This window comes from Colletotrichum truncatum, assembly GCF_014235925.2.
Source record: "Colletotrichum truncatum strain CMES1059 chromosome Unknown Contig_0013, whole genome shotgun sequence".
Classification (NCBI taxonomy): domain Eukaryota; kingdom Fungi; phylum Ascomycota; class Sordariomycetes; order Glomerellales; family Glomerellaceae; genus Colletotrichum; species Colletotrichum truncatum.
The window spans coordinates 1-276,606 of record NW_027222410.1 but is presented as its reverse complement, the minus strand read 5'-3'; the positions used below and the strand labels follow the sequence as shown (position 1 = coordinate 276,606).

At 47.4% G+C, this 276,606-nt stretch overlaps 71 protein-coding genes across 71 annotated transcripts; 30 read left to right on the top strand and 41 right to left on the bottom strand.

Annotated features, from left to right (window-relative positions):
* Window positions 1-9,013: 9,013 nt before the first annotated feature.
* Window positions 9,014-11,308, bottom strand: CTRU02_215136 (uncharacterized protein; the record flags this gene model as incomplete). The annotated part of the gene is made up of 3 exons (XM_070206376.1): window positions 9,014-9,027; window positions 9,093-9,989; window positions 10,048-11,308. The coding sequence occupies 3 exons, from the start codon at window positions 11,306-11,308 to the stop codon at window positions 9,014-9,016; spliced, it is 2,172 nt and encodes a 723-aa protein (XP_070059935.1).
* Window positions 11,309-16,788: 5,480 nt separating this feature from the next.
* Window positions 16,789-17,133, bottom strand: CTRU02_215135 (ankyrin repeat protein; the record flags this gene model as incomplete). The annotated part of the gene is made up of 1 exon (XM_036731915.1): window positions 16,789-17,133. The coding sequence occupies one exon, from the start codon at window positions 17,131-17,133 to the stop codon at window positions 16,789-16,791; it is 345 nt and encodes a 114-aa protein (XP_036576303.1).
* A 5,072-nt stretch (window positions 17,134-22,205) lies between these two features.
* CTRU02_215134 (uncharacterized protein) lies at window positions 22,206-24,171 on the bottom strand (the record flags this gene model as incomplete). The annotated part of the gene is made up of 4 exons (XM_036731916.2): window positions 22,206-22,214; window positions 22,250-22,260; window positions 22,299-22,701; window positions 23,404-24,171. The coding sequence occupies 4 exons, from the start codon at window positions 24,169-24,171 to the stop codon at window positions 22,206-22,208; spliced, it is 1,191 nt and encodes a 396-aa protein (XP_036576304.2).
* Window positions 24,172-25,797: 1,626 nt separating this feature from the next.
* Window positions 25,798-26,693, top strand: CTRU02_215133 (uncharacterized protein; the record flags this gene model as incomplete). The annotated part of the gene is made up of 3 exons (XM_036731917.1): window positions 25,798-25,966; window positions 26,047-26,191; window positions 26,243-26,693. The coding sequence occupies 3 exons, from the start codon at window positions 25,798-25,800 to the stop codon at window positions 26,691-26,693; spliced, it is 765 nt and encodes a 254-aa protein (XP_036576305.1).
* Window positions 26,694-28,610: 1,917 nt separating this feature from the next.
* CTRU02_215132 (transposase) lies at window positions 28,611-30,110 on the top strand (the record flags this gene model as incomplete). The annotated part of the gene is made up of 2 exons (XM_070206375.1): window positions 28,611-29,173; window positions 29,222-30,110. 2 exons carry the CDS (start codon window positions 28,611-28,613, stop codon window positions 30,108-30,110), a joined length of 1,452 nt encoding a protein of 483 aa, XP_070059934.1.
* A 299-nt stretch (window positions 30,111-30,409) lies between these two features.
* Window positions 30,410-31,909, bottom strand: CTRU02_215131 (transposase; the record flags this gene model as incomplete). Its single annotated transcript, XM_070206374.1, has 2 exons — window positions 30,410-31,298; window positions 31,347-31,909. The coding sequence occupies 2 exons, from the start codon at window positions 31,907-31,909 to the stop codon at window positions 30,410-30,412; spliced, it is 1,452 nt and encodes a 483-aa protein (XP_070059933.1).
* An 881-nt stretch (window positions 31,910-32,790) lies between these two features.
* Window positions 32,791-33,664, top strand: CTRU02_215130 (zinc finger protein; the record flags this gene model as incomplete). The annotated part of the gene is made up of 2 exons (XM_036731918.1): window positions 32,791-33,120; window positions 33,167-33,664. 2 exons carry the CDS (start codon window positions 32,791-32,793, stop codon window positions 33,662-33,664), a joined length of 828 nt encoding a protein of 275 aa, XP_036576306.1.
* Window positions 33,665-34,894: 1,230 nt separating this feature from the next.
* Window positions 34,895-35,722, bottom strand: CTRU02_215129 (uncharacterized protein; the record flags this gene model as incomplete). The annotated part of the gene is made up of 1 exon (XM_036731919.1): window positions 34,895-35,722. The coding sequence occupies one exon, from the start codon at window positions 35,720-35,722 to the stop codon at window positions 34,895-34,897; it is 828 nt and encodes a 275-aa protein (XP_036576307.1).
* Window positions 35,723-39,617: 3,895 nt separating this feature from the next.
* CTRU02_215128 (uncharacterized protein) lies at window positions 39,618-40,572 on the top strand (the record flags this gene model as incomplete). The annotated part of the gene is made up of 2 exons (XM_036731920.1): window positions 39,618-40,496; window positions 40,561-40,572. The coding sequence occupies 2 exons, from the start codon at window positions 39,618-39,620 to the stop codon at window positions 40,570-40,572; spliced, it is 891 nt and encodes a 296-aa protein (XP_036576308.1).
* A 298-nt stretch (window positions 40,573-40,870) lies between these two features.
* On the bottom strand, window positions 40,871-42,229 carry CTRU02_215127 (carboxylesterase type b; the record flags this gene model as incomplete). Its single annotated transcript, XM_036731921.1, has 1 exon — window positions 40,871-42,229. One exon carries the CDS (start codon window positions 42,227-42,229, stop codon window positions 40,871-40,873), a length of 1,359 nt encoding a protein of 452 aa, XP_036576309.1.
* Window positions 42,230-44,864: 2,635 nt separating this feature from the next.
* On the bottom strand, window positions 44,865-49,334 carry CTRU02_215126 (reverse transcriptase domain protein; the record flags this gene model as incomplete). Its single annotated transcript, XM_070206373.1, has 1 exon — window positions 44,865-49,334. The coding sequence occupies one exon, from the start codon at window positions 49,332-49,334 to the stop codon at window positions 44,865-44,867; it is 4,470 nt and encodes a 1,489-aa protein (XP_070059932.1).
* A 455-nt stretch (window positions 49,335-49,789) lies between these two features.
* CTRU02_215125 (uncharacterized protein) lies at window positions 49,790-49,960 on the bottom strand (the record flags this gene model as incomplete). Its single annotated transcript, XM_036731923.1, has 1 exon — window positions 49,790-49,960. One exon carries the CDS (start codon window positions 49,958-49,960, stop codon window positions 49,790-49,792), a length of 171 nt encoding a protein of 56 aa, XP_036576311.1.
* Window positions 49,961-51,573: 1,613 nt separating this feature from the next.
* CTRU02_215124 (transposase) lies at window positions 51,574-52,731 on the bottom strand (the record flags this gene model as incomplete). Its single annotated transcript, XM_036731924.2, has 1 exon — window positions 51,574-52,731. The coding sequence occupies one exon, from the start codon at window positions 52,729-52,731 to the stop codon at window positions 51,574-51,576; it is 1,158 nt and encodes a 385-aa protein (XP_036576312.2).
* A 6,058-nt stretch (window positions 52,732-58,789) lies between these two features.
* On the bottom strand, window positions 58,790-59,515 carry CTRU02_215123 (uncharacterized protein; the record flags this gene model as incomplete). Its single annotated transcript, XM_036731925.1, has 3 exons — window positions 58,790-59,021; window positions 59,075-59,358; window positions 59,477-59,515. The coding sequence occupies 3 exons, from the start codon at window positions 59,513-59,515 to the stop codon at window positions 58,790-58,792; spliced, it is 555 nt and encodes a 184-aa protein (XP_036576313.1).
* Window positions 59,516-68,655: 9,140 nt separating this feature from the next.
* CTRU02_215122 (uncharacterized protein) lies at window positions 68,656-69,717 on the bottom strand (the record flags this gene model as incomplete). Its single annotated transcript, XM_036731926.1, has 1 exon — window positions 68,656-69,717. The coding sequence occupies one exon, from the start codon at window positions 69,715-69,717 to the stop codon at window positions 68,656-68,658; it is 1,062 nt and encodes a 353-aa protein (XP_036576314.1).
* A 4,318-nt stretch (window positions 69,718-74,035) lies between these two features.
* Window positions 74,036-74,900, top strand: CTRU02_215121 (uncharacterized protein; the record flags this gene model as incomplete). Its single annotated transcript, XM_036731927.1, has 3 exons — window positions 74,036-74,093; window positions 74,178-74,360; window positions 74,419-74,900. The coding sequence occupies 3 exons, from the start codon at window positions 74,036-74,038 to the stop codon at window positions 74,898-74,900; spliced, it is 723 nt and encodes a 240-aa protein (XP_036576315.1).
* A 2,148-nt stretch (window positions 74,901-77,048) lies between these two features.
* On the top strand, window positions 77,049-78,799 carry CTRU02_215120 (major facilitator superfamily transporter; the record flags this gene model as incomplete). Its single annotated transcript, XM_036731928.1, has 4 exons — window positions 77,049-77,365; window positions 77,421-77,504; window positions 77,560-77,743; window positions 77,807-78,799. The coding sequence occupies 4 exons, from the start codon at window positions 77,049-77,051 to the stop codon at window positions 78,797-78,799; spliced, it is 1,578 nt and encodes a 525-aa protein (XP_036576316.1).
* Window positions 78,800-83,466: 4,667 nt separating this feature from the next.
* Window positions 83,467-84,476, bottom strand: CTRU02_215119 (WSC domain-containing protein-like protein 5; the record flags this gene model as incomplete). The annotated part of the gene is made up of 2 exons (XM_036731930.1): window positions 83,467-84,045; window positions 84,099-84,476. 2 exons carry the CDS (start codon window positions 84,474-84,476, stop codon window positions 83,467-83,469), a joined length of 957 nt encoding a protein of 318 aa, XP_036576318.1.
* Window positions 84,477-91,867: 7,391 nt separating this feature from the next.
* On the bottom strand, window positions 91,868-92,478 carry CTRU02_215118 (uncharacterized protein; the record flags this gene model as incomplete). Its single annotated transcript, XM_036731931.1, has 3 exons — window positions 91,868-92,131; window positions 92,222-92,340; window positions 92,394-92,478. 3 exons carry the CDS (start codon window positions 92,476-92,478, stop codon window positions 91,868-91,870), a joined length of 468 nt encoding a protein of 155 aa, XP_036576319.1.
* Window positions 92,479-93,777: 1,299 nt separating this feature from the next.
* Window positions 93,778-93,924, bottom strand: CTRU02_215117 (uncharacterized protein; the record flags this gene model as incomplete). Its single annotated transcript, XM_036731932.1, has 1 exon — window positions 93,778-93,924. The coding sequence occupies one exon, from the start codon at window positions 93,922-93,924 to the stop codon at window positions 93,778-93,780; it is 147 nt and encodes a 48-aa protein (XP_036576320.1).
* A 2,709-nt stretch (window positions 93,925-96,633) lies between these two features.
* On the top strand, window positions 96,634-97,002 carry CTRU02_215116 (uncharacterized protein; the record flags this gene model as incomplete). Its single annotated transcript, XM_036731933.1, has 1 exon — window positions 96,634-97,002. The coding sequence occupies one exon, from the start codon at window positions 96,634-96,636 to the stop codon at window positions 97,000-97,002; it is 369 nt and encodes a 122-aa protein (XP_036576321.1).
* A 1,034-nt stretch (window positions 97,003-98,036) lies between these two features.
* On the top strand, window positions 98,037-99,030 carry CTRU02_215115 (arylamine n-acetyltransferase 1; the record flags this gene model as incomplete). The annotated part of the gene is made up of 2 exons (XM_036731934.1): window positions 98,037-98,398; window positions 98,448-99,030. 2 exons carry the CDS (start codon window positions 98,037-98,039, stop codon window positions 99,028-99,030), a joined length of 945 nt encoding a protein of 314 aa, XP_036576322.1.
* A 13,131-nt stretch (window positions 99,031-112,161) lies between these two features.
* On the top strand, window positions 112,162-113,966 carry CTRU02_215114 (major facilitator superfamily protein; the record flags this gene model as incomplete). Its single annotated transcript, XM_036731936.1, has 4 exons — window positions 112,162-112,195; window positions 112,246-112,372; window positions 112,420-112,666; window positions 112,719-113,966. The coding sequence occupies 4 exons, from the start codon at window positions 112,162-112,164 to the stop codon at window positions 113,964-113,966; spliced, it is 1,656 nt and encodes a 551-aa protein (XP_036576324.1).
* A 2,352-nt stretch (window positions 113,967-116,318) lies between these two features.
* CTRU02_215113 (reverse transcriptase domain protein) lies at window positions 116,319-116,759 on the top strand (the record flags this gene model as incomplete). Its single annotated transcript, XM_036731937.2, has 1 exon — window positions 116,319-116,759. One exon carries the CDS (start codon window positions 116,319-116,321, stop codon window positions 116,757-116,759), a length of 441 nt encoding a protein of 146 aa, XP_036576325.2.
* Window positions 116,760-125,160: 8,401 nt separating this feature from the next.
* Window positions 125,161-126,690, bottom strand: CTRU02_215112 (transposase; the record flags this gene model as incomplete). Its single annotated transcript, XM_070206372.1, has 2 exons — window positions 125,161-125,719; window positions 125,789-126,690. The coding sequence occupies 2 exons, from the start codon at window positions 126,688-126,690 to the stop codon at window positions 125,161-125,163; spliced, it is 1,461 nt and encodes a 486-aa protein (XP_070059931.1).
* Window positions 126,691-127,618: 928 nt separating this feature from the next.
* Window positions 127,619-128,983, bottom strand: CTRU02_215111 (o-methyltransferase; the record flags this gene model as incomplete). The annotated part of the gene is made up of 1 exon (XM_036731938.1): window positions 127,619-128,983. One exon carries the CDS (start codon window positions 128,981-128,983, stop codon window positions 127,619-127,621), a length of 1,365 nt encoding a protein of 454 aa, XP_036576326.1.
* A 2,258-nt stretch (window positions 128,984-131,241) lies between these two features.
* CTRU02_215110 (aromatic prenyltransferase) lies at window positions 131,242-132,592 on the top strand (the record flags this gene model as incomplete). Its single annotated transcript, XM_036731939.1, has 2 exons — window positions 131,242-132,419; window positions 132,490-132,592. The coding sequence occupies 2 exons, from the start codon at window positions 131,242-131,244 to the stop codon at window positions 132,590-132,592; spliced, it is 1,281 nt and encodes a 426-aa protein (XP_036576327.1).
* A 297-nt stretch (window positions 132,593-132,889) lies between these two features.
* Window positions 132,890-134,536, bottom strand: CTRU02_215109 (cytochrome p450; the record flags this gene model as incomplete). The annotated part of the gene is made up of 2 exons (XM_036731940.1): window positions 132,890-133,058; window positions 133,134-134,536. 2 exons carry the CDS (start codon window positions 134,534-134,536, stop codon window positions 132,890-132,892), a joined length of 1,572 nt encoding a protein of 523 aa, XP_036576328.1.
* Window positions 134,537-136,214: 1,678 nt separating this feature from the next.
* CTRU02_215108 (cytochrome b5-like heme steroid binding domain-containing protein) lies at window positions 136,215-138,782 on the top strand (the record flags this gene model as incomplete). The annotated part of the gene is made up of 1 exon (XM_036731941.2): window positions 136,215-138,782. The coding sequence occupies one exon, from the start codon at window positions 136,215-136,217 to the stop codon at window positions 138,780-138,782; it is 2,568 nt and encodes an 855-aa protein (XP_036576329.2).
* Window positions 138,783-143,593: 4,811 nt separating this feature from the next.
* Window positions 143,594-144,394, bottom strand: CTRU02_215107 (uncharacterized protein; the record flags this gene model as incomplete). Its single annotated transcript, XM_036731944.2, has 3 exons — window positions 143,594-143,760; window positions 143,820-143,928; window positions 143,993-144,394. 3 exons carry the CDS (start codon window positions 144,392-144,394, stop codon window positions 143,594-143,596), a joined length of 678 nt encoding a protein of 225 aa, XP_036576332.2.
* Window positions 144,395-148,090: 3,696 nt separating this feature from the next.
* Window positions 148,091-148,546, bottom strand: CTRU02_215106 (uncharacterized protein; the record flags this gene model as incomplete). The annotated part of the gene is made up of 1 exon (XM_070206371.1): window positions 148,091-148,546. One exon carries the CDS (start codon window positions 148,544-148,546, stop codon window positions 148,091-148,093), a length of 456 nt encoding a protein of 151 aa, XP_070059930.1.
* Window positions 148,547-149,320: 774 nt separating this feature from the next.
* CTRU02_215105 (kinesin light chain) lies at window positions 149,321-152,142 on the bottom strand (the record flags this gene model as incomplete). The annotated part of the gene is made up of 2 exons (XM_070206370.1): window positions 149,321-151,141; window positions 151,180-152,142. The coding sequence occupies 2 exons, from the start codon at window positions 152,140-152,142 to the stop codon at window positions 149,321-149,323; spliced, it is 2,784 nt and encodes a 927-aa protein (XP_070059929.1).
* Window positions 152,143-153,532: 1,390 nt separating this feature from the next.
* Window positions 153,533-154,009, top strand: CTRU02_215104 (uncharacterized protein; the record flags this gene model as incomplete). The annotated part of the gene is made up of 1 exon (XM_036731947.1): window positions 153,533-154,009. The coding sequence occupies one exon, from the start codon at window positions 153,533-153,535 to the stop codon at window positions 154,007-154,009; it is 477 nt and encodes a 158-aa protein (XP_036576335.1).
* Window positions 154,010-161,838: 7,829 nt separating this feature from the next.
* CTRU02_215103 (uncharacterized protein) lies at window positions 161,839-161,937 on the top strand (the record flags this gene model as incomplete). The annotated part of the gene is made up of 1 exon (XM_070206369.1): window positions 161,839-161,937. The coding sequence occupies one exon, from the start codon at window positions 161,839-161,841 to the stop codon at window positions 161,935-161,937; it is 99 nt and encodes a 32-aa protein (XP_070059928.1).
* Window positions 161,938-162,742: 805 nt separating this feature from the next.
* CTRU02_215102 (ankyrin repeat and protein kinase domain-containing protein) lies at window positions 162,743-165,462 on the top strand (the record flags this gene model as incomplete). Its single annotated transcript, XM_070206368.1, has 5 exons — window positions 162,743-163,858; window positions 163,922-163,936; window positions 164,045-164,206; window positions 164,273-164,323; window positions 164,374-165,462. 5 exons carry the CDS (start codon window positions 162,743-162,745, stop codon window positions 165,460-165,462), a joined length of 2,433 nt encoding a protein of 810 aa, XP_070059927.1.
* A 238-nt stretch (window positions 165,463-165,700) lies between these two features.
* Window positions 165,701-166,326, top strand: CTRU02_215101 (ankyrin repeat and protein kinase domain-containing protein; the record flags this gene model as incomplete). The annotated part of the gene is made up of 2 exons (XM_070206367.1): window positions 165,701-165,919; window positions 165,997-166,326. 2 exons carry the CDS (start codon window positions 165,701-165,703, stop codon window positions 166,324-166,326), a joined length of 549 nt encoding a protein of 182 aa, XP_070059926.1.
* A 1,147-nt stretch (window positions 166,327-167,473) lies between these two features.
* On the bottom strand, window positions 167,474-168,320 carry CTRU02_215100 (uncharacterized protein; the record flags this gene model as incomplete). Its single annotated transcript, XM_036731950.1, has 2 exons — window positions 167,474-167,846; window positions 167,929-168,320. 2 exons carry the CDS (start codon window positions 168,318-168,320, stop codon window positions 167,474-167,476), a joined length of 765 nt encoding a protein of 254 aa, XP_036576338.1.
* A 3,679-nt stretch (window positions 168,321-171,999) lies between these two features.
* CTRU02_215099 (uncharacterized protein) lies at window positions 172,000-173,686 on the bottom strand (the record flags this gene model as incomplete). The annotated part of the gene is made up of 2 exons (XM_036731951.2): window positions 172,000-173,201; window positions 173,257-173,686. 2 exons carry the CDS (start codon window positions 173,684-173,686, stop codon window positions 172,000-172,002), a joined length of 1,632 nt encoding a protein of 543 aa, XP_036576339.2.
* A 2,278-nt stretch (window positions 173,687-175,964) lies between these two features.
* CTRU02_215098 (reverse transcriptase domain protein) lies at window positions 175,965-178,364 on the top strand (the record flags this gene model as incomplete). The annotated part of the gene is made up of 2 exons (XM_036731952.1): window positions 175,965-177,812; window positions 177,849-178,364. 2 exons carry the CDS (start codon window positions 175,965-175,967, stop codon window positions 178,362-178,364), a joined length of 2,364 nt encoding a protein of 787 aa, XP_036576340.1.
* A 326-nt stretch (window positions 178,365-178,690) lies between these two features.
* CTRU02_215097 (reverse transcriptase domain protein) lies at window positions 178,691-181,883 on the top strand (the record flags this gene model as incomplete). The annotated part of the gene is made up of 4 exons (XM_070206366.1): window positions 178,691-179,014; window positions 179,066-180,139; window positions 180,170-180,793; window positions 180,852-181,883. 4 exons carry the CDS (start codon window positions 178,691-178,693, stop codon window positions 181,881-181,883), a joined length of 3,054 nt encoding a protein of 1,017 aa, XP_070059925.1.
* A 563-nt stretch (window positions 181,884-182,446) lies between these two features.
* CTRU02_215096 (transposase) lies at window positions 182,447-183,604 on the top strand (the record flags this gene model as incomplete). Its single annotated transcript, XM_036731954.2, has 1 exon — window positions 182,447-183,604. The coding sequence occupies one exon, from the start codon at window positions 182,447-182,449 to the stop codon at window positions 183,602-183,604; it is 1,158 nt and encodes a 385-aa protein (XP_036576342.2).
* An 83-nt stretch (window positions 183,605-183,687) lies between these two features.
* On the bottom strand, window positions 183,688-184,266 carry CTRU02_215095 (uncharacterized protein; the record flags this gene model as incomplete). The annotated part of the gene is made up of 1 exon (XM_036731955.1): window positions 183,688-184,266. The coding sequence occupies one exon, from the start codon at window positions 184,264-184,266 to the stop codon at window positions 183,688-183,690; it is 579 nt and encodes a 192-aa protein (XP_036576343.1).
* Window positions 184,267-186,849: 2,583 nt separating this feature from the next.
* CTRU02_215094 (ankyrin repeat protein) lies at window positions 186,850-192,296 on the top strand (the record flags this gene model as incomplete). The annotated part of the gene is made up of 6 exons (XM_070206365.1): window positions 186,850-186,963; window positions 187,035-188,199; window positions 188,246-188,450; window positions 188,503-189,117; window positions 189,166-192,224; window positions 192,289-192,296. 6 exons carry the CDS (start codon window positions 186,850-186,852, stop codon window positions 192,294-192,296), a joined length of 5,166 nt encoding a protein of 1,721 aa, XP_070059924.1.
* A 185-nt stretch (window positions 192,297-192,481) lies between these two features.
* On the top strand, window positions 192,482-193,048 carry CTRU02_215093 (ankyrin repeat protein; the record flags this gene model as incomplete). The annotated part of the gene is made up of 1 exon (XM_036731957.1): window positions 192,482-193,048. The coding sequence occupies one exon, from the start codon at window positions 192,482-192,484 to the stop codon at window positions 193,046-193,048; it is 567 nt and encodes a 188-aa protein (XP_036576345.1).
* Window positions 193,049-194,645: 1,597 nt separating this feature from the next.
* CTRU02_215092 (Alkaline protease 1-like protein 4) lies at window positions 194,646-196,016 on the bottom strand (the record flags this gene model as incomplete). Its single annotated transcript, XM_036731958.1, has 1 exon — window positions 194,646-196,016. One exon carries the CDS (start codon window positions 196,014-196,016, stop codon window positions 194,646-194,648), a length of 1,371 nt encoding a protein of 456 aa, XP_036576346.1.
* A 4,481-nt stretch (window positions 196,017-200,497) lies between these two features.
* On the bottom strand, window positions 200,498-201,184 carry CTRU02_215091 (uncharacterized protein; the record flags this gene model as incomplete). The annotated part of the gene is made up of 2 exons (XM_036731959.2): window positions 200,498-201,124; window positions 201,173-201,184. The coding sequence occupies 2 exons, from the start codon at window positions 201,182-201,184 to the stop codon at window positions 200,498-200,500; spliced, it is 639 nt and encodes a 212-aa protein (XP_036576347.2).
* Window positions 201,185-202,644: 1,460 nt separating this feature from the next.
* On the bottom strand, window positions 202,645-203,808 carry CTRU02_215090 (uncharacterized protein; the record flags this gene model as incomplete). The annotated part of the gene is made up of 1 exon (XM_036731960.1): window positions 202,645-203,808. The coding sequence occupies one exon, from the start codon at window positions 203,806-203,808 to the stop codon at window positions 202,645-202,647; it is 1,164 nt and encodes a 387-aa protein (XP_036576348.1).
* A 3,711-nt stretch (window positions 203,809-207,519) lies between these two features.
* CTRU02_215089 (uncharacterized protein) lies at window positions 207,520-208,844 on the bottom strand (the record flags this gene model as incomplete). Its single annotated transcript, XM_036731961.1, has 2 exons — window positions 207,520-208,387; window positions 208,441-208,844. 2 exons carry the CDS (start codon window positions 208,842-208,844, stop codon window positions 207,520-207,522), a joined length of 1,272 nt encoding a protein of 423 aa, XP_036576349.1.
* Window positions 208,845-209,415: 571 nt separating this feature from the next.
* On the bottom strand, window positions 209,416-210,939 carry CTRU02_215088 (ankyrin repeat protein; the record flags this gene model as incomplete). The annotated part of the gene is made up of 1 exon (XM_070206364.1): window positions 209,416-210,939. The coding sequence occupies one exon, from the start codon at window positions 210,937-210,939 to the stop codon at window positions 209,416-209,418; it is 1,524 nt and encodes a 507-aa protein (XP_070059923.1).
* An 87-nt stretch (window positions 210,940-211,026) lies between these two features.
* CTRU02_215087 (pfs domain-containing protein) lies at window positions 211,027-213,888 on the bottom strand (the record flags this gene model as incomplete). The annotated part of the gene is made up of 3 exons (XM_070206363.1): window positions 211,027-211,732; window positions 211,788-212,616; window positions 212,664-213,888. The coding sequence occupies 3 exons, from the start codon at window positions 213,886-213,888 to the stop codon at window positions 211,027-211,029; spliced, it is 2,760 nt and encodes a 919-aa protein (XP_070059922.1).
* Window positions 213,889-218,628: 4,740 nt separating this feature from the next.
* On the top strand, window positions 218,629-218,982 carry CTRU02_215086 (uncharacterized protein; the record flags this gene model as incomplete). Its single annotated transcript, XM_036731963.1, has 1 exon — window positions 218,629-218,982. The coding sequence occupies one exon, from the start codon at window positions 218,629-218,631 to the stop codon at window positions 218,980-218,982; it is 354 nt and encodes a 117-aa protein (XP_036576351.1).
* A 2,855-nt stretch (window positions 218,983-221,837) lies between these two features.
* CTRU02_215085 (B-cell lymphoma 3-encoded protein) lies at window positions 221,838-223,190 on the bottom strand (the record flags this gene model as incomplete). The annotated part of the gene is made up of 1 exon (XM_036731964.2): window positions 221,838-223,190. One exon carries the CDS (start codon window positions 223,188-223,190, stop codon window positions 221,838-221,840), a length of 1,353 nt encoding a protein of 450 aa, XP_036576352.2.
* A 638-nt stretch (window positions 223,191-223,828) lies between these two features.
* CTRU02_215084 (ankyrin repeat domain-containing protein) lies at window positions 223,829-224,299 on the bottom strand (the record flags this gene model as incomplete). The annotated part of the gene is made up of 1 exon (XM_070206362.1): window positions 223,829-224,299. One exon carries the CDS (start codon window positions 224,297-224,299, stop codon window positions 223,829-223,831), a length of 471 nt encoding a protein of 156 aa, XP_070059921.1.
* Window positions 224,300-225,125: 826 nt separating this feature from the next.
* On the bottom strand, window positions 225,126-226,371 carry CTRU02_215083 (uncharacterized protein; the record flags this gene model as incomplete). The annotated part of the gene is made up of 3 exons (XM_036731965.1): window positions 225,126-225,749; window positions 225,816-226,104; window positions 226,166-226,371. 3 exons carry the CDS (start codon window positions 226,369-226,371, stop codon window positions 225,126-225,128), a joined length of 1,119 nt encoding a protein of 372 aa, XP_036576353.1.
* Window positions 226,372-230,570: 4,199 nt separating this feature from the next.
* Window positions 230,571-231,851, top strand: CTRU02_215082 (heterokaryon incompatibility; the record flags this gene model as incomplete). Its single annotated transcript, XM_036731966.1, has 3 exons — window positions 230,571-230,698; window positions 230,762-231,533; window positions 231,591-231,851. 3 exons carry the CDS (start codon window positions 230,571-230,573, stop codon window positions 231,849-231,851), a joined length of 1,161 nt encoding a protein of 386 aa, XP_036576354.1.
* Window positions 231,852-231,936: 85 nt separating this feature from the next.
* Window positions 231,937-233,436, bottom strand: CTRU02_215081 (transposase; the record flags this gene model as incomplete). The annotated part of the gene is made up of 2 exons (XM_070206361.1): window positions 231,937-233,184; window positions 233,263-233,436. The coding sequence occupies 2 exons, from the start codon at window positions 233,434-233,436 to the stop codon at window positions 231,937-231,939; spliced, it is 1,422 nt and encodes a 473-aa protein (XP_070059920.1).
* Window positions 233,437-234,111: 675 nt separating this feature from the next.
* Window positions 234,112-234,333, bottom strand: CTRU02_215080 (uncharacterized protein; the record flags this gene model as incomplete). The annotated part of the gene is made up of 1 exon (XM_036731967.2): window positions 234,112-234,333. The coding sequence occupies one exon, from the start codon at window positions 234,331-234,333 to the stop codon at window positions 234,112-234,114; it is 222 nt and encodes a 73-aa protein (XP_036576355.2).
* Window positions 234,334-234,856: 523 nt separating this feature from the next.
* On the top strand, window positions 234,857-236,272 carry CTRU02_215079 (uncharacterized protein; the record flags this gene model as incomplete). The annotated part of the gene is made up of 1 exon (XM_036731968.1): window positions 234,857-236,272. One exon carries the CDS (start codon window positions 234,857-234,859, stop codon window positions 236,270-236,272), a length of 1,416 nt encoding a protein of 471 aa, XP_036576356.1.
* Window positions 236,273-236,888: 616 nt separating this feature from the next.
* CTRU02_215078 (nad dependent epimerase dehydratase family protein) lies at window positions 236,889-238,196 on the bottom strand (the record flags this gene model as incomplete). The annotated part of the gene is made up of 1 exon (XM_036731969.1): window positions 236,889-238,196. One exon carries the CDS (start codon window positions 238,194-238,196, stop codon window positions 236,889-236,891), a length of 1,308 nt encoding a protein of 435 aa, XP_036576357.1.
* Window positions 238,197-238,926: 730 nt separating this feature from the next.
* On the bottom strand, window positions 238,927-239,985 carry CTRU02_215077 (base excision DNA repair protein; the record flags this gene model as incomplete). The annotated part of the gene is made up of 1 exon (XM_036731970.2): window positions 238,927-239,985. One exon carries the CDS (start codon window positions 239,983-239,985, stop codon window positions 238,927-238,929), a length of 1,059 nt encoding a protein of 352 aa, XP_036576358.2.
* Window positions 239,986-246,400: 6,415 nt separating this feature from the next.
* CTRU02_215076 (reverse transcriptase domain protein) lies at window positions 246,401-247,725 on the bottom strand (the record flags this gene model as incomplete). The annotated part of the gene is made up of 2 exons (XM_070206360.1): window positions 246,401-246,416; window positions 246,503-247,725. The coding sequence occupies 2 exons, from the start codon at window positions 247,723-247,725 to the stop codon at window positions 246,401-246,403; spliced, it is 1,239 nt and encodes a 412-aa protein (XP_070059919.1).
* A 409-nt stretch (window positions 247,726-248,134) lies between these two features.
* Window positions 248,135-248,794, bottom strand: CTRU02_215075 (uncharacterized protein; the record flags this gene model as incomplete). Its single annotated transcript, XM_070206359.1, has 1 exon — window positions 248,135-248,794. One exon carries the CDS (start codon window positions 248,792-248,794, stop codon window positions 248,135-248,137), a length of 660 nt encoding a protein of 219 aa, XP_070059918.1.
* A 2,778-nt stretch (window positions 248,795-251,572) lies between these two features.
* CTRU02_215074 (uncharacterized protein) lies at window positions 251,573-251,698 on the top strand (the record flags this gene model as incomplete). Its single annotated transcript, XM_036731972.1, has 1 exon — window positions 251,573-251,698. One exon carries the CDS (start codon window positions 251,573-251,575, stop codon window positions 251,696-251,698), a length of 126 nt encoding a protein of 41 aa, XP_036576360.1.
* A 577-nt stretch (window positions 251,699-252,275) lies between these two features.
* Window positions 252,276-256,019, top strand: CTRU02_215073 (uncharacterized protein; the record flags this gene model as incomplete). Its single annotated transcript, XM_070206358.1, has 11 exons — window positions 252,276-252,651; window positions 252,705-252,763; window positions 252,823-253,621; window positions 253,681-253,817; window positions 253,869-253,886; window positions 253,944-254,270; window positions 254,329-254,350; window positions 254,408-254,744; window positions 254,802-254,924; window positions 254,991-255,165; window positions 255,246-256,019. The coding sequence occupies 11 exons, from the start codon at window positions 252,276-252,278 to the stop codon at window positions 256,017-256,019; spliced, it is 3,147 nt and encodes a 1,048-aa protein (XP_070059917.1).
* Window positions 256,020-260,189: 4,170 nt separating this feature from the next.
* On the top strand, window positions 260,190-262,301 carry CTRU02_215072 (heterokaryon incompatibility protein; the record flags this gene model as incomplete). The annotated part of the gene is made up of 1 exon (XM_036731974.1): window positions 260,190-262,301. The coding sequence occupies one exon, from the start codon at window positions 260,190-260,192 to the stop codon at window positions 262,299-262,301; it is 2,112 nt and encodes a 703-aa protein (XP_036576362.1).
* Window positions 262,302-263,839: 1,538 nt separating this feature from the next.
* CTRU02_215071 (tyrosinase central domain-containing protein) lies at window positions 263,840-265,176 on the top strand (the record flags this gene model as incomplete). Its single annotated transcript, XM_036731975.1, has 3 exons — window positions 263,840-264,238; window positions 264,315-264,387; window positions 264,449-265,176. 3 exons carry the CDS (start codon window positions 263,840-263,842, stop codon window positions 265,174-265,176), a joined length of 1,200 nt encoding a protein of 399 aa, XP_036576363.1.
* A 1,562-nt stretch (window positions 265,177-266,738) lies between these two features.
* On the bottom strand, window positions 266,739-266,909 carry CTRU02_215070 (uncharacterized protein; the record flags this gene model as incomplete). Its single annotated transcript, XM_036731976.1, has 2 exons — window positions 266,739-266,779; window positions 266,831-266,909. The coding sequence occupies 2 exons, from the start codon at window positions 266,907-266,909 to the stop codon at window positions 266,739-266,741; spliced, it is 120 nt and encodes a 39-aa protein (XP_036576364.1).
* Window positions 266,910-269,250: 2,341 nt separating this feature from the next.
* Window positions 269,251-269,658, top strand: CTRU02_215069 (uncharacterized protein; the record flags this gene model as incomplete). The annotated part of the gene is made up of 1 exon (XM_036731977.1): window positions 269,251-269,658. One exon carries the CDS (start codon window positions 269,251-269,253, stop codon window positions 269,656-269,658), a length of 408 nt encoding a protein of 135 aa, XP_036576365.1.
* Window positions 269,659-270,119: 461 nt separating this feature from the next.
* CTRU02_215068 (histone H3) lies at window positions 270,120-270,458 on the bottom strand (the record flags this gene model as incomplete). The annotated part of the gene is made up of 2 exons (XM_036731978.1): window positions 270,120-270,361; window positions 270,413-270,458. 2 exons carry the CDS (start codon window positions 270,456-270,458, stop codon window positions 270,120-270,122), a joined length of 288 nt encoding a protein of 95 aa, XP_036576366.1.
* A 376-nt stretch (window positions 270,459-270,834) lies between these two features.
* On the top strand, window positions 270,835-272,233 carry CTRU02_215067 (uncharacterized protein; the record flags this gene model as incomplete). The annotated part of the gene is made up of 5 exons (XM_036731979.1): window positions 270,835-270,856; window positions 270,906-271,167; window positions 271,223-271,478; window positions 271,531-271,820; window positions 271,870-272,233. The coding sequence occupies 5 exons, from the start codon at window positions 270,835-270,837 to the stop codon at window positions 272,231-272,233; spliced, it is 1,194 nt and encodes a 397-aa protein (XP_036576367.1).
* Window positions 272,234-272,373: 140 nt separating this feature from the next.
* On the bottom strand, window positions 272,374-273,169 carry CTRU02_215066 (histone H3; the record flags this gene model as incomplete). The annotated part of the gene is made up of 3 exons (XM_036731980.1): window positions 272,374-272,486; window positions 272,541-272,735; window positions 272,782-273,169. 3 exons carry the CDS (start codon window positions 273,167-273,169, stop codon window positions 272,374-272,376), a joined length of 696 nt encoding a protein of 231 aa, XP_036576368.1.
* Window positions 273,170-276,606: the final 3,437 nt, after the last annotated feature.

Here is a 276,606-nt window from a genome sequence, read left to right as displayed (position 1 = left end):
TCATATTAGCAACTCTCCTTGCACTGTCGTTGATCTACTTCAATCTCTAAGCCTATACAATATAACAGTTGCAATTACTGGTGATAAGGCTTGAAGAGCAACAAAGCTGGCGACGAAGACAATGGAAATTATATGTATTTGTGTTGTTGGAGAGGGCTGGAGGCTGAGGTAAACAAGCTTGCATTATGACCAGAGAAAACATTTTTTTGGATTAATAATATTTAGTAGAAGGGATCCTCCATTTTCTATCTATGTGAATCCCGTTTCAGATCTCCTTTCCTGTCGCAATCTTCAACACCCGTCGCATCGCCAAATTGCAACGGGACCACATTGTGGCTGTCACAAGCCACATCGTGCCACAACAGCACCTTTGGCGCCACATTACTCGCTCCAAGATAAGATGAGCTGCAATAACGCCCAACAACGACTTTGCCCCATCAACAACACCAAGATATTGCGTCACGCAGTCAATTATTAGTAAGGTGCAATAAGGTCTTGCAAAAGTCTCAGTGTAAGGCAGTCAGGTCATCTCGATAATCCAAAACGAATCTATAACCCATAGCCAGACCCCCACTCTTTCAGCCTAGCACTACCTACTCTAAGTAGGATAGCTAAACACCTAGGTTGTCTGCAGTCGCCTGTCCTCTACTTTGTCATCAGTATATATAAGGCTCTTCAGGTATACGTAGTGCTTTAGACTATGCTTGTAAGCTTTACTGATAGGTTTAAAGTCGCTGTTACCTGGTGTATTTTAACCTTGAGATACTGATGTGAATATGGTATGCAAGGATGAAGAATATCTGCCTCCGCTTAGTTGCTAAGAGATGAAATCGGTAATAAGCTGAAGGGGAGGAAAAAGCTTATAATATGATAAAAAGAGATTAATTAATGCTGTCTTGAGAAAACAGAGAATGTCTGCAGGTTAAATATAACATGACGGGGACGGCGAACATGGGTTTGGTTTGAGTTTAAAGGTAGAGAGAATAGGCCTTAATCTTATCTATAAAGGCGTTAGCGTTTCCTAGGCTAGGGAAGCTTTGCGAATGCAAAACACGAAATCCGTGCTCTTAAAGATATTAATAAATAAATAGAGTAGTTGAAAGTCAACGTAGCGATTAGCATTACTTATTACCCCTTGTAGTTCTTTTCTCCCTTTTCTAAGGTAAGAGAGATAATATTTGCCTTTAAGAGGCAGACTTAAAAACTCCAACTGTGTCGACTTAGTTCCACAGAAAAAGCCGTGAGAATTCAGACTTAGCTTAGTGCGATCGCTAAGCATGTGTTCCCTTTTGTGAGTTCAGCCTGATTGCCATTTGGTCTTCAAGGCTTGAGAAGTAACATACTGCTAACATATGATCTTCCCAGACCCTGAGATCACGGCCGCTGGACTCGTAGAATCGCCCCTATGTGCGCCTGTTGACGCCTTGTTGTCTGGGTTGTATCGTCATATCACACGGTTTATGGCTCTGCTGCGCTAGATGAGCCACGTTTTCTGTCTCAAGCTTTCAGGTTGTGTTGTAAGATGGAAGCTCCGTTGCTCCATTACATACCAAGTCGGATCGTCGGCTCCTACCGAACAGTAACTCCTCTTACCTCTCTAACGGACTTTATTCCCCTCATCTCTACAATCCCTGTTATTTCGATTTACCTTTCGGGAGTGGATGCTCGCGGTTGGACGCCTGTGTCTTCACTTTCTCCATAACTTTGAGAGCCAATTCCGTTACTTGAATAAACAAACACATGATGAATATGAAGATGTCGCTTTTTTTAATTTGATGACTTTCTGCCTTATTCCAGTTGGAGTATATTTGAAGTGCATAGCGAGGTTCCTTCAACCAACACTAGCATTTAGCGAGTCTCGCTCCTCTTTAGTATCTTCCTCCTGCATACTTTCCTGCCTAAGTTAAGCCTCTATTTTCTGATCTAAGATATATCTACCTGAAATAGCTATTCTAGCCTTTACCAAAATTGTCGGTCGATGCGTGCCGAAATCCGTTCATGAGCAGTGAAGATAACCCGAAAGTGAAGACAAAGGGCGCGTAGTATATAGAGTTGTCTTGATTTTTGCAGAACAGAGTAGGGGCGTAATACTCAGTTTGGGCGTGAGCTTTTGGCATTTAATGATAAGTGATTACTGGACGAAGTATTGGCTGAAGTTCTCGTTTTTCGTTTATCCTACCATACGTCCCTTTACTGGGTTGGCATAAAGCTTTCTTAAACATGCGTAGTGAAGACGAACATGCTGGTCTGGGTCTCTTCCAGATTCTGCTTCCCCAGTAATGAGTCCACGATGTTAATCTTGCTCGTGGTGGAATAACTATGCACGGTTACAACCAGAACTAATTACAAAGCTCGGAGTCAATAACTACGAGAGTTTCGTTGCTCTGGTGAAGGCGTCGCACTACTTCTCGAGTGGGCAGTATTCCTTTCGAACGGCTTTAGAGATCAAGGAGTTGACAGAGTAGACATCCAGAGACTAATCACAAACACTCTTGCGGGCAACATTGAACCGTTCGCCTTTGATCATGATCGCGTCTGCAAAGCCTGCCTGAATTTTTTTCAGTTGGAAAGATGTAGTTAATACTGCCCTTCGGGTCCGGATCTGGCAATACTGTTGAAGGAGCAGCGGTTTTCTGCTGTCGGAGATGGGCAAGGGTCTTGCTTCGCAAGCAAGAATGGGAAAAACAAGCAGGATTTGTTTGCGTGACGTATTTCGGCAGAGAATAGGAAAGGAAGTCTTTGCTCAGGGAGACGGCCATGAAGTCAGGTTTGGTTTCAAGTAATATGGAGCTTTAGCGCCCCTGGTAGTACAGACGGATGCGACATCGGCTTTGGCTGCTGCGTCGAACAGCACGAGTAGTAGGTCCCAATTTCGGACTTTACAAAGAATATCTCGTCACTTTCGCTGTGATTTGAATAACAGTAGTGCCCGAAATGATAAGGCGGGGAGTAAGCGGAACGTTAGTAAGTCTTGTTTTAATAACGTCTATGCTGATTCAACCATCTCAAACATAAGAACTAGAGTTAAAGAGTCCGACCTGTGAAATATACCTGAGATAGGAATAATGCTTTGGGGAGATAGTTAAGCAACTCAACTTATGGTTCTAGCACGTCTTAGATATGTTGGGCCTGCGGGGTTGTAGATGCAGTATATGGCGGATAACTAAAGATTGTAGTGATGACTTTTGGGTGATGTGTTGAAGTGAAGAGTCTCGGGGTGACTGTAGACTTCATTGCGTCAGTCTATTGTAGAAGAGATACCTTTGGGTGCAGAGCATCATGTCATCAACGTTGCGTCGTTGATAAGATAGAAGGCGGCGCTATATAAAGAGGCTCATCTATGCAATAGGAGGGACTACATTGCATAGAAGTCTCAAACCTTTACCCCCTCCCTAGAAGGCAGCGATCGCAAACAGCACTGCGGAAAAATACGTAGGTACGAAGGATGAAGGCCAGTCTCCCGCCTATTCCAGTACGTTCTCTTGCACCTTGGGTCACCTAAAAGCACCTTCTGCGTTACCAGAGTAACATCCATATGGTGTTTTGGTCTCTATGTGCGGAGATCTAAGTCGACCGCCTCTAGTACTATCGCAGTCTGCCTAATGAGTTCCGTCGACGTGTTGGGCAAGCCAGATCACGAGTGACCAGACGCCTTCTCCGCGCCACACGACGGCTCACCACGTATTGTCCTGGTCTCTGCATACCTCAACTCGACCCTCTGGTCCCGCCATGTGCTTGGCCAGGGTCTGATTTACGGCTTGCCAAAAGCGCATCTTGTTGGTGGTTCGCTGGTATAGGTCGCGATATTGAGCCTGGGGTCTGGCTGACGCTTGGACATGCTGGCTTGAATTGGGGGGGATTGTAGGAGAGAAAGCGGCGATGACTTAGCTTTTACGTCTGTTTGTAGCGTGGGGGACATATGGACGCTCTCAAGAAGCGTTGAAGGGGGCGCCGCTCGTTGGCCAGGAGTATGAACTTCCTTTTCGTGAGGCTTGGGCGAGTTGGCCAGACGGTACCCCTGTGGATTGAGGAAGACAGGTCATTTTTTAGGTTTTGCGGCGGCCTCGCTGCATTAGCGCAAGCTCAGTGATAAGTCTCCTTGCGCCAGGCCTCGATCGTGGATTGGTGTTCTTCCTTGCTGATGGCGTCAGAGCTCTTCGTAAGAATACGATAAACCTCCCGGTGGAACAGCATGTGGCTATCATCCTACAAGCTGATGGCCAAACTCCCCCCAAAACTGGGGATGTTATTGACAAATATCAATAAAACCCCACGCTTTTCACGTCCGATCCGGCCGTCTCATAGACTCGCAGTCGACTTCTAGCTCAGGGTTTCGTTTAAAGAAGGCGGTGATAGCTCCAACTCAATCAATTTGGCAGAGGTAACAGAACCGACGGACTTAACAGCCTGGCTGTCAAGCTTGACGATGCCTTTTCGTAAAGTCGGCAGCAACGAGGTTCGAGGCAGACTGAAATTTTATTCTTAGGCTTTTCTAACGAGGCTTTAGTAGGAGCAAGAGGGGTAACAGTATTTAGACAGGGGATGACAGGCTTGGGTCCGGCGGCGTAGCGACACAGTTAGTCTAGGATGCAGGCATTTCATGAACAGATGCAGGAGCGAGAGTAGGCTCCTAAGGCTTGACAGCAGACGCTTTTGGAGTGCGAAGGGGGTAGGCGAGCACATCAGTGTGCTTCTTAATGTCATCCTACCCGGCAGTCCTGTTCGCGGTGATCACAGGGTCGACGGCAGGTTACTCGGCCTTGCTATTAAATTAAGCAGCATTCCAAGGAGCCGTGCTAGTCTCCAGTTTTTATTGAAGACCCCAGGGGTCCAACTTTACAAGAGTCTCTTCAGGGGTCCGCTTGAAGACAACAGTCGGAAATAAAGACGATACTTCAAGGACCGAAGAAAGGAGCGCGTGCAAAGCATAGCTCTCGGAAAGGTTCTCGCCAGGGCAGATCATAGACAGTTCGTGCAGGGCGATGAGCCTATCGGTTACAATGTGAAATGACGAGGAGGAGGACATATACTAGGAGCTCAATTTCCATCTACATCTCAAACATCGTTCTGGCCTTTGATATCAAGTCTGGCTGGGAAATGTAAGGTAAGGAGTTAGGAAAGCAAGCATCAAACCTTCGACGTTGTACTTCGGTGGTCGAAACCTTAAGTGAGATGTTGATACTTGAGCAGAATGAAGTCGCGATAGCTTGAGGCACAACAATGGACGGCAGACGCTCTTACCTAACAGAAGAAACCCAATTCGCCAAGATGGAGAGGGAGATAGGTATGGTGAAGGTAAAGGTTTACTAGGAATATGGAGGCTTCTGGCTAGGCAACACGCACCAGCACCAAATGGCCTCGACGTCCCAGAAGCCGCGGAAGATACACAAGACATGTCCAAGGTATTTGAGGCAACGAGGTAAACGTTAAGTTCTCAGCGTCGAAGAACGAATTCTCACGAGTCAAACGGCGAAAGCGTCCAGCGAGATTGCACCACGCCCCACGTACCGCGTCTATCAACGCAACCTTGCATAAGTTGCTCTTAATATCTCTGTCGGAGGTGGGTAAAGCAGACCGCTCCGGAGTTTGAGTTACGCTGAGGCGTTGAAGTAAGTTTGCGCAACGCGGCACCATGGGTGATGGTGCGAATAACCCGTAACCTGGAGTAAAGCATAGTCAGGACGAAACAGCACGAGAGAGGAATAGGAAGGGATGGGGACATTGTCGTATACCTGAATATTCGAAGAATATATATTGGAAGCAGTATGGTGCTTATGCTGCCGACGTGTCTGAAACTCGCTCGTAACACACACAGAGTCATAAGGACATATCTATTATCCTGGCGGAAGTTAAAAACCAGAGCGTGTTCAAAGTCGATGCTGTCCGCGATATGTCCTAATATGTCACGAATAATACTGTTATACACTCTTTCAGGATCAAGACGGATGACTAAATTCTGTCTACTACCTTGCAGCTATCAAAGAAAATCTGGTAAATTCTATTGCAGCTATGGCCCGGCTGATGCGTATGGACTCCTGAAAACAGGTGAGACTTTCTGTTCCCTTTCCAGCCTGGATCATATAGCTAGGTAACTCGGAGCAGGAAATTGGCTCAACACTTGAGAAATCCGCAAGCTCCACGTATTGTTCCAGGTTGTTACCCCTTTCACTTCCAGGCTTATCGTAAGTAGATGTTGCGATACGTATACGTGAAAAGCAGGCCGCAGCATCTTGCAACGCTATTATTGCATGTTGAGTATCATCCACCCAACTCGGGCCAGTCATATAAAGATGTATGTAGAGATTTCTAGACAGTGCCCCTCGATGGATAGTGCCATAACTGCAGGACTAACAGTACCTTAATCAGAGATTAAACGTGTGTTTTACAACAATCAAAAAGCTTAAGAACCTTGGGCGGCAGATTGTGAGGACTAAGAAAAAGTAATATATCTCGAGGGGATCTATTCGTGTCAAGCAGTTTCTTTGGCTGATGTACCTCACGGATGGATCTGTCGGCTTGACGTGAGTAGTTGATGTCGCTCTATGTCTCTTTTCTTGGCTGGGTAAGTCGTAGGTTGGGCCGAGTGGCTGCGAAATCAGTACTGAACTGTGAGTAACAAAGCATCTCGCGGCATAGGGACGGTGGTCTCGTTGGAATATAAACTGGCTTAAAGTCCAGTCGAAATCTTGAATCATGCCTAAATGAACCGCTGTCTGTTGGACAAAACCGGGGTTTGGACGACCCTATTGACACACATCCATGTGCACACCTGGCAGCCGCTGATGTATTTCCTTAGCATCACTGCATGAGACCCTGATAACACACCACCCTGCGGCTTATTGCTTACAGACGAATGTAGGCAAGGAAGAGATTCTAGAATCTACATTGTGGTAGAATTGCGTCCACCACGTTTATCACCATGAGGACATCAGCCACTCGATAGGTCACGATACCGGCTCACATGCGAGGTTGATTTCCATGCTGAGAAAGATACAAGACAATGGACCATAAAGGTAACGGATGACGAGAAGAAGGAGGGGCAGACAGCTTCGGAGCTTCGTCTGCGCTGATTATGTAGGATTTTGTAGCTGGAAATCGTAGGCTGCTTGAGAGGATGGTTCTCGGAGGGAATGGGCTCCATGAATTGCCGTTCTGTAACGGTAAGAAATCAAAACCCTCACTCAGAATTTGCGCATGTCAGTTTTGAAACTGTCACCTTCTACTCCCAAATAACATGGCTCAAGTTCCAACACTGATGGCAACCTTGAGCCGTTTGCTGGGTCCCTCGCAAGACTTTTTTGCTGCGAAGTTGAACCAGCTGGTCCGCAACAATGACGACATTGATGTAATCTATTGACGTTCGGGTTCCGGGAGGGTAGAGACAGTATCGCTGGAAGATGCAAAAAAAAAGCCCTCTCGGTACATATGGGCAGAGCGTGAGCCTGGCTCTGGCGCTACGGTAGCCGCCTGTACGTTGTCAATGGAATCTAGATACGCGTCCGTAAAAGTACGAATATGAGCTAGAACTTGTGCTCATTTAATGGGAGCACTAATTGTTGGTTATGACCTGACCATTTCCGTGATCTACCATGGAGCACATCAGCAATCACAATTATCCACGAGGTGCGGTTTTATTAAGCGACTTGTCTGGGGTTAGACTCCATGAAAGACGCCGACAAGCTCAAAAGTAACGTATGACAAGGCACGAAAGCTCCGACGCTGGCGAGATGACAAAGGAGTGTAGAGACATAAAGAGACTATGAGACTCTCCTTTTCTCGCCAAGGTAGTGTTCCTGGTACAATATGGCTGTCATACGGGCCGTCTCCCCCCCGCAGATTTTCATGTTCTTGGCTGAACCGTCTCGACGAAAGGGTTTGATATCGAAGTGTAGACAGGCTTTATAGTCTAACCTCATTACCCTAAAGTAAGCAGCGCGTTAAAGCACGCTCGGAAGAGGCAGGAAAGTCAGGGCTTTGGAAACAAATCAAAATGTATTCAGAGGGGACGGGGCTGTGTCAAAGGCGTACTATCGCCCCTCAGGTGTGACGGAGAGGCATTGGACGCAAAGGCTGCTAATGTTGTGTTTGAGGAGGGTGGCGAGGTATATAAGAAGGAGATGTCTAATCTGGGCCTCGTAATCGGTGCGTCTACAAGGCATAGAGACCAGATGGATTTCGGCTTTTGGCGGCAAGGCTAAGGTCGGGGTCGGTGTTGGGGTCATACTCGGGCGTCGTGGTGCAGGTAGCTTTGCGCATCTGTTTGCGCATCTGTGGACCCCTTTCCTCGACTTACACCGTGGGGCTTCGAAGAGATGTTTGTTAGGCTAGATGCCGTGCAGAATGAGAGAGTCAACAAGAACACAACGTAGGCAGTCAATAATACTATCATTCGATTCTGCCTCCTCTAAACCTTTCCATACGCGTCGCTTTATCCCCCGTGCGGACTGTCATAATTCCTGCCAGTGTCCACCAGTGATCCTCCGGGCCCGATTCCGGACTTCCTGCCTGTAGTGCTGGCGTCTCTGACAATGTCGTCAAAATGGAGCGTCAGCTGATCCATCTGGCTGAGGATATCTATGTCGTTGTGTGCTGAGCTGTCATGAGGGGGAAAGAAGCGCGATCACTGTCATCCTTAGCGTAAAAGTCGAGAGAAGGTATGGGCTAAGTGGAGAGAACTTTACGGAAGTTGATCGAGCAAGACCCAGGGGACCAGAGGGCGTGCAGTTCGGGGAACGGCTCATTGGGGATCTTGGAGCTGGAGATGGCCTCATGGCTCGTTATGTTGCTAAGTTTGAGACGTGGTCGATGTGGGCAGATGGACGGCGACAAGCCATTCGACGATTGAAGAAAGCAACTAAAAATAAAAAATAAAAACAATACCACAGTCTAATCCTTCGACATCATACTTAAAGCCTCCATTATCACCTTGTCCTCCAAACCAATCCTCGATTTAACATCCTGGATGAGACTACTTAGCATAGTACGGACAATGTCGAGTCTTATAGTAGTCTCATTAAGCCGGCTTAGCTTGGTGTCAGCAGCTGTGAGACGAGTTGCTATATCATCAATCTCGATCCCGAGGCTTGACCTACGGTCTTTTTCGACTCTTATGTCGCTAGCATCCTGCATAATGCGTATCGACCGCTGCTGCGCCATTGCATGGATACGATCAAAAATGACAAGTGTGCGATCCAAATCGTCGGCCGTATTGTTCAATACCCAGAGACGGCGGCGACTTTCCTTGCGTAAGACGCTGCCCATCTTGGTCCAACACTTGACAGCCTCCTCATAGTCGCTTGGAACAGGGCCATCGCTCACATTAACCTTCCCCATGTAATCCTTGGGGAGTATGTCGCCTGCCGAGCTTGAAATAGCGCTTGGGTCTTGGACCAGAAGAATAGCCATAACCCGACGCCACACAGCCGTGTTCACGGAAGCAGGTATCATATACCCCAGAGTCAGCGTGAGCAAGTTGACCAAGACCATAATGCCGCAGTCCGAGGTGTTTTCTTGACGGGCACATGCCATGCGGGCCAGCTTGGCGTTGCCCTGGTCGAGCTTGTATTGCTTGACTAGACTTGCGACGAGTTCCTCGGCGGCAATATCGGATGTGTAGGTCGGCAGTGAGTTGAGCACTTTCATTGACTTGATACCAGACATGGGAGCCCCTTCAAACTCGATACACGCCGAGACCCAGTGGTTCCCATCGACGAACAGAGGTAGGAGAACCAGGCGATTGTTGGACAAGCACTCGAAGACATTGGACTTGGCTTTGTACGTCTGTCGGGAACCCATACTTCCTATCTCGGCCGAATCAATGAAAGAAACATCGCAAAAGCATTGTAGCAGGTCGCCTAATGCCGCGTTGAGCCACTCCCCACGGACCCAGGTATCCGCTTGTAGAAGAGCTGCGGGGTTGACGTCTTCTTCTGGCATGGTCGATCTGAACGGACGGGACTTCTTTCGCACTTGTACATTGGAATCAAGATCTGTAAATAGGTGTTAATATTACAAGAACACGGAAAGTTGTAAACATGTCTGACATACCGATGACATCCGTTGTCGATGGTGATGCGGGCGAATGCGGCCGTTTAGTCATCTCTGCATCCAGATCGGTTGGAAGCACAACAGGAAATTGGGCGTCGGACGAGGTGACTTTGTGCAATCTGAGTGTGTCCACTTCGTTTTCTTTGTCTTTGTTCTGGACAAAAGTTGGACTCTGATGAGGATGGTTGCGTGTGATTGAACGGGCTATGGTGTACCTGTCGTTGGTGTCTTGCCGCTGTTCGTCGTCGGACCTCTCCCACGGATGGTGATGTTGTTGAGGTAGATAGGAGGGCTCTCGGTCGCGATGGTCTTGCTCCCCGTGCTGCTCTCTGCGATCTTTGATGAGCGAATCCTCAATGTTTGGACAGTAACCGTCGTGATCACTGTAAGAATGTTCGGCTTGCTGCGCAGCGTCATCTGGGGGGTGTGGAATCTGGCAGAGCGTCAATTCAATATCATCGTCGCTGTCCACCAAAGCCGAGGGATTGAACAATTCGGCGTCCGGTTTAACAGAAGGCGGCGATGAAAAGTGGTCTAGAAAAGAGGAAAGCGAGCGTGGTGGTGTTTGATCCAGCTCGTTTGTTTTTCGTGGGACGGCGTGACGACGAGCGACGTCAGTGGTTTCGTCTTGTTCTTCGTCGATGGGCACAAATGAGTCTGAAGGATTTGACTCGATGGACTGGGGGGACTCAAAGGGCTCGCCAGATTCGACGGAGTCTGTAGACTCAGTAGCCGCAGCAGCAGTAGCAGGAAGTGCAGCAATACATGAAGTGATGTCGCAGGTCACGATGCCTTTTTGAGTAGTTTGGCGCTTCAGGTAGGACGGTCTGGTGTCGTCTCGGCGACGACAGGTTGCAGCTTCGCAGAGCTGACGAAGGGCGTCGTTCCAGTCGGGGAGCAAGTCGCTCAACTTCTCGAGAGCGTCGTAGAATGGCCTCCCTTGTGTGCTACTTGGTGTGAGGTGCAAATGAAACAAGGCGGTCTGGGGGGAGATCTGCCAGTTATCACAGGCTTTAGTCAGCTTAGAACGTTTTCTTGTGCCGATATTTTGGACCGCACGATCGAAAACGTCGTCGTAAGAAGCGATGAGTATGGGAAGAGCAGAGCGAGGGATGCGTCGGCGAAGGTCGAGAGTGTCAAAACTGGATTCGAAGCGGTCTTCCAAGTCGGTGAGCTTCTGACGCAGGCCCTCACGTCGTTCGTGGCATGCCTGACCAAGGGATGCCAATGCCTCGCGCAGGTTGTGGTTGTCGTCTCCCATGAGTAGGGAAATGGTAGGGGTGGACAGACGGGGTGATGAAGAAGATGGTGGAATTGAGGCTTTGAAGAAGGTTGTTGTGATAAAAAGAAATGTTGTTCACTGGGGTAGAGTGAGGGAAGGAAGAAAGGAAGGTATACTGAGGTAAAGGCCACGGTGGATAAGATACGTATTGAGCAAGGCAACCTTAGGCAACCGTAGAGCGCTGGAGACTCTTGCCTTGAAGAATATGTAGAATATAGTTGTCCGTATTAGGTAGGAACCTCCTAGAGATATGAAGGAAGGCGAGCCTTTTCATATTCTGGAGTTACACAGTGTAATGCATATACAGCAGAGTCGGTCTTCAAATATACACAAGTCAAAGTATTAATGTTTACTAGTTACTCAGTGGACAGATCAGTGAGATATGTGCTCGCTTGAGAAAAGGGTCTAACTAATAAACATGATTAGTAATGATAAAGTAATTCTTTCTAAGAATCTAAGAGAAAAAGTAACCCAAAGAGACTTTTAAGTATGTGTGACGATAGCGTCAACGCTCACCGAACTCACCGAACGAGGTGTGTTTACATAAGCCACATAAAACACACACCATAGATATGGAAGTATGTGCTTTCTGAGACACATCCTCTCTTTCTAAATGAAGTTTCTCATTTACGCCCCTTTTATTCTGATTAATATATGCCTAGTTCGTTACAGAATGCGTTCTAGAGAGCTTACTTAAGCACTCCTCGTTCGGGGTGTTTGGTAAGTGTATTGAGTTTATCGTCACAATATGGCTGAGAACGTCAAAAGTAACAAAAGGAGGGCGCTAAAATGACGTGTCTATAGTTTATTCTATCTAGATATTTAAGCGAGAAACGTTCTGACGCCTTTAACAATCTAATCAATCAAAAAATTCTGAATTATCCTAACCTCATGTAGTTTTGCGACGATATTTACTTTTACAGCAACACTAGTTCTTACAGCCTACTCTTGTGTAATGCAGAGACATTTAATTTTGCAGCAACATCTGAATTCTCGATAATCATCACGTCTCGGCACTCCCTGGTCCTTGGATGATGGATCAAGATTGTTGTAAGGGCGGTTCCTATCAACCCAATAGCCATCATAATTTGACAGGACACATACGTCAACACGCCAAATTACTCGATATAGTCTCGATCAACCAGTGTTTTAGGGCAACTACTAACTACAAGATTTTCTAGTGTTAAGAACATAATAGTCAACACTTTACCTTTGATATGTTACTATTCTAAGCATTTTACTAGGAGTATAGCTTATTACAAATAGTATATTAGGTATTTATTACTTTATAACCATAAAATAGTAACTAAGCCTATTGAGATTGCTCTGATAGTGATAGAAGCCGTTGAAAGACTGCCTCTTTCATCTCCTCATCTTCATGCTCATCAGTATTAAATAAAAAGTTAATCTCACTTCTCTCCAGTGCGAACCACAGCAGGTCTTCATCTACATATAACAGTCCATAGCGAACTTGAGCAATTCTTTTCAAAAGACCTAAGGATGCAACAGAAGCCGTCTGGCACTGGTCCAGAAGTAAATGCAAGTCACACTTTTCTTGAAAACATCTCTCGTCAAGTCCAAGTTTCCAATACGGGTCCAACTCAAAGGCCATGTCGAAGTCCCGGGTGGTTAGAGTAAGTGATGGAGCAGACTTGAGGAACACGTGGAACAGCTCGGAACCAAGTTTTCCCATAGCAGCCTGGACAGCCGGCTGGATTGTCTTCGGGGGTAGGAGTCTCCCGAATCGCATTCGGATCAGCTCCTCTTTGAAGTAGCACACGGACTACAGAGGGATGGTTCTCGTCCAAGGCTTCAAACAAAGCTGGCGTCATCCACTCTGCCGAATGACTCGGGGGGTCTATCAAATCGAGGAGTAAGCTGACAATTTCGGCACGGCCAAAAGCCGCCGCTTGACGGACAGTCTCGGGCGTGACTCGAGAACCCTTTTCTATCAGATATTTTACCATGGCCTCGCAGACATCCAGTTTAGGCAATGCAACCGCCTCTGGCAAAAGTATTGCGTTCTTGCAGCCAGCCAACGCCTTGTCCAAAAGAGGAACATGGATTCCATCGGCTACAGCTACGCCGGCTCCTTGCGTGAAAAGAAATTCCACGATATCCAAGTGAAAGTGGTGGGCTGCAATGGAGAGTGGCCTTCTGCCTGTCTCGTCCGAACGATCCAGGGCTACTCCAAGACTGTGCAGCATCTGAACGGCTTGCAGTAAGCCACACTGACACGCGAGCATCATCGTGCTAGTGTCTCCTTCCACGTACGTCAGAAGTCGCTCGAACAAGGCCTTATTACCCTGAGCGGCGGATTTCAAAAGACCTTGCTCGCACAAGCTGTCAAACTGGTCTCTCCCGTCTGCCGCGTCTAGAAGCAGATCGATCATCTCCAGTGTCGTTGGAGATGGTGCAGATTCACAGAGCAACCGCATGAGATCCTGGTCCTCGACAGATGGAACCACAACTGCACCCGCATAGAGAAGTTCCTCAAAGACAGATTTTGACCCCGTAATGCATGCCGCTGCCAAGGCGTATATCGGTGCTGCTTCAAATCGCTCTTTAGCCAACCATTGTTGGTTACCACCATCAGACGAAGAAGCCTCATCATCTTTGACCAGGTACGCTGCACGCTGTTGATCAAGCTGAGCGGTGTTTCGATGCTGGTTAGGGTCGGCGCCAGCTTCAAGCAAAAGATGAATGATTTTCAAATGGCCTTGGCTTGTGGCTGCGATGAGCGGGATACTCATATGCATGCAATGGCCTGTTTCCTGATGGATATCAGCGCCGTGGCTCAAAAGCATAGCCGCCACTTCCGTATGGCCGTATCGACATGCCATGTATAATGAAGTACCGTATTCTTTTTCTTTGTCCGTCAATATAACCCAGTTTCCTAAATTCAATGGTACCTTCCCAACAAGAAGACAGCTAACCATGTCGATATCGCCCTCCCTGGACGCCCAAATCAGAGCCTCAATGGCTTGGTTCATATCTGCCCCGGAATCTATTAAAAGCTTTACTACCGCATTGTTATGGCGTCTTACTGCCAGGCTGAAGAAAGTAGACATGACTTCTGGTTTCTGACTCTTTATATCGGCCCCGTTTGATACGAGAGTCTCAACGGCTTTTACAGGGCCGCCCAGAACTGCATTACCCAGAGCGTCAAGCGTATGTCGATTATCATAGGAGACTCTATTTATATCCGCTCCTGCTTGGAGAAGACTCTCCATGACAGCAATTCGACCATGCTGTGCTGCAATGGCAAGTGGTGTGACATTAAGGTAAAACGTGTTCGCGTTGAACCCCCGTCTAATGAGTAGGCTAACCACTGCTCGGTCTCCTTTGGCCGCCGCCACATGCAGAAGGCCCGAGAAGACTTCGTTCTGTTCCCTTCTCTGGGCCTCTGCCTTCTCTTTGGCCTGTATCATCGTCCTACCCTGTGTTTTCCTCTCAGCTTTTGTCTTTCCGGACTGTGGCTTCTCGATATGTGCCTTTTGGTTTGATAATTTGTTGAAAACAGCCATAAAAAGCGCTCGATACGTTTGATTCATCGCGTTCATAGCAGTTTTGGGCGAACACCCGTGTTCCCAGAGCTCTTCCATCTTAGGTGGGGGTCTGTCAGGTCCAATATGCATCCTGTCCTGATAATCACTCGATTTCGTCTAAAACTTGTTTGAAGATCTTGAACATCGGAGGTACCATATATCTTTTCATGCTCGGTATTTCCGAACCCGCTTGCAACAGGTGAAGTAATTTCCCGGCCTCCAAACTCCAAGGATGAAGGGCCATGTTGATGGGCCGACGAGGTGCGTTGCATGACCACTCTTGGCCGCATTCAGGGTCTACCCCGGCATCCAGCAACGCTTTTACAACCTTGGGCGTGCAAAATCTTGCTATTTGCAGAGGGAACATGTTCTGGCCACCTACGTCGTTAGCGTCGCTACCTTCCTTAAGCAGCATATATACTAAGGATTCCTGCCTATGAGTTTCCATGGGATCAAAACCATGTCGAAACCTGTTCAAGGCCGCTTGCAGTGCGTTGGCGGGGGTGTGACATTCCCTCCGAAGCAAATTCAAAGCTTTGCCAGGGGTTCTCCCATTGGACATCTCGATAGGTATCAGAGGGTGACTCGGGTTTTCTTGAGTAAGTACTTTCCGGAGGGGTTTGTAGTCTTTCAGGACTCCAATCTCCCCACGAGAGAACCGTTTCCCACTCAGATGTAGTCTCCCACTGTCTCTCTGCCGTCCATTCCCCATACTCTTCATACTCTGTGTCAAACTAAATGTCTTTGGGGCACTCTTGAGGTAAAACACAGTGAATGTCCCTTCCCAGGTCAATGCACAGCCTAGACGTATGGAGGTGTCCCGCGCTACATGCAATAATGAGAGCATGGTTAACAGTTGATTCGAAAAGAGGTCCATGTCAAAATCCCGTCAGGCTTTTAATTTGCTTCAGAATTCTTGTATAGCAATTTAGAGTCGCCAGGATAAACGCCTCTTGCAAGACGTGGCTTTGACTCTGGCCCTCCAGTGGAAGCCTCTTGGACAGATGGCGGAAGACGTTTACTTTGTTTAAAACCGCCGCAATGTAAAATCCCTGAGTGATTGTGTTTGGAGACGAGACAGAATTTGCGTGTATGCTCATCAATAGGACCAAAATAGTTGATTAGCATCCCTCCTTGCACGATGCAAGAAAGGCTCTCCGGACAATACTCGCAGTGTCTGAGCCACCGACTTCCAGCTTTACAAGCAACAATTCCAGGGTCTCCATGTTGCCCCGCTGTGGCGAGAGTCTGGAATGCCTGTGGGCGAAGTGTAGAAAGTACTGCAGCTTGTGTTTTACCGCAAAGGCTGCCAACGCCCGGTCCAAGTCTAACAAATCTTTGCTGATGGTTCTGCTATCCGTCAAACCAGGCAAATTGCTACCATTGAAGTCGTCAATCTCGACCCAGGCTTCCCAGATGCTTTCATCAAGAGACCCAACCCATTCGATAAACAAGTCTAGCGCGTCCTTGACGCCGCCTGATGTTGCGACTATCACTTCATGTACTATTTCGCCCGCCACAGAAGGATGAAGTTATGGCATGAAAGTGAGAAGCATCTTAATTATATCAGGATGTCCGGAAGACGTCGACTTTCTAAGCACATCCCATCAACTTCTGTCTGTTCTGCACAAGCGGTTTTTCAGATAGTCCTCTGAATAATAGCTTGGAGGTTGTGAAAGTTGTAGACGACTCGTGGCAGGCTTTTGCTGGGTTTGATTGTTTACGGTGGTAGGATGATCAGTCAATCCTAAATCCGGGCGTTGAATATTGGGGTTTAAAGTTTCTGGCCCGTCCTCATCTTGAAATGAAGCAATCGAAGATGTTTCAGACAGGCTGAGTTCTTTCGAACTATTCACGTCATGTTGATCGACGGGGTCCTCGTCACTCTCCTCGGTCTCAATGTCGCTATTTTTACCGCGAGCTATGGCAGGGAGATAAACGTCTTGGGAAACTCTCGTGACCGCCTTCGATCGCCGCGTGCAAAGCATCAGTGTACTTTCCATCCAGACGAATGTCTGCACCTCGTGCCAAAAGTAGCTGAACGCTTTCGGTATGTTCGCCGCGAGCCGCTGCTTGGAGTGCTCTGCCCCAAGACTGGCTTTTCTGATTCACATGAGCACCTTCGTCCAGCAGCAGATGGAAAACAGCCTTCTGTCCTTTCATAGCTGCTGCCTGAAGAGGACTGCCTTTCGTACCGCGAAAGTTGACGTCTTCACCCCAACCAATGAGAGAACGAACGACGGGCGTATGACCCATGAGGGAGGAACTTCGTATGGCCGCCCCAAGCTCTCCCTCTACAGAAGCACTGAGGCCTAGGTCCCGTAGAAATGCTACCATGTCCAAGTGTCCGTATGAGGCGGCCGTTGAAATTGCAGCAACAGGGAGCTTTTCTTTCAGTCGCGGCCTTGTCTCAAGAAGCGATCGCAGCAAGTGAACACGACCAGTCCTGACAACCGTTATCAGGGCGTTTTCGAAGATGTCTGACTTTGTTGAAGAAAACCCAAATGTTTTAACAGTTTCCGACTTAGATAGCCACTCCCACAGATCTTGAAAGCCGGCCTCGACTGACTTTTCAATAGCAAATTGGTAGATCCTTTGGTTCATGCGAACCTGTTTCGCTTGCACCAGCGTTGTGGCAGCAGGCTCATGGTTGCCCAAGCATGCCATACCAAGGGCTGCCTCAAGAATCTCCTCGGAGAGGAATAAGTTTTCTAGCACGAGTAAATTCATAATTATTTCAACATGACCTCGAAAGCAAGCGACTCGTAGCGATGATCCGTAACTTCCGCACTAAACACTAGGATCGGCCCCGCCCGCCAGCAGGGTAGAGACCACTAACCTGTGTTCTTTGACGTAAGCCAGATAAAGGGACGTGTGGCCTCTCTCATAGCGCGTCTCTAGGTTAATATCTTTTCCGTGAGTCAGCAAGCGATGGATCATGCTTCTCAGGCCAAAGAATGTTGCACCAAACAAAGGCAACATATCATCGGCGTATAGGGTTTCGAAGTCACCCCGCAGGTGGTGGTAAGGAGGTAAATCTTCCAAAACCTTGCAGATCCAATCGAGCGAGACAATGAAAGCAAGGCTGGAGCTATTACCATCATCGTCGCCGAAGACTAAAAGCTTGAGATCAGTTGCAAGAGCCTCAGGCAAGACTTCATCGACTTCTTCTGCAGCTTTGACGACGTTTCCTACCTTATCAACTACATTCTGTAAAATTATTTTGACCTTGGCGCGACTTTGCGCTGGTATCTCGTCCACAGCGTCGATGCCAATGTAGGCAGGGTTCGCATTAATTAGGTCCAATATTATTTTCTCACATTCTTCGAAACCAGACTAGTGAGACCCAACGCAACCCCAGTATCTTTTTGCTGCTGACAGTCAGACCATAGGATTCTGTTAACGGACTGTAGATCGGGGTACATAGATAGCTGTGTCACAATGCTTCGGAGTATAACACGGGCGAAGAACGTTCTGATTAGAAATAGAGTTTGCGCAGTAGAAATAGGAACATGGAGCCAGTTGCTGTCTCTGTTGGACGGAGGGAGAGAGTGTTTCGATAAGCTCGGCTAACATGGACGACTTGCCGCAGCCCCGCACGCCGTGGATGAGCAGGATAGCCGAACAGCTAGAATCGTGCCACTGTCGGTAGCTAGGATGACTATCTAGCCAAGAGTTGTTGTTTGGAATTAGATTCTGACGAATGCTTTCGTAGTGTTCCTTGATGCGTGGGAGACTAAGCCATGCCAAAAATTCCTTACGGTCTTGTGAATCCAAGGACAATTGCACCAACGCGGAGGCATCAAGCAGGCGACTCATCCTTACGTCGAGATCTCGCAGATTGTTAGCCACAGTAGCCTGATGATGTTAAGAGGTTTTAGTGACTGTCATGGTCGCTATCTGAAGGACTTCATTCTCCCACTTTTCCACGTCGCCTAAGTCAAGTACCATGGCAGATTGCCCTATTGCTTTGATAGCACGAACTAAAGTAGTCAGCCAGGGGCTCCAATAGATATTTAATATTTGATAGCTCGAAAACTTTACTTCTTGGCTTTTCAGGTAAGCTACAGAGCTCGATAGTAGACGCAGTATTTCCGAATATAAACGAGTCAGAGCCGCTGTCAAGAGACCAGAGATGTTAGATGCGACTCCAAGATACAGCCGTTCAAACACTCTGAAGCGGCATAGAAGCCGAGTGATGTTCTCAAGGACAATCAAGACCGACACATATGCCTGAATATCCCCAACAGCCACAGTAAGCAGAAAGCGCACAGCTGCCCAAGGAAGAGCGGTATGGACAGGGTTGTACTGAAAAGCGACGTCCCCGACAGCTTTGAACTTGTACATCCATCCGATGATCTTTCCCAGAACGTTGCGTAGGATGATCTCCCTACCACCTGACAGCTTCACTTTCCACTGCCTGCGAGAACAGGTTTGAAGTCTGCCCTCCGCCGCTTCTAGTACGGCTTGCAAGAAGTCGAGCTTTCTCGTCTGAATCGCTGAAAGTGCTGTCATTTGGTCATCGTCGAAGGTTTCAAACGAATTTTGCGAATAAGAATCACTTGACATTGCGCCGTCTACTTACCCGCGTGACCGTTTACTCTAATGTAGGGTGACTCAATAAGGCGTAGCTTTAGAAAGGTATTTGATGTTAAAACGATCAGGTCTCAATGGATAATACTGATCTAAATGAAAGTAGTTATAACGACGGAGGGTTAGGGGGTTCGACTGAGTCATTTCTTTTCTTTTGTATTAGTAGTTATCCAAAGCATCAGGCTACTCCATTATGTGCTCGTTTGGGGATAGTGGCGCTTGTTAGAAGCGCGTTGGGCCAGATGAAAAGTAGCTATACCTAGGCAATTTGTGGGTGTCTAATTAACTCAACCCGTTTATAAACAGTGCTGCAAAAACAAGCTTAGGTGGCTCATACTGCTTATCTTGCTTACTTTAAATCATATGACCTGTTGCCCAGCTATCCAATTTTTAACCAACCACCACCCCCCCCACTTTATAATAAGACCATAAAGCCAAAAGTTAAGTTTATAGTATTTATACTTGTTGCTGATGTAACAGAAAGTCCTGGAGCGGGCACTGTATCGCGGCGACATCTGATATTATGGCCTAGAGAATTGGCGATTCTCAGGTTGCTAAAAACCGTGGGCTATGTTCACAGATCGAGGCTGCTGCACCGGCTCTGTCGGCAATATAAACTGTGTGTGTTTCAGCCCGTCTGTACGGATCGAAGGCATCGTCACGCACAACCGTGGCGGCCGAGTTCGGAGACGACATTCCCTAAACTGATTGACTTCAGTCATTAGAGTGAGCCAATGCTGGTTTCGGAGGAAGTGACTCTGAAGCTTTCGCCTGTTAGTGATACACCCCTTCATCTGACTCGGTAATACGGAATACTTGCCTTGACTCTGGTTGCTTTTCACGTGAGGTCTTTGAATGCCTGTGAAGCATATGTTCTATCTGGTTCATCTGCTTCTTGGAGGTAGAGTCTCCTTGCGTGGCGGGTTGTTGCGTCTTAATGACAGGTGTTAACCCCTATCAATCAGGGGTTTGTGCAGATATCCTTTGGTTTTCTTTATCGCCTTCCCCGATTGGCCCCGGTAGTTCAACTGATACTTTGACGGATTGTGATCTCGACTCGATTTGTCTTGTTCTGGAGCCCTCTCAAACTCGTGAATCTTCTGCCGCCCATGTCATTGGTCATCATTATCTGAGCCTGGCTGCTGTCCCCCGTCGCCACGGCTTTCTTGCTTAAGGCCGGGAATTCATTGACAATCTCCGGAAGTTCTGAAAACTGAGAAGACAATTGATTGGGTTGCTTCCAGAGCAGCGTCCCCCGTCGGCTTCTATCTTCAGTCTTGGGGCTTGCAGATGACACATGGAACGGATTCTTAATGGTGCTTCCTGCGTCCTGGTTGGAGACATTCCTCAAAGATGCCGTTTCTGTTAGACATAAGGGATCTTCATGCCTATCTTCAAGATGTACTCGGGGGCTGGTGCCAGAATCAATTGGATTGGGACCTTCAGCTTCCTCCGATGTCTCCTTCCTTTCGTGAGCATGATATTTGGATGATCCCATGGCTCCTCCAGCAGGTGGGGCAGCAGTAGACGTCTTAGAAGGCGTGCCAGTTGCGGACTTGAATGCATTGACTGCATTGTTCAATATACCTGTCAAAGTGCTTGGCTTTTTCGTCGGGGGCATTATTTACCGGCTCTCCATTTTCTTCGTAACGGTCCATTCCACTCCTAGTCTCTGGAGTCTCCGGCTTGGAAGGATCAGCAATTTTCTGCAGTGAAATATGTTGGCTGATAAGGTTTTGCTTCAGGTTTGCTGGCAAGCCGCCATCATCAAGCCATTGCAGTTTTACGACTAGTTCACCATTGGTAGTTGCTTCTTGTGTAGTCTTGTTTGTTTTCGCTGCCTCTAAGGTGCGTATGGCACATAACACATCGTCCGGTAGTCTGTTCTTGACGCCCACTCCCCCAAGCCGATTGATCTCACTTACGATGCCATGTGTGCGACTTTTTAACTTTCCGCACACCACGATTTTTTGTCCGCTTTCCGACACCGTGTAATCGTTGATCGATGTAAAGACGTCTCATACCATCGCGGGACCCACATTGTCATCTTGCTCCTTTTATGGGACGATGTTCACTCAAAATCAAGCTGTCAAACAGATCATCATGATCATTATCAGGTTTGCATATTCATTTGACGACAAGCAGCTACTAGCATTGAATAAATAATGAACATAACATTGAAAACCATACTCGAAAATGAAAAACTCAGGAAGGGGAAGGCTATTCAGTGAAAATACACACGCGAGATTTCCATCCCAAAAGGGCATTTCCCGGATGTTCTCTACTCGAATTCTGCGCTTTGCTAGTGTGGAATGATGTACCCCTGACCGAATGATATTCTACTTTACCACGTGCTGGTCCAGAAACCCGTTCTCTGTGGCACGTCGAAGAGTAGTTGTCTCATCCAAAACCTCAACATATCCTACCCTGAAGACCCGCGTCTCAATCCCAGCTTGGATCACGAACTTATAGATAATATAGGTAAACTCTACCTTTGCGCTAACTAAGACTTTAAGGATAATGGAATGTACTAGGGAGTAAATATAACATACTAAGAATAGCTAATAAATCGACTCTATTAGAGTCTAGGATAGAATTTCGCATAGGAGCCTATATTAATGCTTTCTTTTCCTATAAGACTGTATTTACTTAACATAGTCTAGTATCTATGATAAATATAATAACTAATAAAAGACCATTAGCTTCGGATAGACAACATAAATATATAAGAGTACTTATCCTTTCTATGAGTCTGATATTAGAAATATGTGTAACTTACGTGGTCGTCGCCTAGAGACGTTAGTTGAGATAACTGGGTCGTGGCCAACCGGTCTTGCGCTTGCAGCTCCGGAATACAGAATAAAATGACTCTTCTCGTTTGTCGCTATAAAATCTCTCGAATCGTCCGCTGAAATCTTTCTGAGCTTTCATCTCTTGCCTGTTTTGGAAAGCGCGCTGAGCGAGAAACATAGCGCGAGAAACAGCCCCAAAGGTGCCGCAGCCCTCAACAACCAGGATGACGGCCTTAAGATTTTTGAGGTGAATATCCTGTTCATATGGCCCATCTAGGAAGACTTTTTGCGATACCGCTACCAGATCGCTGCCATCATCTGTCTCAGACACTGCGTATGCTCCTTTGAGTGGCTGGGCAAGCCAAGATACCTCGTTTTTCTCAGCCCTTTTGAAGATGTCATATTCCGTTGTGTGCACGGCTTTTTTGATGACGAAGTGCTATTCTGAATGTCTTTTTTGACAAAGCTGTTGTGGTCTAGGGAGCTGAAGCTGATCAGGAAAAGAACGACCCACAGGTTTCCATAAACACAAGATGGCTGGTATTCCGAATAACTTATAGAATTGTCTATTTTGGAGACAAAGATAGAATTATGTGCCTGGATGGCCATTTATCTTCTCAACTAGCTGAATACGTATGACTGTAGCACTATGGAACTCTTTTATGTAACTTGTCGTAATGCTAGCGGGAGGCACTATTGATATATTATACCTATAGATATCCTGCTTAACGACGGTCATTTGTATCTATATATATCGTCCAATCTTAAATGGTCCGACTACCTGTTGGACTGATACTTTTAATAACGAACTTCCTGTCGTAGTGGCGCCCTCTCTGGGTGCTTGGACTGAACCCAGTTGCCACTTTATAATACGTGTGTTTACCATCTCGTTTGTCTCGCGGAACATGTTAACAAAGTCCTGCAATACTACCGCTATAACGAGCGGGTCATCATCCGGGACATAGCTTCCCCGAGTCGATACCAACAGAACAATACTACAAAGCAATGCCAAACCAAAGGATGCCCACGTTAGCACGAATATGGCGCTTCGGTATGATGAGTTTGTGTTTGAGTCCCAACCCATGAGTAGCACCAGCGGCGGGATTATGCCAATACACAAACGAGTAGCAATGTTGCTTACCACGCCCGTGGTGAAGATGCGACGTCCTAGGATAGGTAGGTCATGAAAACGCCAGGACGAGAAGATTGTGTGCCCCTGGAAGAGATTCTCAAGCTGGAGAATTCTAAGGGGGTTCCTGTGGAGGGCGGACCAGCGGTAGATGTGCATCATCTGCTCGAAGGCAGCGGCGATAGCGAGACCGTAAAATGAGACGAGAATATTTAAGCTGATCCGTGCGCCCGGGAAACCGAATATTTGGTCCATGGGGAGGCATTCATCAGCATTTTCGGGCCTTCGGTTATTAATATTCTGCAACCACACTTGAATACCAATAGCAAGTATGAGGGAACCCGCTATAGGCAGCGCCAACCTCTTTACATGCGATAGGAGAAATGATTTGTTATGCTCTGTACACAAATCGAATGCGACCTTAGCGTCAGCCTCTAACGAGCGATGTTCTGTTGGATCGCAAGGTGCGAATTCGAGAACAAGCTGACCGTTCATGTCGGCGCGGATGGCACGGAAACGCTGGGTTCTACTAAGCTTAGCAACGATTTGCTTGGTAGTAGCCATGGTTCCTCGTTGCTGGAGAGGCTTGATGACCTTGGAAAGAGAGATTGCGATAGTCAGCATAGACCGCGGGACGCCATCTGTCCTGGGGACAATGAACAGCAAGGCGATCAAGCAGACGAGCACTAATCCCAGCGAGAGGACACCGCTACCAACGAGCAGCTGCACAAAAGGCTGCGAACTTGACTTGCTCTCGTCTGACATGATCTCGTGTGACATGATCTCGTCTGACCTGCTTTCGTCGTCACATTGTACTCCGTATCCGCCGAAGAGAAACTAGAAGCCTAGAGGAGGACCAAGCTTCAGAGCGAAAGAGAACAGTGCAACCATCCTTGCCCGCATGGGACCTAAAATGAGGCTCTTGGATGCGGGAAGAGCACTGTCGCTCCGAAGTATTTGTCTTATATCCTTCAAGGAGAGGTCTTTCCTTTGCACTGCGGCCCATTTCATGGCCCAACAGAAGTGTAGCGCACCGAGGTCAACCATCGTGACAGACATCACGTTGGTCAGAGCACTGAAAAAAGCGAGCGTAGACAAGTTTGGCGTCCTTGTCTCTGTTGACTGGTTGTTCCATATCGCAAGTATCAACGAGCTGAAGAAAAAATAAATGACTAAAATAAATATGACATGACCGAACAAAAGAGAGGCTACATTTTTCCTGCTTATTGAAGCATCACGAAGCCCGGCAAGGTACCGCCACGCATCCGTCGAACGAACTTCGCACGGTGGTTGGATGGCCCCAGTTATTGACCAATCTGTCCCTGGCATTGTGCGATTTTGGAAAGTAGCTGTTGATGGAAATCCTTGCATAGTCGTCGACGTCAATGATAGCCAATGTAATATGAAGCTAAGAAAGAAGAAAATATTACCGAGTCGACACTTTAAATACTCTGGGCTTGCGGATGTGGCACGAAGCTACGGCCGGGCGCAGATTTCAGTCTATGCGTTCAGCTAAAGATCTCTAGCTGGTATTCTGAAAGCCCTGTAATTTCTATTGTCTTGCTATCGCTAAAGTGTAAATAGAATTACCCTTGCAACCTGAGTTTGCGGCTGGGAAACGTGTTAGGTAAAAGCAGAGCGCCACTCCGCTTTCGTAGACTTAGAGGAAAGTTGGTGGCGTCACAACGGAACCAAGCAAAAGGACAAAATTCGTAGTAAAAGTGATGTGTCTAGGGTAAGTTCTTCTATGCCCCACGTGTCGCTCGCGGCTCTTGCTCGCCCTGTACACAAAATATGATTTCACGCAAAAGACTTGGATTGCCGGATTGCCAAGGCCCGCAACAATCCGATTTACCCAATGCAAAAGGAGTGATATCTACGTCTGGGCAACTTATCACCGTTATCCACCGGGTGCATCCCGGCCCTGCTCCCAAACGTTGTATCATGCGACATATCGGATTACGCGATTCGGAGGAAGCTGTTTCGACAACACATCGAATTGATAAGCGTGGCAGCCCCAGCATGCAGACTTTCTGCCGATGGACATGTTAGACAAACCACTTTCGGCGCCCGTATGGGGAGACTTTCGGGTGGACACCCGAGCGGGACGGCTTTCGGCGCGCACGGGCCATGTTCGGGGCTACGCCTTCGGGCCAAATCCTCTCGGGGACAAGGAACGACCCCAAGCATGCAGTTGAGGAGCGTAGGAAAACGGAGACCACACTTTCATAGTCATTTTTAACACCCTGTAGGAACCGTCCGTGGTCTACTTAATCGTACCTTGCTATAGCCGCCGTCTGACTCGGTATCAGCCGGTGGAGTTACGCAACCGATCACGAATCATTACGAACTGTGCTCTTATACGCAACCGACAAGATGACAATATCTAATATCAAAGCCGCAAGGATGGATAACTTCATGAACATGACCGAGGATGTCGGGCACAGCCCCGAGCTCCAGCGTCTTCGTGACCTCAACGCCGTCTACTTCGACGCGTTGGACCACAAGCTCGCCGTGGCGCCCGTCAACCTCGACGAGCCGGGAAAAAGTATCCTCGACTCCGGCACTGCTGATGGTTAGTAGCACCCTTGAGACAGTCCCTACTCTCCCTCCCACCCCTGACAGTGATGTTGATGATCCCCCCCAAAAAATGAGGCATCTGGCTCCGCGACCTGCGCAGCACCGTCACGGCGGAGCACGAGTACTTCGGCAGCGACATCGAGGGCGAGCTCTTCCCCTCCCAACCGGACGGCATCAAGTACTTCCAACACTCATTCAAGGACCTGTGGCCGCAGGACCTGTAGAGCACCTTCGACCTCGTCCACGTGCGCGGCAGCCTCTCGGGCTCCAGCCCGTCGCGGCCGACAGAGGTCGTCCGGAACCTCGCGACGCTTGCGAAGCCTGGCAGCTGGGTACAGCTGCAGGAGATGAACGCCTTCACGGCGCCGCCCAACGGGCCCGCCATAACCGACTTCGCGCGCATGGCGTCCGAGAACTGGACGGGTATCGGCGTCGGCGATTTCGCCAACGAGCTGGCGTCCTACCTGCGCGAGGGCGGCCTGAAGAACGTGCAGAAGAGGAGGGTCATGTGCAGGCTCGGGAAAAGTACGAAACCGGAACTGCGCGAGCAAAGCGTTAACGGGGTCACGGGGCCAATCGAGCCGCTCGTGTCCTTCGCGCGGAGCGTCAAGTTGTCCTTCACCGGGGATGAGCGTTCAGCCATGAAGAGCAGGGTGAAGGCCGAGCTCAAGAACAATGGCGGCATCATCGAGGTGGTCATTGCCTTTGGACAGCGGGAGTGAGGGCGTGTGTGCTCTGCTAGAAGAAGGGGTTTTGTGGCATTGGGTTTAGACATGGGTAGAAGCTTGATAACGATCAAAGAGACTGGCCAAAGCCGCGTAACCTGGCTGTTCCCTGAGATTACGAGTTCTCTACGGAGAACAAAAGTCGTAATACTCTGCATGCAAGAACATGTCATGAGTAAGCGGCCCCTGCATCGCATATGGATTGGTTTGCTGAGTTATGCCTTCTTTTATGTAGCCTTGATATCGCGCGGCACCCTGTACCTAGCCACAAAAGTTGGTCACTCTCTTGGTGCGACTCAGCGCGGTTCACAACCCCTCCCCCGGATCGTAAGTGACGAGGTTGTTTGAGTTGGTTGGGGGCTAGTCTATCAGCTCGCCGTAGATGGCACGAAGGGGTGCGTATTATCTATAGATAATCTTAATTTAAGGGCAACCAAGTGTATTAAATTACCTGTTCTCAGCAGAGTACTTTGATTTAATATAAGCTCCATTATGGCGCGTCTCTAATTTTTGACTAATTTCTCCATCTAGAAAACGAACCTCTAGACTCTTTCTTCTCCTGCGATCTTTAGTTGTTGTACTCTGAACGTGTTCTCTTTTAAACTTGCAGTACCACCCTATCGCTTTCCGACGGCACGATTGTCCGTTGTATGGTGGTCTTCTTGGCTATGACTCTGGGTCTGTTGAAGAGCCACAATTGATTGGCATTTTGGAGTCGGTTTATCGCGAGACTTTCTAAGTCTGCGTGTGGTAATGTTCTGAAACTGCTCTTTCTGAGTTTGTGTTGCCCTGAAGATTTATATTCATACAAGTCTGTTATAGAGTTATATTATAAGGCTGGGTAGTATAGTCTAGATAAAATAAGATTCAATACTACTTAAGATGATATCTTGAGTTATTTCATTTATAGTTACATGGAAGCTGAGTTAAGTAATACTAATATATAGCTGTTGAATATAAAATATATAACTTAAGCCTACTACTTTTTTAAATAATAAAGTGATTAGATATGCTTTTAGTAAGAATATTAAGAATAGCTATAGTAAGTATTATAGATACTTTTAAATAGATAGAAAGAAGGAAATGGTTTCTACTTTATTATTTTTATCTAATTATAACACGCGGCTTTATTAGTAGTTAGGTATTACTATTTAGGCGTATTACTATTACGACCCAACCAATCAGGGTGTTGGCCGATGTAGCTATATAGTGTAGAATAGGGAATAATGATAATAAATTTATTATTACCGAAGCTTTTGCTTTGTGCCAAAGTTGGTTGCCCTGACCTCCTTGTAACAATTACCTCTGGTTGTCTCTACTTGAGTCTGTGACGCAGAGACAAGTAGTTGCCAGAACTAAATTGATACGAAGGGGGATAATGATAGGTGAGAAAGCAGTGGTGAGCTATTTTGAGTGCTGCGGAGAAGAAGGGTCTTAAGAGGGCGAAGGTTGTAAGGTTGAAGTCGACAGAGGCCAACAAAGGTCGTAATAGTCGCTAGCCAGGCGATATGCGAGAAAGAGAAAAATAAAGAATAAATTAACTTAGAGATTAACATTACTTAAAAGAATAAAATAGTTATAATAAGTATATAAGTAGTATTAAAATAGAAGTTCTTTTCATCAGGACTTAATATGTAACTTAATAAAATAAGATGTATAACGTACATGATAAGCGAGTGAGACAGACAAGCGAGTGAGACAGTAAACCGCGACCGTCGCACCTTGACGCGACCGGCACCTTTTCCTCTACAATAAATCATGGAATCAGCTAGTATTGAAAGAAGGTTACAAATTGCCCTTCAAGCAATGAGAAATGACCCAAAACTTAGTGCTCGGGCCGCAGGTGCACTCTATACAGTCAGTCACGCAACATTAAGCCGGCGACTAAAGGGAATAGTCTCACGACGCGACAGCATGCCTAATTCACGGAATTTATCAGATTTAGAAGAGAAGACAATAGTTGAGTATATTCTCGACCTAGATGCGCGATCATTTCCTCCCCGGCTGAGTGGTGTGGAAGAAATGGCCAATCGACTTCTCGCAGAGCGCGACGCGCCTCCAGTTGGGAAGCGCTGGGCTTCTAATTTCGTCAAGCGACAACCACAGCTTAGGACGCGTTTCTTTCGCAAGTATGACTATAAGAGAGCTCAATGCGAAGATCCAGAGGTGATTCGTGGCTGGTTTTCGCTTGTGAAGAATACAATTGCGAAGTATAGTATTGCTGATGCTGATATCTACAACTTTGATGAGACCGGCTTTATGATAGGCGTTATTGCTTCTGGAATGGTTGTTACAAGTGCTGAAAGGCGTTCAAATACGAAGATGACACAGCCTGGCAATAGGGAATGGGTTACAGTTATCCAGGCTATTAATTCCCAAGGGGAGAGCATCCCGCCATACATCATCGTTGCAGGCCAGTATCACCTCTCAAGCTGGTATACAGAAACCTCTCTTCCGGGCGATTGGGCTATTGCAACGTCTGAAAATGGATAGACAACAAACGAGAGAGGTATTGACTGGATCAGATACTTCGACATTTATACAAAACCACGTACGTCTGGGAAATATCGCCTCCTCGTTGTTGATGGTCATGAAAGTCACCACTCCGCAGCCTTCGAGCTCTTTTGTCAAGAAAACAACATTATTACACTGTGCATGCCGGCTCACTCGTCTCATCTACTTCAACCCTTAGATGTTGGTTGTTTTCAGCTGTTAAAGAATGCCTACGGTCGGCAAATTGAGAATAAGATGCGGCGAGGCACAACCCATATCTCGAAGGAAGATTTCTTTGCAGCATTTTACGAAGCTTTTAAGCAGTCTTTTACGAGGAAAAATATCCAGGGAGGTTTCCAAGGAGCTGGACTTGTCCCTTTGAATGCAGAAAGTGTTCTCTCAAAGCTGGATGTAAAGTTCCGAACGCCAACGCCTGAGGAGGGGGTCCCTCAGACACCAGACCCTTGGATCTCTAGGACGCCGAGCAACCCAAGCGAAGCAAGATCACAGTCTACTTTTATTAAGAGTCGAATCTCACGCCACCGAAGCAGCTCTCCAGCATCAATTTATAGTGCTGTGAGTAAGCTAGCCAGAGGGACAGAAGGACTAGGGCATCGGGTAGCATTACTAGAGTCAGAGGTTCAAATCCTTCGAGAGGAGAATGCAATATTAAGTCGGCGTCGAAGGGCTAAGAAAACACGTCTACAGAAAGGAGGAAGTCTTACTATATCTACTGGAGAGGATATACAGTCGCAAAGAGAGGCAGACACGCAACTACAAGAGGAAACGCGACGGAGTAGTGGTCGCAAAGTGAGGTCTGAGACGACTCATCGTCGGTGTGGCGTATGCGGGAATACAGGCCACAACGCGAGAACATGTCAATTTATTGAGGAAACATCCGAAGAACAGGAATCCGAGTAGTATTAATCAATCTAAGATTTCTTGTTATAGATTTCGATATTATTGTCGCGAAGGTCTGGTTTACTGTCTCACTCGCTTGTCTGTCTCACTCGCTTATCATGTACGTTATTTCTAGAGAAAATTAATAAATTAGACATTAAAAATTAAATAATAATTAAAATAGCTAAAAATAAATTAATATACACTATAGATAACGTACATGATAAGCGAGTGAGACAGACAAGCGAGTGAGACAGTAAACCAGACCTTCGCGACAATAATATCGAAATCTATAACAAGAAATCTTAGATTGATTAATACTACTCGGATTCCTGTTCTTCGGATGTTTCCTCAATAAATTGACATGTTCTCGCGTTGTGGCCTGTATTCCCGCATACGCCACACCGACGATGAGTCGTCTCAGACCTCACTTTGCGACCACTACTCCGTCGCGTTTCCTCTTGTAGTTGCGTGTCTGCCTCTCTTTGCGACTGTATATCCTCTCCAGTAGATATAGTAAGACTTCCTCCTTTCTGTAGACGTGTTTTCTTAGCCCTTCGACGCCGACTTAATATTGCATTCTCCTCTCGAAGGATTTGAACCTCTGACTCTAGTAATGCTACCCGATGCCCTAGTCCTTCTGTCCCTCTGGCTAGCTTACTCACAGCACTATAAATTGATGCTGGAGAGCTGCTTCGGTGGCGTGAGATTCGACTCTTAATAAAAGTAGACTGTGATCTTGCTTCGCTTGGGTTGCTCGGCGTCCTAGAGATCCAAGGGTCTGGTGTCTGAGGGACCCCCTCCTCAGGCGTTGGCGTTCGGAACTTTACATCCAGCTTTGAGAGAACACTTTCTGCATTCAAAGGGACAAGTCCAGCTCCTTGGAAACCTCCCTGGATATTTTTCCTCGTAAAAGACTGCTTAAAAGCTTCGTAAAATGCTGCAAAGAAATCTTCCTTCGAGATATGGGTTGTGCCTCGCCGCATCTTATTCTCAATTTGCCGACCGTAGGCATTCTTTAACAGCTGAAAACAACCAACATCTAAGGGTTGAAGTAGATGAGACGAGTGAGCCGGCATGCACAGTGTAATAATGTTGTTTTCTTGACAAAAGAGCTCGAAGGCTGCGGAGTGGTGACTTTCATGACCATCAACAACGAGGAGGCGATATTTCCCAGACGTACGTGGTTTTGTATAAATGTCGAAGTATCTGATCCAGTCAATACCTCTCTCGTTTGTTGTCTATCCATTTTCAGACGTTGCAATAGCCCAATCGCCCGGAAGAGAGGTTTCTGTATACCAGCTTGAGAGGTGATACTGGCCTGCAACGATGATGTATGGCGGGATGCTCTCCCCTTGGGAATTAATAGCCTGGATAACTGTAACCCATTCCCTATTGCCAGGCTGTGTCATCTTCGTATTTGAACGCCTTTCAGCACTTGTAACAACCATTCCAGAAGCAATAACGCCTATCATAAAGCCGGTCTCATCAAAGTTGTAGATATCAGCATCAGCAATACTATACTTCGCAATTGTATTCTTCACAAGCGAAAACCAGCCACGAATCACCTCTGGATCTTCGCATTGAGCTCTCTTATAGTCATACTTGCGAAAGAAACGCGTCCTAAGCTGTGGTTGTCGCTTGACGAAATTAGAAGCCCAGCGCTTCCCAACTGGAGGCGCGTCGCGCTCTGCGAGAAGTCGATTGGCCATTTCTTCCACACCACTCAGCCGGGGAGGAAATGATCGCGCATCTAGGTCGAGAATATACTCAACTATTGTCTTCTCTTCTAAATCTGATAAATTCCGTGAATTAGGCATGCTGTCGCGTCGTGAGACTATTCCCTTTAGTCGCCGGCTTAATGTTGCGTGACTGACTGTATAGAGTGCACCTGCGGCCCGAGCACTAAGTTTTGGGTCATTTCTCATTGCTTGAAGGGCAATTTGTAACCTTCTTTCAATACTAGCTGATTCCATGATTTATTGTAGAGGAAAAGGTGCCGGTCGCGTCAAGGTGCGACGGTCGCGGTTTACTGTCTCACTCGCTTGTCTGTCTCACTCGCTTATCATGTACGTTAGTTAGTTTCAAGAGTATTTTACTTACAAATATTAGTAGTTTTCTTTTCTAAGAAATTAACTATTAAATATAAAATCTACATGTCTTTACTCTAACCTCACTTATCTTAACTAATAGGCGCTGTCTAGAGACCTTGAAGAAGACCTTCCATATCGGAAGGTACAGATAAAACAGGAGAATGACTATAGCATAGTACTTTAAGCAACCCTATCCTTCGTACTTCGTGTCTACCATACATCCCAGCATGCAGCACTTAGCTCTACGAAGCCTTCGTCATCTTCCATCGCTGTAGAGACTGTCTGAGAATACATTCTCACAAGACGCCAAGATGCAGCTGTAGGAGGCCAGATGCATGGCCAGACTTGAAACAAAGTTAAGGGGGCGCCATGTCTCAACGACGCTGCGGTACCGGCACTTCTATTGGCACTACCGCGTCAACGTTCAGTTAGTGACGCGCGGTGATCTTATAACCACCCTTTCCATGCATGCCAAGCCGCGGATAATGATACGTGCACATAGGACCTAATCATTCCCTTTGCACATGCGTGGCAATGAGCATATAAAGAGTCAGTATTTTGCTGCCCATTTTAGCAACTCAACTTTCTGATTTTTCCACCACAATCAGATGGCTTTCACTTGTGGTACATGCTGGCAGACATGGCCTACATGGAGGTCTCGCGATCAGCATGTGGCCGCCAAATTTCATGAGGTTCCCGACTTTGAATGCGACAGTTGCGACCGCTATTTTCAAAGTCAACAAGCTGTCGAACAGCATATGAACGCTCTTGATCACTGGGCTGAGTCGGCTTCTGATGAAGCGGATTACTACTGCGACTACGACTCCTGCTCGGAGGGTTTTGGTGATGAGGAAGAGCTGAGAAACCACGAGATCGAGGAACATTTCTACTGTGACTCATGCGACCGAGAATTCCAAGACTTGAATAGCATCAAGATGGTATGTCATAGATCCAGAAGCCACTATATATATCTAACGCCTGTAGCATCGCAATAGCAAGCAGCATCGCGGTACAAATGTATCTTGCTCTTTCTGTCACGGTTCATACGTGACTGCAGGCGGCGTTTTTCATCATCTTGAACAGGGTGCATGTCCGAAAGCTCCCTTGGACCGAATCAAGGTTTACGAAGCAGTTAGACGCAAAGACCCAAATGACCTGTTAACCGAGCGACTGCTCGAGTGGTCTGTTCCAAGCAGTTTTGAGGCGACTCACAAGTCCTACAATGCTCAGGCTGAAGCTTTTGAGTGTTTCCTGTGCGGAAATCTTTTCAAACGCCTCAATTCACTTAATCAGCATCTTAACTCGCCTAGGCATCAACAGGATCTATACCACTGCCCGAACCCACGTTGTGATAAGAAGTTTGGGACTTTGGCTGCTGTTGGCAACCATTTAGACAGTGAAAGCTGTAACTTTATGCGCTTTGACGATGTTCAGGAGACGGCCAAACGGATTTTTGACCCTGGCCGCATGATCGCTTTTTAAGTTGAATTTCATAAGAAGAAGCAGTATTCAATTATTACAGCCTACAATTAGTCAATAACGGGATCTTCTACACTGATACGTTGGCGGAGAGAAAGGTCCGAAGTCGAGTTGGTTGCAGAGATAGTGAAGAAGTGGCAACGGTGATTGGTTTGTGGCCTGCAGGTTTCTAAATACTCGATTTCTCACCGCCACGAAAAAGAAACATAATATGCGGGAGGCCGTGCATTCCCTACTTCTTCAATCTAAATATTCATTCTTCAGGACCCTAGAATTGTTCATCTAGTTACTTTCTCTACTTTTCGATAAAGATCTTGCCTCTAATCAACAACTCCAATTTCCTAACCACAAAGCTCGACGTAACCCCCTCTCTACTAGCTAAATCCTATCGATAACGACGTCTTGCGTAAATCAATACTTACTATGACTCCTCAATCTTCAAGGCTCCGATCTGGAAGCCATTCGCTCCGCATCGATGCTATAATCAACCCCTCTTACAAGCTTTTCCTACCTCTAGAAGATCGACTAATTACGAGAGTTAAATTATCACACATTTACCTTTGACTTAGCTCTATGCAGCGGGAGATCTGAGTTCTGCAAAGTCCTCCCTAATTGAAACTTTAATAGAAACCCTATTTCTCGTGGCTAAGGACTATGCATTCGATACATGACCCAGAAAACACATGGTCGCGAAGATCACTCACGTATCGAAATTAGTATTATTGCAGGACTACAAGCCTCGCTAAAGAAGAGGAAAGTCCTGAAGTACAACTACAGCAAAGTAGAGATAACTACACAGCTTCGCACTAGCATCATCGCTATTTTAAATAAGGTATATATATACTCCCACTTTAACTTAGTCTGCATAACTCATACTTCAAAAAGTCAACACTCTTCTAGACATCAGAACAGCTAGTAACACGACTCATAATAAAACGTTTTCTAAATACGTACTTAAGATTGAGAACGGTGGTCTGGATGAGGGCTACGTGACTATCATCGATGTTCTCGACATCATTCACACAACAGAAGAAGGGGTTCACTACCAAGGAGGACAAAGAACTTGTTCAGGATGTGGAAATTTCTATTCAATGAGTCAGGGTATGCGACTTCTCTGGCCGATTTTGAGAATTGTCGCTACCACCATTTGCTGACGGGTTGAAAATCTATGGACACATGTCTCTGGCTGGAATTTTTGAAAGTTCGAAGCTGACTCCGATTTCGTTTAATCCTCTAACTAGCAACGATGTCCATGGGGTTCTGTGTCATCATGTTCCATCCCTGGTAAGGGGCGTCCTGGTGGCAGAAACAATCTCTCGGCAGGATGTTGGCATTCGTGACGACGTTGTGTATTAGAAGCTCGCAGCAGTTCGCAGACCGATCCGAGGGTTGCTGCCGCGTGTTCTGTGGGACGAAAAGCACAGTTCCGGCGTGCGAGCCGGCAACGGTGACCAGTCCATTCCAGCCGAACTCATTCAGTCGCTCAATGAGGTATCGCAGGTTCCCCACGGCATCGAACATGATGCCCCGGCTCCAGGAGTTGGTCGCCGCCTCGTTGCCTTGGCAGGTGACGCTATACCTAGCAGATGTGCCGACCTGGTTGGTGGACTCATAACAGTAGCAGTCTTGAGTTATGCCTTCAGGGTCGTTTCTCACCGCAGTGCACGTGCCAAGGCGCAAGGCACGCTTACTGAGAGTCTTCTTGGTCATGTCGCGTGGATGTAGCCGTGGAGAACCTGGCTCACCTTGTGAGCGTTGCAGCTTGGCCACGGCGGCATTGAGAGCAGCGTCTTCTCGGGCCGCTAGAGCTGGATCGTCCTCGAACTTCTTCTCGAGCTCTTCAAAGTCGAGGGTGGCGAGATGCGCTGCAAACTCGTTCGTTGAAGGGTCCTCGGCTTGTCCCCGGACATCATGGCTTGTGTTGTCGACACTTCGTCTATAGGGGTTCCCCACGTCACCGTGAAAGTAGTCCGAATGCGCTACAGTAATCAACGGGTTTTTGGCACTGCCTCTCCAATCGGAGGCTCCCCAGCAGATGCCATGAGAACCATCGGCGGTCATGAAGGCGGTTTGGATAAGACCGGTGACGAGTTGAGAGCCAGTAATGCTGGTCGTGAGTCCCCGGTAATTAGAGATTTCGATGACGCATCGTGATTGACCCCAGCGAATATAATTGCCGGACTGGACGGTCACAGTTCGCGAACCCCAACCGTCAAACGCCTGTGTCAAAACCCAAAGACATGTGCGAAGGTTGAATCCGCGGGCGCATTGATAATTAGAGGATACAAAGTTATCCACAAACCACTCTCCCCTAACAACCGAGAGCTAAAGTAGCCGGCGGTTAGTATAAGGCAAACAAGTCTATTCAAACGTAGAAACATCGTCGCTTTTGGTGAAGAAACAACAAAGATGGAACTTGCTCAAAAGAAGGCGTTGATTGACAACGGTAGAAAATCGAAGTGAAATATGTAGATGCGCAATATATATCTTCACATTTAATTCTACACTGAGGCACATCGTCAGTACTCCAATGATTATTTCGGACAGGAGAAGCGGAAAACAAACGAGTGAGTTCTTAGACCTATCTTCAAACAGGTGAAGAGCTGAGACGGGCCTTACTCATCGCCGCTGCAGAATTGGCAATAAAACAGCTGTCGCAGTTGAAAATTGAAACCCTTTCCAGCGTGTTTTGCGACGCTACATGAATCCCAGGGCAGGTATTGGACGGAAGTATGTCAGACGATATAGGCTATTGGACAATGTAGGCTATTGGCCGGAAAACTACTGTGGTCATGTCAGACATTCAGAATAACATTTCCGTTAGTCCTTGCTAGTGCAGTGGGGCCGCTGCGGAAAGCTTCTGTCAGATAAAGTTTACGGCACCTTACGGATTATACGAGTAGAAGTTTTGTCTAAACTTCTGGGCGAAGATCAACAGTTCACATCAACAACATCCTCATTCATACGTGAACGCGAGTTGAGTGCATCCCAATGACGAACGACGAAGAAGGTCGTAGGACGTCTAAGTTATGCACAAATTGAAATTAACAAGAAAAAGAGCACCTACGTATTCCGTTGATTACTATAATGGGACGATACAGCCTATCTATGAGAAATAAACGACTGAAAAGTAGCCTATACCGAGCAATAAAGAGAATTACAAGCAATCATCGGTTTAAAAATCATCTCCGCAACGATGATTCTATATTTGCCGTAATATATTCTCTGCTATATCGGTCAGTATTTACTTATACCTTAAAGAAAAATAACTTATAATGTAAAATAGGTTGGCAAGAAAATCAAGTGGAAACCGAGATGTTCAGTGTGCATTTCTGAAACCAACAAAACACTACATGATGTTCATCCAATATTATAACCAATCCTGGCCTGTTTAGAACTGGAGCTATACTGACTTAAAAGCGACGTGTTACCGCTATCATCTCCCGTTCATTGACCCAAGAGGAGCGGAATTACGATGCAGCTGAACGTGAATTGCTGGCAGTCGTTTATTCGTTGGATAAGTGCATCTGTCTATTAGAAAACGCCCCTTTAGTACTAGTGCTTACTGATAACATGATCAATACCGCCATACTTAAATCCTGTCTATCCCTCATCAACTCAACACCTTGCCACATGATACCACAGTCATGCATTACTGTCTTTATCGCGGCCATGCAGTTCCTCAAGGCTATTCTCGTCTTTAACTCCTCCCAGTTGCTGCGGGTTCGGCTGCCATTGAGCCGAGAGCGGCATCTTTGTCCATCATCCGATTACTGTTAACTCAACACCATCATTTCGCCCTTTCAGATGGGAAACAATCTAAATCCAAACTCTAAACGCTGGACTCCAGTCAAGATTCTCAACTCTGGCTTATATTAGCATATCTCTTCTCCCCACAATTGCTAAATCATGGCGCCCAACTACTGGCAACCTCGTCGTATTTCCCAAAGTTCCTACAACTTGAGGTTGGTCGCGTCGCATGAGGCTATGAATATGAACCTCAGAATCGGGGCTATGAACTTCGTCCTTGCAGGCTATTAAACTACTTCTCCTTTCTTGAGCAGCATGCGCACTCTCGGCGATGTCGGTAAAGAACGGCTTGTGGTTATTACTGAAGTCAATTGGAAATGTCAATGCGAGTATAACGGCGTCCTAATGGTAGGCATTCGCGTAATACCGCAATATCTCTGGTGTTTCGGCATTGTAGTTTATCGTTCAGACATGCGCCCTCCTCTTTGAAGTACTAGTTGTGTAGTTAATATTCCAGTCTCTAGCTGCAGCTAACCAGCGCGGGCGGGGGTGGATGCGCCGGCCGAGCAGGTTGCGACACAGTGCATCCTACAGGCTCTTATTTGCTACTGTTGTATTATCTCTCAACCAGAGAAGCTCTTACTAATAAGAAAGTCAAGGTTCGTATTATTATTCTCCTCTCCCTCTCCGTGGCCGTCATTGTCACATGAGTTGGCTATGATGTGTTGTGGTGTCGCAGACTGGCAAATCTACTTACCCTCCCGTACAATATGTGTTTCATATTTAGTCATTTAAAAGCAAAAGGGCGTCTGTTTGCAGTATCAGTTCGCGACGTAGTGCACACAACCTCGACGGCACACCATTTCTCGTATAGAAATATGCAAAAGAAATGACCTCGCCTTTCTCCAGTTAGTACCTGTCGCAAAACAACTTTGATGCCGATTTGCTTTGGCAGACTTATGGTTAGCTTAATCCCGTATCTTAATTTATATTGCTCTCAAACGTTGTCTACACAGTCGGTAAGTTGTGAATGATATAAGAAGTTCCGAACTTTCAACTTTTATAAGATAATAGAGGAAAGAAATGGTTACTCTTAGCTTGACTCTATTAAATGATCATCCAACAGTGCAGAAACTGAAGTAAGTAATTTATCTTGTACTGCCTCGTTATGATGTATTACAAAGGCTTCACAACAGAGATCACTCAATGCTGGAAGCTGGTCTTCTGTGTGCCTGTGTTTTACGTGCTATACGACTGCAAGTCGATTGTCTCCTTGCTGACTTAGATCCTTCTAATTCTGTTCAGCTATTTAACGGTTAAAAGACAATTGATGTAAGTTTACCACTGGCCGTGATATCTCAAAAGCTTTCGGATGCATGGGAGAAGTTTTGTTGGGTTACTTTAATTCTGCCTGTGTAAATAAATCCCGGCGTATATTTCCAAAGATGTATGTAGCTTCCGCCGCAGTTAATATCCCAACAGATTGGCAAATATGAGTTCATAGATGCAAGCTGCGTAAACTTCAGTGTGATCCGTGGAGTACAGAGAAAGCTAGTCCAATTGACCTTCGGGGTTTGTGCTGCTGCTCCTACTACTATCACTGTTGCACGACGTACGACAATGTGCTGGGTTGGTAATCCACATCATCCTGTTCTGGTATCACGTGTGTGATGGAGACGTTGTGTCTTTCCTTAAAAAGCGTGCTACAAAGGTTTCGAAGTGCCAGTGCTGGTATAGGTTGAAGAACACAATTGGTGACTTGATGTGTTTCTGGCCTCCTTGGTACCTATTAGGATCCCAGAATCTCTTTACTCTGTCTACGCTATTCAGGTGAGCAGCGGCTTTAATTAGTGCGATTTGAAATCAGCAAAAAATCCATGATTCCAGTGCTGTATTGATCTGTGTAACTAAATTGTCTCATGCTTCGTAGGACCAAGCCATCAGGATAGCAATTCTGCATTCTATATATATGAGTGCTAACCTTTTGCAATTCAGTCCTTTTGTTTATTCCCAATTCATACCGTTGCGGAAAGCTTTTCATTATTTTATCAAACGATCTTTCAGTTTCCTATGACAAACATCTTAGCTCATCTACCCATACAAGACAAAAAGCCACCTACAGAGTTTCCACATAGCAATCATGTCAAAGGTACAAAACCCCCCTTCATGGCTGCATACAGACAAACGTTTGATTTTCAACCCGGAAATGATCGGTCGGATCAAACCATCTTTGGGCAAAGCTGAAGGATATGGCTTGACTCCCGCTGAGCTACAGAAATATTTCGGCATCGACGCTAAGCGCTTCGGGGAACTACCTAAACGTGTAGCCGTCCCTGTTCTTCACGGATACAACATCGAGTACCAATGGTACCGGGTCGAAGGGACTTTATACTTGGTTGAGCCTATTGAATGGATACCAGTCGTGTCTCGTCGTGACACGTATCCTTTATCGGAGGTTGTCACAGAGGTCACGGTAGAAACCGAGGACGCGAGAATAAGTGATTTTGCTGCTGATGCAATGGCTTCCCTGTCTATTTCTGCAGGTGGCTCGTACGCGGGCATCACAGCCGAGGCCAAGGCGTCAACCAGCGTCAGTTTCCGTTACGCCGAGAAGTCTGAGCACAGGAGGAAGACCAGATCAATCCAAGAAATGGGAAAGATTCAGGTAGACCAAATCTGGGTCTACCCCAAGCTGAATTGCAGAATTATTAAGCAGCAGCGGATTGAGTACACCATCGATGAGCCGACCTGGAAAATCAAGATCCCGACATGCAACGACGGCGAATGGGAATCACGAAACATTGACCAGCATCGCCTAGATGAGAGCTATCCAGTGATTCATCCCGTCCCTATGACGGGCAATGGCAGAGGGGACATGGCATGGCTGTGTCCTATCTTCAACCACTCCGAGAATGGAGATGTAACCGACATAAGCACGCTGATGAGTCGTAGCACCTGGAAAAGTTGGTTTTTCTATGACTCTTTTCCGTGGAAGGAACCAGAGGAAGACGAGCAAAAGCACCTCGTTGTTTCCGCCTCCAACAGCGGTATTGCTTTTGGACCAATGGTCTCGTGGATTGCCCTCGTAAGTTTTTGCGCTTGAGACACCTGAAATTTTCGCAACAAGTTTCTGACCAAGATCCCCGCAGAACAAGGAGTAGGAGGAGCATGAAAGTAAATCTCACAATCGTTAGTGCTCTCTCTAGCTTAGAAGCTGGTGATGATTTGCTTTTGTGTATGAATTATACAGTCCCTACCACCGAAACTATAATTTAAGAAACGCAATAGCCACCAGATAATTGGCAGATTGTATGACATCTTTTGTATTCATTCTTTGTGAAACTTCCAAGGATTTTCTGAATTGGCTAACCTCCGTAATGCGTGAACATGTCTTGTTGAAGGATATGGAAATGTCTCGCATCTACTATAACTTCGCGCAAACCCAGTCATAATACGTCATTACCGAAAAACAACCTCCCAGTAGTCTTGGTTTCCTTTGATGGTGAAACTCCGTACTTCCTTGTCCATGTTTCCTCTCGCAAAGTCAATCCAGATACCCTTCATTCTGTCTCCTAACTCCTCTACTGCATGTTGATTGCTCATGCCTCCAAGCATTGGAGCAGCTTTCCATGACGACCAAGAACCGAGGAGGAATGGCAACTCAATGCAGTGGGGTGCTCTCAATGAGCTTTGAATGGGGCGCCAGTTGAAACGATACAGGATTGATGTCCCTCCTGCCCGGCGGTATTCTTTGTGAAAGCCGTCGAGGAACCAGGTGAAAACCTTTCCAATGAACCATGCCGCTATCCATTCAATGAACGACCCAATGAAGGCCAAAGCAAGATACGGACGTAAAGTATCATTCTTTCTGACGAATGGAACTCCTTCATCCTTCGTGTAACCGATCATCATGGGCACCCGCTTTGCCACCTGTGAAATCCTCTGAGCAACGTCCGCTTGGTCTGGGAGTGGTTCGGATCCCATGAGCGGTTTGAATGGTGCGTGTGGCGAACCGTACGATTCCGCCACAAGAAATAACTGCTGCTGTAACAACAGCATATCTCCTGAAGTCTGAGTATTTGAATCGCGATGCACCTCGTCGCGGGCCAAAATACCCAAATCTTTGACCATCTTCTCTCGTTCAGGCGTCCAGTGCTCCAGTGGCGCGCTTTGGATGATGGCTCGGTGGAACAAGCCTTCAGTTCCGTCGGCTATCATGAGGAAGTGAATGGAAGCCGCCCCTGCTGATTGCCCAAAGACTGTGACATTATTCGAATCTCCACCAAAGGCTGCAATGTTCCTCTGGATCCATCGAAGAGCTTCAATCTGGTCCATCAGCCCGAGGTTTGCGGGGGCGACATCCGGGATGGGTTGGAAACCGAAAATCCCAAGTCGGTAAGAAATATTCACACCGACCACCCCACGTTCCACTAGTCCAGACGGTTCGTAGCAGTCCAGATCAGCACCGCCTGAGACATAGGCGCCCCCATGTAGAAATACCATTACCGGACGTTTGCGACCATCAGACAGCGCGTCAACGGTTGTTGTAACTGATACATGTAGACAATCTTCGCTCTGCTCACGCCCGGCTGTGATAGGTCCAGTGACAAAATCTAGCTCAAACGGTACAATTTGTGGACATATTGGTGCAGGCCCGGTGCAGTCGGCGATTTCGTCCCACTTTTCGACTGGTTTCGGCCGTTGAAAACGAGATGCAGACGCATACCGAAGTCCGCGTGCTCTAACCAAATCCCCGTTTGACGCTGCGGATATCTTTCCTCCGGGAAGTTCGATGATTATAGAGCTAGGCATGTTCATTTTGGGCCTTGGGACAAGAGCTACTGGTTGATGCGAGCAGTTTCTTAAAGTAAAATTCCTGTGATGGCTGGCCAGTAGCTCTTCAGCCCATAAACGTATACACTCGGAGAAAGCAATTCTAATTTCAACTTTATTAAAAGCAGTATATGAGAAGCCAATTTTCGTATTTTCTACACAATGAAATCATATGGCAGTCATACGTGCCCGGACGCCCAGTGAGGGTGACGCTACACCCTCCATCTTGTGGGTTCGCGAACCTTGTTTTCAACCCATGCTTTTTTCGTCATTCATTTTCTTCCTATCAATAGAATCGTGCGCCACAAATGCCCGTAGTGGTGCCGTCTGGTGCCAGCTGTCCGGAGGAGGACCAATCATGGCTCACCGAACTCCCCGAATTCACCGACGTCATTCACACTTGGTATTGTTTCGCGCAGCCGCCAGACACATTTTCCCCCAGCAATCAAATGCAAGATCCAGTAAGCGAGGTAACCATAATATTATGAGCAACAGTAATATCTAGACTAATAACTTGAATTGAGTATAGCTTCAGCTTTTCTGGGGTTGACATTAATGATAAGATTAATGTAACGAGCAGATCAGGGCAACCGACTGTGGCACAAAGCAAAAGCTTCGGTAATGATGACTCTGGCATTATTATCCCCTGTTCTGCATTATATAGCTACGCCGGCCAGGTACTAACTGGTTGGGCCGTAACAAGCAACCAATCCTACCTTCCTACAGTCTCACAACGTCGTACAACAAGCCGTAGCAAGGTCCTTCAGTTTTAAGTGTTACGGGTTAGGAAAGACACCAACTTGACTAAACTAACGGGGAGTCGCACTAGTGAGAGGTAAGAAGTGATTCAAAGCTATGTTATTCATTGAGAATCATCTAGCCATACATGATATTCTGTGCCGAATATTTAGCAATTATGGAATATTATTACGACTATCGAAAAGAGCTTGACCTGAAAAGATAGCTATCGGATGAAGTGCTTTCCGGCTATAGAAGTTCTTCAACGTGGATTTAAACCTCTTTGAAGTCGAGTTCAACAGCACTAAAATTACTACACCACATGACAGCTGCCTTGGAAAATGTTGTACACGGTAATGCATTCGCCCCCGAATGGCCCACGCGAAACGGTCACATTAGTAGGAATCTCGGGGCTATATACACCGTCGGGAAATCCTCTACCAATGGCTATGTTCGTGAGGATGAAGTGAAGACTGTGAACCGTCTTCTCCCACACAACCTTTGGAATAGCCGTTTCATTGATTTGGTGGGACTGGATATCATCAACAAGCCATGTCAGCGTCTCAGGGGTATTATGTCTGTCGATCTCGATAGAGTATATGTAAAAGGTACCGTGACAAGCACTTTGGGACCATTACCACTTTCCCCAATACTGACCGACTCATCACACCTCTGGGGTTTGTTCCGCAGTGGTAAACGCCCCAATGGCGATCGATAAGGTTTACATTTTCCATGATGTCAAATTCTCCAATCGGGGCGAATTCCTAGAGCTCTAGGTAGTAACATTTCTTTTTTCTGATGCTGGGTAAAACACACATGTCAGTAATTGCCACGGTACTCAGCGCCCAGAGTCTAGAAAGCAAGCCAGGAACCAGCACCATGGCCATTCAGATCGGGAATGTCAAGACTCCCTTGGATGATTATCTTCCCTCCAGGGTGGGCCATAAAGTCTGTACTCTGGGTCTTATTACGATACGACGTTCAGGATCCATTAGCGCTTCTGGTGGCTGTAGTCTGGAGAATTTTTTTCCATTCACTCGCACGTTTCTGTCGTCATGGTTGTAGGTCTGTATGTCTTCGGTTTCTCATTTAGAGAGGGACCGCCATTGTAAGAGACGCCGATATTAGGAATCCAGTTGTCCGGGTCTGAATGGCTGTTTCAATGGCCTTTGAAGTCATCGGCCGAGGTCAGCGCATAGCCGCCACTTTTTGGACATGAGCGTGGGCGACAGGCAGAACAGAAAGCAGTGCAATGAAAGACCGAAAGCGTACATCTGTGGCACATATTAGCGATGCAATTAAAGCAAGCAATTAAAAAGAAGTGACAAGTCGAGTTGGTCTTGAAAAGAGCGACTGTGTGGGAATGAGCCAAAGGAGCGTAAACGTTGGGAAGTTATAGACATCGAAACGCAAATATCGTAGCATTCCTGATTGTTTTTACTTCAAATATATTCATTATAATATATCCAGGAGATTTAAATGCATTATGTTGAGAAGCCCGGGGCTTCCTCAAAAGCCACCATCTCTGTGGGCGAAACCAGCACAGAACGCTCAGAATGGGAAAAGTGGTGTTGTTGGTTGGAAGAACTAACTAACTGGCTAGAGGGCTGTGGAGGCTGGCTAAGACCAGTGGTGGCGGCCGTCAGCCCACGTGACGGGCCGGCGAGGCCTGCCACCCACACCCCCTCTCAGACTCCTCAGCGAAAAAGCAGTAGAATAATAGGAAATACAGGAAAAGTCCCAAATCCTCCAAATCCGAGGAGTTCTCAACTATTAGAAAACTCGGTCAATTACCGGTTAAACCTGGCCAATAGGAGGCCGTGAAATCCTCCGAATCCCGAAGTCTCAATATCAATAGTCCCACAGTCTCAAAATCCCCCTCTCAATCCAATCCCTCCGCCATGCCCAACAAACGAACGAATTCCTTGTGTTTGACCGCAACCAGTGGCTTCGTGAGTCCATCGGCGGCCATATCAGCGCCCTTGATGAGTCGGAGTTCGATGCTTTTCGCAGTGTGAACCTCCTGTATGATCCATTTGTATCGGACGTCGATGTGGCGGGTTCGTGCCTCGTTGAGTGGGTTCATGACGTTGTCGTAGCCGTTGGCACTGTCAGTGAACATGATAGTAGGCGTGGTGATGGGTTTGCCGAGCAGTTGGGAGAGGCAACGTCTGATCCACTTCACAGCAATTGCCGTAGGTGTGAGATTGATGAATTCAGCCTCCGTGGTGCTCAAAGTCACGAAAGTCTGTTTCTTTGACTTCCAAGCAATCGGCGCACCAGCGAGGAAGACGACGTAACCACCTGTCGAGACTCGTGATGGCTTGTTGTCAGCGAAAGAGGCATCTGCAGCAGCGTAGAGCCCCAACTCGTTGATCGTGGGGATGCCTCCAAGTACAATACCGAGATAAACGGTGCCCTTGAGGTATCGGAATAAGTGCTTAATAGCACGAAGATGGGCCTTAGAAGGCCCTGAATTCGCCTGTGACAATTTACTGACGGTGTAGGCCATGTCAACGCGAGTTCCAGCCACCAGGAAGTTAAGGCAGCCGGTTTGTTCGATGTAAAGTTGTTGTTCGTCAAGCGAGCACTCGTTCTTGTCCCAGGTGACGGGCAGATCGTCAGTGGTCGCCATAGGCGTCTTGACAGCACTCAAACCATCAAAGTCGAATCGTTGAAGCACTGCTTTTGCGTACTTGGCTTGGGAAACGAAAATCTTACCGGCAGCTCTGTCGCGTTCAATCTGGAAACCGAGAAAATCGGTAGCCTCGCCGAGGTCTTTAAGAGAACAGACCTTCTCGAGGAGACGACGAACTTCCATCATGACTTGCTTGTTGGGAGCGGCGATGGCGTTGTCGTCGACGTACATAAGAACGTACGCTTTAATCTTGTGATTGACGAAGAGACAAACCTCCCCATCAACAGCAGTGAAGCCAATTCGTTCCATTTCACCCTTGATAAGTCGAAACCACCAAAGTGGTGATTTTCTCAATCCATAGAGTGCCTTGTGGAGCAGCCAAACCTTGTTGTCTGCAGTGGCGTAGCCAGCGGGGGGCCGGACGTACACCTTAACCCCCTCTGGAATCGAGGCGGCTAGGAAAGCAGTGTCGAAATCATATACTTCGTATTCAAGATCGAGAAGTGCGACAACTGCGAAGAAAAGGCGGGTTGCGGTGGCAGAGGCAACTGCAGCGTAAACCTCTTGCGATGACCAGTCACCTTTCTCGTGGTTTCCACAAACCACATATCGGGCCTTGTAGCGCACGATTTCGTTGTTTTTGTTGGTTTTGATGTCACATACCCACTTGCCGGGCAGGACTTTAGCGTCACGTGGTGGGTAAACGACTTCGTAAACCCCCTTTTCCGTGAATTGAGTCATCTCTCGTTCGAAGGCTTGTTCCCACTGGGGCCACTGTGGGCTCTTCTGCGCCTCACGGTAGGACTTCGGGATCACCACGCCGTCGGGTAGGACTTTCGAAAGGGCAGTAGCAGAAAGCACGCTGAGAGAGAATTGACGAGAAGTTAGTGAAGCTGGAATGTCAGCAGATAGAAAAGTCTTTTTAGCATAGGAGCGTACGCCACTGGCGGCTCGGTAGTGACCAGGTGGTCGCTGGGCTGAGGCGCGGCGAGGTCGAGAGGACTCTGCCGGTTGACTCGTTGCTTCCTCAACAATCGTGGAGAGGGAATCAGGGTCCTGGTGATCAGTTTCCATTGTTTCCACGGAAGCGACGAATTCGTCATCATTCAATTCGTTAGTAATGCTGTCACGAGGTGTAGCAGTGGTCTCCAACAGGTTCTCTGGTGGCGGAGACATGAGATGTGTATCAGTGGGTGCCATCGCTTTTTCAACGATGGTCTCATCTGGTTTGGGATCACCAGTCACGGGTTTTTCACCTTCAATAGGCTTCTGACGGATGGTGTACTGGATGATGATATCTGGTTCGACAAACGCAGCATCATGTTCAATTTCATCAATGTTGGGTGTGCCAGTAGTTGGAGGCAACACTGTCTTGTGCGGTTCCTCACGAAATCGAACATCTCTGCAGCGAATAACCTCCTTTCGATCAGGCAGGTAAACGTAGTAAATGTGGCCACGAAGAGAACCGTAACCGACGAGGAATCCCTTGATTGCTCGTGGTTCCATCTTGGCAGAGCGCATAGGGCGTCGAGGGCCCTTCTTGTGTACGTAGGCAGCACAGCCAAACGTTCGGAGATGTTCAATGTGGGGGGCCTCACGTTCAGCAGCCAAGTTCAGCTCTCTCGCCATGATCTCGTGAGGGCTCAAGTTACCCTTGGAGGGTGTGGGCAAGAGGTTGAGAATCTGAGTCACCGAATCGATGCTGTAATCCCACAGTTCCTCTGGAAGGGACATGTCAATCAGCTGTGTCCGGGCGCCTTCGACGATGGTACGACCAGCACGCTCAATAGTACCGTTCATGGAAGGCGTGTAGGCAATAGTCGTGTTGTGGCGAGTACCCTCGAAGTAGGGGTCGTTGAAAACCTTGATTAGCTCGGGAGCATTGTCAGAAACCCAAACCTTGGGCTTGAGGCCGGTGAGACTGTAGAATTCAGTATCCCATTTCTTGATAGCTGCCAGGATGGTGGCAAACTTGTGGTTGGGCAGAAAAACAACCCAGTGGTAACCACTATACTTATCCATGAGGTGTAGAACCTGACGGTTCCCTTTTGTTGATAGGGGAAGAACACCAACGAGATCAAGGTGAATTTCATCGCCAATACTCGTAAGTGGAAGTGGGTGGTCTCGACTAATCCGTTCAGTGGATTTGCTGAGATGGCAAGACTCACAGAAGAAAGCGTCAATTTCTGACGTTGTGAACCGAATGCCAACACGGCGGCAAGCCTCCACAACACGTGATGGGTGGGCGTGAACCAGCCGGCGGTGCATCAGTTCAAGAGACGGTCGCTGGGTAGCCCGGAAGGCGGCGAGGCTGACAGCAATATCTCGAGGCACGTGATTTCCAGTATCATGAGTCTCAACGACGCAGACGTCAGAAACCCAATGAACTTTGGCAAGGGAAGTGCGCTGTGTCACGTGTATGAGGCTTGAGGTCTGCCAATCATATTCCACGTGATCACGACGAAGTTTTCCAGGGCTCAGTAAGTTGGCTGGGCTGGAAGGGTTGTACTCAACGTTGTGAAGTGTCCAATCGTGAATAACGTCAGGGTTGGTGGGGTCTTGGGTCTGGAAGAAGACGGTGCCCACGCCAAGTGACCGGACTGGGGCGCCGGAGGCAGAAGTGGAAGGTGTCAAATCGCTCTTTTCAGCGTACTTGACGAAATATCGCAAGTTGTTGAAGGTTGAAGTAGTACAACCAGAATCGAGAACGATATCGTCTCGGGTGATGAGGTCATCGCGGGCAGCAGTGAAAACTGCTGGGCTGGCGATGGAGGCAAGGGCAGACTGACCCAAGATGGCAGGTGACGCTCTGACAACAGTCTGGCGGGTGCCATCAACAGAAGTAGGCTGATCCCAGCGGCAGCGATCGCCACACACGTGCTTTCTCGCTTTTTCAATCAACTTATCCCGGTTGACGTAGTGTAGAGGGATGAGATTGGGGTGGGCGACATAGCACTTTGTGGTCTCGTGATCACAGTTGCAGTGGTCGCACTTCTTCTTTTCCTTGGAGGCAGTGACAGTGGAGGTGACGGTGGTGGTGACGGCTGGAGAGGCAGGACCCCCACTGCCAGCAGACTTGCCTCCAGGTGTGTTGCGAATAGTGGCATAACTGCGCTTTTGATCCTCGTCTTGGGCAAGCGTGTAAATCGTATCAGCCACCTCATTCCACGTGGGATGGGTGGCGCCCTTCGATGTGAAATGCTTGTACGTATCGGGAAGTCGGTCCTTAAAGAAGTTAAGGAGGAAAACAGCGAGGAAGGAGTCTGGCAGACGACCGTGAATGGTCTCAATACGCTTTCTGAGGTGGTGACAGCGATTGAGGGCATCGTGAAGAGTCTTGTGATCGTTGGCGGTGGTCTTGGCAAACTCGTCAACAAGGGCAGCTGTGGCGTCTTGTGAGATTCTCGGAATGTGCTTCTCGAGCGCCTGCCACAATTCGTAAGGGTTTCCATCGTCAACCCAACCCGCTGTGCAGAGTCTGTCAAGAACCGATTCGCTGGCGTTCATGAGGAGACCATTCGTGACGTTACGGTTCTTTCTCCATTCCTCTGCAGCGATAGGGTCAGCAGGGCGAGGGACGTCAGTCTCGAGGAATATCTCGAAGTCGTATCCTCGCAGGGTCGCTGTAACAAGCATGCGCCATGTGTTCCAGTTGGATTCACCTTTCAGGCGAGGAAGAGGCGTGAAGACGGTCTTGAAGTCGTTTTGAGACATCTTGAAGTGAAAGTGAGGGTATCACAACAGTGCGGGACAGACTTATAGTCGCACCTCGATCACAGGCGTTTCTCCGAGGCCGCAGCTTTGGAGGCGTGTCTGTACGTTAGATGGCTTACTTTCGCTGCCACCTACGCGTGCTGTTGGATTGTGTAGGAGGGAGAATCTTGCGTAAGAACACGAGAAATGGGTGGAATTGTGAGATCCGACCGTAGAAATACGGTGAATCGAAGGGAAGAATGAATACTCGTAGAAGATACGAGAAACTGATGGGCTGGTTCGAAAAACCGAAGCTGAAATGGTTGAATTCTCGTGAAAAACGAGGAATCGAAGTAAAAGTTGTAGTTGTGACTGAAAAGTCTGTTGTTGACCGTGGTGTTCGTGAAAACCAGTGGGTTGTGGTGGTCGGTCGCGTGCCACGTGATATTCGTGCGCGCCAGGCAGCCAATGTCGCGTCAGAAAGTGAAATTCGTCAGCGAAGAGGAAGGAAAGAAAGCGAGAAAATCGCACAGAAGGGTAAATAAAGCGAATAAAATCGCAAAAATTCGTGAATCAATAGAAAATTGACAGACGAGTAGAATAATGGGTAAAACGACGTTATTCCGAAAGAATAACGCTGGGCTCATAACCTGTGGGCGAAACCAGCACAGAACGCTCAGAATGGGAAAAGTGGTGTTGTTGGTTGGAAGAACTAACTAACTGGCTAGAGGGCTGTGGAGGCTGGCTAAGACCAGTGGTGGCGGCCGTCAGCCCACGTGACGGGCCGGCGAGGCCTGCCACCCACAATCTCAATGGGCAGCTAGTAGGATATATGAGATTTCAAACAAGTCAGGGGCCAGCTTAAAGAGTATCATTTAAAACGTTGGCTTTCTGCGTGGATAGAGCAACTGGTAGAGAGCTCAAAGGACTTGTAAAGTTTGCGATGTGAATTGGAGCTCGTACAAAAATACGACGACCTCTTATTATATGGCTGTGTGCCTATTGTAGGTTGGCTCGGAATAGCCCCAGACCAGATTAATTAGTCATGACTCAAGCCTGCCAAAGTCAGCTGCGTTACGGCCATCTACGCAGCTAATCTCCGCGGCTCTTGAATCAGCTTTGGCAAGTGTCGATGACTAAAATACTCGGCTCGGATGGTTGTGCTGTTGGCATGATCCGTGTAATCACATCTTGACTGAAAACCATGATGTTCATCACAGAAAATTAGTTTAGCAGTCACCGATTGCCTTGCTAGAATAATACAGATTGTCACTCGTTCTTAAACTTTTCAATAGATTGTTTGAAGTCGTCATACTCTAAGTCTTTCTAAGTATTAGTTCATACGGTACCACAAAGACCTTTAACCCATGCTTGCACACTCTTCCCTTAGCCGTCTCTGTTGTCAGCGCAGCTATCGACTTCGCCTATGGTACGGTCTTTCACACGGCCCATAGGCGATAAGTGGTACAAATCTTCGCTTCCGATGGAGGTGCCGTAAAACATGCTGCCCTGTTGACAACTACTTTGAGAAACATTCCTCAGAGTCTGATTTCATAGGCAAAGGCTGCATCGCCAGCAAACACCTACAATCCAAGAAGCAAGAATAGTCTTGTTAAGATAGCGCCTGAATCGCAGAAACCGGTTGGTCTGCTAGTAGAAAAACTGTTGGTAAGGCTGTTATATCGCTGGAGAGCGCTAAAGCGCATTAGATTGCCATAGGATGCTTGATGTTCGCCAAAATCACGATCATTTGGAGATATGCCTTCCAGGGTCATCACCCGATACTTCTTATTCTAGTTGTAGACTTATGGTTTTATCAATTGGTGGAGAAAAACCATTATGGGATCAGCAATTGGGCGAGCAGCTCTAATGATACCTGATGCCAGAATAACGGAATAACATTCTTGGCTCTTTGATCAACCACAATACGCATCATTCTTGCGTCGCATCTTGCACCCAGAGACTTAACAAGTTCGTTGGCAACATCAATACCTACTGCACCTTGTAACAATAGCCCTAGCACTTCATCGCTGAATTTTGAACTGCTTGTTTCTTTTTCGATGACTTTTACTGTAACCCTTACTCATTCACACTGTCTGTCGAGCAAAACCTTTCCAGTTTCGAAGCCGTGGAACGCCATCTCAAAACGAGGCACGCCAATGGGTTGCGCGACATAACGTCGCACACCCACTTCTCGCACACCCCCACATTTCGCACACCCATAAATTGGGTCATCATGAGGTATTCATCAACTTCATAACTATAAGTCTGATTCGTCTCCTGCAACTGTGATACTATCGCCAGTTTTAATAGGTAATTCAGGCTCGCTAGATTCATCTGAGCTATCCTCAATTTCGCCAGCCTCAATTTGGGCTTTGTGAATTGCCTCAATGTTGGCAAACTTCGAATTTGGGCTCATTTGGACCTTACGCCGCTTCCGTACCATTCCAGCCTCAACTTCTGCTTCCAACATTGCAATCTTCTTCTCTGCTGTAGCCAATTGATAGTCCTTTTCATCAAATCCCTTTTGAACCTTCCGAAACAACAGTCGCTGCGTTTGCTGATCTTTATCCAACTTGCTGAATAAGCTAAGTTGATCATATAGATCAACTGTCTTCTTGGGCGTTGACCAGGCTACTATGGATGTAGCAGATGCCCAGTTTTCGTCTTTTCCACCATCAGAGGCCCTCATAGGCGTAGAATAGCCTGGCTTTGAGGGCTTGGAAGCATTCTCAAGCAGTAGAGGGCTCATGAGCGGTCGAGCTATCGAAATGGGCCATAGTCCTGTTGCTTTCCAGCCGCTTCTGATATTCTTGCTTGAAAATGCCATCTGGCGTGCTTTTCCATAGCAGGTAAGAAAGTTCCGTTTGCCTACAACTGTAGAATCGTTGTGTTGAATGAGGTATCCAAGCTCTTTTCGATAGGTCGCCTTGAGAGGCCCAAAGACTGCTTGGTCTAGAGGTTGGAGAACGTGGGATGTATGTGGCGGTAGGAAAAGGAGATATATCTTGTGTTTATAACAGAGATACATAAATTCTGTTGTTTCATGACTGCCATGACCGTCTAGGATCAATAGTCTCTGCTCAGAGGGATGATCAGGCTTAGTCAGAGGGATAAAGATGTTCTCAAGCCATTCCACAGCTGTAGAGTCTGAAGTCCAGCCATTCTCAGTTGCTGTGAACTTCCAACCACTGTAAATATCACGTTTATGGATATCAAGAGGAAACCATTGTTGTTGAACCGATTTCCCTCGATAAATAACAAGTGGAGGAAGCGCCTGACCAGTTGCAGAGACACACTCAAGCATAGTTGTCCAAGCCCGAGACCCAGGCTGTTTTTTTCGCATTGATGAGCTTTCTGATGATCCCAGTACTAAGCCATTTGATCCTCTGCCTTCTAGGATACCAGTTTCATCCATGTTATAGCGATGATGTGGTTTGATCGCCTTGATCTCTGGAAGGGCGAGTTGTTGAAACCATTGCCTGATTACATTAGTTGAGGCCCCATTGACACGCTTAGAATCGATGGCTCTAGCTCTATGAACCTTGATTGATGGATTTCTCTTAATAAAGAACTGAATCCAGTTTCTCCCAAGTGGCTGGGTAGTGCCTCTGATGTCTAGGATTCGCTGGGCAAATTCCTTGAGTTGTTGATGTGTTGGCGGCAGCCCTAACGCCGCCTGGATACGCACCCATTCAGCTAAGTGACTTTCCTGTGCTGGAGATAGCTTCTGGAAGCTAGAGAAAGCTACATTTCTTGCCTGTGAACCCTTTAATCGAGACTGGAGGGTTGATGGTGGAATTCCAGCATCATGAGCTGCCTTTCGGACACTCTGCCCACTTGCAACTGCATTGAGAGCTTGATTGACTTCTGTTTCCGTATACTGGCCCATTAAGCGTATAAGAGTAACTATTCAAAGAATTATAATAATCGCTGTAAAAGTGGTGAAGATATTAAAGAATGTTGAAGAGGGTAAAATTCTACATGAGCGATTTATGGGTGTGCGAAATGTGGGGGTGTGCGAGAAGTGGGTGTGCGACGTTATAACTAACACGTGTGACTCCAACTTTTGACAGCACTACTAATGGGCCGCACAGCAGTCATACTAGAAGAGTAATCAGCGAGTCAGCCTTTATTTCCGCAGATATGACCGGAGCAAAAAATGAGTAACATACCTCATAGGTGCAGTTGTTGGGAACCTGAAGGCAGTTGTCTTCAACGATTCGCCATTTTGTACTCTGTCCGGGTGGGCATAGATTTCCAGCCCCGTTCACCCACGTTAGGCTGCATGGCCAACTCTGGCAAGTTACTGTGCGAGCCCCAGCAGGTCCTCTGCATTGAGCTGATGCTGGAGTGATTGCGGATAAACTGAGGATAGCGGTTAAAACAGAGGCAGAATACATGGCGGATGTGTCTTATTAAAAGTAAGCTATAAGTAAAACAATCAATAGAGAAAAGAGCCTCTTGCCTGGAACAAAACTGTTAATTTGATAAGGAGCCCTAGAATTTATGGTTGAACAGCCGTCGTAAGCTACATTAATTAACCGAAGGTAGCAAATTAAGTTCAATATCATCTAATATCCAGGAGACGCATCTGAACTCTAAATGCTTTCGTTGTTGTCTTTAATGCTAATAGTGTTAGGGATATAGGAAATAACCTACCACTAACTACACAGTATGTGAATCCATACTAGTGTCCTCTAATTTATATTATAGGCGTTCGAACCCCAAAGCATACTGTTTTCTTTCCCCAATATTGTGTTCTCCTTACCATTGTAGCTGAATGCAAGGTAGAAGCTTACTATACCCATATTATGCAACTATCCAAAGATCACTACTAAGCCTCAGGACATGGTTACTATGTGGGTCCTTTTGTTACGACCCGACAGTTAACAGACCACTGACGACGACCCCGCAGGGGCTCAGCGGTTATAGGGACGGCCGTCAGCCGTTACGTCGTAACAACCCCCACGGAACGGAAGAACTAGGATACAGGTCACGTGACGATAAGCAGGACCGACGGACGATAAGCGGTCCTGGGACAGGACCGACGGTGCCAAGGGCGGTCCATGGCGATGGACCGACGTCCTGGGTGTCGGTCCCCCAGGATCAGGAAGTGTTCAGCATGGAACCAGACTTGTATATAGTTGGGACTCGAGTCCTCTCGAGTCCTACCTTTCCTAGTTCTTCAGCAATCAACTTCGTGATTACCCTAACCGGTACTTTCAGCTATACCTAAGTGACGACTACTCTACGACTCTTGTTGAGGCCTTGACTGATCACCAAGACCTTTGAAGATCTACGATCTATTCGACCAGGACCACGGAACGACTGTTACTACTCTCAATCCCTGGCTTACTGTTAACACAAACCCACTGTCAGTTAGCTGGCCGTAACATACATACGCCAAAGAATATTCCGCAAAGTGAATCCATCAAAGCGTATCCAAAAAGCATATATCCTAATACTTCCTACCAAAAGTATTCCCTAATTTAAGCTATAGCTATCATGCGAATTAGCTCGTTCAGGATGACCTGCTTCTCAGCGAAAAGTTTGCGTCTTGATTGCATTCCGCGACGAACAAAACTAGCCGGAGACTTTTTCATGGGCAAATAATAATAATAGACTTCCTCCTTTTCATAAGTCAGCCGGAAAAGCCAGGTAGGGATGGTTCGCGTACCAATTCAGCTCTCGGCATCGGCCGCGATGGATCATCAATAGAGCTGTATATGTAGTGTTTGTGCTTTCGTTGTAACTATACATAGACGTCAGCTGGGTAGCGGTGGCTAATTTCGTCGCATCGCCACATGATATTCTCTCTAGCCTTTTCGAAGTTCTTGTTTGTTCTATCCCGCTTTTCTAGGGGAGTAAATCAAGCTTGTGGGTGCCCATCAAAGTGGCTTCCGTGCCAAGAGGAGGGGTAACCCAATCCGTAAGAGCCCACTCACATGATCAACAGGTCAACAAATCATGCCCCTTTAACTGCTTTGAGGTATGCCACCTTGCATAGCAGGTCACAGAAGGTCACCCGCACTACGGCCGGTTAAAAAGCAAACATCTAAAATGGCTTACCGATATTTAGATCCATCCAAAGGGAGTTCTTAGTAAATGCGCCGTGAGATGCTATTAGGTTGGATCATTTGTTGTCTCCTTTTCTAGTTCCAGATGGTTGCCTTGGCCTACCAAAGAGGTCAAAAATATCTTTAGGCGTAAGGTAGCTAATATATATATATATATATTCTTATTATTATTATAAAGTTAGTTACTAGGCCGCCTTTCTGTATGGAAAGGAGCGAACTGTCGCTGGGACTCTACTATCACCATTTTGTTTTAGCATGCTCAAGGGCACTTCTAAAAACATTTTCCGCCGATTCCTGTCTTCTCTTCAGAAGATTGATAGGTAGTATACACAAATAATTATGAAAAAACAGCTGCTAACGTCGGTAAACAGCCTCATTTTACTATTAGCCCGTAGTCACAATCAAATGATGAATTTTCAAAGTCGGCGACTTACAGTTGACAATCTTGTGTTTACAACATTCAAACCTATGGTCATTACTTAGAGCTCCAAAGTTGTGACGAACTAGGCACATAGCAATCAGGCTAGAAAAGGTGTAAAAGAGTGACTTGATTTAGAAAGAGGGTATGAGTCGTGAGGAAGCGCGTACTTGAACGCCTACGGTGTGCGTTTCATATGGCTTACGTAAAACACATCTAGCTCGGTGTGTTCGGTGAGCGTTGACACTATCGTCACAAAAGTCAAAATGTATGAACTGCCTAATGTGAAGATGGTCAGATGCGACATCTATAGTTGAATGCTTGAGAAAGACTAGGTTCTTAATACGGAGACTATATGTTTTCTGGCTTTATTTTCATTAATAATTTTCAAAGTTTTTGGAAATCGTTTGATAGACTCTAAAGTGATGCAACGTGCTTTGCTTTTTAACATGGTCAGCATTTTAGGTGTTCTCTTGTATGCAAGGCTTAGGGTTCTGATTCCTTGCTGTTCTTGAAACAGAGATATGCGGAGGATTGAAATTGAAATGATAGATAGAGTATTACTATTGGCATAGTCAAAACGCTACCGTAGTCATGCCTGAGAGTACAGGTAGAAGCTCCAGACGCCATCATTTGCTATTGCTTGTTTTATTGGGCAAACGGTGTTATGAGGGTCGAGGCGGACCACGGAAAACTTGAGACCTATTGAGCAATAGAAATGAGATAATGGGTGCCTCATGGCACGTACTTCTCTAGCGTTGTAGTCTAATCGATGAAAATTATATTTTGATTACGTCTTTCATTACATTAGCCACGTGTTATAATGTTACGGACGGCAACAATTTCGACTTCAGCCCTTACTGTTGGAATAGCCGGAACTCCAACTTGAAGTGGCTCCGTCGCCAGTAGACCTGCCGATATCAGGGCTGCCCACGTGACGGGCAGTCCGCTAGATGGCTATGAGTTCATGCAATCACCTACTCCGGCACTTCTGGTGGAACTTCTCCCATATAAATCAGACACAAGATAATGCAACAGTGTTCCCCTCAGTCCTTCCTCTTTACGGGTGCTCCTATAATCCCAACACTTGCACTAAAGTAGCTTTTAACATCTAGTCTCTTCTTATGTTACGGCGATTTGGCAGCTTCTTCCAATATTTAGGTCTCAGAAACTACGCAAAAAAGAACTTGGTGTACTGAAGCAAAGTATCTCGCTCGAGAAGAATTTGGATAATTTGCTGTCGGATTTCGAAATTTTCGGTTTCGATAGATCCGAAAATTTCCTTAATGATATAGTCTTGCTAAGCTCCGAAACCTTTCCTCTCAATTAACAGGACTATACTAGGGAGAATGCTCGAATTGAACAGACTGTCGAATATAATAAATACAATGATGATTTCGATCATAGGTGGTATCCAAAGCTCTTGATATTGCACAAATATACCACATACATTAGTACCATATTCTTGCACGCTTGAAACTTAGGCTTTACTACTATAAGAAATTCGTTACTTAAAAATGAAAGACTTCTTCTCTGCATATCAACAGTAGTTACAGAATCCATTTAGAGACATTGTAGTCAGTCAATGTAATTATTGCTACGACAGGATCGAGGCAAACGCAGACGAGGTACCTTACGGTTTAAGTTTTAAATAATTGATATTGCATGTGATTGTGTCATTGAGGCTGGCGATTAAGGTATCTTGCCTCAAGGGCTATGTAGTCCTTACTTTGAATAGCATTACATACGTGACATCGACTTTAGTTATATGCCGCTACAACATCTTGACTGGAAAGGGTTGAAATTTATAATCTTAATACTTCGTTATATAAGCATAAGATTAACTACCTTACTTTAAACCTTGATCTACAGACCTATTGCATTAGTGAAACGACGTTGTCGCCTTATCAGTTTCGTTACCTCAGCTTATGTTAGGAGCTTCTGTTAGCAGGAGCCCTGCTGTCACTAGCTGGCCGTAACAACTAATCAAAAAGCGGCAGGCTCATTTAGAGCGTCTTTCTTCCTCAACAATAGGCTGTCAAGAGACAGAATAGAAGATCTCTCCCAGGGAAAGGCATAACAGGTCGTAAAACGTTAGGACGATCCTAATCCAACTACTATTCCACATCGGCATTGTCGAGAACATGTCCTCTCTCTTCTATGCCCATGGTTTCTGCATCGTCATGACTGTGAGAACCGGCAGTTGCTCGTCATTGATTCAAATATAGTGCACTGTATCCTGTTTTCTTATATTCAGTTGGAGAATCTGAAATTTCCTACGTATACAAAGACGGGTAGAGCTTCGGAAACTTCTTGCTGAAGGATCCGTGCGGACCACCGTAGGGATCGTGTTTGAGTACTGTCTCGCGGCAGCCCTTATTGGGGTGGCCCTCCTTGGCGTATCGCCCGCATATTAGGCTGTTCTCACATTGGGATGCCTTCTTCCGGACGACTTGTTGGCATTTGAAGCGCCGACATGACCGGAACTGAAATTTTAAAACCGCAGCATTTCCAGACTCTCCTCCTGCACGGAAATAGTCGTCCGAGGTCAACCTTCTGGCATCACTAGCTTAGGTCAGTCCCTCAAAACCAGGCTCGGCGAGCTTATGCCTGCATACTGTAGCATGTAGATTGATCCATCACCGCATGCCTGTTGCTTCACACTTAATCACGAAATCGCACTTGAAATCTGCAACCTGAGTAGATGAAAAGCTCCTCGGCCACACATTAGACACGTAGTAGATATATATTCACCCGGTCGGGTGCACATGGTCCACACTAGGTTGCAGTCAGTCCATAGGAATAAATTGCAGTCTACTTCGTAGAAATATTCTAGCCGCTCTTTGGCAATGGGGTTATTGGATATGCTTCAGTGCATCATAAAGATGTGACTATCGCATAAAATATGGCCCACAAAGCCGGATATCCTTGGTAAATCATAAAGTAACCTCTCCCTAAAATGACGACCGACTGAAAACTTAAAGTTCGTCAAGCCAGTTGAAAACCAGGTGAACCTTTGTGGCAAAAGCGTAAGAGCCTGAAGAGCCTTCCCATAGTAGGTTCCTGAGCTCGGGCAGATTTTTGAAAAAGTTCGACGCCGAGGCAGCGTCGGAGAAAAAGTAGTCCTCGGCGGCGACATGCTGCCACGCTGTAGCGTTTTCGAAAAGACTACCCTTAAAGACAGGACCTAGTACATCCAAGGGTTTAGACCTATTTCCCGTGAGTAGAGGGTCTTTAGAATCGAGGACTTTCCGCGCACTCACCCAACCAACGGGGACTTGCCACACTGGACGAAATTTAGGAGGCCGTTGGCAAGGAAAGGCTTCTGGCGCAAGACGGACTCTACATAGGCACGACGAACCTCCATAGTCTGGTAGATAGTCTGGTGGCCAGCGCCGTCCGATGAATCACCTAGGAAGAGCGCAACATGGATATGAGAGTCGTTGTTTGGCCTCGGGTTGTCCTCGAAGCTGAAGGTCGCATTGTTCCAAGCCAGTCTTGCGAGGGGCGTTAGGAGCGCAACGTACTCCGGCAGAGCAAAGGCGTGCTATTGACCCAGTCAGTATGGTTCACTGTGTTGTTTCAGAATTTAAAACCTGTCCCGTAGTGTTCAGATATGACTGATCATGGTTAGACTTGTTGATAGCTTCGAGGCTGGACCATACGTGGCGTGCCAGCGAAACTGGCTGGTAGGCCTTGAGCATTGGAGTCCATGAGGTCTATGGAGTCGTCAGTTCGAGAATACTGGACTGAGAGCATTTTACACACAAATGGAGCGTATGCATCATTCCAGGCTGCCAAATCAGAATCATTGATCTGCTCACGGTAGTGCACACCCTGCCAGTACTGAGTCAATGGGCGCCCACTGAAAGAGAGAGCTGATTCCTCTGTGTCCTTGGCATGCAAACTCAAGAAGCATTAGTAGGTGTTCACTTGCGTAAGAGATAGTACTGACGTCTCGAACTGACACTGAAATTCTTGGTCCGACTGGTTTTCGAGCTTGCTGCTTATAATGTACCAACGGATACTCTGTGTGTTTAGGGCGACGTCTGTGTAGTTGAGGGATTGATATGTGGGAATGGATCGCTCGAGCAAGTCTAGTCCTCGGTTGGCATGGGTCGGAATACCAGAAACTTGAGGAATAAAGATTTGGGCAGAGCTATCACACATCAATATATTTACGTCACCCCCCGAAGAGATATACTTACAGGCTAGCAAGCCACAGGGCTTGACGATTGATTAGGGCAACCATCTTCCTTTGGCAACGGTAAGGTCGGGTTTTTGGACTGTAGAACGGGACAACTAGAGAATTAATGAGTAACGGCTGGCGATGGGAAACAAACGTCGCATCGCGGAACAAAGGATGTTTATAGACGTGGACGTCATGGTACTGAGATGCAGAAGCTCTGTGGAGGGCTTGCTGACGACCATGGGTAGGAGTTGTCCTTAGCTAATGGACCTAAATCAATAGATTCCTCTAGTCCCATTTGCTGAGTTTTCTGAGCTTCTAAGTGCAGCACGGCGAGTGGTTGCGGACAGTCGTCATTGCATTATGACCTCATTGTCCCATGTAAGCCTTCGATCTTATCTTCCGGCATATTACGAGTTGTACCCAATACCTAGCCCGAACGGAAATGCTACTGTGAAGTATTGCATGTGGGGAGACAATGATCAACCCAGTTTCCAAGGGAATGGAAACGAAAAAAAAAGGAGGTAGTGGGCCACGATTTCATCTCGACCGGAATCCGTAAGCTCCATAATGGGTCATGCATCCTAGGTCTGGCTCCACTGATTTTTATCACATTTATGGCAGAACTCAACAGCTGCCTTCGAAAAAGGCGTTATCCCCTCTCCTCTTCTACCCTCAGATTCATGATTTAACTTCAAGGTTCTTTTTTCGTAAGCTCAGGCTATCTATTACAAAGCCTCGAATTTGAGCAGGCGTCGGTCTACCAGGATACAGATGTCGGAGGGTTTCTCTCAGGAGCACCCTAGTAAGTTATTGCACCGAAGAGCACACTCAGTACGGCATTTAGATGTCTACGGCGAGCATTACACAGTATGCCACAGTCCAAAGTATCTCTCTCTCTCTCTCTCTCTCTCTCTCTCTCTTTTTCGTGTCGGAATAATTCCAAGCCATGACGACATACAGAGGTTGACAGAGCTGACTCAAAATGCCATAAGCCAGCCCAGTGGCAGAGACATCAGTCCTCGTGAGGTTTATTCGACAACGGGGACCGGGTCTGCAACTGACAGCAGCGGAGAGCGTCTCACGTTGATGGGTCTAAGAGCCTCCTGTTGTCCGTATGTCCGTTGTATACAGACGACTATGCCATCGACCGCGGTTTGACCCCATTTTCACCAAGTCCTCAAGTTTCTACTTTTAGAGCCATTTTTACTCCGCATTACAATAGATACATTGAAAACATAACATTTTCATCTGAATTGTCAGGCTCCATGAGAAGTAGCGAGTACTTCTAGTACACTAGAATTTTACTAGAAATTCTGTACTGAAATATTAAGTACATAAGTTAACGAATCTGGCAGCCATATATGCCTTGATTGGCTTCACCCCTCCCTTGGCGAAAATGGGGTCATGCCGCGGTCGATGGGATACATCCCCAAGCATTCCTTACGTTAGTGTTGCCAGGGTCCCACTGTTATCCACACAATACAAAAATTGCATTGGGTGTTAATAGTGGAACCCCTGTCGAGTCTGTGCCCATCCACTTACATGATTCATATCAGACTCATCTATGTAGTCAAAATCCTCCGAAAAGGCACTCACTGCCCACTCTCATTTGAACATCAACCCCAACCCTTTGCTCGTTTCGAAGTGAGCCACAACATCGGGCCAACCATAATGCGTTGCCGGCTTACACCGTATAAGACCTAGTCATGAAACCGAACCTCGCCAACATACAATACTCCTTCTAAAGCCGCTGTCTTATATGACACAACGCAGTGTTTTGCAAACGCACGGTAGAGGAGAGCTTGCACAACATTAATGATAAATGATAAATAAAGACAGCGCAGATCGATCACCTGCACAAAATTTACATTGATGGACAGCCGATTGGGAATACAGCATCAATACTTGAATATGGGACTACCAATGAAACAAGACCCTGAAATACAAATTTGTTTGATGCTGCTCACCTTGGTAGAAATCCGGTCTAGTTCCTCCGTAAGTTCAATATGATAAAGCCCGATAAAGGTGAAAGTACGACGGCTTGAATTTGATAACTTCGAGAAATCATTCGTAAAAGTCGCGCGATGTCTTCAGGAACGAATAGACGTGGTCCTAGAGGTGAGTTATGATGAGGTGCGCACAGTTTAGCCTCTGGGCGTCGCTATCTAGAGAATAACTACCTGAAAATTTTACCTCATAATCCGTCTAAATATTTACGAGTCCCATAGAACTATATCAACTATTGTACAAATGGGGCCTCAGACATCGTACATGTTACGATCGATAACATACAAGACTGATGGAAAAACCGCGGCCAAGATGGCTTCTAGGCTCTATACATTGATGGCCCCTCAACATTCATATTACCGGCAAGTTCGGAAACCGTACTTCTTTGGCATTGCTTTATTACGAGGCCACAGGCGGCGCAGTAATCAGATGTGGCAATTAAGGGGATTAATGGAAAATTTAATGGAACTGGTGCGTCATTTAAGGGAGCAATCTCAATGACCCAGTCCAGGATGCATCATCACCGTCAAAAACAAGAGACTCGGTGTCTAATGAAGGATGAAACTGCGATTGCTGCGAAGTGTACGGAATTTTCTCAGCTTCCACGGTCTCTACATAAGTCTCGCTTCCCCACTACCCATTGGGCACTAGCAAAACTGGTGATTTGCAAGAAATTATTTTAATCATGTTATGGTCCAATGTCCAGGCTGATGCCATTGCCATTATAGACTTTGTTTCCATGGAAAGCCCATCAAGTCTACCCGCGTTGGCTATAATGATAAAAAGTAGGGTTCCTCGTCTATTAGGAAGGAGCGCCGATCTTAGCCCTGAGTCCATGGCCCCGTTGTTCAGTACTCTTTGGTACAGTAAAATACGGTCACCCATAGCGGCAAGTATCACGTCTCGTACTGGATTACGTGGATCGAAAAGATCGTCTCCTAGAGCTGTGAGCCTAACTACATCGTTGTAAGACCCTCGAGGGAGCACGAAGAGCCTCCCTCGAGCCAAGGCGCCCCAGTTCACTTAGGATAGGCACACTATGCGCCACAATTTGGGTGAACAAGGGATTCTCATGGCCAACTTTACTCGTAGGATTGTTGAAATACTGATGGAATAATGATAGGATCAATTGCTTGCGGGTTCGAGGGCAAGAAGAAGCACTGCGACCCATCCTTGTGCGAAAAGTTCAAATTTATGGAAAGCAATTGCCGTGCTAAGAGATAGAATAGGCGGAGCCTTCCATTACAAGCATGTCTGGCTAGTTCTGGTTCGTAACCTACCAAGGCTAGTATGAGTTGTAAGTGAGAAACTTGCTGTAACCTTTCTTAGTTTTCTTAATCTGCTTGAAAGTTTCCTTGGCATTCAAGACATTTACCGCTGCTAAATGTTTACAGAATAAAGTTGACTTCTGCCCTAAGGATAGGATGGGGCTAGATTCAACGCAACGGTTCTGTGCGACACCCGTTACGCCTATTCACAGCGGTGGTCGAGTTTTTCAAGCGAGTCGCGTAGTCGCTTAGCTAATTATTTTAAGGAGTACCGCGATACCTACCTTTAGTTTTGGACAACCGGCCAGTTTCAAACACTACACCCGACGGATCGGTCGTCCTATGGATCCGACCTACTTTGTAATAAAGGCCGCATTTCGGCACCTTATCAGGCTTAAATCCGCAATAAATGGTTGTCATGCATTAGTTAAGTCATGACTACCCCTAGAAGTTCAGAAGCATAAACTATTGTGGTAATTTCCATAGACCGACCGACTAACCAAAATCTTTCAAGTTTAACTAGACTACTGCAATTTAAATAAGACTTCATTTTAAGAAACGAATGATTTATGCCGAGGCTGATACGGAGGCAACGAACCCTCGGACACCTTTTGAAGCCAAACTGCAAATCGATCGAGACGGGCTTGCCGCGAATCAGCTCATTGCTAATTGCTAGTTACCATTGTGCCTACCAATTAACTATCAACATCCCGCACACTCACTTGATTCCGATCAGTTCACGGGCATTTCTCCATCTCGGACTACTTGATTTTGGTATCCAAACCTTTGATCAGCTAGAACACCAGCAACAACTCTCACTGAGACAGATCTTAAAGGCTTTGCCGGTAAAAGATTTCGTAAGGCTTGACGAAATGTCTCGGATAAAAACTAATTAATCAAGATCTACGTTCACAGTTTCCAACACAAATATTGGTGAAGAGCTTCCAGCGATATTGTACTCGAAAAATGCCGAAGTCTATCTCGCCGTGCGCAATGAGTCTGAAGCATCGGTTGCTAACGAGTCTATTTGTCAGCTGCATCCATTATCGACCGGCTTTCTTCTCTTCTTCGACCTCGAACTCGATGATCTGATCCAGATTTTGCAAGTCGCTCGAAAGCTTCTTTGACAGGAAATCATAGTCGATTTTATGTTCAACGATGCGGGTTTTATACACATACCGCCTAATTCTGTTATCGAGCAGTCGGAGCCGACTCTGGGGACAAACTATTTTAGGTTATTATCCCTTCACTCACGTCTCTAGTTGTCGAGATAACCAGTATGGCATCTTTAACGTAGCGTGCGATATATTCTATAGTGCGTTGTATTCTATTCAGCTTTTTCCATCTATTCTGCGCCGATGAATAGGATGGATTTTAGGAATCTCAACTGTAAGATCAAGGATGAAAATCAGTATTATGAATATAACGAGGGTAGAGCCGGTGCGTACTAGGAATCGGCCGACTTTGTACTCAAGCACAAGACGATGGATTATCAACGTGTTAAGTATCATAAGACAGTTGACCTTGCTCATGACTTTTAACTTTACTTGTGACGGTATCTCCAGGCCGTTAATCCAAGGAATGTTAAGCCTCGAGCAGTGTGTCAGGGGAACATCGTCCTTCATACAGAGAGTATACAAGCCCTTCGCCGCATTGTCTGCTAAAGTGGCAATAGAGAAACAGTGTTCTGTAGTAGATGTAGATCTCGATTATCTTATTATTAATAGTATTGACGGTGGTGCTTTAGATTGTCCTTGGGAGAGGTTTGGCACTTCCCGTGAGGATCTAGAGCGTGGAGCCCGACCTATAAGCGAAGGCGACACAGGGATGGCGCAGAAGTGGGCTGCATGACTAAAGTAAAAGGTGAAGGATGAGCGATGAATCATGGTGAAGAGAAGTTGGCCGATTCAGTTGTTACTTTAATGCTTTATTATTGCTTTATTAGAAGTCTCCTAGTAACTGAAAGGGTGATAGACTAAACTCATAGAAAAGAGCACGCGAAAGCCTCACTGTTATTACAAATGGTTTTGGAGTAGGCCAGAGGCAGCTGAGCATTTAATTATTTACCGTAGGAGTGTAATATGTTACTTTGGTCTGTAGCTATAGCTGTTTAATGGAACAATTGCTTTGTGGCCTCTCACTGTGACTGTAACGGTGTTGATGCACCATACTATGTAAACATGCTCCCTGTGTTGCTTTGGCAGTGTCGCCTGGTCTTGATCGTTCGTTGAGCTGTCATTAGGCTATCCACAAATTCTGCCTCCAATTCTCAACTCTGTCATAATTCAGTGGGCCGAATTGACATTAGTTAGGTAAATATCCCCTTGCGTTTTGCGGTTATGAGAAGGTAGCATAACGAAGTAGCAGACTCACTCTCGGTCTTCGGTGTCAATGGGAACTGCGTGATTGGCGGGGTGCTCCGCGCACAGTCGACATTTTTGGTTGTACGATGCAATGACAAGGTTTGCATCAACAGTTTCAAACCTACAAACGGGACTACGCGATCAACGGACGACGACATTGCCCACCTGGTGTCCGATATGTCCGGTTTGACATTAGCTGATATCGATGACAAAGACATGACGGATCTGACTAATCCTAATCCGGCTCTGGGTCTGGAAAGCGAATAAATGCATTTATGCATCTCTATCGGCTTGAAGGTGTACCTATTTATGGTGTAACAGCCCGATTCTACATTAGAATATTGTGTTCATTTGTAATAACACTACGAAATTAGTAATTTTCACTCGTGTCATGAGACTGAACAGCGACTTCGACGATGACTCACAGCCACTACCATCTTATAACAGCTACCTATCTCACAAAGCCAAATGCACCTTCCGCGTGTCCCTGCTGTGGGAGCCACCTCACTCAGTGCGCCCCCAACCCTCATCCTCGATACCCACTTCATAATCCCACCAGCAGTGCGGATCGGCATTCGGCACGATTTGCCAGTGAAACCACGGGATGCCCGCTGCGTTGAGGCTGGGAGCTCATGCTCTAGTGTTGGCGTCCCCGGCCGCTTCGTCTAGCGGACGACCGTTGTTGCACTCGTTTTTCGGTGCTGCCGTGTAGCATGCGCCCTATGTCCGCATGATGAGCTTCTTGCCCACCATCTTGGTCTTGAGGATGTAATCATGCAGATTGGCCGTCTCAAAGCCACGCGTTCCTCAGGGGCAGATGACCAGCAAATCAAGAGTGGTGGGGCTTTAGTGAGGGTCTAGAAGCAGAAATTGAGGTAGGTGTCGCCTCCTGTGGTGACCAGGATGTTTGAGTTGCCGTATACGTTGTCTTTGGTGCATCGCGTCATTCTACACTGCCATGATGCCAGAGAAGAAAAATTGCCCTATCAAATAACGAGCTGCCGTAATTATCGTCTATGTGAGTCCCTACTGCGGACCTGCGGATTCATCGCTTTGTTATGGGTCTCAAACACTGACAAGTACTCTGGGCATTGCGCCGATGCCTCCCCAATTTACGGGTTCACAACACCAACAACATGCGCAGTCTGCTCCTTAAAACTATCCATAGCACTATTTTCTGTTAGGGACTCCTTGGCTTACAATTTTCCATCAGGCCCTTTTCTCCGATGCATTGTGACTGTGGATGGCGACAAAAAGCACAGTGACGTATCTGTGAATATAGATTATCAACCCGTCGAGATGGTCGAGGATGATATCGTTCTATCCTAGGGACTGTCCCTTTGTAGTGCACGAAAACAATCGATCTGGATGCCTTCCGCCTTGACCTGCTGGCCTGTGTTTAATTAGACACTCAGTTACCATCACAAGAACACACGCCAGATCATAACTTCAAACCACACCTGCAAAATAGCGACCCTTGGAGCATATAGTGTTCCTGATTGTACATCATGCTAGAGCAAAGTTTGAAATGAACGCTGTGAATGATTTGACAGCCATTATCAACACCGCCAAAGATGGTTTCGTATGCAGAATGGTAAAAGCGACATATGACTTCATCTTATTGACAACAAAGCTCCAATATCAAAAATCTATCAAATTTTGGACCTCCATCTTACTAAAATCGCTGAAGGCTATACAACAAATTTTAAGCTTCATGCAAATCATCTAAAGTGGTCACATCTGACGTGAGGCCTACTTTTCCAACAGCCTGGAGGTATCGTTTTGGACCAGCGATTATTGACGCACAATGAACATCCTTGGCTCTTGGGATAGTGTACGAGAGTGTTGTAGCTGTCTTTTCAGCCTTTTCTTATGAGGCATCCTGCCCTTATTTGTTTTAAAGATATATACACCTGGAGATATATTTCCGGTTGGGCGAGATATGGCATCGTTGCATACCGCACTAAGGGGGGGAGAAGGTCGCTGCGTTTCGGTAGCTCGGACTTTGTTTCTTAACATGGAAAAATCCAGCGAATATCGAAACTAACCTTGTATTGCCTTCTTAGATAAACATGATTGTGAATGAGTTGTTTCCAGTGAGTGAGACTATGGGACGATTACTGCTCCAGTTCATATTGTCACATGAATCAGCGGTGAAGAAATAACCTATTGCCTCATGTGACGTTACACTATTGCCAAGGTCATACACTCAAAACAGCCACCTGGTAGCAGCCTGTTGAGCTAACGAAGCATGCCACAAGAGGTAGTGGAGAAGGTTTCGTATTACTGTTCAATACGACGTGGCGGCAAGGGTTGAGCCCTTCCTTTCAGCCCGGTTGTACTCCGACTTCCCACTCGACTGTACTGCAGCTGGATATCCCTGCATTAGATCATGAGTTAGGGAAAAAAAAAAATGAAAAAAAGTCTTTCCCAAAGAGCCCATATTGCCGTCAAATAGCGCAATTATTCTGCCAAAAATCCTGAGATGGCTGGACCATTATCTAGTAGTCAGTTGACTTCGCTCTAGGAAAAGGGGAAAAGAGGTAGAGAGGTCTTAACAAAACCTGTTTTAGAGGGGCATCGAAGCCAAAACGGAAGATTAGCTTGTCAGGCTGCTTGACAGCCCAATTCAACAAGCAGAAATTCATGAGCCATCTAAGACGCATGAAAAAGAAATGTCGGTTCGATAATAGTTGTAAGCCTGGCCCGAGGCGGAGTGGTAGACACAGGACATAGCCAGGATCATCGTTGTGTCTTTTGTTTCAAACCCAACCCTGAAGCGTCTTTGTTCACTGTTGCCTTCATCTAGAGTTCGAAGGAGCTCAACCCGTCCACGACGACAACTCTAAGCACGATTCAAACTTTTCAATTTTGGAATTCACGCATTCGAGTTTGAATAATAACAAATCACACCATGGTGGATCGTTTTTTTATCTACATCCCGATACCGGTTTTTGCTTGCCTTACACTTGTTCTAAAATGCTATCCTTCATTATGAAAGGTGACTGCTGCGCCTATATCCGTTGAGGATGAATTTCCGCAGGAATCAGTTTCGCCCAGAACGCTTCGATATCTGCAGTTACGTTTCTTTGTACTTTGTCTGCATTCCACACATCTGGCATTCCACTAAGCATATCTACCCAGTCATCTATGCTTTTATCCTTCCCTGGTATTCCCGCAAAATGAATCAGAAAATCCCCTCGTCGAGCTTGGTAATCGGATAGACCTTTTTCGTTCTCTCTAGAAAGAAATGTGGTTGCGTTGCTGCCAGGATAGGTATTAAACCAATGTTGTGGAACAACTTGCACAGCATCTCTAAATTTCGGCTCTTTCATCAAGATCTCCATAGCACTTTGCTCAGTAAACGGAAGATCTACGTCAGGCCTATAGTATCGAAAGGCGACTATCGCACTAAAAAGCTCGATAGCCCAATGACCAACCCGAAGTAGAAAGATACCGTTATTCAGTCCGTTCCAGTCATTTGTTACTAGAAGTTGTACTGGTTTCGAAGCTTCGCTTTGAGTATCGACGGTAACAGGCGGCAAAAAGCTGGATGCGGGTCGGCATTCGTCGAGGATAAGAGTATCGCGGTCAACCCAGAAGATCCAGTCTGTTCTTTCCTCTGGTCTCTTAAGCATTTCATCTAGAAGGAGGGATAGAATAAATGCAGGCTTATTCCAGAGGTTATCGATTACTGGCGCGCACATAACCTCAAGTTTCGTAGAATGAAGCATAGTATGCAGGATGTGCGTCTGTAGTGCATTTTGGTAATGCTTCTCAAGTTTGCCGAAGTGGGCTGTTACGGTGGTTACGCGCCATTGAGGTTGTATGGATGGTAGTTGACAAGAAGACTTAAGGGAGTCTAACTTCTGAAGAAAACCTGAAGAGTACTGCGGGAGGCATCGCCCACCTCTAGGCGCTCGTGAAGTAGGTGGTGAGATGTAGTTGATGCGTGTTGTTGTGCTTAGCTCGGAATAGAGATACAACGAGTGAAGCGCAATTAAGACGAAAGTCATGACTAAAACAGCTTTGACGAAGAATAAGGACTTCAAAGAAGTAGAAAGTGATTGACGCATAATGAAAGAAAGATACTCAGAGGGAACAGTGATAATATGGCCCTCATTGCAAAATTCAAGTTACTGGCATACAAGGACTTTTATCATTAATTCTCTCACTCGTCTCTTTCACCGGAGGATCTATTTCGGCCCGCTGCATAATGATTTCCATCAAACCCCTTGCGTGCGTTCTGTTCGTATTCTTAACAATTCCAGCCCCAGATATCTCATTAAAGATGTTCCTAGTGCCATAAGGGTGTAGAGCTATCATCTACACACCATCACAGATCTTCCTCTTCCATACCAACACCTCGATTTATTCATCTTACAATTTCATAATCTACACATTCTAGTCAGAGTGAGATCATATGGCAGCGCTTCCATTTTGCCTTATTAGAGTCTATGATTTCTCTTCATTCTGTTACGCAGAAGCCGATACACCCAGATCCCAAGCCTTTGTAAGTATGAATAAGCAGCAAGGGTGTATACTGTAGGTGAAGCGTAAGCTTAAGATTCTACGCATTAAGGAGTCTCTTAGTATCATTTTTTGCCTCTATTGAGCATTAAATTTAGCCGTGGATCCCTCTAGATATCGTGATTAATACGAGTCACGGTGGGGCACGGGCGAAAGTCCGTAAAAGGATAGCCCGATGAGCTCGGAGGCCAGCTACATTGGCTGTTTCTTACGACTAACCATACGCTGCTCGGATTTGGATGTATCCATGACTTTTACTAGGTTGGCATATTCGGTGTGTCCTTCGTGACCATAAGTCGAAAAAGTTACGACACGAATATGTACGCCCATCAAAGCAATGTTGACAGGTCTTTGTTTGGCCTTTTTCGTGGATCTTAACAGCAGCGAACAAATTGGTTTCGGCGGCCTTGCTAATTCTTCCCAGACAGAGAGACCTTCTCCTTCGTCTTCTCGTCACCGAGGGCAGCTATGGTGGAGGCAATAATCTTAATCTGGTCAGTGGGAAGGTGTTTAGCGAGAGCCTTCGCAAATTCCTGGAGGAAGGAGGAATTTAGTGGGTAGATTTATTTTGTATTATACTATCGTCATAGGGAAATGTTCGGAAGGAGGACAATCTTAATGGTGGTATGGAATTTGTAAGGAGTCAAAATAGTTATGCAGTCGCACCGTCTTGGTCTTGTGAATCGCAAATGTAACGAGGTCAATGAAACTGATCTTTCGAGAGTAGATTTCCGACAGCACGAGTCAGGGAATTGTAAGAATTTCAACGGGCATGCGTGGCCAGCATTTGGCTGCGATTTGAAAAGCGTGTTTTCGTCCTTACTGCCAACAGGTGTGGTCTGAGGCCTCCAACGATAACCAAAAAATTCACCACACAGGTGATGTAGATGCAGCTAACTCTACAGCTATGATGCACCAGCTACTCCTTATGCTGACCGTTCTATGCGGACTACCTACTGACAAGTTCACACATAGACTTAGGTACTGTTAAGAAAGTACATCGACCAGGTGGCGGCAAGCTTACTTAGAAGTTTGATAGGATTTAGCGGTCATATGCGTATCTTAAGACCTCTAGGTAAGCATGTTTTTTAGCTTTTACTACAAGTAAAAGCCATCGGAGATGAGGACAAAATCAGGAAGGTGAACTGCCATAATGGGGGTGCGGCACGTTCCCTATGCACTGCCACGTCAGCGTAGAGTTCCCTGACTGCCTTAAGCCAACAGGCTCACATAAGGCACCGGCGCATCAGACTCGGTACCATATATCTAGCTGAGAAACAACTGGGACATGCTTCAAAATGGGACATGAATGGATAATCTTCTACAAGCCGCCTGGAGGAAACTATTGATGGATCAACACGCCGAGTACGTTTGATTTGAGGGGAGAATATTGAGAAGATTGCACGAGGCAAACGGTTTAGTTTGTTCATATGTGTACTGTTTTGCTGAACTTTTGTGAACCTGTGAATTCAGCGATGTTCAACTTCAGCTTGATGGTTGGGATAGTGCTATTTGGTGTTTTGATGTACTAGTCCCTCCTCCCTTCCGGCCCCTATTTACTTGTATCAATGCAGCCGATCTATTGCCAACGCAAAGCGTAACATCTATGATTGGAAAGGGGAAGTTTGACAGTGCTTTGCCGGCAATAACCGACGCAAATGTTTGATGAAGGCCACTCCACGCTACCCTTGTGGCTCATCAAACCAAAGAGAGAGCGCTGCCATTCAGAGATGTCTCATCCTAGGGAAGAAAAAGTGATGCTGAATACTTCGGCTTCCTCGTTGAATTTCTTGGTTGAAAGCGATGGAGACAAAATGAAGTTTCTTACCCCTAGGTGGATGCCGCCAAAACGTTGGGCAACCTTCTCGGTCATGTTGGGAAAGGGACCGCAAAAGCGCAAGTGACGAGACTAATGGGGACAAAAGAAAAGAAATAACGCAAAGCCTGGACTGGCCGAGGCAGCTACTAGTCCGGTGATATACGGCCTCAATCAATCGTTTTCCCTCTCGCTGTAGACGTTTTGAGTCTTACTTCCGTCACTTTTGGCATTTGAGCCACTTTGGTAATTACTTTTACCACTCCAACAGTCTCTGTCACAGCCCACTATCACGGCACACAGCCACAAGAACCTCTTGAGTGCCTAATCCCCCAAGCGGGCAGTATCCCTGCTTTCCGACAGATGCTTACACACAAAGCATCACAGCTTAGGAATCAGGCGCGATCCCGGCATCGGTGATAGGGATTGACCCCACATAGAGCGGGATTTACTTTCACTTTCCGAAGCAAAAATCCCATCTTATCTGACAGAATCCTTAGCCAAGCTAGCACTCAAACGCTCCATTGCCAACAATTTGCCATGCTCGACGAGACAGAACCTGCATTGCGTACTCAGGTCGAGCAGGGCTGGGTAAATTAGTAATGTTAAGGTCCCCTCGAAGACGCCCAGTAGCCTCGCTTCGCGTCAAGATAAGCCAAGCCCACACACCAGGACAAGCACCGAGATCTTGGAGATGCCGATGACACCAGGCTACTTTGGCCACCATACACATGATTACAAAGCTCAAGAATTTGTGGAAGAGTCTTTCTCCGCCAGTGACCTGTTGTCGCATGTGGTGGGCTTTACTCGACCCACATGCCCTTAAGGCTTATACTACTTCATCTTTTTACCCCTGGTGCCAGAAGTCTTACGTAGTAGCTAACGCATGTCGTACGCCCTATTCGATCCACACGTGCTAAGTAAACGCTTACATAGCTGAAAGGCCTTACGTAGCTACATTGAAATCATTCCCTTCTATATTAGGGATATCGGTCCCTAGTGCTTACATAATCGTCTTGAATTACTCCTTCTTCATCAGTCGGTTCCAAGTCTAGTAGTGTATTGTAGAAAGTTTTAGGAAATCATTATAATCCTGCGTTACATAGTACTATAATTAAGCCTAGGAGGGACTCTTAGAGCCCAATGCATCGCACAGAAATCATCTGGACAGCGACATAGAAACCTGAATTAACTTGTAGTAACTAGGATGAGGTCGCTTTTGACATGGAGTAGGTCAACCCTCTGGAACTCTTCTGTACTACAAGATGTAGAAGATTGGCTACAGAGGCACCTCATATGGTACCTAAGCTTAAATTGGTGTAGTGAGTAGGCTTTGGCCAGATACCAAGGCATTAGACTGGCAGTGGACCTCATCGGCGGAGTTCCACCATAGTACTCCACATGAGACCGCTCGGTAAAGGCGACACGTCTAACAATGGCTCTTTAAACTGCCGTAGAGGCTGGAGATATTACCAAGACCTGGCAGGATGAGCTGACTTAGTATAGGAAAACTTCATAATATTCTTTTTTGTAAGAGCATATTCTGTAGTCTCAAGAGAGAGTAATATCCCACCGCCAGGCAGTCTGGAAATGCAATGCCCATGCAGCATGAAAAATATCTGCCTGAACAGAAACAAGGATTCTACTTTGACCAGCTACCTTCGTTCGCCACCTTACCGAATGGGGAAATTTTTTTGCAACCGTAAACTTTATTTTAGTTGGCTACCTGTCATAACGGAAGATTGCCGACGGGGGAAACACCGCACAGTCGGCATTGTGGATTATTCAAGGGCCCGTTCAAAGGCCCGTTGAAGAATACTGGCCTTAGTAAATGAGACTCTAAGATGATTTTGCAACAGTGAAATCTTAGCTATTGTCCATCTTGGAAAATATTTCTATATAAGAAGACTGATTTCTCGCCATAATCCGTTTTCTTTTCTCTATCATCACCTAAAAGACGATTCAACCTTGTTGTTTTGCCTCGAACGGCTTACAAAATTGAGTACCTCACTCTAGCACCGAGCTTCTAACAACTACCGTCCATCAAAATGAAGTTCTCTCTTCTCCTTACGGCTTCTGCCTTTATCTCAACTGTTGTTGGTAGCGGTAAGTATTCTCACTTCCTTTGAAATCGCACTCACCTTTCAGCATCGCCTTTTAGGAGGAGCTTAACTAATATATATACTCTAGCTGTCCCTTTTGAGAGGATTGATAAGAATGATACGTTACTCCTTGTTGTTGATATGCAGGAGGGTCTCTTCAATATCGCTCGCGACTTTGATGCCACCCTTTACCGTAACGCAATGCTCGCCCACTCTTCTCTGGCCAAGGTCTTTAACCTTCCTGTTATTTTAACCACCTCTGCACAGACTGGTAAGCATTTTAGAGCCGCTTTAGGTATACAAGAAATCCAAAACTAATAAAGCCTAAGGTCCTAATGGTCCTCTCCCCCAGGAGATCCTCGACCATCACCCTACTGCTCCCCTTATCAAGCGTAACGGAGAAGTTGACGCCTGGGACAACTCTGAGTTCCGAGATGCCGTCCGCGCCGCCAACAAGTCCCAGATCATCCTCGCTGGCATTACTACCGACGTCTGCACTACCTTCCTCGCTCTGTCCCTACGTGCTGAGGGATACTCCGTATGGGCTAACGTTGAGGCTTCTGGTACTAATACCGAGCTTATCCGTGACGTCTCTAACGATCGTATGGCTGCTGCTGGTGTCCAGATTGTCTCCCTTTTCTCTATTGCTATGGACCTTATGCGCGACTGGCGTAGTACCCCTGGTGTTGCTGAGGTCCTTCCTTGGCTCGACCAGTACTATCCCGTTTACGGCTACGTCGCCCGTGGCCACCGTGCTGCTGTTGAGAACGGTACTATCAACGATGGCCAGAAAGCTTCCCCCCATCGCTAAGCTAGCTATCTACAGTCTCAGTCTCTTATCAACATCAAGATAATTAAGAGAATGATGGGATGATAGTATGATTCCCGGATACAAAAAGACAAACAACAACAGGAATTCTTAAGGATAAGAATCTCCCTCTCTACCTTCCAGTCTCTCATTTACAAGCCCTGCGGCTATTTAGTAGAGTATCTCTATACTTCAAACAGTCTTATTCCGCGATAGTTTAAGGAGGTTTAATAGAGAGTTTATGCACCTAAACGTACTGGAAGTCCTATTGAGTAGTATAGTGCATCTTCATCTGATTTCTGATTGTTTCTCAGTTGCCGGTCTTCCGACGTTTAAAATCCTAAAAGGGCAAGTCATGCTCCCCGGTCCGGACCCCAACGGTCGGAGGGTGTCGGCCAAGTGGGGCCGCGAGCCACACCCTTCCTAATTTAAGGCGAACGGGCCTCTTATATAAGCGGAGAACGAATGAGTGAGGATGTCGCCGGCGCGTTAAATATCCTCACCCCCTAATGGCATCGGCATCGACAGTCACCAAGTGCCACTTTTATGAATCCCATGTTTATGTAAAAAATACTTTTCGGAAGAAGCCTAGGAGAGCAACCAGGGAACTTGCGGTATGTGGGATACGAGAGAAACAAACCTGCGCAAACCCCTCCAACCTCCCTCCCCCTATCTCACAAGTATGGGGAAGAACGACACAATCGACCCGGCATACTGTACAATCACGATCAATCGAATGGGCAATACCATCAGAAAGACTGTCGGCCCGATGGACCATGTCCCCGGCGTGCAGAGGTCAGGCGACGGCCCCTTCAAGGGAGTTCGTGGACAAGATTTGACGTGTTCGCGAATTCGCCAGTCGAACGCTTCGTAAATCCACGGGACATCACGCAAGCATGCGTCTAAGGCAGATTGGAAAAGCTTACCAAAGGCTGTCATTGATCTATGCCGTGGTTAGCTTAGCCCGCCTTCGGCACAATAAGATCAAACCGCACTCGATGGGATAGCAGTTCAAGTGAGACCGCCTTGGAGACGAAGCGTTTGAATGTGCTTGCGGTCCTCTGTAAAAGGGGGCAAATTGACTGCTGAAGCACTAAGATGTAGACTAACCCTAGGTTGCTGTAGCAAACCAGGAGGAGAACCTGCTTCCACTACGCTGACGAAAAGAACTTCGGTCCGAGACCAGAGTGGTGAACAGGTGGTGCTGCGTACAGCCATAGCATCATCGAGGAACATCAAGACGGAGAAAAGACAGCAGTCTTGGGACCAAGAAGCCAAGACGGAGTGCGACACATTTATGCAGCTTACCGTCGTCGTCCAAGGCGGGAGTGAGTTGTCGGACTATCCTCGGTAGCTGAAATTCGAGTTGCAACTCCTGCCGCGGGATTTAAGGTCCATTAAACCTCTTGTCAAATTTGAACGGGAAGGTTGACGGGCTGGGAGGCGGGGTTTCAACCCACGGTACAACATGGCCGCGAAAGGCTAGGACTTTCAAGCCAAGACGGGAATCGCAGGGGTTCCGGCAGCCAGCCAAGACGGAAGACAAAACCGGGGTGCACACCCGCGGAAGTGAAGTTTCGTGCGCGGTAAAATCGGGGGAGAACCAACCAGGTAAACTCAAGAGACAATACCAAGCTTAAACTTCTCAAGTACGGATGTACTATGTCAATGACTGACGAAACTTCATATCTTGGCCCGTGGGCCGCGATCGGATTACAAGGTGGCTGCAATACCAAGTGAGCACAAACGCTTGCTTCTCTTCGCCCAGAACTCTTGTAGACGGCCCTAACCTCGCAATCGACAAGCTAAGATTCCCTACGGAGACGACCAAGACTATCACCAGCAGCGCCTGGTAGCCAAGAAACACTCAAAAATGGCGAACGCGGGGCCCCGCCTCGATGACTTCAAGCTCTGCGGGGTCAGGAGCCATGAAACGATAACGAAGACAAGGCCAAATGTGTTGCCGACACTTTTCTTTTGCAGATGTGCTTCGCATATAAAATGAAGGACTTCTCTTGACGCACCATGTCTTCAGAAGTCAAGACATGCGATCACTCCAGACTTCGCTCATCTCCCCCCTTCATCCTTCAACTGTCGAACCTAGCGAAACACAGTAAGTTCAAGGCCATCGCGTAATCAAAGTACTCGACAATGGCAGCGACCGACAACAAGATGGTGGGCGGGACATCTGGATACCGCGCCGAAGCCACCAGCGACATCCCCGTCGCGACGGCGCCGCCGCTGGAGGACGACAAGGGCAAGGACACAGCCATCGAACACGCGGACCTGGGATTGGATGAGGAGAAACAGCCGCAACACATACCGTCAGTCGATGCACCGCTCGAGGCCCTAGGTATCCCTGATTGGCGGGAGCAGGAGAAGAAGATCGTCAGACGGCTTGATATGACGCTTATGCCAATGCTCTGGGTACTCTATCTTTTCAACTATCTCGACCGTGCCTCCATCTCGTGAGTTGCTGGTGACAACATCAAAAATCGGACGGATGTCTTACTCGTTTGACAGGCAGGCACGTATCAGCAGCTTCGAGGCTGATCTTGGTCTTAGCGATACTCAGTTCGCCACGGCGGTTGCTGTTTTAGTTCCTGGGTGAGCCGCGCCATGTTCTCCACCGCCGTTAACCTTGTCTAATCAGGTTCTTTAGTTATGTCGCAGTTCAGATTCCATCAAACATGATCCTTCCCTACGTCCGGCCCAGTCTCTACCTGCCATGCTGCGCAATCGTTTGGTCTGGCGTCTCTGCGGCCACGGCGGGCGTCAAGAACTACCACGGACTGCTCGCCTGTCGTTTCATCCTCGGTCTTTGCGAGGCTCCTCTGCTTCCAGGTGTAAGTCGACCTCCCCATTGCCGGGTAATCGTATTACAACTACCTACTGACAGCTGCTGGTAGGCCATCTACATTATGAGCTGCTGGTACACCCGCAAGGAAATTGCGCTGCGCACTGCCATTTTGTACACTGGCCTGGTGCTGGCCATGGCCAGCTCTGGACTCATCGCAGCAGGCGTGTACGCCGGGCTGGAGGGTGTTCGTGGCATGGCCGGGTGGCAGTGGCTCTTCATTGTCCTGGCGATGGCTGGTTCTGCATGTGCAGTGGTCGCTCTCTTCCTTCTCCCTGACTACCCCGAGTCCAAGACAGGCTCTGGCCGATGGTCCATGACGGAGGACATGAGGCGCATCGCGGTGGCGCGTATCCTGGCTGACAGGGTGTCGCAGCCCGAGGCCAAGAGCAATAGCATCTGGTATGGTCTCAAGCTCACTTTCATCGACTATAGGACGTGGATCTTTGTAGCCATCAACATCTCCATCTCAGCCGCGTACGGGTTTCTCAACTTTTTCCCCTCCATCGTGCGCGGGTTTGGCTTTGAGTCACGTATGACGACCCTTCTGCTCACGGCGCCCCCTTACGTCTTCGCAGCCGTTGCATCCCTGGTCAACGCTCGCAGCTCCGACCACTTCAAGGAGCGCGGCTACCACATGGCCGGCCCCGTCTTCGTCGCCATCCTCGGCTACGTCGTGTGCACGGCCACGGGAAACGTGCCGGCCCGCTATGCCGCATCCTTCATGTACATCGGCGGTATGTTCGCGGCCAACCCGCTGATCAACACGTGGTTGGTTGGTACCCTCGGCCGCACGCCCGAGAAGCGCGCCACGGCTATCCCCGTCATCAACGTCCTCGGCCAAATCGGTAACCTCATCGCGCCATACTTCTTCCCCGACAGAGACGAGCCGCGCTATATGATGGCCTTTTTGCTGATGATGGGGTTCGCGGCGATTGGTATTGCGTGCTGCTTGCTCCTCAAGTTCCTGCTACACAGGTCCAACAAGAAGCTGCTGAGAAGGGCGCAGCAGAACGGGACTGTGTACAACCCTTACACCCTATAGTTAAGGTCGAAGAATTGCTTCTCAACCAATCGGCCGCAACTGGTTCTTAAGTAATATCAGTTTCCAGTCTACTTAATTTATGCCCGAGCTACTTATCCTAAGGCTCCATGTTGTGTCTTCATTGCAAGCCGATTCTAAGCTTTTCTCAGTAATTATGGAATTTGTATTCCTAGCCCAGCGATAGAATGGCATGTGATGGTAGTTTTAGTTCTAGGTTCTGCCGAAGCTTCGTCATGAAGCGCTTATTCGACAGAGGCTTCGAGGAGCAAAACTCCATTTGCTTAATATGAAGACAATAATGATGACCCTGAAGCTTGTCCTTTATTCTGAAAACTGCAAGGCTAATATGTAAAGCAGATGCTGTATGCACAATCCTCCAGGCCACCACGCGTGTTGTTACTTAAAACTAAGAAATATGGCCTGATGGAGAACTCCAGCCTCTGTTATATTTTGATGCCGAGAGACATGGTTGGGCTGGCAACTACACAATTTGCTCAACTTATTCAAAATCATCCATTGCTAGGTTTTCTAAGTCTATACTTAGATAATTTTCGGCTCTTTATAGAACTGCGTCTAGTTGTATGTGGTAATATGACTCGATAGAAATATCTTGAGTACATCTAATAAAACCGTTGTTGGAAATTTCACCAGAAGTAACCAAAAACAGCTTGCCTTTAATTGCGGGACTGGCCACAACTATGCTACCCCAAGCCGTTTTCGTATTGCAGCTGCGAGAACCAGCATAATGATTGTCTTCATTCCGTACAAGCCAATTTTTTATGTATTTCAGCTTCTTGTTTGAGTGTTTTTACCCGGCCCCTGCATAACCAGATCGAGCATAGGTTTCAACTGAACAGCTATCTGATGTTAAAGAGTCCCAGTTCCCCCGGTGGTTGTACTTCCATACTCACCCGACTTTTCGTCTTACACTGGAAAAGCATAATGCGAGCCTAGTCTCCTTGAAATCAATTCCACAGTATCAGAGCCTCCTGCGCTCACGACGCCCTCTGTTTCCGGGCCAGAATATCAATCTTAGGCGCAGCGCGCAGAATGTTGTTTCTTAGGTTCGGGACGCAGAGCTCTTCAGTAATCGACGTGATGTAGAGCCGACTCAGATCATTGCAAAACTGATCAGGGGTGTTGCACTGATCATAAACATATGATTCAGTCGCCTGTTCAAGTTCAAACAGTAAATTGATTCTGGCGCATGTGACCTAGGCGTCTTAGAGTGCAGGAAGGCTTTTCCCCTAGCCGTTACGGTCTTCCTTTGTGTGAAGACGTGGCGCGTCTGATTAAACAGAGTTCTGTCTACGAAGTGAGTTATTAATATCGTTTGTTCCGACTCACCTTCTTTGTTGGTAGCCTCCCTCACTATTACGCTGATTCAGAACCCTGTCAGCCTAGGAAACCAAACAGATTGGCACTTACTCTAAATCATAGCCCTCTTTCAGATTAAAAAGACTATTTTACTTCCATTAGTCATCTCCTCCTCTTTTCCTTAAGACCAACAGCTTCCAGCGCTTGCCTACACTATTTCTCTGACTAGACTTCTTCCTCTCCGTTCATCAGCGACAATGTCTTCTTGCAGCAAGGGCTTCCACAGCAATGCCGTCAACAAGCCTATTTAGCCTTGGTTCTTAATATCTGAACGTCCTCAGCCTTCTTCAAACACTCTGAACCCTACGTTCAATTTGATGGCAGAGCCTGCTTTTCCTGTAATCGTCGTCCCCAGTGTTGGCTCTCTTTTTCGTTCCTTCCTCTTCTAATCAGAAGAACTTTGCTGATTTATGCTTTGAACAGCTTAAATTTTCCGTCGCTTGGTACACGCTTCCATACCCTGCGGGTGCTCTATATAGAGAGTTCGCTCTTCGAAACCCCCGAAAAGACCTCAAGACCACTGCTGCCAACTACGGCGTCTGGAGTTCCTTAAAGAACATTTCCACGATCATACCGATTGTCACTCGTCTGTCCGCTACCCGCGATATGGACTTAAACCGTCGGGTTTATGTCGAGAATACTCACTCTAATCCCTAGGGTCAGCTCATCTGGAAGCTGATCAATTGCCCTCAAGCTGCAAACGCTCTAATCATCCACGCCTTTGGGGTCCGGAACAAAAGCCCTTGTCGCCAGTGTCTTCAAAACTACGTCTCATCCGGCGGGGGTCGCCCTGATCAGGCTGGTACGATGACACCCTTTTCCGAATGCGTCTCTCTCCCTGGCGAGTTTGATAATAAGTGTTCGAACTGCATGTGCGGCGAAGTTCCGAAATATAGCTTCGCTACCTTTGAAGAAAAGTGGCAATCTCCTGGTTCACTCTCTGATAACAAATCAAATCGTCGTCTCAGTGGTGGTGGTCTTCTTTCAACGATTGGTAGTAACATCTCCTGAACTGGCGGAGAGTAGGATGCGTACAAGCTTGCGTCTGATCAAGCAAAGTTAGTCCAGTCTTCTGCCGACCTGTCGATTTTAAAAGCATCTCCGTGGTTTGGTATTTCGGACCGTCTTTGGAACAGAACTGACGTGGAGAAGTTGCCTAACTGATCAGGAGGAGTCTCATTGTACGTGCGTTATTCGGTTTCTTTACTCAGGGTCCGGTTCGGTGGTTCTTCTTAGCCATTTCAAGAAAGTTGTAGTTCCTTTCTCTCTGACCAGACTCTCAACTCAATGGTTTCAGCATACTTCTTCTATCTCCCGTTTCTCAAGAGTGACTTAAGTGATTTGAAACATAATGTTAAAATCATTGTGACTGGTCCGCTTCGTCTTGGCCATTTTGTGCTTGTGAAGTCTTCGTAATTTGCTCTTTTGAGAGCTTTCCAAGAAGCAATTTCATGCTGCAGATCGTCCCTATTCTGTTAGACAACCTGAACAGTGTCTTTTAACTCAGTATTACTCTGGTTTTGCACTTTATCTACATTATCATTAGGGTCGCCGTCCCCATCATCGTTCAAATTCCCCAGTCGGATCTACTGGCCCTGGTAGAGATTCATCGAAATATATCTTGATTTTATTAGTTCTTTTGATTTTATTAGTTCTTTTGATTTTATTAGTTCTTTTGATTTTATTTATATTATATAAGCCGATATAATTATAATATAAATATTAAAAAGTTTTCCTAGCTTAATAACTAAGTATAGTCTTATTAAGAAGCTTAAGATAACTATCTAGACTAATTGATTATTCTTTTGAATCTTAGATCTTATAGTTTAACTGGCGCTTAATATATGCCTTTTAACCATGTGTATTCAGTTAATAATAAAGAGCACCTTTAAATAAAAACAAGGTAGTTTTTAAGATATGTCTTTCATATTTTTGAAAAATAAAAGACGCTTATTAATAGAATAATACTTAAACATACAGACGACCATGATGACTTAGCCATGAGGCTGGGTTATCTCATGTAAGGGGAGAGCCTCTTGGTGTCTTACAACTGTCTACGTACGATAGGGACAAGTTTTGTTTCACCGCTGAGATTAAACTGAAAAGGAACATCACGGAGTTTATAGAGAATTTCATTAATCAACTACACACATTGCAACGCATCGTTATCTGCCTTATATGGCTATAGGCCATTCAACGTTTATAATTAATATAATCTAGCTAGTTAAGCTAGCTAGAAAAAACTAGACTCCTAGCTATTAGGAAGAGTAGCACTAGTACATCCACTACCTGTAAAGACACCCAGCTCTACAAGGTAGCTATTCGTTGTAATTGTAGTTAAGTCTGAGGTCGCAAAAACTTCGGGAGTACTAGTAGAACTAATCCTGTAGCTTCGAAACCTAGAATAGGTGGTTGTACCAATTGTCGCAGAACACCTGAGAACCCTTCGGCCAACATATCCTTCAACGTCAGTTTGAACAGTACAAACAGGAATTACGAATGAGCTTAACGCAGGATTTGTTTGAGGCCGAAAGTTACGAATCAAGCCTGTTCCAGGTACTGTGAGAGCATTAGTATAATCCGGATTAGACGATGTGACGATAAGACGGCCTTGCGCGTCTAGAGAGAAGAGCGCAGTTGTGCCAGTTGTAGAGGTTGAAGCTCGTAGACTATAATCTTGATTTGAGCCGGCGTACTTCAACACATAACCAGAGGTGCCTACACCCGGATTAAGGACTCGCAGGCAAAAGTTCGAGAGATCAGCACTTGGAGTAGAAGCAGCTGAGCTAGAAGAGCTGGTTTGTATCGAAGATGAAGTGGCAGATGTGCTTGCCGGTGCTGATGATACGTCACCTAGTGTTGAGGAGAACTGGGAGGCAGTAGACGATGCCTCTAAACTAGACGAAGGCGTAGATGATGTAGAGCTCACGCTAGCAGTTGGAGTTGGCTCCAAGGAACTAAGCGATGAACTGGCAGCCAAGGACGAGGAGCTCGCAAGCGTAGATGAAGGAATGAACGATGAAGTCGAACTGCTAGACGATAAACCCTCAACGCTAAAAGATGATCCTACGCCTGATGAGCTCGCAACTGTTGAGGACGGAACAAACGATGCGCTCTCAACGCTAGATGACGCCACGCTTGAAGAGCTAGCAAGTGTTGAGGCGATAGATGATTCTGTTGCGCTGGTGGTAGTGGTCGCTGCGGGCTCAGTGATGGTAGTGAGAGTGGTGGTCGGAGGCTCAGTTGACTGCAGTGACAAGTTAACCTGTGAATCAGAAAATCCCAAGGAATTAAGGTCCAAAAAAATCAAGCATAGTACGTACAACTAATATAATGGCCGACGTTGTTACAGCCGTTGCCGATGAAGAACTTGTGATCGTTGAAGCTTGGGTGGGAATGTTGCGATACATGTTGAGCCGATCCCCAGCTCCGCATTTCTGCGATGGGTTTCCAGGGCACGGGAAACTGCACTCTGAGAGACTAGTAGGTGCACTGCCCGACGACGTGTTGATCGTGTTTCCGCAATAGCATTCCCTTCCATATTCAACACCAAACCAGGCGTAGTTGGAGCAAACAGAGGCGCATAGCTCGACAGTCATAGCGTTGTTAAAATACGACGCGTTACTTAAAGCCCGGACGCCGCGAGCCTCAGTGTAGCAACCCTCGCTAGTAAATGTGACGGGACCTGCAGACGGGGAAGATGTAGCGGTGGGTGAGGTGGTCGAAGCTGCACCGGCCTTATCAAATTCGTAGACGTTCAATCGCCAGTCTCCTCCGCACAACTGGTTTTGATTGCCTGCGCACGCAAACTTGCAGTCCGTGGCCGGAGCAGACACGGCTCCGGTCGCAAGACCATGCCCACAATAACACTACGAGAGATGTTAGTATATCAGGTTTTATACGACAAAAAGATAACCCTAACCTCGGTGTAGTATTCCAAGCCAAAGAGAGGATATCCGGCAGTGCCGCAAAACGTGGCGCACTTCTCCACTGTCATGTCATCGGCTCTCGTGGACAAACTTGCCAAAGCCCGGCCGTTTTGGGGCTCAACGTAACAACCTCGGGTAGAGTAGGTAGTGAGGAGTGGTTGTGTTGCGGTCACTGAGCAGCTGTACATGTTGAGCCGATTGCCCGCGCCGCATTTCTGAGACGGATTTCCAGGACAGGGGAAAGAGCAGTCTCCTATGGGTGTCTCGACACTGTCACTGTTGATGGTATTGCCACAAAAGCACTCCCTCCCGTACTCAAGACCGAAGTATTTGTAACCAGCGCAGGCGGTAGCACACTTCTCTACCGTCATTGCATCGTCGAAGAAAGAAAATCCAGTAAGAGCCCTCTGATTGGTATTATCAGTGTAACATGCCGAGAATGTACAACCCGGAGTCCCTGGGGCGGTCTGGCGTCTGAAAGCTGGATTGTAGGGGGATCCGTTGACCACAACCCCAGAGAGGGTGATGGCGAGTATAAGTGCGCGTTGCATCATGCGCAGATTGCTAGTAACTGTTTAAGCGTCCTGTAATTAAGGCCGAAAAGAGGGAGCGGAATGAGAGACACTGGAAGGGTTGATCTGTTAGCAATAAGACCACATACTATAATATAAGATTGCCAGATGGTTCTTCTACATACCCGCCTATAAGTAGTACAGTAAAAGATTACGCACGAAAACGACAGACGCTGACGGAAAGGAAAGAGAAAAATTGCTTAAGTTTTTTCAGCATACCGAGGGAAAAGGAGCTATAATAAGAGTTCCGCCCGGCATCAGCCTGGCAGGTCTGGATCCAGTGGCTAAGTCGAAGGCATGTCTAGAGCTATTTACCGCCACGCGGTTCACTGAGTGGGAATGTAGCGCGCACTCCTGGAGCGGCTAGGCCAGGCTAGTGCATTATGCCCTCGCCATCGGTCCAGAGTGTAGTTTCATGCTCAGCTTAGTCCTTGTGGCGGTTCTGGCGTGGCTGATGTGGATGTAAGTAACGTTCATTGTCTAGTTCTTGGCGGGTCTTTGTACTATTTCTCGAATAAAACTTTCTGAAATGGACAGTCAGGCAGAGATGATTTCTATAGTAAGCATCATAAAAGCTTGGCTTTGGCTGCTCTTGGATTAGCCCTGTCGGAATGTGGCTTGATCGTTGACCCATTGTGTTCAGCTCAGGAGCTGAAGTGTAGATTGCTTAAACGCCATCAGGCGTTGGACCACTCAGCGCCCGTGCATGTGCAGTTGAGGCTCATTTAGCGAGTCGATCTAGCTGCCGATTAGATACCCCAAGAATAGGCGGTGCCACATAGTCCATCCAAGACTCCCACGCGGCTAGCGCTTAGATGCTAAAGCAATGGATAACCTTGTCTGGTGGGCCGTCAGGGGTCTATACTGACGCACAGCCACACACTAGCCCAACTACGCTATCCTATCAGTGTCTTCAAGGAGATGAACTAGACAGGGAGATAAGAAAAGATGTTGCTACGAACAATGAAATTGACTGACAAGATTCCGGCCTAACTATTTAGGCTCTAGTACACTATGAAGCCTAAGGGAACCAAGCAGCCAACATGTCCTCAAAGGTTGCGACATCCAGCCATCACAAATGCGAGAGAGAACATCAAAACCATGATCGCCTTTCATATAGATGGCTTTGAAATTGGTATCGAGGGCAGTTTGAGCAAGATTGGCATTTACTTCCTGACTATCTTGCACGGGAACCATACTGTCGTCTCTAATGTGATCAGCACCCCGCCTTTGAAAATATTGCCCCATCTTCCAGGCTTTTGTTTGTTCTGCCGTTGCCACGCCTGGAACCCAACCTATATCTTGGGATCATTCATCTGCTTCCTAAAGTAAACTTGAGGTGACTTGGTCAGAATGTGATAGCAGGTGGTAAGTTGGTATGCCGGACAAATTTGTTAGATATGCAAGTGGTAGGTCTCTCGACTCTGCGGCTGCTAGGGGGCCAACTGCATCCGGTCAGAGGCGTCGGAGAGGTTTGAGCGTCTCGCATTGTAGTATTTTGCGAACTAAGATGCCAGCTGGTGCTTGAAAAAAAGGTTTCGACACTTGCTACAACTATGAGGTTGAAAATGACGAGAAAGCCTAAGAGACTTTAATGAAGCTGCAGATTATACCGCAAATTGTGGATAACCTCTCCCTGTAGCTAAAGCGAGGTTGCCTTATGGGCATTGATTTATAGTGCCATCAGCTCATGGTAGAAGTATAAACAGCAGTAGAAGCCGACAGGAGGTTTAGGTTGGTTATATTAAATGTCGCTTTATTATCCGGTATGGTAGATGCAAAATTAGCGTTATCGTTTGCTACTGTGCAACTAGCTAAAACACTGCTAAAGTAACATGAAATAAGGTAGCTAGATAGATGTGGATGCAGAAGTGGATGTAGATGTGGATGTTGAAAGAAGTTTGAAGATTGAATGAGGGCGCTACGTTTACGGGTAGGACGTGTTCTGGAGGGTTTATAACTTACCTAGCACCTCGAAGTAGGAGCCAGGTTAATATAGTTTAGTCTATCTGATTCGTAGTAGTGCTTTGGGGCATTCATTTAAGCCCGCTTTCTGGTTGTTTGGTAATTTTACTATTTTAGCTAGTATTCTGTAGATAAAACCACAATAAGACAAGGTAGAAGTAAAGTGTCTTTCTACTCATTTCTGTAGCAGACCAATTCTTTCTCATTATCTTTCCGAACAATACATTTCACCATTCGCTAATGGCTGATAGGCCATGCTCCTCAACGGAAGGACAACAACCATTACCACCACCACCAAAACCATCCCACACCAATGCATAAACATCCCCACAACACTACAATAAACCAAGCTAACGCCATGAACATATTGCCTCGCTGTCATCGCCATGACATCAGTCTCTCACCCTCCTAGCGCTTCCGCTCTGCTTTGGTGCAACCCTCCTACTCTCGCGCCATGTCTCCTGCCAACGAAGCTCTATCCAGTTTAGCTTGGGCTAGGCTGAATCTAAGCTTTGCTGGCTTTTCTGTTCGATACGATGATACTTTTCATCCCGCACCACGTCGAGGAAGAGATCAAGCTTGTCTCCTTACAAGAGCCCGACATAGTCCCAGGCGATGGCGTCGCTATCAGCGCCTCCTATCCTTTCGCACGGACATTCAACCTGTCCAGTTTTGCCCGCCTCAAAACTACTCACTAACATACTGTTTCCAGAGTTCAGGAATCATACTTCCTCCATGGACGAACCTTCAGAGTGGCTCATGACCTGGGCACCCCCATACCCAGCTCAAAAGGCGGTCCCTCCGAAAATGTCCTTATACGCTCGATTCTCGCTTTGATAGCCTTTTCCTGACATCGTTCAAACAGCTTAAATTTGTTGTTTCTACGAGAAAGCAACGTGCCGCAGCCGGTCGTAGTGGTGGGTAGTTCTGGCTGGAATGGCTTCCCCTTCCCCCTTCTCAGCGATGGCGAATGGCACATCATCTCTAGGAGGATGTCTTTTGAGCATGTAGGATCGTCTCAACAAAATAACGAAAAATAAAACTCTTGTCAAAAGAGGCGGCTTGGTCTGGACTGACGACTTTCGAGATGTGTGAGTATCTTTCGTTGGAAAGACAACTTCGAGAGAAGGGCCATGTGCAGCAATTAGAACTAGACTAATCACGTTATCACTGACGGCAATTGGGACAAATATAGAGACAGCAGTAACTACAGCGACGATGGGATTGAGGCAGTGACGGCAACCACCAGCTCCCGCAGGCCAAAAGGATGATCGAATCTCCCGAGATTGAGCCTACAGGGAGGGAGGTCAATGAGCATGCAAGGCGTGCAACTTGTTTTACATTTCACACTATCTAGGACAAAAGAGACATGCTGTCAGAAGCGGGACATACTGAGGTGTCAAGGCAGTTGGTATTCTTAAAATCTTTGTCTTGTCCAGGGTTTTGGAGCGAATACTTGGGTTGTTGAATGGAAATGATTTGATTCATCACGTTAAAGCGAGTTCGTCTGTGTGTATATAAAGGTCCTACATGACTTGGACAATCAAATTTGACCAACCGAACACGCAAACCAGCAACCACACAAGTTGGTTCACAGTAAAAAACATGGACACATCCGATCTATGTAGGATATATCTCTCAGTATGTTGAACTACATACAAAGGGTTTGTTTCGCTTCGCTAGAAATGCGCTATCTACCTTGATTACTAGACTCACAACTTTTGTCTTGTCCCTCTTACCTTCTCTATTTATGTTATTGTGCTATAGTATTCGCTATGCATTGCCACAGTAAATGTAATTGTTCCCTCATCATTCAATTCGTCCAAACTTCTGTAGGCATTCCGCTGCCTTGCCTACTTGCGAAACCCTTATGTGCCCCGAGTTCCTTTGTTCGCGTCGCCAGGCTACTCCGCATCAAAAGGTTCCGCCGTCATTGTCGCTGTTAAGCAGTCCCTTGAGCCACTACCTCCAGCTTTGTTACCGACGCTCGTCGTCCGATTTCCCCCTATTTATCGCGCTTGATCGCTGTAAACAAGCACACATGGTGCCGTTGACTCTGACTTGTCCTGCCCTCCCCGTATACCACGGCTAGTAGAGTTTTGATTTGCCCGACCTCATCGATCCGGCAAGCCTCCGTTCCAGCTCCCAGTCGATTTCAGAACCTTCGCCATTCCCTCGCCTAGCCTCGTGGTGGTTCTTCCTAGGCGCTGCTGCTTTGTACGGCGTGTTGCTCAGCATTATGGTTTGGTTGGCGTTCTTTTTTTAAGATGTTCTATTCTGTTGGCCGTCTTGTAATTGAGAGTAAATATAAACCACATTTTGGAAGCCAAATTATTTCCCTTGAATCTTTGCAATCGCTCTCTGCCTGCTCAAAATCTCGAACTCGTCTTATTCCGCCCCTACCCGAAGCTTTCAGCACCCCCGCCTTTGAACAAAAAATGTCAGATGGATTCGGTTGCTCAAAGCTGTCTTAATCTCGGTCGCTCCCACAATCATTATTGACGGCAGAATGCTCCTATTACACCACATAATTCAGCGCGTCCACGTCGCAGCTACCAGAAGCCACCAGTTCTCGGGTCTGACGCGTTATCTACCATCCAGTCCATCACAATAACGTCCAAGGCGCTTGCCATCGGCGAAAAAACAAGATTTACAGACACGTACCGGAACAGCCTGTTGCCATTAAATTTCGGGATTAGGTTATGATGTGCCAATATGCAAAACCCACCGAGTCTCCTGCCTTGTTGGCATTAAAGTCACCGTTGTCGGCTGCCATCATCGCTATTAGGCACTTTGCGTGCAACTTTGGGATTCCCCGCATGTGCAACAACAAATAGGGCTTCATAGATCCCCGTTGTGCCGACAAGCTTCGACTAGGCCAAAGAACAAATAGTCTGCTGCTTCACCGTTCTACGTGAGTTATTAGATGTCGATGACTAGCTGATGTGTGTTGACAGTTAGAACCAATAGACAGGGGCGGATGATGTCGTGTTCGACAACCTTCCGCAGGAGGGTGACATTCTAGCCCTTGAGGCGCAATCTGGTCGAGCTTGGCAGTGCCCTGTGTGATCTGATGGCACACTGCCCTGCAGAATTCCACCTCGTCGTCGCCATCGATTCGGAATTGTAGAACCCGTTGGAAACGGTTAGCAACGACGCCACACAATTCTAGGACGACCATATCGATTACTGCAGCTGATTCTAGGACCAACCTGATGACGGAGTCCAAAGAGTTTCGGTACTTCACCACGGAAACTTGGGAGGCACATTACTAAGGTGTTCGAAGGCCTTGGAGTAAGGAAGGCTAATGATGACGGTGGTGAAGATGATTCTGGGCTAGGATGAGGATATGTGAATCTGTCATCAGGCTAACTGTTCACGCCGATGCCGAAGCGGAAGTTATTTCTAGGCCTAACGAGTACAGGAATGCCCCTAAGAACGGCATCCAAGACCGCAATCTCAACGCTTTCAGGGTCAACATGCATAGATTTGCGGCATCTTGAAGACGTCTAACTGACGATTAGTAGCTGATGCTAATGTAGGTGAAATATGCTTTTTTATTGAATTGTTAGTTGCAGAACAAAATGCCTGGGTTCGCTATGAGTGTCTGTTGTCCCTCATACAAATGTATCGTGGCCATGCAGCACTCGGTGGGATAGACACGGTTTGTTACGTAGTATAGCTTGGAGGCCATGCCATTAATCTACTCTATCTTCAAAATTTTCTCGGTCAGTCTTCTGCTTCCCCATACACAGGGAGATGGTAAGCACAGCGTCCAAGGTCTCACCTGTAATCAAGTTCACCCAAAGATTGGAAGGTCAACACTGCGCACCATAATCGACAACATACATTCCTGGCTTGAACCCTTTATCCAACTACCTTTTCTCCCGCTCGCCTTATAATCATCCTCGCTTTAATGCTAGCCAGAAGGCTGGAAATGGCGTTATGTTAGGACCGCCAATTTGCATCTCACCCGTTTGTCGCGCTTCGTATGCATTGTGTTCTCCAAGAGCCCCCACAGTAGAACACCACCTACCCAGGACCTTGCGTTAGCTAAGGGTTGGACAGTTCCAGGTCCTTCAACATCTACAGCCTATCCCACCCTGGCGTGGATCTCAGACGAGGGGCAAGCTACGCCCGAGATAAGTTTGCTTGTAGGCCGAATGCAAGCTGAGCTTATTTATTACTATTTCAAACCGAGCTAAGGCTTTCTGTCTTTCTTTCTATCTCTTTTTGCTGCAGCTGAATAACTCATGCCGTCATATTCTAGGACCTATGGTCTACGTCAGCCCTTTCGTCATCCTCTTTCACTGAAAATCCTCTGAAGCTGAATATGTAATTCGGCAGCATGCTCGACAAGGAAAATTACGCGTCTGACCTCATCCGCTATGTCTATGTGGAAGCCACGCGCGAGCGCCGCTGATTGCTATCGCCGGACGGGGGTTCTATCTCGGCGGTCATACCATGGAGGCCGATGGGTGTTGCGTGGGATGCCAATGGTTTGTGCGAAGGTGTGTTTTGAATCAGTATCTGCGTGTTAATACTCCCTGGCTCTTTCTCTAGTTGTAGATTTTGGGTCTCTTCGTTAGAGGGGCCAATACCTGAATCCCCTTTCATGCCATTGTTTAATGTCTGGCCATCACTGCTGGCCAACTCTATGCTGGGAAGCGAATCCTGCGTCCTTGTATAGCCAGACTCGCGATATAAATGTCAACTCTTGATAGAAGATAGTCCCTGAACGTGTTTTACTCCTGGCTGTTCATTTCAGGTTTTGTACAGATGTGCGGAGATTCTGCCTCTGAACGACTTCTAAGATTAAATCTATTTAGAGTAACCGCAATTTTATGAAACCTAATTCAAGAGTCAACACCACACACCTATAAATACAGAACTATGACAAAATTCAAGGCATAGAGGTATTCACGTATTTATTAAAATTCTGAAGGTTTGTTGAGTATTTGAGTCCAGTATGGAGCTGAAGGGTAATAAGTATTCATTTGTCTGGTTGAATAGGGGTAAGAGTAACTCTAACTCCAGGAAAGAGAATAGGCACTTATGAAAGCAAGACTAAGCTATTACCTATTACAAGAGTAATTCTTTCAAGTCAGAAGTGGAAGAATACTTAGTTAGAACTTATTTAAAAAGTATTTATGTTAAAAGAAAAAAACCTTACTACGTACGAGAAATTAGAAAGAGCATAAGTGTGCCAGGATTTACAGACATATCTACAGAATATTCTTTTCATTCTCATCACCCCACCTATGCTCTTCGGCCCAGGTGTAGAGGGCATCATAATCATAGCATTGATGCTCATAGCCCCATCCCAGACTCCCCGAGAGCTCATCAGATACTTGCCACTCGATAGTGGTGTCAGCGCGACACTGGATAGCTTGCCTGAGGAAGTCCCAGCAGTGACCCAGGTGTTCGAGGTCTGACTCGCTCGCTTTGCCATCGCGAAGTAGCCGAAAGAAACCATCTCGAGTTGCCCACTGTTGAAGTTGTTATTCCATCATTATCGTTTCAAGGCAACTGGTTCCTCTGTCCAGGTGCCAATTGTGCAGGGGATGCTGATTACTAACCACACAATGCAGCTGGTGGAAGACAGATATTACTCCCCCATACTCACTCATGGTCGCATTAAAATTGGGCACCTGAGGAAGCGCCGTCTCATTTTTAATGACAACAAATCCACGGCCAACTGGCAGATATGTCAATTCACACCAATCAAAGCTCTGGCGATGGTGAACATACGCGGCATTAAGGCATCCCAAGCTTGCTGGCTCTCATTCGTAATCGGACCTCCATATATAGGCTCCGAATTGAGAATTTTTTTCATCGGTACTATGGGACACCAAGCATTAGAAAATATCGATGGTTTTTGCTCCTCCTTGCTGGGAAGCGCCTTAAAAGATAAGGGGCAGTTTTATTACTCTGTGGTGGAAGCCAAGAGGGCCCCGAGCCCGGAACGATGTGTGGCTGAGGCTCTGGTGCTGTTTGGTCGCCCCCTCGCAGTGCAAGCCATATGCACAGAGAGAGAAGGAATAGGTTTAGGAATGTGAGCACTATTATGATGAGTGACGCGCAAGGCCGACGGCTTCTCCTGCGTGTCTGGTCGCCGACATTGTAGTCATCATCGGACCACGCAAGTAACCTACCCTTTTCAGGATATGCCTCAGAGCCCATTATTGCTTTCTCCATATCAAGGTTGTATAATGAAAAAGTATTGACGTTATTTAGCGAAAGCGAAACACTTATAAATACAGCCTCAAAATAGTTGTGAGATGAATCAGCAACTTCAAATGTTCATTTTGTAGCAGTGCCTCATATCTCGGTAAAGATAATGACTTTTAGTGGCATAGGTTCTAAAAATGCATGCTGATCTTGTCAGGCTTGCCAGGATTCTCCATTATGCGTTGACTGATCGACCGTATTAGGCTTACAATCGACCGATTTTCAATCTCATGACTCATAGCCACTACATCACTTAAACTTTAGGCCGTATAGCCAGTAGTCTCATTTCAAATTAGCAGTAAACAAAAGGTCAAATAAATTATATTAAAGGAGTCTATTTTACCTTCTTGATATAGTTCTATACTTAGTATATCTACGCTGCAGATGAAATAGAAAAGTCACCATATTGCATCTAAAATAAAATGCAGTAGAGAAACCCTTAAACTTCCCCCTAAAAGCTAACAGTACCACCCTGTGTTTCAAAGTAAGGAAGTAAAGCTACAGCCAAAGTGGTACGGGTTCTATCTATTAACCGTGGCCTGGTAAAGCAGGCTAGGGTCTAAGCACCTTCGTGATCAGCAAGTTTCACATACATCTACAAGGTGAATCTTAACTGTTCTAGGCTTAAACCTCCAAGGGAACACTATGTGAGAAACCCTGTATCTATGATTGCGCCCTTGAGACTATTACATCCTAACGAACTCAAACAGGGGCTTAGGATATAGGAGACTTTTAATGATGTCATTTCTTTGAATATCACAGTTTAGAGCAAAAAGCCGCCGTTCTAAAATAATAATCTAGTCATGTTAAGTGTGTATATAGGAGTATATATTGTTGGGCATTAGCCCAAGTCTCCTCTGCTCTACTACACATCCACTCAATCACAAAATCTTCACCATCAACATCACTGTCTACCAACCCACCAAAGCACTGTCAATATGAACTTCAAATTCGTCGCCGTTGCTGCTTTTGCTGCCGTTGCCGGTGCCAACCCGCTCGGGGTACACCCGTTCTCGTCGATTGGCGAGCTGATTTCCCGCCAATGTTGCATTAGCAAGATCGACGGCCAGCGTTGCTGTGGCTTCTGCCGTACTAATGGTGTATGTCGGTAAAGAGTATCCGTATGTATCATGTTCTCCAATCCAGTAGAGTGAGTACGTATGCTAAGTAATGAATTTGCAGTGGGTTTATCCGTCCCAGAGAATGTAGTGACTACGAAATATTAGGTATAGCCAACCAAGCAAACGCTTCACCTAGAAATGGCGGCTGGTACAAGAAATACGGAGGTGACATATATAAATACGGGTTAAGTCTCAAAATAGAACAACTATATGCAATAAAGATGTAGAGATGACACGTAAAATCACAGAAGCCGGCTTTTCTTACAATACTTTGAATGCCAGTGTATGATTATTTGAGCGTCAGCCCTCAAGTAATAAGACTTGTCCATGCCTTAGATGTAGAAGGGTTATATCACTAGCTCTTCTAACATTAACAAAAGAAGAACTATATACTTGACTGCTTTACTCTATTTGCCTATACCTACATTTCATACTTAAGTCCACGTCTGTCCTCACAACGCACCCCATCAGGCATAACCTAATCCACTTTTTATTTAAGAGGGCTAGGCGGGTGATATAGGCGAGCATACAGGCAGGCAGGATATACAGTAGCCTAACTGTAAAACCATTAAGGCGTAGGCTATAGGAGAGACCGACCCTCTCACAAGAACATGGCAAAGACAAAGACTGGACAGGCTACTTTTGTACTGTAACCGCCCTCGGCCCTCAATGCCACGACATCTATAGCACAGTTAGCAATGTGTAATTATTTACCTTGTAACAGTAAAGGGAAGATCCTGCGGTATGACACGACGTAACTTATAACGAGCTCAGGATGATTTTGAAATGATAATATTAACAACTGTGTATACGTCGTAGGCCTATGCCACAAGGATTTCCACTTGGTCTTAAGTAGGAGGGTACGCTAAAGCAGTTTACATAATCTGGAAAACAAGAGATCAGTCTTTTGAAGAAGGCCTAACAGTGAGCTAAGAGACATAGCAGATATATATATATGCAGGTGGTTTAACTGCATGACAGAATATGCGCACTAGACATAAATATGGCCTTCACTGGCCGGAAGGCTTTGTCTATTAAGTGTTAATTGACGGTCAAACATGTCGCTCTCATAAAGGCACCTGGCAATCACATATACCGGTTGAAAAAATCCAGAGGTTAGGAAGTCTTTCGGATAGGCCTCCCTCCTGATTAGTTATAAAGGGAAATATCAAAATTCGCAAAGACTTCTTGGCGTTTTACCGTTCTCGATTTTACGGTCAGCAGTTGAGAAGAAAAACACACTAGGCGTGAAACGGTCAGAAAGACTTCGCTATGGAACCCCTACGTACTGAACGCTCCGAATTCACAGTCTGAATGCTTACGTTACTAAGTGCGACTTAGGTTGTGATGGATAGGTTGAGTCATGCTATTTTTGAAGTTCATCCTGTGTTGGCTACATAAAGTCTGCACGGTTTGCAGACTTAGGGTCCCGCTGATAATATTGCGATATGCACCGAACATTGAGTAAGCGCATGCGGTCATCCGTTCGTAATACTGGATGACACGAACCCCAGTCTCTAATGCGGATGGTCGGAAGCCTTGACTCATGCGAGTAGTCGCTAAGTGACATTTTCCCAGTCTTTTTTGTTACGGAACGTCCCCATAACAGGTGGCTTCGGTTTCGGTACGCTCTGCCGGGTCAAGTCAACATAACTAAGCTAGGGTGCTGTGTTGACATTGAGGCTCAGTACGCGAATCCGACATCTAGAGCTGAAACGAAGGTTTGGTTCCTGACGAATGTAAAGTTTCGTCCTAGGCAGATATGCCTGCCACTCTGGAACGGCCAGGACGCTGTTCTCTGCAAAAACAGCTTTAACAACTTGGATTTCTCATCTTTAGCGTTATGTTACGGCCAGCTAACTGACAGTGGGTTTGTGTTAACAGTAAGCCAGGGATTGAGAGTAGTAACAGTCGTTCCGTGGTCCTGGTCGAATAGATCGTAGATCTTCAAAGGTCTTGGTGATCAGTCAAGGCCTCAACAAGAGTCGTAGAGTAGTCGTCACTTAGGTATAGCTGAAAGTACCGGTTAGGGTAATCACAAAGTTGATTGCTGAAGAACTAGGAAAGGTAGGACTCGAGAGGACTCGAGTCCCAACTATATACAAGTCTGGTTCCATGCTGAACACTTCCTGATCCTGGGGGACCGACACCCAGGACGTCGGTCCATCGCCATGGACCGCCCTTGGCTTGATTGATTGATTGATTGATTGATTCCTACACGGTTATGAAGCCGCTCTTATGCTAGCAGCTATGCCCGGAAAGCGGGGTTTGGCAGACAGCCGAAGCATCGACGATAAACCGCGACGCCCCACTTCGCCCTGTTGTTGGATCAGGACCAGCTGTCCCCAAGCTCCCACTATGCTATCTATTCTTGTGTGTTTATGCCCTCTGTTGAAGATTGTTGTCCTCCTGCCTGCTCTCTCGCTTGGTGTTGCCTTCTAGAATCCTTCTTTCGCGTCCTCCTACTTCGGTTCTGTTGGTGCTAGGCACCATGTCTGGTTCTGTATACCTATAGTCTCCCCCCAGCCCTCAGCTTCGTCTCTTTATCTTGTCCGCATCCTCTCAGACTCGCATGTGCTATATCTCAGTTGAATCTGTAAATCTTTTTGTTGCCTCATGCTGGGTTCCTATGTGGCTCTATGTTTCCATCTTTCGACCACCACCTCCATCCACCGCCTGGAGTCGGACTCAATCCGCAAAACACAATGCTCCAACCGCTTCGATTCGTCCGATTACTAAGTATGAGAGCTCGTACACAGATTCCGCAGACATTGTCATACGTTGAAGGGGCGACAATCCTTCTTCGCGGAGGGGGCGACAGGGGACCAATCTGTCTGCAAACTGTAGTATTTTGTGGCATCGATCGTAGCATGCCTGGTGTCTGGTGCTTTCTCTATGCAGGAGGTGATACCGTTCTGTCGGGCTTGTCGTCGTTGTTGTCGCGGGACGTTGCAAACTTTGTCGGGGGTGATAGGCGACCCATAACCTATCGGTGGCTGTGGTGTTGATGTTTGTTTGGGCTTGGTCGTTGTGCTCACGTGATAGCCCGTGACTCAACCGCGGTGGTGTCGATGGTGTTGTCTATTGACGTGTCATACTTTGTGGCTTGCTCTCGAATTTTTCGTGGTCAGAGCCCGCCCGCGGCCACGAGCAGGCTCTTTGGGAGCAGAATCAATGCCGAGGATGACATTATGCCCAAAGTGACCTCTGAGAGCGCGAGCGGGCGTGGTTTGATCAATTTGATGCTGTTTTCAAAAATTTCGTTCTCGCTGTTGTTGATGTTTTTGGACCGCCCTTGGCACCGTCGGTCCTGTCCCAGGACCGCTTATCGTCCGTCGGTCCTGCTTATCGTCACGTGACCTGTATCCTAGTTCTTCCGTTCCGTGGGGGTTGTTACGACGTAACGGCTGACGGCCGTCCCTATAACCGCTGAGCCCCTGCGGGGTCGTCGTCAGTGGTCTGTTAACTGTCGGGTCGTAACACGTTACTAATATACAGTCGAGTGACCGCCTGGGTTTCAGCTCCTGAGGGCCTTATAGTCCCCAAGTCTTCGTCAGCCCGTGCACAACCGCTAAGGGCATAAGCATAATCGCTCCCGCTTCTTGAAGCATGTCCTTGGGCATTATAACGTCGGAATGCATCAAGCGCATTGCGCTCACAGAATCGCACAGCCGTAGGACTTCTCGATTTTCAGCTGCCATATAGGGATACATACAGTAATTAGTGGGTGAGCCAAATGCAGAATCTAATTAAAGCGGGGCGGACACGGATAAACTGGTCCTTAGATCCCCCTGGCTCAAGATTTGACTCACCGTATTTTGTCGTACAGCCTCCCGATGATCGGACTTGGTCGGTGCATCGCTACTTGCAAAGCCGATGGCCTTGCGTCTGAGATCACGGAATCGCGAATTACAATCCCAGCAGAAAAAGACGACAGTTAACGACTTGACAATAGCAGCCAGTTAGGACGTGGATAGACATATCGTGACTCGAAAGTCGTTCAGTCTCAGGACCCCAGTAGACAAATTAAAAAAAAAAAAAGATGGCTTCAGCATACAGTTCGGATCAACTGAGTCATTTCTTGGACTACATTGAAGTACCAGAAAGATATCGCCATGTCACGCCCTCACCACAGTTGTTGAATGTGCTTCATGTACACACCATCTCGAAGTTACCCTACGAAAATCTGTCCCTGCACTACAATCCGTCTCACGAGATCGACCTTGAGCCTCAGAGCCTCTTCCGCAAAATGGTAACCAACAATCGTGGAAGAGGAGGATTTTGCATGGAAATCGCAATACTGTACAATCACATACTCCGTGCTATGGGATTTGAGGCGTACACCGCTGGTGTGAGGACACGGCGCAGAATTGAAGGAGTACCTCGTGGAGACTTTCCGGGGTGGTGAGATCCATCGAAGTTCTGTACCAACCCAACATGCTCACCATTCTAGGGGACATATCGTCAACATTGTTACATTCAGCGATGGCTCAAAATATCATGCTGACGTTGCGTTTGGTGGGGACGGTGCTACGATGCCAATGCCGCTAGTGGAGGGGCTGGTCCACGAAAACCTTGGAACGCAGCAAATCCGTCTCGTGCGGGAATGGCTGCCCTCTCAAGTCCTTCGCGTAGAATCCAGCAAGCTCTGGATCTACCAGTATCGTAACCGTGAAGCTGCTGACTGGAATTCGTTCTATGCCTTTCCCGAAATCGAATTCTTGGAGCCGGACTGGGGTGTCGTTAACCATTGGATGAGCACACACCGGGACAGCAACCAGGTAAAAAACCTTCTCGTTGTAAAGTTTTTGCGACAAAAGAAGGTGGAGGCAGACACAGATGAACAAACCATATGTGGAAAGAAAATGATGGTCAATAACGTTGTGAAGCAGAACTTGGGTGGGAAAACGGAGATTGTACAAATATGTGCAACCGAGGAAAGCCGGATCTCAGCCCTTGAGGGGTTTTTTGACATCAAGTTAATGGAGAGTGAGAAAGCTGGTATTCAAGGCTCCGCCTTGCGACTTTCGGTTTGAAGAAACTTCATGAATTTTCATAGAGGGTAGCGAACTCAATTTGAAGTCAAGAACCAACTCCAGGAAAGAGGCCGCAAAGGTTTCAGAGCGGAAATGTCGTATCTAGCCTTTTTGTGAAAAGAATTGAATATGTCCCTATTTTTGCCTATAACGTCTATCAACGCACCAGTTCGTTTGCTCTTTACAAGCAAGCTCAGCATGTAATACCGAGGGTCTCGTTTCCCGCTAATCTGTGGCCACGGCGCCATCAGTCATTACACAACCACTTATTAAAGATGTCCCAGGTTGGAGACCCTTTCGTAATCCAGACGCTGTTTCCTTGGCTCACTGCGTCTCCAGGGATAATATAGAGAGAGCAGATATGATTTGGTTCTGGGAAAGCCTCCGTGTCTCTTGCAAGTGAGAGGCTAAAACGCCAGTCGCAAGCCAAGGACTGCCGATCACACCGCTGGAGCTAATTTTCAGAGCTATTAAGTACTGGGAGTAGGTAGATTTGACATCCGCTTAGTTACTAGTCGGGCTTTGTCGTGTCAACACTGTTAGTGTCATTGATGTGAGACCAGTATTGAATCACGAGCTCAAATCGATGACGGCGCAACGCCTTCGACCGAATATGCCGCGAAGATACGGAATAGTGATGAGAAATATCATTTGAACCCATGTTTTTGACAAGAATCGAAACCTGCAGACAAGCATTTTCAATCACCGCCTTGATTGCATTTCGCATATCTCAAGATGTCGCAGTCCTAACATCCATGACCATGGTGGTGACAGCGGTACTATCTTCCAGGGCTTTGGGTTTAGGAGCAGAATCAGTAAGCTCTTCAGCCAGGTGATCAAGTGAAATCACGCCGAACCCGCTTTCAACGATACTTTGAGCAATCCCATAGCCAATGCCGGCGCTCGCACTGGTGACAAGTGCGTATTTCGGCCGGCGTCCATTGCGCTTACATAACAACAAGGGATGGCACAGTGTTGGAAGATGGAAGTACAGAAAGTGGAAAAACTCAAGTATAGATCAGAAAATTAATAACAAAACCAAGGCTGGCGAACAGCTGTAGCCACATATGAACTTCTGAGAAGGCAGTACTACTAAAAAAGCTAGAAGAATAGTATCAGCTGGTTAAGCTCCATCGTCATAGCCACAGGTCCAGCATCGACTTCAGATTTAGCCTCAATCTCAAACAACGCATTGTCACTAACTTAGCTGGGGATAGTGTGACCCGCGCACCCATTAAACTGTTCGGAAGGCCCCTGAATTTGGGTGAAAGCGTCGTTTTCTTAGCAGCTCTCATTTATTCCAGAAAGGTGTGGATGTCTGCCAGGCTCAATGGCTTTGCAACTCTACCAGATACCAGCCATGGCACCAGACCTGGTCCGCAACTTATTTCTCTACTGGAAAGGATGAATTACAAGAGCTGTTGCTTTGCTATGGACTGTTCCCGCGTAGCCCCAAAGTGAGTTTGGGAGTCCACTGAGGTAGTCACATCGACCGCAGGACTTTGCAGTTCACATTCTATCAACTGCATATCCACCAATAATCCAGCAACTGTATATTTGGAGGCCATTCAACAATATCTCTCCAGATCCATCGGTATGAATCTCGGGGCCCATGTACGCCAGACACGGAAGGAGAGCGGTGCTAGATCCACTGGAGCAAATCTCGGCGTCCATCTTGGTTGAACGTGAAAGGAGAGCAACGCCTCTCGACGCAGTCGGAGTCGCAGACTGCTAGCAGGGTGACCGATTTGGCCACGCTCCGGTCGGCCTGTAGAGTGTCGTGCTCTGGATGGGACCTTTTCGCGGTGGGCCTCAGCAGCACATCTCCCTTTCTGGCTCCGAGAGCCTCTCGGCGCTGGAGAGCAAGAATCCCGGGTGCACGTGTTCCTGCCATCACCAGAACTAAACTGGATCCTTGACGACTCCCACCCTCGGGTCCAGGCAGAGCGACCATATTCTGAAGTTGTCGTCGAACCGCCGACTGGCCGGCCGGTGGCTCAGTCACGTGCCCATTACCTCAAGTTTGATTTCGTGCTGGATCGAGGGCGCGAGGGACTGCATCGCGCGTACGGGTTTTGGCCCCTTTCCGCTCGTCCCATTTTCTAAGGTGTGTGGAACGAGGAGGCAAAAGACGGAAAGATCGAAGCGGTCGTGTTCGTAGGCGTGCGGCCTATGATTCGATCATCCTGGCAGAGAATATCGATGTGGCTGTGTCCCTTCAGACCCTCGAGCAATGCCGAGGCGCGGGTGTTCCAGTCGGTGAACAGCAAAGCCGCAAGGGTAGCCTCGCGATCTCAGATGGTGGGATTGTCCGCCTTCAGGATCATCAGGTTGCGGTCGATAATGAGGATGCTTCCGCTGTTTTGAAAGATGTGGTTGATAAAACCAATGGCTTCGGATCGAAGGTCTTCTTCGTCGAGTCTCTATACGCAAGTCTCAGTCAGCCTCTTAAACTGATACAAGGAGGGCCACAACACTCACATACACGCCGCGTTGATCCAATGGCTGTCGCCTCCCATCTGGGTGGCTAGCTTTCTAAACCCTGTGTGAAGGCAAAGGTTTATCCTGGTGCTAGGCCTGCTGTCTTGGTCATGGCTCTACACTTGTGAGAGGGCCGTCGTCCTGTCCTATACGACACAGTATCGTAAGAGGCTGCCTTTCCAGCCGGTGGCCGATACGGCCCTCGGACCTTCTACGGATTAGCCCGATGCCTCTCAAAAAACTCTCTTCCGCCTTTGGGCCGTGTTCTGTGGTCCAGTCATGCATCGTCTGAAACGGGGCTTCGGCGCGGTAGAACCGCAGGAGATGTCGTCAGCTCGTCCCCGCGCATGACCGACTATCGAGCCGGTACCGAGTCAATCGATCCCCGAAAGCGTCCGCGTGCCGACGATGGAAGGTCCTGAAGTTTAGCCCGCGCGCCTGGCATTGCCTCTCTGGAGCTTCAGCATCCAGGTACGCATGTTGTCCGGCCGCACGTTAAGCGCGCTTTGGATGTATAGACTTTGAGTGATAGATCCGGGGCGATGGGAAAGTTGCGCAGCGTCTGACTGCGGTCGTTGCCGTGTTGCTTGTCGAACTTGAAGATGTCTCCCAGGACGGTGTGCAAATATAGGATCCTAGCCGTCTGCCAGAACCTTCACAGGTAGCCTCATACAACGGACCAGACAGCTCGAACTTGTCTGTCTCTGGCCAATTGGCAGGGTAGAACCGCAGTTTTTATAATATCTTCTTCTAGTATGAGGGCTTTGTCAAAGTCGAGAAGTATGTGTTTGGGCATTGTAACCTCTACATCGATGTACGTAAAGCCTCCGTGCGGCGTTACAGATGACCTTGTGCGCAGTAATTCGGACCACAGCAGGATTTAAATACGTGACGACCTGCATCGTCCCCCATGACTTTACGCATGCGCCATTCTGAAAGTAGCCCCATGAGAGGACTTGCCCATTACCAGACAGTGGCACAGGAGTTAGGGGCAGTCGACTAGCAAATCCATGGTTTCCATGTGTATCGCAGGTTCACTGGCCGCCGCGACACTATGGGCCAGGCTAGTTTTGTTGACGAGTTGGCTCTTCACCTCCGGCGATAGAAACCCAATCAACCCGTGATGATCAGGGCCGGTACGGGTTTCAAGGTTGCCAAGTTGAGGATTGACCAAGAGTCAGCCGGAGAAGGAACCTGGTCAAACTTCAGTATTTCCTCGGAAGCTTAGATAAGAGTTTTACCCTGATCAAGAGACTCATCCATAAGTTCTGCTATTACAATACTTGTGCTAAGTTGTGACATAGATTAAATATGGATGGGCTCTAGATACCCAACCAAGCAGGTTGCAATGCAAATAAGTTGAAAGGGGTTATTTTGCCTTAGCGAAATCGGGTGATCTTATTCATTTATTCAACAGGACGGAGACACGCGAATCCTTGTGTGGGCAGGAGAGGACATGAGATATGCGAAGTGTGAGGTATGAAGGCAAGCAGAGGCGCACGCCTCAAGGCTGTCTCTGTATGTCGACGGCCGAGATGTAATTTGGAAAAGAAATAATCACTGCGTCTAGGCAATACCGAATGAGCGGAAATAAAAAGTAGTTTGTATGTGTGAAAGACTTTTGGCTTAACTCAACTCTTTTCTCCAGTCTTAAGCGTGATATTGTTTTATTAACTCTTTTTCTTTTTATAATAGTAGCGCTTAGAAGAATAGCTTAAGAGTATATTAGCTATAGCCCTAACAGTAACTACTACCTTTTGTACCTTTCCCTTGTCTATACTGCCGTATGATAACCCTCCTAGTGTGGGTTACGGTCCTTGCTAGGGTTATACCCCCTGCCAAGGCTTTAGGTTTTCAATCCGCGGTATTTCGCCAGTTTCTCTCCATTCTAATATAGCTAGCTCGAAATCTGTAGTTCTTAACCTCGTTTCCTCTTCGAGCTGAGGATAATCTGGGTTGTCCTGGAGTACGAGGTCTAAGAATGCTTGGGTTGCGGCATCCTGCTGGTGTATATACGCATCCTCGGGGGGAATTAGCGACATGATTCTTGCGTCAGTGTCCACAGAGTGTGTACCATCGAAATCTAATAACTTTTGCATACTTCGACACTCTCGATTTGAAACAAAGTCAGGCCAGGGCTGCGGTCTGTTTTCCATCCACACATAGTTGTGTACTTCGTAAGATGCGTGACAATTCAGGTAATCAAAGAGTGTGCGGACGCAATGATCTCCATGGCCTATATCTGTGGCACTCGTCTTGTTATAATATTCGGGATGCAGAAGCTGTCTTAGCCAGTTGAGACAGTGAAACTGGTGCATATGATCTAGACGAGTAAGGAAAACATTGTCGCCATATCCCCAGCCATCAGGAATACGGACATGTTTTGATGGATTCTTCCCCAAGCGAATCATATCCGTTTCCGTAATCAAAAACAAATGACTATGCCCATGACCGACCCAGAAGTCGTCCACTTCTGGGCTTGGCGGGCGCGCTTGCATGGGCGCGTCATCGCTGTGATCTAGTAATGGTGACTCAGTTGAGGTCACGAACGGCCTTTCACTTATTGATTGAAGGTATTTTCGGATCGCGATGGGCGCCACTTTTAAGACTAATTGTTAGTAACTGTTTCTCGTTCTCATCGAAGGACTGGCTGCCTTCAGTGCATATCGGGGCAACCAAGAAAGGAAAATCACAAACCATCTTTGGAATATATACTGTCAACATTGGGCAGAGCATGTCCTCTGATCGCCACGCAGTACCCCAGCCCGAAGGAGATAACACATGTAACGGCGTAGGACACTACCAGCCAAAGAAACCAACTTCTATTGCATTTTTTGAGCTCGCGGTGTATCGATTGACTATATTTGCCGTTTAAAATCTGTTGTCTCGGGATGCTCTGCTCTTTTAATTCATCGTCATCGAGCAAGAGTGCGGAACCTTCATAAGAATGTTTCCGTGGTAGGTGCATGGTAGGTAGTGTGTCATAATCGCGCAGGTGAACAACCAGTTTATGTTTGCGAACAATCGACCTTTCATCGGCGGACTTTTACTCATTTACATCTGTCTCCAATATCGCAATGGGCGCCTTACTCAAACGAACCTAGCCCTCCTGAATCCTGTGCGTCGAGGTAGATAAACGCCGTCTCCCCCACATGTGTCCCACTTTATAAGCGATTTCTTTGCATGATTTGAATATCCTTTATAAACTGTCGCATTACTCCCTTGTTCTCTGTTCATCTTCGATGAGGGCTTGCCATTCCAGGAGTAGACGACCAAAGTATAATTCGACATCTTCTTGGCGCAGAACTTGTGCAGCCCATTCCTTGCCAGCCATGGCAATTTTCTCCCCCGCACTTGGATGCGCCCCATTTCCCCTACAGTCTCCCATGAAATACTCTATAATTCTCCACAAATCTCGTCCATACGTTCCTCTCTGCGGTACGTAGTGTTTCCAAGGAGTCAGTCGTGTATCGTGCCATTCGCGGAATATAGTATCCTTTATGACTACTGAACCCGATAATAGCAAACTTTTAAAACGGCCTAAGATCAGTATAGTACTCTGTTAGATTCTTGGGTTATACTGTGGGATTGCATATGACTTAGAGCATAATCTTCCAGGTTCATAGGAATTAAGCCTGATGTAATAATCATGCTCGCTTCAGAACAACGTTAGAGTTTCTTTGGCAAACCTACCGCTAAAGCTGTATCCATCCACGTCAAACAGATACTTGTTGTTGAGAATTTGATCGAAAGGCTGATAAGCTTTTAAATCGAACTGCTCTAACAGATACGAGCATTGATCATGGTCAGGGCAGCGAAGCGAAACGAAGCCTGTGTCAACGTATCTCTCGGCTAATTGATAAGTCCGACATCTTCAAGAGCTAGTCAGCAAGCTGCATCTACATAGTCTAGAAATAACTTACCTATTTCTGGCGGCCAATACGTGGCTGTCCGATTCCTTCAAAACTGTGGAGTTAGTTGCCATTACGAATCTGTGACGATGTGACTGCCGCCAGTTGCTTGAATTATGATGTCCTCCTGTATTGGATCCGCGCCAAAATGCTAAGTTCGCTTTCTCACGCCAAGGTGTCGGTGGATGTTGTGCCCAGTAGTCGGAGTCTGGCATCCAATAAAGCGGATCAGGTATGGTGATCTCTGGATTGACGTCTTTGATCCTGGCGCTTGCGAAAAGTGGCAGAAGTTCCCTGGACAGTAACGTACACATAGGTTGGGTCAAAGTTCCGTGTGACGACAGTATCCAAGGCTCTTGGCATACACTTCGAGCAACGACCCAGTCTTTAACCAGAGAATCCTGCTCTGGATTTACGTGAGCGTCGGAAGAAATTCCCTTGTCTTCGGCCCTGAGCACCGATTCAGGGGGGCAAGCGTCAGAGATCAGAGCCGCTGGGGTTGTGTCTATAAATCAGTTGGTTAGCTTTGACACCATGTTTATTAACCAACCGGCACCTTGTACGAGGGGAAGCTTCCAAAACTTACCGCTCCATATTGATTGATCATTACCAGCGCCACTTCTTCTAACCTGGACTCTTTCCTTGAATTTTTGTTCATCATATCGAGTTGCGTCCAATCTTTGAGCCTCTCCATCTTTTGCTCTCCATTGTCGTAGCTCATACCAGGGGGGTATGACACGAGGAGATGAGTGAAGGTTCATGGCCAGGTAAAGTTCCACGTCGGGCTTTAGCAGATATGACACAGACTGTAACATATGAGATACAGAGAGACACGGGTCATTGTCGGCTTGGCAAGTCGACATATTCAAGCTTGAGTTCCGTATATGAAAGCCATAGATCGGAGGCAACGAACCATACTTAGCAAGTATGTATGATTGACTACGCAGGACGCTCGGCTTGACTTTCCGAAAAGGCTCGAGGTCTTCATAGATTAAGTCCCAGAACGACTCGATTATGAGTGACTGAGAAGCTATTGCTTTAGTATACCATTGGCGAAATCCTGCGGGAGGCTCCCGCCCCCGCCGGTTTCTGTATGCTGTTACCGTGTCGTTAAACGATAGTGTTTGTGCTGTAAGCAATTTTTCAAATCTTGCATTGGCTTGCGAAAACAGCTTGCCAAACTCTAAGGAAGACGGACTTTCACGTACGAAAATCAATTTTGGGTCGGAGATACACATCCCGTAGATAAAAGCACAGACGACAATCAGCCACCGGTACATTTTCGATCAAAGAGGTCTTGGTCTGGAAGTAGACGGAATATTTGGTTACAAACATCCGGAGTTCAGTACTAAACAGAGCCTTCAAGTCTTCCTGAGTCATTATATTTGGTTGCCGCCTTGTTCATTTTCGGGTTATTCTCCATAAGTTCCCAAGATAGTTTCAGCGCTTGCGTAATAAAAGACCGAATGCGGCCAACTAAACTTTTGCATTCGGCATTCTATTAAGATTCCGATAGACGCAAGTTAAGGCGTTGATACTTTTTTTTAAAGGAAACGCTGTCCGAATAGAGTTTATATGGAGGATTCCGTCGCGGGATTTACGAACCAACTTTATTCTTAAGTATTACGACTTTTAGAAAGACGCGGGAGTAATAATCCTGACAGAGGTTGAAACAGAAGAAGTCGTTGTGAATATTGGAAGTAAACTTTAATGAAAGATGTGGAAGCTGTTTGAGAGGAGTCTTAATCCTAACAAAGTTTAACACATACAAGTTAGTCTTCGAGGTATCTTACCTCCTAGAATCTGTCACCAACACTCAACGTAGTTCTAAGCCGTCAAATTTACTTAAGATCATTGTGCTACGTGATTCTGACCTCGAAAGACAAGAGGAACCATATTGCCTTTTACCGCAAATTCTATCTTCAAACTGATTTACAGTACCAAAAGTCTCTCTCACTTAACATGGTCACTAAAGCATTCGCGATCATTGCTGTTGCATCTACCCTCACGCTTGTCTCGGGATTAGCAGTGAAAGGTAGGTTTACTTTCTAAGGCCGTGACTCTAATAAATTTAGAAAAGACAGGCTGAATTTGAGTGTTAGGTAACGATGCTGCTCATTCTTCTCACAACAGTCGACGTTATCTGGACGGCCTGATCCCCTTCGATAAGAAAAGCCCCACGAAGAGCCCCAAGAAAAGCCCTAAGAAAAACCCCTCTGCTGAGAGTGACAAAAAAGTAGAGGTAGTTGAGGAGGAGATGACTACAGGTTCCTGAAGGATTGTACTTAAGATTTTAAGAATTTATCTCATTTCGATTATTTTGGTTTTCAATAGAAAGTCGTCTTTGTGTATCCAAAAGTGAAAAGAAGCTACTCGGAATATTTAGGATAAGTTTCATTCCATGTATGCCGTGCTGTGTCAGCGCATTCTCGCAGCCTTTGTTCATTGTGTCGTTGATTATGTAAGGTGACTGCACCTTGTGATCTCGCGCCTTCAAAACAGCATCAAGGTAGGTTATAGTATGTTCATGTGCATAGTACCCTGGAGTCAGAGGAAAGGTTTTTATTGATGGTCTCGTCGTACTTAGGAACTTTCGCTATCATCTTCATACCTAACGATTTCTATTTTTCCATCATCTGCGAAATCCGTAATTATTTTCTGCCTCTTGATGTTCTTTGGTACTTTGTGTGTGTCCCGTCCGTATAGTGGATGTTCCAGATGACTGAAGAAGTCCTCTTTATCAATCCTTCGCTGGCCGGCCCATTGATTCAACCGGTCCCAATTTCGGCATTCATGCTCCTGAGAAAAGTCCACTTGAGGGTTGATACTATCTGTGACCCAGGTCAATGTCCAGATGGTTGGGTCAGCTTGACAGATAGCGCTATTACGCAAAACATCAAGGCAGTGATCTAGTAAACGTAGCTTAGCCAAAATACAGAACCCTGACATTCTTAAATATCTTGGTAAAAATTCCCAACTTACTGAAGTGTACATCAACCTCTTTCTTAAACTGTTCTGTTGCGTTTGGAAAATAGTGTCCCATGTACCACCATTGCCTCATGTATTTCTTTTGTAATCAGTTAGATTTGTATATTCCAGAGCTTCTTAGGTATGTCTTAGTTTAGGTATTGCAGTCATACCAAGCAGTGGATCTCGTGGATCACGGTGAAACTTCCGACGTAATGCCCGTCAGTTCCAGGAACTGGAATCGAATGATAGCCGCCAACTTTCCCCAGCTCGTCTCTAGTGACCCAGATGTGATAATCTAAACCCGCCTTCAGCATGGAGTCATATAGAAAACTGGCATAGGATGTGACAAAATAAAAGACAAAATAGACTGGGAAAATGTTAGTTGGAACTAACTTTTCAGAAGCCTTTCCCATGCCTCGTCGACAGACGGATCGGTTGGCGGTCCATTGTACGGTGTTCTTAGACCTTCTCTCACATCGAAACGGGATTTGATAGTTTCCAAGGCGATGTCACTTGCAGGTGCTGAATGGAAATTTGTTAAAACCCTGGTTCTTGTTACGGCCCAACCAGTTGGTGCCTGGCCGGCGTAGCTATATAGTGCAGAACAGGGGATAATGATGCCGGAGTCATCATTACCGAAGCTTTTGCTTTGTGCCACAGTTGGTTGCCCTGACCTGCTCGTAACACAATGATGACTCCACCCCGCGTAGAGGGTTGTGGGTTCAAATCCCATACGTCGCCAGTCCTCCCTGGTCCCTGCGACGCCCGACCGTGGGCAGGCAATTATGTAGATTGGTTCCCTACTAGCCTGGAGTTTCCCTGCTTATACCCGCGATATGTCCGATTGGTCCTCGGCATAGGGACATGCCTCTTAGAGGGGAGACATGGTGTTACGGCCCAACCAGTTGGTGCCTGGCCGGCGTAGCTATATAGTGCAGAACAGGGGATAATGATGCCGGAGTCATCATTACCGAAGCTTTTGCTTTGTGCCACAGTTGGTTGCCCTGACCTGCTCGTAACAGTTCTCCTCTAACAAGAATGGGATTTTGGAGATTAACAAGGAGTTAATCGAATGGTTTACCTACTGAACGTAAGATGCCGTTTCGGCAAAGATGTTTGGGTAAGATAATAGAAAAGACATGTATAGAGCAAAATTATAAAGGAATGGATGAGTAAACAGGCGCGTGTGCTTGACTGAAATGTGACAGCTCGCCACTTTTGCCTCTTAAGTCCTTCTGTTAGGTCGTACTCGGATGGAGATGAGAGAGTTTTATCGACATGATGAAGAAACGGGCGAGCATGCTCGCTTGAAGCCTCGTCGCTCACGTTGGAATGTTTGAGAGGGATTTCAAGGCTGCAGTTCTCGGACATAGCTGCTTTTTCAATTTAGCACCTGTTGTTGTATGGTGCATAAAAATTTATCGCCATAGGAGCTGGCCTAGTCTCAAGCTTACAACGCTGAGAAAAGATGGATTTTCCTAACCCGCTGAATTGCGTAGGCAATGGTTTTCGAGTTGACGGGATGAATAGGTGTGAGGGCAGTTCAATTCCGCTCATGTACATCCACCTGGGTCAAGTTCGGCTTTAAGATTTCTAGCTCAAAGCTTGACACTCTTTACCTTTTACTTCGTTTCTGGTCTATCTATTCTAGGTTAGTTCGAAGTCCATTCAGGATTCACACATGCAAGCCAGTGAGGGTATATCCCGCCACAAGCCTCACGTCGCACCACAAACTCAGCTGCGGAATTGAAAAAGTAAACCACGTCTTCAGCCGGCGTTTAACTACTTTGAGATCGGCTTCTGTCACATGAAAACGGACCAAGTCTTTTGTTCGTGCAGCACTAGACCACAAACTTTAAAACTGCGATTTCCTGATATCTTCCTTTTTCAAAAAAATATGCCTAGATAGGTATTACCACGATTACTCTAGAGACAGACAGCTAGCCCGGAATCTAATGGAATTAGACGCTAATTAGATATAGCTTTACATTAGCGAAGAATATGTCGACCACTAGAGAGATTATCGGCGTAGTAGGGGGCATTTTGTTCGGTGCCTGGACCACCCATCAGCTAGGATTTCTTTCTCACCTGGAAAGGACATGTTCATGTCAATTGTCACCTGCTACGACTAATAAGAACAACCTATCACCAATTCCGAATCGTAGGCTCTCCACAAAAGCATAATTTATTACACTTATCGACTCAATTATTTGTTTTAGTCCCGTTCTTAGAAACAAATTTCGCCAATGAGACGTTAAAGTATTCCGTTTCATCCATACCGTGGCCGCAGAAGGAATGGGAAGACATGTATATGGCGTGGGAAGCATTGAATCCTCGTAAGTACTTAAGCAAATCTTGGGATTAGCTCCACGATTGGAGTTCTTCAGAACTTGGAGGTACGGCTTATATCTTAGATAAAACTCACAAACTGCGTGTAGGCGGGCGAGGATTTGTGAATATCAGCCATCCAGCTAGGTTTCATAGCCTGCCAGTTCCGATACAAGACTTCAAAGATCCCCCAGAAAACGGTGTCTACCGCTACGGCATAGCAGTTTTCCATCAACTGCATTGCTTGGTGAGAACCTGCTCAAGTCCCTTTTTTTAAAAGAATCTTATTCTTCTGAGCAAATGGAGTGAGAAACTGAAGACAGGCTGACTGACTCTAATTTTCATTAGTTTATTCTTCAGCGTTACTTTTACGAGACTAATGCCGGCCTCAGACCTTTGATATGGCATACGATCTTCCATTATAATCACTGCGTGGATTATCTCCGACAGACCATCATGTGCCACGCGGACACCACGTTGGAGGGACAAGACCCCGAACAGACAGAACGAGGTGACGCATCTGGCCTTGGAGACAGCGCAAGGCATGTCTGTAGAGATTATGAACAGTTATACGATTGGGCGGAGAAGAATCGTTGGTACGACCTAAAAAGCCTTGATCATGACATTGCTGAAGGGGCCAAGTATGACGACTGGCAGGAGACTTGGCAGTGGCTGGGGACTTTGCGTCCGAACCCCAAGTCAAGATGATACACAACAACAGGCTGGTCTATATTTAGTAGATATAGGGCAATAAAATTTCTTCTACTAAGATATTAGTAGGGCGTTCCAGGGCGACAGTATTGCCCCACGTATAACGCTAAGTAACATTACACAATGCAGATAACAAAGACAACGACGACCGTAAAACCATCATGTCAACAAATACGACCCAAAGCCTGACTTTGTAAAGCAGTCGAAACCAGCACTATACCCCAAATCACAGCATAGAAGCCAATTTCACCGTCTAATAAACCACAGATGCGCAAATCGAACCACATGTATGTCGCATCTCGAACGTCTTGTTTCAGGCTTTTGAAGAATCTTTTTCGCATGCCGGTTTGCCTATGGGGCTCGTTGAATATGCGGCGTAAAGCTGTGCTAGCCCATCTCCAGCAATCACGGTAGGGCTGCAGCCAAGGAACGAGATCTTCGACTCCCTGCAACGCTTCGATCACTCTTGGCCAATCGGGTGGCCGTTCTCACGCTTCTGGTGGGTACTTGTACGGGATCATCACGCTAACGTCATGGTTATGAACATCCGAACGTTACCGCACGACGCTGATTAAGCTGCTATGAGATCACTCTTTGTCATCTGCCAGATGGTCGACCCTTACCCAGAGCGAATTTGTAACTTCTCAGTTCCCATATCAGCCCGAAAGAATTTTCAATCTCAATTTCTTGAACACTGCTGTATGTCGTAGATCCAGTAAGCTCTGCCATCATGTCCATATCGTCGTCTGTAAACGTGGAGAAAGGTCCGGGTCCGGAGCTTTCCATTGCTTGTATCGTAAGCTAACTTCAACAGAGACAGATTCTCAAGATGGCACCCAACACCGCCCCAGCGTCTCAGGCCAACAGCCAGAAACCCGCATGGTAAATGGCAAACAGGTGCAAATACACACTTGGGGCGGTCCAGATGACAAAGACAACCCGTATGTTCAGCCTCATTTTGAACAAGTCCCATGCTGATTTTGTGCAGGTTTAACTGGTCACCAACATATAAATGGGTTGTCACAGTCACAGTCTGCTTCGTTTCAATCTTAACGGGTTTGCCAGCCGGTTCGTACGGTTCCGGTAATGAATGGATGGCGCCTCTTTGGAACGTACAAAATGAACCCTTTCCGAACCTATACTGGGCCACAACAAGCTGGAATATGGGCGCAGCGCTGTTCCCGTTGCTGTTTGTGCCATTGACAGAGAACACAGGCCGTATGCCTGGTTACTTTGTATGCTCTCTGACCCTCAAGTATATACCATGGAGGCCACTAACAAGTTTAGATCGGTTACATCGTCTTCGAACTCTTACTTTTCGGCTCTGCCTTCGCCAACAACTTCGCCACAATCGTAGTCACCCGTTTCTTTGGCGGTGGTGCATCATCTGTTGCCATCAATATCGTCGGCGGCAGCATCAGCGATATCTGGAAAGGCGACAAAGCCCGCAGTTTGCCCATGTCCCTCTTCGGCTTCACCAGTGTGGCCGGCATTGCGCTTGGTCCCTTTATCGGCAGTGCTATTGTGCAGATCCAAAAGCCGAGCGGTGGCCTTGAATCGCCATGGCGATGGATCTACTACATCCAAATCATCTACAATGCCGCGCTCATCCCGGTATTCTGGCTCATCCTGCGCGAGACTCGTGGTGATGTGATCCTCAAGAAGCGCGCGCAGAAGCTGCGCAAGGAAACCGGTCGCGACATCTATGCCGAGTCCGAACTAGACAAACCTTCTGTCGTCTCTCTGCTCAAAGTATCCTTTATGCGCCCGACCAAGATGCTGTTCACCGAGCCCGTGGTCACTTTCTTCACACTCTGGATATCCTTTGCATGGGGCATCCTTTTCCTCTTCTTTAGCTCAGTAGTGCAGACCTTTGGCGACTCTTACGGCTTTGGCATCTTCCAAACCGGCCTCATTCAGCTCGCCATCACCGTGGGTGCCGTCATTGGGACTCTGATCAACCCGCTTCAGGACTGGCTCTATCTTCGCACCGCGCCAAAGAACAAGGAACGGCCCGGCAAACCGATCCCCGAGGCGCGGCTATACACCAGCATTCCCGGCTCGTTACTCTTCACAGCAGGCTTGTTCCTGTACGGATGGACGTGCAGACCAAGTGTTCACTGGATTGTGCCCGCGATCGGTATTACAATCGTTGGCGTGGGTATCTACAGCATCTACATGGGCGTAGTAAACTATCTCACCGACGCGTACGAGAAATACGCCGCCTCCGCCCTCAGCGCCGCCTCACTCGGCCGCAACACGTTCGGCGCCCTACTGCCCCTGGCATCTGGGCAGCTGTTCAGCACGCTGGGTTTCGGATGGGCCGGCAGCTTGCTAGGCTTTGTTGGACTGGCGCTCAGCGTGGTGCCTGTTGTATTGCTATACAAGGGCAGGGAGATTAGAAAGCGGAGTCCATTCATGCTGGACAGTACGTTTGACGGGGATGAGAGCGAGGAGAGGAAGACTACTTATAGTCGATGGGGAGGGAAGGGAAGGACTGATGAGGGATCTACGGGAGGAAACAATGAGGTATAGGATGTTGGTGGCTGTATAATAATGATGTAAAGTCAGCGTGGCATTAAAGTCACATCAAAGATCTCCCCTGGACTGACTACACTTGCTCAATAATCCGTTTCCTGCAGCAAAAGGAAATTCTTGGTCAACTGAATCGAGAAGGGACACTTTATCTCTGTCCGTCCGCACCATCCCCACCGTCTCAATTGCTGAGGAGACATTATCTCGGACGGTAGTATCCCCCATCACCGAACTCCGTCCTGTCGTGTTCCGAACTGTTTCTTTAGCCAACAGTAGGTACGCCAAAACCCGGGTGCACGGTCCTGCGCGTTACATCTCTCAGCTTGATACAACAGACCACTCGATCTGTGTGAGTGCTCCAGCATCGGGCGAGATGCAGTCAATGCCACAGCTCTCATAAATACCGAGAGTAAATCCACTGTGCTCGAAGCCAGGTATTTACTCATCATTTAAATCGCAGCCATCGAAAGCCAACTGCGTCCGGAGCACTGCCTCCTTGAGATTGGCATGCAAGCTGCAGCTGAGCGAGAGAGGCCAAAAACGGCACAAGTGAATCATCGTTCAGAATAACTCGGAATTGAAGCTGGCTGCAAGAATCTTTTGGGGACGGACAGTCTTCAATGTACGCGTCGAGTGCATAGTCTTTAGTATGGTTTTGCATTTGTGGATATGAAGTCCCTGTGATCTGGAAACCAACGACGTCTCGCCCTTCATCGCTCAGTGCATAGAGATACCAAAGGCCCGAATTTTTGCTAGGAAAATTTAATATTCAGACTCTACAAATTTGGCTATGGAAGTATCTCGTTGTTGAGTAGTCATGACAAAGTTTTGTTCAAGATGCCTTTCAGCTGCATGCGACGCAGATTGCGAGCCTTGCGAAGTCGTGACGACTACGGCGTCTTGAACCAGAAATGTGCTGAGTATGGGATCGACATATACTGTCGCCGTACGTATCTTCGGACCCAACAAGAGGGAAAATATCGTACTCAAAGAAGGGCTTGTCGAAGTGCTTATACATGATTTGGAGAAGACGAGTATTGATGTAGGTGAAGATGTACTTCTCGGATCACTTAACACCGAAAACGCCGTAAGCTCTGTCTCATTCACTATAAATAATTATCAAACGTTAATATTGTTGTCATAAGAACGAACCAAATTCATAAATTTCTGAATGCTGCTCTGGGTTGACCTTTGTCCTGATACTTGAAGTGCAGCTTTACGGTAGTTGTGGCTGATATGCTTCGCCACAACTATTAACACCAAAGTTACAGCAACTACACCCGATGTTAAGCGGCCGCTCGAGTCTGAATGGGCTGTTTTGGTAGTGCTGCAATTTTAGAACTATTAAGGCAGACACCTTAGCATTGTTTAAGTAGAGAAAGTTAGGTCCTTACATTTCAGCGTTGAACTGGCCTTGTCTGAAATTATCTGGGATATTTATACACTCGTTCGGGATGCCCGATCTGTACGTTCTGCCTCGCTTTACAGGACATACAGGTATACCAGGAATAGGATTCTGATATATAAATACTATAGACGGATTAGTTAATACTAGGTGAAGATTGAGGGAGCTCTCACAGCTATAAAAGCCTTGACTGTCCTTGCGATAGTAGTAAGAAGCCCACGACGGATTTAGATGTTACGGCCAGCTAACTGACAGTGGGTTTGTGTTAACAGTAAGCCAGGGATTGAGAGTAGTAACAGTCGTTCCGTGGTCCTGGTCGAATAGATCGTAGATCTTCAAAGGTCTTGGTGATCAGTCAAGGCCTCAACAAGAGTCGTAGAGTAGTCGTCACTTAGGTATAGCTGAAAGTACCGGTTAGGGTAATCACAAAGTTGATTGCTGAAGAGCTATGGAAGTCTGTCCTCGAGCCCGGCTCGAGTCCATCCTATATACAAGTCCTGAACGGTCCTCCTTATCTTGGCTATGTTGGATATTTGACATATCCAACATATCCGGGGATCGGTTGGATATTTGACATATCCAACATATCCGGGGATCGGTTGGATATCTGACATATCCAACATATCCGGGGATCGGTTGGATATCTGTCGTGCTGGCTCCGGGCCTCCGGACCCACTCTGCCGCGTCTCGGCCGCGAGGTCACGTGACCTCGCTCCAGCGACCGTATTCTTAAGCGTCCTTCGCTCCGCTCGCTCACTTAGAGAATACAAGCCGTTTTGTTCCTAGTTGATGCCGCCCGTGCCTGACGTCGGTCACCACAGTTATGAGCCCAGCTTACCACATCACCCCTTTCTACTGTTAACCAGACGAAGGGTTCGTGGCGGAACACCATCAACTCCTTACGGTCTTCACAAATTTCGCTTCAAACAGCAACTTCTACAACGAAGATGTCGTCGCAGATATCTGTTCTCACGAGCACGACAAGGCTAACCTGCCGCCGGGACTTCCCCGTTTGGTACGACGCTCTCTACGCCGAAGCCGACGCAGCAGACGTCTGGGATCTCATAGACCCAGACGACACTACGTCTCCGTCAGACCCAAGAGAGGACGATGAAGAACTCTCGATCGAATCATGGATCACGCAGCAGAACGAAAAGCAGCGTAGAACCTATGATCGGAAGCGGAAAGCCTACGATTCGATTCTCCAGCATAGGGCAGAAGCGAGTGACGATACAGGGGAAGAACTCCAGGAGCCTGTAGCACAACCAACTCTCACGCAAAACACGCCCGGGACCTTTGAAAGATATACGAACTACCTCGCTTCAAAATCAGGCCGCGACGTCCTCAAAACTCGTCGGGAGCGGGACTTCGACTCTATTCAGCGTTAGGTTAAGGAAACGGTCGACAAGGACATCCTCTACGCTGCGAGATCGGAGATCCTAGCGAACAACCAACGTTCACTCCGTGCTCTTATTCAGTACCTTCGGAAACGCTACGCTCCAAGCGAATCAAGCAGTCAAACTACAGTTCGCGAAGAGTACCTTCTCCTCCTGGAAAAGGCCAACACAAGCGTAAACCCCCAGACCTGGCTAAGAGACTTCCATCGAGTACTGCTCCGCGCGCTTCGATTCAGAATACCGGAAAGCCAGGGAACGCTCGCTTCGAAAACTTTTCTTCGAGCGGTGGGACACCGTTTTGCCCCCTCCTGGGCGACCTCCGAGCTCACTGAAATTGTCAAAATGGAGCGCAAGGGGGACCGCATCCCTACTGTAAGTGAATACAGGGATATGCTGGAGGACTTGCTGTATGAGGACACCCTATACGACAAAAATCGGGGTAAAACAAGCGGTGTGTACGCTACCCTTGCCGGTCGCCCGAGCGAAGCAATCTCAGATGGAAAAAGCGGTTCGAAAGGAAAAGGCAAATCCGAAGCGTGCCCCTGCAACAAACCCCACAACGCAAACCCCCTGGAGTGCACCCGCGTGGAGTACGCCCTTACCGGGCGAATCAAGCCTTCCCAGGACAAACTATCGAGGGACGAGTGCAAGGAGATTCGAAAGCGTATCAATCAGTCCGAGAACTATGATCTCCGAGCCGAATTAGCTCGGAAAGGCTGGATCTGGGCGACGGAACCTCCCAGCTTCCGAAACCCAGCGCCGCCTCGCAATAGGTCGTCAGGAAATACCGGCTCTAAAGCGAAATCGCAGCAAGAGGAGAATGAGTCAGAGGTGACACTGAAGAGAAATATCCACGCAGTAACGATCAGCCGTGAACTTCTCCGGGAAATTTCGGACGACTTCGACTCGGACTACGACCAACCAAGCGTATTTGCAACCCCACTGACGGGACCCCATGTTCTGTCACGAAGCACGGTTCTCGACAACTGCGGAGCTACGCACCTTGTTAACAACCTTGACTTGCTTGAATCGTCTTCTATTAAAACGTGCATCGGCGACGAGAGAGTCGACTCAGGAACTGCTTCGTACCCAATCCTAGCAAAGGGAACGTGGATCTTGCCAAAAGCACTAAATGGCCCTGATGGAGACCTCACAGCAGACCTTACGCTCCATAACGTTGGATACGTAGAGAACTTTCACGTTAACATCGTTTCGGAAGCACTCCTCCGAAAGACAGGCATCTGGTACTCCGGATTGGATAACACACTTCGCCAGGGAACGTACAAAAACAGCGTGGTAGTCAAGCATCTTGTTAGGAAGATGAACATTACTTTCTTCGAATATAAGACCGGTTCCCAGTATATTGCTCAGAAGCGAATTACCTCGAGTAACGCAGGAATCGTGAACCATTTGGTGCTTGCAGTACAGGATCCCGCTCGACTCTCGCTTCGTAAACCACCTGATAGGTATGATGACGCCTGGTTATGGCACCTTCGTTCGGGTCACCTCGCACCAGACGCACTAGAACGAATGGTGTCAAACGTGAGAGGAGTAAAGATAAAAGGACCCACGCGTCTGGAATGCGAATACTGCGCGACAGCGCACGCGAAACAGTTAATTTCGAGGCGAACCTCTGAACGGAAAGCAATTCGACCGTACTATAGGGTCTCATGGGATCTCTTCGACTACCCGACAAGCTTTGACAAGAACCGCTGGCTCTTAGTGATCAAAGACGAATATACCGGTCGTCTTTTCGCGTTTCCGCGCGTAAGTAAATCGCACACCTTCGTCTTCGACGCTCTCAGGCACTTCGAACGATGGGTCGCTCGCCAACGAGGCGTCACCCTGTGCAAGCTGAGACAAGACGTAGAACGCGCGGTAATTGCGATAAACGGAATGACTGAGTATCAACTTTGGGCCCAGCATAACGGGATTGAAATCGAAGAGACACCCCCCTACACCAAGGAACCCAATGGCGGAGGCGAACGAGCGGGCCAGGAATTAATAACCCGAGCGATAAAGATGCTCAGCGCAGCGGGCCTGCCAACTACTCTCTGGGTGGAAGCAGTCATGGCAGCCGCCTACCTGTACAATATGTCACCACGGAAGCGAAGAGCTTGGCTCTCACCAATTCAAGTCGAAGAGAGCTGGTTCCGACAGTATTTTCGCTGGTGGCAACCACAATACAGCGCGAGCCTCGCCCGCGACCTTCGCCCCCACTGGGGCTGGACGTACGCGTATGGGTGTAGGGCTTATCCCCTGAAAAAGGACCGCGAAGCGGATAGGAACAGACGTAACTTCAAGGTGGAACCGCGAGGACATATTGGATATCTGGTGGGCTACGTTATGGACGCTCACAACCTATACAGAGTCTGGATACCCTCGCTTGATCAAGTGATTATCACGCGAAACGTTACCTTTGACGAGACGAAGTTCTACTCGAAGGACGATGCAAAAGCTAGTTTACAAGCGGAGGTGGCCGAGACAGTCTCCACGGAGATCTCGGAACCTCCGGCTACGGCGAACCCAGGACTCCAATTCCTCGGACTCGCAAAACCAAGCGAACTCGTATTTTCACTTGAAGAGCAGCCCCTGCCACCTGCCTTCGCGCCGTCGACCGTAATCTCAGAAGAGACAACGGTAAAACGCTCCGCGGTTAACAGCCGACGCGAAGAGGGCCTGCTCACCCCGGAACCGACCCCTGAGCCGGCCGCAGCGCCGGAGGGGACGGACGGGCAAACGACCGGCCAACAAAGCTCCGAAGCGATGGACGCCGGCGTTCCCGACCCGGGGCACGAAGCCCTCTCTGAGGCGGTCGAAGACGTGATATACGTCAAGACCAACAACGAACCTCCACGAGAACCGGCCGTGGAGGCCGACTCGAGTAATGATCTCGGGGGTGACTCCCCAACTCACCCGGTGCGGCCACACTCGGATAATGGGAACGGGCGCGAACCCGAGATAAAGACCAAGCGGGTGTACAACCGCAAGGACTACGGCCAACAACAGGGCAAACCGAGACGATCACCTCGCTTCGCCCAACACTTCGCATTCCTACAAACGGAACGTAATTGGGAAACTTTCTTCCATACCTATATGCCTGATCAGCAGAAGGCTGTGGAGGAAGCGAACCAAGCCCACTATACGCTCCATTGCTTCGTCTTCGCGTCAATACACCAAGCGAAGCACTCCAGAGCGGTCACTCCACAGCGAGTGAAAATACACACAGATGAGCTTATAAAGCCCCCACGAACGTGGAAAAGTGTTGAAAAAATGCCGACCCACCTCCGAAACCTGTTTTACGAAGCGGCCCAAGCCGAGATAAGTAAATTAGAGGAGATGGACGCTTGGAAAATCATTGACGAACACGAAGCGTCTACGAAACCTATTCCTCTAAAGTGGGTGTTCACTTACAAGCTTGATCAAGACGGCTACCTCGACCGCTGCAAGGCACGAATTTGCGTCCGCGGCGACCTCCAGGCGAAGCATCCTCTCGAACAGACCTACGCAGCGACCCTCGCAGCAAGGACGTTTAGAGTAGCGATGGCGCTCGCGGCGGAATTCGACCTTGAAGTAGACCAATTCGACGTAGTCAATGCGTTTCTAAACGCAACAAGAGGACCGAACGACCCGCCTGTCGTCTGCTACCTACCAGACGGCTTCAAACAGAACGGGAAGTACGTCGAGCTCCGCCGTGCCTTATACGGGCTACGAGACGCTCCCCTCCTTTGGTATAAGGAGTTCTCATCAACGCTGCGGCGCCTGGGACTCAAGCCTGCAAGCGAAGACCCCTGTCTCTTTACTTCAAACGACAAGAAAGTGATGGTACTCTTCTACGTAGACGATATCCTCGTCTTATACCATAGGGACCACCGCGAAGCTGCTCAAAACGTTATAAACGGGGTGAAAGCCGAGTATGAACTCAAGGACCAAGGCCCTGTCGAGTGGTATCTAGGCATTCGCGTGATACGTGACCGTGAGAAGCGAACAATTAACCTCGCACACGACCAATATATCGAACGCGTAGCGAAGAAATTCAACCTTATCGACTCGATCGTGCCGCATACACCATTGCCATTCGTCCCGCTCCAGAAGAACACCGCTGAAGCGACCCCTGACCAGGTAAAGCAATACCAAGAGAAGGTCGGCTCAATTCTGTACACTGCGATCATGATTCGCCCCGACGTCGCCTTCGCTTGCGCTACACTCTCGAGGTTCCTAACGAACCCGTCTCTCGAACATCAGAAGGCCGCGAACCAAGTCATTAGATATCTTTATCACACTCGCTACCTTTCGCTCTGCTTCGGTAGCTCGGGGGGTGCAGGTGCCCAAGTTCTCCTAATTGCGGGCGACGCCTCGTTCGCAGACGACGAAGAGACGCGGCGTTCATCTCAAGGGTACATCATCTCACTGTTCGGCGGTCCCATTCAGTGGAAAGCCGCGAGACAGAATACCGTTACCACTTCTACTACAGAAGCGGAACTCCTTAGCCTCGAAAACACTGCTAAGGAGACCATCGCTCTCAAACGCTTATTTCGGGATATTGAACTAGACCTCGGAGACGTATGGAAGATCCATTGTGACAATCGCCAAACGATTCGCCTGGTAGTAGGCGACAAGGAACGCATCTCAACGCGCCTTCGCCACGTTGATATACAGAACATGTGGCTACGCCAAGAGTATGCCAAGAAGACGTTCGACGTGGTATATATGCCTACCGACGAGATGCCAGCAGACGGTCTCACAAAAGCACTCTCCCGAGCGAAGTTCGAACACTTCAGGGCACTTCTAAACCTACAAGACATTCGGGCACAAGTCACAAGAAGCGAAGAGAAACAGGTGCGCGCGAGCAATGCTGGCCCGGAGGCCGAAAGTTAAATTTTGACTTGGCCCCTGGCCAGGAAGCATGATACGCTCCCAAAGGAGCAAAAGCAAGCGTACTTACGCCCCGTAGGGCGGGCTCTTTTAACGACCTCGGAGGGAGGCCGCGTACGTGTCCATCAGGACGTTGTACGCGGGGAGAACAGCCGCCGGCAAGTGTCCTCCAACAAGGCTGTCAATGGCAGCACGGAGACCAGCCGCTTCGGCCACGGCCGGAACCGCTGCAGAAGAGTCAACGGGCAGAGGAAATAATAACTGATGGGCAACCCACGTTGTGGGCCAATCAGAAGGCAGGATTTTCAGAAAATTCAACTGGCAATAATAAGAGGCAAGTACGACGGTTGAATAAAGGAAAGTGCGATTATTGCGCCAGGCGGCGCGCAAGGGCGAATTTCGCCATATTCACATCACTTCGAGCACAAAGACCGAGGCGAATACAACAACACCTCTCTTTTGTTATATATATATTCACAAGAGGCTCTGAATAGCCTCATAATCTTGTATCTAGGCGATAGTAGCGATATGGCCTCGAGGCGCGGTTTTCCAGACGACTACGCGCCGTCTGGGGGGGTGTGTCGTGCTGGCTCCGGGCCTCCGGACCCACTCTGCCGCGTCTCGGCCGCGAGGTCACGTGACCTCGCTCCAGCGACCGTATTCTTAAGCGTCCTTCGCTCCGCTCGCTCACTTAGAGAATACAAGCCGTTTTGTTCCTAGTTGATGCCGCCCGTGCCTGACGTCGGTCACCACAATATCTGACATATCCAACATATCCAGCCCGGGTTGTCCTTACCCCGCGTTATCCCCGAGGCCACGTGACTTGTCCATAGTTCTTCCGTTCCGAGGATCCCTGGTTACACCTGTCCGGCTGGGTTACATATGCCCTGCGTTAGCCGCCGGGATCCAGGCGGGGTCGTGTTGGCGACCATGTCCAACGGGTCGTAACATTAGACTATAGCAATGCCCGGTAGAGTCCAGGTTTATATGTTGGATGTTTGAGCCAGAGCAACCCCTGCCGTTATAGAAATCAACGGTACCAGCGTTAGCAGCGAGAGTACTGGGAAGGGCAACATAGAGTAAAGCGATAGTAAGAATATTATACATAGTCTTGTTACAAATTTAATAGAAGCCTTTTGAATAGATAATAAGATACCACGACTTTTTTTATATATAGGGAAATAGTCTCTACTTTATAATAGTTAATTATTATAAAAAGCCTTGATCTAAGATTAAATTAGTACTAACTCTATAAAAATAAAATTTTTAGTATTAGTATTATAAGTCCGTATATATTATATTATAGGTTGTACTAGTAGTATAATTTCTAAATTAATCTTCATAAGAAAGACCTTCTTGAAAAGACTAAATTTCGATCTAGTAAGTAAGGAAGTACAACCTAATTCTATAGAGTTTATTAACGTAAGATATTATAAATTAGCTAGAATAATTACTTTTACTAAAAAGAAAAAGTTTAATATTTATTTAAGATCTAATATCTTAGAACTTTATTCTTTAGAAAAGGTTAAAAGCTATAGTTAGTAAGAATACTTATAAGCCTAGTCTTATAGTAGTACTATATAGAGTAATTTAAGAATGTAAAGGTCTTTAGGTAAATACTATACTATAAAGATAATGTTTATTATTATAGTAGTATATAGAATTAGATCTCTTTTATTATTATACCTAGAGTTACTCTTATTTAATACTTACCCTCTAAGACCTAGATCTAATTACTACTCCGTCTTAGTATCCCGTTTTATATTAGCCTTTAAGCCTATCGAAACTTAAAAAGTTCTTAGCTCCTACTATGTCACGGTATATAAGACGAGACGGAGTAATATTACGGCTAGCTAGTAATAGTAGGGTTTCTACTAATAGAAGTTAAGGCTATGATACTAATAATAGGTCTTGCGTTATATATAGGTAGGTTATACTAGTAGATTGAGGGTTAGGGTAAGGTAATTAGTCTTATACTAGGTAACGAGTTAAAGTAATATTACGGATTATAAGCTAAGCTAAAAGTTATCGAGGATGAATTATAAGTTGATTACTAAAGAACTATCTAAAAGGCTTTAAGTAGGTACTTAAGTCTTAATCTATATATACGTCCTGAAGTAAGTATCCTAGGTAGCTTTGGTAAGTGCTTACCCTGCTTATCGTAAGTACTTACTTCCCTTAGCGTAAGTACTTACTAATTCCTTATTAGTACTTACTTCTTTATCGTTACGTAATCTATATAATAGTTCTTCCGTTTTAGTAGTAACTTATTATTCCCTATATGTCTTATATATATCTGATAGCATAGCTGCTAGCCTAAGTAGGTTTGTTAACCCTTTATTAGGTATAATAAACGGGTTATAATATTAGGTCTCCCCTGAAAGGTCTTGTCTTTAAGGCTTATAAGTAGGTATGTTAGTCTTAGGTTAGGGATCCTTAATTATGCTTCCTTTAATAATACTAATACTATGTTAGGTTGCGTTGAAAAATCAAAGTCTTTTTCTAGCTAAAGTACTTTTACTTTTTATTATTTTGCTTAATTGCTTAAGATTGCTTAGTCTAGTTTTAAGGTTATAGCTTATATGTTTTATTACTTAAAAGGGTTACGATATAAAATGCTTAAGCGTTATAAGAAGTATAGTAAGTATACTTATCATAGTTATTCTTGCGATATTACTAATATTACTATCTATACTTATAAGTTTCCTTCTTGCTTATATCGCATGTTTTACTAAGTCTTTTAGTAAATCGATTACTAGATAAGTCTAGTCGTCTTAAGCATAAAGAGATAGCTAAAAAGGAGGTATTTAAAATAAAAGTCGTTACTTTACGTAAGGTATAGGTAGAGATAGATAAGTTGCTAGCTTGTCTTAAGAGGTTGCGTAGTAAAAAACGGATAGTATTTAAAAAAGGTTAGTTAGTAATAGATAAGCTACTTATAGAGGTAATCTAGGCTTTAGAGTTTCTAAGTCTAAAGTCTTCCGTAGTAATAGGTTTATAAGTAGATAGTTATATAAACCTAATTAATTAGGATATAGTATTATAAGGCGATAATTTCGTAGCTTAGGTTATGCTAACCTCTTATTTTTTTAACTATTTCGGTTGCTAAGCGTCGTTTTCTTCGTCCTAGCGTTTCGTATCTTTTTAATAGTTATATTTCTCCTTAGCTTATATCCTTTTCTTCTTCTTAGTATTTATATAGCTTTTCTAAGGTATTCTTTAAGTATTTTACTAGTTTTTATAAGTTATCTTTATATCTATAACGTACATGATAAGCGAGTGAGACAGACAAGCGAGTGAGACAGTAAACCAGACCTTCGCGACAATAATATCGAAATCTATAACAAGAAATCTTAGATTGATTAATACTACTCGGATTCCTGTTCTTCGGATGTTTCTGTCAGATTGAGCGCGCTACGCGAGGCTTCGGCAACGCTCGGCAGAACACTATTTCCGAGCGCCGAGCCCCGGGTCAGGGGGTGGCATACCCCCTTCCCTACGCGCCCCTGAAGGGCCCTTAGACAGTTACACACATAACGGAATATACATCGTTCTGAACCCTCAATTCGACAGTTTCCTCAATAAATTGACATGTTCTCGCGTTGTGGCCTGTATTCCCGCATACGCCACACCGACGATGAGTCGTCTCAGACCTCACTTTGCGACCACTACTCCGTCGCGTTTCCTCTTGTAGTTGCGTGTCTGCCTCTCTTTGCGACTGTATATCCTCTCCAGTAGATATAGTAAGACTTCCTCCTTTCTGTAGACGTGTTTTCTTAGCCCTTCGACGCCGACTTAATATTGCATTCTCCTCTCGAAGGATTTGAACCTCTGACTCTAGTAATGCTACCCGATGCCCTAGTCCTTCTGTCCCTCTGGCTAGCTTACTCACAGCACTATAAATTGATGCTGGAGAGCTGCTTCGGTGGCGTGAGATTCGACTCTTAATAAAAGTAGACTGTGATCTTGCTTCGCTTGGGTTGCTCGGCGTCCTAGAGATCCAAGGGTCTGGTGTCTGAGGGACCCCCTCCTCAGGCGTTGGCGTTCGGAACTTTACATCCAGCTTTGAGAGAACACTTTCTGCATTCAAAGGGACAAGTCCAGCTCCTCGGAAACCTCCCTAGATATTTTTCCTCGTAAAAGACTGCTTAAAAGCTTCGTGAAATGCTGCAAAGAAATCTTCCTTCGAGATATGGGTTGTGCCTCGCCGCATCTTATTCTCAATTTGCCGACCGTAGGCATTCTTTAACGGCTGAAAACAACCAACATCTAAGGGTTGAAGTAGATGAGACGAGTGAGCCGGCATGCACAGTGTAATAATGTTGTTTTCTTGACAAAAGAGCTCGAAGGCTGCGGAGTGGTGACTTTCATGACCATCAACAACGAGGAGGCGATATTTCCCAGACGTACGTGGTTTTGTATAAATGTCGAAGTGTCTGATCCAGTCAATACCTCTCTCGTTTGTTGTCCATCCATTTTCAGACGTTGAAATAGCCCAATCGCCCGGAAGAGAGGTTTCTGTATACCAGCTTGAGAGGTGATACTGGCCTGCAACGATGATGTATGGCGGGATGCTCTCCCCTTGGGAATTAATAGCCTGGATAACTGTAACCCATTCCCTATTGCCAGGCTGTGTCATCTTCGTATTTGAACGCCTTTCAGCACTTATAACAACCATTCCAGAAGCAATAACGCCCATCATAAAGCCGGTCTCATCAAAGTTGTAGATATCAGCATCAGCAATACCATACTTCGCAATTGTATTCTTCACAAGCGAAAACCAGCCACGAATCACCTCTGGATCTTCGCATTGAGCTCTCTTATAGTCATACTTGCGAAAGAAACGCGTCCTAAGCTGTGGTTGTCGCTTGACGAAATTAGAAGCCCAGCGCTTCCCAACTGGAGGCGCGTCGCGCTCTGCGAGAAGTCGATTGGCCATTTCTTCCACACCACTCAGCCGGGGAGGAAATGATCGCGCATCTAGGTCGAGAATATACTCAACTATTGTCTTCTCTTCTAAATCTGATAAATTCCGTGAATTAGGCATGCTGTCGCGTCGTGAGACTATTCCCTTTAGTCGCCGGCTTAATGTTGCGTGACTGACTGTATAGAGTGCACCTGCGGCCCGAGCACTAAGTTTTGGGTCATTTCTCATTGCTTGAAGGGCAATTTGTAACCTTCTTTCAATACTAGCTGATTCCATGATTTATTGTAGAGGAAAAGGTGCCGGTCGCGTCAAGGTGCGACGGTCGCGGTTTACTGTCTCACTCGCTTGTCTGTCTCACTCGCTTATCATGTACGTTATATATTTTCTTTTCTTAGTAAGTATAGTAGTTAGTTTAATATAGAATGTCGAAAAACGGCGTTTTTGGTGTAAATGGGGTGCCCAAATGTGGGGGGTGCCCAGAAGTGGGTGTGGGACGTTATATTGGAGTTTAATAGGAAACCCGTTACAAGAAAATCGAAGCCAACGGACTGAGGCCCATTGCAGACTGCTGTTCAAGAGTCCTCTTTAATGGGCAGTGAATGCTTTCAACCTTTGAAGAGGATGCTAATGGTTCTTGTCGCGTTTACAAATGTCAGAAAGCAGCTTCTGACAATAGTCTGTAGCTTTTTAGACCCGTTGGGTGTGGGAATATGTCAATTAATGGAGTTGAGTTGTGACACTCCTGGATGGAATGGTGTTGTCGAAGTCGAACTTATACCATTATTTTGTCTGAGTCGGGAGCCTGCTCAGTTCCAAGAAGTTTTGTTTGCTCTAATCAGAGTACAGTTATGAAGTCTTAAGATTTGGCAGACTTGTACGCCGGGATGGTGATTTTGGGAGAGTAATTTCAAACATTTCTACTAGCAGCATGTCTGTTGGAAACGCGGCGCTGGAGTTGTCGAGATTAAAGTCAGATTGCAGATAGCAGCAACATATTTTTAAATCGAAAACCATAGCATATTCACCTGAGTAATATCATTCATAGCATTTACACGTCTTCCTTCAACCGACACTCAATGACGTTCCCCAGGCCACGGCAAATCCACACTTTGACAATCTTCAAGCCAGCCGCCTCAACAACATTGTTCACTTCCTGAACGGTGCGCTGAAGGCCGTTTGGGCTCACGGTCAGGACGAAACCTGAGATAAGCCCCATGGCTTGGAATTCGCCATAGTTCTTCAGCAACGGGGGCGGCGCGTCGGGTAGCAGGGCATCACCGCACGTCGGGTGCATGATGTACTCGCCGATCAACAGGCGAGACTTTCCTGGCGCCATGGCGTTCTTGATGTGCGTGAATATCCTGGTCAAGTCGTCGTCCTGCCAGTCCACAATGACCGACCGAAACCAGTATACATCGGCGCCCTTGACGGGGTTCTCTTTGAAGAAATCATGCACAGTGAGCTTAACCGCGCCCGTGGCTAGCGCTTGAGGGTCCGTCATTTGCCAATGGGCAGTGGCGTGCTCGATCATGCCGGGCTGGTCCTGAACGATGCCGACAAAGTCGTTCCGGCGGTCGGGGAAGTTGTCCCGTAAGGCTTGTATGGAGCTTCCGACTCCGCCGCCGACATCGACTACCACGGCGCCGTTCTTGAGGGTGGATTCCCAAGGGTACCCACGCACATCGGTCAGCCCGTGAAGGTACTCGCCCAGCGAGGCGAGCCAGAGATTGAAGCAGTCGCGCCACTCAGGGTGCGCATTCAGGTACTCGAACTGGCCCATACCCTTGCCGATGCTCTTGGCGAAGGCCGAATCTCGCGATTCATAGCTGGCGCAGAGGGTCGGGTCTTTCAGGAGGCTCGGGAGCACATCAGCCGTGGGGAAGAGGAAGGAGGCGTAGCGCACCGAGCTGGCGAGGCGCTCATTTGTGGCAAGGGTGGTCGACGCCTCGTTGTTGGCAAAGACGTCGAGGGCCGTCTCGGCGAAAATATGGTGAGCGCAAAGCGTTCTCATCACAAGCCCCAGCTTGCGCGTGTCAACGATGCCCGTCTCGGCGGCAAGGGCATCAAGTTTCATGGGCCCGTTGGTTTCCAAGAGCTGGGGAATCTTCCATTCGACAGCCATGTGCAGCGCGCGAGGTATGAAATAACTGTGTGCTAGGTGGCTGAGTCGCCATTGGGGTGTGATCACGGCAGCCTCGAGAGAAGCCGTGGCAGCAATGATGCGCTTGCGCGCCTCTTCCGTCTTGGGATCTTTCGGGATGCGAACATCGGCATAGGCTACTGTAGATCCGTTACCATTTATGGACTTGGAGGACAGAGAGGAGGAAAGTTCATTGATGAGGTCGTTCGTTGAGGTGGAAATTATGTCAAGAAGGGAGCGGAGATGGGTGATTTGTTGCTCAGCGGTAGCCATGTTGACTGATGAATACGAATGTTTTTTTGTTTCTCGATTGGTTACCTAGGTGATGTAGTGAATGGTGAAGAGTGTACTAAGCTGGAAGAGAGAATGCTATTTTCATGAGATTTCATGTGAACTGCCTCCTGAGGTCACATTAGTCCAGGCCTCGGCAAGGACACAATCGAGCGTCTATTTTGTGGGTGCTGTAATTGCAGGTGAGTTTGGTGTTCGGATGTAGTCTACCGGGTCGCGTAATAGTAGAGATGATAATGTTCTCGGCTTTTCGTTTTCGGCAATGCTTGTGCTGAGAGCTTAAGAAGTAGAAGTGGCCAAGAGGTTTTTCGGTAGGCCTTGGTTTGAATGATGTTGTTGGACGTACCTTTGGGGTTTGTATGTAATAGGGGGTTTTTGACAGTCAAAGTGAGAGAGTTCTTTGTGTTTCGTGTCCGTGGTTGGAATTACTATAGTAGAGATGGTAATAGCGTTTATCGATTGCCGACTGGGAAGTTTATCGCACCACGTAGTGTTCTCACGATTTTGCGAATAGACGTGCCCTAAACTCTGTCATAACGCTATGGCCTTTTTGCCATTGTCATGCGTTTTTATCTTGGCAAACCCATCTGGCTTGCGAGCGAACCAGCTCTTTCGATCGGGCTAAGGCGTTCAGATGAGTCCCGAAGGCAGAGAAGTTAATAACCGACGGTCAAAAGTGAGGTATTCACGAGATTTCCCCGATCTGTAAGACTTTGCGATGAAGCGTTCTTAGTAAGATTAGGTATAGCAGCACCCACGAGCTAAATCCGTTCAAACCTAAAAGCGTCTTCTTTTATAACCCCTCTCCTGTCTAGAAAATTATTTGCTTACGGCAGAGCGTTGAGAATGCGATCAATAGTCTAGGATATAAGGAACACTACGTCCATCTGAAAATTAGTTTGGAATCCCCTACAGAATTGTACAGTAGCGATACCATTAACATATACGTGCGACTATCGCCGATTCAAGGACATTATTTCGATCCAGCCATTAAAACCACATACTTCTTCATGGCACAGACATCGGGAGGGTTTTGCTGGGCATGGAACCGCTGTAGAGATTCGCAACGGAGACCGCCGGGGGTTCGATATAGCGTTCGGCGTACAACCCTGAGAAGCCGACAGGACCGAGGTAGGCGAAAGCCGTCGGGGAGAAAATGTCCACCGGTAGGCCCGGGTCGCACGGCCCTAAATTCAACTCTGACGTCTTTCTCCGTAGCCTCGTCATTTTTTAAGATGAGGAGAGTTTGCTGCCGGACTCATTAATACCCTATGCGAATGCGGCTCAAGAATCCGCTGAAAGACATTATCAACAATATTAATGATATATGTTAGCGTACAGCCGATTGCTCCTAGACCAAATCACTGATTGAAGCAAGGGAGACCTGTTTGAAGCGATTCAGAAGACTCGTGGCCATGCGCGTCATACATGTAAGTGGGGGTAATAAAGATACAAGGATCTAAAATTCCTTGCTTAACAAGAAATTCAGGTAAATAGTCAACAGGTTGGGGTCTCATCCTCGTAACCGACGACGCCTTCGCTGCTACTGTGTTATTCCGGGCTTACCGAGAGTTCCCAACTCCGCCTCCGATTGTCCGAGCGCAGAGTAGCAGTCCGCGGACGTCGGCAGAGGTTGCTCAAAGTCATCCAGAGTTAAACTTTACAAGTCATTCCGTAAACCTTAACTGATCTGCTAGTTCGCGGAGCTGCTCCGACAGATATCTACGCTCCATTGATCTATGCCGCATGAAAAACGCATTTTAGACTTTGAGCTCAGCCCTGTCAAACCATGCTCTCGGGACGGGACGATCAACAGCACAACATGATCCAATGTGGTAGGTTCGTTTCACATGTCAACTCCATCCTTGTCCCTTGACGTCAAATTATGTAAATATTGTTCATTGCTTTGGCTAACCCGCACCGTGTTCGTACTCGCTTTCCAAAAAACTGTTCCCAAAATTCCGCTCCCAAAAATAATAGCATTATTATATATGTGACGACCCGGTGAAATTCTAAAAGAGGCAACTAGTTGCGAACTCTGTCATTCAACGCATACATCCAAAGCAGTCACCTCGGTAAACTCCACCTCGGGTCATACTAAATTCCCAAAGAAAAGAAATAGTCATCAAACCTAGAGCAGACGATACGAGTACGACTACCAGCCACAAATTTAGGTACCTTCGTAGACCCTAACAATCTCAACATGGAACATCACCACTCAACTGTCGTCTACCACGTCAATGTCATCGACAAAGAGAAACATCTACAATGAAGTGGACATTTCCACTTCTTCCAACGGGGGCCCTCAGGTCTCCTCATGGCTCCCTATTCTCGACAAGACACTTTCCTCACTCCTAAGCTGGGCAGGCTCTTATCCGGCTCACATCCGGGACTTTCATCTCGCCTTTCTTCGTGAGACTGTGGTCCCGCGCCTTAAGCAGCCTGCCGCCGCTGACAGGTTGCATTACATTCTGACCCACAACCACTCGCCATACGAAGCAAGCATCGCGTTTGCACGTGGGAAAAAGGCTAAAGTGCGGTTTACGGTACAGCCACTAGTGAATCTTGACCCTGCGGGCGACGACCCTATAGGGCAGAAGAGACTGCGCGAGAAGCTGGAAGGTCTGGCGTCTGCATGCAGCGCCGATCGTACCTGGCTGGACGTCTTTGTCAATTCTGTCTTTCTTACTGATGAGGAGGAGGCGGGCTTGGTTAAAAAGGCGACTAATAGATGTGGTTCTTCCGCTGCGCTGCCGCGGCAGATCTGCTATGCCGGTTTTGATCTCGAATCCGATGAGGATGAGACCGGGAAAGCGGCCATCGGCATGAAGGCATATTTGTTCCCGCAGCTCAAAGCTCTTGCAACGGGCCGGGAACTAGTGGAAATAACGGACTCCGTTGCGACACAACTTGCCAAGAGCGACAAGAAGATGATGGCCGCCTGGGAGTTGCTCAGGGCCTTTCTCGTCTCATACGGCGAAGACAACATTAACATTTATTTCCTCGCCATCGACTGCCTGGAGCCACAGATGAAGCCTCGCTTTAAAGTTTACGCCCACACACACGCCAACTCACTTGCCTCGGCCCGACATGTCTTTACTCTGGGTGGCCGCCTTGATGCTTCCTCCGCCAACTTTCTACCGCAAGTGTGGCCCCTGCTCATGGACATGGAAGATGTTCCTCAGTCCAAAATAGACACCATGGAAAAGCCACTCAACCAGCCTGACAGCAAGTATTGCGGGCTTTGCTTCGCCTTCGAGCTGGTGCCGGGCAAGGTGGTCCCACAAGTAAAGATGTACGTGCCCATGTGGCAGTACGCGCGCGATGAAGGCGGAATCGTGGAGCGCTACGAGCGCATACTCCAGACACAGGATATGATGGGTAATTACAACTTTGGAGCTGCTATTAAAGATGCCTTGTGAGTCTCATCGTTGCAGTTATAGCCGTTTGCATGGTTTTGCTAACTCATCTTTCTTTTCACAAAATAGCGGGGACGACAGAGAGACGGGTTTGCATACCATGGCATCAATTTCGTCTTCTGAAAAGGGTGTAGGCCTTAGCGCATACTTTGGGCCAAGGTTTTGGGAGTGAGCTTTAATAGGTAATCTCGTAGGAATCTTGTCAATTGTTTAATACCGGTAAATGAGTAGTATTATAGCAAAATCCTCAAATGGGAGTACTAAGATGTGTGCCCTACTCACGTCAACCTGAGCCGTTTTGCGGGAATTAGCTGTTCTGTTGAAAGTTCAATCCATCGAGAGGCCATGTATACAATAAGCATGAGTTCTTCAGTAGTTTTTTACTTTCAAGAGATTTTATTATTCAACGGGATGACTTTTAAATACAGAGTTATGTCACAGAGGTTTCGCATCAGTAATCAGAGTGAATTCATAGAATCTGTCCAATCTCTCGAGGCATCACTTTTACCCAGAGAGGGTGCTTATCCCAGATTCCATAACTATTTTGGTCAAGCCAGTCAAAGTTGGGGTCAGCAAGTTCAAGGTCGAAATTGTACAACAAACTAGCCATTATGAGCCTCATCTCGGGATAAGCAAGACTGCATGGAAGCTGGTCAGCAACTAGTACTCATGACATGAAGGCAAAAGATACCCAGGGAAAATACGTCACTCACTTCTTGCCAATACAGTCTCTCGGTCCCGCCGAGAACACCTTGATGCAGTCTCTCCGATCTTCAGCATACTTAGCGGGCCTGTCGTTTTCGCCCAGCCACCGCTCCGGCACGAATTCCTCGGCATCGGCAAAGTTGTCTGGATGATGCGCGATCGCGTACAGCGGGATATCGACGCGCGTACCCTCCGGCACAAAGCGCCCGCAGATGACATGGCCTCCTCGGGGCACGATCCGCGGCATTGGCGTCGGCGCGGGCGGATACAAGCGCATGGCCTCTTCGATGCACGCGTTGAGGTACGGCAGTTTGCGCAGGTCGGTGAAGGTCATGTCCGACTGCGGGTCGCTAATGGCGCCGTCGAGTTCGGCGCGCAACTTGGCCATTTTGGCCGGATTTCTGAGCAACAAGTACGTTAGAGCCGACGTGGCGGCTGTAGTGGTCTCAGTCCCGCCGATCATGAAAGTTGCGGCGTTGGAGTACATTTCGGCGCGCGTGATGCCTGGCTTCTTCTCGCTGCCGCTGTTCTGAATGATCATCGACCAGATGTCGCTGCCCGAGTCGTCACCGCGGTCTAGGCGTTTGTCGACACGGTCCATGGAGAAGCGGTTATGCTGGGCGCGGCGTTTACCACTTTCTCCCCATATGTATTTGAGGAGCAGCGGTCCCAGAGGCGGGTGCCATCCCATCATTGCCATCCCGAGGGTCACTGTCTTGATGGTCGAGTATGTATCACGTACCCACTGCCGCGCCGACTGGTCGCTCTCCAGCATGCCAAGCGGCTCACCGTACATGAGGTCTCCCATGATGTCAAAGGCCAAGTAACTCAGCCAGGTCATGAGATCGACGCGGCCACGAGAAGAAGAAGCAGGCTCCGCATTCTCTTCGGCTAACTTGCGCATCAAGTTGCGAACATGACCCTGCACGAGGCTCTCCTGCTTGAGGACGGCACGTTCAGAAAAGGCATGCGAGAAGATGCGCCTCTGCCGCTGGTGGTTGGCGTCGTCGGCACGCACGATCCCCTTCTCGGGCGCCGCCATGTCTGGTCCCAGCCCGACGAAGTCTTTGGGCAAGTCGCCACCACCGCCCGCCTTGGCATAGATGTCGTGCCACGCATCAGGGTGTGTGTAGCTCAGCTCATTTGGGCCGATACGTACAACATGGCCATACTTTTTGTGGAGGAGAAGCGGCCAGCTGTGGTTGGAACCATTCGCGCGGTGCCACAACGATGTGATTGTGGTAATACGTGCGAGTAGCGGGCCTGGATATCCCGCCAAGGGATGGAGGGTTAGGTAGTAGATGGTGCGTAGTAAAAAAGCTCCGACGATGGCTAGGCTGAGGCTCCGGAGGAGCGGGAGGAGATCCGGCAGGTTGAGTGCGAGAACGATGGAAGGCATGTCCAGAATCATTATGCGCTTTTTGATCGGCCTTGGATCGATCTACTGGTCGTTTTCACACTTAGGATACCCTTTCGTTACTGTTCCTGTCAGTAGTAGTTATCCTTCGCCACGAGACGAATACGAATAGAGAAAAAATGATCAAAGACTGTCGTCACTATCCTCGGCTTCTCAGCATGAGAAGCGTGATGACAGGTGAGGCTGACGTAGTAGTACTAAGGCGAAAACGAGTGTTTCCCCGAACCTCGCAACTCAAAAGTGATAACACGTGTGGAATTCGGGCTCCGATGGGGGTAATGCCGAGATTTACAAAGTTCGGGGGATGGTATTTTTTTTTTTTGACGTAGCCTGCAAGCTTGACAGCTGTAGGCTTGGAACCTTCTGGCCTTCATCCAAAGTTGATCCGGGCCCTTGGAAACTTTCCCGCTTCATTTCCTAAACCAGAACTTGGAAATCGAAAGCTTGCGATGTAAGTTTGTTAACTAGAACCTCGCAAGCACGAGTTTGGACAAAATGAACTGCCGAGGCGTAATGCCGTACACATGGAGGCCTTATGCCGATGGAACCGGGAAAATTGAACATATTATCTTTATGAGAAACGGAGTTTTCTTATTATGCCGTCTTTGGCGATCAAGAACCATTGATCCCGCCTCTCCATCTTCTTGTTGCAACCACAACCAGTAGTCTTTTTGCTGGAGCCTATTCTCACCATCATGTCTGCCTTTCGAGACCCTCCAACGCCGTCTCCGTCTCCCAAACCTTCTACATCCTCTTCTTTATGGAAGAAGCCACAACAAGATGTGGTTAAGAGCACGAAATCATTGTCGCCACCATTATCACCACCATCAATCTTCCTCAAAGTGCCCAAGGCACCGGCTGGAGGAATCATCACGCCACCGCCAGAAGCTCAGGCGAAAGACCAACACGAGACAGACAACACATCCTCAACAGTAATCGACTGCCCCATTTCACAAGCAAGCTTTCTGCTTGCCCAGGCCTCTCTGGCAACGGCGCTTTTCGGAGAATCATCAACGACCGAGTTCCAGTTCCGAAGCTCCGGGTCGCCCCGGACGGGATCACGAATACTCCGTATCGGTAAAGGTCTTGATGGATGTTTTAGTCGCACAAGGGGCTTCCTTGGAGGCCAAGAAACGTTACTCCAAAATCACGTCACCGCTCGCAGCAACGCTTCATCGCGCTCAGACCAACGTTTGCCACCGCCCTTGGAGGCGTGGGAGTCAGTTCATGCAGATTTGCCGCGGTTACTCCGAGCCGGAAGAGTCCGTCAAGCCGTCGACGCTTTGGGCGACGGCGTGTCAGAGGAAACAGACGCTTGGGATGACTTGGAACAACGTCATCTCGCTCGAGCGGCGCTTGTGCTAAGCGCGCTGGCCCACGCATACATGTTTGGTGAGGAGCAGGGAAAAGGGGAAAACAAACGGTTCCAGCTCCCTGCCCATGTCCTCGGTGCGTGGGATAAAGTATGCAAGGCGTTGGGAAGACCTCTTACTGGGCGGGTATGTAGACATACTCAAACATGCTCTACATATATAGTACAGTAGCTAACTTACGACGATAGGTGCCCGCCGATGACGTTCTCAACAATGCTGTGGGCAATGACTCCTTCAGCCTCAGCAGTGTCTACTTTGGCCTTCCCGAGGAGCGACTCTCTTCAGGGCTCCAGGGCAGAATGGAGGCTGTTTTCGCGCCCGCACTCTCTGCCATGGCCCTCGCACAGAGCGGCGTGCTGGCTGATCAACCCGACCTGGTCGCGCATTGCCTAGAGAATCTGGCGGCGCGCATCGTAAAGTGCGCCCACGTTTTTGATGCCATGACGCCGCGAGACACGACTCGCTTCGATCCCGTCATCTGGATCAAGACATACCCTGCCATGGGCCAGGCGGTGACATCCGGCGAGCTGGGAAATAGCGGCGTCGATGTACCGCTGTTCCACGCGCTGGACGCATTTATTGGCCGCAAGGACGTGAAGGGTGACTTGAAGGGAATGCAGAGCGACCGACGGGCAAAATTGCCAGTCAACATCTGCGCCTTTTTGGATGCCCTTGGAAACGAAGCCGGAAGCGTAAGAGATTACGTTGCTGGTGCATGTGCTCGGCTACACTATCTGTCCCCTGATGAGCAGTCACAGTACCGGCACCTCTCAGCAGCGTGGGATGGGCTTTTGCAAATGTACGTCTGGTTCCTAGAGAGGCACCGCGTCAAGGCTGTTGGCGTCACAGGTGTGAGCCTAAGCACAGGGCGACACTCGACGAGCAGTGGTGTCCAGAGTAGTGACCAGGACAAATGTTTGACGGCAGGGAAGCCAAAGATGCGACCCGAGACCATGCTCAGTATGCAAATGAAAAAGGGTATGGCGTCGCGGTTAGGAGGGAGACCACTGTGGCAAGACGCGTATATCCAGTCGCAGAGCGTGTACGAAGGCACCGTAGTGGTGACCGTGAGATTGGATGCAAATTTGCCGCTCAAGTCAGGCGATCGAGTGCAAGTCTGGCCGCCGAGAAAAAGGAAGAATGTTAAGAGAACATCTTCGCACCAGCGCCGGTTACGAGGCTCCTCTCCGGAAGACCAAGACGTCTCATCAGAAGAGGGCGATGATGATGTCGAGCCAAGATTCTACTCTATTGCCCGTGTCATACCAGACACTGAGGGGAGAGGTATGGCCATCACCCTGACTGTCGGCCAACACTCGCCCGAGGGACTGGTATCTTCTTTTCTTAGCAACTCAGCTCAAGGCACACATTTGCGCCTTCGTCCCTGGCCTTCTCCTCGTTTCCGCCAGCCACGCGATATGACCTTGCCACTGGTGTTAATTGGCCAGGGCAGCGGTATCGGCCCTTTTGTGGGATTTCTACACGATCGGGTGGCAGCGAGACATCGGCTAGACGATACCCAAGACGACATGGGTGAGATGGGCGAGGTTCTCTTCGTGATTGCTGCCAAAACACTTCGTCATGTCCCCTGTCCCCTCGACAGCTTGGAGGAACTGACCAAGGCTTTACCATTGACCATCATATTGGCTCTCAGCCAAGAGACACACCAAATGATCCGCAGCGGAGTCTGGACTGAACTACCCCAGGGGGACCGTCACGTAACAAGCCACTTGCTAGAGTACCGGGACTTTGTCCAGCGGCTCGTGAAAGAAAAGAACGGTCATGTTTTTGTCTGTGGTACCTCCGAATTTGGTGCTACAGTGATGAGCGACCTTGGACTGGACCAAACCCAACAGCAGCAGCAGCAGCGGCAAAAACAACAAGCAAAAGATTTAAATGACGAGTCCTACAATAACAACCGCACAAAAATACCCTCACCTCCCGATCTTTGGGACCAAGTGCACCAAGATCTCTTTAATGCGGTGAAAAAACCTTTAATCTCACGGTCGTCTTCCTCCCCTTCCTCCTCTCCAACAGACCTCAAAACCCCCGTCATCAGTCTCTCCGAGCTTGCAGCCCACAATTCCATTACTTCATGCTGGATTGCCATCGACGGTATCGTCTACGATATGACGTCCTTCTTGACCACCCACCCGGGCGGACCAAAAACGCTTCTTGAGTCAGCGGGCACTATCGCCGATGCTCGCTTTGCAGAAACGCATGGCGGGCCCCACGTTCAAGAGATCAGAGGTTATCTCCAGAGATATACCGTTGGGCGTCTGTCCACAGTTACTGCCGACTCTCCTGGCACGCAGATGACTACATCAAAGATCATTGATGCCCTAGTAAAGATGCAGAACGCTCTCACCAACAACGCCACTTTTGAAGCAAGTCGTGGACCGGTGCCCTTGTACGTGTACCAGGATGCCCTGCTCGTCTTTGCCGATGGCTTAGACGGTGTTGCCGGCATCCTGTCAGACGTTTCCAGTGACGGTATCTCCTCTGAACTTAGAGAGACCATTTTAAAGACACAGGCGCTGTTGCGAAGGGCCTTTACGGTTCTGAAAAACGGTTGCAAGGGTTTTCTAGTTGCTGCTGGCTCCAAGGGCGCCCGCTCCCGGTCCTCAGCGCTGCTTGACGAGAGTGAGGATCTCATCCAGAGGCTATATAGGGAACCTATTCAAAAGGTGCATTCGGCTATTGATGCTTGTAAGAAGGATTTGGGTGAGATGAAGACCGTGACCAACGCGGACTGCAGTTGCAAGAATTATAATGTCCATGAAGACGAGAACGCCCAGGTACTGAGATGTGCCTTGGATAAGTTTTGCATTAGCCTAGCAAGCGTCGCTGAGGATTTGCTCTATTAGCATTTGTTGCAATGAAGACTAGTTAATATCAAGTCAGAATTGAAATACAAGAATCATGACTATAATTTTACATGCTTCCTGGTAGGCACGCTCATACTGTTTCGTGTTTTTAGGCTATATGTATGTTACAAACCATAATTAGTCAGTATCTGTTCAAACTTATAGTAAAAGAAGCTTACACGTCCGTTGGTGGCTAGCTATAGCCACACATACGGTCTTTCAGTAGTACTTTATGCTACGTGTGTAACGAATCAAACCGATTAGTTTGAGTTCTTTGTATTCAAGCCCAGCTTTATTGAGGGTAGCTTTCATTCTAACGGTTGCCTTTCACGATTTCTCTGGTGATTGACATAGTATTGAGCTTGGGTGGTGCATTTTTGAGCACATGTTAAAATAATCCTTTACACTGAATGCACATTCATTCAAGTTTCAGGAGACCTAGCCCACTTGATGGTTGGGAACTGCAACAAGCCTTGACTGCGCTCGGCTGCATCGACACCATAAGCTTCATTCATTGGCTGTAGCACGGCGACTCCAATGATGTTAACCTGATGTTAACCTGATCCACAGATACTCACGTACGAACACAGTGTACCACCTCCGCATAGTTACTACTGGCTACGTAGAAGATTCACGCACTTCTCGCTCGAGAGCATGCCACGCCTCACCAAGTTCATACTGACCAACACCTGGTCCAAGCTACTGTCACACGCACCAGTTGATGGCACAGCCTGTTATTATCAGTCAAGTTTTGCGCCGCTGTCTATTGCCTCGTCGTCAGGGCGGATTTCTTTAGTCGGTAGGTGACCATAAGAACTAGGCCACAATGACCTTGCTTTATTCTCTGACTTTAGCATTAGGTTACATAGAGTGCAGTTCAGTTTCACGCAATAATTAACACCTTTTACAGCTTTTATCTGAGCATAAGTAGCATTATATGGTCAAAAGCTACTTTTCAGTATGTGTCTTTCACCTTGGCAAGGCTGCCATATCTTATATTTCGGCGAATCAAAGCAGCTAGGAGACCTATGGTAGGTGGCATAATCTGTGTACCCCGCTTTTAACAATCAAGACAGCTGACCTCGAGATTATGACACAATTAGGGCCAATGGAGGCCAATGCAAACGCACATATTGTCAATCTCACAGCTACGTTACGTGTCCTCCATACGACGAATCGGTCAATCTTGCCGTGCTATTAACTATTAACCTAATCCATTGCTTATCGGCCATGACAGGAAAGCAGATTCCAAAATACCATCTCGCACCAACATTCAGTATCCCTCCTTCTGATGCTGGTGGCGTGCTCGAACTGGGTTCCATCATCGAAAGTATTGATTCTGCGGAAGAACCGATCAACCGAGACTGTCACCTGCGAATACCATCCTCTGAGCTGTTTTGCAACCACCAAAGAAACTTTTCTAGTACACGGTCGCGCATGAAAAGTGGCGAATACGGAGTTTGGGCTCATGTTCTCGGTGCTGATGGCATCAGAGGGGAGCTGAGCTTTGCGCCGGAACGGAGTGACGAGGACGTCTACCACTTTCGAAGCCTAGACACCGTATACTTCAACCCATCGAAAGACTAAATAGAGAAGAGTATGGGCGAAGAAGATGTAAAGAACCACATATCAGCATCTACGTACGAACCAGTCTACATGGTGACGGGCTTGAAGATAGCTCGTGGTCCCTCGGTCAACATGGTCAATGGAAGAAGGCTGGGGTTGACAGCTGAGCTAGGAGTTCACCAGCCGGGCGGACTACCCATTGAACTAGGCCCCAAGTCTGAATGGTCAAGGGAAACTACGCAGAATGTCGGTTTTGAAGCCTCGGACGACTTTATCTTCGGCATCCGTGTCACGAAGCTCATGTTCAAGAAACACTGGTTAATAAGCAAGGTGGCTAGGACATCAGAGTCCAGTCCATACAACAAAGTAGCAACTATGGTTGACTGTGCTGCAACGGCAAGACTTAGAGGTGAAATCGTGGAGTTGGATGATGACACGGAAGTTGAGATCCAAACAAGTATATCTGACATTACTGGAGATGGTGCTCCAGTCAAATGGTTAATAAAACACACATGAACGGAAATAAATATCGACTAAGAGACACAATATAACCATGTACTTTTATCATCATCATATTCAATTCAGATATCCATAGAACATTATCCAAGGGAAGCGGAAGATGCTGAATTCGGAGGTCCGGAGTCCGATCATTTCTTAGGCGCCGTTGATTTTGCTATTTCGAAGTTGCAATTTTTGACTGGCGCTGCAAGAGAGGCTTCAAGACAACAAAGAATACCAAGCTCCCTAAAATCAATCAACTTAAATGGGAGCGAACAAGTAAGGTTTACTAATTTCTCAATCTCTATTATTAAATCTCATTACCCTAAGGCGACAAAGTTTCTCGCTGCGTTTATGGAAGAATCAATTACCACACGTCGCTGAACGCTTTTCTATAAATATCAAGGGAGAGAAAGGGAGTCGAAAGGTGCGCTTCTTCAGGAGTTCTTTACGAGGGAAGATGAGGAAGCAATATCACGTCTTTATCTGGAAGACAAAGATCTCAATCCGGTCTGCCTTTTAAAAACGACGGATATCCGGGTCCACCGATGAACATATCCCGAACCGAGGTAGCCTTTCCGTACTGTACGGAGCTTCTGCCCACTGATGCATTACGGAAGGGCAACGGGAGTATCTTTTCGAGGTATGTACCGTAATGCTTCACACTGAGCGACTTTACGGGATACTGATTGCTCTTTGAGTCAGGCTTCATTTGAATCGGGACTTACTTCCGTACGTATGCTTGCTTCCGAGCTGTTCAACGCTTCGATTTGCTCGAGAGACAAGCTGGACTGAACATATGAGCCACACACACCCCGAAGACTGGCCAAGAAGTGTTCATTCCCATTCGTGGTACTGCGGTATTGGTCACCCGATCACCAATTTTAACGATGCAACCGTTTGGGAAGCTCACATGATCGATTTGTCTCATCATCCAGACTGGTCGAGACCCACAACTGCAGCGCAGCTCGAGTCGTTACTAAAAAAAACACCAGAAAGCCGTTCTTCGCGATCTGTACGTCTGCCCATTTTGTGAAGAAAGGCCGACATTCATCACAAGCTCCCTAATTTCGGAACCTGACCTATTGAAAAAGGTGTTGGTCAGTCATATTTTTCAGCACATCAAGTTTCTTTCCTTTTTATCGCTCAAACCGTTTGGTGGTAGCTCTCTGTACATGACCCAGTAGACTGCATTGGGAAGCCCCAAATAATTCTCACTGATGCTTACGTGAGGTAGAGTTGTCACAGTACAACATAGGAGTTATAAACATAAAAATACCAAAATAATACTAAAAGCGAGACTCTTTTGTACGTGACAATTGTTTCAGTCATTATGTCAAAGGAGCGCATTTGATTCTGAAATTACCCCACCAATGGCACATCCAAACTGTCCCAAGTAAACCAAATGAATACCTAGTTGTCCTTCTTCAATTTACTAACTAAAATAGGGCAGCCACTGATACTCTCCGCTGGAAAGTTCTTGGCAGTGAACTTGATATCAATTGTGGTGGACGAAGCTGGAAGGCGGAATGAGACGTCGGCAAAAAACAGTCCTTTGTCATGCATTCGATCCCCAGATTCCTGGTCGAATCTCCATACCTCCACATTTGAGGGTTGGACTACGAAACAAGGGGATATGTAGCTTTTAATCTTTTGTCCGAACGCCTTGGTGATATCTAAGGTGTTCTTATAGCGGCATCGTATGGCGCCTATCGTTGGTCAGTCAACACTGGACCTTTTGGGGGGGAAAAGAGCAAAGACCGAATGCCGCTTTCAGTGTGCCCTTTTTACCCAGATATTCTGTCCTCAGATATCTGCTCTGCGTTACGCACCTGAGATGACGATTTCGCCTTCTTCCATGACGGCCTTCGTCTGTTCAAAGTAGAACGTGGTCGATACTAGGCGATGAACTATAAGCTTCGCCTTTTTACGAATAATGTCTTTCATTTGAACCCGTTTTGAAATCAGTAAACGGGGGTTTTTGGCGGCCAATTTTATGCGTTTTGATAAGCTCTCATTGTCAGCTTCTGGAGATCCTTCAAGAAATTGCGGAGGTAGTCGAATGTAACGACAAGGGTGCTCTTTCGAGAGATCGCTGAAAAGCTTAGACGGTTCTGCTTCCACAGTCTTTTCATTCTCCTCATTCCCTGGCTCGGATACTTTAGAAGACGTAGGCGGTCGACCGAGGTATCCGGAGCCAACGGAGACCAAGACGTCTGGGTGCATGTTTGGGTTGTTAAACCATATTTGTTCAGCCTCGATCAATGTCTCCCTCCCAGGATTGAGGTATTCAGTCCCACCGCCACGGTACTCTTTAACATTCATAATTGGGAATGGGTCAAAGAGCCCTGGCAAAGAAAATGTGGCTCGAGCCGCTCCTTTAACGCTGATGTTACAGGTGTGAGTGTGATGTTACGGCCCAACCAGTTGGTGCCTGGCCGGCGTAGCTATATAGTGCAGAACAGGGGATAATGATGCCGGAGGCATCATTACCGAAGCTTTTGCTTTGTGCCACAGTTGGTTGCCCTGACCTGCTCGTAACACAATGATGCCTCCACCCCGCGTAGAGGGTTGTGGGTTCAAATCCCATACGTCGCCAGTCCTCCCTGGTCCCTGCGACGCCCGACCGTGGGCAGGCAATTATGTAGATTGGTTCCCTACTAGCCTGGAGTTTCCCTGCTTATACCCGCGATATGACCGATTGGTCCTCGGCATAGGGACATGCCTCTTAGAGGGGAGACATGGTGTTACGGCCCAACCAGTTGGTGCCTGGCCGGCGTAGCTATATAGTGCAGAACAGGGGATAATGATGCCGGAGGCATCATTACCGAAGCTTTTGCTTTGTGCCACAGTTGGTTGCCCTGACCTGCTCGTAACATGTGAGTTATAGGCCCTAAGCGCGTTTCCTTTGCACCTTTCAAGATACATTGTTGATATCAGTATGTTAACCATAGTCAAATAGTGAATACCTACTAAGATCCTTGCGTCTGTGATAACTGCTTAACACTTCGCCTCCTTGGCCACTGACCGAAGCTGTCACAAAAACCCTGGCCGGGCATTTTCCGGATATTGTTTGCTTGGACTGGAATTAATTAATAACTAGTTACGGGTTTTCAGTTTTTAAGGGATATTCAGGGTTCTCTTACAGTTGACTCTGCCAATTGTAACTTGCCATCCGATCCAAAGGCCAGATTAATGCCCTTTTCCAAGTTTTCGGATAGATATGTTGGCGTGGCTTGCCAGAAGGAAAAGTCGAATCCGCTTCTCTTAGAGAATGCATTCTCCACAAGTGTTTCAAATTTTTCGGTGGCCTCGAAGACGTCCCAGCCTAACGATACCAACCCTAAGGCGATGATACCACCTGAGCCAGTGCCTCCAATGAGATCAAAGCACTCCTGCAGAGGAATACTTTTACCAAGCTCTTGCTGAATTTCTTGTAGAATAGCAAGTTGAACGACGCCCCCGACACCACCCTCATCTAGGGACAGAAGTCTTCTACCGAGATTCTGAGGGAGGCGGAAATATTCGAAAGGCAAGTCGAAAATCATACCTCCGCGGTGACGGTCGCAACGCCGAAGAAGGTAAAGCCTTTCATCTTTCGGGCTTTTCTCACACATGTAGACAAGGCAACATTCGCATATCCAGTGTCCACATGGTAGTCGCTCAGTCGGCACATCCTTAAAACACCAGAAACATCCGAGCAAATCGGGGAACTCTAGCTCATCAACCATCTCGTGCATGTGCAGAATTGACTTTCTGTGTATTTCCCACAGCTTATCAAGCCCCAAGTCTCCTTCTTTCTCTGACAAGTAAGTGTTTCTCACTTTGTCAAGGTCTGCAATGCCTTGGACGAATTCATGGTTCCAGGAAGCGATAAACCGATTGTGAAAATCGTTTGCCACATAAGATCCATCGCTCCCAAGACCAATGTCGGCGCCTTGGCGATTTTGATGTGGACGTCTTGGACCATGGGCACCCGCTTTATTATGGCAGGTCTCCGTGCCGTTTTTGTATACACACAGGCATACTCTATCAAGGAATGTTTGACATGCGGTTCCGATTTGTTTATCGTATGAGAAATCTCGAATGCTAAGATCGTTTTTGTGAGGGTCGGAAATTTCTCCTTGAATAAGATTGGATAATGAACCAGGGAGTTGCTTGTAAGACCGATGAACATCAATGGCAATAGCTGAGCAGATCACGGGGGTGACAACTTTAATAACCTCCTCGGCCAAAGCTGCAGAAGAAGTCGGCCTTTCTGCCGTAGTCAGTGATTCCATGATGGCCTTGAAAAGAATGGATAAATTGTTTGACAAATTGATCGGCAGCGGATTGAGGGAAAAGAAAGTCTCCATGAAGTCGAACGGCTTGTTCTCGTATTCAGAGAAATGTTTAAAAGCCATTAAGCAGAAGAGATTATGATGTTCGGCTTTGAGTAACCTATTGGAAGCTTTCTTGGCTTCGTAAGCTTCCATTGTTGCATTTTCGATCATTTCACGAAGTACTTTTATTTGAGAGGCCAGGCGTGCCAGGTCATTCCGGTTAGGAATCCGAATGAATTTGACAGAGGAGTAAGAATGCTTCAGAATCGGAGCAATCAATTCTGTATAATTCTGACAGAGTCGCTCAGTCGTCTTCTCAGGATCCCACTCCGACTTAGTTTCATCGGACCGGTTGAAGACAACGATGAGTGATGGTAGTGACGTTCGGTTGATGGCAGACGTTGCGGACTTTTGGGACCACTCCGCAAGACGTTCGAGGGCTCCCCCAACTTGCTTGTTTTCTGTTTCGGAAAGAACATAAACTAGAACGTCCGACATATTGTATAGTAGAGGGGGAAATAATCGCTTCAAAGCAACGTTTCGACGACCTTCGACGCCACTGGAACATTTAACGTAGTGACTAACCTGCTTCCATTTATCTGTCAGAGAGCGGATCCAGATGTTGTTACCAATCCCAGGCCCATGGTTGACCTTATTCGTGGTCTTCTTGTCCTGTTCGAGCACATTGGCTGCAGCGGATTGATCTGCACCACCAAAGCCTTCGGAATCTGCGAAAAAGATCGGAGTTTCAGGTGTCTCCCTGTTATGGAGTGGGTCTCCATAAAGACGAACATCGGAAGACGTTGGAATTGCACTGTCGTCGCCAATGATTGGGGCAGGAAACTGGTCCTTGGGGTCGCCGTCTGGAGTAGAAACCCAAAGTCTCCTAACGAGCGCATGTATTAAGGTGCTTTTCCCTGCCCCACTACCGCCAACAAAGGATACCAGGCGAGGATAGACAGAATCTGTTTTCGGATTATCGTGGCGGTGTTGTTGTATAAGATCTTCAAACCGCGGAGAGGCTTCCAACTTCAGCGATTTCTGATCGGATTTGGCGAGTGCAAACCAAAGGGTGGCGTAGTCGGCGCGATGCTGTTCTTCGCGTTCATTTTGTGACCAATGTGGATCAAGAGCCTGTTCGAGCAGATATCTTCGGGAATGGGTAACAAGGATCAGAGTTTGTAATCACAATGATTGAAGACGAACCCTTACAGTGGTCGGTGTGTTCCTTCCACTGGAGACCCGTCCAGTAGAAGTTGTTTGTGATCCGAAGATTGTTTTCTGTGTATCATTTTAACTCCCCAGCAACTTTCGCAAAGCGGCTGAGGGCAGACTGTGCATCTGAAAACCACGGGATGCTCCTCGCAATCTTTACAGGTCTCGTCGATTTCCGGAACTCGGCCAACAGGGACTCGGAACTTCCCCATTGACGACGATTTCTCTTTTGACCACGCGTCCTGAGAATCCATTGTGGGCAAAGCTTCTTTCCCACGGCTCTAGTGATTTGAACAGTCTTGAAAAAAGTTGCGTCGGGTTTTCAAGTTTGAAGATTTTTATTTTAAATGGTGGAGATTTGAGGTAACAAAACTTGTGACAGAAAGGTGGGGTAAACCGAAGCCAAGTGAACGAGTGCCTTAATTATCTTTGCCGACCTCAGATATTAATTCTTATTGGTTGCCCTACTTTTGTATATGGAAGCAATCAGTTCGTTCAAATGCTCATGCTTGCTGACGCTACCCCAACGTGGCATGGCTGCATAGATGCCCAATGCTCTAGCAAATTAATGAATTACAAAAACAGTCTTTCTTCCTCCGGTGTACTGCTGCCTTACAAGTAACATCTGGTATGTTGCCTCGGTCTTGAGAAATACCTCCTTGGTGCTAACGATGATGTAACTACCGTGTGCTTCTCTGCACTCGATGCGTGTCTTGCGGATGGACACCAGTCTAAAGCCCCAGACGATGACCGCATGAGTGGAAGAGGTACACACATTGTAAAGTCATGATACAAGAGCTCAACCACAAAAAGGGAGAACCGACCCAAATACTTAGAGGAGCTGCTTGCCAATTCGTGGCTGCGAAGACGAGGCTACTGAGTGCACCACGTGAGCTATGGTCGCATTTTCATGCGTCTCCGCTGCCTATCATTAATCCGCAAATGCATTGTTACATTTTTATCTCTTTGCTGTTGGTCTCTGGCACTGATAACACCCCTGCCCTTCGCATCGTCCACTAATGAGGTTCCAGCATGGTGAACATCTTGACCCTTGCACCAACAACCACTCGTGTCTCCTGTAAACTCTTGGTCCAGACCCTCACGACTGTCTAGGCTTTGCCTTGGCATTGATAAATGGGATTTCTTATTGGACCCTGTTTCGGAATGCATCGCTTTTGTTCCCCGGAACGTGTTATACTTCGTCTTTAGGCTGTTTTCGAGGCTATTGACTTTATGCTATCCAACATACACTAGAAAGACACTTGAAGGTGAGCTGAGCTATGTCACACTAAGACGAGGAATGGTAATTGCAAGAGGAAATGCGATCCGGTTGTCTTCCCAGACGCGCGGCTGTTTGACATCGGGGCCACTAGCAGTGAGGATCTAAAGCAGTACGCTTAACAGTGCGCGGCAGGAAGTTGATAATATGCCAACCGTACGTTCGATAATGGTTTCATCGTAATAGATAGCTTTTATTGTCAATCAAGCTTTTTACTTACTATGCTAACATTAGTCGCATTTATGTGTTGGCCAAGTGCAAAGGTGCCGAGGTTACCCCGCTTACTCTGTTCCCCTCCGCTAATCTTGGTTCTTGAACAGATGGCTTAATGGCCACTTCGCTTCCAAAATTTACATGAGACTTTTGATGTCTTGTTATGAAAGCAGCCTTCGCAATACTCAGTCATACGACGCCGATCGCAGACCGTTTCAATGGAACCTTTCCTTCCAAGCAAAATACTGAAAAGGCATATAAATCGCAACTAGTGCTGTAAGAAAAGCCCCCAAACCAAAACCAGAAGAGTCATCAGCCCTGCAAGCAAGATAAATAGCCACAATTGCCCAGATGATCACGAAGATTAAAAATAGAAGAGAGAAAAACAGGCCCCAATTGAAGTGCTCATTAATTCGTATGCCCCATCCTATGACCTTTTCACGGGTTCCTGGTTGGCGGTGTAACTGTCCCTGAAGCTTTTTTGGAAATGTTGTAATCCAGTAGTTGTCGCTGTGTTGAAGGCCGGGTTGTGTAAGATGCCACAATGGGATCGAATCAATTGCAACATCAGTTGGTACTGGATCATATAAATAATTTTTTGCTTCCAACACCTCGGAGACAGGCGGATATTCCCCGTATCTGAAATGTTGCGGGTTGGTAGATTCTCCCATGGGAACGAGTTGAAACTTTTTTGAGGATATTAGTAGTTTTATTCCTTAGGGAAATAGTTTCATGTTGTTTATTTACCTGAACATAGTCACCAGTATGCATTTTGAAAAGTGTTGCCTCAGAAAGCTTCTGAAAAAATTGGAATATCCGTTCCAACCAGCTTGGAGTATTTTGTCTAAGAAATTCCGACGCTTTACCCAGCATTACGCATAGTAACGGCGGGAAAAGCAAGGGTATTCTCCAGTTTGATCCATCACGTATTAATTGATATCTCTCTAAAATTAGCTGGAAAAGGTATTGGTCATTCCTAAATGAACTACAGTCGATATGGTCCAATATTGGAAGACTCTTCTGATTGACGCACATCAGTAGGTACTGAGGAGTATTTTGTCTTTCTGGAGGTAACGCCACATCTTCGAATCGCCGTATCTCGGGCGCCGGCGTCGAGTACCCTGTTCCTGATGGAAAAGTGCCTAGTTCAGAACTCTGCCACGATGAGGTATGCTGACCACTCTCTGGCCGGAAGTGCGCAGGCGAAGGGGGGGAAAGACCGCTCCGGGGATTTTGCTGTGCTCTTGAGTCCTGGCCTGTCGTAGGGTCGTAGGGGGTGATGATCCTAGCAAGCCCATTCTTTGCAAAGTTTTGCCGAAATCGCTGGATTCCGCCCGGGCTGAGTTCTTTGATGTCCAAAAACATATGTTCATCACATTCCTGTAGTATCTGGTAAGCCCTGTTTCATCCGTTCATCTGAGAAGGAGAGAGAGTGATAGTGAAGGTCAGCCACGAACACAAATGTAACGTATTCTTTGATACCCAGGTCTTGGCAGAAACCACGCATCGTACAGCCGTGAAAATAGTCTGCTTTTCCAGTAAGTAACGCCGTAATACAGACTTTGACGTTTAGTGTTTCCCCATTGCTTTGCCTCCTGTGTTTGTTTCTGCGTCTCGTCTTGGACCTCCTCCACGTCTTTCTTGGAGAGGTTGAGGAAATCTCGGAACTCGACTTTGAAACATATTAGCGGTGTTCCAGAGACGAAGTAGCTCCTGGCATAATCAAGATCAAGGAGAGAAAATCCATCTTGGTCGTCTTCGATCTCATCCTCAGAGATTTCACGTCCACTGCTTTCATCAACATCTAGTGGTGTTTCCACCACGTCTGGCTGGACTTCGACGCCGTTAAGATAACGTTCTAGGATTAAGTTCCGCTCGTTAGCTTCAGGCAATGCCACATGAACCCTTTTCCTCCCTGTGTTCTCAAGAATCTTTCTTGAGATAAGGCTTCTGTGAGATCTTGGTCTGAGAAAGTCAATTGCCACGCTTAATTTTCGGCTTGAAGCTTGTGAGCGCAGCGACAGGTAATATCTTTTAAGCAAACGCCCATGGTTGCGAAAAAAACGCACATCGTCCAAAAGTTTAGACGCTTCTGCATATAAGGGACCGAGGGTTGGATCGTCAGTCAACATTTCAGCCAGGTAGCTGGCTGCAGCTTCTCTGACTTCCCAGCGAGTGATATTCGATTCATCTTTCGACTGAATATCTTCAGATTCCGATAAGAGGGATTTGATTTCGTCGCTCGCATCATTGGAGTTACTCTCAATCTTTGTGTGGCTATAGAATATCTCAGCCATCTGCCTTGTTGCGATGTCCTCATCAACGGCATTGATGTTTGGTTGAATTGACGATGGCTTCGTAGAGACAAGATCCCCGCTAAATATCTGGCTAGCCACACTAGCATTGCTATAGCTTTCGGTGGAAACTGTTCGAGTGTCGATGGATAGTTTTGTAGTGCTCTGCAGCGTGGTGACTGGATTCTGTGTAGCCTCGTATTGATAGTGGTCATCGTTGAAGTCCTTGCTCAGAAGCTTCCCCAGGTAATCATCATTGGCCTTCCAATACCCAAGAAATTTAGACACAGTCATATCCTTATTAGAGGCGATATAAGCCGATGCCTGCCGAATGGCTAGAGGAAGATAAAGGAGATGTTCGAGCAATTGTGTAGTTTCCTGTGCGCCACTGATTTGGAATTTGTCTAAGCCCGTTTGTAAGAGTTGAGTGGCTTCGACAACACCCATCTCCGATAGACGTATGACACGAGGATGACTGAATCGTACTGCAGCCTTGAGGTTTCGTGTTGTGAGCAATATAGAGCCCTTCCGATTGAAAGGGAGATAAGTTGCCAACTTAGGACCAGTAAAGAGTAAGTCCATGTCATCAGCGTTATCGACGATAAGAAGCCAACTATTGACATCTTCGCGTTCTAGAACCGTTTTAACTAGGCTTTTGACGTCCGCTTCGTCTTCTTCAAGTTCTTCTATGTTAAGCGCTCTACCGATCTCGCGATATGCGTTCTCAAAAAGAACCATATCTACGGCCGGCACCCAGAATATAGAGCAGTCTGGGTGTACGTCTCGAATACGGTATGCGGCTTCGATCGCAACCTGTGTCTTGCCAATCCCTCCGAGACCCACGACGGTAGTCCTCTGACAGGTGTCTTTATTAGCAGCCGGCGGAATCTCATGAAGAAGTCGCGTTAAGATCACGTCCCTGCCGATAAAGCTTTCATTCCGGCCGAATGGGATCATAAAGTGAGGATTTCGGTAGGCTAGTAGCTAACATTAATATCAACTAATATTAACAAGTTTTTATATCGCTTACAATCTGTCTTTGGAACTAGGGGCGGGATTGTAGTTAGTAGTTCTTTACCGCATGCTGCTGCTGTTGCAGCTGCGTATGGCTGCCATTGCTTATTCATGTGTGCATCTGCATAGTCGCAGATACCACGAACAACAACACAATCGAGTGTGTTTATCAAGCCGGCTGCCTCCATCTCAAAGCATAATATACCTCCTAGCTGCTGACTATACCTATCGCGTGTTAGTCCATCCTTGATTACCTGTTTCCCAGATGCGATGTTGCCAAAGAATAGGACTGGTTTATTTGATTCCCGTGGCTCTCTGTCTACTCTATCCTCTAGGCGGCATTTTGCGCATGTAGCACCGGCGGCATGAGGTGATGATGCATAGTATAGGGTATCGTTATCAGGGCCTGGCGATATAAACCGTGGTTTATTAGCGAGCTGAGAAAGATGCGTGATAATCCGCGTCTTGCCCCGATTGTCATTTGCGCGGAGCTTAGCCAGAGCATCAAGGAGTATCGTCGATGGCGCATTGAGGCTACCAGTACGAGCGATGCGACCATTAGCCCCAGTCTTCCCGAAATCATATTGAATTACTCCGCCATGCTGCCCATTTGGCTGGCTAATAACGACGTCGCCAAGCCGAATGTCGATATCATCCTCGAGGCTTGGGACGCCACTACCAATACCGACGAGGATGTTGAATAATAGCGATGGGAAACTTTGCTTCATATGGCTGGCTATAATGGCCGCTTTGTTTGTGCCCGTCTGGCCGGCGGGCAAGCAAGCAGCGACGACATTGTGGACACCGATGCGGCCGAAGCAGTAGACGTTCGGATCTTGCTGCTGGGACGGGAGTTCAGCGTATTCCTCATCCATAATCTCAATCGCTGCTGCTAGCTCGATGGGCACAGTGCAGATCCAGCCGATCGTGAAGTCGCGAGCAGTAATCGGCTTGGGCATGGCGTGATAGTCCGACAATAAAGTTCAAATAATAATAAGCTATACGAGAAAGCTAGACGAACTAGTATTGTAGTACTTGGCCGTAATTTTTGGTAATGAAGGCTATATTCGCTGGGACCGACTGAGGAGAACAGCTCTCCCTTCTCAGCCTGATCGTGAGGGGTCACATGCGGGAAGAAATGGTTCCGTGAGACCAACTCAAGCTACTTCGTGTGATTGGATGTCTGCCTTTGGTTGGGTTTCAATCATAACATCCCTCTCCTGATTCCGTTGCCAATCTCCTTTCTGGCCCCATGAGCGGCTTTCATCACTAATCACTAATGCAACAATCGGTAAGACAATTAACTTTTACAGTTGACCACCGACCCCCCCCCCCCCCCTCTAAAAGAGATCCCCTAAGTCAAATCCAGCGATCCAAACCAAGGACCTCAAGCGATTTTGCCTTAACCAGAATAACCTATTTGAACCTGGTTTCACTTTTCTTTTTTAAAAACACACAAATGAAATGACATCCATCGCAAGGTGAAAGCTCAGACCATCCGGGAACAGTGCCGCGAGGATTGGCCCATCATGAACACCACAGTAAGCTGATTAAACAAATTTTGTCGTAAACTTATACATCTCACCAAAGAGAAAGAATCTCCCCGGTTCGCTGGTCACCACTGGTGCGATGGCTGCTGGCCGCAGCTGGAGGCTCTCATGGTAACGAGTTATTGCAACGGAGGGAGTATTCCTCATGAGTTTGAAGTATCTCACTTCTTCTACGAGTCTCAAGGGCAGCAAGTACCGCAGAAATGCCAGGAGCATCGACAAGCAGACCCATGTTGTGTTAAGACTAGAACCCAGAGAATCACAGAATGTGATAGAATGAGCAATGCCAAGTGAATGAAAGAGCAAGATCGTCTTCATTCATAATCAGAAGTGGTTTTTTGTTTATTTAAAAATCTTTTCCATTTGCTATTTGGGAGAAAACAATATCAATGAGCGGGCTTTGCAGTCTTTTATATTGGGTTGCCCCCAAAATGGGTTTCCAGCATTGTCCGTAGCCTAATGTGGAAGGTTAGATAACAGGCAGACCTGCTTGCATTGCTGCCTGATCCGAAAGCATGTATTGACAGTTGGCTATTGGTTGCTGTTCTTCTGTTGGCACGTTGGTGTTGGTAGATGGCTGATGCGGGATAAACGCCTACCCCTGCTGTCTCGTATTCGGTCATGTTCTGAAATCATCCCACCAGAAACCATGCATCCATAAAATGGCTTATCTTTCTCCTTAGATGCTAACAATCACACTACGTGTTGTCCTTCAAGTGTCTTGCGGGAGATAAAGGGTTGTCCGTTTTCAGTTTCCATCGTCTCTGAGAATGCATAGGTAGCTTGCTCCTATACTACCATGCTTGTTACACTGCTCACCACCATGCTTCTAAACCCGTTCCGACCATGCGAGGGGTCGCCGACCTTCCAAAAGGAGTATCGCGAAAACTACGTACCCAATTTCATCAACGCATGGCACGGCCCTCAGATTGTAGCGCCGGATACCCCATACGTGGCAGCGGCTGGTCGTAACAAGCTGTACTTCATCGATACCCGGTTCGATCCTGAGACTGCAAAGCACATCAAGGAACAAATCGAGTGGGCCACTGTTTCGTTTGGCCCAGAAAACCTCATAAAAATAGACGAGATCTCAGCTACCGCGGAAGTAAAAAATAGTCGGACAAACGAGACGTTGTTTGTCTTCGACCCATCCTACGCTAGGGTTCTATTTGCAAAGGGAATCAACAAGCGCAACCCTGAACTTAAGCTGCCTGAGCCTGAGCCTGCCAGCGATTTTCTAGTGACCTACGACATCCCTGATACAATGAAGGAGTAGATATGATCCTGCCTTCAATTGCGCCGGAATCAGAAGGACTGTTGCAAGAGCGATATTGAAGCACTTGCTGTGGCTTACTGCGGGACAGATAGGCCAAGACAGCTTTTATCCTCTCAGCGAGCGAGCGGAATGAGAGTTCTTTTTGAATTTTGTCGAGCCCGGACCGTGGCTACAGGACCACGACACGGCAGAGTAGGCCTGGAGGTCTGGAGCCAAAACTCCATAGCTAGCTAGGGGACGATGCAAGAGGTTTATCTCGCTTCATAGGCTTTCCTTAGAATAATTGCATTATGGTGGCATCCATAAGTTGGGTCACGGTCTTGTGTCTTCTCAGTCCAGAGTAGTAAGCTAGGCTTCTAGATACTGACAATTGATTCCTATCATCTTCCTTTTATCTCTCCCTCGGTGTCCACAGTGAGGTACCCCGAGTTCAATCAAGCCAGAAAGCTTTATTGACTTTTGAGGTAAGTATTAGGATATTAAGGATCTCTCCTTGTCTTCTTTTCGATAATTAGTAGTAGACAAGTATAGCCAGCTAGTAACTCGGAACATGATCGCTGGGATCGCTGGGACTTTCACAACATTCTAGCCAGATAGTGTTGTCAGAAACGAAAACCACGACTATACAGTCTTCAGGCCTCTTCATGGCTGACTTCAAAGTATTCGTCCTTTAAACAATACAGTTAGTCAGTCATCTTGGTAGAACTTCACTGCTGCCCACGTTGTTTCGATTGCTGGAGCCAATAATCTATTTGAACTCTCGCAGCCATCTAGTTGCTACATCCCTTCGTGCTCTATCGTGGCAAGGTTAGCTAACAACCGGCTGCAGCTCACCGATCGTCTTAGTCATTTTCAAGACCTTACGATCCGTTTCCCCCTACTCTTCATCCTACAGAAACAACTCACCGTCTAATGTCAGTCAACTGAATAGTTGGCTCCGAATCGTCAAAGGCAAAACCATACAGAATACGCTCCAACACTTGCAAATCACTTTCAACTCACAAAATGAGCAGCGTATACATCCCACAGTGTAAACGCCCTAAATGATCTATTTTATATCTAATCAGTGGTAGGAAATAACCCGATAGTCCGCTACCTAGCACCTTGTCACTCTTTCATCCAAGTATTCAGGCCGCAGTAAATAGCAGGTCAAAGTATCTGCGAGATCTGTTCGTTTTTGATGGGGTAGTTGCCCCTTCCCGAGAAGATGAACCCTTAACCATCATGGAGGAAACAGTTCGTAAAATGAAATTGAGACTGAAAACTCTTTAAAATCCCACTGGGCTTCTAAAATTCAGTTTGAAATTTCGCTCCAGAAGATCGAAAGAACTGGACTATTTGAATATGGCCCAGAATTATAGGATCACGTTGTAAGTAAGCTGGAATCTGGGCCGGTGGGGATTTACTAAGAAATTTCAATCCGGAAGGACTCTTGTCTGTGAGGTACTTCTTAGCCTCCGTGTACGCCGTGTCGGCAGCTGCAACTCCCTTTTTATCAACCACTCTAAAATCAGCCCCATGTTTCTTAAGAATCTCAAGTACACGCTTTGGCTCTATGCGAGCTTCTGCCCAGAACCTTACTAAAGCGCATAAAAGCGGCAAGTTAACAGTTTCGATCGTTGAGCAAGACCCAGAAGTCATCGGGGTCACTATTGCCAAATCGGCGGATATACTAATTGAATATGAGCCTACTCGCGCTAGGATGGCATCAAAGACAGGCAGCGCCCTTCGTGTCCATAGAATATGTGACATCTTCCGCAACCAAATCACCCAAGCATTCGGACCTTCTTGGATCAGGGTGATCCAAGATGCTTGGATTTTCTCTTCAATTTCCGGGCCCTCAGGGTTACACAGTGGAAATCCGAGAAGGTTGCCGGCATACGTCTCTATCAGAGTATGAGGGTCTTGAAAATACTTTGTCAGAGACAAAAGAAACTGGACAACTTTCTTCTGGCCGAAGGCTGCAGCAAGCCATACTGGCGTAATTTTGTCATGTGTGAACGATAAGCCTATCTGCGCCTTCACAGTAGGAAGAAGTGTCTTTAGCACTATAGATATTTCTGTTGAACTGGGATTTCCTAGTTGTAGCAATGTCTTGATTTCGTAAACACACCCTTCAAGGTGTCTTTCGGGCCATTGACCTTTGATGGGATCTGCTATTGTAAAGAAGGTCAAAAGTGTGAAGCAAGGAATGTGGCTTTCCACAAAATTCCCACTAGCGGAAATATCTCGATGACGGCGACAAAGTGTCTCTTGAGCTTTCAGCGTCCTAGGCAAATACCTTAAAGTGATGAAATCTTTTATGTTCTGCCGCATGCAATTGAAGCAAACGGTTTTGGCCGTTCGATTGGGATACCACTTTGAAGATAAAGCGTCTATCTCATAGTTGATACGGAGATAGGCAATGCCTAGATCCACTGCTTCCTCGACATCGGTGGCAGCCAATTCAAACATGTTTTGACACAGGCTTTCAAGTCTCTGTTCGGGATTTGAGGAGAGATCGGAGAACAGTTTCGAAGCTTTCAGTAGTGATCTGTCGTCACTCTTGTGCTGTCCAGTATTCTTGGCGTCTTTCCGCGTGTCAGGAAGCATTTCTTTCCATATATCCTCGTCTGGGTCCATCGTCTTGCGGCAGGCGTTAACCATGATCAATATACAGCTCAAAGTGGCCTCATCGTCGCGACCTCGAGAGTTCATATTCAACTCAACAGCGATGGCGCCATGAGTCTTAGTGTTCGCCCAATCCGCTTTCAAATGATAGGACTCAGCAAAATAGCGGTGCACGTCACCCTTTTGGGTCATAGTAAGGGAAGGAAACTCTAAAATCCTGTTTAAAACAGGTAACGCCTTTTCAGCTTCTTTGAGTCGAACCAGTGCAATACTAAGTAACAAGTGCAATTGGACACTGATCGATGTGTTTAGGACAGGTTCCTTGCTGCTTGCTCCGATCTCAGGGTCTAGGAAACGAACAATCTTGTCGAACTTGGACTCTGCAAGCAGATTCTCAACTTTAATTAGCCGTTGTTTGTCGAGATGATGTTCAAGACTGGGAAATTTGTCGCACAGGCCACCCAATTCGCCGCGAGCAGCACAAGTCTCTCCCAACGCTTTTGCTAGCAGCTGAATAATATGTTCACTCTGGTGATTATCTCCCGAGACCCTGATAGTTTCAAGGACTCGCACTAGGTGAGGAATGGCCTGCGAGAACTGCTGCTTCTTGATCATGGTCTCGGCAAGTTGCACGCGACGGTGGTGAAGTTCTTCAGCCAAACTATAATCGCTGCTCATCTTATCTGACGACATTGGTGACGACTCGTTTGAGACTGCGGTTGTCCAAATGCTTCTAGTGTCGGACATGACATCAGGGCCTGACTCCGAGTCATTCAACACAATATTATCGGCCCAGTTCGAGATTTCCTCACGCTTTCCTCCTTGGAGAGAGAGATTGAAAGCCCATTCAGCACCCAGGAGGCCCCCAAAGTCGGCACTGGCTCTTCCAACCTTTCTATGGCGTTGGAGAGTTGCGAGGCTTGACTCCTGATGCGTGGCTCTGGAAGATGTCGACATAGATTCCATAGTCGTGGCTGCCTTTCTAAGGCTCCCAGAAACACTCTTTGTTGCCATGATAATGGATCGTGTCTCCTCCATTATTTCTGCCTCTACGTGCATGTCGCAAGCTTCCAACTCCATTAAGACTTTGCTAGGTTCGGACTCCTGACTTTTCACTGGCTCCGATACGTCTATTTGAACCTTCTTCAAAGAGCTGCTGATTAGGTCTAAGTCAGCCGCCGGCTCTGTGGGCAACGAAGAAACCTTTTGCACGTCGTCAAGGACCACAATCTTTGATTTTAATCCTAAAGCCACCTCGTCGAGGCTTTTTTGCCAGCAGATGGAGATCCTTTGAGCTTCTAATAGGACAGCAAGGTCTTCTTTCAGTCTATAGATAATCATCTCCGAATTTTCCAATGGCAACGATGATTTTCGTTGGGACCTGATTAGAATGTCGATTACACCCTTCAAGTCTGAAGTGACTTTCTCAAATTTTTCAGGAGGTAGCGAAGAAGCTTTTTGCGCTTCTATTCGAAATATCATCCTTGTTTTCAACTCAGAAAAGACCTTGTCGAATTCTGCGGGCATGAAGGGGTCGGCTTTTGGTGTTTGATATTGAGCCTTGATTTCTGCAAATAGCTCAGATATTGTGTCCTGGAGGATTTCGGGCGACAACGAGTAGGCTTCTTGGAAGTTGAAGAATGTTTTGATTTCTTTTCTGAGCCCGGAAAGTATAAACTCGAACCTTTTAGACAATGGTTTGACCGGATATCTGGACTGCTCGTGTAAGAGGATTGCAACCTCTGTATTCAAGTCTTGTATTCTTGTCTCAATGTTGCTTGACAAGAGGGCCATCCGATTCGCGGATTGCTGCCTCTCAATATCTCTTTCCATCATATCCCAGTAATGCCGCGCGTTCGAGTGCTCTACTTCGTGTATTCGCCTAGCTAGGTCTTGGATAAGACGAGACACTTGAGGATCAGGATAAGAGGGGCCCTGGCTAGTTGCCGCTTTATATCTGTACCAACGCAGGATTATTAGCGCAAATTACACAGAATTTAGGAAGGCATCGGCAGCTTTACATAATGTCTGCCATCACGGGAAGCTGGAGAGTTCCCATTCCGATCTGAATTTGGTCTCTCAGGGTCTGTATCTTGGATGCGTGACGCTTGTGGCACACATAACCCCTAATGGACCTACCGAAAGACCTTTCGCGTTGGATCTCGACAAAAATGCTGGATAACCGCATGTATGACCGCTCGCAACTGATAAGAACGGCCTCGATCTGCTCGAAGCGACAGATGTGCTCTTCAAAATTTCCACTGCGTATGCACTTGTCAAGCAGACCGATATGTACATTTGTGGCTGCGAGTTGCGTCTCGAAATCTTTTACGCTTTCGTCGAAACCCCGAATGTCATTGTATGTGTTCGTAGCGACTTGCACTGATTTGCCCAAGGCGACAACAAGTTGAAGCACCGCTGCGGCGCCACCTACCGCCTCCATAATTCGAGATGATGTACCTGCTGTTAGATCAACTATTTCTAATTTCAATTATGGAGGAAAATTTATGTGCAAAGGAGGCAAACATAGTTCGTTAGACAAGGCTAGCTGCGGGGTTTTGAAGTTGGAAGTATAACATCTTGCCCCAACAAATCAGGCTCCGCAACAAATCCTGTGCCAAGCTGCACCGCCACCACCACTCATAAGGTGCTCGTGACCTTGGATACTTTCCCCACTAATTTATCAGTTCTAAGAAGTTCCGTCATCGTAACAATGCATGAAATTATCATTGGCTTATATAGCTCTCGTATAAATCTATGTAAAATCATTAATTTGTCTGATGATTATATTTAAGAGTTACTAGACTTTGAATATACAAGTATGTCTGTTCTGGAACAATCAATTTGGGGTAATAAGCGCTATAAAGAATGAAAAAAGTTGTGCACTAACTAAATAGATAGTTTGTAACTTAGGCGAGTCTAAAAAGGCTTTCCTGTTCCTGCGTCGCTTTCTTCCCTCTTAATATGTTCTATTGCTTTCTATTCCAGGTTAGGGGACTATTTTAGCTCTCATTATCCTCTTTACGGCACAAAGACTAATAGTGTTAAACTTTATATTAGTACCATTTTCAAAATTTCGACATAAATACTATTTTGAAAGCAATTTGTTTTACACAATTTATTTTGTATGTCAATAAGCTTAGATCATAGCAATTATTCTTATTACCTTGAATAAAAAGATCTCTTTAAGATAAGCCCTGTGTGAAGGGTCCGGCCTAAGCTTTAAGATTGTGTTAGCAACCGCACACCAGCTTCCAGCACATAGAAACCCAGAGATGATACCAATTGAGCCAAATGCAAATGGAAACCTTTCATGATAAGTAGTAAGTTTAACCACATTCATAAAGTTGATTGAAAGGCACCTGTGTCTTTCTGCGATACGTCATCATTGGTTGTTCTAATTGATAATCATGAAAATTGTTCATGCGGACAGATAGGATGTATTTGGAACTTCAGCTTTGTGCAAAGATTAAGCAGTGGAGTATGCCAAGACGTCAAATCAGGCCAGCCTCATGCATCAGTCGACCGACCATAAGATAAAGTCAGAAGTTCGAAGAGGGTTTCACTTTATCTAGTCCCTAATTTATCTTGCCACATGAACAGGCTGCATTCATACCCCAGCCCTACCATCGCTTGCGAAGAAAGAGATGAGTAAAGACTACCTGAACGTCCGTCACATTCTGAGGTTGAACCATCTACAAGAGATTCATCTCAATCACTTTCAAAACAAATACAACACCTCGAAGGATCATTTCTTGCCTTCCCCCAATATGTTGAAAACATTTAATGGCACTTAGTTTCACGTAGCAGAGCTAAAGGCGTTGAGAGCAAGAAAAAGACTACGAAGACTTGAAGTTCAGTGCCCAAGTTAGCAGCCTCTCAACAAATGGTTCATCTTCGTCTCCATCAACGAAGCGACAATAAAACTCAAAGATGTCGAGTTACTTGGAACTTTTGATGGTTGAAATTTCTAGATGAAGTAAACCTTTGTGTGCTGAAAGGCGATAACTTGGTTTAATACCAGCTCCTGGACTCTGATACCCCGGTCCCGTTTTCTCAAGAGCTTCACACGTCAACTTTGGCTATGTGCAAAGTCTTGCTCAGGACTGCACTTAAGCTCATAAACATGTTAGCTCAAAGGTTAGACCTTTGAGTAAGGCCCAAAAGTGACCGAGGCCACTATAAACATTATGACGGATGTGCTAATCTAATCAGGCTTTGCTCGCACCAGGATGGCATCGAAAATTCGCAATGCTCTTCTTGCCCAAAACATATACGACACATTGCGCAGTAAAATCACCCAAGGTTTCCGGTCTTTCTGGACTTTCTTTTCAACTTAAGATCCATGAAGACTGCATGCTGAGAATCCGAGATAATTGCCGAAATACGTCGCAGTCAGAGTCTGAGAGTCTTTGGAATACTCTGTTAGAGACAAAAGAAGTTTGGCAACTTTGTTCTGACTGAGGTGGTAGTCCGGGAGTCGTCCTCGGACTTGCAATACTCTCGGGGTCATTTAGCGTGTCAGTAATCAACTCTTCTCATATATTCTGATCTACTTCCATCATCTTGCGGCGAGCATTAGCCGTGGTCAAGGCACACCTTCAAGTGACTTCATCGTTACGACCCTAAGCGTTCAGGTCAATAGCAAGCGTCCAGACGTTCTACGTTCTTTCAGTTAAACTACTCGACCACTAACTGCATAGCTGGCAAGAGATAGTTATCAGGGCCGTTTTCTTTCAGAATCATCTTTGGTCGTAAAGCCGAAGCGCCGTGTTAATTTGAATGGAGAGCACCAACATTATGATAACACCGGCTTCTGTTTCGTCTTCGTATCCGCTACTGGCTATTCGGACAGCTTCAGTCACTGCCTACATGCTGGGGAACAACTCTGGTTGGCCTTCTGGCAGCTCGAGCTAGCCCACATGAACAGGAAGTGAGGGAACTGTTCAGTTCATGACGTTAAAGAAGTTCTCTTCAATAGTTGTATAATACAACTCTTTTTATTCTTTCGCAAGCTAGGCAGTCAGTGCTACCTTTCAGTTCTAGGAGTCCGTCCCTATTTGATTACAAATGTCCTACACGCTATCTTAGATAGATCTACGGTGGATACTATGTTGCTGATTTTGAGTCGTAGGATCATACAGATTAAAACATACAACACCAGTTATTCGCTGGTCGTCACCGACCCAACTACAAATCCGGCCCTCACTGGCAAATCTATGGGAGAGTGGACGAGATCCCGAGTTTTCCAGTGGGTGTGGTCGTACGTGCGTTTCGGGTGGTCAAAAGAAAAATATGAATGGAGATCAGGGTTTTGAAGTCCATGGGATTAACGTGAAACTAAACCCTAACAAGCAACATCATACGTCATCCAGGTAGTCCGACACTGGCAGGAGCGTTCCGCTAGGCCAAAGCTCTAGACGTCGTCGCTGGCTCGAAGCCGAACTGGATGACGTCCTGGATGTTAGTAAAGGCGCAGCAAAAAGTCGATATTTGCCTAGCTTTAGCATCGCTGAGCCCGCTTCCGCGCCCCGATGCAATCCTGGCGTCTTAATGCTGGTGGAGCTCCCGAAAAATGGAGCAGCACGGGCCGGTCCGTTTCGTTGGAGTGGGACCACGGCCCGCCTTTTTAAATCACCGACCCGTCGTGCAGAGCGGCTGAGCCGGTCAATGGTTAGCAATGCTACCGATCGTTTCTATGACTCCAGGCATAATTTGATTTGAGGCTGCATGGCATTGGATGAGGTAATCACCGCCATAACGAACTTCATTTGGGAACGGAAGGTGATCGTCTAGGTTTTGAGGGTTCGTCGTGTATCCACGGCGATTTCGCAATGTCATCGACTCCTTAGGATAATGGTGCACCACGCAAATACAGCCACAAAGTCTGAGGACTCGTCAGCTTAGATAAGCTGCATGCGACTTCTGCTTTGCCCTGACTTGGACATCAACCGGAATTATCCGCTTTCCTACATCGACCTGGCTTATTCTACCTCAAGATACCCCGCACTTCAAACTATCTTAGTTAGAAACAGAACCCAAGTGGTTCCACCCCGTCAAGAGGTAAGGTTACTAGTCAATTAACGTCAAGCATCGGATAACTGAACCTGTGAAAAGTTTACTATGGAGCGAGACTCGCTTGCTTCGGAAGATCAGGGCCGAGCCCAGGAAGCGCCGCAGCCTGAGCAGCTATTGGAAGCAGCAGCAGCGCACAACACTGAGGCTTTAGAATCACTTGTTGCGCATCTTGAAGGAGGGATCGATATGCCAAATAGTGAAGGCTTTACTGCCTTGCATTTGGCTGTCTTGCGCCGCAATGTGGCGGCTGTTGAGGTTCTACTTTCCAATGGTGCCGATGTGGAGGCTACAGCCCCTAATGACCGAAGACCCCTCCACATGGCGGTAGACGAGAGGAGTTCCGATATTGTTCAGCTTTTACTGAGTCATAATACGGTCCCTGATGCAAAGGCACAAGGCTTGGCACCACTTCACTCGGCTTTGCTGCACGCCGACGTTGACATTACTCGGCTGCTACTCGAATTTGGGGCTGATATCAAGGCTTGGACAGATGATGGCCGGGAGCCACTTTTCCTTGCAGTTGACGGGGGGAACGCAAGCATCGTCAAACTTCTTCTGGACTCCCGCGCCGACCCTAACACAATATACACAGAATGCCCTCGCACCGCTCTTCATTTGGCATGCGATCGTGGCAACCCTGGTATTGTGAAGACACTGCTCGAGTATGGGGCCAATGCGAATGCCTTAATTGATGCAAACGAAGGAACACCGCTGTTTTATGCTGTCGCTTCTGGCAGCACAGAGACTGTAAAGCTTCTGCTGCAGGGGGGAGCTAAAACCCACATTTGGAGATCTGATGGCCAGTCAGTTCTCGATCTAGCGGAAGACAACGAAGAGATGCTCAAGCTTTTGGAGGGTCAGAGAATCCTGAAAGGGCCTCGGATTCGAGGCTTTGATGTTGAAGGTGGCTCAGAACAGCCTTTCACGGTTTTGAGGCCTCATCCAGCACCGACTGAGGGTGACCGAAACAAAGTGGATGCCTGCCATGGGTTTGATGCATTCATCATAGACTTTTTCACTGAAGGAGAACACGAGCAGTTTATCCCGCAGACGGTGTCCGTTTACGAGCTTCTGTACAGCGACGGCCCAGAGTTAATAAAAAGGCATCTTGAAGATGGCAGTGAGCCAAGCTTTACGTGGTATCATCTTCCATCAAACAACGTGAGAAAGTCTTCCTCATCCAGAGAATAGTAAATTTGTCATCTAACATCTGCTATATATTAGATGGTCTGGATTGAGGTAAGAAGCCCGAACAAACCACCAGCGCTATTGAAAGCTCTTTCGTCCCACACTGTCTCGCCGACCAAACATTCTAAACAGACATCCGGGGGCTGCTAACAACGACAGAGTCTTATTAGACGTCTTGCAGCCGAAAAAGGCAATGTATCCGCGGAGGTATATGATAGCGCGAAGGTGGACCTGGAGTTATCCGCGTCCGAACCAAACGCAAAGCCCAAATCATTTGCGGCATCCTTCTCAGCCATGCGGCCACACTGCCGACGTGTACCTGTAAGATAGTGAATGAGACTCTAACCTTGCGGTGCTAGCCAAAGATTCCTAACACATTTGTGCAAGGGCCATAGCATTTCCCCCTTAACAGATGGGAGAGACGGTATTGTGTCCTTTGTGAGTCAGATCTGGGATTTGAAGGGGCCAAGCTGGTTAAGCTAACTAAGGAGGTACCGTTCTTACACTTTGAGTCTTATAGCGGATATGAGGCAATGAACACGGCACTGAAGAAACGATTGGTTGAACGACCTAGGCGGCCCATTCTTGAAGTTCCTAGGCCACCCACACCTCTACTAAACACTGGGGGAAGAGACGCTTCACCCACGGTGAAGAATCAGCGTCGTCCAACAGTCGAACCTCATTTATCCACTTCTGACGATCTAGCTGGTTCTAGCAACATCTCGATCGACAATGCTTCAGAAAGAGGCTTTGGCTCGCGGTTAAAAGCTACTCTCAAGTCGCTGAATGATAGAATCAGTAATTGGGGGTGGCAAAAGCCGCACCACAACAGCAGATCAGCCACAGACATGGATCTAGAGAGTGGGTCCAGAAACTCTGACAATAATCATGATCAATTAGAAATGGAGGCTACCACTGAGCCCAGGGTCGAAAATGAGCAAACGCATCCGACGATGAAGAATGAACCCCAGTCGGCGATGCAGCAGATAGCCCCCAACAATGGTTCTGTAACAGCTAGTCAAGAAATCCACGACACTGCCGAAGCGATTGATCTTCCTCCCGTCAGAGGGCCGCCATTGGATAGCGCTAGCGATGGCCTTACCAGAACGGAACATGCAGGGGCCCACGATTCTGGGCACAGCACACCGACAAGGCTGATGCCTTTTGAGATTGGCTTTCACGGCCAAGACCCAGGGCTATCAGGGAAGTTTGATTCTAATGAGGCACATGAGCAAAGCCGCCCAGAGAGCACAAAGATATCACAGGTACTCAAAAAGCACAAGAAGAAAAAGCATCGGCACCCCCTGCCTCCGCAGAACCTCCATGAGTATCTTATCCGGGGATACCTTTCTCCCGGGAAACAGGGCTTTCAACCACGTCGTACGCTGGATCAATATGTTTATGGTCATATTGAAACAACTTCCCATCGTGATGATGACCAGGTCGTCTATCGCTATACAAGTTCTCAGCTACTCCCTGATCCTAAGATAATTATGGTGGATCAACTATGGCTATGGGTCCTTGGCGACGGTATTACATCCTATGATCTTGGAAAATTCCTAAAAACAAAAGCCTAATATAATCACAGACATAATCATTTCCTGCAGCCCCCTTCGATGGGAATCCTGGCTACCAAAGGATTCACATCATACAAATGACCCAGTCACAGAGGTTCCAAGGCAAACATTTTTTCGGAAGTGGTTTGCTAACGTAGTTCACAAAGCTCCAGCTGTACCAAAATCGCAAACCGCAGCTGAACAGGTGCCTGTAAGCAAACAACGAGAGACTAGAGGCGTGATGCCAAACAAAACTACGATGGAGAACAACAGATGGCCGAGATTGAACGTAGACGATCCACTCAATGTTCCTCATATACTTACCCAGCGCCTGTCGAAGCCAGGCCGAAGAGCGGTTGGTTCGGTTCACGACCTTGCAGGGCTTATAACAACATGTTGCGTTGAACTGTTAGATCCCCACCAGGTTGACGAAGAACTTCTATTTTTCGACTTTTTTGAACGGTCAATTGTACAAGTTGTAAGAGATCTGCCACCCATTCCAACAAAAGTGCACACTGAGACCGAAACAATATTATCTAACATCACTTAACTTAGAATGAGAACGTAGCGAACTATTTAAGAGAGTTCAAAGAAGCAATCAGCGAAGAAAACCAACAGTTGACGAGCATTGCCAAAGAGATAGAGTTGATGATAGAGATCGACGATATCGTGGACGAACTTCACACTCTGAAGCTTGTCCTGACTGATCAGAAAATGGTTATTAAGGAGCTCAACTTCAGCCTCAAGGACATTGCGGGAAGAAGCAGTAGAGGCCCTTTAGTTGAGGCGAGAACTTTGGAAAATCATCTATTACGCATAGACCATATGGAAAAGACGGCCAAGAAGGCAGAAAAACTAGTAAGGGTCTGCACCATTACTGCATGATTGCAATTCTCTAATGCTTTACCAAGCTGCACCGTCTGATGGACCTAAAACAGAAGCAGGCCAGTTTAAGCGAGGCTTTATATGCTAGAGCATCGGCGAGAGACACAGCTAAGCAGGGGAAGACAATTGTTGTCTTTACCGTAGTAACTATTCTTTTTGTAAGATTATCCTATGTTGGATATATAACGGTATTAACAACGTCATAGTTGCCCGTGTCTTTCATAGCAGCTATATTTGCAATTAACTCTAATGGGTTCCCTCTCGATAAAGATGAACGGATCCCATTCGATTATCTTATAAAGCGCATACGTAAGTGTCTTATTTTGATAATTCTTTCACACGCAATACCAGCTGATAAAGGTGATATTAGTGGCTATTGGCCTAGGTATTTCTCTTGTGCTAATTACCATTGCATTTAACGTCGATAAGATAGCTGGTTGGCTGAATTCTATCAGAGATAGTTTGGGCCATTCAGTGCGCCATTCAATTCTGGTAACTTCTGCTGGTTTGACTGTTCTTTTGGCGACTTTGGGACCAGTGTGGACGTCTGAGTTAACTTCAGGTGTCAAAGCGGCAGTATCGATTACAGCGGCTATCGTTGCGTTCGCATTAGCCTCTGGATACTTAATACACAGGCTGAATCATGTGGCATGGTTAGCGATCTCTAGTGCAACTACTTCAAGTAGTGTTTTGTCAAGATAGTGTAAAACAGCCCCTAGCGATATGCAGTTTTAGATATACATGATGTCCGATTACCCCTTCCCTCTAGTTCAATTGGTTACAGCATACAAAACGGTATCTGTCTGCTTGGGATACAGAGCCATTATCACTATCTATAAAGTCTTGATTTATGTAGCACTGCTATTTGTCGTGTAATTGGAAGATTGCACTGAGATATTCTAACGGCTCATGGATAGCAGTAAATCACACACATGCTAAGCCTCGTTTTACATAGCTACCTTGTTAGGAGTTAATCAAACTGTCGTAAAGGATGCAAGTGAGAGGGAGCGCAGTCGTATCACAGGTGCGTATAAGACGTCGCTTCCCATCATGTATAAAGAGGAGCCAGTCATAGAGTTAAAATTAGTTATACTTCCAAGGTAAAGTCTCTCAGCCATAGATCCACTCATAGATTGTCAATAGCATACTAATTAACCATTTCCGAAAGCACACGGATAGATAAAATCATGATGAGCATCATAAGGAATGAAAGCGTTAGTAAAAAAAACGAGATCCATCCGAGTGCCATGGCCCCAGCGCAGACATGCCCTTCCACTGCTCCTTGGCTGAAAACGGAACCCATCGCAATTGCAGCGGAACTTGATAAGTGTTGCCAGAATCCAGCAAGAAGGGAGCAAAGAGATGAGAAGAATAAACAAACTAAGACAATCATTGATACAGGTCTACTAGGAAAAGGCTTTGGTTCGTTGTCGCTTGCTTCAGGGTCTTCAGTTTCTGCCCAGGCAGGAAAGGTTTCTAAGAGAATGAATGCTATAAAACTAAAAACAATTGAAATAAAGCTGCATTGTAACTCTTCTATTAGAAAATCAACCAGATACAATTTCCTAAAGCAACACAAGTGGCGGAGTATATTGATCTTACATTAGGCCTGTGAAGATGACTTCATATTTGAACTTTTCGCCAACGCGAAGGATTTGTAAAGGATCGTGGGCCTCCCCAGGTTGGGTACGCCTGAAAAAGGATTCGAGTGTTTGTATGTCGCGCGAGCAGACCCACTGGTCTTGATTCTTCAGGCACATACTGAAATATCCGACTCGAACTTCCAGCCCTGCATGATCAATGGCTGTGAATAGTGATGGTTGCAATGTGCTATGACTTTTTGCAGTTGCATTCGGGACAGACAATGTTGGATTTTGCGAATAAGAGAGAGTAATTAGGCATATGCTATTGAGGTTCTCGACTGTGCATCCCGCGAGAAGAATCGCTACAACAGTTAGTAAAGGGTTTAGCCCATTCAAATTGGATTCGTGCATACAGAAAAGAATAGTGGAAGTCACCAGTATTATCATGACGATGTGATGGTAACCTAGCCATTGTATACATTGAATGCTTTGAGAGAGTAAGTTAGAACGCACGATTAAAACTGGGAACATTAATTATAACGAACATAGGACTATAACTGGCTCTATTAGACCCCGGCATGAGATTTTTGTTTCAGCGTTCCAAGAGGTTCGATAAAATAGTTTGCGAGTACTAAGCTAGCTAGGCTAGAATATTAAGATGATCCTAAAGAATAGGGAGTCGAAAAACAAGAAAATGCCTCATCATATTTGTCCCGTAACCCCGCATCAGGCTGGATTCATTGTTATCTTATGTAAGCTTGTCAATCGGGATTGGGGAATTCCAGTAGATATGCAGGGTGTTTGAGATAAAATGGCAAAGCATGACCATACCCATCGAGGGCTGGTTAGCACTGGGCATCACATGCGGGGCTTAACTAATTTATAGTGTGTGTCTTCTGACGCGCAGGTCATTGCAGCCAACATGGCACAAAGCAAACTCTTCAGCCCAACTGATCTCAAGTTCCACCTGTGTGACGAACTAGGCAAATTGTAATCAGGCTAGAAAAGGTGTAAAAGAGTGACTTGACTGAGAAAGAGGGTATGTGCGTGAGGAAGCTCGTACTTGTACGTCAACGGTATGCGTTTCATGTAGCTTACGTAAACACACCTCGCTCGGTGTGTTCGGTGAGCGTTGACACTATCGTCACAAATGACTAGTACATTAGAAAGCTTTCAAATTGAAATATGTAATGACCGACTATGGCATGGGCAGCAACAATATGCGGTGCCTAACGATGCGGTGCCTAGTTCGCACAGTTAGTGGTATGTGTTCGATCACCAGACCAACTATAAAAGGTGCATCAGGGTCGCCTCTACCAGCTTTTGCTTTGGAACAGAGCCCATCGACTGTAATGCCATATTTTCTTTGTGTCGTCTTGTTTATTTTTCTGCTTGTAGCTATTAAGACATAACTCACCCCAAATACATGCTTAAGATGTTCTTTGGCGAACAACCAAACAGCACAGGCTGACATAAATTAACAACGTCGATAGGAACACTCCATTTCTTATTCACAAAAACTTTCTCTGTTATAGTCGGACCCCGCAACTCGCTCGTACTTCCCCGAAAGTAAGGTAATACTACCTTTCAGTTATCGGTGTTCAGGCGGCATTCCCGACAAATCCCGTCGACAACCTTTTCTATTCATATGAGGCATCGGAATTACCCATCTCAACATATAACACCTCACATCACCAGTCCCAGCCTGTCCCAATCCGTTGAGTGGTCGCCGCTCTATGAGAACTCCTCCTGCCAGTAGTTCCATAGATTAAGAAAGCAAAAAACAAGTTCAAGATAATAGCAAAGCTATGCAGCAAGAATTTGTGGGAGCCCAAAGAGTATCGCCGTACAGGGTATAAGGTTTGGGTTTGCACGAGTCAATTGGCATCAGAACAATATCCAAATGAAATGACACATGGTTTTATGCATATATCGCGCAGTAAGATTGAATGCCTGCAACTCTTAGTATTGTAACCAGAAAGCTATGGTGAAGCGATCTAGTAGTGTTGCGAAGGTAGGATTCCATCTCCACCCCACATTCTCTGCCAAACGCAACGTTCCTGATGCCACAGGAAAGGGCCATAGCATTCAAAATCGTTTAGACAAGAGGTGCAACGGTAAATTTTCGAGCTCGAGTCCGTGTTTTTGAACTGTTGTTTTGAAATTTTCCTTGATTGTGACTTCTCTTGGGAATTCGGTTCAGCTACTGCTGAGATGGTAGGCTGCACTATCCAGTCATTTTTTGTAGAGGAAAATACTGGTACTGGAGGAATGGCTCTTTTGGAATCGTTTTTGGACATTGTAATCGATCGAGCTTGAAGTAAAATCAAGAGTATGCGCCGAACATCAGACTGTGAATTTTGATCTTTCAGTCTTGGTGTTGTGGTGAAGCCAAAAGTTTGGGCCGGGGAAAAGAGACATAACTGTACATTGAACTGTTGAGAGAAAGGCTTCTTTCTTAAGTTCTGCAAGAGTATGTGCACGGTAGATGTGACCACCTCGATTTAGACGACGTCGACGCACGTTGACGCATCGAAATGATTTACTGATAATTGAAAAGACGGAGGGAGACAACAAACGGAATATATCCAATTGGAACTGGAAAGCAGCCCTACCTCCGTGGGATGGTGGCGTACTAAAGCGTCATGCTCGATTGAATTGGATACCGGTGAGCCAACTCAGATGCTTGCTACCACACAGGCTGTATCTGCAATATCTGGCAAATAATGCAAGATGACGCAGTGCGAGGCAGATGCAATTATCGTAATTCGACGATGCTGTGGGGTTCTTCTAAATGAAGAAGTCTTTTTCTTGGCCCGAGAGCATGCGGGGACTTGGGCTGCTTGTAGAATGGAGCAAACTGAAGAAAAGCCCTGGTCGGACCGCTTCGACAATGCAAGACCTTGCCCGACGCATGCATGCTTTTCACCGGCTGCAGATGCTGGACGCGACCATTGAATGATGACTTGCAGGATCATGTTTGCTGGATTGCAGTATCGACCCGGCTTCTGAGTGTTGTGTCATGCTGCAACCCTTTCTTGGGCACTGGTGCTTTCGTGAGGGCTCCAAGGAAACAATTGTCGATATAAGCCGAGGGGAAAAGCGTCGATGTCGGCCCTTAATCCAGGAGAACAGTTGCTCTGGTAGGGCCTCGGCCCGGTTTGGCCTACGCACGAACGGATACCTGCATCAGGCTCGGCCGCTTTTTCCGAAAGATTGTGGCAGAACCCGATCGATTTCGTTGATTCTGGCTCTTTGTGTATTGGTGATGTAGGGTTGCTACTCTTCCTACCGCCTTGTTCAAGACTGACATCCGAGTCTATAACTACGCATACCATGAACTGTTGGGCGAGAAATTGTGGGAGAATTCCAAGCGGATATCAACATTGTTCCCACGGGCTTTCTCGGGCCAGACAATGCCGGCCAAGTGTTGAAGCTGTCGCTGCAAGGGTGTCATGTTTGCTTCCACTTTGGGTCATTGATTAACGTATCTGGGCGAGGAGGATGATATGCAAGATAGCTGCCATCTTACCCCTCATTTCTTCCTCAATTCCGTCCTCGTCAACTGCAGATTCGTTGTGAAGAGTCTATCGAAGAACGCATCCGCTTAATAAGAGCAGAAAGGGGGCGCTGAATTGACATTTTACTGTTTCTAGATGTACAGATGAGAAAATCGCTAGCTTCTTGAACAATCCAACGTGTCCATGACTAGCAGAAAATCCAGTAAAAGTGCTAGCCGAGGTGGTTGTGGAATTTGTACCCGTCTGGCTGCCTGTCACGTGGGCAGCCGGCAGCCGGCAGTCTGCAGTGTCGCCGGCGATGGAGCCACTGGAAACCGGAGTTCCGGCCATAGCAACATGAGCATCGTCCAGTAGAGGCACTCTACTTAGCTCTGACTATCCCGAGGATCCGTTGGACAAGAGGTCAGTGGATCAATAAGTCGAGTCACCGATTGGCTAAGAGGTAGCTCAGCCTTGCATTGTTTCAGCAAGAAGTAAGTCCAATAGGTTTTGGGAAAGTTATACGAGAGAGCGCAATGGTTTGTTATAGGTACATTATCTAAGATTGAGAGCGATGCGTCAATGTCGACTCAATATCTAGAGAATGCCAACCTGCCCTTGCCGTTGCTTTCAAGCTTCCCTCGCATGCCTTCAGCTAGCTTCTGAAGCTTTTCAGCACTCTGAGGATCCTTCACAGTGACTTCAGAATCGTTCCATCCAGACAACGGATATGTCAGGTAAGCCATCGTCGATGCCTTTAGCAAAGGGTCTTTTCTCGTCAGAACAATGCTCGTGACTAGCAACGCAGCCGTCACGACCGTCTCGAGCAACGGCAGTATCAGCCACGGCCACCTCACCACCACGAAGGTTTCCGTCCTGAATGCTTCGCCTCTAGCCATCGCCGCATTTTGGTTATCACCAGGGTTTCCACTACGTATCTGATTCGTGAGAGTGTCCGCGAGCGCTTCGGCGATTGATGTCATGTTTTCCGTCAAGTAAATCAAGAACTCCAGGTTCATAGCAGTTGTTGGGAACGAGTCTGATATCAGACGGTTATCAATCAGCTTCTCCCTTAGGCTTCCATGTAAAAAGTTCTTCAAGTATGTAGGTAGCCAGGTAAGGACCATGGACGAAACCTGGAACTCGGTGGCGTTATCGGGTGTCGTAAACAGCATCGAGGGTTGTTTGAGGGGACTGTTTCGAAAATCCTCATCGCTGAGGATATGACTACTGTAATGTAGCGGCGTTGAACGTATCTCGCCTGTAAAAAGTGTCCCGGAAACCACGCTGACGTTGCGGTATGTCTTGGCACGCCACTCGAAGTCGGCGAGGAAGACGTCGGGAAAAGGAGGGTTGGTCACTGGATAAGTAATGGTTCCTTTCTCTGTCGATTCACTCCGTTGGTGTTTGATAATCGTCAGCTGGCCTAAAGGTCCCTCGAACCACGCCCCGAAATCAAAGTCGAAGAAGAGAATCTGAGATTCGCGATAATTGAGGTCATTTTCGTGAGAGTCAACCATAACGGGTAAGACGTCGGAAATGCGACCGGAAACATTGTAAGTACAAGTATGCCTCAACTCTTGATCGTCTTCAGTCGTCGTACAGTTACGGGTTGTCTGTTCAGTCACGTTTCGAAAGTTTATGCAGACACCAAGACTGGTGATATCGGTCCACACGCAACGAGTGAATGGCCCGGGACATTTGTAGTTCGGCTCAAATACTGCCCCAGCAATTCCATTCATAACTGATGCCTGTAGCTTGGTCACGTCCGTATTTGGAATCCAAAAGTCCCCTGTAAAGTAATCGTCAGAAACACGTCGGTGACTTGATGCTTATTTGTGACTTACAGTTATCCTCTTGTGGGTGAAAACTTTTTGAAGAGTACATCTTGGCGACCGTCCCATTTGTGACTTTCCACTCGATGCTGGGAAAATCGAGAATGTTTTGGGCGCTTGGTTCCATTCCGAGAGCAACAACGGTAACGATGGCCAAAGCCCAGCCGAGGGGTGACTGTAGAGGCATTTTCCATGCCATGATGGCAGATCCCCATGGGCCACGGCTCGCATCATCAAAAGTCTGTAGGTGATTCAGGGGGCGTGCTTGTCGCTGCATGTGCCTCCACTTTAACTGACTGAGGCAGGCCGTTATCGGGACCATCATCGCAGCCTTGCCGAAGGTGGTGAGGATGGAGATAACGGAACTGGGTTGAATATTCCAGGTCCACCTGGCCAGTGGGGTGTTCTGTACCTGGAGAAGGACTGCGACAAGGAGACACATGCTGGTGATGCTAATGGACGCGGCTGCGATTTCCCACCACCACCACCAGCGGAAAGCTTGAATCTCTTGTACCTTTGGCGGCGGCGAGGCGGCTCTTGAGCCAGGCTGCGAACTTTCGTCTAGATTAAGTGGTGTTTGTTCAGTTGGTAGTTCTGATGAATCGGGTTTGCGTCTGAAAGGGCCAATCTTGCGTTGAACTTCTGCCTGGGCTGAATTAGGCGCCGAAGAATGAGGAATAGTCCTTTCACTGTAGTCTGACATTGCCGTTCTTTGACTAATCGAGCCTCGACTTTCTCTGCTGCTGACATTGCTGAATTCGCCATTGTAAAGTGGCGGCGAAGAGGGTATCGTAGGGTCGTCTTGGGTGCAGGAGTTCATGTTCGGTTCATTAGGTCGCTGGTTGTGATGATGCATTTTTCTCCGTCAATTGCAAATGTTCGAGATGGAAATGTAACAGCCTGGTTTTATCAAAACTCAGAGAGCACAGTATCTGTATGTGTAAGATGCCAAATCAGGCTGTGCCTCTGTGTCAGGGGCGCAGCCTGCTGCAGTCACCCGGGCGACTAACTTGGGAGATTGGATTACTGGTTCAAAGGGATGCCGAGTTGACGTCACAGGATAAAAATAATTGTGTCTCAGCTCTTTTGATATTTGTGCATGTGTCTGCCCCGAGGCGTTTTGGCATTTTGTCGTAGATGGTATCCTACTCAAAACATTCTAGGAAGGGTTCTAAATTCACTTGCGGTAAGTCGACCCATAAAGCGCCCGTTCATGATCATGAGAAAATCAATTTTGTAGAAGCCAAATATGCCTGAGTTACTGTCTTAATTCGTTAAGACGCATTTCTGACTGAACAGTGAACTTATATGGGCGCCCTGTTACAAACCCAAACCTATATTTGGCAGACCGCTCTAGTTGTCGAGCGAGCATCTGAGACACGTGATGAAGTAATCCCTGAGGTAGCCGCAAGAATCTAGCCAGAATCTAGCCAGGCACGGAAGAACTTTGGAATGACGGGGAAGTCACGTCGTACTACTTGATGAATTAAAGTGGTCTAACGAGGAAGACTTTCACAAAGCCTTGTGGCCTAATAACTAGTTGCGTAAATGCTGTGGTTTATTTGGTGAGTACTGTCTAGTTAGACAGTTAATAAATAAGGTCGTTTCATGGCAAACCTTTTCCTTTCGAGTGCAGATTCTGTTTATTAGATATAATCATTAGGCGGACAACTGAACGACAAGCCAGAGGGCATTGCCCGTTACATGCGATAATTACGTCCCGATCCTATGGGTGTATAGCTCGCCGGGTTATGAGAATCGGATGCCGTGTGAACCGGACCGAATCCAAGTATCATCCTTCCGGCATCGCTAATTTGCTTACATAGAGCACTTTGCCGAATGTCTCCGAAATTTCATTATTTCTTTCTCTCTCCTCTTCCCGCGTGGCTTGCACTTACTTAAAAGCCAAGGCAAGGTGAGTACTACTTTTACGTAAAATAAGGGTTAGGGCTGCCTAGTAGAAACTTATAGTAGAGACAAGCCGATCAGGGACGTGTATAGGATCCCAAAGCACTAACGTCCCACACCTACTTCTAGGTACCCCTTATAGTTAGTATTACAACCCGCTCATTATACCTAATAGAGAGTTAATAGATCTACTTAGGCTAGCGGCTATACCGTTAGAAATATATAGGATATATGTTACGACCCGTCAGATGCACTTAACAGACCCACTGGGTCGGGCGGCTACGACAGGACATATGTACGTAGGATCACGGGAACAAGGGTAAACCTCTCGGCAAGGAAGAACTACGTTACAAGTCACGTGACAATCGACCAATCAGGACAGAGTCGACAGAGTCGACGAGCGACTCTGTAGACTCCTGTAAAGGACCAATCAGAAGAGAGTCGATAGAGTCGACGAGCGACTCTATAGACTCTCCAAGACATTGGGAAACGGGACTTGTATATAGACCAGGACTTGAGCATCTGCTCAAGCCCTCTAGATAGTTCTTCAGCAATCAACTTGTGATTCATCCTCGAATGACTTTCAGCTTACCTCTCAGTATTGTGAATACTAAGAACCTCGTTACCATAGTGTAAGACTGATCACCTTACCCTAACCCTACGATCTACCAGAACGACCTCTACGAACCAGTGTTAGTCTCTTACTGCACCTTCTGTTAGCAGAACCCTACTGTCAGATAGCTGGCCGTAACACTTTGATTGCTCCTGTTCAGTAAGTTGCCCTTTGAGACTAACGAACAGTATAAGACAAGATGTCTTCGCACGGAACTACCGAAAACCCTACTCCTGGAACCTCGTCCACGTCCGAGAGACGTATTCCCCAGAATCTGGCCCAAGAGATTCAAGACCAGGAAATGAAGGAGGAATCCGATAGCGATGACGACAATGAAGAACTTAAGCGGCAACTTGAGCGGAACAACAACGAGCTCAGGGAAATGAAAAACCTGTTCAACCAGAACGTCAAAGCCCTCAAGGAGCTACAGGAACAAGCCCGCCGCACCAAAGAACTAGAGAAGGAAGTCACAACCCTTCGAGCTGCCGCGAACGTCATATCAGCTCCTGTCGAAGGAAGAGAACGCCTTAAGCTCAACACCCCTACCACCTTCGACGGAACCCCTGGACAGCTCAAAGGATACTTGGTACAGATACGGACCTACCAAGCCTTCCACATCAACACGTTCCAGAACGATACCGAACGTGTCGTCCACGCCGCCACCTTCTTGAAAGGGAAGGCCCTCGCTTGGTTCGAACCCCTCCAACAAGAATGGCTGGACACCCCTATCGAGAGATACAGTCAAGAAGTGAAGGACATCTTTTTCAGCTTCAGTGGATATGTTAAAGCCCTTCAATCTCTCTTCTTAGACCCCGATGAGAAAAGACAAGCAGAAAGAGAACTGGCGAGCCTACGACAAAACAAATCAGCTACAATGTACGCCGCAGAATTTCGACGACTCGCAGCCAGACTCGACATGACCGACGAAAGCAAAGTCTTCGCTTTCTACCAGGGTCTCAAGGACGACGTCAAGGACGAAATGGCCAAAGTGGACACGCCACCTAGCTTCCTTGATTATGTCGAATACGCCATTAAGATTGACAACCGACTGTTTGAACGACGCAAGGAAAAAGGAGAAAAACGTCAAACAGCCAACTCAGGAAAGAAATACCAATGGCAACCTCAACACAAGTTCAACAACAAAAACCAGAACAACAGGAACAACAATCAGCAGAGCACCGCACATGGACAACACAGTGGACCCATGGACCTGAGCGTCGCGCAAAAAGACAAACCCAGACGCAGAGAATTCAAATGCTACAACTGCGACAAGCCAGGACACATGGCCAGACACTGCATACAGCCTAAGAAACTTACGGCAACCCCTAAGCAAGCCAACGCTGCAACCAAAATCCCTAGCCACGAAGAAAAGGGATGGACAGCCTGCTATGACAATGATTGCACTACGCACAGGCATGCAAAAGAGAATAGTGGATGGTACCCTCAAAACCCAGCAGGACGATCGGGATACGACACCACCAACATACCCAAGGCCATTGCTGTGATAGACCGATACACCGGTGGACCGGATTACACTAAGCAGCGACAAGAGCCACTCGACGACTGGGAACAAGCGAAGAAGGCCGCGGAACTCAACAACGCCTTCCAAGATGGTAGCATTGTGTACCAACCGGGACTCTTATGGGACATCCCACGCCTCGCCAACTATCGACAGACGAATGAAGTAAACACCCCGGAAAGTCTCTCAGAAGAAGAAGCCAGGAAACTCGAAGAAGAAAACGAGACAGCCATCAAACGGATACAAGACGCCATCAACTACACGATGCAAATTCGAAACAACAGCGAAGTTGGAGACACCCTCCAACACATGCGGAAAACCCGAGACCGCCGCATCGCACTACGCGGAAACACCCGAGGACAGTATCAACTCAAGTACAAAGCAACCCAATTTGTCTACCGACCCCAAAACGATGGAAAGACGGAACGAACCCTCGCGGTAGCCAGCAAATACGCCCGCAAAGCCACCGAGCAATTGGATGAAATGCTGAGACAACAACAATTCAGGGACGCCAGCACCCAGACCCGAGTATACCAAGCAAAGGACAACCTAAGCTAACGATAGAGCTCACCATATACCACGGTAGCCAGCGACTCGACCTTTGAATTGCCACAAAGAACCCGCGCTACTCCTCAACCCATCTCGGAATGGGCTGAAGACGTCGTAGACAGACCACCCTCGGCGGAAGTACGTCCACAAGGAACGTCGATAGACGATACCGACCTGGAAGACGCAGAAGAAGAACACCATCTCGACAGAATGGAAAAAATTAAGGAAGTACTAGAATACAAATACATCGACCCCCAAGACGACTGCCAACAGATCGCCTTCCATGCAGAAGAATATCATAACAAAATCCCTACAACAATCACACAAACCCGGGATGAAGAAATATTCTTGGAAGACGATCCCAGGATTACGACACAGCACAGAGAACACAAGGAGATAGCATGGATCTACTGCATCTTCGATCACTGCGCCTACCATCTCTCAAAGAAAGCAGAAAACGAACTATACCCCAAAAGAAAAGAAGAACTGCGAATCCGCAGAGCCTATGAGGAACAAGAACTCTCATATTAGGAAGTACGGGGAGAACCCGGAGAATAGAAAACCAACAACAATGGAATAGCATTCCTACGACCCAGCATCGAATACCCTCAGAAGTGTGTGAACCACTTCACGGGAGTCTGGTGGAATTGCAGGGAAGACCTATGCAAACTCCACTACATTCCAAAAAGCGAAAGTTGGAGATTCCGACAACAAGAACTAGACAAGCAAGGACAGGACGGCGAGACGCCCAGCCCACCTCGTCTAGGAATCAGAGAAAGTAACCTCGGCAGAGACCGAAAGAAGGGCGAGAAGGCCCTCTACTCAAAAAACTAGGAGAGCCGCCTTGTCCGGGACACATGGCGAGCTCCCCCAGCAAGTCCCTATGTGCTACATTCGACGACGACGCACAAATGAAGATCACAGTAAACCTAGGCGGATACACCACACAGGTCCTGATAGACTCAGGAGCCCAAGGAAACTTTATCGCACCCCGAATAGTGCAACAGCGAGAAATACCATGGAATCAGAAGCAAAACCCTTACCGACTAAGGAATGTGGAAGGGAAAGAAGTCGAGTATGGCGGAGGCAGCATTGATCAGGAGACAGCGCAACTCCCTTTGCTCTACCATGGCCATCAGGAGCTTATCAGCCTCGACATCACGGAGATAGGAAACCACGACGTTATCCTCGGAATTCCATGGCTACGAAGACATAACCCACAAATCGATTAGGTTACCGGCCGAATAAAATTCAATCCAGCCTCTGAGAAGCACTCGACGAAGGCCTCATGCGGATTACTAGCAGCAACCAGAGCAAGACCACGCCTGATGCTAAGGATAAAAGACATTGGCACTAGGACGCTAGCAGCCACGACGATTGACAAAGTCACGGAAGATCCAATGTCAAAGATACCTGTTGAATACAGGGTCTACAGCAAACTCTTTGCACCAGAACTCGAGACCGGATTACCGGAACACAGCAAGTGGGATCACAAGATCGAAATTAAGGAAGGACACGAACCCACCTTTAACAAAATATACCCACTCAACCAAAAGGAAATGAAAGCCTTAGACGAATGGCTTGACGAAAATCTTGCGAAAGGATTCATCAGACCTTCGAAATCACCCGCAGGATACCCCGTACTATTCGTACCAAAGAAGAACGGGAAGAAAAGACTTTGTGTCGATTATCGACGACTCAACGATATTACGATCAAAGACTGTTACCCACTGCCCCTCATATCGGAACTAAGAGACCTACTCTACGAGGCCCAATGGTTCACAGCCTTGGACCTTAAAGGAGCCTACAACCTTATCCGAATTGCAGAAGGAGATGAGTGGAAAACAGCCTTCCGAACGAGAAGAGGACAGTTTGAAACGTTAGTCATGCCATTTGGACTCACCAACGCACCGGCTACATTCCAAACTATGATCAACCAAGTACTACGGGAATATCTGGACAAGTCTGTTGTTGTGTACCTCGACGACATCCTTATATTCTCCAAAACGTTGGAAGAACACAAGAAGCATGTCCACGAGATTCTCAAAGCACTCGAACAAGCGAAGCTACTTGTGGAACCAGAGAAGAGTCTGTTTCACAAACAGGAAGTAGAATTTTTAGGGTTCACAATCACGCCAGGCGTAATCAAGATGTCCCCTAACAAAATCAAGGCTGTGCAAGAATGGCCTACACCAGAAAACCCGAAGGACATACTATCCTTCTTAGGATTTGTCAACTTCTACCGAAAATTCCTCAAAGACTACTCCAAAACGATATTGCCTCTTACCGAACTTACTAAGAAAAATGCACCTTGGGAATAGACAGACAAACAACAGAAAGCGTTCCAAGAAGTCAAGGACAAGGTCACATCGGAACCCGTCATCCAGATTCCGAACCCTGAGAAGCCCTTCGAGCTCGAAACGGATGCTTCGAACGAAGCTGAAGGAGCGCAGCTAGGCCAAAGGGACGAGAACGGAGTCCTACACCCCTGTGGATTCTTTTTAAGGAAGTTCCAAGGACCTGAACTGAATTACCAGATCCATGATAAGGAACTTATAGCAATTATCGACGCATTCAAAGAATGGAGACCCCAACTATCAGGAACAAAGTACGAAGTCAAAGTGTACACGGATCACAAGAATCTGGCACACTTCACCACTTCGAAAGAGCTCAACAAACGACAAATCAGATGGTCAGAATTCCTCTCAGAATTCAACTTCAGAATCATCTACAGGAAAGGATCAGAAAACGGCAGAGCAGACGCGCTCAGCCGAAGACCCGATTACAAGGACGAAGTCCTAGAAGAAACTCAGGTTATCCTTAAAAAAGACAATGGCGACCTCGTACCCGCCGCGAAACTCTTAATGATCGGCGACCGTGTCAAGACCAGCACGACTGGAAGAATGACACACGACCAGATCAGGGAGATACACAGCGCACCCGCTCACGGTCACCAAGGAGTTACGAAAACCTAGAAACGGATCAGACAACACCACGACAAGCAAGTAACAAGAAAAGACGTCGCTGACGCAATCAAGGATTGCGAAGTCTGCGCAAAAATACGACAGTATACTAGTGGTTGTGGATAGATTCACGAAGTACGCGTATTTCATACCATACTTGGAATCAAGCACGGCAGAAGACTTAGCATACACCTTTCTCAGGATCATTGTCAGCCAACACGGCCTGCCCCAGGAAATAGTGTCAGACAGAGGATCAGTCTTTACGTCCAAGTTTTGGAGATCCCTGATCTCGCAGCTCGGAGCAAAGCACAGCCTCAGCACTGCCTTCCACCCGCAGTCCGACGGACAAACGGAAAGAATCATCCAGATCCTGGAAACGTACCTAAGGAGTTATGTGAACTACGACCAGGACAACTGGGTCAAGTTGTTACCAACCGCACAGTTCGCATACAACAGTTCAATAGGAGAAAGCACGCGAGAATCACCTTTCTTCCTCAACTATGGATTCAACCCTACCGCTTATGGAGAACCCCGAACCGGCTCTGCCGCGATAAAAGCAGTAGCAGACATCAAGAAACTTAAGGAAATCCAACAAAAACTACCCCAAGAACTCGAATTCGTACGGCAAAGAATGAAGAAACACGCCGACCGACATAGGGTGAGAGGCCCACCCCTAAAAGAGGGAGGTAGCGCCTATCTCATACGGCGAAACATCAAAACGAAACGACCTAGCGACAAACTCGACTTCAAAAAACTAGGACCTTTCGAAATCACGAAGAAAATTTCCGAAGTTAACTACAAGCTGAAACTACCGGAAACAATGAAATGTCACCCAGTCTTTCACGTCTCATTATTAGAACCAGCACCAGACGGTACACACACCGAAGACTGCATCATTATGGAAACAGATGACACCGAATACGAAGTAGAACGCATTCTAGACCACCGGAGGAATGACGAAACAACAGAATACTTCATTAAGTGGAAAAACTATGGACACGAAGACGATTCGTGGGAACCAGCTAACGTCGCACACCCACTTCTCGCACACCCCCACATTTCGCACACCCATAAATCGCTCATGTAGAATTTTACCCTCTTCAACATTCTTTAATATCTTCACCACTTTTACAGCGATTATTATAATTCTTTGAATAGTTACTCTTATACGCTTAATGGGCCAGTATACGGAAACAGAAGTCAATCAAGCTCTCAATGCAGTTGCAAGTGGGCAGAGTGTCCGAAAAGGCAGCTCATGATGCTGGAATTCCACCATCAACCCTCCAGTCTCGATTAAAGGGTTCACAGGCAAGAAATGTAGCTTTCTCTAGCTTCCAGAAGCTATCTCCAGCACAGGAAAGTCACTTAGCTGAATGGGTGCGTATCCAGGCGGCGTTAGGGCTGCCGCCAACACATCAACAACTCAAGGAATTTGCCCAGCGAATCCTAGACATCAGAGGCACTACCCAGCCACTTGGGAGAAACTGGATTCAGTTCTTTATTAAGAGAAATCCATCAATCAAGGTTCATAGAGCTAGAGCCATCGATTCTAAGCGTGTCAATGGGGTCTCAACTAATGTAATCAGGCAATGGTTTCAACAACTCGCCCTTCCAGAGATCAAGGCGATCAAACCACATCATCGCTATAACATGGATGAAACTGGTATCCTAGAAGGCAGAGGATCAAATGGCTTAGTACTGGGATCATCAGAAAGCTCATCAATGCGAAAAAAACAGCCTGGGTCTCGGGCTTGGACAACTATGCTTGAGTGTGTCTCTGCAACTGGTCAGGCGCTTCCTCCACTTGTTATTTATCGAGGGAAATCGGTTCAACAACAATGGTTTCCTCTTGATATCCATAAACGTGATATTTACAGTGGTTGGAAGTTCACAGCAACTGAGAATGGCTGGACTTCAGACTCTACAGCTGTGGAATGGCTTGAGAACATCTTTATCCCTCTGACTAAGCCTGATCATCCCTCTGAGCAGAGACTATTGATCCTAGACGGTCATGGCAGTCATGAAACAACAGAATTTATGTATCTCTGTTATAAACACAAGATATATCTCCTTTTCCTACCGCCACATACATCCCACGTTCTCCAACCTCTAGACCAAGCAGTCTTTGGGCCTCTCAAGGCGACCTATCGAAAAGAGCTTGGATACCTCATTCAACACAACGATTCTACAGTTGTAGGCAAACGGAACTTTCTTACCTGCTATGGAAAAGCACGCCAGATGGCATTTTCAAGCAAGAATATCAGAAGCGGCTGGAAAGCAACAGGACTATGGCCCATTTCGATAGCTCGACCGCTCATGAGCCCTCTACTGCTTGAGAATGCTTCCAAGCCCTCAAAGCCAGGCTATTCTACGCCTATGAGGGCCTCTGATGGTGGAAAAGACGAAAACTGGGCATCTGCTACATCCATAGTAGCCTGGTCAACGCCCAAGAAGACAGTTGATCTATATGATCAACTTAGCTTATTCAGCAAGTTGGATAAAGATCAGCAAACGCAGCGACTGTTGTTTCGGAAGGTTCAAAAGGGATTTGATGAAAAGGACTATCAATTGGCTACAGCAGAGAAGAAGATTGCAATGTTGGAAGCAGAAGTTGAGGCTGGAATGGTACGGAAGCGGCGTAAGGTCCAAATGAGCCCAAATTCGAAGTTTGCCAACATTGAGGCAATTCACAAAGCCCAAATTGAGGCTGGCGAAATTGAGGATAGCTCAGATGAATCTAGCGAGCCTGAATTACCTATTAAAACTGGCGATAGTATCACAGTTGCAGGAGACGAATCAGACTTATAGTTATGAAGTTGATGAATACCTCATGATGACCCAATTTATGGGTGTGCGAAATGTGGGGGTGTGCGAGAAGTGGGTGTGCGACGTTAAGAACCTGGAACACGCTCAGGAAGAACTCCAACAATACTGGCACCAGAGGACGTCTCTGGACCCCAGTCGTCCAAACCGACGCCAGACCAATCCACGACGCCAATAGCACCCAGGGAATGAAGTGCACCCACAGTTTCCGAGCTAGCACTCTGCAAACCAAGAACCTCGGAACGATACTCATTCTCAACCTCCTCCACACGCCGCAAACCAGATCGAATGAGATCAGTCGCCTCACGATTGATGTCCTTGCGACGCCTTCGTAAACGACGAATCTTCGCCATAAGAGCTAACTGCTCTTCTTCAGCTTTCTCAAGCTCATCATCAATTTTTATTTTCTGTTGCCGAACCCGAATGAGGGAAGCCGCGGAAGGACCGTGAATGTCGCAAGAATGCTTATCGGCAACGCAACGCGAACAACGAGAAGAATTAACTTCGGAAACGACGCAGTCGACACCGGCAGCCGCGCAACCGGAACAAGGGACAGGCATGATGAACCCGAACAAATCGACAAGCTGGCTAAGTTCCTTATAAGCCACAGGGTTCTTTGATTTGGATTTTTGAACGCGACCTGACATGATGTCAGCATCATGAATAAACAAGGAAGCACGATTGACGACTCCCCAACCTGGGAAGCCACGACCTACTTATGTTGGCCTTAAGGACAAGACCATCGAGGGGAGACCTGATGTTACGACCCGTTAGATACACCTAACAGGACCCACTCGGTTGGGCGGTTATGACAGGACTTTGTATGCAGGGCCACGGGAACAAAAGGTAACCTCTCGGAACGGAAGAACTATAGAACGGAACAAGTCACGTGATGAATCATTCTAGGTCAGAATGATCCAAGAAGAGTTGGGGGCCAACGGATCATGTTCGATCAATATGATCTCCAACGACTACAGACAATACGTGTAGATAGACTCCTATATAGACCAGGACTTGAGTACCTGCTCAAGCCCTCTAGATAGTTCTTCAGCAATCAACTTGTGATTCATCCTCGAATGACTTTCAGCTTACCTCTCAGTATTGTGAATACTAAGAACCTCGTTACCATAGTGTAAGACTGATCACCTTACCCTAACCCTACGATCTACCAGAACGACCTCTACGAACCAGTGTTAGTCTCTTACTGCACCTTCTGTTAGCAGAACCCTACTGTCAGATAGCTGGCCGTAACAAGTAAGTTACTAGTATCTACTAACATTTTAAAGCTTTTAGTTTTAAACTTCTATATTATAACTATTATTATATTTAAACCTTTATAAAAATTAGATGGCTATAATTATACTTAACATAGTTTATATATATTTTCTTTTCTTAGTAAGTATAGTAGTTAGTTTAATATAGAATTTCGAAAAACGGCGTTTTTGGTGTAAATGGGGTGCCCAAATGTGGGGGGTGCCCAGAAGTGGGTGTGGGACGTTACCTTCTCAAAGCTATAACAGATTCTCAAAGGAACTTGTCACAGAAAATGATAGATCGCCTTTTGGAACTTTTCAAAAACGACCACGACTACACGCGAGAATTGGCTGCTGTAGCTCTCTGCAGCCAGTCCACGCTGTCAGAGGCGGTTGTGACAGCCTTCTCTAAGGAAACTGATAGCATCGAATTATATGGTACTGCTCAAGCTCTAGGTAACCAGCCAACATTATCAGAAGCGACTTTTACAACCCTTATGAAACTCTTGAAGCACAAGGACGGCAGCGCGCGATCCTTCGCTGCTCAAGCTCTAAGGAACCGGTCGACAGAGTCAGAGATTACTACGGCTGCTCTCATAGATCTCTTTAATGACGACGATAGCAGCGTACGATCTTCCGCTGTTAAAGCTTTGGGACATCATTCAATGTTATCAGATACAGCTACAGCCGCTCTCATAGGTCTCTTCAATGACGAGGATAGCAGCGTACGATCTTCCGCCGCTGGAGCTCTAGGCAATCAGTCGTCGCTATCAGAAGCGATTTTTACCGCCCTTATAAGTCTCTTAAAACACAAGGACAGTAGCGCGCGATCCTTCGCTGCTCAAGCTCTAGGGAATCGGTCGACAGAGTCAGAGATTACTACGGCTGCTCTCATAGATCTCTTTAATGACGACGATAGCAGCGTACGATCTTCCGCTGTTAAAGCTTTGGGAAATCGTTCTATGTTATCGGAGCCAACTGTAGCTGCCCTTCTGAATCTCTCTAATGACGAAAGTTTCGTTGCACGAGATTACGCTGCTAGAGCTATATGTAATCAGTCGACACTATCGGGAGAAACTACTACAACCCTTGCAAAATTCTTAACGCATGAAGACTCTCACATACGGCTTTTCGCTGCTGAGTCTCTAGAAACCCGGCTGGCTCTCCCAGAATCAACTATATTCGCTCTTGCGAAACTTTTACAGGATGAGGACCCAGAGATACAGACTTCTGCCGCCTTCGCTCTAAGCTACCAGTCAATACTGCCGGAGGCGACTGTGAGCACTATTGTCGAGCTCATCAAGCAGGAGGATGGCCTTATACGACTGTTTCTTGCTAAAGCTCTAAGTAACCTACCGACTCAATCAGAGGTGATCATAGCCACTTTTGTAGAACTCTTGAAGGATTCTAGTAGCGTAAGATATCTAGCCGCTAATACTCTAGGGAACCACTCGACGCTATCGGATGCGACCGTGGCCGCAGTTATAGGACTGTTGAGAGACGACGACAGTGACATACGACGTCATGCTGCTGAGACTCTGGGCACGGAGTCGATGTTAATGGACAAGATGCTTAACGCCGTAGGAATTCTGGCCCCGCTCGATTCACAGAATGGAGCAGAATTGTGTCGTGACAATGGTTCGAACAATATAGAGTTTTTCTATGAGAGCTTTCTGTGGCGTAGCTTCCAAGGGCACTTTGGCCTTTACGCTGATGGGAATGTCTGTATCGTCGACCGGGCATTGGATATCAAGATGGTGGCATTGGGGGACAAAGGTCAGTTTCACGCGGCAGTAAAGCAGGGCCGAAGCAGGTTGGAGAAGACATATCCTTATAATCTGTGGACTGTATTTGATAAACAGGATACTGGGTAGATTCTGTCAATCAATTTTGGCTTTTTGAAGCTCAATATTAGATTGCCAAAATATGAAAGACATGGTAAGAATGTACTGTGTGAAACACATGAGATGCATTCCAATGGCGACCAGCTTCCTGAGCCTGTGTTTGGTCAACGATGCGGTGCAGTCGGCGATAATGCACGAATGCGGCGCTAAGGGTTTTGCTCAAGTCCACCTTCTCCTCATGCAAGAGGTCAGTAATTATGTCTTGGTCTGCGGCTGAAGTGGATTTGCGGAGTTTAACGCATCTATCGCTGATTGTAGCCTCACGTCCCAGCGCTTTTCCATCTCTGGGCATCGCGATTCGCCCATTCTGGCGGTCAATACGGCATCACGATGGCTACCGACCCCCGACCTCGGCGTCGCGAGGACTTTCGGATCGCGGTGTTGTGCGCCCTACCCCTAGAGTACAATGCTGCCACTTTGGCGTTCGACGAATTCTGGGACGAGGATGGCGACAAATTCGGGAGAGCACGAGGAGACCCCAACACCTACACAACTGGCCGAATCGGAAAATACAACGTCGTTTTGGCATTACTACCCAATATGGGAGGCATCTCTGCTGCTAGCGCAATGGCCAGCATTCGTTCAAGCTACACAGAGCTCAAGCTGGCCATCTTGGTGGGCATATGCGGCGGTGTGCCCGGCGTGGGCACCAAGACAGAAATTCTACTTGGGGACGTCATCATCAGCAAGACAGTAGTTCAATACGACTTTGGCCGCCAGCATCCCCATAAGTTTACACGAAAAGACACTATCGACGACAACCTGGGACGACCAAACAAAGACATCCGCTCACTGCTTGCCAGTCTTGAGACGGAACGTAGCTTCGATATTCTCCAGCGCCGAACATCTGAGACCCTTGCTCAGATCCAGCAAGAAGCCGCCCAGGCCGTTCGGAAACGGAAACGGACCCGGTATCCCTACCCTGGAGCGGCGCAAGACATGCTCTTCAATCCAAACTATATACATAGACACCGAGACGAAGAAGGCTGTGGCTGTGACGAATCATGGGTTTGCGATACAGCCCCTGATGCATCGTGCAAGGAGCTTGAATGCGACGTCGCTCACCTACTCCCTAGGGAGCGCCTTGAAACAAAGAAGAGGCTAGAGCGTGAAGGGGACGTCTCACAAGCCCAGGAGCCGCAAATATTCATTGGTCGTGTTGGATCAGGCAACACGGTGATGAGGTCCGGCATGCATCGTGATAGTATTGCCAAGGAACATAGCCTCATCGCCTTCGAGATGGAGGCGACCGGAGCGTGGGATGAGGTTCCTTGTATTGTTGTCAAGGGAGTCTGCGACTATGCCGACAGCCATAAAAATAAGAAGTGGCAGACGTTTGCAGCTGCAACAGCAGCATCTACGATGAAAGCATTACTCGGGCTCTATATTCAAACTGATACACGTAGGGATTGGAGAGCAGACTGTATGTGACCAATCCTGTCGCGTCAACTTCCTGCTAATACTGCCAGTTTCAATCCGGCGTAACATTGAGATTTTGAATTGGATCTCAAAAGAGCCTTACGAGCAACATCACAAACTGACGAGAAGTGAAGTTTTGAATGGCACAGGAAAGTGGCTCCTTGAGGACCCAACTTTCTTGCAATGGAAGAACGAAAGCGTTTCATCAGTCTTGTGGCTGCACGGCATCCCAGGCTCTGGCAAGAGCAAGCTGACGTATGCTAAGCGTTTCTTAAGAATTCCTTCTGTTCTGACTGTACAAACATAGGTCTCTTGTCGTTGAGGACTCCCAACAGGCTTTTCAGAGTAGTCAGAGCACAGCCCTGGCGTACTTTTACTGCTCCCGTAACCCAGCCGAGCCCGGTCGTTCGGACCCTGCTAGCATAGCGGCTAGTATTGCAAGACAGCTTGCGATACCTCAACTCGGAGGGGAGCTTCTTGATGCTGCAGTGAAGGAGTACACTAATGCCGAAGACAAGGCCTTCGCCTCTAGATCACTCACACTAGTTGAAAGTCAGGACCTTATTCTTAGGCTCCTTAAAAGTTATAAAGATCATAAGATAATGCTTGTGATCGACGCACTGGACGAATGCAAAGAGGCAACCCGACAAAACCTTTTGGGATTGTTGAATACACTTTTAGAGGCTCCATGTCTTTTGAAGATATTCGTCTCAAGCCGGGATGACCAGGACATTGTCTATAATTTAAGACAATGCCCGAACTTATTCCTCTCCTCCGAGCGCAACTCGGGGGATATAGATCTTTTTGTACGAACGGAGACCAGACGCCTCATCGGCAAAGGGTCTTTACTGCGTGGCAGCGCAAGAAGAGATGAGCTTCACGGCAAGATTGTCCGTGAACTTACATCCAAAGCGCATGGCATGTAAATGGCCCCTCTCAATCGAGTCTCGCAGTTAACTCACAATTTTAGGTTCCGCTGGGCAAGCCTACACATACAAGAACTTTGCCGACAGACTACCGATGCAGCGATTGAGGAGAGACTCTTAAGAATTCCTAAAACGCTAGAAGGGCTCTACCAAGAGATTCTCTTCAAAATCGAGAACCGCGATGCGGATGCAGATAGAAATCTGGCCAGGAATGCTTTTATTTGGTTGCTATGTAGTCGAGAGCAACTAGAATCAGATGACTTTCTGGCAATGGTATCCAGAAAGGACGGATCCTCTCTTGCGATCTCCAAGGATCAGCTTCTAGATTTATGCTGCAACCTCGTCATTTTCGATACCACTCTGGACGCTTTTCGGTTCTCTCATTTATCGGTGAGGGAGTTCCTTGAAAATCAATATACATACCAAACAACTACCGCAAACGCGGTTGCGGCCGAAATCTGTCTACTCAATCTCGCTGCCATCCCATCCGAACTTGCGTCTTTGACATCGCTTTTGGAATACTCATGCTCGTTTTGGGCAGACCATGCGCAGGCGGCTGGTCAAGAAAGGCAACCACGATTGAATCAAATTCTGATCGAATTCTTTTCTGGAGAGCAAAACCCGCGCTCGGTCTTTTATCGGTGGCATAGTATGATTACACAGTTGTTTGAAGGCAGGGGTATATACCGGAGTGGGTTTTGGAGGCTCTTGGAAGTCACGTTTTCCACGCCATCTGCCTTGCTGGTGATCTGCCTGTTTGACTTGTCTAATGTCCTCGGCCAGGAGCATTGGAGACAGCTAGCAAAAGATGGGCCGAGGACTATACGCCGCATCACACACGAAGAAGCTGCAGTCTTATACGGTAGCATTGGGATTCTTGAATGGCATTTTAATGCCGGAATTCCTTTCAAAGTAACTAAAGATGTTGTGCGAGCGATGGTCGCGAGCAGAGAAGAAACCTGTATACAGGTAATAGCGCTACTACTCAACAAGCATGGGAACAACATCCAGATCACAGAAGAAGTCGTCAACGCAGCGGCCTCGAATACAAAATACGGTGACATAATACTTGCGTTTCTCTTCGAGAAACGTGGACATGAATTCATAGTCACCGACGAAATCATTGATGCTGCGGTTCAGAACGAAACCCTAGGTGTGGACTTAGTTTCACTGCTTCTGAAGCAAAGAGGAAGCGAGATTAGTATTACTGAAGATACTATTATAGCTGCAGCTCAGAACGACAAGCTTGGTGTAGCCGTAATAACGCTATTGCTAGAAGAGCGGGGTGACGAGATTGGCATTTCCGAAGATACTCTTATAGTAGCAGCAACACGGTATCCTAGCAGGGGTCTTTCCGGGAATTTTTATAAGACAATAGCGCTGCTTCTCAACAAGTGCAGCCCCCAGATTCACATTACTGAAGACGTTATACTGGCGATTGCTGGGGTTGTCGCCTGCGGTAGAAACACAATGGCATTGCTTCTCGACAACTGTCAAGACGAAATAAAGATCACCGCAAAACTCTTTCAAAGTGTATCCAAAATCAATAATGCAAAACGACGAAACCAAACAATGGTGCTACTTCTCGATAGATTTGGGGCGGAGTCTCAGATCACCAATGAAATTGTTGAGGTGGCTGCAGAACACTTTCACGATACTATACTGCGTAAACTCATCGACATACACGGCGAAGCGGTACGGGTCACCGAAGAGATCATCAAACTTGCGGCTCAAAATAAGTATAGAAGTGCGGAAATAATAGAGCTACTTCTTGAGAAGCGCGGGCATGAGGTTCAGATCACCGACGAGATCCTCAAGCTTGCGGTTCAAAACGAATACAGCGGTGCAAAATTATTGGAGCTACTTTTTGACAAGCGCGGGCATGAGGTTCAGATCACCAAAGACATTGTTCACCTTGCAAGCGTTAATTCAACGTCTGGCGCAGAGTTGATAATGATACTTCTCAAGAATCGAGGAGGCCAGGTTCAAATATCAGAAAATGTTCTCATATGCGCAGCTCTACAGCAAGACTTGGGTTTTGACCCCGATAAAGAGCTGTTAAGGTTCCTGTTTGACGAGCGCAAGGAGGAGATTCAACTCACCGAGCGCGTCATTGTTGCTGCGGCCAGTAACCCCTCTTGCAACGCAGCTAGCATGAGAATACTTCTAGAAAAGTGTGGAAAAGCGGTTTGCATCACCGATGAGGTCATCAGAACGGCGGTAAGGAACCAAGACTTTGGCGACGTAATAGCGCTGCTTCTCCAGGAGCGCGGAGACGATATCCAGATCACGGAAACAGTTTTGAAGAGTGCAGTCCAAAACGGACATTGTGGTGACAAAATAACCGACTTTCTTCTTCAAAAACGTGGAGACGATATTCAAATCACAGAACAGGTCCTCGAGGCTGCGGTGTCGAATCTAGTGTGCGGCGACATTGTGGTAGCTGCTCTTCTCAAAAGGCATAAAGACAAATTCCGAGTCACGGAAGGATTCCTCACAAGCATATTGTGCAAAACACTCATCACAGCCTCCAGTATGGGCCATCTGGAGGTTGTCGAGGTCCTTCTCGAAAACAGAGTAGACGTGTCAGTAGCTGACAACAACGGATGGACGCCACTCCATGCGGCCTCGAGCAATGGTCATTTTCAAGTTGTCAAGGCTCTCCTCGAGAACAATGCAGACGTCTCGGTATCTAATAACTTCGGATGCACGCCACTCCACACAGCCTCATACAAAGGCCATCTTCAGGTTGTTTGGGTCCTTCTCGAAAACAAGGCAGAAGCCTCGGTTGCCGATACCCAAGGATGGACGCCACTCCATGCGGCCTCGAGTAATGGTCATTTTCAAGTTGTCAAGGCTCTCCTCGAGAACAATGCAGACGTCTCGGTATCTAATAACTTCGGATGCACGCCACTCCACACAGCCTCATACAAAGGCCATCTTCAGGTTGTTTGGGTCCTTCTCGAAAACAAGGCGGAAGCCTCGGTCGCGGATATTCATCAATGGACACCACTCCATGCGGCCTCGAGCAATGGTCATCTTGAAGTTGTTAAAGCTCTCCTCGAGAGCAATGCAGACGTTTCGGTATCTAATGACTTTGGATGTATGCCACTCCATATAGCCTCATATAATGGCTATCTTAAGGTTGTTAAGGTCCTTCTCGAAAGTAGATTAGGCATCAGCACCAAGTCCACATCATTCGGCAGCGCTTTCCGAACTACGTTGGCAAATGCAAAAGTAGAGGTGGCCTCATCACTGGTTGATTCAAATAGTAGTGAATTGGACTGCAAGAATTCCACCTCTGGTCGAACAGCCTTGTCATATGCTGCAGAGAAAGGCCATGAATCCATCGTAAAGTTAATGCTTGTAGGGTTTCATGTAAATCCTTCTCCAACGGATAAGCTTGGCCGAACACCATTGTTTTTTGCCTCCACAGAAGGCCATACCACTGTGGTCAATATTCTGATAAATCGGGATCCCTCGGCCTCAGATTGGACGGATCACTACGGCTCAACCCCTCTGTCTCTGGCAGCTAGAAGAGGTCATACTGAGGTTGTGCGATTGCTCTTGGCCACAAAAAGCGTCAACATTGAGTCTCGGGATTTCTTTGGCCGTACACCTTTGTTTTGGGCTAAAATATGCGGACACACTGAGACCTTGCAGCTTCTGATTGAAAGCGGAAAGCAAAGAGACATATTACTTTTGGGTGATCAGATGGATCTGGACGTCAGCACAACACGTCATGTTCCTTCGGAACGATGCTGTGACATTTGCACATTTAGCGTATCGGAGGACTCTTATTATTACAACTGTTCAGTTTGTATCGGCGGTGACTTTGACATATGTTTTGACTGCTTCAAACATGGCGGCTGTTGCCTTAACGAATCGCATACACTAGTTCAAAAGGGAGAGAAAAGACACAACTAGCAGTAGGTTATACGCAGAATTTTCCTAGATTTTGTTATATGTTAAGTCATGATACGGAGATCCATATTTTTCTACTTAATAGCCTTCCTATGATACTTCTGGAGGGTTGGTTTATCGAGTGCGATCGACGCTGAAGCGTCACTTACGATGAAGAAGGTCTTTGTGAATTCAATCGCAAGTAGCTGTATTCACGTTGTTGTCGTCAATTGCCGAACCACAGCGTTCCTCCTCGTGCTGGTATTGTAAATGATAGAAAGATCTTGTATCAAAAGTCTGTAATTAGGTTCTAGTTGACTGAGCTGTCGTCAAGGTTGGTGCATGCAGTCAAGTTGGTCGCAGTAGTTTCCGTGAGGCAGGCGGCCGGGGGAAACGGGTAGATACAAAACAGAACCCGGGACAGGGAGAATCCCTTAATCAAGCACAATAATCACTCATTGATCAAGGAACCCCAATCGTATTGCATCCATCGTCTATCTAACACTGGTTCGGTGACACCCTCCCAGAGATTGCAGCAAAGCTTAGTCTCTGGATGAGGCCATTCCCATAGGGGAGGAAGAGGGGTGAAATGTGGGGAAGCGGACAGTTACGCTGCGGCCGAAAGTGAGTATGCCTTAACATATTAAAGATCAATCAATCATAGCACCATTAGAGGGTGTGCTGTAGTGACTTCACACCCATACCCTCTGACAGCATAGCACAAGACAATTTCTTGCGACTCGTGAATGGGATTCTCCGTTAAGTCATTTTTGCTTAGTCGACCTCTTCGAAGCCATCCCAACGCTAGCGTCACTCTGCCTTGTCAAAAAGTCCCTCACAAGCATCGCCCAGCACTTGATTTCCCGTTCAGTAGCAGCAGGCGATTGTCGACTTGTGGGGAAGTGCGGGTTCGTCGTCCCACTCGTGTCGGGCTGGAACACCGGGGCAAGGGTTTCGAAATCATGGTCAGGGACGACGTTCACGACGGATCTAATGCTGTAATATCCTCCAGGGTAAAACTTCCACCTACTTTCAAGTTCGTGAGTAGCCAGGCTTGCCTAAACTTCGCCGCTGTAACTCGGTAACGTTTTGCTAACCATCTGGGCTTCTATATGAATTATGACTAGGCTTACTTACTGATCATGTGGCTTAGATAAAAGACGCAATATAGTAGCCCCGAGAGCTTGCTAAATATTGTAGAAAAGCCAAGGGGAGTGGTACTGAGATGGTCCATAAAGATTGGGACCAGATATCATTCACAACAGTGTGTTGTTTTTTGGTAGGAATTCTTCGAAACCAGCCGTTTGAAAAGACGCCTTTGTTTTTATATAATATGATACTAGCAAACTGAACTGAATCAAAATCTATCCAAATCCCATCTTTCTATATAAATATTGATAACCAATACGCACCCATGGCAATGTGTATTGCTGTACCCCCTCTAATCTAACTTGAAAATAAGGAATATACCGATAGCCTGAAGTGTCGTCACTTTTCTCGCTATGCATTTTTCCCAGCCGAACACCATTTTTGTTGTAACCCGCGACAGAAACGCGACTCAGTGACCAAAATATCAACTGGTTTTCCTTGGAGAGTCACACGCTGTGCACCTTTTGCGACCTTACATCATCGGGGGGCGAGGGCGGGGATCGTAGGTGGGGAGGTCCTTGCCCTTTGTGAGGAGGCCGTTGGCGATGAAGAGGTTGACGCTGCCCTTGGCGTCCTTGACCTTGTCGACGGCGGCGTAGTTGCGCATGGACTGGTAGAGGACCTCGACGTGGTCGACGTCGGAGCCCCAGAGGCTCTTGAAGCTGGCGGCGAGGCCGGCGACGTGCGGGGTGGCCATGGAGGTGCCGGACATCTCGACGGTGGCCTTGTCGGACTTGTGGCCGCAGGACCTGATGTCCTCGCCGGGGCCCCAGATGTCGACGGTGGCGCCGTAGTTGCTCGTCGAGGCGCGCTTGAGCAGGGAGTTTGTGGAGGCGACGGTGAAGACCTCCTTCATGTTGGCGGGCCACGTGTTCTTGACGTCGGCGCCGTCGTTGCCGGCGGCGGCGAAGACGGGGATGCCGATCTTCTGGACGGCGAGGACGGCGTCGCGGAAGGCCTTGCTAGAGGCGCCCTTGCCGCCGACGCTGTAGTTGATGATGGACCTCCTCTGGCGCTTGTTCTTCTTGGCGTCGGCGGCGACCCAGTTGAAGGCGGCGACGAGGCCCGAGACGTTGCCCTTGCCGTTCTTGTCGAGGGCCTTGACGGCGATGATGTTGGCCTTCTTGGCGACGCCGAACGTCTTGCCGCCCACCGTGCCCGCGACGTGCGTGCCGTGGCCCATGTTGTCGGCGTTGTCCTCGCCCTCGACGAAGTTGGCGCCGTGCTTCGCGCGGCCCTCAAACTCGACGTGCGACGTCCGGACGCCCGTGTCGACCACGTAGACGTAGACGCCATCGCCCTGCCCGTCCTTGGGGAAGCGGTAGACGGACCCCAGCTGCGGCACGCTCTTGTCGTGATCGAACGAGACGCTGACCAGGCCCCACGGCGCGTCGGCCTGCAGGAGGCTGCCGTCGGCAAGCTCCGTTAGTCCCCCGCTGCCGGAGCGGGACTCGTAGTCCACATCCTCCGTGTCGACCGGGTTGAGGATGTCGATGCCGATTTCCTCGTCGCGCTCGACCAGCGCCACCGCCGGATGCGAGGCGATGGCATCGCGGGTCTCCTTGTCAAAGACTGCGGTGTAGCTGCGGTGTTCGTCGATTTCGTGCCTGCGAACGATGCCCGTCTTGCCCGCCAGTCCCGGCGTGAAACTCCGGCGAGCCAAGGACTGATGGTGGACGTCGTTGGCGAAATCGAAATGCGAGTCAATGTCGCTCTCGTTGAGGCCGCGCTTGAAGGATACAATGTAGGTGGCAGAATCATCTCTGCTTCCCTCGAGGGGCAAAGCCGTGAGAGCGGGAATAAGTGCACTTAGCACCGTGGCCCAGGCTGTGAGTCTAACCATGGTTATTGATGAGGTGTAGATGTTGAAAAGCTGATTTTTTTTGGTGTTGTAAGTGAAGAATGGATCTAGGCAGAGAAGTTTGTCTTATCTAGTGAAGAGAAGAAGAGTGTGTGATGCTGACTTGTGTGTTGTTTTCCAGGAGCATAATGAAGCTTGGGCATCGTGAGGGTATTATATCTTCTTCTTCACGATGCTCAGCCACCCTATCCATCTTTTCATCAAAAACCTCAACACTGCCCTCGTCGTCTATTGGAATGCAGCTATCTCCAGGGGGCCTTGGCTGTAATCGCAGACCTTTGCAACTTTGAAAGGCTATACTCTGCAGCTTGAAGCTCGGTGATCTCCACATTTTGGCATTCAGCCCCAAAGCACTCAGGTTTCTCGGGTCAGCCGATATGCAGGACCGAACCGGAGATTTTCGGTGCGAAATTCCAACATGTGTAACCTGCCGCGATGATTGGCTCGTTTGCGCAAAAACTCTAGTTTCCAAGTTGGTAGTAGTGCTGATGGCCTAGCCGCCGTGCCAAGGCCGATGGTGATGGACCACGATGTGTTTTATCGCATGATCCAGTGCCTCTACTCGTCGCCGTGATCCCCTGGCCTAAGAGATCATTTACCTAAAGGCTAACGTATAGCATGTTTCCCTGTTTATTTCCTCTCTACTTGCTTTCTGGCTCATGGCAATGCCAGGGGTAAATGGGAACCAAGGGACGGCCAAACACCCGGAAAAGCTGTGTCGGAGACTCCATGCTGACAGCCCCACCCCATCAACGGGCCTCCGTTCCTGCAGGCAGTCATACCGGGCCCCACCGTCATAGGCTATATGGTCCTTGGCACGAAATGCTTAATACGACTAGGCTTTTCCGGAGTCGCCGAAGGCAGATTCTCACGATGCTAGGGCTCTGGTGGTGAGATGCATGATTTTTTTGTCTTGGTCAAAAAGTTGCTCAACCAGCACCTCCGCTGTGCCTTTGTCCCCCAAGTGTTCGACTGCGTTAGGTCTGAATGCAAAGCGTCTCCCACTATTACATGTCAATACAGATCCAGCCAGGACAGTCATGGCGGCCTCAGAGCAGCCAAGTTTAGGGAAGCAGTCCTCCTTATCCAACTCCCATATTCCCGAATCAGACGTCTCTTTACAATAGTTGTATACCTTCTTCTTAATTTAACAAATATAAAATAACCAGCTTAACATTCTTGTTCTCGTCACTTGGGGTCTCGGGAACTATCAGCGTTCGCCAATAGATGAATTTTGTTATGTAGTATTACGCAGTGTTTCCGAGAATTTGCTATCACCGGCGCTTCTCAAGGAATCTTTCCTGACTAATAAGACCCGAGGGCATCATCAAGCCACAAGTGTCTATATGCGTATTTCGGCTTCCATTTCATTTCAAGGATTACTAAATATTTCTTCGCCACGCTCTTGCCAAATTCAAATTCTATTTGACACTCGATCGGACATTTAGAGACATCTCATATTATAATAGCACCGTGCTTCAACCACGGAGAGGTAGTATAGCTTTTATAGTGCTAATATTAATGACTGAGCCGGTAGTGTAAGGTTTGTCTAGTTTTGGTTGCAAAACAAGCTGGGTCAACTTGAAGGGAAGCATATAATAGCCGACATTAGTTATTTGGTGCGACCAGTTATGATGTCCAATTTGCCGAAAGCTTCATTGACCAAGAAGATACCAGACGGAGGCCCAGAGAGAAAGCTGTCTCATAGTCGGCGCATCAAATTTAAGCCATGACATCCGCGGTCACAGTGTTCATCCGTGTAAGAGAGCTTCTTTAAAGACACTGTGGCTGAGACGCGGCTAGGGCTGGAGACAAAGTCGCCCTGACTATCACCTAAATAGGCTAGCGAGTTAAATCACAATGGTGACGAGAAAACAGGGAAACAAAACAAGTATTACGGAGAGAGTCAACAACAAAATCGGATACACAATGGCTTTTTCCATTTCAAAAGCGAACGAAACGAAGTAAGACCTAAAGCAGGGGGGAAAGGTTGTTCTGGCGATGGAGAAGCAAAAGGTGATTCCGATGTGGCTTATGGAATGGTGCTTAGTATGGCGTCGGAATGGTCCATGCTTTTCCGGAGCATTTAGTCCTAAACAACTCCCCACAGGTGATTCAGCCTGAATCTGAAGCGGAGGGAAAACGGATTGATTGGTGCTTGATTCCGCGCTTCAAATCTTACCAGCTTTCGCTAAACCTGGGGTTTATGTTTATTCTGAGCACTTCCCATCCCTCCGCCCAGGTGTTGCCAGATGGTGGAGTCGGATTAGGCCCGGAAAAACGTCCATCGTCGGAACGTGTGGTCAAGCTGACCATTGGGGGGGGAGTAACCTGACCAATTACCCACCTTTGTGTGAATTTTCGGTCTTGATAAACAATTGTCTGATTGGGTAGAATCATCATAGGCGGGTCTGCGGCCTAGCTTGGACCAAAGAAAAGACAGCATTTCGAAGGAAAAATAGGTAATTGGTCAGGTTACCCTCCCCACCCCACTGGTCAGCTTGACCATTCAAACCAAAACAGCGACTGGTCTGTGCACCTGACCAGCAGAGATGGTCAGTTAGACCCACTACCAAATCTACCATCCAATCAGCAGCCCAGCCGCAAAGACTAAGTCCTCTTTTCAAAGTGCGTAATTGGTCAGGTTATCCCCCCCCCCCAATGGTCGCCTTGACCACACCCTCCACATCAACAGATAGATAGTGAGGGTGTGGTCAAGGCGACCATTGGGGGGGGGGGATAACCTGACCAATTACCCACTTATTTTGTGATTTGTGGGGCTACCCTGAGATCAGCTGACCATGGTCAGCTAGTTAGCTATGGTCAGGTTGAAATTCCTTAGCGCGGTTTGAAACCTCACCCTTGACATACTTTTTGTAAGAACATACGACATTTAAACGCTTCCAAATCCGTTCCGAATCGATTTACAATGGCTCTTCAATCGATTGAAAATCTCTTCCCTCGCCTAGAGGGAATAAGTCCTCTATTAGAACCTACTAGTCTTGATGCAGAAGCTGAAGAAGACTTAAATCTTTACTATCAACTACCAGCCCAGGCCCAGTCTGGCTTACCAGTAAATGAGGAGGTAGGGATATATGAGAACGACTTTGGAATTAGTTCTAAATCGATTCAGGAACAACTCGAAACCGCCTCTAGATAGTCTGTGCACCTAACCATTCAAAATGGTCGTGTAGACCCATTAAATATGTGTTTTATCCAATCATTAAATCAGAATGCTGCAAATGTCATCTCTCAAAAGTGGGTAATTGGTCAGCTTATCTACCCCCCCCAATGGTCGCCTTGTCCAGAGAGCTTCTGTGAAATAATTAGCCACAGCTACTACTCAGCAAAGCGGTTATGCTGTGCGGCCTGTAAACAGAACAACCCAGCCAGTCACGCAGTGGCAGTTTCCCTGTCAGGTAGGCAATACGTACTGCAGTAGTGCACAAGTGTGTATTGCTGGCCTACACAAGCACACAAGGTAGTTAACAAACATGTACATTTACGGGTCTTCTTTTCGGCCCCATATAGACCGGGATCTCGGAGCCGCTCCAGCGTCTTCCGGCTCCGCAGCGTGCATCGGTACGTACAATTCCTATGTTTCATGAAGCTCCTTAGTACTAACAAAAACTTGATTTCCTAGTACTACTAGCAAATAAAGATGATATAACCCTAATTTCTTAGTATATTTCAAAACAATAATACATATAGTAGTATTCCATCGACTGCGAGTTGGCTACAGGTATATAGCCTGCGGGGTTGTAGCCATTCAGGGACAGACAGTGTAAACTTCCTTCCAATCCCATACCTATTTCCCACGGAGTTTGGAGAAATTGGGGACTGACTTGTGGCTCATAATGTACCTATAGCCAACTCGCAGTCGATGGGATACTCACATTTGAGATGATCACAAGTTTATCTTTCCAGTGCCATTGAATTCATGTCGGCAAAAATACCCTTATTCAATGTAATAAAGCAAGCAAGCCAGTCTACTCCTCGTCATCATTCATCTCCTCATCATCATCATCCCCCTCTTCCTCTTCCTCTTCTTCCTCTTCTTCTTCTTCTTCTTCTTCTTCTTCAAAATGGGCCTCGAGCCAAGCAGGGGCATTTCTGGCAGCCTCTTCAATCTCCTCCGGCGACAGGTGCAAGGCGCTTCTCTTGAATGAACGAATATAAGCTCTGAGACGAGCTTGGAGAGCGGCCACCTCCTCTTGACGGCTGGCTGGCAAAGGACGAGCACGCCGAGGTCGCCGGGGTTGCCGGGGCGAGGGCCGGAAATGGGGCCGGGAGGGTGATGGGGCAGGCGGAGATGGGGTTCGAGGTAGGATAGAAAGAGGAGAGGAAGGGGTGGTGGGAATGTCGGCTTCCTCGTCGTCATTATCTGGGTCGGCTTCAACGGCACCGACACCGGCGTCGACCGCGGCATCGGCTTCGAGACCGAGAGGGACATCGTCGTTGTTCTACGACGGCGCGCCGTCGTCATCGGCGCCAATTGTAGGGCCATCTCGGAACAAATGTTCCACGCTGCTGGACCTCCCCTGCTCTCCCTCCTGTTCTCCCGCCTGTCGAAACTGTTCCTGCAGCTCCGCAATCCTTGTTCTGAGTGCTGCAAGGGCATTTTCGGTGCCGAGGATCGTGATTTGATCATCCCAGCTGGCATGAGCTTCGCCGAGGAACTTGTTTCTCTCCCATTGGTCCGCCAGTGGTCCCAAAGCCTCCTGGATCTCCGGGCTCGCTTGTAGATACGCCTTGGTAAACTTGACCATGTTGTTAACAATGATCTCGTTGGTCCAGTCGTCCCATCTTCTATGGGCAGGAACCCATTCGCCGCGGGGCCAGTTATCACGAAGGTACTGAAGGTCTCTATCGTGCTTTGACTCGAGCTGAGGATTTATGTCATGTCGCTGCATCTCGCTCACTAGAAACTGGCCATGCTGCACCATCTCACGTGCAAATTTTCGGGCATATCTGGTGGCACCGGCGGAAGCAAGGGCTGGATGCATATGGTTCTCTACGAAACTGGCAGTACGCTCAGCTGATGGTGCCTCGACAAGTCCAACATTGTTCTGGTAGCTCCGCGGGAAGTACTGTATCGCATGTTATTAAAAGTACCTAACTGAGAGAAAGAAGCGTACGGTTCTGTCCATCTTGTTGTTGTTGGTGCTGCTGGTGCTGCTGGTGCTGCTGGTGCTTCTCTCCCGGGAAGGGAGAAAAAGAAAAAAGAAAAAGAAAAAAAAAAAGAACAGAGGGGTTGGTCCTTCTAACAAGACGCAAACACTGTCGAAAGAGAAAATGATGACAAAAAAGAAGACGGCGCTGGGAGAGAATAGTGATGTGGTTGAGCATGGAGAGCAGAAAGGGGGAGGAAAGCCTGACTGGTGGTTGACAGTAGCCTAGTCACAAGGTGCTCAGGTGGGTCCATTATCCATTTAAATATTCAGGTCACAAGTTTTCATATAAGTTTTGTCAATATTTAATTATGCAGAAATCTCGACTTATACTTGTAATAGTTACGCGTGATACAGCTGGACCCAACAGCGTCAGGCTCGACTTCCGTGCAAGGTACATAGCCCATTCAAAAAATAGCTGGCTGTCAGTACTCGCCTTGACCAAAATGCCCGCACGTGTCCATCAAGTCTTTGAACCGAGTTCCTCCGAAAGGCCTTGCCTGCTGGCCAGTCAAACGTTGAACTCCTCCGCAAAAGACCTCATCGTCAATTCCACCAAACCAGCTCCCTTCAAGCCTCCAAAAATCTTCCTTTCAACATACGCTCAAACATTTTGCGAATAATAAAACAGCACCCGTACTGGAACAAGAAGATTTTGAGCGTCGAAAATAGTCACTAATTGAAAACAAAAACCCAAAGAGTAAAATTACATTCTTCCTCGTGGCGGGCGTCTATAAACAGGACAGCCTGACCAAATTGTGTATGGCTTATCTCAATGCGCAGCATCCAGTCCAGGTGCTCAGAAAACGTCTGCATCATTTTCACAGATCAGTGTTTAACAAGAGATATTCGCTACACACCAAGCCTATTTGAATAGCTATTTTATTTGGGCGACTGCTAAACCATGAATTACTGTAACCCAGTCCATCTTGCCTAGGTTGGAAAAACAAAGGTAGAAACGTTTATGAGAGGCAGGCTGAGATGATATTTGCGACGCCGCTATTCTTGAGCTAACATTTCGACAGAATCTGCGACACGCAGGCCTACACGAAAACTATAAATCCGCGGCTCTCGCACATCCATGATACACTGCCCTTGCCCAAGCTCCTTCCAGTCTTTTAGGTTGATTGGAGACACGAATTGCGAGAGTGGTTGCTACAAGGATGAATGCCGCTCGTAGGAGACGGCAATGTTTGCATACTAAACCCTGCTGTGTCAAAAAAGGGGGTGGATAGGCAGCGGAGTGCAGAACCAAGAAGTCCCATGCTCCAGGTCATTACGCACCTCATTTCTTATTGTTCGTCAGCTCATCTGCATTTTGGGGTGTGGTGGAGATTTGTGACTGTGTCGGTCAGCTAAGCTTGTTCCATTTATGTTGGTCAACTAGGTAGTCCATACCGTGGTTGCGGCGTGCAATTGCGTCCGGCGACATGTGTCTCTCAGTCAACAGTGAGAAATAATTTGGCCAGTGTATCATTGTCCATCAAGAAGGCGTGAATAAAAAGCCTCGGAGCTGGCGGGAGATCAAGAAAGACTTCAATCTTGATATCCACTACTGCTCCACCAGGCATTTGCCAATCAGTTGGTAGCCAGATCCTGGCAGCGGTGGGAGACGGTTTGATTGCACCTGTTTCGTTTACCGTCCGCTCAAAGTTTTGAATGTAATTAAACACGAGGCCGTAGGGGCGTCGAATGTGAGAGGCAGGCCAAGGGTCCGATGGGTCTGGAGTGGCACCGATGCGAATAAGAGAAGCGACGAGGGCCTCGGTTGCCCTCTTCTTGTCGTGTCCGGTGAAAGACGCGCAGGCAGCGTAGTGGAGCGAGCGGTATCCTCGGCGGTCTGGCCAGTCACGACCGCGCAGGCCGAGATTGGCCATGGCGTTGAGGAGGGTTGTGCGACCGTTGGCGGCCATGATGTGGAAGGCAGTAACACCTCGAGAAACCGCCAAAGGGAGATCCCAGACGGCTTTGCCACGGGTCAGGAGAAGAAGGATCATATCATCGCTGGCGCCATGGGCGAGGGCTGAGTGGAGTGGTGTCGCCGAAGGTATGTCTTTGGCCCATGACAAGTTATGGCACTCCTTGTGATTGATGATGCGTAGATGAGACGAGGGACAGAGGCATGAGAAAAAGGCCATTGCATCGACTTGAACGCGAGCATTAGATCTTCCGGGGTGTTCGGAGAGTGATATAAGGTAGCGGACGGCTTCGACATGGCCGGTGGTAGCAGCGACATGCAGAGGAGTTGTGATTGGTGGTAGATAAGCATCGTCGCGGCGCTGGAAGACGGTATGTCCGCAGACGGGTGCAAAAAAATGACCCAGATGTGCGCCAGCAGCCACAAGGCGGCGTAGGCAGGTGACATTTCCTAGACGGGCGATTCGTAGAGTATATGCGAGGGGGATTTCTTTGACGGTAGGGCAAGGCGAATGCCAGCCCGTTGGGGTTGTCCGGAGCCAGTGGTCTTGAGCCACAGCTTGGGAGAAGATGAGACCGGAGACAACTTCGTAGGACCGACGATTGACGAGTGCCACGGAGGCGAGGTTTACAACCTCAAGGTAAGAAAGGGTGTGAGTGAGCAGCTCGTTCGGGAGACGATCCATGTTGATGAATCGCAAGAAGGGTCAGGGAGTGATGGAGGTGGGTCTCACGACGGTTGGGATGGAGGAAACAGGATTGGGAGATGAGAATGCCACTATCTGACTGGCTGAGTTGTTTGTGAACGAATTTGGGTAAAAGAGAAAAGGGTCATGAAGAGAGACAAAGCAAGGCAAGACGGGTAGTCAGAAATTGACTTGGTGATTTAAGTTTTTGGTTTCTGATTGCTGTGGGAAGAGGTGACAAGTGGAGGAGGGAACAGGCAGAGAAAAAACACCCTTCGGGGTTGTCACCTGGCCTAGCCACAGGAGCCAAGCCACAAAGGTACAAATAGACCGACCAATGGAATGATTCGTGGCACAATGTAAATGACTGCCCGAGGTACTCTGTCCCTTCCTGCTGTAAAAGATGCGTGGATGGGGGGTGCCTTCTTTCCAGTTCAATGGGGCTTCCCAAGATAGGAGTGGCGGACCTGTGTGTGCTGTTTCCCCAGTAGATCCACCAAGGTAGGTAGGTACGACACAGGCAGACGCAGGCACAACCCAAGGTAACTTTTCCAAATCAATATCTAATCTTATCTTATCTGGTGGACCATCGATGGCGATTGCCTGCCAGATTTGCAAGGAGAATTCCCTCCGTGTGTCCAGCCGGGTCCATTCCTTCCATCATCATTGTGGGCGACCTCACGTGACCAAATATACCCATCACCAATCACACTTCCACGACCCGTGCACCGGGACGTCCCAGCTACCCAGAATCAAGTACTCGACAGAAGGGGTAGCAGCAATTGCCCCTGTGACTGCAATTTCTGATCTTCCATGTCTCCTTCCTTCCATCTCTTGATCAGACCAGCACCTGCTTAGGTCTTCTGGCCTCTTGATGGTGGTAAGTACTTATGCTTGACAGGGAAGGAGGTTTGCTAATGAATAGACTGTGCTGGGATACACTTACACTTACCTATTACTGGATCTCAGTCTTTTCATCGGAATGAGGCCACCAACACTCTGATCCCTGAACTTGGGTGTCTTGTTGATATTGGAGTTGGTTGTACAAGAGATCTATAATTCCAGCTATAATATGGGGACCATGAGGTACGTTTCAAACAAATCATTCTCCGACGTGAGCAACACCATCTGGGCTGACCTAGGCAGATCTCACATCGCCGGAAAACCAGCATTGCCTGACTCCTATCTCGTAAACTTGCTCAAGGCTCCCAAGAAACCAACGCGACCAGTCTGTCCATTTTCAGAGCTTCAAAACGGATGTTCGATCAACCATTCAGCTCTTTTGCCGCTCTAGGCCGACATTGAGAAAACTATGCGATCATCGACACCTGCGATTGTCGTTGCTGGTTCCTACTATTGCTTCATTCGCGGGGCACCTACAGAAGACATCCCCCCCCCTAGTGACAAAGACTTCCTTTGCCATATCAGGAAGCTCACATGGAAGATCCCAGACGTCTTTCTGCTCGGCAACCTTTTCGATATCTCACAACCTAGCCTCCACCAACACCAGTCACCAGATTCAGAAACGTCCACGGAGCTGCGGGCGGTATTGGCAGTTGGACCAGAACAATAAAGTGGTTAGTAAGGACCTCTCTTACCCATTATGCCTTACCCCCAGCCCATTGGATCACCTTGTTCACGTCTTGTAGCATGGTCTAGCACGGGGTCTCGACTGATCCTTTTATGCTACGAGTAGTACAATGAAAATCACACGTGAAATGACCGCTTTGAGTTTGAAATAATTCCATCAATATGTTCGGTGGAATTCATCGACTTGATGTAGCTTCAACTTTCGAGGCTTGTGCCAAAAGTATCCAAGTCCCATAGGCAGTCAGCGAAGGTGTGAGTGGTGAAGTTCAAATGCTAAGACGAGTGCTTTCTCCACCATTTTCTTACGATAGTACTATACTATTTTTCTGTCATCCTCTCAGTCTCTCTTCCAAGCCATTCCGATCTGGGGGAGTCTCGCTAACATTGAACACCGGTTTGAAATCTTTGAGCGTACTTGATGCAGAGTCATAATTTGAGTGAGGATTTGTCCATGCCCATCTATTTGATTTTGCCAGTACACGTCCCAGGCATGTATATCTACGTTTGAGCTACCCAGGAATCCTTTGCTTCTCGGTGGAGAATTGCGAAATCGAGAAGCTGGAGACTACGTTGTTGTTAAAGTAAGATTTCGAGACAGGTTGTGATTCCGCTGATCATTCTGGAGATGTTTCTTCGGGCGAGGCCCAAATCCATCCGTCTGCTGTAATTAACTGGCTTTCAACAAGTAAGCTAGCGGGGAGCTCGTTCTTTAGGGGCGGGGCAGCAGGGGCCAGGGCGAGAGAATAGCACCAAATCAAATTACATGCGCTGTCTTAATGTAGAAGGTGTGGGGGGGGGGGGGGGGGGTAAGCAACTGATAAGCATCCATCCACCCGCTAGTTTATTCCTCCAGTTTAGCCGATGGACTCCGTATCTTAGTACCTTATGTTATCAACATTCAAGGCTTTAATGCTAACAACTTCATTGAACCGTACGATGAGAGTTTTGTGCATTTATTCGCAAGCAAGGAGATATTTAGCTATGTGTATTAATACCCGCACACACTAAATGACTGGTTCTCAAAACCAAAAATGATTGCTTCCTCGGCCAAATCAAAACCCTAAAAATAGGCATGTCTACTTTATTTCCAGGTATTATCTTTAATTATCAACTACTGAGTTTCTAGTGAGCTTCATTCTTGGAGAAATTAGATGATGGCTTCGCAGCATCAAATCAGCTCTTACTGATATTTAATGGGTCATCTGGATGTGTCTCTGCTGCTGATGTGGTTAACGCCTATTACGTGACTGCAGGCCGCAGAGGACACCTCTGCGAATCCGACTCGACTTGCTTTCACAGGCTCTATTATTACCACAGCTTGCCCTTAAAACTTCTCGAATAGTCTGTGGCGTTATGCTCAGTCGGCATTCATGTGACTGTTTAAGGTCGCCCAGGCTGCCCCTATCACCCACGCGCTACCATTCATTTCATAGCACTAAAGGGCTTCGAACCTTCCATACTGAAAAAACTCCTCAACTTATACCATGTTCACTATTCAACTTTCATTCGGCACTGGTGTCCAGTCTTCCCTTACAAGGAAAATCAGACGGGCGATACTGGGCGTACGGAAAGCTCAATGAGTGCCAGACTAGTCCGGGGCGAAGGGATATATGTTTTTGACACCATGGATGGCATAGATGACGCTAGAGACAATTTGGATGTTATCGTACGGCCTCTCATACAAGGCTTCATTCCGGCAATGACGCTGGTAATATTGCTGGAGGCATCCATGTCGATCACCTTTGCGACCAGACGATAGACGTGTGATCCGGCGACGAATGCCCAGAGATCGAAACGTTAGTTTTGGATGGTACCTATGATGCTGAGAGTAGCCGCTATTCTCTCGAGCTACGGCACGAGCAGCATCAATTGGGAACAAAGCTGCTGGTGTTCTCTAAGTAAAGTAAATGAGCGGAGCGAAGGCCGTGTAAGAACTTCGTCGCCGAAGTCTTAGTCACGTAATGACGCGGCCGTACGGGGATCCGGAGCCCTTACCACGACCGTCGAGCTCGTTTAATGTCACAAGCTAGCAGCTGGCTTTTAGTTTTATTTTTAAAGAAAATAGCGTTACGCCAGCAATTTTCAGAGGAGTAGTCTCAATTCTTCTCTTGATAATTCCTTTCATCGGTTGGCATTCCCATTGCCTGTTCCAGAACCACGTTTTCTCGTCACGTTCGGCTCAGGTTGTCGCGATGTTGCCTCTCTCGCTGCCGAATGTCTATCCACATCTTGTCGGTGTACAGGGGGACTACTAACTTCTCGGAAAGCAGCGGGAGCCTCGATAGTTTTCATGACTCCGAAGCGACTGCCGTAACGATGCTTGGCGATTTGTTGCGCTGTGTCATCCGAGGACGATCCGACCCACTGCGCTGATCTGTTTGTGGACTTGCCTTTCTTAATTTCAAACAGGTCCGCTTGGGTTGTTATCAATACCTGATCGCTGTCCACATCTGCCTCCAATTCCCCACCACTGTATATCTTCCTTTGAGCGAGTACTTCGGAAGCCATCTTGACCCCCTCCATCACTTCTCTTAAATTCCTTAGGTCGGTCTCCCATAACGACCTTTGGCGCTGGTTTTGAGGCGTTCCGTCTACATCCGAGGAATCTAAGCGCCCCTTCAGTTGCCCGATTGTTTCCAAGAGACGATCTCGGCTGTGCCCAAGCGTTTTGCAAGTTGACACATGAGTCTCAAGTCGGCTATGACCGTCCTTGATTGCCATTTGTCGCTTGGGGGACTCTTCTTGGTCCGTCAACGACTGAAGGTGGGACTTCGCATTCTGACAAATAAGCAAACATTGCTCGGTCACAGCTCTCTCATCCTGCAAATCTGCCGACGTGTCAGGAGCACTGCTGCTCTCTGTACCATTCGGCATGAGCAGCGCTAGCTTCTCGTCAATTCGATGCAACTGAATTTGGAGTGTGCGAGTAGTTCTCTTGATTTTCTTTTCGTGTTCTTCAAGGAACTGCTGGGGAACATTTAATGTTTGCCTGTCAAATCAGTTTAATTAGAAGGTCAGTGAACGTTGGGTTGGCCGACTAACATGATGATCGCACCCAAGCCAACCGATACCGTCCCTTTGTAGCTTGACAGAATGTCCATGAAGTCAGTGATGTTACCCTTCATGAACTCCATTCTAGACCAGTCCAAAAAGCTTGCTTTTGACTCAGCGTCAAACTCCCTCATGGAATTTTCAAACTTGGTGCATAGCTGATTGCATCGAACAACAGGACTTGCCAAAAGATTCATAATCGGATGTTCCAGGTTGATGGGCTCTTGTAGTTTGTTTAGTACTTCTATTAGGTCCTCGAGCTCAGGCCGCAAGCGACTCAGAGTTGTATCGTCATCGTTGAAGTCATCGACGACCTTGGCGAGTGAATTTGAAGAGTGAATTGCAGCAGTGACTGAAGTGAGCACAGACACAGTCGTGCTGGACGGTTCCGCCATGATGTAAACTTGCAACTGCCTTTGTGTTTGTGTGACTTGAGGGGACAAAAAATCAATCACAGGGCAACATTTGTGTGACGGAGAACAAACAAAAAGACGGAATACCAACTCCAGCCCAACATCCACACGGAGCCCAGCCGCAATTGATGATCTCTGGCGCCTCTATGCCGAATGTGATTGGTCATTACCCCTCTTACCCCTCAACAGAAACCTGCCGGACAATCCATCTGGTCCGGCGAATTGACCCCGCTTCCGTCCATCATCCATCCTTGTTACCAACTTACATTCAAGTCTGCTGATCAAGTCATAGAAAGTCCGCCTCACCACCAAGCTGATGATGTGAATAACCCGCCATTCAAACTTGCCGACTGCATTAGGGAGTTCAGTTTGGGCGGTGTCAGTCGAGGCTCGGCGTGATGCAGTTGGGAAATGAAAAGACTTTTTTGTCTTAATATGAAAAAATGCGTTAGGCTTTAGTAGTTTCATATTGGAACCTGTGGATAACGTCTTTACTGAACGCACGAATTTCTGAATTTGTAAGGGATATACTAGAGTATCTCATCCTGAGAAGCTAAGCGTTGAATGCTAAAGCTAGAGTGTGCGATTCCTCGAGGCAATGTCCGCCAAGATTAAAGCAATCCAGGCAAACATGAAAGTTGCCGTTATTGCAATGTGAACAATAATAACAGTTGCTTGTAATTGTAATGCCGAGTACGCAAATGTCGCAACGACGACCTGAAACATCATGGGATTTTGTGCTAAGCTCTATAGCTTCTGGGCTATCATCCACGGACATGGTTCGATTTCCTGCTTTGTCTAAAAGCCGCAGTACTTCAGCATGTCCACGTCGTCTAGCCCACCACTGTGGTGTCCGGCCAAAGTTATCAGAAGAGTTGATGTCGACTGAGCCTGTGGACAAGAGCGATGTTACTACGCCCGCATGGCCTTTCCTGGCCGCTACAGATAAAGGGGTTGAACCGTAGCGATCCTTCCAGTCTGATGCCAATGGGCCGTGCAGTAAAAGTATTTTGACCATCGCATTACGGCCCTCTGTAGCTGCGTAGAACAATGGCGGCCGACCTGCATAACCTGTCGAAGTAGGATTGGCTTGGCCATCTGTAATCAGCTTCGCTGAGATTGATTCATCTCCCCTCTCTGCAGCGTATGAAAGGGCTGTCCGACCAGTGGTAATATGTTGTGCTTCTGTGTCACAGTTGCCCTCGCTGAGTAAGAGGGAGACGACTTCCTCACGACCGTACACCGAAGCGGCCACAAGGGGGTTACTAAAAAAGCCACCTTGCGCGTTGACATCTGCACCCTCCTTGAGGAGCAACTGGACAATCTCTTTATGGCCTCCAACCGAAGCGGCTTGAAGAGAGTTACCGTAATGACCACCTTGCGCGTTAGCGTCTGCCCCATCTCTAAGGAGTAGCTGAACGACCTCTTTATGGCCTCCAAATGAAGCGGCCTGAAGAGCATTGCCACAATACCCACCTCGCGCGTTAACATCTGCCCTATCTCTAAGGAGTAGCTGAACGATCTCTTTATGGCCTCCAAATGAAGCGGCCTGAAGAGCGTTGCCATAATACCTACCTCGCGCGTTAACATCTGCCCCATCTCTAAGGAGTAGCTGAACGATCTCTTTATGGCCTCCAAATGAAGCGGCTTGAAGAGCGTTATCGTGATGACCACCTTGCGCGTTAACATTTGCCCCATCTCTAAGAAGTAGCTGAACGACCTCTTTATGGCCTCCAAATGAAGCAGCCTGAAGAGCATTGCCAAAATACCCACCTCGCGCGTTAACATCTGCCCTATCTCTAAGGAGTAGCTGAACGATCTCTTTATGGCCTCCAAATGAAGCGGCCTGAAGAGCATTGCCACAATACCCACCTAGCGCATTAACATCTGCCCCATCTCTAAGGAGTAGCTGAACGATCTCTTTATGGCCTTCAACCGAAGCGGCTTGAAGAGCGTTACCATAGTGACCACCCTGCGCGTTAACATCTGCCCCCTCCTTGAGGAGCAACTGAAAAATCTCTTTATGGCCCTCAAACGAAGCGGCTTGAAGAGCGTTACCATAAAAGCCAGCTTGCATGTTGATATTTGCACCGTTTTCTAATAGCTCCTCGATTGCGCACAAAACCCCTCCATGTACCACACAGCATAAAAGTGAAAACTTTTCCTAGAGGTATTGGAATGGCTTTTCTTCCCATGGCAGGGCTGGGTTGTAGAGTTGGTAGCATATTGTGTGAACGTCTTCTTGTAGGCAGAACTCCCGAATAATATTGCGGACTCTGCTAGTCTCAGCCAAGGCAGCGTGGCCCATCCAGGAGCGTGCAGCATATTTAGCGAGCGGATAAGACTGCCCGATATTTTCTGGCGACAGCTTGATATCCAATTCCAAGAGATACGATAAACAGACTTCCGTTATAATAGCTCTGGCTAACGGTTCCCTAAAATCGGCTGATAAACTTCCCTCCACTCGGTCTGATATTAGGTATTCCTTTACAGAAAAGTGCGCGAGTTGTAGCTCTTTGATCGTGTCTTTTCCATTGTCATCGGTTCGGGTTACGACATTAACCAAACTAGAACAGTATCCAGCTATCTCTTCTGGAACTGGCATTCGGTTTTGTATGTTGAATCTGGGTGTGGATTGAGGGGCTACTGCAATTGCGTCGCACATCTCGTCTATTCGTAGTCGTCCTTTGGAATACGTTAAGAACTGTAATATACGTATTGCGCTTCGCTTTAACTTAGGAGGTATCCTATCGATTATCCGTGCGTAGGTCTCGTCCAGGGTCCTAGGCAGTAACTGCAATGTCTCTCTGAGGGTCTGAGGATCCAAACATTCCTCAAGCTCGTCGATTTGGCATGCGGCCCAGCGGAACCTGCTTGTTGTGTAAGTATTTTAACTTGGCTTATACAAGACTAGTTCAAACTTACATCCCATTAGCCTTCTCTAGCAAATGCTTCTCGATGTCATCTTGAATTTCCTTTCGTTTACGCCACCTCCTCTCTAGACCTCCCGACTGTGTCACCCTTGCGTGAACATAGGCACGTATGTCTTCCGTTACTAAGTCGCTCTGCAGAGAAATTTGGTTTTCAATATGTCTCTCCAGTGTCGATTTGATATCGTGTTCAGGGCGGCTCGTGACCAGAAGATGAATGTTGGCTTGCTGCGAGACTAAAATGCTCTCAATCCAAGGCAGCAAGCCTTCATTGTCACGACCTGTTCTCGTCTGACATTCATCTAGAGCATCCAAAACAATCCATACTTCGCCGACTTGCTTAGCCATGGCTGTGAAAACCATACTGAGCTGGTCGATGCTCAGCTGCCGCGGAGCATTTGAGGAGTAAAGCAAGTCGAGATGCTGCTGCGCATCCTCATGTCTGTGGTATAGCTGAGCGATAAGCGACCGTAAGGCACTTTCAAGAGATTGCTTGCTGTTATCGCTGAAATCGAAGTAGAAGTAGAGGTACGTAAAGCAAAATTCAGCATGACGGAGATCGTTGATGGCAACAGAGCTCAGGATCGTCTTTCCGCATCCTGGAATGCCGTGCAGCCATAGAGAGGAATTTGGTGTCTTCTTCCACTTCGAGTATTTCTCACTGTCGACAAGCCATTGGCCCGTGTTTTCATGGCGTTGCTTAAAGGCTTTGTTATCATTGGTTGAAGGATCGGGCGCGGAGAGCCACTTCATTACTTCCTGGAAATGTAGACTGCGTTGCACGTCTTTTGTTGTTGAATGAATTTGAGAAACATCTTCTTGTACTACAAATAGGTAAGTTACAGCCTCGACACAACCACGGAATACTAACGCTGTTCCATGATTTCATCCATTCTCGAGGACTCTTCCACGTCGTCACTGTCAATGACACCTAGCAACTCCTTTGCTAATGCGGCGGCTGTCGCAGCGGGGTAGTTCTGCCAACGATCATTCTTGTGAGTATCCGCATAATCACAGATACCTCTGATTACGAGGCAGGGAAAGTTGTCCATCAAACCAGCTGCCTCCATCTCGAAGCAGATACACTCGTTCCCTAGACGCCGACTGATCTCGTCCCGAGAAATACCGTCCTTGACGACCGAGTCACCGGAAGCGATGACGCCATAGTGAACTACGGGATCTGATGAAGGTCGTTCTCGACGCTTTATCTCTTGATGGGAATCGCAATAGGCGTAGGATTTTGAATGAGTGACTCTTAAGTCTGCGTCGTCACCTTGGTTGTTCACTCTAGCAACGTTTGCACCACCAGCAGCAAGAGGGGCTGAGAGAAGCCAAAGGAGCGACCTCCAAAGATGCAACCAAACCCAGACCAGAGCAGAAAGTAACCGGTTCTGGTCTTGTAATACCGTTGAAGCGGGCGGCATGACGCTATCCTGGTCCAGGGGTTGTATATGCCTCGACGAGGCCTTAAATAACTTGTCATTTTGTACCCCTTGATAAACGAACGCAGCATCATCTGATTCTGTCTCCGCTAATAACGGATGGCGTCGGATCATATCATCCAGAATTTGGCGTGTTCGAGGTCCGCTGAGCCTTCGTTCGGCTTTCAGCGCTGTCAGCCCTTTGAGGAGTACCTCGGGCGGAGACGCGAGAGAGCCGACGCGTTTGAATTGGCCATCGCCTTGCAACTTTCCAAGGTCGTACTGTATGACACCCGAGCTTATGCCACTCGGCTGGCTTATAACGACGTCACCGAGACGAATGTCGACTTTGTCTGCTAGCCTAGGAATGCCGGCGCCGATACCGACCATGAGGCCGAACCGAAGGTGGGGAAGCGAGCTTATCATGCTCCACGCCGTCGTCGCTGCGGACACGGTACCGTACTTTCCGGCAGCCAGAGAAGCGATGACAATGTTGTGGTCTCCGATTCGCCCCCACACATAGCTGTTCGTGTCTTTTGAGTGCTTTCTAAAGTTTTCTGGCTTCAAATGCTCTTCGTCGAGCACAGCTCGTGATGCGGTGAGTTCCTTGTCGAGAGCCGTGATCCACCCGATGGTGTACATCTGAGGACTCGAAAGTCGCTTCAACGATGCCATGGCTCTTTTTGGAGGATAATTGGGGCTTGATAACGTTTCTGGGACGATGCTGGCTTGAGAAAGATCAACGTCTCGAGGACTTCTGAGAACATTTATCATGTGGCCCCCGACAGGCTCAGCCTGATTGAGACCATGGGCCGCGCCCCAACATGCCTAGCCATGCTGTCGCAGGGAGTAGCAAGGGCCTGTAGGGGGCAGGGCTGCACCCAACCCCGGCGGCTACATCTGAGAACATGCAGGATGACATGAGTACCATTGGCCCTCTCGGAACGGAAGAACTATAAAAGCATAAATATGTAGCGTAACTAGAATCAAACCACCGATACGGCTCTTGGCAGGTCTGCATCTGACTTTTGGGAGGTGTGCACATTGAAATGACATATAAAATCAGGACGCGGTATGTATAGTTAGATCAGGGCTAAGCCTAGCTCAAGACCTCTAGATATTTATTTAGAAATCAAATTTGATTCATCAGAATGACTCCCAGCTTCCTAACGTTACTGTGTGGTGTTAATACCTCATTTTTTATGTGTAGGATTGATCACCTCGCCATAACCTTCGATCCGCAAGTCAGCCGTCTATGTTACCTATGTTTCGATGGCTCCGGACCTCCGGACCCACCCTGCCGCGCCCCGGGCATGTGGTCACTTGACGGGCCGCACTGGCGACGGACTTTTGAAGCGACCTCGCTGACTTGGAGAATATAAGCCTTTTCACTCCTAGTTGATGCCGCCAGTGCCGTATCTTGGTCCGAAGGGTAAGTAGCCAGCGTCGTAATCGTTCCTCTAGCGTTAGCTTTTGCTAGCAGAACCTTGCGGTCCGCAACACTGGGCGGCTCAGACCCGTCGCATGAAAATCCCCAATTAGGGTGTAGATGTCGTGTGTAGTAAAACACAAATCTTTTCATCCAACACCACTCACATTATAGACTTCTGTGTCGGCGTCAAAGCTGGTACTAGCCTCACCTGGTAGGCCTAAGACAGCTTTAGTATACCAGGGCCAAAAGTGACCATGGGAATACTTTTCGAGCAGCTGGATGGTGTAATGATGCGGTATACACCAAGCACGTTTTGGGTAGTACCTAGAGGAACCGCCCTCCAGAGTACCTAAGTATCTGTTAGTACTTCGACCGTTTATTGCAAGGGCATGACGTAAAGGCCAAAAAAGAAAGGAAAACAAGGAAAAGTCGGGGGAACGAACAGTGCTTTGCCCCTCTTCGTAGTCGCTGAAAATGTCCATTCATGACCACAAACGAACAAGGATGGAAGATAGCCCAACTTGTCCAGAACCCTTACACAACGCTCTTCAAGGGCTGGGTCACTCGTTGACGCACCCTCCTCCTGCGCCAGCTGACTCTTGACAAGGTCATGGAGTAGGCGCCATTGAGCGGCTTGCCACGCGCCAACTTACAGTGCTTGCTTCTGATCACCTTCGGCAGGACGCTTAGTCTCGATCCCTGGTATAGCTTCAACTCATTATGAAAGTCGTACAGTAATTGCTAACTACGCTGGCTACGCTGGGCAACCATTTTAATAGTTTAAATCTCTGAGCGGAATACAAGCAAGGAGAGGAGAGACGGGCGGCGCTCCGATAATTTCGCTGAGGTTTTTCCAGCCTAATATTAGTGTACTTCAGCGTTCGGCGCAGGCCTGTTGCCGCCCCACTGTCGCTCAATTGCGCCGCGGTTGCAACTAAGCTACTTTTGCAACTAGTCCTGCGAAGCATAAAACTATAGCAGTCTTATCGGTGGTTAGAATTGCAAACTCCGGAAATAACGGGAGCGCATCTGGCACAGCAGAACAAACAACATTAAACCTACCACGGCAAGCTGTAAGCAAATATAACGATCGTTTGGGGGAGGTGCGAGGTAGTTGTGCCATTTTCAGAGTATTACGTCGAAATACGATGCAACCCACCGACTGGTGTTTAACATATTGCAAGAAGCGCCAATTCCTACGAAAACCGACCAAGGACAATATTATCGGTCGTCAAAATATGTAAGTAGTTGGAGCCTAGCAGTCGTCTGCCATACTAAGTGCCAACCAGATACAAAGCAGGCTGTCGTCTTGAAAGACATGAGATCCCTATCACTACTTTTGTAGCGTAACTAGCTGCAGTTCACAATTCAAACCACCTTTGGAGTAGGAGTGTTTCAAGGAAGAAAAAACAAGCTAGTCGATAGGCCCTTCCAAAAGAGCTTTCACTTCACAACAACTCATCCTATTTGTCCAGCCGTTTGATAATACGAAACAGTTTAGCAAGCTGCTGAAAGAGAAAGCAACTCGGAATACGGCGTGAAATAGCGGCTGAAATGTGATTCTTGCAACCTCGTCGAGATGTAAGGTCTCTTGAATACTAGGACTTTAGAAGCTGCTTCTTTCCTGTCACCCTATGTTCATTGTGTATGCTGCCGAAATGCTGGACTTGTACCAGATACGCGGGTCACGAAGAAACTCATTCATTGTGTCGTTCAATCCAGTCTAAAACAAGAAAAGAACGAAAGGCACTCCCAACCACGTGGGCATGATGTGTATCCCATGATGTGTATTCAACAGGCCACTAAGGCACTCAGATGATTTCATAGCATACCGCAACCTGCCTCGACTAAACAAGTTCATAATTTCTCATTGCTGATGGAGCGGAGCCTACAAGTGCTGTAACTGTGTGTTTCGCACCATTCAAATCGCATCACGATGGAGGTAGTTATGGTATTGGCTCCAGTGGGGGTGTCTTGGTGTGCCAAGGCACATACCCAAAGCCGAAATAGGGAACGGCGCCATTTGTGAGTAGGTAGCATATGTATTAACATCCGAATTTATGTCATTTGCCCCTGTATCGAACATGAGCTAGGCCGTCTATTGATGACTGCCGCATTGCCTTCCTATACGTTTCCTCTCAGCGCATGTTGTGCCGCTTATTGAATTCTCGTTAGACTGGGCACACAATGTAATTAACTATAAGTCTTGGGCTGAGATGACGGGACTGAGACTAAGAATTTGCATCTAATGTATTAGAAGGGCGACAATTGGAAAGTTTGGGGGCACACGACGCGCCAAGGCCAAGACAACTGTTGACAAGAAGAAAAGGGAACATGAAAACACAAGATGCAACGTCGTCACCCGCTACTATTGTATATTGTGTGTGAAAATTAGTGAGTAAAAGTCCTGGGAGTTAATAAAAGTACAATTAAGAGATTAAACTAAACTACCTAGGATGGTAATAGTGTTTGTTTTTTAAACTAACCCATATTATAGTACGCAATTACTTGGTATAATATCTTTTTGAGTGCTAACCAAACTTAATTTTCCAAGCCTCAATATCCCCGTTCCAGGTACTTTCCACTCCACATCACCACGACTGGATTGGCGGTGTAATTGCCATGAGCAGGCCAGGGCAACCAATGCGCCGCAAAGAAAAAGCTTCTGCAATAATGCACCGGTATCACCATCCCCTGTTCTGCACTATGCAGATAGCTACGCCAGCCAACACCTGAACCGGTTGCGCCGAAATAGTGATGCAGTGTCCTATATCAGCATAGATCGCTAGTACCTCTAGGGGAACTGCTGGCTGAACTTTAATATAAGTCAAACGCCTTTTCCTTAACAAAGCTCAGCACCCATGACTCATAGCTTTGATTTTAGCTTTGCATGGTAACGTCCCACACCCACTTCTGGGCACCCCCCACATTTGGGCACCCCATTTACACCAAAAACGCCGTTTTTCGAAATTCTATATTAAACTAAATACTTTACTTATTAAAGAGAATAAATATATGTTAAATAGATTAAGACTTAATTATAATACTTAAGTAGCTATATACTAGTATTATTAATAATAAGTATTATAAATTCAAGGTTTAATATTTATAATACTAATTTACCTAGCCTATATCTTAATATATAAAATAGGTAGAGATATTTAACTAATATGATTAGAATTTTTAAGTAAGATATAGTAGATTTATATATTCTTATACTTAGTAAAAAATTCTTTAAGCTTAGAATAATATTTTAAAATTTCCCTTAAGAAAAGTTTCTATTATAGAATTTTAACCCTTAATTATACTATATTTACTAAAGTAATACTTTTAAATCTCTTTTAGATATAATTATATACTTTTAATAAGTATAAATATTAATTTCCTAGATTTTTTAAATAAGTATATATGAGCGAAAATATATTTTTCTAATGTTAAGGAATACTAGTAAGTTACTAGTATCTACTAACATTTTAAAGCTTTTAGTTTTAAACTTCTATATTATAACTATTATTATATTTAAACCTTTATAAAAAATTAGATGGCTATAATTATACTTAACATAGTTTATATATATTTTCTTTTCTTAGTAAGTATAGTAGTTAGTTTAATATAGAATTTCGAAAAACGGCGTTTTTGGTGTAAATGGGGTGCCCAAATGTGGGGGGTGCCCAGAAGTGGGTGTGGGACGTTAAGAGATACTAGCTTATATTAAATGCCCCCTCGGGCAAAGGTATCCAAACATCACGGTCTCGGTGATTGCCGGGCTTCCGGCATTACATGCGAACAAAGCCGATCCAACTCTGTTGGATATATAAACTCTTACCACTACTTTCGATCTATTAGTCTGCTCTTACTTGCCTACTATACAATTAACATGAGAGCATCCTATTTTGACTGGTATGACAACAAACAACTTTCACCACGGAAATATTAGCTAATAGCCAATGTATGCAGAACAGAATTTTGAGACAAGCCTAGAAATGCACGCCCCATCATTTCTCACTCTTTTTGTTTCCGCCAGTGGAGCTTTGGCGGTTTCTACTTGCGCCCTGGCGCCAACTCCAAAGAGAGGACCTGATGTTGTTGGGACATGTACCAATGTTTCCGATACAAAATGTGTTGGGCGCGACATTTCGATTTGGTTTTCACCTCCGAGAGGCAACACAGGAGGCGTCCTACGAATTCGTAATAACGACAAGAATATTCGCAAGATTGTACAAGTTCGGCAGGATAACATCGCGACAAATTTCTGGATTAATGGAGGCGACGAATGTGTTACATCAAATCTGCGCATGACTGGCATAAATGGTTATTCCTCATGGTATAACGCGTAACTAAGATGCGCTAGTACTTGAGGATTTGTTACATAAAAACCACAAACGCGTGAAAGTAATACAAATGGCATGGCAACATACCTTGACTTGGGCCTTCATGAGACTGCATTAGCTCTCAGCTATTCGCTACAGCAGGATTGGCTGTTGATGTGGGCGAAACCGGCACAGAATGGTCAGAATAGTGAGCTGTGTGTGGTGGCCAGAACTAACTAGTCAGCTAGTGGGCTGCCTCAGGTGACAGGCGTTCTGCCAACAGTGGATGTATTTTATTATAAGCTGCTTCTTTTACAGCAGTTCGCCGACTTTTGAGCCTGGAAGCAAAGACGCGTCCTCCGTAAACAACCAAAGCATCAGTACAGCCGACCTTCGTCACTGTAATTGTCATGAACAAGTCAGGACATCCAACTGCGCCACAAAGAAAAAGCTTCAGTGATGATGAACCGTGGTTATTGACCCCTACTATGCAATGTTTGACGTAGTTTTGCCCGCAAGCACCATAACTGGTTGTGCCGAGACAGTGATGTAGTGTTCTGCAGGTATCCCTACATACCTAGTGCTAATACCTCTTGTCCTGTTGCAAATCTTGGAAAACAGATGTACACTAACATCAAGCATATGAGTTGACAAGAATATCAGGCGCAAGAGCTCCAGCTAGGTCTATGACGCCCCTGCAAAATGAGTCAAGTGAACACTTTGATAGGATATCTCATATTCAGTCGTACAAATGACTCGAGGCAACGTCAACAAGCCAACTAGTCACAGAACTTTAATATGCCTATTAATTGAATACCCTTACTTGAAGCTAAAATCGATATTCATGACTCGTAGATTCAATTTTGACTTTGGATCATAAGAAACACTAGTATACAATCATTCGGGGACAAATAAGTATCCGAACATAACAGTCTCGGTAAACAATGAGGCCTTCGCCAATAGGCATTAACAAGATCCATTTAATTCTGTCCAATATATACGCTCTCAAACCTGCCTTAACTATGCAAGACTACTATTTCTTTTTCCTAACCCATTACGTCGTTTGACACAGTCGCATCCTGTCTCTGTCAGTTAACATCAACCAAGTTTAAACAGAAGATGAGAATACCTTAGCTAACAGTTTAGGTGCATCAAGTAGCATCATTTAGAAACCGGGTAGAGATGCACATCCAACAATTTCTCGCCCTTCTTCTTCCCGCCAGCGGAGCTCTAGCGGTGTCTACTTGCGCGCCGGCGGCGTACCCTCAAACAGGACCAGCACCAGCCTCTGGGATATGTGTTTATTCCGGTACTCAATGTATTAAAGGCAAGACGTCGATTTGGTTTTCACCTCCAAAGGGCGGTGATGCAGGCGTCTTGCGAATCCGTAATAACGAGAGAGATCGAAAGATCGTCGAAGTTCATTCGGCAGGGGCATCTGCGAGTTTCTGGATTAATGGAGGCGATGAGTGTGTTACAAATCTACGCATGACCTCTGTGGGTGGCTGGTTGGCATTCTATAGGTAACGTGTAGGCCTAGAAAGTCGGCCCATCCTGTTATCATACTTAATGCTCGCAAAGGGTGTGTGTCAAAACATGCAGTTATACAAAGGCAAAGTTTACTGCAAGTCAAGTACTTTCATGTTGAACGCGTGCGATTTGTGATTGTCCTACACCTTTTACAGACTCTCAGCAGAATTTGACAGACATTAGGTGATTGGTGCTGAGAACGTGGATTCCTGAGACCCAGAACCTAACCATGATCTCTGGTCGAGGTGTCCACTACTTTGTACAAAAATGTGATGATGAAAGAAATTACGTAGATGGTGGTGTGTGGCCGTGCGCGTGTGGCTGAATGAGTCAAGGCGACTGTCCGACTTTCCAGGATCAAAAGTTTGCGCATTACTGCAAGTAAAAGCATCTGGGATGGAAGCGAAATGAGAGAACCAAGACTCAGTCAACTGCTTTTCTTGTCTTTATCGCTTTCTTCAATGCTTTAAATCATCTGCAAGTGACTCGGTAGTGACAATATCGTGACGACAGATCAAACCTTTTCAAGTCGACAGGGACATGCCGCATGGGTTTAGCCAAGGATGAAGACAAGTCTTGACTTCCACATGGAATGTAGGCGGAAAGAATCTATGACTCTCTCCTCTTCTGCACCAGCAACAACTCGTCAAAAACTAAGTGTCACTCAATGCCGAACAGCGTACATTCCTGCGTTATCAGCATCACCTTTAACCTAAACTCCCCAACCATTACACGCACCCAAAACCGCTGAGCAATGCCTCCACAAAAGCCATACGTAAACAATTTGCCGACCGATATTACACTTTTTTTGCCGTCAAAAACGAACACGGACGCCAGCTCTATTCCTTGAGCTTGATCTTTCCCGCCCTCCTTTTGAGATAGACCCCTGCGATACCCGCCATTGGTTACTCGATAAGCTAGTTAAGACGCTGGTAATCTACCTCACTGAAGACGACTTTGGAATCCATGCCAACGTAAGAAGCATCACCTGGAAGGTCACCAAGAACTGCCAAATTCTGGGGCATCACACCATATCACCAGCTCCTTGTCGTCAGAAATGCCTGGGCCGATAAGAGATAAGACCAGCATTTCTTTGTCAGACTCCACGATTTCTGTCATTTTGCCCTAACTATACTTGCGCCCTAGACCTACTTTGCCAGTAGGCAAAAAGCCGACGCGGCGGCCTCGGCACACGGACACGATCAACCAACCACAAGTAGACCACGTGCTTCGTCCATGGCGGTATTGTGGCCACACTTAAAGTCTTGAAACCAGATTTCGAGAGCCCAAAATCGCCCCTCCCCCAAGAGCTGCAATAGAGACGAAGAGCATCAACAAAGAATTGTCCAGGATCACGACGAGCTCGCGTTAGTCTGAATGGCGCCGAGATCAAGGTGCTCGAGAGCCTCCACAAACTCTTCATCTGAAGTAGAACTCGAGATTGAGCAGATTGACCCAGGGTCCGACAGGTCCGTCTGACGCCTATGCGGACCAGCTAGCAGCCCCGCCTCTGCTAGGGACTCGGGCCCCTGCATTTGATACGGATCGGTGTTGATGACGGTCATTAACTCTTTGAAAGCCGACTCTAACTTTTCATCTGTCCCGATCCGATCTTTCAACTGCTTCTCATAGTCATATAAACCGTAACTATGATCATACTTTAAATGCAAGTGGTCAGTCTGGACTAGGATCTTGATAGTCTCGAGGTCGGCATATTCAGTAACCACCTGAAGCAAATGACCACCACTGAGACGAGGACACTGGCTGTATTCAAACCAGCGGTCGAGCAATAACTGTAGAACACCATGGCTGTTGTGTGTGATGGCCGTAGTCAGAGGTGTCTGCCCAGTGATAGAAGTGGCGTTGATGTTGGCGCCATATTCTAGGAGCAGGAGTGCAAAGCTGACGTTATCTCTGCGAGCTACATGTATCAGGGGCGTTCTGCCGTCGATGCCGCAGGACTCAATGTCCGAGCCGAAATCCAGCAACGTCTTGAGAGTAAGTGGATCGGTGGCGCTCCGAGAAGCGCGATTGAGAGGGTTACTAAATTTTATGCCTGGAGGTCTCTTGGGTTCCGTGTCAGCGCCTGCTTCGAGGAGGAGGCGAACGCATTTCGTATGTCCATTATCTGCTGCAAATGCGAGGGGGGTGTCAAGCTGATAATCTATGTTGTTTGGGTCGGCTCCAGAGGCTAGGAGTATCGCGACCGTTCGATCATCTCCGCGCGAAGCAGCCCAAAAAAGAGCGCTTCGACCCATTGCGTCGACTGCTTCGAGATCATCCTGACACTGGAGTAGTGCGTTCTCTATGCTTATGCTCGACAACCCCAGTACAGATTTGTGCAACGGACTGTAATTCTGGTCGTCGATCCATTCGCTATCCATGGCAACAGGTCGCAGGGCCTCTTCGTCTTCTTTTCTGAGCTGACCTTGTAAAATGACATCCAATGCCTTGTTTCTAGGAGTATACTCGATAGGATTCGCTGGATGATAGTCTGGATCGCAACCTGCTTGCATGAGGAACTTGCTGGTTTGCCACTGATTACCATACAGAGCCCAGCGTAGCAGTGTGTATCCACGGGTGGAACTGACATCCCTAGTTGACGCCTGTCCGGTTTTGAAGAGGTGTTTCAGGCCATCAATGTTACCGATAAGTGCAAATTCGATAGCTTGGGAACTGTCTGGTATCCTTCTCATCACTGTCATTTGGAAATTTGGTCCGAGGTTTGGTTGATAGCCAGCTTGCACACGGATAATCTGAGACCAAAAGAGCCCCAGAGGGAACCAGTACTCTAAGCTGACATGCGTGGTTTGGGAGACCTCACAAGTGGGATTGTCGCATTTTGAGTTCAGTCCCGGCACTCCACTGTATCCCATGAAGAGCTGACCGAATAGCCGGTCCAAGAAAGCTGGTGAAGAGGAACGCTTTTGCTTGTGACAGATACAGGGGCATCCCGGACGACAGTTCGCCGAGTACCGCATCATTTGTATCCCTACTGCATCAGCACGCGAATGCAGAGGCTGACGGACGTTATTCCCTTTCTCGGCTTGGGAATGTCTGCGGCGGTGTTGAGCTGCAACGCCGTAATATGGACCCAGTCTGTTCTCCTGCCCTTGGTAAAATCGAGATCCTTGAGCTTTCATCATCTCTTCAATCCTGGCTAATCTTTCGTCAACAGTCCGATTGATCTCGCCCAGAGAGCTTGCGATCTCATCTCCGTGATGAGATACAATGCCAAGCACATCCTTTTTTAAATCGTGTTCGAATTGAGGAGAGATAATTGTATGGGCGCTAATGGCCTCGACTTGCATTCGAATATGTAATAGGTCGCGGCTGAGGACAGTTAGTACAAGAGCAAATGACTGTCAAGTTGCTGTGGGACGTACGAGTTTGATGCGCCCAAGAGTACGTTCAAGCGGCTTTTGGCGTTCTTGATATCTTCCTGTAGGCGTGATAATTTTTCCTGCACCTTAGACCAGGCTCTGGCCTGGACTATGGGGATGTTCGCGCGACTGCTGGAAGTTGACAGTGCATCGATGATACTTCTGAGTTCGGTGAGCTTCTCAGTCAACTGAGTCACGATATGCGCGATTTGGCTCTGCTCGTCTAGTGGTATGTTGTGTTTCCCTCGCTCTCCCAGCAGGGTCGCCACATCTATCAGGACAGCATTGATGTCGGTTACTTCATTATTCAGCGCGTGAAGCCTGCCGGGAAGCGTTTTGTAGACGTTGCGGAGACAAGCGAAGGATTTGGCGCATTGCCCAGCAAGGGTTACGACGGTGATGACACTGGCAGTAATAGACAGAGGATCCATGGGGTGTCTTGTCTACGGGCGTGGTAGCGGAAGTTGCTAATGGTGAAAATTGATGACACCTTTGGGCGGCAGCCTTGTACAAAACTCCGAGGTCTTGAGGGGTAGCACATGGGCGCCTCAGTGCTGACGACATTGGATGCAGGATCCAGGATGCAGAGTCACAAGACATGTACCAACCAGAAGGCTAGCCTGATAAATACCTCATCTATCAACCAAAACAAATAGAATCCCAACTAAGTACTAAATAGTGCCCTATTGTACCAAACTGTACAGGGTAACCTTCTGGTCTAAGTTTAACCCATGTTTAGTGAGGGTATTCATTATATCATTTGATCCCTGGGATTGGAATGGATAATGATGAGATCGATTGAGAACTTGTCTCTTTACTACAACCAAAGTGGAATTTCTTTCATTCTGGCCAATCACTTAGGAGATGCATATGCAACCAATCGCTTAATTCTTGGAGAGGGAAAGGAATCTTCAACCACCAGCTTAGCCTGTAGGTCGGATTTCATGGGTCAATTGCTATGCGCAGGTTGGTACTTTGACATGTAGCGAAGTTTACGGACTTAGTTATATGCAAGATAAAGACGTACTACATAAATGTAAAACGTAAAGGAAGACGGATTTGACACACTTGAGCAGGGCGACAGGTCGGGCTGCAATAATGAAAGCGTCCGTAAATCATTTGTCAGTCCTGATCCGTTATGACTCTGAAGATGTGGAAAAAACCGGTCGGCATTAACTGTTACCTTCGATCGGCACATAGAAAAAGCAACTAGCTAACGAATGAAAAAAATTACAACAAAGGCCAATAACTAATTTCCTAGGTAGTTTCGGCAAAGCTTTTAATCTCGACGTTGTCCAGAAGGATGTTCGCTCCATGGTTTATGTCTTCGTCTGCGTTGAAGAGGTCGAACTGTATAGCAACGTGTCCCACCCTCGGCAAGCTAACCGGCCCCGACCTGTACGTTTGCCAGTACGGGTTGTTCGTGCTGTCCCATATCAAAACGATATTTTCCGGTGATAGGATCTTTTCGTCGTGCTCCGTGAGGATATTCATTTCAATCTTGTTGCCCAGTGGAAGGCTCGGCGTCTTGGGTATTATAATGTAATCAAAAGAGACGACATAAAACCCCTCTATCGGCACGGAGAACAACTGCCGCACCATTGCGACCGGCTCTACACCTCCGATAGCGGGATTGAGCATGAGGGCGGTGCTTCTCGAGCCGTACTGTCTCGTGGCCAACGCGACAGTGGCTGAAGATGAGACAATCTCCCACCCGCGAGGAGGACTTCCGGCTGTTTCGAAGTCGCCATTCACCAAGAGATTGGTGGTCACTGCCGGGGGCGGCTCAACCGTCACAGTCACCGTTCCGGCTGTCGTCGCAGTTGAGACGGTGACCCATGAGGTCGCAGCTGCTGTTATTGTGACTGTTACTGTAGATTTCTAGGCAGGCAGGTCAGTACTTGAGAGAATTTTAAAAGTAGAATAGCGGTCTGGATGTGTGCCTACCTCTGTAACAGTCCTCGTGGAGATCGTTGCCGTCGCCGAGACGGTACGAGCCGGCACTCCGATGCACGAGCAGGCTGAAGTGATGCGAGATGCCGGGTATGAAGTCCCGGATGTTACGCATTTCGGTGGTGAAGCAGGCGCAGCTGCACGCTCCTCAACATCACGTTTTGTGGGGGCAAGACGAGTAATGGTCTCGGTAGCAACGGGCACCGTAGTTGTAAATACCGTGGTGGTAGACGTGATAGTGTTTGTCTCAGTCCGTCCAACGATGGTCGTAATCGCTCGGGTGCTTTGAACCCCAGTGTTAATAAACGTGTCTCATAAGAAAGGGATGGGCCATTGACACATACGACGTCGCCGTGACTGTCTTCACCGTTGTTGTAAATGGTGAGAGACCGCTACAGTAAGCAACCGCCTGAACAGTGTATCTTGTGTCTATAAGACATCGGAACAGATTATCGCGGTTGCACTCATTCGCACGCTTCTGGAGGTATGGAGATGCCTCCACAGGCCCTAATAAAAGCAGTCCGCCGAGAAAGAACTTTTTTAGGAGCATAGTGTGTGATCTGGCTGATTTGAAGGAGAACGAATACTTTGGTATGAAATAGCTACCTCGAGTGAAAGACAGGTTGACCTTTTATAGCTCTGTGATGATTGAGGCAGCAATTAGGCATGGACATCGTTATACACCTTGGTGCTAAAAAGATTGTATGCACCATGCTCCTCAAGCATAGCTGGGCACTGCATTTGCAAGCGATCAATCCCGTGATAGTTCCCCTCTGCGTCGACAGCTGCAGATTAGCCTCATTCAAGGAGGTTGAGTTCAAAGCTGAGTGGTGCATTCAGGTCAGGCCTCGGACGGAAGAAAGGGCAGATCTCAAGCAGATGTGCTGGACATGTCGGCATGGCCGATTATCAGTCGATCAATCGACATCGAACGTAACTAGAGAGGGTCAAACCATTCAAAAGCAACACGTCTCAGATAAATCCTCTTCTGCCTTGGGATAATGATACCATGCATGCGTTGGCATGCAGATTTCCTGGGACTTCAGCGCGGTCGAAGGCGCCACAAACATTAAAAAGCATCAACTGCAGCACAGGTTAATGACAGCACCCAGAGCGAGTTGAGTCCAGACTCTTGCACGCTTCGAAAACCGGGCGTGCGCTAGCCCAAAAAGGCACTATTGATTCCCAGAGTGGGAATCGCTAACAACATTGAGGGTGCAGGTGGCTTGCGCTGACAATATTGACAGCTGAGCCTTTTGACTGCTACCGATTGGTTGGTGTCCGTTGGGCTGGGATTTACGCAAGACCCAAATACACCAATGCAAGCCAAAAGTGTTCCTTGACTTTACAACATGAAAACCTCCAAAAATTATTCCAACGGCTTCTTCTAAGGCTTTTAGTAAAAATCTCCAATGTCAAAACCAGATAACCAAGCGCAGTGCGAAGCGAAGTTCTCGTCTTGAGAGTCGTCTTTCGAAAGTCTGAGAAATAATTTCTGTGGAGTTTGTTAGTTGAAACATGGGTCACTTTTTGTGTCACGGCATGAACGGGGTCGGTGTTCATTGGGACCAGCGTCACCAGTCCTATGAACCCGCAGGCAAGTCGCAGTTCAAGTATGGGACTACTGGCTGAGTGCGGCTATTGAATTGATCACTCTTTCATTGTTGCTGATGTCTGACGATGGACCACGCGAAAACCTACCCGACACGGCTTTTTCGAATACCTAGGTAGTTTATCTTTATCCCATCAACTGAGGCCTCAGTTTGCCAACTCCTCGGCTTCCCACTTTTAAATTATAGTTAATGCTCCGCAAAACCTTCCGTACAAAGTAGTCTGTTGAATTGAGTTTGGCTCAGAAGTTCTAACACATGTTTATGTGCTCAAAGATATGGTCGTCTCTAACCTTGACGCTTAGAAGTAATACAGAAGAAATATGTCCAGGTCAAAGTAAATGAAATAGCAGGACTTTTAACAAGGGCTATGATTGATTTACTCTAACCTAGGCGAAAAAAAGGTCGTACAGAAGTTGACGGAACGCTAGTCTACTAGCCCCATCTTAATACTTGATGGAGAAACTATTAGCCTAGCATAATAGTCTTCCGCTGCATACCCAAATTTTCTACCGTATCCTTCCATTGTATTCCAGGCTTCAACTTAAGAAACCCGCTTCCTACCCTTTCAAACACAGTATGACCGTCCATTAACATTTCTGATCCTATCTGGAATACACCCAGAACGTATTCGGATCCATCATACCCCGCGATCCTGTCATGAGCCTTAGTTAAGATCAAGGGGCAAAACACTGCCTCGATTTCTCCCATTGGTATTCTGGGAAGTTCATCTGGAACCGCGCAGACACTTTCAACCTCCTCTCTAATGCCTTGGGAGTCGTCAATGCAAAATGTAACACCTGTACTCCAGTGGTGCTTCTCACCAGCATCCTTCTTCCACTTCCCTTCCATGGCGAAGACACTAAGTTCCAAAGCTACTGACGGTAGTGTTGTATCATCAAATGCTCTCTTCCCGATGCTTTTGATGTATCGTTTAGCATATGCCAAGGATACGTCATGATCCATGATGCGAGACATGTCGTCAAATTGAAACTTGGACTCGTTGAAAAACACTTCCCCATCTACCGACGCCCAACTCCAGGTTGGGGGCTTATGGAAAATGCCTTGCCTTTCATCGCTCGTTGAATACTGTCTTCTTACTGTGTGACGTAGACCAGGCCCCCAATGGTTGTACTCGCTGCCGCTCCAACAAAGACTTCTAGGAATAGTTTTCCAAAAGTGGCCTTCGATATATTCATCCCTTGTGGTCGAATTCATGAGCGCTGCGATTGCGGAGAAAGCAACGAGTTTGTCGGACTTGGGATAAGTGAGGTCGCGGCTAGTATACTCTTCTACGATCTGAAGCCATGTTGTGAAAAGGTCATCTGGCTCCATGGCAATTGGAACTGGAGGAATTTGATAATATTCCGCCGTCATACTATCAGGGAGACCCTCTGGAAGAGACTCACATGCGTGAGGAAGTTGTTTGCAACTCCAAAATACCTCCCCCGCACCGAAGGCCAGGACTCTTGCAGGGAGTAGTCGTTCTTGCAAAGCCCAAGCGCGGGATCCGAGTGGCTGATAGTAGAGTGCAAGTTCGTGGTAACCAGCGGGGACTACAGTGTATGTTTTAGGCTTCGACAGAGAGGCATCCTCACCAGCAGTACTTGGTATGTTAACCTTGAATGGTGATATAATCTTAGGTTTTGACCCGCTGATAATACTATCGTGCGGGCTTGCAGCCCGGTTCAAAGCGAGACATATTGCGCAATTTGCATAGACGTCTTGCATCCGAACAGACTCATATAGCCAATCCTCCTTGCTACCTGGGCCGGTCTGAATGATACAGAGGCAATCAATCCAAAGGTATTGAAGACCTAGAAGTCGCGCGAAAGAAATGGCCTCTCGAAAAGCAAGAGGCAAATCGGATAGAGGAACACCGGATTGCAGGTCAGCTAAGTTGGCGGCAGTAAGGCGGAGAAAGTTGAAAGGCGGAGATCCCCAACAGTAACTCAAAGCAGCGTATGGGCCGCTTAAAGTTTCTTGACCTGTTACAATGAGCCGTATTTGAGCCTCCCCTATTTCAAGTAGCCGAGTTGGGTATGATGCCGGTAGGGGATGTGAGAGGCATTGCGCATGCTGCCTAGAACAGATATCTATCCATTGTTGAGCAGCCTTTGCAGACTCCGGAAATGATATTACTCCTTTCCGGTTTTCAATGGAAATGCCTGTAGAACACGAAGAAGTCGGCCACAATGAATAAGATTGCTCGTAACTAGCACATTCGGAAATGGCTGATAGATGTAGCTTCCACAATGGTTCCTGTCCAGATTCTTCCGGACGGGAGAGGTTGAAAGAACTTGATTTAAATTCTGTATTTTCGCCTTTATGGGTGTCAATGATCTGCCAAAAGAAATCTTTGCAAATATAGCACCCATCAATCGCAGCCTCTGCGAGGGACAAAACGTCAGGCTGGTGGTCACCGTCTTCTGAAATCGAGTCATCTGGATCAAAATCATCGAAAATAGAAAGGCAAACGTCACAGAGCATGGCTGATAGTAGGCATTGACCTTGCAAAGATTGAGTGTGAAATGGTTGTATAGAGTGTGGTTTTCAAGTCGCAATGTGAAAGGGGGAAATCAAGGACAGGAATTAGGGGCCAACCATGGCGGGGTAAGACTACTAGTAACGTGCTGTGGCTAACTTAGATACTTGTATAAGCCATCTCGATGCATGCCAAGGTAGGATTATGCCGGTCAGAGGCCAATTGGAAGGCTACTCCGCCACCTACATGGTTACATCACTGCATCTTCGTGGGGCTGAGGCCCTTCGAAGTCTGCCTTAGCAATATGAGTGGCTAGTTATGTGCCTAGTGCTACAGAGGTAGTATATGCGAGAAAGACTGAAATAAAATTACCGGATTGTTGCCTAAAACTTCCAGCCTGATGGCAATGGCGAACCAGAAAGCCGCCATACGTATGCTAGTCTACCATAGATAAACTATCACGTCGCCATTTAGATACCAGGCTCACGCTTAACTATTTACACTTTTTGACCATGTTAATAGGTGTTCAATGACACGACTTGTCAACTGCTATAGAGCAACATTACAATTTCGATTGACACTATTAACAACAGCACACTACCTAAATCGACTACATAAGAACTCCCATCGCTCAATGATAAACCAGAAACGCAGATGACGGACTCGGTAAAGAGCGCGCAAGCTCTTATTGAGGAATTACAGCAAAATTGGGAAGCTTTCAAGGCAATCGGAGCTGAACAACCCAACAGTGGCGGAGGCATACAAAGCTTACTTGAAGAAATGTACGACTAGTTACTCCTAGCTTCTTTTCATTTATAAGGATGAATGAGTTAACAAATGCCTAGTGTCTCCAAACAGCTGTACAGTAAGGAAACGCATTTCCTTCTCGAGTTGATACAAAATGCAGATGATAATCGCTACATTGGCGTGGTTCCCATTCTAGACTTTACTTTACGTAAAGACAGCCTACGTATAGACTGCAATGAAGTTGGCTTTACAGACAGCAACGTTCGAGCTCTCTGCAGCTTTGGGCAAAGCACCAAATCTGGATCTGCTCACCACATCGGCGAGAAGGGAATCGGCTTCAAATCGGTTTTCAAAGTAGCTGCTACTATCTACATCCATTCATGCCAATTCTCGTTCAAGTTCGATGGTAAACAAGACTTGGGAAACGTCACGCCGATTTGGTGTGAATTTCCAGCACCTGTACGGCATGGCCACACTTCTTTTCTTCTGGAGCTATCCGAGGAATGTGACAAAACAATGATCACCAAGGAGCTGAAAGCGCTTGACCGCACAATGCTTCTGTTTCTTCGGCAGCTGAAACAAATCAATGTTGTCATTGATGACGAAGACGGCGACATGTGGCAAAATACCCTCAGTAGAGAAGATCTAAAGGACCGCAACAACCATGTCACTAGACTATGGAAAAACAACACTCCGTCGGATTACTTGATCGTTCACCATAAGGTTGAAAATCTTCCGGAGATGAAGCAGCGGCCAGGATGCTCAAGCTCAGAGATTGTGCTTGGTTTTCCAATCTTGAATGTAGCTGAAAAGCCGAAGCGTACTCAGATGGTCCACGCATTTCTGCCTATTCGTGACTATGGCTTCAAGGTCCGTACTTCAAGACTGTTAATCAGGTACAAGTAAACTGATCTGACACTTGAGCAGTTCCTGCTTCAAGGTGACTTCGTTTTAACAGCGAATCGACAAGACATCGATGATAACGCCTGGAATCGCACCGTTCGCGATGGCATTGCCGATGCTTTTGCTATTGCCGTTGGTTGTTTCAATGACTTCTCCGGATTTCTGCAGTATCAATGGCCGTACTATCTTCCAGGGGAGAACATGTCAGATTTCTTCAAGCCACTCATAAACGAAATCCATCTGAAGCTGGCCCACCAACCACTAACGTACATGATAAGCGAGTGAGACAGACAAGCGAGTGAGACAGTAAACCAGACCTTCGCGACAATAATATCGAAATCTATAACAAGAAATCTTAGATTGATTAATACTACTCGGATTCCTGTTCTTCGGATGTTTCCTCAATAAATTGACATGTTCTCGCGTTGTGGCCTGTATTCCCGCATACGCCACACCGACGATAAGTCGTCTCAGACCTCACTTTGCGACCACTACTCCGTCGCGTTTCCTCTTGTAGTTGCGTGTCTGCCTCTCTTTGCGACTGTATATCCTCTCCAGTAGATATAGTAAGACTTCCTCCTTTCTGTAGACGTGTTTTCTTAGCCCTTCGACGCCGACTTAATATTGCATTCTCCTCTCGAAGGATTTGAACCTCTGACTCTAGTAATGCTACCCGATGCCCTAGTCCTTCTGTCCCTCTGGCTAGCTTACTCACAGCACTATAAATTGATGCTGGAGAGCTGCTTCGGTGGCGTGAGATTCGACTCTTAATAAAAGTAGACTGTGATCTTGCTTTGCTTGGGTTGCTCGGCGTCCTAGAGATCCAAGGGTCTGGTGTCTGAGGGACCCCCTCCTCAGGCGTTGGCGTTCGGAACTTTACATCCAGCTTTGAGAGAACACTTTCTGCATTCAAAGGGACAAGTCCAGCTCCTCGGAAACCTCCCTGGATATTTTTCCTCGTAAAAGACTGCTTAAAAGCTTCGTGAAATGCTGCAAAGAAATCTTCCTTCGAGATATGGGTTGTGCCTCGCCGCATCTTATTCTCAATTTGCCGACCGTAGGCATTCTTTAACGGCTGAAAACAACCAACATCTAAGGGTTGAAGTAGATGAGACGAGTGAGCCGGCATGCACAGTGTAATAATGTTGTTTTCTTGACAAAAGAGCTCGAAGGCTGCGGAGTGGTGACTTTCATGACCATCAACAACGAGGAGGCGATATTTCCCAGACGTACGTGGTTTTGTATAAATGTCGAAGTGTCTGATCCAGTCAATACCTCTCTCGTTTGTTGTCCATCCATTTTCAGACGTTGCAATAGCCCAATCGCCCGGAAGAGAGGTTTCTGTATACCAGCTTGAGAGGTGATACTGGCCTGCAACGATGATGTATGGCGGGATGCTCTCCCCTTGGGAATTAATAGCCTGGATAACTGTAACCCATTCCCTATTGCCAGGCTGTGTCATCTTCGTATTTGAACGCCTTTCAGCACTTGTAACAACCATTCCAGAAGCAATAACGCCCATCATAAAGCCGGTCTCATCAAAGTTGTAGATATCAGCATCAGCAATACCATACTTCGCAATTGTATTCTTCACAAGCGAAAACCAGCCACGAATCACCTCTGGATCTTCGCATTAAGCTCTCTTATAGTCATACTTGCGAAAGAAACGCGTCCTAAGCTATGGTTGTCGCTTGACGAAATTAGAAGCCCAGCGCTTCCCAACTGGAGGCGCGTCGCGCTCTGCGAGAAGTCGATTGGCCATTTCTTCCACACCACTCAGCCGGGGAGGAAATGATCGCGTATCTAGGTCGAGAATATACTCAACTATTGTCTTCTCTTCTAAATCTGATAAATTCCGTGAATTAGGCATGCTGTCGCGTCGTGAGACTATTCCCTTTAGTCGCCGGCTTAATGTTGCGTGACTGACTGTATAGAGTGCACCTGCGGCCCGAGCACTAAGTTTTGGGTCATTTCTCATTGCTTGAAGGGCAATTTGTAACCTTCTTTCAATACTAGCTGATTCCATGATTTATTGTAGAGGAAAAGGTGCCGGTCGCGTCAAGGTGCGACGGTCGCGGTTTACTGTCTCACTCGCTTGTCTGTCTCACTCGCTTATCATGTACGTTAGCCTAAACATTTTTTTTATTTTCATAGAACGTTGTCTATATAAATTGAAACGTATTTAATCAAAGCAGGTAGCAAAACGTAACTCCTTGCTATTAAAGGTCTGATTTTCTGCTATTCAATCTTCTTTTCTTGTAAATTTAACCCAAACATCTTGGAAGAATTGTGTAGCTTAGGTAGCTTCGGTAATAGCTCTGATATCCAGAAGGTTATCTGACTAGCCTTCAGGCTAACGCGCATATCTGTTGCAGTGGTTTCAGTCTCTGTCTTAGACTTAGGTTGCTCTTAGACGACTTGTGTGATGCTGCCAAGGAAAAAGGGCCAAATCCAACTTTAACATTAGCCTCAGTGCCCGAAGACTCAAGCGAGCTTTCAAGGGAAGAGGTATCTCCGTAAAAGTCAAGTTGAACGTTGGCGGCGATTACAAAAGTTGTTGGGTATGCAAAAAACTGAGTGTGCTCAGAGGTTTGACGTCCTTGTTTTGAGCGACGAGCTCAGGGAGCTTCTTGAGGGCCAGGTGATAGGGCGAACCCTTCAGCGCAATCAGGAGCTCATAGTCAGAGAAGAGTTCTTCATATACCAAAGGCAGCTCAATCTCAACCAGCATAGCGTCGCATGCTATCTCCACGTCTAGGCTAGACATCTTGGCCATTGCCTTGGTAGATGCCTCGGTATGCGACACACCACCTGAGGCAGACCAGAGACCCCACGATGCTTGGGCAGCAAAACTGTTGGCTGATACGGATCGTAAGCCGTTTTAGTCTTAATTAGAACTGCCCGTGCTGTAGGTTATCACACTTTTAGAGCAAGCCTCTTAGCTTTGAAAAATGCAGATCCTTCTTTTCCATTTATTAGTCATCATGTCCTGTATTCACGCTGACCCTGGTCTCTGGTATAAAGCTAAGCCATAAATGATCCTTTCGGTTTCTAAAGTAGGTAGCGAGGTATGGCTGCCTAAAGCTGCCTGCTGGCATGATTAGTGCGTGACTTAAACCTGAATGCACACTGTTCATCTCCATATGAAAACGTACCTTTTTGAATAGGCTTTGAGAAACGTGTTATTATTTATTCTTACTATTAATAAGCGCGAATGATTGCAAGAACTCATATATATACAACGGCGGAGAACTCCAATGTGACTACATCTCATTAGCTCACAAACGGCCATGCATCGAACTATCCACAGGCTTTGTCTTTCTGCCTTAGTTGCCCTCGCTTTATCTGCTGCTGTGTCAGCTGAGCGGCATCCATTCAAATGCCCAACAGAAATTGACAGATTTATATACGCCACCCAACTTAGGCGAAACGCTGGATATGGGCTTGGAGATTCCTTGGACTCGATGGACCAGGTCCACAACATCATGACCAAGTGCTCCACCATCAAAAGTCTCAAGCTTCGAATCTCATGTTCAGGATGTTCAGACTGTCCTGACCGATACAACTTTCCTTTCGAGCTTCCATCTGGCTCGCATTATTCGTCGCAGCTCGAAGCACTAGATCTAGAGGGGTATAGCTTCAACGAAAAGCCATGGAAAGAGGCGGGAAAGCTTCAGCGTTATGGGAACACCGCCGATCAATACCTTAATTGGCTGTATTACGGAAACGCTTGGATCTGGCTGAAAGGGCTAAGGTTGTCTGAAGCGCAAAGAAACCTGACGAACTTGGATCTCTGGCTAGGTGCAATGGACTTTTCCAAAATCGAGAGTCTCTCGATTCGGTCAGACGGAGCATTAGCTTCTATGATACCTCACCTTAAATCCCTAAAATCGTTCACTGCATCCGGGGCTTGGGCCAAAGACTTCATCCTTGCACTTCCATCAAACACCCTTGCTCATCTTTCCTGGCTGAACAGCGGCCAAACTGGGGCTTCGGTTAGCCCCATCATACGCAGCCACGCATATTCCCTGAGAAGCTTGGAATGGCGCGAATACGAATTATTGCAACGGCAACGGAGAGTCATGACAGCGGATCAGCTTTCCGATTTGGGCTCCATGGCACCAAACTTGAGGTCGCTGACATTTGACATTAATCAAAATGGCACCTGGGGGTGGGATCATCTCGAGGCACTAGCTACCAAGTTCCCGAACTTGGAGAACGCGACCATCTTCTTGGAAGAGGCTAGCGAATGTCGAAGACAACTTGAGCAGGCAAAGCAACAGTTGATGTCGTGGAGAGAAATGAGAATGATTGAGGATAAATCGACTTGTCAAGGCGCCGATTCCTTTGCAAATCCTCATTTGAGTGCCTCTGAGGCTCGTGCGCCTTTCGAATTTCTTCTTAAAGAGAATGCAGACATTGACAGAAAGCTTCAAAAAGTCGAATTCTTTTCTGGTGGCCGGGAGAGAGGATGGGATGGGCCCCTGACAGTTGACGAAGATTGGCTGCAGGATCATCAGTCTTGGGCTCTTTGTGAGGTTGTTGACGGGGATGGTGGGCCTGGTGAAGGGTTTAAGCAGGTTGCAGCTCTTGAAAAGGGAGAAAAGTTAATTATTTGTCAAGATGATATGGAGAAATGGCACAAGCTCCTTTCAGATGTGAAGCATAGGGAAACAAATTGGACACGCGAGCGACTGGGCGAGTAAAAACAGGAGATTCTATTGAAGAGAAAACCCCTGATGGTTTTGGTGGGAATGTGGCTGGAATTGATAATCATTGAATGGATATTTAGACATTTTCTTACCTTGTTGACCCAACTCTCGATTCTTCGAATTAAAAATAAATTGGACCAAGAAAGCCTACCTGGAGCTGCCAGTCTACTTACTACCTTGAGGTAGGTACTTTTCTTTCATGCTCTGCTTCCATCATCCCATCATCCCATTTCAGCGACTGCGGACAGCCCTTCGATATTTACCAGGGTTTGTAGAATGTATTGTCATTCTCCTTGCTTCAGACGTCGAGAAGTGGACAGGGCTGTTGCCTTGCATGTGTCTTGGTCTTGTTTGTAAAGTTTTACAGTCACCTATTCTCTATCGGCATAATTTGATGCATGGTGAAGAAAAACGAGTTTCACCCTGTTGGTCGCTAACCTTTGCGGTGGTGTGCACAAAATGCTTTCAAAATAACGACGCGCAACATTGAGGCCGCATACGCTCTTCAAGATAAATGGGTTTGCACTAGGTGAGCCCAAAATAAGTCCCTTTACAACATCCTGCGATGTTTTTGAAACCCCGCGCCATGAACAGGTTTTGATCTAGATCTCTAACACAGCGGGCGCGCAGACTCCACCTGCATCGTCGGAAGGGCGCCAAACTGACCCATCTCCTGATACATCTCAAAGATGCTCTCCATGGTGTCAACGAAGCCTGTCCACCCAAATCTCCTTGCCTTGTTCAAGCATACGCTGCCAAACCGGTGATATGCCCACTTCATCAAGGAGAAGGACTCAATGTCGTCAAAGGGATTACTTGTGATCTTGCCTCCCGATTCCTCCATAATATCCCTCCATACGGCGGCATTTCTCTCATCTCTGGCCCAATCTCCGAGGCAGAAGCTCGACTTGGACAGCATGGGCGGCCCGTAGCCCAGGGGAGAATTCTTGCCCCCGCATCCCATTTCCACAGTTGCCATCTTGGAATCGTCATCTGGCGGCGGAATCACACCCTTGGCACCAAACCATCGTGCCAGCTCGGCAAAAAAGCGTTCATAAGTGAAAGGCCCACCGTCATTGGTATTGAAAGCTTCATTGGCGCAAGGCTTTTCCAATGCAGCCCACTCACTCAAGTAGCCCGTCATGCGAGCCGAGCAATGATAGTACTCATACTGCCACTGTTCCCAGTCGCCTCCAAAGACGAGCGGCTCTCCCTTTCGAGCCTGAACCGCGGCGTAAACGGCAAAGCGGTAGAACGTGTTCATTGCAGCATGCGTTGACGAGCCGATAATCGCGGCAGGCCTGATAACGTTCCACTTTGTGCCAGTTCTTTCGCAGAACGCCTTAAGAAGATCCTCTTGATGATAATAGAAATTGGGTGCAAGATGCCTCGGTTGCGGGTCCGACTCAAGTTTCGGTGTAGGCGCACGACCGATATGCATGCCGTAGTTCTTGCCGCCAGTCTGAAGGATAAAGCGGGTAGGTTTGATGTCTGCCAACTCAAGAGCCTCCAAGAAGTTTTTCAGCAGAGCAGTGTTACTCTTGACAAGAGCCTCAGCTTCAGACCAATCTTTGTGAATGTAGGAGTAAAAGAAGATGTGATCAGCTCGAACACCTGACGATTTCAAGCTCTTGGCAATCAAGGTGGGATCGTCGAGGAAATCGCATGAAATCATTTTGATCCGGGACCGGGCTTCATCCGACAGTAAGGCCATCATTTCATTTGGGGGAGGTCTGCGCGAAAGACAATAGATGGTCTCCCAGCGCTGAGGGCTGTCGAGAAGAGCGCGCATGGTGTTGAACCCAGAAATGCCATTGGCTCCAGTTACAATGGCTGTGAGGCCCGCGATAGACTCGTCGAATGTCGGAAGGTTTCTATAGATGCCAATTTGGCGAAGATGGGCAGATGATGAGCTCATGATTGGTTTGGTGTGGTGAGAAAATGGATGAAGTGATTTGGATGATGATTCGAGTGCCAATCAACCAGACTGGCGAGGATGAACTTTTTATATGTCGAAATCAGGATCCGTCAAAATTATCATTTGTCACGTTAGCAATTTCACTTGGGTTTGTCTTGTCCTATGGCTTCTAGGGTTTCGTCTCATGGTACACACCTCGGGTTTTATCCCACCTCGGGTTTTTTTGTCATGGTTTTCCAAATTTTCACATACTCACAGTGCAAAAAGCTCCCAGATCGGACCCGGACGCATTCAATTGGGATGAAGTCAGATTCACCGGTGTGGGACTTCTAGAACGGGGTCCAAAGTGGTCCACAATTGTCCGGATCGGATCAGTTGTAGGCCCTGGAAAAGTGCAAACTTGGCATCGGACCAAGCCGCGACGACATTCACGGCCCTCACAGTGCTCTTGGACAATTTTGTGGGGCGGCCCCTTTTTCAGGAGTGGTCTGCAGAACGTATGTCACCGATCATTTGCTCCCACGCATTCTACGGCCTTCTTGCCGACCCCGAAGTCCGTCCCTTATCCCAGGTACATCAATAGCTATGTTCTGCTGATCATTTGAATGAGATGAACAATGCATTGTATAGACCTACAAGGGCTTGCTGAGTTAGATCGACATTCACCCGAAGCTCGAAAAAACAAATGAATAGATTGTCCTTGCTTATCTCTCACTGGCTATCGAGCTTTCTACGACATAGATTTGTTCGCTTCATTACTCTCATTCAACATGAGCTTATAATCGCACTTGGCCTTGCTATCTCCATTTCCACGGCAGACGGGGCACTTTTGGCCATGCACGATCAGCTGATAATGCAGGGCAAACTTGATTTGATTGGGGATGCGGGCGTCAAGATGGGCCTGCGCCATTTCTCTAGACGCTTCACGCGGCCGCCAGCCCCATAGCCCCGAGATGCGGTAGATATGCGCATCCACCGCAAAAGTGTCTCTCTTGAGGCAGATGCTCAGGAGGCAGAATGCGCATTTTGGCCCCAGACCCCAGTAGCTCATCACCTCTTTGACGGCTTCCTCGTCGCTCACATCGAAGAGGAACTGAAGATCCCATTTCCCATGGCGTTTCTTGACATCCTTTAACAGTTGCATCAATATCTTTGCCTTGCGGTTCTGCATGCCGCCAGGCCTGAGTGCATCGATCAGCTTGTCCATGCCACCCTCCTCTATCGCGTCGTAGTTGAAGGTCGAGCCGTAGACGACTTTCATATTCTTCATCGCTCGTTTCGCGTTAGACCAGCTGGTAGCTTGGCTGAGAGCGGCTACGACAAGAGCATCCATGACATACGGATACTCTTGGGAGGGGGCATCTGGATCGGCAAACGTTTCGCGAACCACATCGCCATGGAGCTTTTCGAGGATGTCGTGAGCAGTCTGACATTCCTCGGGCGTCGGACGTAAAAAGTCTGGGTACGGCGAAGACTTGGCGTGCTTCGACCAAGCTGTCCATTTCTTGTCGGCGAGGTTCTTGGTTGGCGGTGAGCCTTCGAGTTCGCGTGGAGACGCAGCATCAACCTGGATGTCCGCGGCCGGTGTCGACTCCTTGACTTGCGTTGAATTGGGTGAAGCGAAAGAAATCTTTTCTTCAGCGTCTACTGAAGGGCTGCTTGGTGTTTTCTTCGGACGACCCCGTCTCTGTGCCGTTTTTTTGGATTTGGGGATGCCTGAGTCCTCGGTTTTCCTTTTGCGTTCCTTTTTGGGGCCAGCCATAGCCGCTGATGCCGCCCTTGTCTGCATTACTGCTACTGCGGTTTTAAAAGTTTGGGAACTCACGGTTTTGGCAACCAGCATTCCAAAAATAAGTTGGCAAAGTAAGCAAACAAAGTGGTGTCGGTGTCTTGTGAGAAGTAGGGAGGCTAGATGTATTTACACGCCACATTTTGTGGAGCTCCTTCAACACTCAGTCAGACTAGGCGGCGGGTTGATTTCTGTCCTGTAAACGATAGAGACGGACATTTTGGGAAACTAGTTGTCCGAGATGAAAATACGCTTAACTGTATGACGGCATCGATCTCGGCCGGGACCCACTGTTATTTCGATCTTACGCGCTAGGACCGGGTCAGACATTTTTGTCCAGCTACTGCCGATACTCGCGACCACAACAAACAGGACGAGAGGTCTGTAAACATATATTGTGGTAATAGCAACATCGAATAGGATTCACGCAATATCCTGCCAGATTTCTCATTGAACTCTCTCGCTCAGAATATTTCTGATTGCTTGATGTTAAGCAGCGAGCAAATCTGTAGAACAATGTGGTGGCGGGCATTTGCAAGGGGGCACGGAGAGTACTCATAGTGGTAATTCCTCCTGGGCCAAAATCATGTTATCCTCAGCCTCCGGACTTCCGGACCCACTCTGCCGTCCCGGCCGCGAAGTCACGTGACAGTTTCGGTCCAGCGACCGTATTCTTTACCATCTATCGTCCCTTCGCTCGCTCACTGAGGGAATACAAGCTGTTTTATCCCCAGTTGATGCTGCCCATGTCGTAGTCGGTCACCACAACAACAAACTCAAGATTTAACCCTCGCACATATAGGAGTCCTACTCGATGTCTTAGATTGACTTACTTTCGTAGTGTGACTGTGTAATATTTGAGTCGACACATCACAGACTGTATAGAAAGCGGAGATTAGTTATCTACGATATCTGTCCTTCATAATTCGATCGTTTTTTTTGCACAAATTTGCTTAGTACTCTAGCTGATGCATAGAATTTAGGAAACATTACTTAGTACATACTGTCGGCCACAGGCTAATAACGAAACCGAGAAACTACCACGGCACTAGGCAGCGGCACATTAGTCGGCCAATTGAGTTGTTCTCACACGGTTATCCACCGCTAACATAAAGTATCATCTAGACGTTGGCGAATCAAATTCGCAAGATCTCATAGGAGAGGATTCAAGTCCATAATATGCGTTGCAGCTGTGTTAGTTAAGGACGTGACCGCTTTCATGCCCAGCTTCAAGAGATTTAACATGCAGAAAATGGAACTATTCTTACTCGCAGCCTTGCAAGTCAAGCTCTGCAGCTGGTTGTCTATATCCTTACACCGTTTTCAAATTGTCGGTGCTCCGTTTTATCAGAGGTGGGCCACAACGACAGCCATGGGATTTCGATCAGACAAGTGGGCCACGCAGAGTCCAGAGGGACCCACACAATAAACAAAGAGCTAACACGGAGGACCGCTTCATTCATTCCGGTGTTGGAGAATCCTTCGTGATATTATATAATACCGTACGCTTGAAAAGGCGGCGGTGTAATAAACTACCTGATTGAAAAAAAAAAAAAAAAAAAAAAAAGGACTGCCGATGAACAAACATTAAGAATTACATAATTTCCTTGATAGAATTCCGTAAGGTCATATATTATAAAAAAGCTCGCTAGTTAGCTATTTGTGGTGACCGACGTCAGGCACGGGCGGCATCAACTAGGAACAAAACGGCTTGTATTCTCTAAGTGAGCGAGCGGAGCGAAGGACGCTTAAGAATACGGTCGCTGGAGCGAGGTCACGTGACCTCGCGGCCGAGACGCGGCAGAGTGGGTCCGGAGGCCCGGAGCCAGCACGACACACCCCCCCAGACGGCGCGTAGTCGTCTGGAAAACCGCGCCTCGAGGCCATATCGCTACTATCGCCTAGATACAAGATTATGAGGCTATTCAGAGCCTCTTGTGAATATATATATAACAAAAGAGAGGTGTTGTTGTATTCGCCTCGGTCTTTGTGCTCGAAGTGATGTGAATATGGCGAAATTCGCCCTTGCGCGCCGCCTGGCGCAATAATCGCACTTTCCTTTATTCAACCGTCGTACTTGCCTCTTATTATTGCCAGTTGAATTTTCTGAAAATCCTGCCTTCTGATTGGCCCACAACGTGGGTTGCCCATCAGTTATTATTTCCTCTGCCCGTTGACTCTTCTGCAGCGGTTCCGGCCGTGGCCGAAGCGGCTGGTCTCCGTGCTGCCATTGACAGCCTTGTTGGAGGACACTTGCCGGCGGCTGTTCTCCCCGCGTACAACGTCCTGATGGACACGTACGCGGCCTCCCTCCGAGGTCGTTAAAAGAGCCCGCCCTACGGGGCGTAAGTACGCTTGCTTTTGCTCCTTTGGGAGCGTATCATGCTTCCTGGCCAGGGGCCAAGTCAAAATTTAACTTTCGGCCTCCGGGCCAGCATTGCTCGCGCGCACCTGTTTCTCTTCGCTTCTTGTGACTTGTGCCCGAATGTCTTGTAGGTTTAGAAGTGCCCTGAAGTGTTCGAACTTCGCTCGGGAGAGTGCTTTTGTGAGACCGTCTGCTGGCATCTCGTCGGTAGGCATATATACCACGTCGAACGTCTTCTTGGCATACTCTTGGCGTAGCCACATGTTCTGTATATCAACGTGGCGAAGGCGCGTTGAGATGCGTTCCTTGTCGCCTACTACCAGGCGAATCGTTTGGCGATTGTCACAATGGATCTTCCATACGTCTCCGAGGTCTAGTTCAATATCCCGAAATAAGCGTTTGAGAGCGATGGTCTCCTTAGCAGTGTTTTCGAGGCTAAGGAGTTCCGCTTCTGTAGTAGAAGTGGTAACGGTATTCTGTCTCGCGGCTTTCCACTGAATGGGACCGCCGAACAGTGAGATGATGTACCCTTGAGATGAACGCCGCGTCTCTTCGTCGTCTGCGAACGAGGCGTCGCCCGCAATTAGGAGAACTTGGGCACCTGCACCCCCCGAGCTACCGAAGCAGAGCGAAAGGTAGCGAGTGTGATAAAGATATCTAATGACTTGGTTCGCGGCCTTCTGATGTTCGAGAGACGGGTTCGTTAGGAACCTCGAGAGTGTAGCGCAAGCGAAGGCGACGTCGGGGCGAATCATGATCGCAGTGTACAGAATTGAGCCGACCTTCTCTTGGTATTGCTTTACCTGGTCAGGGGTCGCTTCAGCGGTGTTCTTCTGGAGCGGGACGAATGGCAATGGTGTATGCGGCACGATCGAGTCGATAAGGTTGAATTTCTTCGCTACGCGTTCGATATATTGGTCGTGTGCGAGGTTAATTGTTCGCTTCTCACGGTCACGTATCACGCGAATGCCTAGATACCACTCGACAGGGCCTTGGTCCTTGAGTTCATACTCGGCTTTCACCCCGTTTATAACGTTTTGAGCAGCTTCGCGGTGGTCCCTATGGTATAAGACGAGGATATCGTCTACGTAGAAGAGTACCATCACTTTCTTGTCGTTTGAAGTGAAGAGACAGGGGTCTTCGCTTGCAGGCTTGAGTCCCAGGCGCCGCAGCGTTGATGAGAACTCCTTATACCAAAGGAGGGGAGCGTCTCGTAGCCCGTATAAGGCACGGCGGAGCTCGACGTACTTCCCGTTCTGTTTGAAGCCGTCTGGTAGGTAGCAGACGACAGGCGGGTCGTTCGGTCCTCTTGTTGCGTTTAGAAACGCATTGACTACGTCGAATTGGTCTACTTCAAGGTCGAATTCCGCCGCGAGCGCCATCGCTACTCTAAACGTCCTTGCTGCGAGGGTCGCTGCGTAGGTCTGTTCGAGAGGATGCTTCGCCTGGAGGTCGCCGCGGACGCAAATTCGTGCCTTGCAGCGGTCGAGGTAGCCGTCTTGATCAAGCTTGTAAGTGAACACCCACTTTAGAGGAATAGGTTTCGTAGACGCTTCGTGTTCGTCAATGATTTTCCAAGCGTCCATCTCCTCTAATTTACTTATCTCGGCTTGGGCCGCTTCGTAAAACAGGTTTCGGAGGTGGGTCGGCATTTTTTCAACACTTTTCCACGTTCGTGGGGGCTTTATAAGCTCATCTGTGTGTATTTTCACTCGCTGTGGAGTGACCGCTCTGGAGTGCTTCGCTTGGTGTATTGACGCGAAGACGAAGCAATGGAGCGTATAGTGGGCTTGGTTCGCTTCCTCCACAGCCTTCTGCTGATCAGGCATATAGGTATGGAAGAAAGTTTCCCAATTACGTTCCGTTTGTAGGAATGCGAAGTGTTGGGCGAAGCGAGGTGATCGTCTCGGTTTGCCCTGTTGTTGGCCGTAGTCCTTGCGGTTGTACACCCGCTTGGTCTTTATCTCGGGTTCGCGCCCGTTCCCATTATCCGAGTGTGGCCGCACCGGGTGAGTTGGGGAGTCACCCCCGAGATCATTACTCGAGTCGGCCTCCACGGCCGGTTCTCGTGGAGGTTCGTTGTTGGTCTTGACGTATATCACGTCTTCGACCGCCTCAGAGAGGGCTTCGTGCCCCGGGTCGGGAACGCCGGCGTCCATCGCTTCGGAGCTTTGTTGGCCGGTCGTTTGCCCGTCCGTCCCCTCCGGCGCTGCGGCCGGCTCAGGGGTCGGTTCCGGGGTGAGCAGGCCCTCTTCGCGTCGGCTGTTAACCGCGGAGCGTTTTACCGTTGTCTCTTCTGAGATTACGGTCGACGGCGCGAAGGCAGGTGGCAGGGGCTGCTCTTCAAGTGAAAATACGAGTTCGCTTGGTTTTGCGAGTCCGAGGAATTGGAGTCCTGGGTTCGCCGTAGCCGGAGGTTCCGAGATCTCCGTGGAGACTGTCTCGGCCACCTCCGCTTGTAAACTAGCTTTTGCATCGTCCTTCGAGTAGAACTTCGTCTCGTCAAAGGTAACGTTTCGCGTGATAATCACTTGATCAAGCGAGGGTATCCAGACTCTGTATAGGTTGTGAGCGTCCATAACGTAGCCCACCAGATATCCAATATGTCCTCGCGGTTCCACCTTGAAGTTACGTCTGTTCCTATCCGCTTCGCGGTCCTTTTTCAGGGGATAAGCCCTACACCCATACGCGTACGTCCAGCCCCAGTGGGGGCGAAGGTCGCGGGCGAGGCTCGCGCTGTATTGTGGTTGCCACCAGCGAAAATACTGTCGGAACCAGCTCTCTTCGACTTGAATTGGTGAGAGCCAAGCTCTTCGCTTCCGTGGTGACATATTGTACAGGTAGGCGGCTGCCATGACTGCTTCCACCCAGAGAGTAGTTGGCAGGCCCGCTGCGCTGAGCATCTTTATCGCTCGGGTTATTAATTCCTGGCCCGCTCGTTCGCCTCCGCCATTGGGTTCCTTGGTGTAGGGGGGTGTCTCTTCGATTTCAATCCCGTTATGCTGGGCCCAAAGTTGATACTCAGTCATTCCGTTTATCGCAATTACCGCGCGTTCTACGTCTTGTCTCAGCTTGCACAGGGTGACGCCTCGTTGGCGAGCGACCCATCGTTCGAAGTGCCTGAGAGCGTCGAAGACGAAGGTGTGCGATTTACTTACGCGCGGAAACGCGAAAAGACGACCGGTATATTCGTCTTTGATCACTAAGAGCCAGCGGTTCTTGTCAAAGCTTGTCGGGTAGTCGAAGAGATCCCATGAGACCCTATAGTACGGTCGAATTGCTTTCCGTTCAGAGGTTCGCCTCGAAATTAACTGTTTCGCGTGCGCTGTCGCGCAGTATTCGCATTCCAGACGCGTGGGTCCTTTTATCTTTACTCCTCTCACGTTTGACACCATTCGTTCTAGTGCGTCTGGTGCGAGGTGACCCGAACGAAGGTGCCATAACCAGGCGTCATCATACCTATCAGGTGGTTTACGAAGCGAGAGTCGAGCGGGATCCTGTACTGCAAGCACCAAATGGTTCACGATTCCTGCGTTACTCGAGGTAATTCGCTTCTGAGCAATATACTGGGAACCGGTCTTATATTCGAAGAAAGTAATGTTCATCTTCCTAACAAGATGCTTGACTACCACGCTGTTTTTGTACGTTCCCTGGCGAAGTGTGTTATCCAATCCGGAGTACCAGATGCCTGTCTTTCGGAGGAGTGCTTCCGAAACGATGTTAACGTGAAAGTTCTCTACGTATCCAACGTTATGGAGCGTAAGGTCTGCTGTGAGGTCTCCATCAGGGCCATTTAGTGCTTTTGGCAAGATCCACGTTCCCTTTGCTAGGATTGGGTACGAAGCAGTTCCTGAGTCGACTCTCTCGTCGCCGATGCACGTTTTAATAGAAGACGATTCAAGCAAGTCAAGGTTGTTAACAAGGTGCGTAGCTCCGCAGTTGTCGAGAACCGTGCTTCGTGACAGAACATGGGGTCCCGTCAGTAGGGTTGCAAATACGCTTGGTTGGTCGTAGTCCGAGTCGAAGTCGTCCGAAATTTCCCGGAGAAGTTCACGGCTGATCGTTACTGCGTGGATATTTCTCTTCAGTGTCACCTCTGACTCATTCTCCTCTTGCTGCGATTTCGCTTTAGAGCCGGTATTTCCTGACGACCTATTGCGAGGCGGCGCTGGGTTTCGGAAGCTGGGAGGTTCCGTCGCCCAGATCCAGCCTTTCCGAGCTAATTCGGCTCGGAGATCATAGTTCTCGGACTGATTGATACGCTTTCGAATCTCCTTGCACTCGTCCCTCGATAGTTTGTCCTGGGAAGGCTTGATTCGCCCGGTAAGGGCGTACTCCACGCGGGTGCACTCCAGGGGGTTTGCGTTGTGGGGTTTGTTGCAGGGGCACGCTTCGGATTTGCCTTTTCCTTTCGAACCGCTTTTTCCATCTGAGATTGCTTCGCTCGGGCGACCGGCAAGGGTAGCGTACACACCGCTTGTTTTACCCCGATTTTTGTCGTATAGGGTGTCCTCATACAGCAAGTCCTCCAGCATATCCCTGTATTCACTTACAGTAGGGATGCGGTCCCCCTTGCGCTCTATTTTGACAATTTCAGTGAGCTCGGAGGTCGCCCAGGAGGGGGCAAAACGGTGTCCCACCGCTCGAAGAAAAGTTTTCGAAGCGAGCGTTCCCTGGCTTTCCGGTATTCTGAATCGAAGCGCGCGGAGCAGTACTCGATGGAAGTCTCTTAGCCAGGTCTGGGGGTTTACGCTTGTGTTGGCCTTTTCCAGGAGGAGAAGGTACTCTTCGCGAACTGTAGTTTGACTGCTTGATTCGCTTGGAGCGTAGCGTTTCCGAAGGTACTGAATAAGAGCACGGAGTGAACGTTGGTTGTTCGCTAGGATCTCCGATCTCGCAGCGTAGAGGATGTCCTTGTCGACCGTTTCCTTAATCCAACGCTGAATAGAGTCGAAGTCCCGCTCCCGACGAGTTTTGAGGACGTCGCGGCCTGATTTTGAAGCGAGGTAGTTCGTATATCTTTCAAAGGTCCCGGGCGTGTTTTGCGTGAGAGTTGGTTGTGCTACAGGCTCCTGGAGTTCTTCCCCTGTATCGTCACTCGCTTCTGCCCTATGCTGGAGAATCGAATCGTAGGCTTTCCGCTTCCGATCATAGGTTCTACGCTGCTTTTCGTTCTGCTGCGTGATCCATGATTCGATCGAGAGTTCTTCATCGTCCTCTCTTGGGTCTGACGGAGACGTAGTGTCGTCTGGGTCTATGAGATCCCAGACGTCTGCTGCGTCGGCTTCGGCGTAGAGAGCGTCGTACCAAACGGGGAAGTCCCGGCGGCAGGTTAGCCTTGTCGTGCTCGTGAGAACAGATATCTGCGACGACATCTTCGTTGTAGAAGTTGCTGTTTGAAGCGAAATTTGTGAAGACCGTAAGGAGTTGATGGTGTTCCGCCACGAACCCTTCGTCTGGTTAACAGTAGAAAGGGGTGATGTGGTAAGCTGGGCTCATAACTGTGGTGACCGACGTCAGGCACGGGCGGCATCAACTAGGAACAAAACGGCTTGTATTCTCTAAGTGAGCGAGCGGAGCGAAGGACGCTTAAGAATACGGTCGCTGGAGCGAGGTCACGTGACCTCGCGGCCGAGACGCGGCAGAGTGGGTCCGGAGGCCCGGAGCCAGCACGACAGAAGTTCTCCCAGCCGGGGCACTATGCCAAGAGGATAAGGCAGACGGCTCCCCACCAGTCCAAGTCAGCCTAACCGCTCCAAATTAAGCAAAGATCGCTGCTTAATCTCACCGAAGAAGAAATTTCAGCTCCGGCGGATCGTTCATAGCCCAATAGTATGCTTGTATATTAGTTGAGGGTGGCATAGTAGCCAAAGGACCAGTGCTCGAAGATACCCCGCTCGCAGTGCCACTTTCTCCCTCATCCTCGTCGCCGCTGCTCGGTTCAATGTCAACGTCATAAGCGTCATTGTTCTTGTCCAGCGGCCACACCCATCCGGCGGTCCTCTCCTGCACCGCGCGCACTCGGTCATCCGTTGTCTGGCATGTGCAATCTCTCAGCGGTTCGGCCGTACAGACGCGGGTCCCCGCCGGTGCAGCGCACTGGAAGTCGCTGCATTCGACGTGATTTGGGAGAGGGCAGCATCTGCAGCCCGCGAGGATGAGGTGGCGACCGCTGGAAGGCTCAGTGAAGGGGTTTTCGTTGCTGCAGAGATACTGTGTGGCGCATTGGTGCCGGGCGCCTTGACAATTTGTGTCGTCACAACCTGGTTTGGGTGAGACGGGACATTGCTGAATCTCAGCCAAACGAAGCGGCGTTGCGATGCTGTCGGCCTGACTCGCGGTGTTGTTGTCGTTGTTCTTTTGAATGCTTTGTGCGCCAGGCGTCAAGGCGACCAACAAGCTTAAAGTATAGCAAAGGTGACGCATATTTGCAAGCATCGACATGGATGAGTTCAAGTCGTAAAGCTTAAGAGATGTAACTAGTGCATGCAGAAAATCAATGTGCGCTGCCTGCAAAGTGGTATTGTCACGTAGCGAAATTGAAATGTCAAGAAACGATTTATTTTGAATCTCACATAAGATGATTTCTAATTGGCTCTTTCACGTGACCAATTCTTGCGTTCTCTGTTGCCTCATGAAAAGCCCGACTTGACTATGCTAGAATACTGCAAATGATTCATTGCACGATATACAGACGCATAATTGTTCAGAGTATATAAATGCATCCATTACGATAGCTTTCTTTACCCTCTGATTTTATCCTTTGTGTAGCCTCTATGTAACTAAACCACTTGGCCCCAAACGCGTGGGAAAATCCGTGAAGCACGTCGCTTAGATGTTGACTGCGGCGGCTGAATACCCGAGGGTTGCAGTGTCGTTGGGTTCACGACGCCTGTACTCCAATAGGTTGCCCTTCCCTGGATTTGAAGGTATAATGCTGTGTCAATCTTGTAGTCAGCACAATGATCTGTGCCACGCTGTAAACTCTTTTGGTCTAGATAGTTACCTTTGGCCAGGATCGTCGGGCAGTCAGCTCGCGTTAGGGGTGTTGCACCGAGTCTGATAGCTGCCGGATTATCGCGGTTTTCGTTCATCCAGACACACATTTCATAACCATAGATTTTGTTCTGCTGAATGGGCGGTACCGGACTATCCGTGATTAACGCTCTCCTGTGAGCCGGCGGAGCCGCTGTGACATGTTTAGAAACCTTTCCCCCTCAGAGATGCCCGCTTATGCAAACTTACAGCCGCCAAGCGCATGCATCAACTCATGCAAGATAGTTTCCGACAAGGGCTTCAGATTGTCGAGAGCAGGGTGACTTTGGCGAAGACCGTCCCTGTTCACCACGTCGAGAGCTCGATGGTCGAGCGGAGAACGTTGGGGGGGATCCCACCGTTTGCTGTTGACGTGAATGTGAGTTTGCCTGCTATAGTCGGCAATGTCGCCATTAGGCATTGTTTCCCTAGAACCTTTTTTTCAAAATTAGAATCTTCCACGGTTGTTTCAAGAGTTCGAGTACTTCAAATCATACGTACCGATTGTCGTGAAGGATCCCGACCCTGGACGTCCCGGTTGAGGCATGCTGCCTCCTGCGACCCGAAGAATAGGAACGTTCTGCGTCGTGTCCGTAGAGTCTTGATAGTAGTAAGCTGTGTCGCTCCACACCTCTTGTGTCGCACCATTACTATCCATGTACTCGACCTTTCTGATGAAGTCTGCTCTGCAGTAGAACGTAATTTCTCTGTCGATATTGGCAATATTTACTACGCGGTTGTAGAGAACTTGCGGTAATTCTTGTTAACCAGTGAAGCCATGTAATTACCCAAAAATGGCATGCTTACATTGTAGTCTTGTCACATCGCCATTTCTGAAAAGTGGATTGAATGCTGCTGCGGTAGTGTCCGTGTCAAGGTTGCTGATTTGATTCATTGCATCTGCAGAAAATTGTTAGCAGGCTTTCAAATTAGTATACTGTAGTCTGTTTGTACTTCTTGCCATTTTGATAGCCTCCTGAATAGCATCCTCAATTCTCCTCTGCGCTATTCGATCATTGCAAACATGTTGATATGTAGCGAGACATCTTGTTGCCAGCGTTACCAGCAGAAAGAGTGAGAAAAGCATTTCGGCCTATGTCAAATGTTGAAGCCGATTACACATGGCAGTGGGAAAAGAGAGAGAATATTGGGGACCCTGTCGGATAACCGTGACTGTAAACTGCGATCTCAAATTGTAGGAAAGGCTCTGCACTAGTACTTTAACTCAGGTGATTTGCTTTCTGCTGCTTACATGTCTGACTTCATTGCCCCTGGCATTGCCAAGACGCCAATAGCTGACTGCAGCTTCGTTTTGGCCCCCATGTTTCTCCGGCAATATAATTATAGCCCCCACGACGATCTCGCAGGAAGGGGCGCGGTTGAAGCGGCTGTGTCTGTACAAATACAGGTACTGGAAAAAGGGTTTAATCCTTCTAGCCTTGGGTGTCTCTCATTTCGTACCAGTGACGACTTTTAAGTGTGCTATTCTGGCCAACCTATTTTGATGTAGACTCATTTAGCCGACGATCAACTCCAAGTGTAGATAGCGGGGCCGTCTTTTGTCACCTTAAGGCTCACTCAATACTATGAGCTGCATCATTAGCGCCGGAACAACTGAATTGACTATTCTTAGCATTTCTCAACAAAAAGGTGCTACTGTGCCGTGGGATGTAGATTGTAAAGAGCACTTCTCTTCAGCGAACTTAAAGTCAGCACATATCGCTTACTGTTTTCGATGTCCCTCAGTTCTACGTACCCGTTGTTGACCAAGGCATGCTGTGTTCTATCCAGAGACAGTGTTCACGATGTTCAAAAAGCTCACACGATTCTTGGCACTGCCGAACCGAGACCTGGATCTCAGTTCGCACAAGGTCAATGAGACGGGGTCTGCCGAGATTCGACGGGCTTTTACTGCGGCTCTCCCGCGAGAAACAGGTAAATTTGGTACCAGTTCCGAATACAAGAAAAGTACGACTCTTGAGGTGGGCAAAAGGCAAGACTACGCAAATCAAATCCCCTTTGTCTTTTGTCCAGAAGCTGCACGGAGACCGCCCAAGCACTGCGATCAATGCGGCGGCGACAGCTACCATCACGGAATCTGCAACGACCTCCTGCTATCTGGACGCCAGACCTACTCGTGTTTGGATTTTGGTTACAATTGCCAGGGTTACTATTGCAAGTGTACGCATGAGGGCCAAGACCACAATCCCCAAGTTACTTCAACCACGGTGGTCAATGGCCAGACCGGTACCGTCATCTATGAGCCAATTACCCTCACTCAATACTCCAAGTTGCGATATCATACTACTGTAACAGTGACTGAAGTCGCTACTTCGACTGCCTCTGACGGTGGCGTTGGTTTGGAGACTGCTCTGGCTGTTGTCTTCGCCGGGGGCATCGGCTGGATTGCCATATGTAAGTCTTTCGCAGATTCAAGACAGCGACTGAAGACAAAATCAAATCCTAACCATGTTTAGCCGAGTCGGGCGGAGCTGCGGCAGTTGCTGCCTTGAGGCCCCCCAATCAAAAGCCAGAAGACGCCGATGAAGACGATAGATCTTGCATGAGGGACCCCGAAGAGGACTGCCCCAACTGTGGTGGATCTGATGGGAACGGTCTCTGCTCTAGTGGGGACCAAGCCGGCTGTCCTTGTGAGGAAAAGCAAAATTGTCCCAATGAACCCCCTCGGTGCTCGGACGAGCAGTGCGGTGGTGATGTAAGTAATATCCTGTAACGGCATCATAATTCTTTAAGTGGCTCTGCTTACTTTAATGGATTGCAGAACGGTCAATGGCAATGCTCAGCCGCGGGTGAGATCAATGGTTGTCATTGTTGCCCGGAGACGCCACCAATCTGCACGCACAGCGACTGCGTGGGCAATAGTTTACAAATGTGCACAGCTCCCAAGTGGGAGGAATGCGGCTGCATGGTCTTCACGGACCCTGGTGAGCTGGACGTTGGAGATGAATACGATGGCGTCAGCGATCCCGTTGCCCGTACCTCTTCTATGTCTTCAGTTGCCGGCTATGTCTTCACTGCCGTGTGGGATGCAAACTATTCGAACGTGATTGGATACCCTACTGCTCTCCCTGGTCCTGGTCGCTCCGTCCTACAGTACCGAGAAACCGAGCGAGGCAAATCTGTCAAAGAGGGTACAAAACTCCGAATTCTGCCAGTGGGAGATTCCATTACCGTAGGCTTCCTGAGCGATCGCAATGGGGGTGATGGAAATGGATATCGAGGGCAATTGAAAAATGATCTATCTGGTGAGTTCTACCGTCTTCCACCAAAATGGATAATCAAACTTACGGCTGTATAGGCGATGAGGTGATCTTTGCCGGCACTGAACGTTCAGGGACCATGAGAAATGGTAACTATGTAGGACTCAACCCTTTCCGATGTCGGTGAGACAGTGATTGACGCAATGATTTATACAGGCTGCGTGGTCTGGACAGACTATCCAGTACATTGCAAATCACGTCGGACCATCTCTTGAGCAACGCCCAAATATCATTCTTCTGGCAGCAGGGACAAACGACATGAACCCCAACCCAAACATATCAAAGGAAGGAAACGACCCTAGGGGAGCAGCGGACCGTTTGGGTCGGCTCATTGACAAGATGATTGAGGCGTGTCCTGACGCCACTATCATCGTTGCCATGATAATCGACACATGTAACCAGGACCAGTCGCCGAGAACGCGGCAGTTTCAACAGCTTATTCCCGGTGTGGTACGGTCTCGCAGAGACGACGGGCAACACGTGCTAGCCGCCGACTTCACCACGTTCCAGACGAGCAATCTACAAGACTGCATCCACCCGACCAACGACGGTTATAAGCTCATGGGCGATTACTGGTACAGCTTCATCCACCAGATTCCCAAGAGCTGGATCGAGGACCCAGTCGGACCCGATCCTATCGACGATGACGACGGAGAAAATGGCGGCATTGACCAGAATATCCCGCCTCCGGATTGGGGTAGAAGTCCCATTCAGGTTACGTCCAAAGAGGAGGTGCGCGAGGCCGCCGAGTGGGCTCGAGGAGGCTTCGATCGTCCCGTTGCGTGCCGTGACGTGCCCAACTGGCGCGCCACGGGGAAGATTGCCCTGGGCCTCGAGCGCAACGGCGACTGGAAGTACCACAGGAACTGGGTCGCTGAAGGAGAAGTGGCCTCGGGCCTGGGATGGGACGAACGATATGTTCGGCTGCACGACATGAATGGCGATGGGAAAGCAGGTGAGTGTTTTATATAATGTCTGTCAAAAAGTCTGGGGTCCAGCAGTTGACATGTCAAGATTACGTCTGGATTCATCCCAACACGGGAGAAATTCGTTGCTGGCTGAACAATCTCCCTAAACCATGGTCGCCCGCCGGAAACAACAATAGCATCATCGGGAGCGGAGTTGGCCCAGCAAAAACTATCTACTTGGCGGTAAGCATTCTTCATAGGATAGCCAAAAGTGACGTAGCTGACACCCTGTAGGACATGAATGGCGACGGGGTAAGTGACCTACTAAGGGAACGTTGGTGAGCCAGAAAATTAAACTGACACTCATAGATGGACGATTACCTGGTGGTGGATCCTAGAGACGGCTCAGTCAGAGTCTGGTGGAACTACGGGCCAGACGAGAATTGGGTCAACGGCTGGAAATTTGTCGCTGGCGGTGAGATTGCCTCGGGAGTTCTACACGCTAACCTCGAGACCTTGAGATTCCCGGACATCAACGGTGATAGACGGGCCGATTATGTATACATAGGAGAGCATGGTTCCTTGAAGCATCACATGAACACAGGTTCTCCTGGGGGGCAGGATGTGCTATTTCATGCGATGGGTGGTATTGCCACCGGTGCCGTTGACGATATCTCACGATTGGTGTTTGCCGATGTAAGTGAAAGCGACCAACTATGATACAGGATACAAAATGCTGACGAGGAAACCCAAGATGAACGGCGACGGTCGAGATGGTATGTGTCTCTCTGATTTGCCTTGCGTATGCGGTGCATTTTCTTAACATTTGATAGACTACCTTATATGGGATGACGATGGGGGTTTAACAGGCTTTCTAAATCAGCCGACCAACCGAGAAGGAGTGCCTCTTTACATCAATCAAGGGCCTGCCAAAACCATCGCTGAAGGGATCCAAAAGCCGCCCAGCACCATCCGCCTGGCAGATATGGATGGAGATGGAAAAGACGACTATGTATATGTCGGCGACAACGGCGCCCTTTCCGTCTGGTACAACCGTGGCAGAACTGCAGATCACATGTCCATTGACGGCTTACGCTTTGCCGACATTGATGGTGACGGAATCGATGACTACATCTGGCTTGATCCTGATTCTGGGGCTCCGACAGTTTAGTAAGTGCATCAGCTTACTAGGTTTTACTATATCATGTCAGCGCTGACAGCCCACAGCATCAACTCCGGCATCAATGACGCTGACTCTCTTGGTTGGACATGGCGGCCAGCAGATGGCGGCAATCCCATTGCAACGGGAGCAGCCCCGGCATCTCAAGTAGTTTTCGGAGACATTGATGGGTGAGTCCGCCCACCTTCAGCAGGTGCCTGATGACCAATGAAACACTAACAACGGTCGGGAATCAGAGACGGGCTGGATGATTATCTGGATTTGGATCCCAAGACCGGCCTACTAAAGGCGTATCTCAACCTTGGATTCGACGTTGTCGACCGCAGTTGGCCATTCAGACCAATTGGCACCATCGCTTCTGGTCTTGGGCCTGGTCACAGAGTTCGGATAGCGGATATTGACGGCGACGGGGTGAGTAAAAGACTTCCTCCTTGTTCCCCACAATGTAAGCGTTATCTGAGGAGACTAACAAGTTCTTCATCGCTTTCCAGCGCGACGATTACATCCTCCTGAAACCTAATGGCGGCACCACCATCTACCGCAACATCTACGCGCCGGGCAACGATGGCAATAAATACCGCGCCATGCCTGACGCCGACGCCTCCGGAATCGGCCAGTCTCCCGACGAGATTGATTTCGTCGACATCGACGGTGATGGTCGCGCCGATTACGTGTGGACTCGCAAACTTGATGGCCGCGTACGGGTCTGGTATAACCAATACCCGACGAAGCCGACGTGGCGGGAAGGAGGAGAGATTGCGGGCGGCGTGGGCACTTCCGGGGCTAACGTAAGGTATGCAAAGCTGCAAGGCACGGGCCGCGCCGACTACGTAGCCGTGGACCCAAAGACGGGCGCCCTGGGTGCATGGCTGGGCGGATGTCGAGACCCGGATACTACTGCTAAGAAGAATCGCGTGTCGATTGGGCGCGGGACGCGGGGAGCGCCCGGGAAAGATTATGAGCACGTATGGGTGGTTAAGATGCATCCGGAAGGCGAAGAAGATAGCGGCGGGTTCTGCAAGCCGGATGGGGCGCAGCCGTATGAGTTTAACGATGTGGACCCCCGCGACTGGCCTACAGCGATCTGGAAGATACCAAAACTCTTTGGTAGCCAGTGCTTTTACGTTGGAGGTCGGGACCGCATCGGGCAGATGGTGTGTGATGGTGTAAGAGGGACACGATGTTTTCGGGATCCGAGAGCAGGTGTTGGGCCTGGCTGTGATGAGGCAGTGTCTGGTACTCGGCTAATTATATGCGAATGGTGACCAGGTATATTTTGTATATTAAAGAATTACTGTGAGATTTATGATTTGATATATTTTAAACTCTTTCAACCTTCTAGAGAAACAGCTTATCATAAACACGTCCTTCACAGGTTATCCTAGAAGTATATACTTTCTATGGGTTGAGTAAGTTGGTATCCGCTGGCAGTTGTGGGCCTAGCAACAGTGTATGTATATACAACGCCTCTGCTAGTCTGGGAAGGGTGTATTTAATGTCGTCTACTTAACATAAACCTATACGAGATTTTCTTTCTATATCCTTTAGAGAGCGAAAAGGTTCTAAAGAGAAGGGCTTACTTAATAGGTAACCTAGCTTTATAATTAAGCTTACTATGAATTACTTTAAATAGTCTTAACTATAGCCTTTCTCTCGTAAGACCTAATATAGTTAGATTTACAAGCTATAAGAGTTCAAGACTAGGTTTAACTATCCTAGATTATAATAGTACTATTATTAGATACTGATGATAGCTAGACGCTATACCTTAAGAAGGCTGACATATAAACTTCATAGGTAACTTAAGTATATTATACTATTAACATTCTATTCATACCCCTTGATTAACTATTAAACGCCTTGCTTAAGACTAGAAGATAAATAAAATAGTCTTTTACTATAGTAGTCTTTACTAGGTAGCCTATAAGTTTAATTATAGCCTCAAATAGATTTTTTAAAACTAATATATACTCTAGTATACTTAAATAATAGCCTATTTAGCCCTAAATTATTATATAATAAGGTTATTTTTATTAGCTCTAGCTACTAACTATAGTATAAGCAGTAATACTTATGAGTAAAAGGCTTGTATTATTTAAGTTGGCAAGCGGAGCGAACTACGTTTTAGAGTACGGTCGCTAGAGCGAGGTCGTCACGTAACCTCGCGGCCAAGGCATTGCAGAGTGAGCCCGGAGATCCAGAACAATCACGTCACGAAAGATCTTATCATCCCTATCAAACGGTAGGAGATTATAGCCGTTACGGGTAGGAGGCCAAAGTTGATGAGGGCTAATTCTATGCCGGTGTATCGAATGGAAGGATTTGTAGCTGTAAACAATGTTGAAATTGTATTCGCTGATAGTCTTGTGTGTTATTAAGCGCACCAGCTGCCTCAAGTTCTAACTTAGCTTTTTAAAACGGCGTCAGACTTGTAGGATTCCCCTGGGATAGGTAGTTTCCTTCGGCATAATTAGAGTCCACTAGATCAACGTGGGTGTCCACCACCGCTATCTAGAATATTTCTTCAAACCCAAATTATATAAGTTCCACAGACAAGACAGAACAGGTCGATAGCCACGAAAAAGGAGGGGGAATAAACAAGTCTAGGCGGGGACGTTACGCCCCGGCAGCAGACCACCAAACTTGCGTAGCCAAATTCTTTTGTCAGAGTCCTACTATATGTAAATTATCCATGTCCTCCTGTACTAGATTTCAAACACCAGCCAATGCGGTGGCCCTGTTAGATTTCTTCATGAGATATGCTTTGGCAGTACTTATCTACTTATTTCCGGGAGAGGTGCTAACGTCGCGAAGCTAGTAGGTCTTGCCCCCGGAGGAATCACGAGCCCCAGTGAGGGCCCAAGACTCACAAAGATTTCCTTCAACAAAACTCGTCGTATATTTGCGTCCTTGCAAAGACGAAAAGTCGTGGTTGAAATGGTCTCTCTTGCGCTGTCTATGCGCGATAGGCTAGAGGGTAATGTTTACTTCCACCTTCCTGATTCTCATGGTCGGCGACGCTGTAGTTTTGCGGGATTCAAAAGCCACTCTACTTGTAGGAGATAACGGGAGTTATGATAGCTTGGGTAACTCTGCCTACGAAAAAGTCTTCGCTGGCGTCCATCGCATGTGTGATAACGACAACCATCATGGCCTTTTTGTAGACGAATTTGATTGCCAATTGATCTGTTTGCCAGTTACTTGTTAAATCTTTAACACAATCTATCCAGATCTATAAGTGTAAATAGTCTCGTGCGATGCTAGCCGTGGTCGTTTAATGGCAAATGGGAGCAATACTGCTTGGGTTTTTTTTTATTTTGGCAATAAAAATGCATCTGCGTCCTTGGTTCCCACTGATAGTTGACCTGTTTGATGTATAAGGCAAATCTTCGCGATCTCAATGCTAACGTCTACAAGCTATTACTACTATGAGACGGCCTTTTCGGAATTTTCAATGCCATGACTTATGAAATAAATGCTCTTATAGAGGTTTAGGATGAGGTAAAAGTCAATGCCTGGTCCTCGAAGTCCTTCAAAGCTGTAACGTAATTCTCATGGTCCCGATGCAAATTCTATCGCGTAAGAACAGTGACAAACACTTGGATATCAGACCTATTGTAACAAGAAGGCTGCTAATAGCAAGATAGGGCACAAATATAACAACTATACTTTGTGTTTCGATGCACTTTTGATAATATGTCACTATGCTTGTTGTCGCCAAGTAGATACAACGGACGAAAGAAAAAATTCTATAAGTTGATACATGATATATTCTTAAGTACTTAGGGAAGTTTTTTCTTGACTTTAGTCGCACCTTCGTCACTGATTTACAAGTTGTAGCTGCCACAACATTGGCTTGGTCTCGTTCTATCCTGCTAGTAATTACACCACATTCAGGTTTGCTGCAACAGATGAAAGCTGTTGAACCAATCAGTGGAGAGGGAATTATTAGAAACGTAATTTTTCTTCGAGTCATAATATAGATTCTGCCGCACTCAGGTTCTCTAAATCACATACAAGATGTAGAAGTTATTTATTAATAATAAGCAAACTATCGCAGAAGTGACTTCTTTTTAAGTCCCAAAGTTAGTATTACTATCATCTGAGCTTGATGGTCAAGATGTTGGGTTTGCTCTAAGTGATGATGTAGTTGCTAAACTGTTTGAGCTTTGTATTCTGGTGTCGCACATGGAATTGTCGTAGACGTCGTCGTCGCATCATGTAGGCTTCAGAGGTTGGATTAGTACCATACGGGTGAGAACAGTAAAACAGTAAATTTCCAACTATCGTAATACATAGAAGTAGAACAATAGTGGTGGTTTAGAAGTAAAGGTGGGGGATCCAGTCTTCTAACCCGTTACGTGTGGAAGGGAGGTATTGGTCCCTTCCGGACCCTACGTGCTAGGGGCTGCCTGGCCGTTTTTTTAATTATTGCAACATATAAGTTGTCTTTGGTTAACTCGCTGGCAATTCGACTAAAAGCTTTTTTACAGTTGTAGACGTTTAAGTTTATTGTGCGTCCAGTAGATCTCTATGCGTTCCTGGTGAAACTTATCGTCTTTTCTCTACAGTGCTTCGCACCTTGCTGAGAGCGGCACGATCAAACGCATGAAAACACAAAGGTAACAAGCTCATGGATTAATGACCCAGATCGTTGGTAAATTGCTGCAGAGATGCGATCGCTAGATATCTCGCTCATTATAACCCAAAGGGAGTGGCTGATTATAGAATGAGGGGGCCTCGATTGAGGTGCTTCATGATACCTAGCTAAAAAGGTGGATGGAGTGTTGAGTGTGCCTAAGACAAAGCAGAATCCAGAAATCTAGCAAGGCAAGTTACATACTAAACAGGGAAATTTCAAGAAAGGCAACTGCAACATAATGATGTCATTCTGCTGCTCAGCTGCAGCCAGCCACCGTAAGGCAGACAGACTATGGGCAGCCCGTTTATTGTTCGCCTTATTTTCAGACTACCATTGAAAGTATAATCAGTCGATGTTGTGTAACACAATTGCGTCATACTATGTTTTAGTATTTCTATTTAACCAATGTGAGTCTGGCGGTTAAAGACAAGAAGACTAGCCTCCCGCGTGATACGTCCCTTGTCGTCACATGGCTTTCCATAGGTCTTCCTATACACAAGTGACTGTAGCCCCCAAGGTGCCTGGAATCCCAGCCCTGTGTTATACCTGAGGGGTCTGTTATACAGTCGCTTCCTGACTCAGTCGTAAAGGAATAGATGCCACCTTTTATAAGGGGAACATACTAGGGCAACGGCTGCCCTATTGCTTCGTTTTCTAAAAGCCTAGTATCACTTCTTTATAGCTTATAAAATTAAGTAAACAGACTATATATTTGCGACGAAGGAATGCCGGCCCCTAATATCTTGTTAGTTCTTTCATGTTCTAGCTTCCGTTTTCTCAAACATATTTTAAAATGAGGCCTGCGAGAACCCTAACTCCTCGAATATTTAACAAAGGGGAGAACTGGACGGGGCATGATATTTATATCGAGGAAAAGTATCAGCTGGCCAAAATCGACAACCATGATTGGATTCCAGAAGACACAAGAGAGAGGATTCGCAGCTGGGGAAAGACAAAGACAAATCCAGCCAAGACAAGTAACCCTGGCAAAAACCAGCTATATAAGCCTATTATCGATCCATACGAGATGCGCGTGCTAGAGGTTAAGGCTGGATCAAAGGATGAGGAGCTTAAAGGCTCCCTTCATCACTGCTCTGTGGAGTATAAAGATCCCGGGCCCAAAACCAGGGGGTGGTATACCGACACTATTTACGCCCTTTCTATGGACGACCTTACTGTGCCCGTCACGTACACAGCGCTAAGTTACACATGGGGCCCGCCTGTTTTCGAAGGATATTTTGAATGTGACGGGCATGGTATGGCAATTACCAAGTCTTTGGAGTCCGCGCTCCGACATTTTCGTGACAAGGACCATTCTGTTGTTATGTGGATTGACCAAATCTGCATCGACCAAAGCAACATGCAGGAAAAGCTGAAGCAGATTCCTCTTATGCCTCGAATCTACCGACACGCAGTAAACACCGTGATCTGGCTAGGAGACTCGAACGAAAGGTCTGCTATTGCGTTTCGGCTCTTAGAAGAGATATACGAGCGTTTACAGTTTACGAGGGAAGACAATGTAGAGCCCCAGGACCTAGAGCGATACTGCCTACCGAAGGCCGACTCAAGTGACTGGGAAGCATTGTGGGACCTTCTCTCACGCCAGTGGTTCACAAGGGTCTGGATCATACAAGAAGTTACTCTCTCAAAAAATCCCTTTGTTGTATGCGGCGAGTTTAGTGTGTCTTGGGAGGATATTGCTAGTGCCTGCATGCAACTCGCGACGACTGGGATATCTAAATGGCTGTCGCAGAAGTCCTTAAAAGTAAAAAAGCCGGTAGATGACCGTGAGGACGTCTACAGGAGGGTTTGGCAGCTTGATCTGACTAAGTATGCCACCAAGATTAACCCACCTAACCTCTTTTATATTATGGTCGACTCACGCAATGCCCAATGCTACGACTCACGTGACAAGGTGTATGGGCTCTTAGGGATATGTAACGAACACTTTCGGGACGCATTAACAGTCAGCTATGCGGACGACTTTCCGGCTGCCCGATTATATCACGCCGTTATATTAGAATACTTGTCTTATCCATACATGGGGGGGCTAGACTCAATACTAGCCTCAGTCGACCACGATTCGCCACATCTGCCATCGTGGGTGCCGGACTTCAGCAAGCCCCGTCAGACGGTCTCGTTAGGCTACACGACTGCCTCGCGGGGCATCTACCGCGCTTGTGGACGCTTCACACAGCAGTTCAAAAAGATATATGCAAGGGTCGACAGATATAACGACGCGGAGCTGCACGTACGAGGGATATTTTTCGATACCATCGTTGAAATTAGCCCGCTTTTTGAAGATCCCGACATTACTTGTATAGATCCAGAGACCGAAAATAAGACACTGCTCGAAATCTTCAAGTTCATTTCCCAGCTACAGCGGTACCCGGCGCCGAACACAGTCTTCTCAACGTTCTGGCGCACTATTGTGGCGGGTAAGAATGGCCTCGGAAGAGAGAAATGTCCAGAATCTTTCGCCGAAATTGTCAGTCTTCTCCTTGATACATGTACTGGCAAATCTCCATCACTCCCAGGCCAAACGTACTCAGCACGGCAGCGTATGCCTAAGGACAGGGGCAGGTTGGATGTACACAGGCTTAACGGCGGGAAGCCCGGTTCGCCTGGACACGTTTTCCAGGACTTTCGATGGGCAATGATTAATGCTAATAGGCACCGCAGGCTGGGGTTCACTAGCAAAGGATACCTGTGTCTGTTCCCTAGGTATGTCGATATTGGGGATCAAGTGTTCGTTTTGGAAAGCTGTGCTATGCCGTTTATCATGAGGACAATAGAGCTCGATCGTAAGAGCTTTAGGCTTATTGGCGAATGTTATGTGTGTGGAATTATGGATGGAGAGGCAATTAGACCTAATGTTACTTTAGAAGAAATAGTCCTAGTATAGGCATAGATTCTCTAACTAGCTGTTCTGTGCTAATCAGCCTTTAGTTAAGATAAATAGGGTTAGAGTTAAGATAAAGGGATTTTGATAAATAAGGGTTACTTATTAAAGGAGTTTATAGAAGAGACCACGGAGTTTTCAGCAAGGAAGCGTCTTTATCACGGTCAGCGGGTGGATGACATATTAATACCGGCAGCGCCTAACCTAGTAACACCACCCGAAGAAAGAGATACTTAGAGATTCGGTTGAAGCACTCTTTCTCCTAACCACTATACCAGAGTTCCTATAGTGATCTTTGAATGCGATTATAGGGTTAGCTAAGGATGGTGATGATGTATCATGTTATCTTATGACTCGATCTTAATATTGAGCGCTAACCCTTAGAGCTGTGGATAAGTCCCCATAAACCTTGTGAAACTGAAGTCTCCGTTGCAACGAACATGTCTTCAGTCCACATTAAATCTTATTAAGCGAGCATGGTAGCGTCGGGAGCCTAGCCCCTAGGGCTACTGTATTCGAATGTTGGCAATACTGGACTAAGTAATAGCCAAGCGAGTCTATTATTCGACGGGCTTGACTGCCTAAAAATCAACTTACAGGGAAGACCTAGCGTATAGCCCTAAACAAGACAATCTGTGTTAGGGAAGGAGCTATCTATATGGAAAGTCATATTTAACAATATAAATAGCTTTCCTTTAGGACGTGGTGATGATACTCACATAGATTGCTTCCCCACTTGAGTGCAATTCAAAACACTAAAAAGCCTTGGTGACCCCGAGCTGCGGAACCGAAAGGATCCCGACCATCACAGGGCTTATTTAGATAACTCCAGTCTCACAAACCTAAAAAAAGGTGCCAAAACTTCTCGGCTGCTAAAATACTTGTTTGCAATTGAAAGTGACCTTGCATTAGGAATTACATCCAAGAGACTTAGCGATGAAATTAAGGTTATTTTGAGAGCCTGGGTTTCACATCTGTCCTGCTCTATGAGGACTAGAGCCCTGGACAGGTATAATGCCGTCTCTGTTCAGACACGAGTCACTACCTTAAACGCTGACGGAAAAGTTTCCGTAAAGTCAAGCCGTGAACTGTGGCTGTGTCATTGCGGCTGTTCGGCGCGCTTGACCAGGCTTGAGGGTGGTGCCCCAGATAATAAGGTTCCATGCTAGAACCCACGCACAATCCGCGCTTTCGTACTCCGAGTCGGGATCCTGTAAGCGATGTCGCAATTTGCATCTTTAAAGACTAGTACAGTATGCCACGAGATTCATGACCCTGGCCCGGGATGATCCTGTCACCGCAACCGCGACTAGTTATATCCCAAATGGATCGCGGATGGATTTCGTTAGACCCACGGGCATTTGATATCGGGAGCTTTAATACAGTTTTGCTATCATCTTGTTGAATTTAATAACCTCGGAGTCCGCTCGATTATCCGTACCATCTTCATCAACCAGTCTATTAATCGATCATTGGCCGCGCTAAGAGGCCATTGATCTTCGTGCAGTTGAGCACTGTTTGGCATCCATTCTTTTCCCACCATGAGTCCTTCTCTTCTCAGCGCCTTTTCAGTGATTGTATTTGCCACTTCCTTTTTTCTCCCCATCAACGCCGCGGGACCATCTTATAACTTTACTCAAGAGGCCATCAACAACGGCGACGCCCTTGCTCAACTTGCTGCAAAGGCTCTGGCTAACTCCAAAGATTTACACCAACGTTCAGGAGCATTTGCAAACTTAACATGCACGCCGGATAAGGTTCGCGTCCGCCGAGAATGGAGGACGCTCCCTGCCGAGCAGAGAAGAGCCTTTGTAGCTGCCGTTGAGTGCATGCAGAGTTCCCCGAGCTTGTATGAGCCGGGAGTGATGCCTGCTGCAAAGACTTTGTATGATGACTTTGTGGCTATCCACCTTAAGCAGACACCTGTCATTCACAGAACGGTAGGAGCGCACATTTGGTGTGAAGAAAAAAAGATGTTGTGCCAAGTGCTAACATTTCTCTTGTTCTTCTGCCTAGGCTAATTTCCAGCTCTGGCATCGCCTATACACGGATGTGTTTGAGCAAAAGATCCGCGAATGCGGTTACACTGGTAAGCATGCGTGGTTTATTGCCTTACTATCTGTTAGTAAACCTCTAACAGAATATGTCAGGTACATTTCCCTTCTGGGAGTGGGGTTATGATGCGGAAGACCCTACGCTGTCACCTCTCTTTGACGGATCAGACACTTCCATCGGCAGCAACGGCGCCTTTGTTCCTCATGAAGGCCTCGAAATTCACCAGGCTTACACCAACGTAACACTCAAACTCGAGCCTGGATCTGGTGGCGGCTGTGTCATGTCGGGGCCCTTCTCCAAGATGACGGTTAATCTCCCCGTCGTTCAGAACACCGATACACCCCTCGCTGCTGACCCGCGCTGCCTGCAGCGAGACCTGAACAAGCACGTCTCTTCTCGACACACTACGTTTCGGAACACGACGCTCCTTCTGACTGAGCACAACACTATCGAGTCGTTTTGGGGCTTTTTGAATGGTGATGATCGTTATATCAACCCCTTTGAACTAGGAGTTCATGCGGCTGGCCACTGGCAGCTCGGCGGCGACTCTGGCAACAACTTCTTTATCTCTCCGGCTGACCCAGCATTCTTCCTACACCACAGCCAGATTGACCGCGTTTATTGGATCTGGCAGATGCTTGACTGGGAGAACAGACAGGATATCTTTGGTACTGTCACGATGCAGAATATCCCTCCGAGCCGCAATGGCACTTTAGACGACCTGGTTGATCTTCGCCCTTTGGCTGAGCCGAGAAAGCTGAGGGACCTGATGAGCACGATTGGAGTTGGTAGCTCTCCATTTTGCTACGTCTACGAAGGGTAATTGCTGTTCCCGTAGCTGGGACAAAAACCGTTAACGCGGGGGAGTTTTACGTTGCCATAGGTACTCAGCCCTGTAGTCGGTGTGGCAATGCAGCATTCAATAATGAGCAAAGACTCGCGGTTATTGTGTTAAGCGAGAAAGCCTAGTGACCAGTCGCGGTCAAATCTTTCGTGCCCTGCACATGCTGGCAGCGATGCCGCTGCGCGATCGTATAGGTGCGGTTGACAGGTAGACGGGAGGGAGTGTGACTTCTGTGATCGTGAAGGGAGAGAAGTGGACGCAGGCCGGTGTTCTGCGTATGGGCTTAACAAAGTCCGACGGACCTCGAGCATCGGCATTCTACGCCAGATTGCTGGATTGGATCGAGAACCAGTAATCTACAACCGATCCCGACGAGGGCAAGAGCAAAAAGCACATACAAGGAGTCATCAAATGTAGAGTTTTTCCTCTGTTTTTTTTTTTTAACACACAAGTCCCGACGAGGGCAAATCTTTGGCGAGACAGCGCTCGGCCGGCTGATCCGTCGTATTTTCTTTCAGCAAGAGACTCGGGTACGGCTCAGGTTCGGCTCAGAGCACCTTAGATACTGCTCTGGTGCAACGCAGCTTGTCCCACAGGACGCGCTAGAAACCTAATTCCGCTGCCACTAACTCCATGGCCGTGCCCGCTCTGTAGTACAGTGAGGCGGTCGCGACTTAGCAGTCCGCCATGCAAAACAGCGGCGGAGGCCATGTTTTGGCGTCCGCCTTGGCGGTTCACTTCCGTAGTACCGGCAGCAACGTCAAGCTCAGGGCTATTGCAGCGTGATGCACGAGCGCAAGCATTACCTAAGTTGTAAGCAAACCATGGACGAGGCGGCGATGGGCTTGGCCTGAGAAGTCCCCAGCGACAGCCAGCAGCCAGTTGAAGTTTACAAGACGTTTGTTGGAAAGAAGCCGACACCACGATGTAGTTACGCGTTCATAAATCTACTTGAACTACAGCATGTACATACAAAAGTCGCGCGCACGCCATGATGTCTACGCATATTCCCTCTCGCTGTCTATCGACATTGACCCAGAACGTGTTTCTGGTGTCCGGAACTCCCCCACCACCGGTACGAATTTTTCGATTCCGTCGGCGAACTCCCGAACATAATCCCTCAGATATGTAACAGTCGACTGTTGCTCGATAAGCCCTCCAAGCATACGGTTCTGTTCCTTCAACGATCCAATCTTTCCTTCTAGTTCTTTCTTCATCTCCATCTCCCTCTCCAACTTCTGATTGGCTTCCAGCAGACGGCTTTTCATCTCTTCATTTTCCTCGGCCAGTATCGCTACTCTCGCGCTGAAACTTTGAGGAAGTTCGTCGGCCGCCCAGGCGCAGTGTGGCTGCGCAATCGTCAGCTCGCCTTTCCCAGGGTTAGTTGCTCTGACAGCCTCGAAGCTCTTTCCAACCTCTCCACAAAGCTTTTTCAGCGGGCCTATGGAGCATTCGCTGAGGTTGGCTTCGAAGAGTTTCTTGATTCCAGGAACTTCAGGGAGAAGCTCCCACCGATATGGATCGCTCTCGGTTGTCAGTAATCAAACCTGGGATGGCTCTACGACAATGTTGGTGCGCTCTTCTACATGTGGTCAGCGCAACTTGGAAAGTTCGAGTCGCTGAAAACTCTTACGTATGTGCTTGGACAGTATATCTCTGCACTGGTCTCTCCATATCTTTCGTTGCAAGTTCTTAGTACTCGGGACTGACATTGTGGTTCATCGAGCTGCGATGCGCTCGAGCGAAGAAAAGGGGCCGACCTCAGCCTTGGTCAAGGATAAGTGTATGGCAAAATAGGTTGTCACGAAGTGTAGATCTGTTAGCTGGGTGCTGCAGGACGCAGCTCATCAGATACAAGCCACGTGTGGTGATAAAAAATCGCAACACTGGTTGAGCAACGGTGATCGGCACTCCCTGGTCTACGCTGATTGCCTCTGTTGTTTTGATTACCTCTGTTGATTACCTCTGTTGATTACGCCTGAAGTCGTCGCGATCGAAGGAAAAGACCCTGCTGCTGCGAGCGAGGCCTTTGTCAATCCTTGCGTCATGCTCACCCTGCAAGTTCAATAAACGTGTGAAGCTACACGACGAATTCGAACCAGAACCTCTGGGATTACAGGCAACTTAAAGACCACAAATCCGCGTCTGCGGCCTACAAGGACTTCATGCGCACCGTTGATTTGCTCAAAGCCCTTAAGCTACTACACATCCACGGTGGCACCGACTTCATGACTCTAACTCCCTTGGAGCAGCTGAAGGTCCTCTTTTGGGCACGCTGGTTACGTGAGGGCTATAATTAACCCTGCTATAGCCAGAGGCTTTCGATGGCTTGAGACAAAGCGCAGATGGATGCGTAACTCAACGTCAACCGATACACCCTCGTAGCATTTGGTACCTCAAACCAGCACTACGTAGCATGGTAGGAAGAAGACTGCGCTAACTCAAGCGCCCACTGTTCCATGTCGGCGACACCAATACCCAACTGCAACCCTTCCTTGACCATGTAAGGCAGGAGTCAGTTCATGCCCGCAATAGGACCAAGTCTACGCAAGACTGCCTATAACCCCTGGCCGGCCATGCAGGTTCGTATACCAGCCACTTACTTACCCGGACGCCTCCTCGTCAGATACGACCTCAGACGGCATGCCCGAGAACCGCGGACAGCGGGAGGCCCCTTATCCTAGTATCACCAGTCATCGTTGGTGCTCGTCAGGTTTGCCAAGATGCTCATGTATGGTAACCCGGCTCTTCACACCCCCGCATTCCTTCCTCCCAACCGACCATGGAGTGATGTCGGGTCGCCATCTCTCTTATCCCTCTGACGCATGCCGGTCCTGGCCCCCAGCCCAGTGACACATTATAGATGCCACGAAGCCCTGACCTTCGGCCGTCCTTCCCTGGTGAACGCCATCGATGCATCAGGGTGCTTGACGAGGCATATAGACCGCTTCTTGACTCATGCCAGGCCTCACCGTACCAATTGATCATTCTCGGCCCCTGTCGGGCCATGGTCTCGCGTAAACAGTCGATGGCGAGTTAGCCGGGCGATAGTCTGTTGTTGGCAGCCCCCAGCATTGTCCAAAGATCTAAAGACGCCGCGGCTTTCCTGTCCCTGCTTCGTCATACCCACAGGGACTCAGATTTAGGCTTCACAGCGCCGGTCTCGGGCTGGATAGTCAAGCTTGCCCCCGTATAAGCTGGTCGAGCAGACTCCTTTGTCCGTTTTTTCGTGGAGGAATGGCCTCAGCTGGAGCATTTGAGAACCGTAGACATCCCGGGACCCGTTGAAGTCGCATAGACTCCTATTCGCGTTGACTTACCTCGCCGCGGGCGCGACATGCTTCGCATCAGGATAATCGAACCGGAACGGCTGCATCCCGCAGAGCCTTGAAGGCTACTCTTCTCAGCCTTTAACTCTCCTAGAGAGTTCGGAGAAGCGTCAGATGCAGTCACCAGGGTCATAGGACCGCTATCCGCCTGCGTCGTTCTTTGCCCTCTCTTTCTAACCCCTAGCGCGAAGGTGAAATCTACAAAGCTGCATCCTGGATTTAGCTTACCCCTCACTACCATACCCGCACCACTCCTACTACTTCTAGTTAAGCCATACTCATTCGTTCATTGATCGCAAATGACTTGACGTACCATACAAGCTCCTAGAGAGGCTCGGAGACTTGGTTTCTATAATTATCCTAAACTCATCGTACAAGCGGGACGTCGGTGTTAACTATTAGTGAGGGCCACCGCGGAAGCCAGATTGGGGCTAGGCCCACATTGGTGTAGCCCCTCAGTGGATCCAGCCTTGCCGCCGGGCCAATCCTTATCTAGGACAGCGGATCCCTCTTAGACCAGTCAAGTTCTGCACGGACAACAATTCTTGATCTCCAAGTGCCACCATGATGTCCAAGTGCCTCAAAAGTTCTAAGGCCGTCCAGTATGAACGGTAGTAGCTTAAACAACGCGACAAAGTGAGGCTTTCGTAGATCTTATCCTTCATCAAACCCCCAAATTTCACACACAATCTGTTTAGCCCGCCCTACAGCGTAACCTTCCGAAATGCCCAACGCAGCTAATACTGGCCCTGGTTACCCAGAGGGCTATCAATCCGCGAGCGGAGACCTCGCTACCATCATCAACAACAGCGTCGCGACAGGCTTTTTCAAGTGGGGTTTCGTGATTCTGCGAGGCGTGTACGACAACGATGACGAGTGGCAGACTTTTCTCAACCTCTTCAAGGCAGCGATCGCTGACGAGCTCCACGACTCGAAGCTAGAAGACCAGCTCGGCCCTCATCTCGAATGGACAGTTATTGAGGATCGCACGGCTCTGAAGAGTGCGTCCAAGGCTACTGTGCGGACGCGATTCCTCGCGTGGGTGGAGGAACAGAAACGCGATGGTGAAATAGCGGACAGGCCTTGGGCTGCAGGTTATCTCCCTCGGTACAAGTTCTGTCTATACGTCTAGGCATGGGCATTACCCGGCCCGCGGGTCCCACGGGTACCCGCGAAATGGGTCGGGTAGTTATGGGTAGTGCCCGAAAGTTTTACTATTACCCACGGGTACCCATGGGTAAAGTGGGTTTGGGTAAAAAAGCCCACGGGTAGTAAACTGAAGGGGGGCCCACGGGTTTGGGTACCCACGGGTGTATACCCGTGGGTAGATTTCAGTAAGTATGCATCACGAATTTTAGACATCTTTTGTAGTAGCCAGCCTCAAGAGTGGATATATTGCGCAACGAATAGACCTGCTACCTTGTTACTCCTAACTTCCGAACGCCCTGAATGCCTTCAATTAATCGCCCGCATTTCCCAGACTCGGGGTCGAACCACTTGTCTCCGTGGACTCTGCCGGCCTTCAAGATAGCCTGGACGAGATGCAGATCCTTCGGCTTAATGGTGACGCGATTGGTGTGGATCGCAGCAAAGTTAATCACTAGATAGTTCGTTCAACTCGATAAGAGTTTGCAAGTGAAGCTTACTGTCGAAAACACCAAAGAGAAGAGACTCCGAAGACTCTTGAAGAGCGCTAATAGCAGTCGCCTGCCAGCGCAGGCGCTTGGAGGGGTCGATGTCATCGCAGATTTCCTTCCAGAGTCGCTGGAATGGGGGCTTCGGAATCAGGAAGTCAAATGTCTTCTGGTAGTTCCTGACCTCCCGGAGAGCTTTTGCTAGGTATTAGGGTTAGTGTGTAGCCATCTTTTGTAGCAATCTAGACTTACTGCCAGGGCGCCAACGGCGTTTCTGCTGCTCCTTAGCACCAGGCATAGTCTTTCGGGCTATGCCAGGCATCATATTATAAAGTTAACCATGAATCAGGTAGGACTCCTAGAAACACAAGTCCAGGTCCAATCAATATAGAATCTTTTACAGATAACTACTGAACAGAGGTTTTCAAAGAGATTCTTTTTGAGAAAAAAAACAAGAAGCCGCGGCTGCGCACAGACCACTTTTTGGCGTATTTTGTTTTTTTTTTGTGAGGTTCTGAAGCTTCAGAAAACTTCTCCCCAGACAACACTACAACCTACCTCCACCACTAACACCCAGCCGCACCGACAAGCCTCTCAATTAAGGTAATTTGATACTTTGATCTCACAATTATTGGTTTTGACTTATTAAATCAATTAGGGAACAGTAGTAAAATATGTCCTCAGGACAGGATCGCGGTACGTTCACACCAGCTTTGTAGCAATCATTTGTACTAATCTCTTCTAGGCCGACCGCTTGGATCTGGTGCTGGAGCCAAGCGTAAAGCTGAAGAGGATTATTCCGACAACGCGCACACCAAGAAGTCTCGTCAGCGCATCGATAAGATGACTGAGAAGCAGAAGGCACTTGATCGCTCGAAGAAGTCGATCAACCAGCAGAAATCCCGCAAGCTTAAAGCCTTGAGGGCTAAAAGCTCCTACATCAGTGCGTCTGCTGATGAGCGCGCGGCCCTTGAGGCTAGGGAAATCCAGCAAGTTGATGCACGATAGTGAGTTCTTTTTTATTTCTTTTGGTGTTTCAAATCAGTGCTCAAGTGCTTTTAGCTTCCTCAAAGGCAACCATCCAGACCAGCTGCTAGCTCAGATGACTGGCCCAGTCTCGTCTAGCTCCTATAATATCGTCGATGACGATGAAGACGAGGCTTGGGAGGATATCCCTTTGAATGAGATTGATGAGGCTACCCAGGAAAACCTGGATGGAGTTGAGGGCATGCTCAACTTTGACGTTGACCTTGATAACCAGTTGCCGACCATTAATGTTGCTGAGCAGTCGAATGCGATTATCGACAAGATGATCCAGGTAACTGGATGACTATAATTAATTACTATAGCAATAGCTAACAAACAGACAGGAAAACCAGATCCGAGAATACCAGTTCTTCCGTGATACCTGGGAGATGACTCTTGAGATACTTTACATCAAGGTCAAGCGGCTGAACAGCAATCCTGCCTTTACCCTAGCTGCGATGGAGGATTATGGCTTTATTCGACCTGGCTTTAAATTTCCAGTAGCTGGCGACATCTTCACCAAAGAGGAAGTGCTTCTTTGGTTTGCACTCGCCAAGTACTGGCACCTGAACCGCTTGTCTAAGAAGAAGAAGATACGCCTGGTTCTTAATTCTTCTGTCAAGAAGAAGAAGACGTAAGTGCTTAATTGTAGCAATCCTTTGTAGTAATACTAATATTCTCAGCCAATTCGCACTCGCGCACCGCCCAGCCATCAAGATTCAAGGATCTCTCTTCACTACAGCTCAGCGCCGATATGCCTCCACTCCAAAGCCTTCAGTGAAGGCTATGTTCTCTAAGATCAGTGACTCGATGATCAAGAAAGGTGTTTGGGAGCTTCTAGGCCCTGCTGAAGTTTGGGAAGAGTTTACTGCTCTCGATAAAACAGCCAACATCTTATCTGCGATGGATAAGAAGTTCTCAGCTATACTAAAGCTGATACCATTCTTCCTGAAGCTTGACCTTGCTCGGGATAAAGCGCCATACAACTGGCGTCAGGTCCATGAGTTGGCTCAGAAGCTAACTCGTTTGCTTGACTTTTCTCTATAATTGCAGATAAGCATAGCGAGAGGGTTTGTTTGACAGATTAAGAATTAAGAATTAGCAATAAGGCTAGCATGAATAAGGTCATGAATTCTCTCTAGTCTGATTCTCGTATTGTAGCAATCGTTTGTAGTAATCTACAGCTGCTAAAACAATCTAGCACTCCATGCTCCCATCTTCTTCATTAACTGTTTAACTAAGTCAAGATCTTTCTTCTGCAAAGTTACTCTTTTAGCGTGAATAGCACAGAGATTTGCATCTATTAATATTCATGTTAATATAATAGTTTGAAGATCAGGATAGGATATCTTACTCTCGAACATGTTGATTAGAAACTGTTCGCTCATCTCATGGAGAGCCTCTATAGCCATTGACTGGTAGCGGATCTTATGGCGGTTTCTTAGTGGAAGATCAAGTGTTATTTCTCGAACTACTCTTGCGAAACTGCTCCGCGGAATTAAAAGATTGGTGGTCTTTTGATATTTTCGAATCTCACGAAGTGCATTTGCTTCACATTTCAGTAATTAAACAATAAAGAGTTACTTCTTACTTACTACCAGGCCTCCATCTACGAACTTTCTGGCGTTTAGTGATCTGGACGGGCTTTTTTCGAGCAGCTTTTAGCTGCTTCTTTGGCGCGAAGTTCAGCTGATCTTTCCGTGCAATGGTTGGTGGTTGGCCAGTATCTGTTCGTCTCGCCAACTTCGTCGCAAAGTTCCGCTTCAGCGGTGGTAATTCTGGTTGACTCAGGTCTGGGCTAGCCTGGCTATAGTAGGTTGCATGACTTGAACTTCTTGGCGGAGTCTCCCGAATCTCTGTAATTGGCTGTTTCAGGGGATTACCCCTCGCTGATGATGAGGGGTAACTATTTGGCGGTGAAGAGCCCTCCACTGTTAGCGGAGAGCTCTGATCTGACACAGGGCTAGTTGATAAGCGAGGCATTGAAGGATGAATGTAAGTGGGAGAAAAAACAAGTCGAAGGAGAATTCAGAGCTTTTAGATTTGTGTACGAAACGTATTAGTCAGAAACCCTAAAATAGAAATTTACGTAAGGCCACATAATCAAATGTTTGTATTCATCTTGTAGTAATCCTGCAAACTACTTCCTGTTCACACCAAAGGTAATTCTTACTACGTATGATGTCGAACTCAATTGCGTCTGACCCTTTTGGGCCAGACCCTTTTGCATCCGATTGTTCTGCTGCTTTCGAGCTCGTAAATTCTACGCAGACTCCAACAATCAATACTCCACCTTCTGGTTTACAGATACAGTCGGAAATCATTTTATTTGTTATTGAGACTTTCTAGACTTTTCTCTCGTTTTTCAAAACCCTGCCATGGTATCTCCAATGGGTAATCCTTGGCAAACACACACCGTTGTCCAAATCCCCTCAACCTGAACGAAAACGCTTCGCCAAATCCTTGTGGACTTTACAACGCCGAGTATCATTCTGGGATCACTTTCACCAAGGCTACCATATGACATCAGGGGAGCCAAAATTAGTCTGCAAGCACTGTCACCAAGTTTTCAATCATCCAACAATCAAAAACTCTGGTACAAGTGCTATGCAACGACACCTCGCTGCAAAGTCTTGTAAGACTCGACGTTTAGGCGCAAACCAGGTGCCTGTAAGTTTTACAGGTCATTGTAGCAATCATTTGTAGTAATCGCAATCTAGGGTACCCAATTGAAAGCAGTCTCGGAGCATCAAGCATTAGTTTACTGTATTGTTGGATCCAACTTAGCGCTTAATACTGTTGACAACTTAAGTTTCCGGCAATTCTGTTCACACCTGAATCCTCTCTACCACCTCCCATCTCGAAAGACGCTCCGAAGCTGGATATCCGAGGAGGCCTTACGCATTCAACACCATACTCTTCAGCTAATTCCGCCTGGTAGCTATGTCTCTCTGATGATTGATATCTGGAGTACACCTGGGTTAAAATATTCACTGCTTGGTGTTTTATGCCATTTTATCGACAAGCACTGGAGGTTACAACAGGTTCTTCTTGGTGCTATTGATATGACAGATGGTCATACAGCCTCTAAGCAAGCAACGGCTTTATCGACTCTGTTAGAAAATATTCGCCAGAGGACGAAGAAGACAATTCGATTTCAGACAGTCTCTGCAGACAACGCAAGTTCTTTTAAGCCAAAAGTCCTAGCACAAGAACTTGCAAAAGGGTCGACATCCACAGTACAGCCGATATATCATATTCGCTGTTTAGCCCATATTTTCAACCTTGTTGTTCGAGCGATTTTTGAGGCTCTTCGAATTTCGATGGTAGAAGCCTCTACAGAGTTTGAGCCTTCTACTACTCGAGCTAAAGATCAAGAGGACTCTGACGATGATTTTGATACTGAAGATTCTACTGCTGGGGAAAATCCTTTTGGAGCTGTTATTCAAAAGGTTAGATACTTCACCTAGTTATAAGATTTTATATTAACATATATACCTCCAGATTCGTGACCTCGCAGTTTCCCTTAAGCTTTCTAGTAAGAAGACGCAAGAGTTTCTCGACCTCCAGAAATCGACTCGCATTGGCCAGCGACCACTACGCCTCCTCCGCGATGTTAAGACAAGGTGGAACTCTACTACACTTATGTGTCTCCGCGCAAGAGAGCTTAAAACAACGATTTCAGCTTGGGTTGAAAAGCACTCTCTACAGGAACAATTCTCTCTTGTGGAGACCGATTGGGAGGCTCTTGATATTCTGCTTGATATCACCAGCCCGTTTTTACTCTTTACAAACATCCTCAGCCGGTTAAATGACCTTACCCCTGGTCATACCTTTACTTTATTACAAGTTGCAACAGTTCACTTGTACTTTTGCGCCTCTGCACTTAAAGATAAAGTTACTAGCAAAGACTTTACTTGGATATCAATCCTTCAGGCTGCTACGAAAAAGGGCTAAGAGAAGCTGGAAAAATACGTTCAAAAGCTAATTGAAGAGGATTCCTTCAAGGTATATAGTATTGCAACTCTCCTTACCCCTGAAGCTGGGACATCAGTTTCGAGTACTTTTGACACGCGATTCCAATTCGCAAATTACTTCGAATACCTTCCTTCTTCAGCCTCACTTCGAACTCGAGTACAGCAAGAATTTATCGAGGTATATACAAAGCAGTACCATCAAGATTCGGAACGCCATACCAATACTCAAAAAGCTGCAACTGAAGGACTCCGATACACTCTGCATAGTTTACTATCACGCAGTCCAAAGAAAAGGGTATTTGTAGCAATCTATTGTAGCAACTCACTATACTAACCTATTATAAGGGCAAAATGTCATCATCCCAAGACGCACGAAATATCTGTAATGACTTTTTTAATATTGGTAAGATAAAGACTCATATCTTACTAGGCTTAACAGCTAATAACTATATTTAGTTATGTTCCCTGATGAAACTGTTTAGCAATTTTGGGTCCGCCTAGACAATAGCTATCCCAGATTCCATGGTATTTGTCGCATGGCTCGAGACTTCTTATCTATTCAACCGACGTCAATACCCTTAGAGCGATCATTCAGCCTTGCTCGCCATATCTGTCACTACGCTCGGTTCAACCTTTCGGCTGATACTATTTTTGATACTTTGACTATCAAAATTAGCCAGAATAATGAGGCCTGGCTTTCCCAAACCACACTTGAGGAAGTTCCAGATGACACGAATATCACTGAAGCATCTGAAGAGCGCCAGCATATTATTAGAGAAGCTTTTAACTACTCTTCTCTATTGGATAAAGCTGATATTCAGAGATATCTGAAGGTCTCTGATGATCTTACTAAGATCTCTATTACTGCTACAGGAGATGCTCCCTCCCCGCCTCCTTACGAAGTCTCAGTAGAAGAGGAGGATATTAGCGATAGAGATGAGGAGCTGCCATCCTTATCTAGCTCTCAACAGCCAAAACTATCGAGTCAAGTTTCCCAACTTAGCAACTCACCTACGCCTTCTGTATCCCAAGAACTCCCAAACTTCTCCGAGCTTGGGGGTCGCAAAAGGAAGAGACTTACTCGGCTAGATCTTGTCGAACTCTCTCCTGACGAGGATAGCGATTAAATATACATTGTTCCTCTGATTTCACTCCGACTTTATCGTATTATTCTCTATTAGTTTCTTATATTTGTAGTAATCTATTCTAGCCATCTATGTTTTATGTAACTTACTCTTTCTCCCTATAACTAACTAGTTATATTTTCTTTCTATCTTAGTTACAGTATTTCCCGCGTTTCTTGTGGGTAGCAAAATTACCCGTGGGTAGTGTAACCCATGGGTCGTTTTACCCACGGGCCTTTCAACCCGCGGGTAAATATAGTGGGACTGCCCGTGGGTAATTCGGGTTTACCCAAACTACCCACGGGTAGTTTTGGGTACT